General features: G+C 46.4%; 1 protein-coding gene across 1 annotated transcript; it reads right to left on the reverse strand.

The window, feature by feature from the left end:
- Positions 1-1,171: 1,171 nt before the first annotated feature.
- LOC144755929 (glucose-6-phosphatase catalytic subunit 1-like) lies at positions 1,172-129,347 on the reverse strand. The gene is made up of 5 exons (XM_078645331.1): positions 129,061-129,347; positions 58,586-58,695; positions 20,178-20,286; positions 3,538-3,653; positions 1,172-2,985 (listed from the first exon to the last, which is right to left on the reverse strand). Exons 1-5 carry the CDS (start codon positions 129,276-129,278, stop codon positions 2,474-2,476), a joined length of 1,065 nt encoding a protein of 354 aa, XP_078501457.1. The 5' UTR covers positions 129,279-129,347; the 3' UTR covers positions 1,172-2,473.
- Positions 129,348-288,358: the final 159,011 nt, after the last annotated feature.

Raw genomic sequence — 288,358 nt, forward strand, 5'->3', positions numbered from 1 at the left:
CTTCAACAGTGGTGTCTTCTTGAATAAATATGAAGGGCAGGGTTCATTCGGGCACGACGGTCCTGGCACAATTAAATAATTAATCTGCTGCTCTGATCGGTCTCTGACCTTTTATACACACAAGAGGCATGCTCGCATGGACGCCCCGTCCGTTTGGCCCCGCCCACACACTCGAGGTGTGCACCGTCTTCCCGCCATTTACCCACTATGATGGACATTTCACTCAAGGGACCCCTGCGCACTTCGGCGCGATTGCATAGTGACACACACTTGGTCGCTGGAACTAGTTGAAGCGCAAATGCAGTGACTCATTCAGCAGCCCAAAAAAAAACGTGAGCGTTGGGAGGCTGGGCATCTTTGACTTTTACGAGCGCAACCCCCGTGCTGTTCCTGTGACCAGGGGCTTCTGTCTCTTAATCTGCTGCTCTGATCGGTCTCTGACCTTTTAGACACACAAGAGGCATGTGCGCTCGCGTGGAAGCCCCGTCCGTTTGGCCCCGCCCACACGCTCGAGGAAGCCCCGCCCCCAAATCCGCAAATCCGCAGAATCCGCGAATTTTGCGGATCCACGATCCGTGAATCCGCTGAATCCGCGAATCGTGGATCCGCAAAATCCGCCCATGCTTAGCCAAGACTCCGGTTCCCCATTAAACTAAAAGTAACCTTTGCTGCTACCATCAAGAACAGACCAATCACTGCACATTCCGGGCACAAACAATACCTAGCCACCACAACTGTAGTCCATGAGAACACCCAGAACATTGTGGGTGGGCACTCTTAATAAGTGTTAGCAGGCTATGCAAATAGCAAAAATGCAATATACAAATGTGCAACACAACACAAGCTCCTTTCTGACCAACCCCTCATGACGGGAACGTTTTCCTTCCCTGTGTTGATTTTTTGTACTCCGCTGTAGTCCGCCTGCGTGGAAAGTTAAAGAATGAATGTCATTGTTTCCAGGCAACATACCGAAACATGTTGATAAAAAGGAAAGACTACATATGGACATCCAGTCTTATGAATGTTGCATATAGACACATCTGTGGGATATTTGCCAACATGCAGATCACAATCAGAATTTAAATGCATCATGGCAGCCATTACTAGGCTGAGAATTTACAAGCAATTTGGAAACCACAAGATTCTTGAAAAGAAAGTATTCAGAACGGGATGGATGCCACGGAGAATGCTTTATACTTAAGAGTTGGTGAAATGTAAGGGTTGCTATGAGTGACATTCTAACATTTTCATAGGGATACTAAACCGTGTTTTGCTGGTAGGACGATCACCCTTCTACTCAACTGATCCTTCCTTAGAATTTTTCATAGGTCTCATGAGATTCAAAATTGATCTCGTAAATAATACATAGTATTTTATGTTCTATGCACTCATTAAAAGTGGCCTGTTAAAACCAGTTTAATTATAGAATTATAAGTCATACTGCTAGCACTGCAGCTCCACAATTTTCCCCAGGTAAATTGGTGATTTAGTGGATTTTAGTGTGGTGAGCACATAAATTCACTTGTTATACCCCCAAAACTCGTAATAGATGCTGTTTATTGCACTCGATAAAATAAGACCCCTAGTTAGTTGGATTTTATAGGATGCGGTAAATATCGACCAAACGCCGGGCCACTCCTAATGAGAACCATAGTGGCCTGGAAATGTAATATTAAAGGTTGCACCACTGTAATGGCACCATGTCATGGAGGCGCTGCATCAAACCATCCCCATTCATATTGGTGTGGGAAAAGGGCCAATCCTGTGTTTCCTAAGCATGCAGATGTCAGGCACAGATGTGCAAAGGGACATTTTTACACACGTAGGTGGGAGCATGCTCTGACTGCAATTTGCACCTAAAGAAATGGTGTAGGTTTTCAGCAAGAAATACATAAAGAAGTCTACCCGTGTTCGTGACGACTCTCCTCTCCGTTAATGATGCTAGTAAGAGAAGAGGTCCCTTTGCATACATGGCAGTGGCTGTAAAAGTAAGAGGTTATTTTAGGTGCAGCTTAAAAGCACACATTTAGAAAATACCTATGTACAGTTTCCTACCCTATGCTTTTAAAACTGCACTGACTATCTGCCACTTGTCTATTCAAGTGGCAATATACATCACCGACCATTTCTAGATTACTTTTGCTTTTAGTTCAAACAATTCTTTAGGAGTTTGAAGGGAACTATGACCCTACACCAACTCATGTGTAGTTATGTGCAACACAAAATTCATTTTAGAGAACCTATTTTGAAAACATGTGAGCAAACAAATATAGAACAGTAACTAAGTACTCTACTTTCTTTCTAAATATGCAAAGTTTAGATCCCTGATAAAAAAGAGACATTCTATATCTATTTTGATGAAAAGTAATCAGATTACAGTTGCAAACCTATAGTAGTAAGTACAGTAAAGAGCCTTCTGTCAATGCCTCTGATTGTAAACTTGCTTTATCTATACTACAAGATGGCGTCCTGGCTACACCCGCTTTTTCTCCTTCCACCTAAACCAGTGTGACACACAGTAAGGGATAAGGGCTACAGCAGTGAGAGGTTCAGCCATGCTCTTGCAGAAGGCCAATAAATAAAAGAGCAGTTCAGAGTGTGCTGGGAGCTCAATGATGTCGTACAAATGGAGGACCAGTAGAGATGGCACGATGCAGCATAGGCGGAAGGTCAGCTGCCGTTGTTGCTTCCCGTTGCAGCTCTCCCGATAAATCTGAGTGTTGAGCGCTACCCCGAGCCCAAAGAGGACGCCCAGGTTCCTCAGCAGGCCAGCGAAGGGGGTGGTGTCAAAGTGAATCCACTCGGGCTTGGCGCACCACCTGTCGGCCTTGTCCAGTGACCAGTGCAAGTCCACACCAACAGCGTTCAACAGGACGTAGAACCCCAGGGCGAAAAAGAACAGGAAGAGCGTTGTACAGAAGTATGTCCTTAGGCTCGCCTTGTAGATTGAATCGATGCGGTCAAACACTTCAGCTACCACCATCCCTAGGAACAAAAAAACAATCTCTTGGTTAATTGCTTCAGTTAAAAGCACAAGAGACCATGTGTCCCCAAATGTGACTAAACTATCTAATGGACAACAAGTGCAATTTATTCCAGACCTAAGTCTAATGTACAAGTGCTGATAGCGCTTGATCACCCTCTGAAGATGTTTTCTGTTGTTTTGAGTATTCTATTGAATTTGATATCAGCATGAAACAACCAATTCGGCCCTCTATGGATTTCCGCACAATTTGTCTGATGGTGCATGTTGATAGAACGGCTGTGCTGATCCCACAGGCAGTTCCAACTTCCCAACTCAGATTAAAGTCCAGTGGCTTTGCTGACTGGATAATGGTGCTGACCAATGACCTTTATACCGGCCTTTTTAGTCTTACAATGGTTCCTCATGTCAATAACATCCCATTGAGCTAAATGATGCTGACTTCCTTCTTTTGCGCTATCCTATTCAGGTCTTAATGTAGCCCTTATCATGGCTGTGACCGATGCCTGTATGTCCTATCAATAGAGAGCAGTGACTGAGAACTGGTAACTGACCTGAGATAACTCCAGCAACAACTTGATGTGGAAAGTGAGCAGCCAGGAAAACTCTGGACAAACAAACGCAGACCTGCACCGCCCAAAAGCCCGTCCACATGATGACGCGAAAGCACCTAAAACAATAGGAAATTCTCATAAATTATAGTAGCAGAGGTGTTTAGTTTGATCATGCAAATCATACATTATACTGAATGGTATTAAACGATGACGTTAAAAGGCCTTTCTAAGGTATTTTGCCCATCTGTCCAATTTGCTACAATTTATTTATTATATTTTGCTTTTACAGGCAGGATCCTGATCCATCCGTTCCTTTTTGATGCCTTATCCATCCACTCACCCCAGGAGGTTCTAATATGTTCATGCCTTCTGTTGCCCTTAGGAGATCATCCCTGTGCATTTCGTAGGTGCAGTGTCTTCAGCAGGCTCCTTCTATTTTCTTTTACCTGGCTATGTACCTTTAATCCTTTCCCTCGTTACATAAATTGAATCTGTAGCCTTCACCACCCACTAAGACTCATCTGCCATACTTGACCTGCTACCTCCTATTCTCATATCTTTGTCTGTGGTTACACAGTGCCACTGCGTCTCTCGTAGACTCCAGCACCGCAACATCAGCAAACCAAGCCTAAAGCATGTCGTGTATTTCTATAGGTTCTGAATCGATCCCCCTATTCCTGTCCCTATTCTGGTTAAACTAACTATCTAGTTAACTAACAGTCAGCCCATGAGGCAAGAAATCCCCCATGATGCAGATACTGTTATCTGACGCAGTCACACTCCGGCACAGGAACGTGTTATCTGATTAGGTCATAACGCTTGAGATCTAATTAGACAAGCGACATTCCTCCAGCCCCTGATAGGGCATACGACGTTCTCATAACAAATCAAACCTATGACAACCTGGATAATCCGTGCGGCCATTGTTTTGATTTCACAGAGAACTTTAGTAAAGAATGTGCTAACGAGCAAGTCGTATGACATCTTTATTGACGTACCTATGTCCATCCTTACGTCAATCCCGGCACCTTTAAGGTATAAATATTGCCGACCTTGCCCTATGCAAACACACGCGTGGTGACAAGACGGAGCAGCCATACTTGCCGAAGCCGAGAGCAGAAGCAGACCCCGCTGGCAACAGCCCCGCCTTCCTGACGCGCTGAGAGACGCGCTGCTATCTCAAGCCGAGAGACCCAGCACCGGCGCTTCCGGGTAGCCCTCGCAGGCAGCCTGGAATATCGAGAGCAGAGAAAGAGATACCATTCCTCATTCATCCTAACTTCCAGGTACAGAACTGAATAACCCCTCACAGAGAATTCTTTAGTTATTCACTTGGCAAAAACAAACTTAACTTAAACTGTAACTTTCTATTCCCGCCCACGCATTAGACTTAGGTCAGGTACACGGGGTAGGCGTATTTAGAAACACCAGTTGAGTACGTTTAGTCAAATGTATATGTGTATGTAAATATATTTTAATCATTTTAAACATCATATGGCTCAGAAACCATATCAATGTTTTTACAGTATTATTTTATACTATTGCTTTTAATGTATGCACTTTACTTAACTATAAGTATTGCAATAATATCGATCCATTTCTCTTGTACGAGAAAAGAGACTGATCAATAAATAACACCTTTTTATTGAACACGCCCGTCTCTTCCTTTTCTCTACATTCTGATGAGACTAAGAATGCACGTACTGACGGAGTAAAATAATTGCCTTGTGCTCACACGACTCTTGAGATTGACTCTTGATTAGGGGAGAGCAAAGTTGTCATGTTCTATGGTTGTCAGAAACTAAATCCCTTCTTGTCTAATCAGGGGAGTCAATCCTTCCTTGAACATTCGAGAAAGTTTCTAGCGAACTCTGAGCTTAGCTGGCAAACCCAAAAATTAAGTCTAGTATCGACAGTAGTAGACCTAGTTAACGTCTGGTCTAGGCCTTTACTGCTGTAGGTACTATTCCAATGCGCAGAGCCTATTGGGAAAATAGGAGCTACACTACATGGCGCCCAACGTGTTTGGAAAGGGCGATAAAACTAACGTAAGACATTTAGAGTAACTCAGTCGTGCTTTCTCACTCAGACCCCTTTTCCCAAATACTCCAAAGACGTCTGGAGTGGGTGAAAGGTTACATCCTCCAAAACCTCGCAGGAGGGAACTCCTATGTATGGTTTTTGGTCAAGTCAACGTTGAAGGATAAAACAGTTCCAGAATATTGTGCACCTAATCTCTGTCTCCATAAGAAACCTGATCTGCAAACAAACATAATACCATCCTGTCTGTAAAATGGCAGAGAGTGATGATGAAAGAGAGGCAATTAGATTAGCTACTGAAATAGCAGATGCTGATGCTACCATGCAAACAGCAGACCCGGATATAATACTCATCCAGGTCGCCAAAAGGAGATCTATAACCTTAAAACTTATAGAAAATGGACTGACACCTAGAGGTGGCACAGTCATATTCGTAATTGAGGCACACGAATATCGGCAGACAGAGGTATACTATACATGGATACATTTTCCAGCAGCAAATGCTGTAACAAAGTACTTCCACTATTACAAAGTAGAGGAACCTCCTGAAACGTACACTCCTTTCGAGGAGGTGGAAGTACCACTCAAATTCCAAGAGCATTTGCTCTTATTTGATGGCGCCCTAAAACACAATAATCACATTACAAGGCTCGGTCCTTTAGGAAGACCAGGAGCAACGTGGCCGGTCCTAGCCGGATACACACCACATCCAGACATCGATAGGATGCCTGCAGCTGAATTATTAACACAGCTGAAACAATTACTAAAAATTCATAGACAATTAGTTCAGTATGTAATGCGGACTTCAACAATTCAGCCAGCGATTAAACTACCACAGCTAACCCCACACCAGGGGAACACAAATAAAATTACACCACAGAACATCCAATCCTGCCTAGGTAAAGTTCCAGCTAAACGGGAACAGATACCATTCTGGTTGGCACAGAAAATTACCCAAATAGAGGCGGTGTTTCCTGACACCACCCCGCTGGAAAAACACAGGATTCTGACTATATGTCTCCCAATGGGAATCGCACCACACATTGAGGACTGTGACACTTGGGGTACAGTCTTTGCTTCCATCTACACAAAAACGCACGGTGTTCCATCCATTTCGGTAATACCAGATGTGCTTAAACAAATTCAAGATGAATACGGTCCAGAACCTGCTTTAACTCTTGGTATGAAATTACTGAAAGACTTCAAGCAGGTCTCGGCTATATTACTAGCCAACATAAAGGGTGAAGCAGCAAACGTGGCGATCCGCCAGAGGTTAAAAGAGACAGATATAGCAGACCAACCAGCTGAAATTGCCAGAATCATAGAAAAATCCTATGAAGAACTAGGCAGAGATAGTCTAGGTGGAATACCAGTAAAACCGCAACTGACTACAAGTCCAGAAAAAATGTTTTTTAACAATAATAATAATTCACCAAAAAAGAACTGGGATGGAAACAAACAATCCAATCCTAAAGAAAAGAAATTCCAGTCCAGAGGAAGGTCGCCTAGGCGAAGAGAGAAATCTCCAAACCCAAGGCAAAGGTCACCCCAGAGTGACCCCTCTGGGAATAGATATAACCTTAGAAATAGGGATAATATTAAAAAACCTGATAGATATCAAGACATTGATACACGTCCCTCTCAATCTTTTCAGAATTCCTCGCAGAAATCGGAAAGAAGAGGACGATCAGAAGAGCACGCCAAGTCCAAAGACAAGGAACCTGCTCAACTGAAAAAGAAATTACAATTTCCAAAAAAGAAGGTAGCCAGTATCAAGGTAGTTAACAATGCCGAGAATACTGAGGACACAACTGAAAAACGGAGAGTGGGCCCAGACAATGCTAGACAGCGCAGCAGAGGTGAGCATAGCTCGCAAAGTCCTTATGAATCATCTGGAGACAGTGGACACGAATGAATACCTTCAAGTGGAAACTGCAGATACCAGAGTTAGCAAGCCCCACAAGATATACGAGATAACATTACGTATAGAGGGAGATAAGACTAGGAAAATAAGGGGACTATTTTGGGATAACCTATCCAAGGGCTATGACATCCTTCTAGCTGAAAAAGACTGGCCACCAGAGTTTGTCAGGGAGTGCCCTCATGGCGAAGAAGTAATTATGCCTGCCTTCTCGAATCAAATACCGATTCATAAAAAATACACACTTGCTAGAAAGTGGGCAGTGGCCTTAGCACCTGCTTTATATAAAAATCATGTAGGATGGGATGAGGATTCTCCTCCTCACAAAATCCAGTTAAAATCACAACCAACTGCACAAAGGCAGTACCCAATTAAGCAAGAAGCTAAAAAACAAGTAAATGAAATACTAGATCAGCTAGAATACCAGGGGGTGATTGAAACTTGCACCTCACAAATGAACAATCCTTTGTTTCCGGTCTCCAAACCAGACAATTCGTACCATCTAGTTTTGGATTACCGACACCTTAACACATGTTGCAAAACCTTTGCAGTGCAAAACTCACACAGTGCTGCACTAATGAATAACATAGTGCGCAAAAAATACAAAACAACCTTGGACATCTCCAATGGATTCTTTTGTCAAAACATAGCACCAGAGAGCAGATCTTTAACTGCATTCTCAGTAAATGGCACTCAAAAACAATTCTGTCGGTTAGCCCAGGGGTACAAGAACAGCCCAGGGGTATTCTCAGCGAGAGTAACAGAATTACTACAACTATATGATGATGAAGCATTATCTTATGTCGATGACATTTACTTAACAGATGATGACTTGGAGACTCACTTGAAAAGGGTGAACACCATAATACTTGGGTTCGCTGCAGAGGGTTACAAATTCAACTTCAAAAAATCCAGAATTGCCCATCTAAAAATTCTATACGAAGGATATGAATTATCAAGTATAGCCTGGTTGACAATTTTTTGAGAAATAGAAGAATTAAAAAATCTAAAATATGAAAAGTCGTATCCTCTGCCAATCGACATTCTGCCTCTACGACATTACGCCTGTGTAATCTATACAGACGGACATGCTCAACCCTCCGTTTGGGGAGAACATGCATACAATCCCACATGTGAGATTACAAAAGAAGTGTGGCGCGGAGGTAAACTAAGACCTCTATTAACAAAATCACACTCAGTAGAAACTAATTCAGAACAACAAACTGAAATAATCGCATTGAAAATGGCGCTAGATAATGCGGATCGCGAATTCCCGACACTTATAGTGTCAGATTCATATTACTGCGTCAAAGCATATAACAAGGATTTGCAGACATGGATTCAGAACGGTTACAAAGATGACACAGATGCACCAATAAAACAGAGACTGCTCTGGGAACAAGTAGCTCTTTTGAAAAAAGAACTACCAAAGACTCACGTGACACACTCACTGAGTCATCAACGTGATGGCGTTCACGTTGTAGGGAATTCATTGGCTGAAACAGCCGCAGCGGCAGCCACTAAACCGGCTCCCGTAGATCGAAAAAAGCGTACATTAAAATACATTGACGGTGAAACACTGCTGGCGGTGAAAACGTCATCAAAAGGCGACTGCTCAGCGTTACCGATCAACTATCCACTCAATTATACATACATAATCGATGCAAACTCCGTCCCTTTTGCTCGAATCCCTGGAGTGGGGGATAGAGTGATTCCAAACATGGACAGGAGAAACTTGTTAATCGCAGACGCACACATGGGCGAGGGTCTCAGACACCTTAAATTAAAAGATTCTCTGGAAGAATTACAATCACGGTACTGGTGGCCAGGCATGAGCCTGCACTACACCATGTTTGTAAAAAACTGCCCAAACTGCAACAGAGATCGCAGTGGGGAGAGAAGCAGTTTAATACCTCGTCGAATCAAGGCAGATAATATTACCAGCAAAAAGAATGGCTTGCGATTAACATATACAGGCTAGTTTCCACTTATAATGTAGATCCACAGCACTCGGCTGACGTCCGGACTATTATACAAGATTTGCGAGTCTAAATGGCATATACGCTAAGAGCATGCTACGTTCGACCATTTCTTTCACTCAGGCAAACCAGCCTGGGGGGGAAACATGGCCAAATGAGCACAGCCCAGCGGGAATCTTCTCACTTCCTTCCTGAGGGTATGGGATGGTGTAAAGAAAAAACCAAGGCAGAAAGCAATCTATAATAGAAAGGATATTAGGTTCGGGAGCTGGGTGGGTCAAACATCTAATAAGTGTCCAACGTAGTCTAAATAACTTGCCAAGAAATTCTCTGAAGGGATTCAGTCCGTACGAATTATTATTCGGAACTAGGATGTTGATCTCTGACCTTGATAGTCAGACTTCAGTGGTAATAGAAAAAACCTTTGATGTCAAAGACCGTTTGGCTATTTTGCAGGACTTAAACAAAACAAGAAAAGACCTGAGCAACATACAGTTGAAACAACAGCCAACAACCACTGAAGAATCACCACCTGTCCCAGCAAGACCTGTCTGGATTCCAAAAGTCGGGGATCTAGTCAGGGAGAAGATCGCGGTAAAGAAGGAATTTGGGCCTTCTTACAGAAAAGCAGTTCCTGTCTTGTCTGTCAACGGGACAAGATCAGTTGTACTACCGCCACTTGCTGGAAAAAAGGAGAACCGAGTTGTATCCATCGACCTGGTAAAACCACAACATGTGGCCAATAACAAACAGTAGGCCAAGTGGACTCCCAATAAGTAGCAGAACACCAAGGTTTGCTACCAGTACAGAGGTCCTATCAAAGAGGCTCATCACATTCGAAACGCCTACAGAAGAACAACAAGGACTATGCAACAATGCAATAGAACTAAGACCTCTGAAAACCCAAATAAAAACATTTAGCAGAGACACACCAATCTACAATGAAGTACCAAGTGACAATGCAAGAAACAAAAATCCTGAACCAATTGGAACAATTGACAGAACTGCATCTGGTTACTTCATCAACTTCGATGATTCCTCTGAAGGTTTCAGCGAACAAAAGACACAGCCATCATCAAAATCCTTTAAAGACAAAGCTAAGGAACTTTTGAAACAACTGAAAGAAACATATCTGGTTTCCCCATGGATTGAATTTTGGGTGGGTTTTGGTGCATTTATCCTCATACTTTGGCTCATCATGGTATTTACTTTGGGACGCTTCATTGAGGGAAAATATGCTAAAATGGACACAGCAAGTCAGAACATCAACTTGGTCCTCAAACCACACACATCTTCACACGTCGAGAAAAGAGAACTTTCTTCAGAACTTTCTTCAGCCAACTTCACAGCAATTCCAATACCTGGTGGGGTAGCCTGGGACAACACTGACTATGAAATTTATGGTCCGGTCGAGATCCTGAAATATCCACACCAAATCAAGATCTCCTTGAGTGACTTTGCAAAACCAAACTCATTTGCTGATGATTGGGACTTTGAAAGTATAAACAATATGATGTCTGACTTAGTAATGTCTGCTAAATTTACAAAACATGATTATTTGCAAGGTTCTACAAATTATGATAGTATGTATTGCTATAACCATTATGGTAACAGTTTTTTGCATAAATCTGCACAACCAAGAAATGTTTTAAATTATAATCAATGGGAACATTGTGCTACACCTCCAAAAGGGAGCTCTAGAACCGTTTATGACAAATATTCATACTTTCAAGGTTTTAACACTAGTAATGCTGAAACATTTTATTATAAATTGTCAAACAAGACAGGGATGAAAACCATGATAACCAACACAAAATTGATATATTCAGACATATTCTTTGAAAAGATGAATACTTTTGGATTTGATTATTGGGACAAAAATGTTGATTTGAAAAGTGTTTGGGGTACAAAAGAATGGCAAGTACAGGGTTTAGAAGCTTTGTTTAGAGCCTGCATGATCCCAGAACAAATGATATTTTTAAATGACACTGTTCAACAAACCACCTGTCTTGGCTTAGCCAAAATCAAAGATTTAAATAACCCGTCTATTCCAAAGCCAACAATGCTTAGCAATAGCTCTGATACAGATGAAGAAATAGACATAAACCATATACTTAACCAAAACAGAACACATCCTGATTGGAAACAATGGTTGATCTGGCCCACAGATACAAATCACTGTCAAGATAGATTCCTGAATAAAACACAGGGTTTTAAAATGACCAGGCCAGACCCTAGATATCCCCAAAGACATCACCCAGGGATAATAACAACCTACAGTGTGGGCAAATTATGCCTTCAATGGCTACAGACTTCCACACTGCCTGAAATTAAGCAACACCTAACTTTACTTACTGATGGTGCTGACTTGCGTGATTTCATACTGGGACCACGCAAACAGCGTCAAAAGCGTTTCATAGCAGCCTCTGTATATGCAGCATACAATGAGGCCTGGAAGGTTACTCAAATTGAAACAGCAGAAAGAATACGGGAAATTGACCGTATCAATTTGGAAAAATCACTATCTGTAGTGGACAATGGGTTAATGACTCTGTCCTCCAGAATTTTTTCATTGGACAGCATTGTGTCTTCAGCAATCGATATATTATTGCAAGACTTACTGTTATTACAACATGGTCAGTCACAATTGCGTTCTATTGTACAGCTTGGCTGGACGTTACAAAATCTGCGTTCAGGCTATGTGCCTTGGCGTTTAATCAACACAACGTCACTATTCCAAATCTTTAACCTTACTGATAGACAAATCGGTATGGCGCAGAAGGGTGCTGATTATACAATCTTGAGCATTGAAAAACTAGAAAGATTACCAATGACAATGTCAGAACGACCTGTCAGTGAATGGATAATCCACGGAATCATAAATATTCCAATCTCAACCTTCAGGTTTCAATACTGCCAAAAATATATACAGGCTGGCATGTACGAGAAATTGGGAAAGGGGTACCTTAAAACAACTTGGAACCTGCCCTATTCACATGCATGTGTCAGTAATAAAGGACAGAAAGTGTTTCTTAGTGGCAACAATTGTGCTATGTCACTAAGCGGCACGCTTCTGTGTAACGGAATTAGTTTGCATGGAGCCTGTGAAGGGAATTCATACAACCTTTCATGTCACCAGCAAGGCGCACCTGCAACTGAAATAGAACCATTCTTTCAAAGACTCTATAATGGGAGTTACATTCTTATTGTAGACCGCAGATGTTGTAGTCTTATGCCCGGGACTCCTTATCTCGTCACTACGACGGCGAAGGTCAAGTGCTGTGGACGTTCTTTATTCCCCAGCTCCTTTCCAGACAGGGAGGCGAGGGCATGGCCCAGTTTGAAAATTACTTCTATTCGAATAGACACTTTAAGCAGAATGAAAACAGTGCTTCTTCAGACGCCTACAAGGCTCACGTCATCAAAAGAAACGTATGATCTACAAGTCGCAAGGACGACTGCAGAGATACATACATTATTATCAACCAATTCCCCCGTACATTTCGCGGAAATCCTGAGCGAAATCTTAAATATTTCTGATACCACTGGGGTCTCAAAGGTATTTAAGACAGTATTTTCGATGGCATTAACACCATTCAAAGCCATACTGGGTATTTTTCCAGATTTCGTCCATTCGATTTTTGGCGGACTTCCCCTGATCCTGGGACTAATTGCAGGAATCCTATTCCTAGTCCTTATTTTTCGTTATGGCAACCCATGTCACAGATCAAACTCTCGCGACAATGGAAGATACGATCCTAGCCATTGGATACCGGGACCGGATATCAAAAATCCTGGGACTCTCCCGGCTTAGAGACCTAAACATGACTTGGTTTCTATAATTTCGACCAATGTGGCAAAGGTGTGTTTTACCTGTACTAAGGTGTCTGCTATGCGGAGAAGAATGCGTGTTAGACACCTGTCTGACGCTACAATCGGATGCGCCGGTGGATGCAGATACACTGTTGGTTCCTACCAAGGTTCACGCTTTGTGCTGCCCTCAAAGGCTGCCAATCCTGATGACGGCATTCCTGGAATCTTCACCACTGCGATTGAAGAGTAGTGAAGTTCAAGATGAAAGCAACATCGAACAGGTACGACCTTCTGTCAGCAATGCAAATCAGAATGTCAATGCAGACAATCATGCGCATGAATGCATGGTTACACCTATTTCCGACTTAGTGGAACTTTCCCATGAAGCTGTTGACAGTTTTTTCGAAAGCCTGAATGATATGATGTTCTCTCCGGAACAGAAATAGAGACTTTTGAGTAAACTCGCACACGGCGTTCCCTGAATTCGGCCTTCAACTTTTAAAAAATAAAGTCACATGAACAATTACAATCCAGTTCACGGACAGCAACTTTTTTTAGAAAGCCCCTTAAAATATTTTTCTACATATTTTTTCCCGGGACACTGATCTTCTGCTTAAAGTAAGAAACTATTCCTAGAGAAATAAGATTTCTATTTTTAGATACTTTATATAGACTTTAGCTGCCCGCTGGTAGGTTCACAAATATTTTATTATGTGATGAAATGGTCTCGGACTTCCTTTCTGTATAGCCATATTAAGAGCCATTTCATGTGTATTTCTCATATACCAAAAAGCAATAATGCATAACAATGCGTGTTTACTTTTGCATTTAATTCATAGCTTAAGTGCATACAATATATATGACTGCAATTTTTCAGTATATTTGAAAATTTCGAAATGCATTTATGTATTTTGGGGTGGTAAGGTATACACTATACTCTATAGTATGTTGTACTATGTTATACTATGCATAGATTAGTAGATATGACCATAGTTAGCGTGGAGTGGGTGTCGTGTATTTCTATAGGTTCTGAATCGATCCCCCTATTCCTGTCCCTATTCTGGTTAAACTAACTATCTAGTTAACTAACAGTCAGCCCATGAGGCAAGAAATCCCCCATGATGCAGATACTGTTATCTGACGCAGTCACACTCCGGCACAGGAACGTGTTATCTGATTAGGTCATAACGCTTGAGATCTAATTAGACAAGCGACATTCCTCCAGCCCCTGATAAGGCATACGACGTTCTCATAACAAATCAAACCTATGACAACCTGGATAATCCGTGCGGCCATTGTTTTGATTTCACAGAGAACTTTAGTAAAGAATGTGCTAACGAGCAAGTCGTATGACATCTTTATTGACGTACCTATGTCCATCCTTACGTCAATCCCGGCACCTTTAAGGTATAAATATTGCCGACCTTGCCCTATGCAAACACACGCATGGTGACAAGACGGAGCAGCCATACTTGCCGAAGCCGAGAGCAGAAGCAGACCCCGCTGGCAACAGCCCCGCCTTCCTGACGCGCTGAGAGACGCGCTGCTATCTCAAGCCGAGAGACCCAGCACCGGCGCTTCCGGGTAGCCCTCGCAGGCAGCCTGGAATATCGAGAGCAGAGAAAGAGATACCATTCCTCATTCATCCTAACTTCCAGGTACAGAACTGAATAACCCCTCACAGAGAATTCTTTAGTTATTCACTTGGCAAAAACAAACTTAACTTAAACTGTAACTTTCTATTCCCGCCCACGCATTAGACTTAGGTCAGGTACACGGGGTAGGCGTATTTAGAAACACCAGTTGAGTACGTTTAGTCAAATGTATATGTGTATGTAAATATATTTTAATCATTTTAAACATCATATGGCTCAGAAAACATATCAATGTTTTTACAGTATTATTTTATACTATTGCTTTTAATGTATGCACTTTACTTAACTATAAGTATTGCAATAATATCGATCCATTTCTCTTGTACGAGAAAAGAGACTGATCAATAAATAACACCTTTTTATTGAACACGCCCGTCTCTTCCTTTTCTCTACATTCTGATGAGACTAAGAATGCACGTACTGACTGAGTAAAATAATTGCCTTGTGCTCACACAACTCTTGAGATTGACTCTTGATTTGGGGAGAGCAAAGTTGTCATGTTCTATGGTTGTCAGAAACTAAATCCCTTCTTGTCTAATCAGGGGAGTCAATCCTTCCTTGAACATTCGAGAAAGTTTCTAGCGAACTCTGAGCTTAGCTGGCAAACCCAAAAATTAAGTCTAGTATCGACAGTAGTAGACCTAGTTAACGTCTGGTCTAGGCCTTTACTGCTGTAGGTACTATTCCAATGCGCAGAGCCTATTGGGAAAATAGGAGCTACACTACAAGCAGTGCAGGAGCAGCTCCTCCGTTGGAGTGGAGAAGTGTCGCCCCACTTAAATGCCCCTGGGATGAAAAACAAAATGGTAATTCCTTACAATTTTACTTTTTTGTCCCGAACAGAGGGATCCATTAGGATGACGAGTCCGCCCGTCATCCTAGCGGGGATTGGGACCGCCCGCCATAAGGGCGGGGGTCCCGTGGGAGGTATTAGGATGTGCCCGCCAGAGTGGCGGGCACATCCTGCATTACTAGCATTGTGGCGGGCGGTGCTCTCTGCACTGCCCGCCACAATGCTAGAAATGCATTTCAGCATTTGCATAAACAAATCGGCAGGCACCTCGCGGTGCCTGCCGCTTTGTTTATTAATTTCATTCATTTCATTAATCTTTATTTCGGCAATTTGCCATAAAAGATGAGCATAGAATTAGTACAAGCAAAAATCAGACATCAGTGTTACATCAATAACAGGATAACACACAAATAAAAAGCGAGAATGCCCCAATACACCTCAACCTATACTATAAAAGGAATCAAATAGACCAGTACTGATTAATTAAAACAGTATATAAAAATGCAATTTAAAAATGAAGGCGATTTAACAGTATAGCTAAAATCTTACATAAAATGATCTGATACAGGAAGTTTGTACACTAACTAATACATAAACTGAATCAGGGATGAAACACCCTAGGAATTAGAAGCAATCTCTTGCGCCATGCTGCTTCGAGAAATTTGGCCATTGCAAAAACAGTTACCTTTGAAAGGTCAGTTTTAAGAATTCTAAAGGCCTCAGAGCATTTGTTTATGCAAATGTGGGGGGTACCACAGGTACCCCCCTGTGTGCAACTCCCACCCCTCCTTCACTCTGGGGGCACGCAGGGGGCCTCCAGAGTGAAGACCTCATGCCTTTCGGAAAGGCATGACTGACAGCCCATGCTAATATGGCTGGTGGTGTCTAATAGACACCGCCACCATATTAAACATTCTTCGCCCCAGCCGCAAGGCAACCGGGGCGGAAAAGCGGCGGACGATCTTTCCGTCCGCCGCGGTCCCCCCCCGCCATACTAATATGGCGGGGGGGAATTCGGGAATGGATGTCGGGCGGATTGCCTCCGCCAGGCTGGCGGTGGCTACCGCCAGCCTGGCGGAGGCAATCCGCCCGACATCATAATGGGCCCCAGAGTGTCAGGACAGGGACGGGGCCACTGCTGAGTAAGAGCAGCAGGGAGGAGGGTGGGCTATCTATGCACTTGTTAAAGTGTGCATGTCTTTTTAGCCTGCTGTCTTACATCGACCGCCACACATGAGCACTTTAAACATTTCTAACCCAGCTGTCTTAAGACAGCTGGGTAAGATAGTTGGATTAGAGCAATTAAAGCCTCCAGAACGCTGTGGAACACTGAGTGAGACTATTCTCTCCAGTCAGGGCGCTGCTCTCATGCTGCATACGAAAAGTGCCAGGATTGGCCAAGGGAGTTTCCAGGTGGCCGAGCTGCAGTCGCAATGAGGACATCCTGAGCGATGAGGTCCTGTTGAGTTTGGGAAGTATTTTTTTACATTTATTTATGCTTGCTTGCCTGCCCCCTCCCCGTAGATGCCAGCCACTGCTTAATTTGTAAAAACGTTAAGTGCCTTAGCCCGTCGTAGGAGAACACTGTAGCCTGCACCACCCATTACCCCTGCAAGTACTGCTAATAACAGTACCAACACAATTACTAACCATCGCACTCCTACAGATGTGAGAATCCAGACTACTTCAGGCCATCCAAAGCTATAACAATGGGTGGAATAGTCTAAATTGCCATTTTTAATGCATATTGAATTATTAAACACCCTTGTTGTGCTCCTCTCAAAATGAGGCAGACAGCACCATCATGTGGTGGCCTGTCTTTAATGCCGATGTTGAGAATAAAGTGCAGGTGCTGAACACCGGAAACCACAGGTTCAAATCAAGCACTGGCCTAAAGCCACCACAGCGTTGCAGAGGGCCAAAGGCCAAGGAGATACTCAACATGTGATAAGAGGGATAGTTGGTATGTCAGCAGATTCCCCCCTTCCCAGCCCGTTCGCTGTCTATGGAAATGGTGGAAAGACTTCAAGTGGATTGTTGGCTGCTGTGAGGGTGTCTGGAGTTAGGAATCTCAGCATACACTTATATATTAGTCGAGCCTAGTTTGCAGCTGCTAGGATACCCTGACATACTCTTCTTTGTTGAAAATGGAGTCTAGATGCCACCCTTTTGGCACACCCTCTCACTACTTCTTTTTATGATGTCCATTTTGGAACCTGTCCCTCTCCAACTTCTTCAAGTCATGCAAATAAAACAGACTGGGGTTAGAGCTCGGATTTCACAGCCAATTTAGAAAGCATTTGTTTGAAAATCATATGCAAAATGTTAAAAAAAAAATTCTTTTAAAATTGTACGGTGGTTACAAAACCTTGCCAGGAACTGCTTCTTTAATATGCATCAAGTAGGCAAGAGAGGGTCAGATTCTAAAGCTAAAGTAGAGGTGATGGAGTGTGCCCGGAATGGCTTCAGCTCTGTTTTTAAATGGGAACAGATTTTTTTTTTAATGTACAAACTGAGGTCGGGGCTTTTAACTTAATATGCAGTTAAAAAAGTGTTATTTACGGGAGATGCACGGGAACCCAGCGTTATATCCTCAAACAGGTGGTAGAGAACCAGAGAACCATAATCCCAGAGATGGTGGACGTCTCAAATTTGGAATTTAGAGCAACAAATAAAAAACAATTGATTTGGAGACTTGAGCACTGAAATGACATAAAAGCAGGGAGCCTCAACCTCACAGGTGGCTGCTGGCATTTTAAAGGAAGTGCAGTGCTACAATAAGAGACAGAGAAGGACTTCCTCAAACTCAGAAACCTAGAAGATTTAGAAAATTAAATAATATTTGCTTTTCCTCTCTCTTGATGGAAGCTCATCTCTCTTGTGACTCGGGCAACCACATCATGCCAGAAGAGGGAGTTAGGTTTCAGCAAATTTCGCGAAAATAGCTTTGACACTAGGAAAAAGGAAACGCCTGAAACAAAAATTTTATTTTGCAGGGGTCTCCTAAAATTCTTGCAGCATAGCTGATCTGAATGACATAGGCTCAAAAGTGCATTTATTCTCTAGAAATTCAATGGAGCGTCCTGATGATTCGTATTTCAAAATAGCCCCAACTTAAACGTATGGAATTTGCCCCCCCCCTAAATAACTTTGCACTTTTCTACTGATTCAGACTGTTAATCTCTATGAATATTGTGTTCTTTCCACCTTGCATCAAACTAGAAACTAGGACATAGAAACTTCCAAAGTCTCACTTTTGTTTATGCTGACACGAATTCTATTCAGTTTTATAATATAAGCATTGACCTTATAAAGTGACATTTCTGGGTTATTAAGATTTCGAAAGTAGGTCCTGCTAAAAGTTGCCAATTCATGAAAGTTGAGAAGTGTGGTTACATGGAAGTTGCCTTTGCATTTTGTAGCCCTGTGCCTAGTAAATTGGTCATATTTAGTGATTCTCCGACCTATCTGTAGCCCATCTCGTCGATACATCCTAGGCGGTTACCTAGAATCTTTTTCTCCACAGAACCCAGCTGCCCAGAAAGCCGTAGCGAGACCCACCTGACTAGAATTGGTGTGCTTGGGCCTATCTTACTAGGAAAGGGGTTTCTTTCTTTCAACCTTAGTTATTAGAGATGCTCTAGTTGGTGGATCCTACTTGCCAATGTTCAAATGTGATTGAAGGTTATTTTAAAATTTTTAATGAATGCTTTCATTAGATGATGCATACATAGATATTTTACTCTGCTACATTGTTATGATGTTTAGCTCGTGTCAAATATATAAAATGTTTTTTGCATGTATATTATGTAGGCTATATATTAGGGCAATCTACGTTTTATTTTATTTGATCACTGCATTTTGTACTTTCTAATGAGAAGTCTTATAAATTTTGTATTGTACATTTGTGACTTCTATTTTTTATTCATGTTGGATTATTTGCATGGTTTATGTTTAGTAAATAATATACCAATCATTTTGAAGAAGCGAAAAGATAGATTCATCAGATCACCAACCAACAGATCTGACCCGTGCTTTCTTTATGTAGAACACTAAGTTGGATATTGAGACGCCTTTGATGAAGTTGTTGCTTTTCAGACCCTTGGCTAGTGAGGAAGGGATTTGTGAGAAACATGCATTTTAGAATCTTTTAGCAGAACTAAGGGTCTCTACACAGAGGAAGTTCTAGAGTTGTAGGGGAGACTGTAATTACGGATCTTTATGTTTTTTTAATTATGTTTACAGGTACACATGGTGAGATTTCCTAAAATGTTGGATGAACACTGGAGACATCAGGTGGACAGCCTGCTTACTCATTAACAGATTCTGAATAGCAATCTTTTGTTGAGTACACAGGTAGTAGAACACGGTGCATCTGCACTGGGGGTGAACATTACACATTTCCATCTCTATCAGAAAGGCCTCAGTGGCGGGCTCACCTGCTTAGAAAGGTCTTATTTTTCTGTCTCTTGAGCACACTTGTCAAAATGGCGGTCACCATGACATAGTAGACAGCAGACGAGCCCATTGCATGGCCGGAGGGGCTTCCTATTAGATACAAAAATAAGAATACAATTTAGCCAAGTCAACTGTTGACAGGCAGTACAAGTGTGTACAACTCTCTGTAGAGCGCTTCACAATCTAAACTACGCAGGAACAACCAGTGAAAGAGAAATTGAACCATGAGTTGGTGAAACTGTAGCATGAATAAGATAATTCTTAGGTTTACATGGTCAACATATTAAACCATCTCGAGAGTTATTTGATTTCACATCTTAGGAGGACTGACGAATAACCTGAAAGAAAGTGTTTTCCACTGTTCATATTTTGTATATAAAAGACACATAACATTACAACAAAACACTAAAACAGCTTTACACGCAATGTCCTAAAAGGGAACCCAATGGAAACACAGTAGAACAGTGTGGAATGGTAAAAATATATATATATATATTAATTTGGGAGTTCACTGTAAATAAAGATTGATTTGAAAATGTCAATCAAGACATACAAATTAGCCTTATGCTTTAAACCGATGTGGAGCCTGAGTATTGAGTAGAGAGTATTGGTGGTATACCTTAATATTGTAGCCAAGATATTGGGACAGAAATATCGTCAAATAAACATATATATAATTTCTGTACCTAACTCCACATGTATGAACCTTGACTACATATATATATCTTCAAGGTACATAGATGTGGAGTTAGGAACAGCAAATCTATACTACCCTATTCATACTTACCTTGTGATATATTTGTCTGCATTAATTTGGTTATGATATTACGGTTGAATAATATTCCTTACTCGATTTTCCAGATTAAAACCCTATAAACCTTCTTCTGTAATGATAAGGAAAAATTTACAAAGAAATAAATATAATACAACAGTTCTGTGGCCCATAAGTCAACAAATGCAATGCACAGTCAACACATGTTTTGTTCTTGTACCAAACTTCTTTATGGTTAGATTAGCCCAATGCTGTTTATGCTTAATTTAGGGTAACACTGAAGCTGGCTTGCCAAAAGTATTAGACCTAACAATAAGCACTCTCAGTGAGAAGGTATGTCCAATATTACTGCTCCATAGAGTTGGCAGATGTGCACTCCTAGATGTTTGAATGCTGCAAAGATGTTTTATGGAGTCACTTCAGTTAAAACCCTGCGTTGCGTCCTCTCGGTGGGAAGTATGACAGTGAGGCGGAAGAAAGATATATATTTTGTTTGGTATATTCATTTGCTAAGTCGTGGTCATTTCATAATGATGCAGAACACTTGGAACTTATTACAGGATGGAACTAGGAGCAACGTCTGCTACTAGTTGAATCTTGTAGTAATTCCAAGTGCTCTCTATGGAATTGTGAAGGAAAAGATAAGCAACCTGATTAGGGAACATTTACCATCCACCGTGACAAGCAGTAAATGTTCCTACCAATTGGTAATTCCTGACCAGAGAGACATTACATAAAGAAATTTATATCTGCCTGGACCTTAAAATGGCTGAGTAGACAATTTATTGTCCATTCGGGCAGAGGGAAGTGGACCGTGTCTTGCTGCTTTCCTCGGAAAAGGAAAGAGAATCCTCAGAAAATTTCTCCAACACCCCAGAGGATCAGAGGACTGATCTTCTGACCAGTGTTGCCCCTTTCTGCTACTGGGATTATAATACCAAATATTATCAACCCGCTAGTGGTTTACGGGGCATATTTCATTTGCATTCCATTCGAGCCCTAGCAAATGATGTCTGCCTCGGCATACGCAGTTAGAAACCTGGTTGGGTGCTCCGTCCATTTATTGCTGGAAGAGCATGCTGCCGGGTACAGCCAGCCTTTCGTGAAATGAATGGCCGCATGCGAATATATGCTAAATGGGTTTACCACCCAGTGGTAAACTAATCCCATTTATGTAATGCGTATTTTTTCTTTAAGGTAATGATTTTTGCGTTTCAAATTGAATAAAGTAGGTATACCTGTGTGAAATAAGCGTAAGTTACAGAGTGCTTAAAAGATGTGGGATTTCAGAGATAGGATGGCGTTAGGAGAGTGATAGTTCAATATATCAATTGGCATACTCCAGTGTGTCAAGGATATTTTAGATACAATACCACAAAAAGGGACATTTAGTGTATGAGAAAAATATATGTACCACACATGAGACATATGTATTCCCACAGGCAGGTACAACAAGTATACTAGTGTGTGGTTTTGCCAAGAAAGTCTTCCTAGGATTGCCTAAATAAAAATATAAAAGTTGGCAAATAGCAATCAAAGGTGTTCAATCCTAGCATATTGGATAGAAAGGTGTGTTACCATGACCATCCAGGCAATGGCCAGTGTTGTCTTGCTCTAGGCGGTGTGTTCTCTGATCCTATGAGTACCCTATGGCATTGAGATCACATTATGGGCTCACAGGAATTTGGAGCCTAAACTGAGATTGAGGTTTCAGGAGCTAAAGTTAAAGGAGTGGGAAGGTAGACAAGCGTAGGGTTCTCAGTAGAGTACTTTCTAAATTGATTCCTAATTTCCAGGCGTAGTCTGTACAAGATAGGTTCAATTTATAACAGCAAGGTATCAGTTGTAAGAAGAGGGACTGGGTATTAGGCACATACCAACAATTATCCTACACAGTATAACAGCCAAAACTTGCCCTACTATTTTAATTTATGAAGAAATCTGACCCTGTATGGTAGAAACAATTGCTTCTTTGTTAGTTAGAACCTTACCCACTCTGTTATTTGCATGCTTCATTATTGGGTATCATCCTGGTCCCTAAAACCCAGGATGAAGTGTTAGTCTAGAAAAGCCACAAAGCCAGGCTGGTTCTTTGTCAAGTTCAGAATGACAAAGGGCCAGTCCCAGCAGGCACTGCATGTGGTGGACCATCTTGCACTCTGGGCTTCAGCAGGGAACAGCAAGTCCTTGGGTTGTCTCATGCCTTTAATCATCACAATTATCAAGTTTTAGGGGGGAAAGGGGTGTTTGTCACCCTCAGCAGGCCACAACAGTCGGAAAGACAAGCTGGTGGTGTCTGCTGCCAGTTTTCTTGTGTAAAAAAACTATGCAGTCATATTGGGATTGAAATTGGGAGTTTCAGTTCAATGAAATTCCACCCATTTGGGAACTGTGGAGGGTGCTTCAGATGTTTCAAGACAAAATGACACGAGATGATAAAAACGCTAAGGGCCTGATTCACAAAGATAAACTTACACTTTTGTGTAAGTTTACAATTGTTTGCTATTCACAAAGGTATTTTCGTGGTAGTATCTTTACGACTGCAGAGACTCCACACATCCACACATAACAGGATAGGACATTATTTACCTTTGTGAATCAGGAACTAGACACTGCAAAAGTTTTAAAGAACTTCAAACTTAAGGAAAATGATAGAACCGTAAAAAGTAAGTGTGTTTACTTTTTACAGTGCTGCAGTAGAAATCTCATTCACCCTCCATCCTAAGGAAAAAGTGCAGAGACAAGAGTAGGGAGGAGATAATAAAAAGATGAGATACTAGAGAGAATGGGAGATGGGGAGAGAGTGGAGAGACACATGGAGGGGCAAGAGGCAAGAGGGAGAAATGACTTAAGGGAAAAAAATAAGAGTGAAGAAAAAATTGTAGATAACCAGAGAAAAAGAGGAAGAAAGGAGATGGAAGTGGTTAAGGAGAAAATAAAGTGAAGGAAGATAGATTGAAGAGAAGGGTAGCACGTGAGATCACTATAGAGGGTAAAGGGTGGGAAGCAAAAGTTGAGAAAAAGGAGTCAGCAAGAGAGATAAAAATAGAACAATGATTGACAAACAAAATGAAGGATGGCGATGAGGATGTCAACTAGTTTGTGAGAATAAGGAAAGGATGGTTTTGAGTTTCGCACACACTCCGTAGTTCTCTGATAGTCCAGCTCTCTATGGCTTGATTTAAAAGTTGGTGGGTTTCCAGAGGAAGTGCTAAATCCAGGGTAGAATCCATCAGTGGAATTTCCTTCAAGAAAGGGATAGTACGGTAAAATAAATACCGCCAGTGGATTCTCTGGTTTCAACACTTCCTCTAGAAATAGGTGGATTTTTCATTACCAACCAACTCTAAATCAGGCTCTTGGCCTGTCCAATACCTGAAGAAGAATATGGCCCCTCCATTGTAGGAAGTTGTCCTTTTTCTTCAAATGTTGAGATTTGGTAAAGCAGGTAGAGACCGAATACAGCAAGGCAATAAACTGGGCACAGAGGAATATAACATGTATAATACAAGAGGAAATGTATGTATGTATAGGCGTTCTTATATAGCGCATTTGCTGTCACCCGACGGGCATCCTGGCGCTTAGACTGTTATGACACATACATGATGTTACCAGCATCCGATCCGTTTACAGTATCCTAGGGAACAGGTAAGTTTTTAATGCTTTCTTAAAAGAAGGGAGGTCTTCCAAGCCCCTCAGGCCCAGCGGAACGGAGTTCCACAGTCTCGCTGCAGTGAACCTGAAGGACCGACCACCCATCCGGGACCTCAAAATCTTGGGTACTACTGCCAGATAGGCTGAGGCTGACCGGAGTGATCTAGACGGAGTATACCAAGAATAAAGGTCCTGCAGAGGGGACGGACCTTGTCCGTGAAGAGCCCTAAATACCAAGCATAGAGCTTTAAAATCAATTCGTTGAGAAATTGGTAACCAGTGAAGGTCCCTAAGTGCCTTAGCAGAAGAGTCCAGGCGTCGACGCGACAGTGCCAATTTGGCGGCGAAATTCTGTACTCGTTGCAATTTCCCCAGCAAAGTGGCAGGTGCCCCCAGAAGCAGTGCGTTGCAATAGTCAAGTCGACTTAAAATTATGCTCCGCACTACCTCTGGTCAAGCCTGTACAGGGAGCACGGGTAAGATCTTTCGCAGCGAGCAGAGCAGTGCCATGCAAGTGGCTACCGTTCTATTCACTGATACATCTAGTTGCAAACTGGAACTGAACATCACCCCCAGATTCCGAACAGATCCAACAGGCAAACTAGTACCTTGGAAATCAGGAGGCCAAAAATCCTGTGGGAGAGGCCTAGGGGTACGATCCATCGAGCAGTGCAGCACCTCGGTTTTCGAGCTGTTGAATTGCAGGGAGTTGTTGCCCAGCCATTCTGCCGTGGTGCTCATGCAACGATGGAAGACCTCCTGTGACACCGCCTCCTTACCCTCAATCGAGAAGATAAGTTGGGTGTCGTCGGCGTAGTTGGTGACTGCTATGCCAAAAGATTTTATCAACAAGATCAGGGGGCGGAGGTAGAGACTGAATAGAATGGGGCTGATGGCCGACCCCTGTGGTACTGTTGAAAATGGCAAATGTATGTGTACATAAGCGGCGTTCATTTGTGTTCACTGTATCTCTTGTCGTAAGCAGAACGGATATTGCAAAACACTGACTGTGTTATCCCGCCAGCATAGACCCATGCGCACATATATACAACAGCCATTTTAGGTGCCATGGTCTCCCTGTTCGCGATCGATCATCAGCGCCCTTCCCTGACCCTGCAAGCATCCCCCATGCACCCTGACCGCCCCCGCTATCACATGCACAAGTCATGAACCCTCCCCTCCCGCATGACTCTGTCTCTGGGAATCACACCCCGCGCCTGACCAACACCTCCTTTTCTTCCATGAATACCCCTCCTTTGATGACCCCTTCCTCTGAGCCTGATTGTCTGCACGGACCGCTGGTCATCCCTCAGCCTGAGGATACAGTTTATTGCCCACTACTGTATGCACTCGCCCCTCTTCAAAGGGAGCTACTATTGATCATGACCTCCCCACCCCCTGAGATTCGATCAGGCGCACACATTCCAAAGGAATCAGCAGAACACTCAGCTGCGTGACAGCCCCCTCCTATTGTATGGAGGGTAAGGACCCCTACTGTAGCCACATGTTGGAATATCTTCATACTTCACAATGTCTTGATTGTAATGAAGGATGTTTGTGTGCCATAAACATGTGTATAAAAGACGAAGCCTCAGAGAAACTTGTTAGAGCACCTCCTGAAGACACTATGCGAGTGTCCGAAATGACAGGCTCTCCTCATGAGAAATAAAACTCTATTCTTGTCTTCCTGCTTCCAGCTCTTTATTTGGTAATTGTTCAAGATGGGAACTAAGAGGCGTCCTGCGCCAGCAGCCTGGGCATCAGGTGTGATATGGGCTGACTTTTCCACAATTGGCGTCCCAACGCGGGGTCCATCAGCGACATAAGGTCCGGTAAGAGAGGTCCAGACGATGGGGTGAACATCTAAATGATTGGAGTATACCTGCCTTGAGAGGGCCCTCGTCCGGCTGCCGATTGAATGAACTTCACCGATTCCGAACGGACCTCTCTCAAGTGACCTATTGTCCTGACTGGAATCCCACAGGAATGCTGCGGTAAAAACATGGAGAAAGAGAACGATCGGGCGCTGGAGAAAGGAAGGCGAAGAATTGCCCACACGTTCCGGTCCGGGTAAGGTTAAGTAGGACGTCTTTACGTCTAATTGGTAGGATGGCTTTATCCATCTGATTGATTGATTGATTATTGATATTGGAAACGGTATTTAGATACTGGTATTGTTCATTGATTGGTTCATTTAGCCTTGGGTGCTACTTGAAGTATTGGTTCTCTTGGAGACATTCTCTGTTTGCAAACAGCGACGAATAGGAACGTTCCTCTCTCTTTGCAAATAGTGAAGGATAGGTAATGCAGACTTTTGTCCCCCATTGTAATCCGTCATACCTATTTTTCTCCCCCATTGATTGATTGTTTGATCGAACATTGAATTGTTCGAAGTTGGTTCTCTTAAGGATCTTCTCTGCCTACAAACGGGGAAGAATAGGAATATTCTCTCTCCCTTTGCAGATAGTGAAGGGTAGGTAACGCAGGCTTTTGCCCCCGTTGTAACCCGTCATGCCTATTTCGTTCCTCATTGATTGATTGGTTGTCCGAACATTGACTGTTTGGAATTTGTTCTTTTTGGAGGTATTCTCTGTTTGCAAATAACATAGAAAAGAAATACTCTGTCTAGTCTTTGCAAGTAGTGAAGGGTAGGTAATGCGGACCTTTGTCCCCCGTTGTAATCTGTCATGCCTATCTACTCCCCACTGATTGATAAACCAGTTCCACCCGGACCATTTACTAGAGGTAGGTCATCTGGCCCGACCAGAGAGCACCCCTAGTGAAAAGGACATACGCAATAATAACGAAGTGATCACTGTATCCTGTTAACAGAAACTTTAGCATGAAACAAACTAGAAAGAAAGGAATAGGAAAACGAAATCAGTAGGCCACTGATGACATTTTTATTAAATAACGAATAAGGAAACGATAACAATACTTAATGATAAAACATATGATTGTCCTAGAAACAAGAAACGTTAGAAATAAGCCCGTAAAAAGAAACATGAAAATGATAAAAGAAGCCAAGCTTGACATTGCGACGGCCACGAGGCAACGAGGCTTCATCGCCCCTCACTGCTCCAAACATGTCTGTCCCACCGCCTGCCACGCCCCAATAACGGCAACCCGATACAAGTCAGCAGACATCCGCCCCCATTCTGGAAACTCCCAAAGTGCAACAGGTTTGCGGCTACGCCCAGCCGGAAGACGAGATCTTCAACACATGTAGGGCGGGTCCTGCTGCCAGCCGTCGGCCGGAGGTCATCGCATGAGGTGGGCCTGAGGAGAGGCCGGGGCCGACGGGATCCGGCCGCGTTGGCGGCTGCGACAACACTGGAGAGTTGGAGGGGGGAATGTCCATGCCCCCGACCCCCCCTCTCTCAGACAGCCTAGGCCGGCTTCCATAAGAGGCCTGGGGGTGGAGAGGCCACTACGCGAATAGCCCGAAGGCGGCACCACGCACCAAGGTCTGTTCCCGGGATGAACCACGGGACCCGTTCCTGGGGCCAGGGCGAAGAAGCGTCCGGCCGCCATCGGCTGTAGGCCCGGCCCGAAACGTGCCAGGCGTCCCCGCTTCTTCAATAATGGCTGCGACAACACTGGGGGGGGGGATGTCTTGCACATGCCTCCGACCCCCCCCCCTCGTCCTCATCACCTGGTCCGGCCATAACAAATGTCAAGCGAGACGCCGTGGGGTGCACCGGGAGGGAGAGGCGGCGCGAACGAGCCTCTCCCACCTCCCCAGGTGAAGGCTCCCCAGCTGCACCCCCAACGCTCCTCGCACCCGGCAAAGGGTTCGTCCACTGTGGCGATGCTGCGACACCTCGCCCGGCAGGTTGAAGCCCGTCTGCTCATTTGACCCCGCGATTGCCGGTGGCTGCCGAACTCTCAAAATGGCGGTCGACCCTGCAAGAGCGGGCCCAGCATGAAGGAATGGCCCGGTCACTTGTTGACTCCACCATCATAAAAGTTCTCCACGACCTTGAAGATTCTATGGGAGCCGCGGGGGCCTCCGACCCCCGCAGACACCCCCGATGGGGAATGACTGCCATGATTGCCCACGGAACGATGAAAATGTAGCCGCAAGACGTCGGCGCTCCCATGCTGATGCCAGCCTCAGTTTGAATGACTAAAATCCTGCAGACGGCAGTTCGGATCAGTTCCGGTGAAAACCCAGTATGACCCGGTAGGAAAATTGTTGCCTCCCTCCCCCTTTGACTGATGGTTCAGACCACCGATCCTTTCTTTTGCCCTTTAACGGAACTTTTGGACTGCCAAAAGAAGCTCTGAGCCAACCACGAGTTAGTGGAGATTTAGACTATGCCTGGATCTGCCTGACTGCACCCAAAATGGCGCCGATGCAAATGAAACTTTCAACTCCTTGTTGTACCCCGATTGTTCAGCCCTGGTGTCATGAGATATGTATGCAGTTTTTTAAAAAACACATGGATTGATATAGGACGTGTACTGATTATATGTTCAGACAGTAAATTGATATGGGATGTGTACTGTCAATTCGGACAATGAATTGATATGGGATGGGTACTGGTTATATGTTCGGACAATGAATTGATATAGGATGGGTACTGATTATGTGTTCAGACAGTGAATTGACATCAGATGGGTACTGATTGAACATTCGGACAATGAATTGTTGTTAAGTTTTGGCGCCTCATGATTATTGCAAGTTGTGCACCGACATTCTTATTAAAGATTTTTGGAAAAAGCAAACGTAGTTGTCACGCGTAGATTGATACGTTTCGAATAAATGACCACTGTTTCCGATATAACTGAATTACAGGTGAAATGACTCAGCTCGATTAGTTAAGAGTTAAAAGGTATAATATATAGAGATATTGCAGATATGAAGGGTCCAAGTTTTAGTTGTGTATTTTTCCCTTTTTGTACAGCCAAAAGCAACCGCTAAAGATCCTGGTATTTAGCCTATACTTTATATGCTACCTGTAGAAGAAAAGTCACACTAACGGTCCACCTGGGCTTGAACGCCCAGTTGGCAGGGACTGCATCCCGTGGAGATAGGCCGAGTATGCAGTAAGTAAAAGCCTTTCTGGGTTTATGCGCGCAAATGTGTCTATCAATGTAACCCCTGCCCCCTTCTTTTTTCCCTCTCTCTGCAGGTCACATCGGAATGTCGATTCATGTACGAAAATGGTGATCTAGCGGACGAAGAGACGGGAAAGAGGGTTTGATTATGGTACCTAACCGCAACAAGCAAACCATGACTATTTTTCCTCCCTGAACTTAGCGCTTGGGAGGACAGCCTGAAGCGGAAACTACAAAATATGACTTCGCTTGGTACCCCCAATAATGCAACCAAAAATGACGTACAATAATGAATACATTCCTACGTTTAACTAAATAGGGAAAGTTTAAGGAATATTCCGAGGTAAGGTTTACACAAGTATCCACCGCCGGGAGGACTAGGAATATTGCCAATATTTAAAAACCTACTACCTCCTTTTTTGCATCCTCATAGACATGTAACTCAAAACTGCCCCATTGTTCTCCAATTGACACCAACGGTTGTCTCAGCCTGGAAACACATTTGCTAAAATGACTCGAAAATCCCACCGTGAGCATTAGCCCGACCAGGTTAGTTCATGACCAATTGGCAGAGGTGTAAGTGTGTGCAACCACAACCTCCAGTGAAGGCAGCCGACAATAAAAAGAAAAAAAAGGTAAAGAGAGCTTAGGATGCTGAGAATGCGCAGCGTACAGGAAGAGATCATTTTGGCCAATAACTGTTCTATGTTTTGTCTTGGATTTTTGTATATAATACATGTACTGTCTCCCCCGTCTGAGTTTGTGTACGTGATGTATAGATCTACGTCATCCCTCTGCCTGTGTTTCCGTATTGCTTAACCCCCGCTGTTCTGTGTTGTGTGCGCACTGAATGGACCATTATTGTACACGCTTCTCTCTCTCTCTCTCCCTCTCTCTCTCTCTCTCTCTCTCTCTCTCTCTCTCTCCACGTCATACGTGTACCAAATGGTTCGTTTAGAGTGCGGGCGACTCTCTCTCTCTCTCTGAGGGTCCCCCTGTCCCCCCCCTTGTGCAAGAACGTTGTGCCCCACTGGCACGAACCTAATTGGGTCTCCTCGAACACAAAGGTGTTCGGCAAAATTGACTGGAACTAAAACGATTGTAACTTGCCATAGTACTACCTCTCCTTTCTGCAAAACGATAGAACCCGAGTTGGTAATGAAGGAAAGGACAGGTCAGACGACTGATGTCCCCTAATCTGGCCTTTTTATAGGGGGACTATAACGTCAATGGTCTTCTGTTTTTCAGTTCGTCAGAAATGCGATCCCCAATGCCCAGATTGTCCACACCCCTCTGCACTTAAGTGCGGATGTCCAAAGCGTCCTCGCTTCTCCCCATTGACCCCCGCTCCATATCAGCTATCCCCGAAGCACAATTAATAACCTTGATTAACCGTCACTCCCCAAGAAAAGCATGTTTGGTCTTTGCCCCCCCCCCACATGACGATAACACCTCCTGCTTGCGAGAGTTAGCCGACCCCGAAGGGAGATGTAAGATCGTTAGTACTTGGGTTAAGGACTCGATTTTGAGTTTGATATAATGCACTGTGTATAAAGGTCCAATTTCTCTCCACATACGTCACGAATGAACGCCAAACAGGTTTATGAATTCAATGGTAATGCCCTCCTACATACTCCATAAGTGATGACTTCTGACTGTGACCGATGAACTTATCCCCCACCTACATAGGATTGGGAACGGAATTGAGATGTATAAATGTCTTCTCCTGCCAGTTTGTCTAAAGACTTGTTTTGTACCCATTCAAAGATACAATAACCGGAGGAGAGGAGCTGGACGTGACGCACAGCCTGGCCACAGATCATGAAGCACGTGTGACCGCGACCAAAGGTGGAGTCACAGAGCAACGAGACGCGGGACGAGGCACCACTCTCAAACTCGGCAGATTAAGGAATGAAGGGCTGCCTTGAAGCCCTCGATTTGCTGACCCACTCATGCCTGAAGTCCCTGTCCCTTTTTGAGCCCGACCGATGGGCCTGCCTGCTCGTCATCCTTTGCTCCTTTGGTCCCTTGGTGTGCTCACAGATCTGATCCCACTCCTCCCTCTCTACCCTTGACTATTCAACAAACATCACCCTTTTCGTATACACTTTTGACTATGGAATGAGGTTTTTGCCACGGAAGAAGAAAGACACGCAAGTGCCCAGCATGGGGCACTCCTAAGACCATCAGTTAGGAAACAGGACTGTGATCTAACAGCAGAGGACTGATCGCACCCTGCAACGTGTAAGGATGAATCCGAGCTGGACCTATAGCTCCACCGCCGGTGCTCAACAACGCCAACAAAAGAAGACAGACTCTGTTAAAAAGACATTGTGATAAAAACCCCCTTCCTGAACTTTCTACTCACCCCTTTGACCAAATTGCTTGTATCAACTTGAACTCCTCCCTCAGCCATTTTGTATTGCTTTCTAAAAAGTTTCATCGATCACTCATGCATTTAGTTTTCCAAAAGTCTCTTATAGCACTGACAAGACCCAAAAGTATCAAAGCACTTTTCTACTGTATTTTGATGTCAGCGGAGAGAAAGTCAGAACATGATTCTATAATGTGTCTGAACGTTTTTGTTGATTAACCCCGACTAAAAGTATAATATCGATCTCTAGAATTGTATGAAGAACCCAACAAATGTAAATTAACATGTATTGCATTCTGCCTATCGTATCGACTATATAGAAATTGAACTTGCTTATGTAAAAAAGCGGCGACTGTTGAAAATGGCAAATGTATGTGTACATAAGCGGCGTTCATTTGTGTTCACTGTACCTCTTGTCGTAAGCAGAACGGATATTGCAAAACACTGACTGTGTTATCCCGCCAGCATAGACCCATGCGCACATATATACAACAGCCATTTTAGGTGCCATGGTCTCCCTGTTCGCGATCGATCATCAGCGCCCTTCCCTGACCCTGCAAGCATCCCCCATGCACCCTGACCGCCCCCGCTCTCACATGCACAAGTCATGAACCCTCCCCTCCCGCATGACTCTGTCTCTGGGAATCACACCCCGCGCCTGACCAACACCTCCTTTTCTTCCATGAATACCCCTTCTTTGATGACCCCTTCCTCTGAGCCTGATTGTCTGCACGGACCGCTGGTCATCCCTCAGCCTGAGGATACAGTTTATTGCCCACTACTGTATGCACTCGCCCCTCTTCAAAGGGAGCTACTATTGATCATGACCTCCCCACCCCCTGAGATTCGATCAGGCGCACACATTCCAAAGGAATCAGCAGAACACTCGGCTGTGTGACAGCCCCCTCCTATTGTATGGAGGGTAAGGACCCCTACTGTAGCCACGTGTTGGAATATCTTCATACTTCACAATGTCTTGATTGTAATGAAGGATGTTTGTGTGCCATAAACATGTGTATAAAAGACGAAGCCTCAGAGAAACTTGTTAGAGCACCTCCTGAAGACACTATGCGAGTGTCCGAAATGACAGGCTCTCCTCATGAGAAATAAAACTCTGTTCTTGTCTTCCTGCTTCCAGCGCCCGTCTCTTTATTTGGTAATTGTTCAAGATGGGAACTAAGAGGCGTCCTGCGCCAGCAGCCTGGGCATCAGGTGTGATATGGGCTGACTTTTCCACAGTACGTCCTGTCCAACCCTCCTGATGTTGGATTTAAAGGGTGGCAGGGCCACCACCTGGTGCCTATGGTGAAATGGGTTAAAGGGAGTGATGGAAATGAGTGTGTCTGATATGAGAAAACACAATTGAAGGCAGAATATGCAAGACAGGTAATATGACTGAAGTAATACTCAAGGGCAGAAATGGAGAGTGAGGAGAAGGACATGGGAGGTAGAAAAGGAGAGAAACCGCTTACAAAGGAGGGGGGCTTCATTGAGTTAGATAGAAAGGCATAGACCAACAGAGCACGGGAAGGGAAATGGGGAAAACAAGTGTAATTAGGAGATAAAGGGCACAAGAGATGAAAAACTACTGAGAGAAGAAAAGGGTCACAGGGAGTATGATAAATGAGGAGTGTAAAATAGACGAGGAGGGGTGATGGAGAATGAAAAGTTGGTATGATAGATGGACAGATATACCGTAGCAACATAATAGATACTCCAATACATACACTGGCTATAAAGTAAGAGTGGAATGAAATGAGGCTGTAAAGAAATGGCAGAGAGGGATGAGTGCCAGAAAGAGCGGAGAAGGGCTGTTCATACGTACAGGTGAGCGAAATAGAGAGTAAGGGCATAGATAACGCAGAGAAAATGAAATGAAAGGCTGCAGTTAGAGTGATTTCCTCTAGCATATCAAGCAGATTCAGACCATGTCTCTTCAAACAATATTTGTATATCATCAAATACCAAGCTGTGTTACATCTCATCACATGACATGCAAAGAGGCATCCAGGTGGCAACTAAAAGACCTAGGTGTATAAAGGCTGTGATGCCTGAGGTGTATCAGGGAGGTTTCCGACCAACTAAGTGTAGTCAGTAGCCTAAGGAAATATCACAGTGACTACCAAGGGTTTCAGTGTGTGAAATTAAGGAGGAGGCTAAATGGTCTGAGGATGAGCAGGAACCTCAGGGGCCTAAGATGATCAGAAGCTTCATCGAATAATGGCCCTGAGAAGGAATTTCTGGACACCTGAGGGGGATCAGAAGCTACAATTAAATGGCAGTGAGAAGAATCATTGGGCACCTCATGGGATGCCCAAGACATTGGGGATGCAGGAGCCTTGTAGACCTGAGAGTGAGCAAACCCTTAGGGAACTGACAAGGAGCAAGAACCTGAGGGTGAGCTGGAGGCTCAGGGTCCTAAATCAAGAGTGCTCCTGAAGCCAATACTCACCTCCAATGCTCACTGCAAGGATTGAGGGTGAGTAGTAGCTTTCAGAGATCTGGTGGTGACTATGAGCCTCGTGTCTTTAGGGTGAGCAGTGCAGCAAGGAACCTATGGGGAAATATATGCTTTACAGAATCTCAAGGTGAATGTGCTTCTCAGGGAACTGAATGAATCCTTAGGCTTCCAGGTAGGAGTGCGTAAGACCTTCTGGGCCTGAGGGCAAAAAGGGAAATTAGGTGACTAGAAGATGAGCTGGAGTCCAAAGACTCTTGAGAGTGAGCTAGAGACTGTTGGTGGACTGGAGAGTGGAAATGGTCTGAAAGGCCCTATTGGGAAGTGGGTAAACAATGTCAATGTGCCCCATTATGGTGAATGCGCTGTACCCAGGGAAGCCGCGAACTCTCGCTGCCCTGGTGGCAGCGCATTCATGTGAGCCGCTCCATGTTTTCACAGTGCAGGCGGAACCCACTTGCACTTTTAAAGGGGATTAGAGATCCCCTTGCAGACGGGTGCAGTCAACTGCAAGGGGATGTCTCGGGGGTCCATAGGATCCTCATGCTCCCCACCAGAGTGCTGCTCTCAGGTGGCGCACTCACAGTGTGCCACCTAGCACTTGAGTCCGCCCCCTGAGAGTTTGTATGCCCCTGCTTCTGTAATATGGCACAGACATGCAGAGGCAAGGGAATTCCCTCATTTGCATAGGGCATGTCCCTATGCAAATGAGGGAACACCCCCAGATGGTAGCACTGGTGCTTTAAGTGCTATCTCTATTACTAAAGGGGGCTCACAAGCATCTGCACCCCCTCCGTAATGCTATAGTGTCCCCGAGGCACGCATAGTGGGCACAAACACCCGTTGCGTCCCTGGGGCACTTATTGTAATGTAATACGGCCCCATGTCATTACCAGTCTGTAGCTTCAGGTAAATATGGACGATATTACAATGAGGCTTTAAGGTTATTGCCAACACTTATTCAACTAAGCAGAGCAGTAAAATGTCTTGCTAACAAATCATTAGGCATTTTTCTGGCAATGGAATCTAAACTATAGTTTCTTGAAACATAGACTCTGAAGACGCTTCTGATACTATTGCCCTATCTATAATTGCTACTGTACTTATGTTGTATTTTTGGATTGTGATATACCACACAAGTCATTATTTTAGCAAAACTACTGTTTGAATCTTTCTAGTTAGTGCTCGGAGACACTGATTTAATCCCTGCCCTCTAAAATATAAACTATTTCAATAGGAAGGGGGTTTGCCCTCGTACTCCACACGCACCTGGGCAATATGAGCAGCAAAGAATGAACGATAGGGTAGATATTTGATGTGTTTTTTGACTAATATATGCATAGAGATAAGGCCTCTAGCTCTCAGTTTGGTGTGAGTGTTTCTTTAACAAGATAAATTGTTCGAAGAGAATAAGTTCTCCCCTGAAGGATTCATTTAGGTTTCCTCCAGTTTCTAAAAATGTTTTTTCTGTTAGATTAATTCCGCCGCACTATCTTTCGCTCTTTTCTGTAAAATATAAAGACAAACGAGGGGGGTGCTTGCACCCGGCCGGATGTGAGGCCACAAAAGAAGGTTGTTGTCACACTCTGTCACTTGTTAGGTCTTGCCTAGCGAATGCAGTGCATGTTCTGCTTCGCCTTGGCGAGCCTCTATTGTTGTCGGTTTGGTGCGCGAAGGAAGACAAAACATGTGCGCGGCTGGACAGGAGATGTGCCCTCGTAGGGACAGGAGATGTGCACTCCGTATGCGTGCACATCTCCTGTCCCCACGTGAAAACAGTGCGCGCATGGCACGCTTTCACTTTCCCCCTCCCCAGATGCATAGCATGCTACTTCATGAGAGTGCTTTGATGGGTTGAATTTAGAGTGACACTTCGAATTTATGCAACACTGTATATAACATTCAGAATATGCATGCCAAAACAAATTTGGTTTTGATGCAACTGTAGGGAAAATGAAGCAACTGTAACAATTTACATCTGGGGTGTATTTTGAGGTTGTGTTTATTTAAATGTTTGTTGGTTTTGCTGAACTAAACTAAAGCGATTTATGGTAATATAATCAACTGAAAAAGTAACTTTCATAATGTTAGTAGGATTTAGAGAGAATGAGTGTTCGAGTGTGTCTCCAACGATATCTACGGATGAATTCAATATTTCCCCTTCAAAAGCTCTGAATAAAACAAAGGTGCACACTATGCATGTTTAAAGAAAGTGCGCCTCAGAAGCAGATACTCTACACACTCGACTTCCAGTTGCAATCATAAGCCGTGATTTCGTAGCCTCTGCTGCCATCTTTTGTCGCTTTTTATTTCCGGCTTATTTTCGGTTACACCAGCTAAAGAAATGCACAGATTGATCGTGCAGTAAATTATCAGAGAAGGTTTTGAAATGAGCATAACCTACCATGAAAGAACAGGTTGCAACATTCAGACACAGATGTATATGCTGGTTTGACAAATTGAAGGACAGTAATGGGTGGGCTGCCTCTCTGTTGTTCATTGTTGTGACAACAAAAAAATATTCAAGCCTCATGTAGTCAGTGTATATTATAAATGGAAACCATTTCCAGATTCTCTCATGCTGCTTGTTGATGTAAATATTTTGGATTTATGACATTACAATGCATGCTTTTACATCGCATGCCTTTACAACGCAAGTATTACAACGCAGTCCATTACAACGCATAGTGCTTTGGGGTGCTGGATAGTGAATAGTTTAATTTACTATTCCAACTCCAGTCCCCGTGGACACTAGGGAAGGTTATTGGATAGTAAATTAACCTATTCCCTATCCTAGAGCGCCCCCCAGAGCAATGCGTTGTAATAGTTTACGTTGTAATGGTTGCGTTGTAAAGGCTCTGCGATGTAAAAGTTGCGTTGTAAAGGTTGTTTATCAAATATTTTATGTTATTATTAAGGTATTGCCTAAAGTAATTTAATTCATTTCCTTTTTACAGTAAAATGCCATAAAAAGATTTTTAAAGGGTTTTATACTATCTAAGCTAATATGTTAACTAAGATATACAGTTGTCTGAACGTTTATACATTTCATCTTTTCTGGGTTGGAGTGAAATTAAGGGGTTCATTTCTGTGATAGATGCCATAATTGCACACTAAACTCTTGAAGTCTGTTTTTCTATTATATTAGCGATTTAACCATCACTTCCACTCTTTGTACAATCATTGCGTCTCTGGGGATGTTAACATTTGTATTGCTTTTTTGTCCTGTATAACTGTTGTCTCCAACATAATTTCATTTTATTAGCACTGAGTGATGAACTGCACACTTTTTCTGTCATCTGTACTATCTGCAGGGCCGCTCTTGGCCTCCCTCCACTGGCTCTCAGTGGCTGAACGGATTCAGTTTAAGGCAATGTGCCTGGTTCACAGATCCCTCTCAGCCACAGGCCTACCGATCTTACGATCTATCATTCCCCCCTATCTTCCGAACAGAGCTCTGCGCTCGGAAAACAAAGGTCTTGCAGTTGTCCCTAGGATAAACAAAGCTCGGAGTGGAGGTTGCCAGTTTACATATATTGCCGCTAAACGCTGGAACCAGCTGCCCACCAACCTTCGCTTGGAAACCAACTATATTTTTTTCCTGAAACTTCTAAAAACGTTCTTGTTTCAATGACCCTACCTACAGCTCGGTGATCCTCCTGGTATCCATGCGCTCTACAAAAGCTCTTTCATTTTCATTTTTTCATTTCATTCCTTGCTTTGTTTTGGAATATTTTTCCTATTTGCAAAACTTGCAACTGATTTCTTGTTTTTTAATTTTATTGTTGGTCTTAGCTTTTTATAACCATAAAAGCAAATGTTTATTGACAAAAAAAAGCACTCTGCTGTCTGCGAGTGGTAATCGCGACGCTTCTTTGTGGCAAGTTTGACTTCACAGGAGTTTCAACCATGCACAATTACGAAACGAGAACTAGAATTTGTGTGAGAGAGACACTCCGTAAACTGTAAATTGCTCAAAGTCGTCCAAATATCAATACATCAAAGGGATTAATATTCCACATTATCCGAATAAACTGGGCATTTATAAACAGAAACTAAGAGAGCAAGCATTTGCAATGCAATAGATGTAGCATTTAAAAACTTTGACCTATTGGTATTGTAAATGACAATGCCTTTTAATATTGCAGTTTTTTTAAACACATAAATAAAAGGCATTAACATTTGCAATGCCAATAGCTCAAAATATCGCAATTGCGAGACCTATTTCATTGCAAATGCTTGTTTTTGTAGAAGAGTCCAAAACCCGTCTCTTCTGGGAGACAAATACTCTAGGTCCGATCCTAGGCTAATAAATACCATTGATTAGAGGTTGAGTGCCTCAAAGAATGTGAGCAATACTCATGGCGCCCACTAGGTGTCACTGCTGCACCATTGTCTATTGGCTTCTTCCATAAATTGCGGTTGCAGTTTGATGCAGTGAGTGCTGGCTACTTCAGATATTGAATACTAGTATGAGTCTTCACTGTTTTTGGTGTACTGGGCATCGGTACGTAGTAAGTATGCAAGAGTATTAAGAATTAGCAATTATTATTAACGAAAACTGTTGAAACACTATAACGCATAATATATGTTTATATAAAACGGTAGTGTGACTGTGTGTGTGTGTATGTGTGCGCGTGTGTGCGCGCGTGTGTGTGTGTGGTGTGTGTGTGTGTGTGTGTGTGTGTGGTATGAGGTTAAACAACCTAAAGCATTGATTGAAAATGCTTTTTCTACGAAAAAATTAGACTGACAATTCAATTTTAGAAAGCTTTTCTAGAAAATCGTGCTTTGTTGCACTTGAACTGGATTACATGTAATGGCAACAGTCACCAGGGCTGGACTGAGAACGAAAAGCAGCCCTGGCAAATTTTGTCAGATCAGCGATCATACGGACTTAGCCAGAGAGCGCAGCGAGCGAGCCTGATCACTGCTAGGGGAGCTTGTGCAGAGGGAAGGCTCTCCCCCAACCCAACATTAAAAAAATAAAAAAAGCAAATTAGGTGCGTTCTGCAGCACAATTTTCATTATTGAACTCTGTCCAATTATTCGATGGAAGGAGAGAGACAGAGATAACCTTGTAGTGACTGAACCGCACCACAGCTGCACAACCTGAAATAAGAAACCAGGGACATATTATCAAGGACGGGCGATACATTATCGCCGCTTTTATCGGCAGGAAACTGCCGATAAAGCGGCGATAATGGGCTTGATAATATGCTCTATGAATTCCTATCGAAGCCCATGTTAGATGTAACATATTATCAAGGACGGGCGATACATTATCGCCGCTTTTATCGGCAGGAAACTGCCGATAAAGCGGCGATAATGGGCTTGATAATATGCTCTATGAATTCCTATCGAAGCCCATGTTAGATGTAACATATTATCAAGGACGGGCGATACATTATCGCCGCTTTTATCGGCAGGAAACTGCCGATAAAGCGGCGATAATGGGCTTGATAATATGCTCTATGAATTCCTATCGAAGCCCATGTTAGATGTAACATGGGCTTCGATAGGAATTCATAGAGCATATTATCAAGCCCATTATCGCAGCTTTATCGGCAGTTTCCTGCCGATAAAAGCGCCGATAATGTATCGCCCGTCCTTGATAATATGCCCCATGTCTGACTTCCACTTGACTACATTGTGAAATTCTAGGCATTTATTTTTTCATAGTGTGTCTTTTCCTCCTTCATCACACAAGAGCACCTTGAAATACATCAGTTAAGGGTATGAACTGCACATAAACAGAAGACTATAGTGTTACTTCAAAAACAAGGGTTTTGCTTTTCCAGTTGTTACTGTCGACCACCTAGTGCTGTCTCTGCTGTTTTGCAAACACCTACCCTAACCAGGGGTGGGTACATTGAATCCCTAAACCTGCAAAGTTGAGGAATTCAAGGAACTTCACAATTTGGAAAGAAGTACAAAGTTTACACTGCACACTGAACATAATGCTTACATTAATTTGCTGTCCCACTGATACTTTTATAGCATCAAAACCACTTGTAAACCATCCATCAACAGCCCAGCAGATTCCAAATGGAGATAGATTAGGTTGGAACACCATCAGAAACATATTTCTGTTGTGTACTCTGTAGTAGGCCTCGGTGAAATGTTTTCAGTAGGCACATTAGGCACATTTTAAAAAAAGTTTACGAGTGCACAATAATAATGCATAATTTTCTTTAGTGGAACACTAGTTGGAGCAGAAAATGTCTCAGAGGAATGGTGAAATTATGACTGCAAGACATTTTCTCATGAATTCAAACTCCTGCTGATATCTCTTGTGACTTTTGAACGCAAGGTAAGCCCCTGCATTCAATTTTCGCATGAAATATTAGCAAATGCATTTTGCACATTGCTTCACAAGCAAACATTTTGCACATTTAAACACCCCTGCTGCTAGGTAGCAGAAGTAAACTCGCTTGAAATAAAGGCAGGGCTATGTTTTTGTGTTTTTTTGGACAGGCTGAATGATCTAGCCCCTATATTGGCCCCCCGTTCGTGAGCTAAACGGGTCTCTGCCCCGTGATTTACTGGAGCGCTGGCGGCCTCTCGGAGGCAGTGTAAGGTGGCCGAAAGGGCTTGGCGTGCTCAGTACGATTCTGCCGCCAGGCTCGCATATAAAACCATGGTCAAGGCCTATCATCGGGATATTCTCCTAGAGAAGAAAGGCTATTTTGCCAGGAGGATTGAGGCTGCGGCTAATTCCTGCAAGGAGATCTTCACGATTGTCAGGGAATTTACGGCTCCGCGGTCGAATTCGATCCAGACCGCCCCTTCTGAGCTGTGGGTTTCTGATCTCGCCGACTTTTTCACCACTAAGATAAAGCTGATTCAGGACTCTTTTCCACCTGGGCAGGTTTTAATTTCCCCCTGCTCTGATGTTGAGCCAGCTCCAGCGGTTCCTTTAGGGCCAGTCCTGTCAGACTTTCCGCCTATTTCAGCTTCTTCGTCATTGACACTCATGGCCAATCTTAAATCGGGTTCGCCATTAGACCCGTGTCCGGCCAAATTTCTGGCGAAGATGGCGGCAGTGGTTAACCCGTTGGCGAATCCCCTCCTGAATCTCTCCCTGAGCCGGGGGGTGGTCCCTTCGGCTTGGAAGCAGGTAATGGTCATCCCCCTCATTAAGAAGCCTGGTCTTGACCCCGAGGTGTTGGCCAATTGAATTTTTTGGAATCGTTTGATCTGCTTCACTCCACGCATTCCGGGTTTTGCCCTAATCTTATTAATGAGACGGCGTTGCTGGAGGTCTCTGAAGCCATCAAGGAGACACTGGATTCGGGCGGAAAAGCCATGTTGGTAATGCTTGACCTGTCTTCGGCCTTTGACACCGTCCCCAACGAGGGTCTGCTTGTCAGACTCCATGAGATTGGTTTGAGGGGGATGGTGCTTAGCTGGTTTAGATCGTTTCTAGCGGGCCGTCGGCAAACGGTCTGGGCCTCATCCTGCTCGGCTGATATGCCGCCTTTGGGAGTCGGAGTCCCGCAGGGCTCGGTGCTGAGCCCGACTCTATTTAACATCTTTATGACCCCTTTGGCGGCATTGGCTGAATCTTTTGGGGCCCAGATCGTATCCTATGCCGACGATACCCAGCTCCTCTTTACCTGCAGGAAAGGAGAGGATTTTGATGGAGAGAATATCCGTGAGTGCCTTGGGGCTGTTTTTGAATGGTTCCAGCTGAACAGCCTCATGTGCAACTCAGATAAATCGGAGGTACTCTTCTTCGGTGGTCAATCGGATCCGGACTGGCAGGAATGGTGGCCCGCTGATATGTCTCCTCCAGCTTGCTCGTCTCAGTCGGCTAAAAACCTGGGAATCAGGATAGATAATGGTCTGACTTTAAGATCACAGATCCTTGCCCTTACTGGCACCTGTTTTGCCCTCCTCAGGACGCTTCGGAAGTTTCTTCCTCTGCTCTCTGAGGAACACAGGAGGACGACGGTACAGGCCTTAATTGGTTCTAGACTGGACTATGCCAACGTGCTCTACCTTGGCCTGCCAGAGTACCTCTTGCAACGGCTACAGGTGGTCCAGAATACGGCTGCACAAGCTATATTTGGCCTTCACAGGCGAGCCAGAGCCTCCGGCCTTTTGCAGTCTCTTCATTGGCTGCCTATCCAGAAGAGGATAGTTTTTAAGGCTTTGACCTTGGCCCATAAGGCTCTCCACGCATCTGGGGCAAAATATTTGCAAAGGAGGCTCGCCTTTTACCATCCGGCTCGATCTCTGAGATCAGAATCGATGTTCCTTGCTCTGGTTCCTCGTGTGAAGAAGGCCCGTACTGGAGGGTGCTCCTTTATGCTGCAGGCCCCACAGCTCTGGAACACTCTGCCTCTCGCATTACGTAGCACCTCGAACCTGTTGGCCTTTAGGAAGGGCCTGAAAACTTGGCTCTTTGCCCTTTAGACTACCTTTTTTCTTTTAACAGCGCCCATCGTGTTTCTGTGTTGTGTTTGTCTTCCACAGGTTGTCAATAAAGCGCCGGGACACTCTTCCTGAGTAGCCGTGCGCTATAAAAGACAAAATTAACATAACATAACATAACTTTTTTTTGCAGAGAGTGGGTGAGGCTCTGACAGTGGTGGTAAGAGGGTAGTGCTTACCAGTTGAGGCAGTACCAGTGATGGTAAGAGGATAGTGCTTACCAGTTGAGGCTGTACCAGTGATGGTAAGAGGATAGTGCTTACCGGTTGAGGCTGTACCAGTGATGGTAAGAGGGAAGTGCTTACCGGTTGAGGCTGTACCAGTGATGGTAAGAGGGTAGTGTTTACCAGTTGAGGCTGTACCAGTGATGGTAAGAGGGAAGTGCTTACCGGTTGAGGCTGTACCAGTGATGGGAAGAGGGTAGTGCTTACCAGGCGAGGCTGTACCAGTGATGGTAAGAGGAAAGTGCTTACCAGTCTAGGCTCAACCAGTGATGGTAAGAGGGTAGTGCGTACCAGTTGAGGCTGTACCAGTGATGGTAGGAGGGTAGTGCTTACCAGTTGAGGCTGTACCAGTGATGGTAAGAGGGCAGTGCTTACCAGTTGAGGCTGTACCAGTGATGGTAAGAGGGTAGTGCTTACCAGCTGAGGCTGTTCAAGTGATGGTAAGAGGTAGTACTTACCAGTTGAGGCTGTACCAGTGATGGTAAGAGGATAGTGCTTACCAGTTGAGGCTGTACTAGTGATGATAAGAGGATAGTGCTTAGCAAGTGAGTTTGTACCACTGATGTTAAGAGGGAAGTGCTTACCAGTTGAGGCTATACCAGTGATGGCAAGAGAGAAGTGCTTACCAGTTGACTCCATACCACCAAGGGCCCAGTGCACTAGTCTTAGGCTTTTCATTTACAAATCATTGCTTTCAAATGAGATCATTCAAATGTACCAACTGAGGTGAACAAGCACTCCCAAAATTCATTAGGTTGTAAAACTGCACCATGAGAGTAGATCATTGCATCCTGGGTGAAATCGAGATGCCCAAGAAGCTTACCAAGGACCCCTGTGGTACCCCACAATCCCAGGGAGCAACTTTCTGAGAATATGGTTTCCTCGCAAACTTGGAAGGTTTTGTTTTGGAAGAAGGAGGTGAGTCATTTTAGAGCTCTTCCTACTATACTTGCCTCTTCCAGCGTATTTACTAACATTTGGTGCGAGACGGTTTAAAAAGCTGTACTCAAGTCCAGCAGGATCAGGGCAGCTGTCCCACCTTCATCCAAAATGGCTTTAGGTTCTTCCGTGGAGGCAAGCAGTGCTGCTTTCGTGCTGCTGCCCAGTCCAAAGCCTGTTTGCAACAGATGTAAAATGTTGTTTGTTTCTAGATACAGCGAGAGGTTTCTGTTGACAAACTTTTCTAGAATTTTATCAGGACCTGGGAGGAGGGAAATCAGATGATAATTTTCACACATTAGGGGGTCTGCCAGTGGCTAGATGTGAGCCCATTTCCACCCCAGTTTCTGTGCGACTGTCATTGATAGTGTTGTGTGGATCCACACCAATCCCAGGTTCGCCTAGAGCAGGTGCATCCTTCTTAAATCTTTGGTCTTTCAACAGACGAGGTGGGGGCCATTCCACAACCTACTCCCAAACCCAATCTGGGTGGTCGAGAAACTGGATTTTCTATAGATGATCTTTACTTCAGCTGGGTACAGAAGCATATATTTGAACTCCATTGCACAGTTTTTGCTTCACCTATTCAATGGATTCCCTCTACTTCTGCAGCATTCTCGTATAGTCAGGGAAAATCAGAATTGTGCAGGATTCGTATTTAACCTCTCTGGCCTCTGTGGCTTTTATGTAGTATAAGGTATCTGTCTCTGTAGTTTAAGAGGTGTACAATCATGGGATGATTTGGGACTCCAGGTGGGCACCTTGGTGTCAATGCCAGATGCATCTGCTAAGCCAGTCAGCATGGAGAAAGCATGTCATCCGGTAAGAAGGTTTTGAGACAGGTTTCAAGAAATGTCTTGAGTTCAGAGACTTCACAACCTTCTGGGAACCCAAGGTGGCATAGGTTGTTTCTTCAGGAACCACTCTCTGCGTTCTCAATGTGGGCTAACATTTCACCATTGGAGGAGTGTTGTTTCAGGACCGTTTGGCGAAGGGTTGCAATTGTGTCCTCCAACGTTGCTATGTGATCTTCCGCTGTGCTGGTAGGTGGTATTACATAGATCTTGTTGCAGGAGGGCAGTGTCTGCCCCCTGCCCTTTCCAATCTTCTTTCAAGGTCCTGATGGGGGAACTACATGGCTTGCAGGATTGTGTTGGTGTTCAAGCAGGCATCATCAGCTGCAGCGGCACGCCTTACCCCCAGGGCGCCTGCAGCCTGTAGGAGGTCTTCAGCTGGGTGGACCACTTTGGCAAATGTATCTAGCTTTCCTTGTTTCTTGAGGAGTTTGTCTTTGGCCATGGCCATGGTGGGGCCATGGCCAAAGACACCCACCTCTGCTTTCCTCTAAGAAGGGGCCATGGGTGCCCAACCTATAGAGCAAATCTGCTGGATAAAGAGACCTCAAGTCCCCTATTCACAGGCCAGCCATCAGCCCTGTTTGATGTGGGGTGCTGCAGGGATGACAGCAGCAGTGGTGGGGGCATGGCATCCCCTTCGGGCAGCAAAAAAAACACCTGATCACAAGTAAATGCAGTTGCTCGGGGGTGATGGGTGAGCAGCCTGGGCTACATCTCTCCACGAAGGACAGCTCAGTCCAGAGTCTTCAGGGTCCACTCCCATGGACGAGGACACTCATGACACACCCTGCTGCAGGGGCTGTGGAGCCACGTGTTAGGTTGAACGCACCAGTCAAGGACATCGGGCTGCTCCGTAGCATCAACTCCCAGGGCATGGGAGGGGGAAGGCTCCAAACCAAAGCCCTCCACAGTCAAGGCTGCCAAGGTCCCTCAGTGCGGCCATACCCAGAGCCCCCACAGAGGTTTCCAGGGCCACCTCGCTTCAGTCAGAACCCCAGAGAGCTTTGTCGCAGCCACCATCTTGTGGAAGGTCGGTAGTTCCACGGGCTCCCACTCCCGAATTCTCACATCTCAGCTGTGCTTCGAGGACTAACCACAGCAGCTGGTTGAGTCGACGACTGACTAAGGGGGTTGGCAGTCAAGGATGCATAAAATGTGAGGTGAAATAGTGGAAGATGTTCGGCGTTGAGCTGGGAGCACAGAGGCTAAATGTTGTCCATCTTGCTCACATGGACAACATGATATTCTCATGGGAATTATGAAAGGTGCTCCAGAAGCCAAAACACGAGCACATTTGCTATAAATTCCCAAGTCTCTTCCCTATCCATGTCATATAAATGTCTGACATGGAAAATAAAGCGTGTTGTTCCAACAGCAGCAGCAGTAATTTGATTCACTAGTGTTTTATTGCAGCTTCACAACAGAAATTGAATGAACAACTAGAGCACTAAGATTCTATATACATAACAAAATAAGGCATTTCAGAACTCCATCTTGTTGGATTAGGAGCTGTAAAATTTGAGGAGACTACAGTAAATCAACAAATTGAGGGATTTCATTTTTTAATAGTCCTTGTTTTTACTAGGCATTTTTCACATGCTAAATTTAGAAAATTCTAGGTGGGAATAATCTGACTGCCTTACTCATATGACTGTCGGAATTTGAAGGTATAAACATGATATACAAATTTGTTATTTACAACTTATCAAATGTACAGCCTATGGCAACTGTATGTGTGTTCCTGTAGCTGAACATAGACCGTATGAACTCCTCTCAGAAGAAGAGGGGATTGTGAGACATATTTCATTTTGCCCTTCACAGGACAACTGCTCTATTTTGGGATTTTTGTTTTCCAGCAAGAACAGATAGGCGGTGCAGGATTTCTATTATTACACCTGGTCCCAGATTATATGTTTGACAGATCTAGTCATCTTTAATATTTGATGGGAAAACAGCACATGGGTTGGCAGTGCTGTGCAGCAGAGCCCTCGTGGTGCTGACAAGCACATATGTGACATCCTTGCAAACATGGAGTGCGTGGCTGTGTTGCTAATCATGCTTTTCATCTTGTGGGGTGGGGCACACATGTGTTGCTCTAGTCTGAGCTTACCCAGCTAAATTATATTAAAAGTATATTTGTAAAGTTGTTCTTTAAATCAGAAACTCCATTGATTTCTGACGCAACCACTTGCTACAGGGTCCACTTCTTGCATGATCTCCCATAGACCTGAAGAGTCTCCTGTTTTTCTAAGGTCTTAAGTACTACATGCCGGAAAAGATCACGCACAAAGCTAGACACAGAGACCACCGGGGTATGCTGCAATGGAATCATGCCTTCGCTTGAGATCCTGTAGGCTGACCCCCTTCCAAATCTCCTGTTGGACAGGCCACATGAAGGGCTCGCTCCCTCCCCGCAGGACAGGGCCCGGGCCACCGTCAGCACCATTGCCCGGCCCAGCCGCCATCTTGGACACGGCACCACGCGGCCGCGCGGCCTCAGCCCGACCCCAACCCTGGGCCTGGCCAGGCCCCGACATCCCGGCACCACCCTCCACCCAGGAGGTGAACGGCCCACTTGGCAGGTCAATGGGAGTACGAAGTGTCGACGGCTCTCCCCCGCCAGGTGCCGAGCACCCCCAGCCTCCTCGGGCGCTGGCTCCACCCCCCTGCTGGGTGTCTGGACTCCCTCATCCCAGACCTCCCGACCTCCAAGAGCGAGGGTCCGGACATCAAAGGGCGCCAGACCTATAACTGAGGCAGCCCCAGGACAGGAAGGCAGTTGTATCCTGGAGTCGAGAGACACCGCGACGAACTCATCCTTGACGGACTGTTGGCGCTGCCACAGCCCCGCCTTGTGAACTATTGTCCTGCCTGCTGGCGCTGCCGCGGCCCTCTGCAACCTTCATCCTCGTGGGACCTGCTGGCGCTGCCGCGGCCCTCTGCAACCTGCATTCCCGTGGGACCTGCTGGCGCTGCCGCGGCCCGTTGTAACCTTCATCCTCGTGGGACCTGCTGGCGCTGCCGCGGCCCGTTGCAACCTGCATTCTCGTGGGACCTGCTGGCGCTGCCGCGGCCCGTTGTAACCTTCATCCTCGTTGGGACCTGCTGGCGCTGCCGCGGCCCGTGCCACCTACGACCTCTTCGGGACCTGCCGGCGCTGCCGCGGTCTGACTCATCCGAACACCGAGCTCGAGGATTGTGAGCTATCACCGTTACACACCCGTACCCGTGGGTACCAAGACTGTCCCGCTACCCCCTTCCCTTACTAGAGACTAGAATTGAGAGGATCATCGTGTCCTGATCGCCCTGTATCGTACCACTCTACTACCCAAAGTGCCTATAAAAGGTGTTACCATAAGCTTTGTGTGGTGTCCATCTGTGGGGGGGAAGTTACCTGTCTGTGCGATCACTGTGCTCGGCCGACCCTCCAGGTCCCCGTCTAACATTGGTGGCTAGCGGCGCGATCCGAACCAACGCGTACCGTACAGACAGTAACTCACCCTACGACTAAAACCACAATGACGACCAAAGAGAGCGGATCGGCGGAGAAGTTCCAGATGGAAAAGCTGGAAGAATACAACCACCGAGAGCTCAAACAATTTTGCATGGACTTAGGCATTGCTACCACCGGGCTAAGCACAAAAGAAGACTTCAAAAACGCCCTAGAGGCCTGGACAGAGACAAATACCGCAACCCCCCGGGACCCCGCAGCCCCGGAAGTCAACACCACCCGGACGGAGGATCGGAGACCAGGCCCCTCCCATGAAGAGATCCAGGAGCGGGAAAAAAATAGATTACACGAGTTAGACTTGGCACGACTCAGATTAGACGGAGAATTGAAACTGGCGGAACAAAAAATAAACTTAGAACACTTACGGCTCAGAGAAGAGCGAGAGGAAAAACAGAGACAGAGAGACCTCGAAGAAAAAAGACTGGCATACGAGCACGAGTGCAAACTAGCGGAGATAGAAATACGCAAACTGAACAAAAACCTAGGGGTGCCCGAGCAACCGCACTCCCCGGGTCCTACCGAGCAGAAGGTCCACATCCCCAAGGATGTGGCCCGAGAATATCACCGGAACGACGACATACAGCAGTGGTTCAAAGCCTATGAGATTGCCATGACCGCCCACCGGGTCGCTCGAAGTGACTGGGGAGCCGGTCTATGGGGGAGATTCGTCAACGAGGGTCGTGATGCCCTGCTGCAGCTTCCGGACCACCAAATGACGTCCTATGACCATATGAAGGCCGCCCTCCTCAGTCGATATGGACTTACACCCGAAATGTACCGCCAGAGGTTCCGCAACTGCACCCGGATCCCAGGTACGACGTGGTTGGAATACGTGAACTATTTCAGCCGAGCCTTCGAGGGGTGGATCAAGGGTAACAACGTAACCACTTACGAGCAACTCTTCAATCTCATTGTATGGGAGCACCTCTCCAACAACTGCTTTGTCGAGCTCAGGCAGCACCTCCTCGACAGTAAATTGACTGAACCCCGGCAGCTCGCCACCGAGGCTGACCGGTGGGAGAGCACCCGAGTGGCCCGGAGTGGGCCGAATGAGCAGAACAGAACCAACCAAGGTCACCATCGTCCCCGAGGAGGAGGAGGAGGCCCGGGCCGGGGCAGAGACACCGCCCCGGCCGCACCCACTAACGCCACCCCGGCTCCAGCAGGCCGGGGAAACCCCCCGATGCGCCCGGGGTTCCGAGCTAACGTGACATGTCATCGATGCCAGCGAGTCGGCCACTATGCCAGTGACCCGACCTGCCCGAAGAACCAGGTCCCCGGGCCCCGCCAGATGGCGGCCGCCGCCCTGGGAGAAGAACAAATCTCCGAAGACACGGAGACCTATGAGTCGGAGCAGTTCGAGTGGGAACCCGCCGCCATGACCCAGGCATGCCTGGGAGGAAGAGACATGGTCCCGCGGACTCCCCTGCCCGCCAACACTCGGAAGTACAGCCAATGGGTGAGCATCAATGGGCGCAAGGCCGAGGCCCTGCGTGACACCGGGGCCAGTGTGACGGCCGTCCGCTGTCACCTGGTGACCCCAGAACAAATCCTACCAAACGTACTTTGCCCCGTCCGATCGGCAGACAACTCGGAGAGCCTGTGTCGGATGGCCTGCGTCCCCTTCGAATGGGGAGGAGTGTCCGGCATGCTGAAAGTAACTGTCCGTGACGATGCCCCCGTAGACTGCCTCCTGGGGAACGATCTCGAGAGCTCCCCGTGGGCCGCTGTGGAAAGAAGAGAGCATCTGGGGATGTTGGGTCTCCCGGACTGGGCATGCGTAACCACCCGGTCCATGGCCACCCGCACCATCCCTAGACCAGAAGAACCAGAATGGGCAGCGCCTCCGCCCTCGATCACTCCAGAAGAAGACTTCCTCCAGACCGACCACCCGGACCCCACCCCAGAGGGGTCCACACAGCCCCCCGAGCTTCCCGACCTGGCTCAGTGGCGTCAAGAAGGGGGGCCCACCCAGGAACAATTCCGGCAGGAGCAAAAGACCTGCCCCTCCCTCGAGGGATTGCGACAGCAAGCGCTCGCCCAGAGCCAAGGAGACACCACCGGGGCCCACTGGGTTTATTGGGACAATGATCTCTTGTACAGCGAACAGAAAATCGCAGAACTGGGGGCCGGGCGAGTGCTGGTGGTGCCCCTCCCCTTCAGAGACTTCCTGTTGAACCTAGCCCACGATGTCCCCCTGGCCGGGCACCTGGGCCAAGACAAGACCTACCACCGCCTGGTGACTCACTTTTTTTGGCCCAAAATGAGGAACGACGTATCCAACCATTGCCGGTCCTGCCCGACCTGCCAGGCCAGTGGGAAGAGCGGCCGCAAACTCAAGGCACCCCTACAACCATTCCCCGTGGTGACCACCCCGTTCGAAAGGGTGGGAATAGACATTGTGGGGCCCCTGGACCCCCGAACAGCACAGGGACATCGCTTCATCCTGGTCCTGGTGGATCACGCTACCCGCTATCCTGAGGCGGTCCCCCTTCGTACGATAACAGCCCCAGTAGTGGGTCGGGCCTTGATGGGGATCTTCTCTCGAGTGGGCTTCCCCCGAGAAGTCGTCAGCGACAGGGGTACGAACTTTATCTCAAAATACATGAAGTCCCTCTGGCAACAGTGTGGGGTCACCTACCGATTCACGACCCCCTATCACCCTCAAGGGAACGGACTGGTTGAGCGGTTCAACCGCACGCTCAAAGGGATGATTGGGGGGTTGGAAGAGCCCCTCCGTCGCCAGTGGGATGTGCTACTACCGTGCCTTCTCTTTGCCTACCGAGAAGTCCCCCAGAAGTCCCTCGGCTTCAGCCCTTTCGAACTCTTGTATGGACACCCGGTGCGAGGCCCGCTCAGCCTAGTCAAAGAAGGCTGGGAAATGCCCCCTCTAAAGAACCCTCCAGATGTTTTCAAGTACCTCCTAACCCTCCGCAACCAGACCAGAAGGTTCAGAGAGATGGCAAAAGCAAACCTGGAGGCCAGTCAGGAGGACATGAAAAGGTGGTACGATAGAAATGCATCCTCCATCGAATTTGAACCCGGTCAACAAGTGTGGGTAATGTCTCCCACCGAACCATGCGCCCTGCAAGACAAATGGACGGGGCCCTTCAAAGTAATCGAGCGCAAGAGCCCTGTCACCTATCTCATCGATATGGAATCTTCCCGAAACCCTCTCCGGGTCCTCCACGCTAATAGACTGAAACCCCACTTTGTACGCTCCGAACTCAGCCTCCTGATGGCAACCGACAATGGAACCGAGGAGGACTCCGAACCCCTCCCTGACCTCCTACGGTCACGGGAGAAGGACGGCTCCGTGGACGGGGTCCGACTCTCGGAGGCCCTCACCCTGGAACAGCGCCAAGGCTGCCGAGTCCTCCTGCTACAGTTCTCCACCCTGTTCTCCCTCACCCCAGGGGTCACCCCCTGGTGCTTACACGACGTGGACACGGGAGACAGTCCCCCTGTCCGCCATCGGGCCTACCGCGTACCAGATCGGGTACGGGCCTGCATCCAAGAGGAGGTGGCCAAGATGCTCACCCTCGGGATCATCGAGCCCTCAGACAGCCCCTGGGCCAGCCCAGTGGTACTGGTCCCCAAAGCGGCCGCCCCCGGCGCCACGCCGGAGCTCCGGTTCTGCGTCGACTACCGGGGCTTGAATGCGGTCACCAGAACAGACGCACACCCCATCCCCCGAGCAGATGAACTAATCGACCGCATGGGAGCTGCCCGCTACCTCAGCATCTTCGACCTGACAGCGGGCTACTGGCAGATCGGTCTCACACCCCGGGCCCAAGAACGATCTGCATTCTCTACCCCGGATGGCCACTATCACTTCAAGGTCATGCCATTCGGCATGAAGAATGCCCCAGCAACCTTTCAGCGGCTAGTAAACCAGGTCCTGGCAGGACTCGAAGGATTCAGCGCCGCCTACCTGGACGATATCGCTGTGTACAGCCACCACTGGTCCGACCACCTCCACCACCTCCGAGAGGTGCTACAGGCCCTCCAACGAGCTGGCCTCACGATCAAGGCCAGCAAATGCCAAATTGGCCAGGGGTCCGTGACCTATCTCGGGCACCAGGTGGGAAGCGGTCTGGTGGCCCCTCTGCAACTCAAGATCGCGGCCATCCAGTCGTGGCAGTCCCCCATCACCCAGACCGAGGTCCGCGCCTTCTTGGGACTCACGGGCTACTACCGACGGTTCGTGAGGGACTATGGCAGCATCGTAGGGCCCCTCACGGAACTCACCTCCAAAAACCAACCAAAGAAGGTCAACTGGACCCCAGACTGTCAAGCGGCCTTCGAGAAGCTGAAGGCCGCCATGTGCTCCGCCCCGGTGCTCCAGGCCCCCGACTACAGTCGGGAATTTATCGTCCAAACAGATGCCTCCGACCATGGCGTTGGGGCAGTCCTTTCCCAGCTGAACCCCGAAGGACTTGACCAGCCAGTGGCTTTCATCAGCAGACGGCTCCTGGCCCGAGAACGACGCTGGAGCACCATCGAGAGGGAGGCCTTCGCCGTGGTGTGGGCCCTCAAAAAGCTCCGGCCTTATCTCTTCGGCACCCACTTCCGGGTCCAGACCGATCATCGACCCCTGCAATGGCTCATGCAGATGCGGGGGGAAAACCCGAAACTACTACGTTGGTCCATCTCCCTGCAGGGGATGGACTTCACTGTGGAACATCGACCCGGCCAAGACCACGCCAACGCGGATGGCCTGTCCCGCTTTTTCCGCCTCGACGAGGAAAGTCCCCAAGAGGATGGGTGACTCTCCCCGCCTTCAGCTGGGGGGGACGCATGTTGGACAGGCCACATGAAGGGCTCGCTCCCTCCCCGCAGGACAGGGCCCGGGCCACCGTCAGCACCATTGCCCGGCCCAGCCGCCATCTTGGACACGGCACCACGCGGCCGCGCGGCCTCAGCCCGACCCCAACCCTGGGCCTGGCCAGGCCCCGACATCCCGGCACCACCCTCCACCCAGGAGGTGAACGGCCCACTTGGCAGGTCAATGGGAGTACGAAGTGTCGACGGCTCTCCCCCGCCAGGTGCCGAGCACCCCCAGCCTCCTCGGGCGCTGGCTCCACCCCCCTGCTGGGTGTCTGGACTCCCTCATCCCAGACCTCCCGACCTCCAAGAGCGAGGGTCCGGACATCAAAGGGCGCCAGACCTATAACTGAGGCAGCCCCAGGACAGGAAGGCAGTTGTATCCTGGAGTCGAGAGACACCGCGACGAACTCATCCTTGACGGACTGTTGGCGCTGCCACAGCCCCGCCTTGTGAACTATTGTCCTGCCTGCTGGCGCTGCCGCGGCCCTCTGCAACCTTCATCTTCGTGGGACCTGCTGGCGCTGCCGCGGCCCTCTGCAACCTGCATTCCCGTGGGACCTGCTGGCGCTGCCGCGGCCCGTTGTAACCTTCATCCTCGTGGGACCTGCTGGCGCTGCCGCGGCCCGTTGCAACCTGCATTCTCGTGGGACCTGCTGGCGCTGCCGCGGCCCGTTGTAACCTTCATCCTCGTTGGGACCTGCTGGCGCTGCCGCGGCCCGTGCCACCTACGACCTCTTCGGGACCTGCCGGCGCTGCCGCGGTCTGACTCATCCGAACACCGAGCTCGAGGATTGTGAGCTATCACCGTTACACACCCGTACCCGTGGGTACCAAGACTGTCCCGCTACCCCCTTCCCTTACTAGAGACTAGAATTGAGAGGATCATCGTGTCCTGATCGCCCTGTATCGTACCACTCTACTACCCGAAGTGCCTATAAAAGGTGTTACCATAAGCTTTGTGTGGTGTCCATCTGTGGGGGGGAAGTTACCTGTCTGTGCGATCACTGTGCTCGGCCGACCCTCCAGGTCCCCGTCTAACATCTCCCAACCTAGGGCACATCAGACCTGAACTGGATGCAAGCAGTGCTTAGTTTGTAAAATAATTAGTGCCAGGGGCCTCCTGGGGAGACCACTGAAGCTTGCAACGCACATTGCCCCTTGCAGAGCTCCCAATAATAGTATCAACACAACTACTAACCATCTCAATCCTACCAGTGTGACAATTCACACTATTCCAAGCCCCCAAAGCTATATGAATGGCTTAGGCGGCAGGTAATAGTCATTTTCCCACTATATTGAATTATTACACAACAGTTGTGCTCATCTCTAAATTAGACAGACAGCGCCACCCATGTGGCAGACAGTCACAAGCGCCAGTGCAGAGTACTGGAACCCGCCGGCACAAATCAAGCACTGAATGAATACAAGTACCTTTTACCTTCCATTCTGCTAGACCGCTAGACGGAAAGAGTGTAGCTTTGCCCACTTCATTTCTAATCTGCCATAGGGTAGGGCATTTGGAAAGGGTGGGCACTTCACAAGTACTATATAAACGCCCATAGAATACAATACAGTACAATACTAGTGAACTGCACATCACCGGAATATTTTTAGAAAGAGTGATTGTGGTGTAGAGGGCATAGAATAAATGTAGGTTGCCCAGTAATCTAAAGCCCAGCTAGGATGAGGCACTCTGCTTTTTTTCAGCAAAAATCTCTATTTTATTTTGGGTGCATTTAATCGCAGAGCAGATTGAGCTCCTAAGTATGCCTACATGCCTCTTAGTTACTTGAAATGTTTACGAATGGTCCCCGAAACCACCAACAATGGTCAGTTGGCAGCAGGAGAGCTGATATGATTAATTGATCTCAGGTACAGGAAGGTGAATAGAGTGCTTGTACAGTAGATAGCTGTGCCAATATAAAAATGAAATATGCAAAGGGGCACATGCTAGGGCCAGGCCTGCACTGGAGACATGATAAAAAAAATTAAGAAAATTGCCAGCTGAAGCAAAAAACAAAAAAAGAACAGGATTGATTTCTGTACACAATTCATGTATACGATAAAACATTGAATATGAGTAAAATGAAATGAATGAAATGAAATGAAATTAATTTATATCGCGCAACTAAAACCCTGAGGTATCAAGGCGCCTAACAAAACAAATCAAAATGGCAGATCAGGCTACAGGTATGCGCGTGCAAAAAGACGGGTCTTCAAGGCCTTTCTAAATAGCTGCAGGGTAGGGAGAGACCTCAGTTCCCCCGGGAGGGCATTCCACCACTTAGGTGCCAAGGCGGAAAAAGCTTTACCGCCCCATCAAAATGTGTGATGAAAGAATGTACTTTTTAGATGTGAAATAGTTCCATGTGCATTGCAGAGCAAGGGCTCCATGGGAGGCAGAATGATACATCAGTCAGCCAATAGCAAGTGAGTGAGAAAGAAATACACCCTTGAGCTGATCTAAGATTTGATTGACAATGCCTGAAAGAGGCTAATAATAATACGCCAATCGTTAAAGGGGGCTGACCCAATGTCGCCTTTAAATATACTGTAAGCAATAAGTCTTACAGATGACTGCACTTTTAATCCCAACCTACAGATCAAGCGAGCAGGAGGGTATGCATGCCATGAACATGCATATAAAAGACAATTACATTTTCAAAGTAAGGAGACAAAAGGAGGAGGGGTGGTTACAGAGTAGTACATTGATATGGGATTGAAATGGGAAGATATCCTCAACCCTGCCTGCTTATTTTCCCCCTAAAGTTGCTGTTTTTAAATGTAAGGATATTTGATATTTAAAAAATTCTATATTTTGAAGCTTCAAATGTTTTATTTGTAATTTTAGTATATGTAGTTAGGCAGCACAATCCTAGTTGAGACTGTGCCTCCAAGGGTGGGTGGTGAAGTGGGAAATGATCAAAGCAAATCGGCTTGCCACATTTCAACTAAACCTTACAAAATCACACAAATACATTTCATGTATGCATTTTAGTATGCACAGTGAAATTAGACGATTAGCCAGAGCCACTGACTAAAAGTTGTCTAAAGTGAACAGCTTGACTGCTTGTGCAGGCCATTGCGCCACTTGAGCATCGTAAAAGGTGATGCTCCGGTGGTGTAATCTCCTTGTATATATGCCCCTTAGTTTTAATCACACGATGTGACCTGCTGCCCATGTGAAAGATCATCAGTTTGAAGATATTATTTTGCCTTCTTTCAACATGAGTAGCTTGGGAGAAGGGGGTCTATTTACTAAGATTTTATGCCGTGTTTGAGTAACAAAAGTGATGCAAAATAATTTTTGCTTATTTACTTTCCAAGGCTAAACTTGTGCCATTCTGGAAAATCACTTGAAAGTAACGCAAAGCAGGGCTGCTTTGCATTACTAAGCGCGTAGAAGGAGTGCCATGGTTAGTGCACGGGTGTTCCCATTCAACCACCCAAGCTTTTTGACACTAAGCCCCGATTTACTTAAAAAATTAGACTGGGTTTACCTTAAAAAAATAGTGCTCATTTCAAATAGGTGCTTTCATTTTTCCTTCTTTTTTCGACCTTGTATGTGTGCTGCACCGTACAGCACACATACAAAGTGGGAAGCGGTTTAAAGTTAGTCTGAGTGTAGTATTTTGTACTGGAAAGCTGTCCTTCCAATCACGCCGACACTCTTGCACAATGGTGCAAAGGTATGTGCGTGGCACACGGCAGCATATTTCAGCACCATCCTTGGGAGAGGGGTGGAGAATGCGATAGTTCTGTAAATATGACACTCTCGAGGGGCCTCATTTATGAGGCCTTGCGTCAGTTTTGCGCCTCCGGTGCGTCACTTTTTGTGACGCACCAGCGGCGTAAAAAATGCACCTTGTTGCGCCATATTTAAAAAGTGACGCATCTAGGTAGATGCGTCACTTTTTAAACCCCTGCGCCACATTATAACTGCGTCAGGTATAATGTATGCAGAGGGGGCGTTCCCCCGCAAAAAGCTTCGTAATAGTGACGCAGTGAAATCTATGAGATTTCACTGCGTCACTTTTAGGACGCTGTTGCGTCCAAATCTTGCGCCTGCCTTACAGCAGGCGTAAGACTGACGCAAGCCCTTTCACATGGGGCTTTCCCCATGTGAAAGGACGCTTTGCTGGAGTTGCGTCACTTTTGTGACACACTCCAGCAATGCGTCACTTTTGCGCTTACAGATAAGTCAGAAATACTGACGTATCTGTAACTCCTTGCGACATGATGCGTCATACATTAAATATGACGCATCATTGGTGTCGCAAGGAGTGCGCAGTGAAAAGTGACGCATCGCTGTTTTCACGCAGCGATGCGTCACTTTTCATAAATAAGGACCCTGCTCTCTTCTTCTTGTGCAATGCAGCACAGCTTTTTTGTGTGCTGCGCTTTATTGCGTGAGAATTTGGTAAATAGACCCAGAGGAGTGTTAGTCAGGGCCCAAAAGAAGTAAAGTCCAGTTGATCCCTGGTGACAGCTGGCCAGGTGCCACCACACTCATTATTAAGAAGTTGGAGGATAATAGCATAGGGTACGCTTCAGATGTTCGGCTAAAAACCTGCCGAGAAACATCTAGCTGAAAAGCCATTTAGAGAGTGGTGTATCACCAATTTTGCTGGCATGCTGGGCCGTAGTCACCTGAGAAAAGATGAGTCTGCCACTTTCTTTCTATAAATTAAGCTCTGCTGGACAGCACCAGTAGCAGAGGTAGGTGAACCGGAAGCAAGGGGTAATAGTTCTGGAAATGTGCACTGCCAAGGTGAAATGAGCGGCCCCTGAACAAAAATCTACAGCAGCTACACTTATTATTTTTGCAAATTAAGCACTAAGTAATTTCCATTTCAGAGAGGAGATTTCGGAATGTTACATAATTTCTGCACTATCTAATTACAATCTCTGCAGTATCAATGTCTGTACTTTGTAATTACAATCCCTGCAGTATCAATGTCTGTACGTTGTAATTACAATCTCTGCAGTATCAATGTCTGTACTTTGTAATTACAATCCCTGCAGTATCAGTAATTCTGCTTCTGGAATTTTAGTGCGATTTTCCTGGGTGACTCAGACCGAGGGTCTAAACTCTATCTAATTTCTGATTGGCAACAGACGAGACCAGGTACTGATGATCATTGCAACCAATGCCACAATGGGAAAAGTATCCTACATTAATAAAATGGCTGGTAGGATGTTGCCAATAATGACTATGCATATTTAGTCTTACATCTAAATAAGTGAATTGTTTCCAGAAGCCTTACCTGGTCCAGTTTCACAGGTGACAGGAAACTGTTCGACGACAGGGACAGAGGTGTTGCCATAGTAATCCGTATCATGGACCCACCAGTAAGGTCGCTGACCGAAAAGAATCCTGTAATGAGAAGGTAAGAAAGTGATTCTCCAGATTACCCATCCGGGTGTACAGACCTGGAAACGTATTTGCTCAGTTAAATTCAGATATAGTTTGCTTGATGCCAAAAGACATAAATGTCTGATGTCTATTTGTTTTATGAAGATACAGCCAGAGTTCCCGAGCTGCTTTTGTCTTGCGTTAATTTATCACCTAGTGCCAGTGTTCCATTTGCATTCCTATAACACGCATTGGCAAAGCCAATAGGTCACACCTACAAGAACAATTGATTTGGCAATGTTTTGTAGCTATGTTGTACAGCAGCGCGAACTCTTTACAGTGTGGCTACTAATTTCAGAAAGATCTATGATGCAACATGGGCTAATGCCCTTTTTTGTTTTGAAAGTTCATTATCATTGGATGCATCATCGTCTTAGTTTTTATTATTTTAAGCCATGCTGCACTGCACCGAGGCTGCTATAAACCATGGCTATAAATCATTGCCAATGTCGGCAATTCCCATGATGTACAGTATAATCATATGGCAATGGCAGACCAATAGTCGCAAAGGCAAAACCATTGGCTTTGCCAGTGCTCGTTAGATATTGGCACAATACCCCTGTGATTCTGAGCAAATCAATTAATTTCCTTATTCATAAAAAAAGAAAAAGAATATGACACTTGGCAAATAATCCAATCACATAAAGAAAGCTATTTCGCCCATATCTTAGTGAAAATACATGTGGAAGTAGATAACATCTGTTCTCACAATAATATCCATTTCAAAGGCAAAAAGCATATACAATGCAATGGTTTCGCCTTTGAAAAAGTTAGACCTATTGGCATTGTAAATGACAAAATTTGTATTTATGTGTTGGTTTTGAAAACAGATAAATAAATGGCATTGTCATTTACATTGCCATTAGCTTAAACTCTCGCAAATGTGAGACCTATTGTACCCTACGGACGAGCTCAGCAGACAGCAATTACTACCACACACACACACACCCAGAGCCACACACCCAGAGCCACACACACACACCCAGAGCCAGCCACACACACCCAGAGCCACACAAACACACACACCCAGAGCCACACACACACACCCAGAGCCACACACACACACACACCCAGAGCCACACACCCAGAGCCACACACACACCCAGAGCCACACAAACACACACACACACCCAGAGCCACACACACACACACACCCAGAGCCACACACACACACACACACCCAGAGCCACACACACACACACACACACACACACACCCAGAGCCACACACACCCACCCAGAGCCACCCACACCCACCCAGAGCCACACACACACTCAGGAGAGCAAGCACAGCGAGGGGGCTGGGAAGCAAGCACAGCAAGGGGGCAGGGAAGCAAGCACAGCGAGGGGGCAGGGAAGCAAGCACAGCGAGGGGGCAGGGAAGCAAGCACAGCCAAGTGGCAGGGAAGCAAGCACAGCCAGGTTGCAGGGAGCAAGCACAGCCAGGGGAAGGGAAACCAGGGGGTGGGGGAGCAAGCACAGCCAGGGGGCGGGGAAGCAAGCACAGCCAGGGGGCAGGGAAGCAAGCACAGCCAGGGGGCAGGGAAGCAAGCACAGCCAGGGGGCAGGGAAGCAAGCACAGCCAGGGGGCAGGGAAGCAAGCACGGGCAGTGAAGCAAGCACAGCCAGGGGGCAGGGAAGCAAGCACAGCCAGGGGCAGGGAAGCAAGCACAGCCAAGGGGCAGGGAAGCAAGCACAGCCAGGGGCAGGGAAGCAAGCACAGCCATGTTTCCAGTGCTTGGCTATTCGGAACAAACCATTGGTATCCGGCCTGCCACTCAAACGAAAACAACTCCCAGAATACCTTAAATAGCTAAATGAAACCTCAGAAGTAGAAACATTATGTCCTGACTACACGAGAGAGGCTGCAATTGTAACTGCGAGGGACAAATCCCACTGAACTGGGAAGAAGACGGCGTACAACTATAGTGGAGGAATAACAACCTCGTACACTACTGCATACCACTGTGCTTTGGATCCAGGAACACCACAGTCCCAGGTTTGGACGCTACTTCAGAAATGCCACAGCACAGAAAGAATAACATTACCTAATGTACTTGTGTAATGTAGTTGGTGCTCATGTAAAGCACTCCAATACCTACTTTCGCGTTATTTAAAACTGCCCAAAAATAGAAGCGGGGTTGAAGTCCTGGCAACGTGTTACAAATGCAGTTCATTAAAAAACGTTTTTTCTTGTTATTGAGGCCGCAGAAACAGCCAGCCTCGAGGAGCAGCTTCAAGCATGGGGAGTAACTGTGACGGTGAGTAAGCTGTTTTCTGGGCTAGTTCTTTAGATGCTTACCGTGCCGCGAGAGCGGGGACGGGGCTTCGTGATAGGAGAATAAAGACTCTGCAATGGACAGAGGCTGGTAATCTATAAGAGCGGGATACGTGGCATTGTGTGAGGAGTTGGGCACGAGGTGACTGACTCGGTGAAGTCCGTGAAGGGAGCAGTCTCACTCACCGGAAGTGCCCCACAGTTCCTCGTCTGAGCAGTCCATCCACACCCCTGGACCGTCTCACCCCAGCGCAAGCTTATTCTTGCGCCCCAGCAGCGCCCACCGTGGGTTGCCTCTCCAGCGATGCCCAGTCTCACTCCCTTCCAGTGCAGGGGTCTCTAAACTGGTTATGGCCTCTTCTGGTCTTCCCCAGCACCCCCCTCCTGCCACCCCACAGGAGAACACCCAAGTCTCACTCTCCAAAAACGAAATAAGGCACCCTTCCTCCAGATGTGTCCCTCTCCGTGCAGTAACACATTCCACGTGCACCGCTGACTATTATTTCAGTACTCAGTCTCATTCACCTTGCAGCCCCCCACCTCAAAGCCCAGTAGCAGGGGTTGCCTCACGGATTCCAATGGAAGAGCAGGCGGGACAAAGCTCCCGTACTGTTGTAACATAAGATTTCGCCTGTTAGAATTGGGGGTCTCTGGTTGGCGCAGGTATGTACTTGCGACAAGCAGGGACCCTCTCCTCTAAGTCAGGGCGAAGGATTACCCTCTAAAAATGACCCCTGCTTACCCTCTAGGTAGTGTGGCGCAAGCAGTCAAGGCTAATCTCTAGAGCACATAGGGTTAAACATTTGCAGTATCACACACAATAACCATCAACCCACCACACAATGACACCAGACTGTATTCTTGTAAAAATATATCTCCTTTTATATAGATTTAAAGCAGGCTTGTAAATACAGCCTTTGTTCAGTTCAAAATGGTTCCAGTTACTTGTTAAGAATGTCACAGTTCTTTATAAAGGGGTGCCACAGTTCTTTATGGCAATATTTAGGGCCTTCTGCCCACTTCCCTGACGGTTTGGTGCTCCTTAGTCCCTCTATGCGCTTCGTAGCGCTCTAGTACGCTTTGTGCTGCTTCGCGGTAGGTGCCCTGCTAAACCTCACGCATCTCGCGTGAGACGGAGTACGACGCGAACACTGAACTCAGCAGTACGAGGTGTACCAGCCTCAGGAGAGCCAGCGTACGCTACAAACAGGTGCCCAGTGAAGCGCGAGGCGTACCAGCCTCCGGGGGACACAAGGAGGCGTACCAGCCTCGGGTGCACAGGCGTACGTGGCGAACTAGCTCGGAGGACACAGGGAGGCGTACCAGCCTCGGGTGAACAGGCGAACGTGGCGAACTAGCTCGGAGGACACAGGGAGGCGTACCAGCCTCGGGTGCACAGGCGAACGTTGCCACTCAGTTGAAAGCGCACTATGAGGCGTACCAGCCTCCAATACACAGGCGTAAGCGGCAAGTCAGTCTTAAAGCGCACAATGAGGCGTACTAGCCTCCGCTACCCAGGCGTACGTTGAGAGTTAGTTTAAAGCGCACAAGCAGAGTCCTGGGGTCCTGGCCATTGTGTCGGGTGTTAAAGCGGACCACGCCATGAAGGCTACTGCCCGGCCGCCATCTTCAGAGAACTGACCAAAACAAAACAAACAAAAAAAAAAAACACCGCCCACCGCCGCATGACGTACGAAAAGGGGTGGGATGAGTAAAAATCGCGGGAACGCCCACGAATCTGCTCCGGCAATGACGGACAGATCTGTCTTCCAATGGCTAGCCTCCATTTATGGAGCTAGCCAATGGAAGACAGAGGTGGGAGAAAGCTCCATACTTGTAAACAAAAGTTTCTGCCTGCGCGATACTGCTTGCGCAGTAAACGCCAGGCGAAACCTAAAAAGGGCTTCTTTAAAGTGTGTGTGCCACAGGAAAACATAGCTGCAAATGGCACCAGGTTCAACAAGGATGACAGGAAAAAAGAAACAAAAATGAGTACCTCAATCACAGGACGATCAGTAGAAGGACAACAATCAAGCTGAAGCAATCAGTACTTGGTCCGTGCTCCAGCCAAAAGAAGAGGAAGGGAAGCCAGCACGCGTTGACAAATTAGAAGGCAGCACATAAGAATGACAATGAAGTCAACTAATGTTAAGCAATGGACGTGTTGAAAGCCCCTTTTTGTATACAATATCTCTCACAAGCGAGAGCGCATGCATCACATATGCTGAACCAGGCGAGACCTAAACAACAGCACTGGATGACGTATTCACCCTTAACATGAGGTAACTTTAGACCTCTGCCAAAATCTTTATAAAACAACGTTTTGATCTTTGCCTTTATATCCTTTGAGTTTGGTTGTATTTTGAAATAAGTGCATACAGGCACACCGATCAATTTGTGAATTTTGTACTAATTGGATCATTTAGGTCAAAAACTAACAGTGCCACATTTGAAGACTGCTATTTGAACTGCTTGAAATGTTGCCTTTATTGACTTCCATTCATTTCACAAAGCACCCTTGCTCTATGTCACCTTCATATTGACTCATCAATACAATGGGCTTTCTCCACTTTGAATTACGCATTTACCTAGCGTTGGCACCCCTTCTAGCCTTTCCTAAAAATAGCAAACATTGACAAAACCAAAAGGCCTCGCCTTTGAATTACTACTGGATGGGCCAATGATTATTTGTTTTTAGCATATTGAAAAAACAAATCAATTTGAAAATTGTTGCAGGTGTATGCATATGCATTGTGAATCCATGACATGTGTATGCCATGGTGGCCTTTTGGATTGTCTTTTATTTGAGAAAACCCATTCCAAGTTGGTTGGTTGTGTGTGTGTATGTGCCACAGTACCAGTGGTCATTTTTCAATGTATTTAAAGCTTCATTTACTGTTTAAAGATGAACTATAAAAAGGAAACATGAGAGATCAAAAATAAGGAAGGAGTCCAGTAGCACTGTGCAGCTGCTGAGCCCCCTCCCCAAAAAATCTTTACATATATGTTTTTTTTTGGGGAAACAGGGTTTACAACGCTGTTTCCACAATGCAGTGCTATTACAACGCGGTTGTTACAACAAATGCGTTGTTAGTATGAAATACCTTTACATCGCAAGTCATTACAACGACTTGCTGTAAGGGGCGCAAAGGTATTGGATATAAAATCCAACACCTTCCCTGCTGTTGCGCAAAGTGGAGTAGGAATAGTAAATAATACTATTCCTAAGTCCAGCGCGCCCCTGCAGCAAGTCGTTGTAATGACTTGCGATGGAAAGGTACTGTGTACTAACAACACGGTTGTTGTAACAACTGCATTTTAATAGCATGCGATGTATTCACATGCATTGTAACATGCTATATTCGGTTTTTTCTGAAGAAGACTTTTAGAAATGGGGGTCTCTAGTTAGCAGTGGTTTGCACCCTGTCCATGTTTGGACCCTTCCATCTAGTCAGGGTAGGGGAGTTACAAACTTTGATAACCCCTGCTCTCCCCTTGGTAGGTTGGCACGAGCAGACAGGCTTATCTCAGAGGTAATTTGAAAAGTAGTTGACTCCAAACACACAGTAACACAGTGAAAACACTACAAATGAACCCCACACCAGTTTAGAAATAAAGTATCTTTATCTAAACCAACCAAGACCAAAACAACAACAGTCCAACATACACAACTCAAAATATGACTTTTAAAAGGTTTCAAGCAATTCTGTCAGTAGGAAACTGTAGCTGCTCGATTTTTAATCGAAGTACCTCAAATGAGTCAAAATACACAAGGCAAAATAGCTGCAGAGGTGTGAAGCATCAGAAAACACAGCAATACGTCAGTTCCTGATTCCTTGGGGAGGCGATGGGACAGTTATGCTGCATGCAGGAATGATGCGTCAAATCCAGACTGTAGGGGGAAGTGATGCATCGATTCCAAGACGGTTCTGGTCTGCAGGTATTGTGTCAGGAAAACTTGCCATACAGGTGCAATGTGCAGAAATCTGGGACACACTGGAGGTCAATGCGGCGGCGGCAAACAGGCGCTACGTTGATTTCTTCAGCCGCAATCCAACGATGCGTTGTTTCTTTTAGCCACACAGCAGGGACTGCGTCGGGGTCAGGGTCAGTGCGGTGGTCTCAGTCTTCAGAGACCGGTGCACTGAACTTGGTGTGCAGTGGTTCTTCAGGCCACTGACAGGCGATGCATTGATTTCTTTGACTGCTCGTGGCTATGCGTCGGGGTTTTCTCCCGCACTGCGATGCTGATTCGGAAAATTCAGCCGCAAGAAAGGCGAAGCATTGATTTTGTGGGTTTCTTCAGTTCTTTGTAGATCTTTGCAGCAGGAACAACCTTCAAGAGCCCAGAAATTGATTTGGCCCCAAAAGGCAGCTCAGAACTCCCAGCAGTGGAGTTCAAGGATGCTGCAGGTGAAGTCTTTGTGTCCCTGAGCCTTCTTAACAGGAGGCAAGCTCTACTTCAAGCCCTTGAAAAATCTGAAGAAGGATACCACAGCAAGGCAAAAGTCCAGTCCTTTCCACTGCCCACAGACACAGGTAGCAGGCCAACCCAGCAAAGCAACACCAAGCAAAGGGGCAGTACCACTCCTGGCAGCTCTTCAGCTCTTCTTCTTGGCAGGGTCCTCCTAGTCCAGAAGGAATCTAATAGTCTGGGGTTTTGGGTCTAATACTTATACTTATTCCCCTTTGAAGTATTTGTAAGAGAGTCTATCTTGCTTAGTAAAAAACAGTTATTTCCTCCATTGCCCAGCCACACTACCGGGGGTGAGAGCATGCATTGAGCAAGGCAGCCAAGCCTATTCAGGTGTTAGTGACAACTCCTTCCACCACTCTAGCCCAGCAAGACTCATCAGCATATGAAGGGCACACCTTAACTCCTTCTGTGTAAGTGTTTGATTGAATGCACAAACTGGCCCTGTCAGTCTAAAACCAGACTTTGATTCCACAGACAAGCAGAGACACAGGACGGTTAAACAAGAAAATGCCCAGTTTCTAAAAGTGGCATTTTCAAGCACACAATTTAAAAACCGACTTTACTAAAATGTGTGTTATTAAATTCTGAGCCCAGAGAGCCCAAACACCAAATCTCTAGCTGTTCCCAAATGAAAGTTATACTTGTAAAATGTTACAAGGCAGCTCCAATGATAGCCTATGAGGGAGCTTGTAAAACGAAATTGGCAATATTTCACTATCATGACATGTAAAACACACCAGTACATGTCCCACCTTTCACATACACTACACCCTACCCATTGCGGTACTTTGGGCCACTTTAGAGGTGACTAACATGTAAGAAAAGGGATAGTTAGGGACTGGTAAATGGGTGGACTTGCCTGGTCAAGCTGACAGTTAAAACCTATGCATGGACACTGCAGTGGCAGGTCTGAAACACATTTGAATGGCTACTTGTGTGGGTGGCAATATCAGTGCTACAGGCCCACTCGTAGCATTTGATTTACAGGCCCTGGGCACAGACAGTGCACTTTACTAGGGATTTACCACTAAATCAAATAAGCCAATTATGGATAACCAATCATAATCACAATTTACACAGGGAGCACTTGCACTTTGGCACTGATCAGCAGTGGCAAAATGGCCAGAGTACCTAAACCAGCAAAACGAAGTCCAGCACACAGTCAAAAATACAGCAAGTAGAGCCAAAAAGACAGGGGAGACCACACCAAGGATGCCAGGTCTAACAAAAAACAATGGCAGCAATGGCAAACAGAGGGTGCCTGGCAGCAGGGTGCAGCTAGGCAGCCATCGCAAAGGAAAAAAAAGAGTGGGAAGATGACCAAATTTTTAAAACCAAATTCCAGGACATTCTACAAACATTGAAGGAGGAATATTGTTTAGCATCGACCAAGGGGCACACAATGACTTGAGTGACAGTGTTCATAAATATAAGAAATATAGAAAATGAGGCATTACGGAGAAATAAATGAAACTTTCACTCACAGTGTTATCCATGTGAAGTAGATTGCTTTCTGTTGTGGAACACATGACAATTTGCTTCCCTCTGTGTACAGTCGACCCCATATAAAACTGGGACATATGCTACATTTATTGAACTTTGCTAGGACATATGGTAAATACATGTAAATGTACCAACAAGGGGAGGGGCAACAACAAGGAACAGATGGTTTAGCAGCAGTGTGCAGCTGCTGGGCCATTGCAAATTAAAATAAATTGAAAGGAAAAAGAAAGCGGGGAGGGCCTGGAATAGAAAAACTGCGTGGGGGAAATAATTGGAGGGGCTAGAGGTAGACAGCAAGAAAAGAATTGCGCTTCTATAGAGTGCTATAGAAAAAAATAGTTCCCTGATGTCAGCAGATGAAGGATGCAAGTCATTCATTCAAAAGGATTAAACAGGAGACAAAACTGAAGTGAAAAAAAACAGATGTGCGCTACACTCTCGAATCAAACCAACCCAACACTACCAACAACCTAGCCAAAGATATCACCAACTACAACCAATGGATCTCTAACTGCACTGATGCTCTTACACCCAGCAACACTTATTAACATCGCAGAACCGACAACAACAGGGCCTCCTGGTACATGGAAGAACTCCAGGACTTCAAAAGATACTGCAAACCGCTAGAAAAAAAGTGGAGATCCAACCATGACACGGATGACAGATCAACCTACAAGGCAACCCTCTGGCACTACCACCACCTCCTGAGAGTTACCAAGCGAAGATCCCTCATGGATCGGACTGTTACAAGAGTAGCAAAGAGGTATTTCCCATCATCAACGAATTCACCACCCCAGACACATCAACCAACTCTATCACCCCTCTCGTCAGGAACCCTGCAACAACCCTTCAAAATACTTTAGCAGCAAAATTGATAAGATCTACAGTAACTTTGAAAAGCAACCGAACATTGAGGACATCATCAGCAAACTGCACACTTACCACTCGGACAGACACTTAACCAAAGGAGAACACTCACAGAGGTAGATAACCAGGCGCGGTGCGTCCATTGGGGCGTGGGGGCAGAGCCCCCCCACCCGCAGCTCCCTCTGCGTCTTTGAACTCAAGTAAACTGATTCAGTTTACTTAAGTTCAAAGACCCGAGGGAGAACTGACAATCATGTCAGTCAGCATGACGTCGGACCGCCCACCCCTTCAGAGTCTGAAGGGGGTGGGCGGTCTGGTCTCATGTTGACTGACATGATTGTTAGACAGTGGGGGGCAACAGGCAGCAGTACAACACAAGTGCGCATGAGTGGGGACGGAGGGCGAATTTTCGCACCGTGCCCACTCATGCGCACTCGTGTTTTGACTTGTTTGCGCATGCCCATTAGGAGCCCCTCGGGCTCCTAATGGGCGTGCTGTGGGTGAAGAATAGCCCTGCCCTAAGACAATCCTGGCACTGCTGGCAGCACCAGGATTGGCTGAGGGGGGCTGTAGGCGCCAACGGACTCGGGGCGGCGCGGACCTGCTCAGGACATCCTCAGGTAGGATTTTTAAATGTATTTTAATAACACCCACCCTCCCCCCGTGCGACACCCCCCCACGCGACACCCCCCCCACACCCCAAACCCCACCTCCCCCCAGTGAGCCGCGACTGGAAAACAGTGCATGCAAATGGTTGCGCAGAAAACTAGAATGCCTCTTATTCACAAAAAAATGCATTTGAGAGGGACTTGTGTGTCACTTAGGCTATAACTGTGTTCATGTAGCTTTTCTCCTGGAAGCCCAAGTGCCCGAGTTTACTCTGCCAGGTTGGTCCTAAAGCTGGGAGTATCCTCCGCTTACATAACTTGGCTTAGATCGATGTCATCGCTGCCTCCCGTTCCCACATAATTTCAGACCCTTCCAGCCAGTTCTCAAGGCAAACCAACAGAACTCTGCATTAGTGCATTCAGCATCTGGCATACGCGGCCACCAAGTATGTTGGTGTTGCCCAGTGCCATATCCTTAGATCTAAAGCACCCCATGACATAACACCATATTATGTGTTTTAGCATTCCTATAGCACATAGCTGTCACCAGTGGGGTTTCATGGTACTTAAACTCTCGGGGTGACCGGGTGAGGGTAATTGCAGGCGGACCTGAATGTGCGGTTGGATCCGTCTGTGGTCTTAACAAGTTCTATCAGGGCAGATTTTTGTGTCACAAGTGTGGCCGTAAACGATGGTTGTGGAAAAGTTGTGGCTGCCTGCGTGTGTGTCAATTTTTTATTAAATGTATTAGAAAAACTTTGATCTGGGACATTAACAAACAGTCCATTCCACTTCATATGCACAGCTTTTGTTATTGTTATATGTGTGCAATGTTTCATATTTGAATTCTTGTCACGTAGATTACAAACAATACTCGCACCCGGACAAACATGCCACAAACTGATTTAACTCTAGTTTTGCTGTACTTACATAATTAGGAACAGATGAAATATATTTTCAACTTTTAAAAACGGAAAGAACTGGACTAGGTTTGAGACATTGTTTTTCTTGAATGAGCATTTGAACATAGTTCAAAATATATATTTTTTAAAGAGTTATTGTGGTTTAGGATTTCTTTGCTAACATCTCTGTTATTCATTCAACTTATTACTAGAGATGTATGTGGTAATTGTGTTTCAGAATCGGTTTCCTCAATGTTTTCGCTTGAACAATGTTTTTCTGTGCTGTAAAGCAGAGCCAGTTTTCTTTATAGTCTGTTTGTACCTGCATCAACAACATTTGTGCAAATTCATTTGCCCTGGTTTTTTTCCCAACTTTGCAGTTTTTTTTACACTGCTTCATGGTGATTTATAGGAGATTATGTTGCATCCACGGTCGCAGTGCCCATTTAAAAGTACTCTAGAACTGAAATGTCATTACCTGCCCATGTCCTTTTTGAACTGGCAGTGCCCACCATGGAAGTGCAGTGTAATCCGGCTCCCACCCCCCTCTAAAACCTACTAGAATGGAATGTATTTAACTGCTTGCAATACATGGCCAGAATCTATGTCTAATCGACCAGGACTGAAATGCCACAATGGCCCATGTTCTCTGCTCACAGATCCGGTCCCAGATTACAAAAGCATATGGTAAGTGTATGATGACACATGCATGACTATTTACACTTTCACAATCCTCGCTTCTGGAATTCTGCAAGAATCAGAAGACCCAGCTCTTCAACTAACACTCAGCAGACAACCTTCACACCTGTTCCAGGGCCTGAATACCCATCAGGTGATAAGTTGTGCTTTACAAATTCTCATACCATAACATAGCATACCATAGCATAACATAGCGTAGCATAACGTGAAGTAACTTAGCATAACATAACATAACATAACATAACACAAGATAGCATAGCATAACATATAACATAACATAACATAACATAGAATAGCAGAACATATAACATAATATAACATTACATAGCACAGCATTGAATAACAAATAACATAACATAGCATAACTTAACATAACAACATCTGCCCCAGGAGGAGGACAATACCAAGAAGAGGGAGAACAACCATCAAATCATGTGTACCAAACTGATATGAATATTAAAGCGGGTTGCTATTTGCTGGTTGGGAGTGCAGCCTACCTTCATTTGGAGTCCCTGGAGCCTTCTTAGCTGCTAAGCCCTACTGACGGTGTCTCGCGCTGGGCCCCTGATTGTCGTTCCCCCCCGCCGCCGCCAGTTCTATCAGCGGCCACAGAGCGGGGGGACTTCAGAACCCACAATTCCTGGCGGGGCTTCCCCGCCCACCCACGCCGACTTCCGCGCCTGGAGGCTCTAAAAATATCGCGGCTACCTCCGCGTCGCGGGAGCGCGCGAGTGAAGCCCGGGTCAAGGGCGGGGCCATCTGTGGCCATCCGGGGCTAGAGGAGGCCGGGCTGGGCCCCCCTTCTTTCCACCCGCGTTTGACATTCATTGTGGAATCAAGGTGGGAGACATTCATTGGATATAGTAAACACCTTGAACTGTGGATATCGGCTGTGTACGGGACAATATCTGAATTACTGAGGATATACCATATGGCTAATTCCACTTCAAAAGGGTGTGCGGGGGGGGCATTGGGACTTTGGACGCGTTTTTGAAAACGCGCAGAAACTGCCGTGGCCAAGGACATTGAGCTCGTGGAGCGAAGGTTATCCTTGGATCCCTGTTGCCATACCCTTCCCCCAAGAATAAACACAGAGGGGGCTATAACTACTGTTGCGGCTCTGGACCTCCCGGACCCTCCCCAAGTTCTTAATGGGGCAGTTGTAGATGCAAGTCTGTCCATTTCTATTGATGCATCTCCTGTGCCTAGCCTGCCACTTAGCCCCTTAGTTACATGCAGTAGGCAGCTGCGGTCACGTCAGTCGCTAGTAGTAAAGCTCACCTAGGGAAAAGAAAGGCTAGTAACACCCCAAAAGGTAGGTGGCAACAAGCGAAATAGCTCAGGAAAAGGAAAACTTTTGCATCTGGGCAGGTTGAAGATGTTTCAAATCAGGCTGTGGAAGGCATGGCAAAGAGGGGGTTGGTCCATGAGGAACAAAAAACAAAAAATGACTCTGGGGGGAAAATGTCTGTATTTTTGAATGCTATGGAAGAACACTTGAGGGTATTTATCACCCCAGTCTTGGAGAAACTAGAGCAAATAGAGGGTAGATTGATTACTATTGAAAAATACATCGCACAACAAAAAGTCCCCAATTTAGGGGCTAAATCAGCCAAAGAGCATTCTTTGAGTGCACATGTAACTACAGTAACTAATTTGGTGGACTCTATGTTGATTCCAGTACCCCAAGCATTTCAAGTACCCCAAGCTGTAACTCCAACTATACCGCCCATAGCTGCAGGAGTGGGACCTAATCAAGGAGTAGAGATGGGTCCGAGGGGTCCGGTGGGAAGATTAAGCCCCCAGTGCAGAGGTTTTCTCGTGAGACAGTGTTGCACCTCCCTCCAGAAGCATGCCCATACTCGATAATCCTGGCAAATGTCCCGAAGCCACAGGATGGCAGAGAGGAACATTGGACCACCCTCAAAAATAAGGCCCTACACTGCTTGAGTATTAAAATAGTGTTAGGTGAACATTTGTTTAATAATTTCAAAATGGTGAGAAGGGTATCATGGGTGGGAAAAACTAAGAAGACTCTTAAGGGTGATTGTGTGGTGATAAGTTTTGGATGCCCTATTTTGGTTGATCATATCTTAAAGCAGGCAGGATCAGCCAGGATTCATTTCGAGGCTGTTAATGTACTCCCACTTGGGTTTTTCTATCCTCCGGTTAATACCGGAGTAAATAGGGAGAGAGGGTATAGAACCCAGTCAGTTTATCCGACCAGTACAGTTGCGCTGAGTAATAGATATGAGGCTCTAAGTTCGCTAAATATAAATGATTGAGTTGGGGGCGGGGCAAGTCCAGTATTTGGGAAAGCCAGCCCAGAAGTTGAGCTTAGAGCGTGCCCGCCTGCTGAATTCGACTTACAGGGTATCCTAGTGGTAGATAGCGTTATACTGACTGTTGATAGAGTCTTAACTTTTCTGCCCAGTGGAGCGGACTGTCTGAAACTCGGGTCTGTGTCAAGAAAAGCAGTAGTTGGGAGGCCCGAAGGTACGGAAGTTCCACCTGTGACGTCTGTAGTGGAAGATGGTGTTGCCAATTTGGTAGTATCAGACCCAGTGACTGTAGGGAGCAAGGAGCTTATGCAAGCAAGGCCTACTGTCCCTGAGAATAAGATGGTGATTTTATCATGGAATATTGCTGGGTTGAGGTCAAAAAGAGGAGGCATAAACTGGGAGGCATTTCTTTCAGCCCACCATATTATTGCCCTACAGGAAACCTGGGAAGCGAGAGAGTACTATTACTTGGATGGATATCAATCATTTAGTAAATTTGCAATACCATCTACAATGGGGAGACCCGGGGGGGGATTGTGTTGTTATTTAGTCTGAAGCTGCTGTACAAAGCAGAGTTAGTAGTGACAAGTTCCCCAAATATCTTAGCAGTAAGACTTGAGGGGGATAACTTGCCTACAATCCTGGTGGTCAATTTCTATAATTCTTTTACTAAGACCGATGAATTGGACCACTTAAGAGCACTCTCGGGGTTTTTGGATGAATATGATGCCCACAATGACACATTTTATTATCTTTTAGTGCTTGGCGATTTTAATATTCATGTTTGTCCCTTGAAATGTTTTCAGAATATGGATTTTGAGAATGACCCGCTAGGAAGTACCCACTTTAAGCATACAAAGAGCGGGATGTATTTTGAGAGTTTTTTATCTTCACACTATTTATTGGTCTCAGCACAAGGGGAAACTCAGTGCCGTGTCCCAACGTTTATAGGACAAGGCAATAAATCTATTATAGATTATATTTTAGTGTCGTGACTTATGATAGATACAATAGGTTCTCTTTGTGTCACACAGAATGGGTTTAGTGATCATAATCCTCTTATATTAGGGCCCTTAAAAGTGATTTTGCGCCGGCAATTATCTTAAATACAAATATAGCTGCTAAATGTCAAGGTCGTAGATTAAGGTGGGAGGTGATTACGCCTGTGGTCTTTCTGGAAAATTTGTACAGGAGTCAATCTGAGGATCGGAGTATATGTCTAGGTGCTAACTCAGATCCAAGAAATATCCTTGGTGCTTTTAATCGTATTACAGAAGAGGTAGCGGCCAATCTGACTAGGAAAAGTAAAATAAAGCCCAAGAAACTTAACCCCTTCGATGCTGGTGACGGAACCGTTCCGTCATCAGTTACGGCTGAGCTGTGCTGATGACGGAACGGTTCCGTCACGACCGCGCCCTGTTCTGGAATGTCCAGCACAGGGCGCGGCTAACGCGCCGCACGGAAGCGGTTAAAGACTGGTTCGACCAAGCATGCAGTAATACTCACACGGTCCTTCTAGAAGCATTAAAAGGGCCTGGTAAGGATTCACATAAGATTGCAGAGGCAAGAAGGGCCTATAAAAATGCTACCAAACGGAGAAAAACTGAGCTGAAAGATATGGCATGGGAGGAACTGACCAAAGCGAGTGTTCTGAAAAGTAGCACTCAATTTTGGAAAGTGATAAATAGCCCTTTGTTTAACGAGACAGAAAATACAAACAAAGACTGTCTTATTCCCCCTGAAAAGTGGGTGGAGCACTTTGGTAGTCTCTATGCGGAAATAACCCACTCACCTTCGATGGCTCGAGCTGAATTTTTACAGGCCGGAAAAATTATTTTTACTGAGGAAGAAGTTTTGGATGCTATTGAGTCCACGGCAAATGAAAAAGCCTCTGGCCCGGACGGGGTGCCGGCAGACCTATACAGGGCAGAACCTCAATACTGGATGAAAATTTTAACTTCTGTTTTTAATGCAGCTTCTAAAGTGGGACCCCCAGCATCTTGGGGTAAAGCAGTTATTGTCCCTATATTTAAGAAGGGTTCAAGAGAAGATCCGGCATGCTACCGGCCTATCTCTCTCTTGGACTCGGCTGCTAAAATAATGGGTAAAGCCGTACTGGAGCGACTGACAGACTGGTTGGAAGAGAATGCTGTCATCTCTGATCTGCAGTACGGGTTTAGAAAAGGAAGAGGTACCGCGGGGCAATGCCTCAATTTACATCTTGTTATAGGGGAGTACACAGTCGCAAAGCAGGGGGACATACATCTAGCGTTTATGGATTTGTCCACTGCATTCGACCTTGTTAATCGACAAAAACTATGGACTTCCCTGTTTGACATGGGGTTGGATCCCGTGTTGATATTCTTCCTAGCAGATACCCACGAGAACACCAGTGCAGCAGTTCGTTATAATGAGAATGGGAGCTTGACAGATACCTGGCCGGTAAAGCGAGGGGTAAGGCAAGGGTGTATTCTCGCTACCTTGTTGTTTACACTTTATATAAACAAGTTGGGGGATGTTCTAATCTCAGCATGTAAGGACATCCCGAAAGTTGGCCAAAAAAAGATTCCTGCGTTATTATACGCAGACGACGCTGTGTTAGTGGCTAGGACGGCAAGAGGATTACAGTTACTTTTAGATTGTTTTATTAATTTTATGTATTCTTTGGATCTGAAAACCAATTTTAAAAAGTCACATGCCATGTCGTTAGGCGGAGGACGGGCGAAAAAGGCATCGTTTTTCTGTAAAGGGCAAGAGCTCTCCAAAGTACCTACCTTCCCATACTTGGGGATCGTATTTGATGATAAAAGGTCATGGGTGATGCAACGTGCATTGAAAAAGAATACACTAGCAAGGGCCACGGGGGCCCTCTTGGGCTTTGCTAAACGATTGGGCTGTAAACCATTACCAGCAGTTATGAAAATCTATAACGCTAAATGTGTTCCCATGGTGTTGTATGGGAGTGAGGTGTGGGGCTAAACTGAAGTAAGTGAGATCCAAACTGTAGAAAATGTCTTTTTCAGAAAAGTGTTGTCGATCCCTCAGTCTGTAGCTACTTTTAATGTACATGAAGATCTGGGGGCGGGCTACATCTCAGACCAGATAACTGTGGCACCAATATTAGGGTGGCTAAGAATTTGGGCACAGCAAGCTCCGAATTTAAATCAATTAATTATTCAAGATTGTCTGTCCTTAGATAAGGCATTGGCGATACCTTGAATACGCTATATTAAAACCCAAATGGATTCTATGGGTTGTTCTGATCTGTTTACAAATCCTAGGGCCCTAAGCAAAACTGCAATCAAGGCAGTAAAATCCCAGTTCCTGAATAGGTTAAAGCTACAGAGGGAAGAAGAGGAATTGGCAAAACCATCGGTTAGAAATGTTGTTATGCTAAGTACAGGGAGAGACATCCAGCCGTACTTAACTTATATAACGAAAAGCCATTTCATCTGTTTGAGTTACTAAGGTTCAAGCATAACATGCTAACATGGTTGTTATCTTTCCCTAGGGGTTTTGCCAAAAGTGGGACTCTGGGGCCGTGTCCATGTGATAATAATTCTGTGCAAAATATGCTTCACATGATCTTTTTTTGCAAGTTCTATGTGTTACAACGTAAGAAATTTATTCTGCCATTGTTGAAAGGTTGCAATTTTGCACAGGTCAGACCAGCCATGGCATACTTACAAATGCTCGGGTCCCCTGTGGTGTGTTTTGGGGCGGCGAGTTACATTACAAGGGCTATTAGATGCCGAAATAAATTAGCGCCACCGTAATCGCCTCCCTCCGCCCTTTTTCATGTATTGCTTTTTTAGTATTTGTGCTGGGTGACAAACTTTTTTATCTTCTATATTTATTTGCCAATTGTATAGCACTTTTTACATCTGAATGTATCTAGTTGTGTTAGTCGTGGTATGAAAATTTGACCATCTGTGATATGAAATACTGTGCTGTGGTTTAAGGGTTTTAAATTTTTTAACCGAATAAAGCAACATTTTGACTTTGACTTTGACTTTGAATAATAAAGTAATCCAATTATAGTTAGCAAAAAATAACACTTAAAATATTAAACAGATTAAAAAAAATAAAAAAATAAAGACACAAAAAATTATGTTTAAAAATTGTAATATTTTAAATATAATTCCAAAGGAAATATGCTCAAAATAGCTTTTCCAAATTCTATGATTAAGTCCTATGTTCGAACCAAACACCAATTCCCCAAAAAAATTTGATGCACTATTCAAATTAAAATCCTGCACAATTTTGAGAAAATGCATACATAGGGGGAAGTTCAAATGTTCAATACTAATTCCAGTCTAACACACATTGGGGCGAATGCATACACTAGAGGGAGGGGTCAGATTTACTATTCTAACTCTAGCCTAACAGACAATGAGGAAAGTGCATAGATAGGTGGAAATAAGTTTAATATTCTAACTCCAGTCTAGCAATAATTGAGGAAATAGTTACATTGGGTGGGTCAGATTTACTTTCCTAAACCCAATACAGCAAGCATTTGGAAAAGTTCATGCATTGGGAATATTGGGTTTCACGTTTACTATTCTAGAGCTTATCTAGGAAAGAGTGGGTAAAGTGAAAACATTGGGTAGGAAAAGGAGGGTGACACAGGGGCATATTATCAAGGACAGGCGATACATTATCGCCGCTTTTATCGGCAGGAAACTGGGCTTTGATTGGAATTCATAGAGCATATTATAAAGGCCATTATCGCCGCTTTATCGGCAGTTTCCTGCCGATAAATGCGGCGATAATGTATCGCCTGTCCATGATAATATGCCCCACAATTACTATTCTAACTCCAACCTAAGAAGCATTAGGAAGTGCATGCATTGAGAGGGTCACATTTAATATTTTTAACTCTAGTCTAATAAATATTGTGGAAAAGTGCAGAAATTGGTGGGGGTCAGATTTAATATTCTAACTCCAGTCCAACAAACATTATTGGGGGGTGCTGATTTACTGTTAGAACTCCAATCTAACACAAATTGTTGAAAGTGCAAATATTGGGGGCATCAGATTTAAGATTTTAACTCCGGTGTAAGGAATATGGGATGAAGTGCATACATTGGTGGAGCCAGAATTAATATTCTCACTCCTTTCTAACAAACATTGTGGAATTTGCTTACATAGGAATTGGGAGAGGGGAACTCAAATGTTCTAGTCGAACATCAATGTAACAAACAGTGAGCAAGTATGCACATTAGAGAGTAAGGTTTACTATTTAAACTCCAGACTAACAAACATTGTGGAGAGTGCATACTATTTTAACTGCAGTCTAACAAACACTAGGGGAAAGTGTATACATTGTCCGCAGCAGGAGATTGGGGGGGAAGCGGGGTTGTCAGATGTAGTAATCGCACTCCAATACAAGTATGGAAAATGCTTACAATGATGGGAGGGGTGGGGGTTGGGAGTGTTTGAATTACTAATGTATCTCTAGTCTAACAACTGGGAAAGCGCATACAGTGACCTGATTTGCAAGGCCATGATCAGTACATTGAATGAGTTATGGTTGTGTAGCTGACCATATGTGCTATATTTTAATGTGTTTTAGGTTTTGTATCCGTAGCCTCCCTTTACCTTAAGTTGAAAGTAAAATGTGTATCTTTTATTTTATAAAACACATCATCTTATGATGTGAGAAAACAACCATAACTTTCCTATTTCCTGTAATGTTTTTAAATTATCATTTTTGTTTTCTTCCTATATACTGTGGTTCCTACCTGAAGTACCCATTCAGACCTGTGGCCAGCTACATAATGCGGACCCCAGAGCCCACATTCCATAGCTTTCTGCACATACTGTTTGACTTTCAGAAAACTCCTCCAAACAGGTTCCAGGTCCTCCAACACCCAGAGGGGCTTGTTTACAAGCCCCTTGCGTCGCCGGTGCGTCACTATTAATATGGGGGAAAAGTGACATAGGAGCGGTGCAAGGGGCTTGAAAACACGCCCAGAGTGTGCGCAACACATAATTTGCGTGTGCAATGTAGGCTTTTGGTGCAGAGTGTGGCCTTTGCCCTGCAACCAGTTCCAAGTCCTGAGGACTAAATGTGCTTAGGCTTTGCCTTTCCCAGTAAGCTCTCTGCACAGGATGTGGCCTTCACACGCCCCAAGTGCCTTGTCTGAATGTACTCAGAGTCCACAAGGTACTCCATTCAACGCTGTGGGTTCCAGGGGCAGGCTGTGGTCTTTTAAATGGTTAGGAAAGAATGAGGGGGTCAAAGAAAGAGCACCCTCTGTAATCCATCCCTCGGCAGGAAGTTTGAAACATTTAAGGATTATCTGTAGTTGGGTTCAGTAGAAAGGCCTGATGTGTCCTGGTCTCTCTCACTGGTCCTTAGAAGGAGCCTAAGAGAAACAGGCTCTTGATGCTCAACAAAAGGTTAGCAGATGAGAAACACGCCAGCAGCCAAACTGTGCATTACTGAGGAACATCTAAAACTACCATTTTCTTCTCTACTTGCGTATTGTTTAAGGAAGCTATAAAGAAGCAAACTTAAGAGGCAATACATGATAGTTATTAATATTTCAGAGAACTTCAAAAAAGAATAAGGGAGGGAAAAATCATCAAGGGGCATCCCCCCATGCAAACTGAGCTTCTAGCAAAGAGGCTCTCTGATTATCACAAATTCCCTGGGTTTCCTCATACACATCTGATCATTATATTAATTCCTAGATATATGTCACGCATGAGAGCAAAATGTCACTCCGGAACTGTACATCTCTTAAGATCTTGCTCCATCACTGAGACTCTCGGCCTCCATGCACGTGACAAGAGCAGCAAAGATGTAGGAGAGGGCCCTCAAGAACCCACGCACATAAACACTGTCCACTTTCCTCACAGAATCAGCAACAGTGTTGTAGTTTCCTCAGAGAAAAACAGCGACACACGTTACGTCAAAGGATACCACTATCCCTTGTGCTGTCTCCAGCAACCACCCGACTCCAGAAACCAGGAAACACTGAATACAGGAAGAGCTGAATACAGGAAGAGCTGAATACTCCATCCTTGATCTCCGTTCCTCCTATGTCTGGAGAAAAAGTTAAAAAAAATTCGGGCTAAGTAACCCCAGTGACATTTAAAATTGTGAGGGGCGTGCTATATTTAATGTGCGAGCACCTGAAAAAAATATATTTAGTTTAAACACTTTTCGGTCTAGTAGGCAGAAGTACTAGCTCCGTGATTGTCACAAGGTGTGAAAAGGAGAAGACTGAAAATCGTAGTCATCAGGTGACAGGTTAAGGTTTTTTATTTTTTTGAGTTTTATATAGCGCAAACGCGACCCAAAGATATCAGGTATCAGAGCGCTTTGCATGAGCACCAGTTGCGTTACAGACAGACATATTCATTTTTGTTAGGCATGGGGAATTTAAGTGATTTGCTCAGGATCACAGGATGCTAAGCGTCGTTGCCAAGATACAAACCCGATCCCCTAGCTTTTAGGTCGACCGCTCCAGCTTTTAGGCTGTATCCTTGCGGTGCGGGCCGGTGACGGTACCAGTAGGCCCAGCTAACGTCGCCGTGAGACACAAAGGGAGACACAAACACTTAGGGCCTCATTTATGAGGCCATGCGTCACTTTTACGCCACCGGTGCGTCACTTTTTGTGACGCACCAGCAGCGTAAAAAATGTGCCTTGTGCACCATATTTACAAAGTGACGCATCTAGGTAGATGCGTCACTTTGTAAACCCCTGCGCCACATTATACCTGCTAGAAAACAACTATGGGTTGGCTCTATACAGCAAGGCTGAGCCGGATTATCAAAAAACAAAATAGAATGCCAATGCTGATATGGACAATTTAGACAAACAATATGTTAACCAGAACCTGAACAGAGGATTCAAGGACGGTAATTGCTGTTTAGTAGCTTTTTATTTTGATATATTAGAAAAAAGGATTTGTGTTTTTTTAAAGCAATCAAAGGAACATAGTCACAGGGGAAGGACAAGTGAAATTAAAGAAAACTGAATATTTATCTTCAAACATTCGTTAATGCAACCATATCATATATGTGGCACATCACAACTGCGAAAACGGCTTGGCAATCCAATTAATGTTTCCATCCCGTCTGTACATTACGTAGAATCTTTCGAAAGTGTAAAAAATATTAGAGACGAATGTACATATGATAGAAGTCGTTTGGTTAATTTTTGTGTAACATTGTGTTCGCAGCTTGTGGCCCCATGTTCTTTTTGAAAAATTAGAAATTGCAAATGTATATATAACTTTTTACTATTATAATGTGTGTTTCTTTATTTCTTCTTTTTCTTCTGAATGGTGTGAAAGTTTGTTGAATGCCTGTGATATGGTTGCATTAACGAATGTTTGAAGATAAATATTCAGTTTTCTTTAATTTCACTTGTCCTTCCCCTGTGACTATGTTCCTTTGATTGCTTTAAAAAAACACAAATCCTTTTTTCTAATATATCAAAATAAAAAGCTACTAAACAGCAATTACCGTCCTTGAATCCTCTGTTCAGGTTCTGGTTAACATATTGTTTGTCTAAATTGTCCATATCAGCATTGGCACATTATACCTGCGCCAGGTATAATGTATGCAAGGGGGGCGTATTGACGCAAGGAAGGGTCATAGAAGTGACGCAGTGAAATCTATGAGATTTCACAGCGTCACTTTTAGGACGCCGTTGCGTCAAAATCTTGCGCCTGCCTCACAGCAGGCGTAAGACTGACGCATGCCCTTTCACATGGGGCTTGCCCCATGTGAAAGGGAGCATTGCTGGAGTTGCGTCCCTTTTGTGACACACTCCAGCAATGCGTCACTTTTGCACTTACAGATACGTCAGAAATACTGACGTATCTGTAACTCCTTGCGACATGATGCGTCATACATTAAATATGACGCATCATTGGTGTAGCAAGGAGTGCGCAGTGAAAAGTGACACATCGCTGTTTTCACGCAGCGATGCGTCACTTTTCATAAATGAGTCCCTTAGAGATTTGGTGTGGGCAGGAAGTATTGAGCGACCTCCACCTGTTTATTTATACCCCCGGGCCACGCCTGGCCACAGGGTGATATAAAGTATGCTGATCTGTCCGGGGTAGCAGCCCCCGGGCTACATGTGGCCAACAACTAGCCGCTACAATCCTCTCCCCAAGGTTACTGTGCTTCGATCAAGAGCTAGTGAGTTTATCTTATAATGCAAATAAATAAAAAGTTTCATTTGTGTCCTGAATTATGCAGTGTTGCAGCTTAAAAACTGTCCTCACCGTATTACCAGTCGGCACGAGGAAACCCAACATTAAAAAATAGTTTTGTATCAATTTTGAAGGTCAAATCATCTTTAGTAATATGATCTGCAAAGTTCCCAAGTGGCCATGGTTGGGGTGGTCAGTGACGTGCCCGGATTACCTAGGATCTCACTGATTCTGCAAGCACTTTAGATCTTTTAGAGGCACTGTCCTGCTGGGGGACTATAATCTGTACAAAGCACTCCTGATATAACTCAGTTAGGCTAATATGGATTCCGTGCATGTCAGACCTCACTTGTGGGGCCAATGGGCAGACAATGGCTACTGAGCCCCAGGGCTGGTGCTTGAGGTCGTTTGCCGTTGGTGTCCTGGGTCAGTTATATGACTGCAAACTGGGCCAAGTACACACTTTCTGCACTTGACTCACAGTGAGCGGTCTGAGGCTTCTCAGGGAGGAAGTGTTGGTGATAAAATCTCAAACTTCCACACTAAAATAACAGACACAATAAAGCATTGTCCAGCCGTGTGCTTATCTTTTGTTAAAATAAAGTAATTTAGTCCCACAGCAAAACAAATTACTACACACTCAAAAGATGGTTCAGTTGCAGGATTGTGACCTCACCTATGAGTTCTTGAGAAGCGTGATATCCCTCTCCACTCCTGCCCTTTCTTTAATAAATTCCCCATGTATGTGTAACTTAAGCAAAGAGACAGGTATAGGGTTTAATTAATCACAGGTGCAGATCACTGCCGATTATCCCGATGAATAGTTCATAGGACAGTTCAATAGTCTGTATGCCCGTACCAGTAAAAGTTAGTTTTCTAGCAGCAGGACTGATATGCACGGGTGAATCAGTTTCTCACCTCATGCAAGTTGAGCCCTGTGTTATTTGCACAACTGCATTTTAGATCAGTGGTACCGGCTGTTGCAGTCAACGACATTGTACCCAGAGCCGGCCGGACTGGCCTTAGTGGGCACTGGGCATTTTATCTGGTGGGCCGAAATGGTGGGGGGCAGTTTTGCAGCAGTGCTGCAATATCAGCCCCCTGCAACAAAAGCAGCAGCAGTTCTTCTCACTAGCAGCCCCCCCCCCCCCCCAGCCCGGTGCTGGTCCCACTGAATTGCCAGGGCTGTTTTGTGTTCCCAGTCCGGCCCTGATTGTACCCTAGGGTTTCAGCAACTGTCTCTTCACTAGGTCACTGGGGTTGAACAGCACATCAGGCGTGCGTGTCAGGAACTCATCTTCTGCAGTTGCGGCCTCTGGGGCGATGGAGGCGGGCGCTCCTTGTAGGCAGCTGTGGCCTCCAGTCTGATGCAGGTGGAAGCTTGTCTTAAGCATTTGCAGCCTCCGAGCTGATATAGGTTGGTGCTTCTTTGTGGAAGTTGCAGTGACTCCGCACAGTTGAAATCTTCGGTGGCAGTGGCAGAACCAGACCTTCTGTGGCTGGCAGTGGAAGGTTGAGCAGCATGATGACATTCTAGTGGATAACCTTTCATGCATTTTACACTTGGACCTGACGGGGAGAATAGGAGACTAGTGCTCCGGTTTAACAACGGCTTCACTTCAGGAAGTCGCCCACATCTGGATGCTCCCCACGCCAAGAAAATGCTGGGCTTCTTCTCCTGGACAGTCTCTCTTCTTGCAGGGCCAGGCACTTTCTTTCCCTCTCGTATTAGGCAGATTTCTAGGCTCTAAGCATACCCTCATCTTTTCCAACAAGTTGAGGACTTCAGGTTATGTCTTCTGACTGCAAACACCACCACTGGTCACCTAACAGTCCTTCAAGTACTCTGAAGAGCAATTCCTTCCTTTGTCTAGGAGATTTTAGAACTAAAACGAAGTGGTGCGGTGTGGTTTGGTTTGGGTCCCACTTTTATATTCCTTTCCCAAACAGGGGATGTGAGCCACTCAGGTTTCAAAAATGGTTTGGGTTGGTTCTTTTTTCAAATGTAATTTTCTGGTTGCTTCTCAGACAAAGCAGGTAGCAATGTTTTGCTTTTTTTCAAGTGCAAACTGTTACTAACAGAACATACTGGTGGTGAGACAGTCCCAAAAAGGAAAGTACAGGATCACGTTATCTTGGAAACAACCATGTCTTCAGATTATTTTGGAGGTGGTGATGTCAGAGAGAGAGTTAAATAATTCAAAGAAACACACCCAGACAGGGAAAGGACTGTTCCCCAGTTCTGCCAAACTGAATACTTGAGATTGCATCTAAGGTGGTGTTTGAAGAACATAACGATCTAGAAGGATGGTTAAAAAGCTATATTATTTCTCAAATAAAGAAGACTTTACTGATTAAACACATTTGAAGCTAAGCAAGGCATCTTAAATATTCACACTTGAGTATGACAGCTAATGCAAATCTATAGGGTGGTTGTAGATGTGAGCTGATCTGGGGAGACAGGGAATCACAGAGCCTGCTGAATTTTAAACAGACTGTAACTTCAGCAGTACATTTTTTGAAATACCCAAATAAGGGGAAATTCCATAATCAAATTGCAAAATAATTAACGCTTGTGTAATATCTTGTGAAAGTTTGTGGCAGGAACAGATATAGTTTTCTAAGCATCCTTAAGAGCAAAGCATATGGATGCACTTGTGTAACTTGGAGAGCTCCTGTTCTCTTGGGAAACCAAGATTCCTGACTGGGGCAACCAGAGTAGGGATAGGACACATCTCTTGAGGCTACCAAGAAAGGTTCAAACCATAGGAAAGCATGACAAACAGCAGTATTTTCGTTAAATTGGACTCTAACTTTTTCATTCATGCTCATAGATACTGCTGGTATGCCAATAACAAAGTTGTTGTTTAATGTCAGAAATTCTTTGACATAGCACAATAATATGGGCATCGTCTGTGTATGAAGCTCGGTTAATACACAAAGACTGAACATATCTTGCCGAATGAGAACGGTATACTTTGAAAAGCAAAGGCCTCGGGAATGTGCCCAGCGATACCCAACAGATTATAGTTTGAAAGGATGATTGAAAAGGAGAGGAGGGATACAGCACAGGAAAAGTCTGTCAATAATAAACCAATCCATTTAGTGGTCAAATTATTAATGCAAACTGCCTGAAGCCGTGCTAATGCAGTCTCATGAGACAAAGTATCGAAAGCGGCTGATAGGCCAAATAGAACCTAGGTTGTGAAGCCTAACCTCGGCCCAATATCATTCCCACATCATCAATTGCTGCCACTAAAGCTGAATCCATACTGTGTTTTGTGCTAAATCAAGACTGAGAGTTCCAGGGCCCTGGCTAGGAGGCTACTGCAGCTTGCACTACCCATTGCCCATCCTTGCTTTCAATGATGATACCAAAACAACTCTTTCGCCTATAAGTGCAACAGTTCAGATTATTCGAGATCCCCAAAACTAAAGGAAGGCTGGGGAGGTAGGTATTAGTATTTTTTTATGTATATTGTATTCATAAGCAACTGTTGTTCTCAGCCGCGGGCCATGTAGGTGACAGCGGTGGGGCCGGGTTGGGGGGGGGGGATTTCGAGTGATGATGCAGAGTGAAAATTGAATAAATAATTAATTTTCCCTCGGCATTGTCCACCGCTGTTATCTGCACGAGCTGTGGCTGGTTTTTCTGCTCCTCTCGAAATTAGATGAGCAGCGCCACCATGTGGCAGACTGTCATACCTGTTTGTTGACAATTAAGTGCCAGTGCCCAGCACAGTAAACCACTTCCTCAAATTAACTACTGGTTCAGCAACAGATTAGATTCCAAACACTCCAAAATCTGCTTGCTAACAAATGTAATGTTTCAAAAGGTTGGCAGGGAGTGGTTGATAAAGAGATGGGCTGATCATTGTCACGCACTAAAGGAATGTCGCAGATTTTTATAAGAGCGAATAATTAACCGTGCTTCCATCTGGTGGGGAGTACAGCCTGAGAGAGAGCTATTACTTACATAATATGGTCAAGGAGGTGATATGTGTAAAAAAGGCCACATATAAATGCCCCGGAGAATGTGCCCTGGATTTAACAGAAGTTAGGACCAATAGTGTGCTAGTTTCCAGTAACGGCTCAAACACTTCTAAAGAGCAAACATCTCATATAGGATAATGCGGATTCATAAAATTACTGTATACATCGACAATTTTCTCTTTAAAGAAATTGGACACATTTTACATAGTTCCTAGGTCGGTGCAATTGCTGTAATCATAGCTTTAGGATTCATGAAGTGATTAACAATTTTAAAAGTTTCTCAGGTAGAATAATGCTTACTCATAGCTGGGGTATACAAAACAAGGGCACGATAAGGTCTGAACACCTGACTGTCATCAGTCTTCCTGAAGCAGTAATCAGGAACAGACAAAAGCATATACTGTGCCTAGAAACCTACTTCCCTTGACCAGAAGCACCAGTACCACCCCTCACACCTACCATGTATCAAATGACAGCGCTCAGGGGGAACTAATCAGCACCCCTTTACTAACAAGTTCATCACTGTATTTCCAAGGGCAGCCCTGTTTCCATTCTCATTCACCCTCCATATACAGGCAAGCAGCCAATGCACTTCCCCTATCTGAGGTTCCGTGGTTTTTGGAACCGGACTCCATTTTGTTTTACTTTGTTTGCGACGCCATTTTGTGTTGCCCTCACGTAGGCCACAGGAATAAACGAACGAACGAAGTTGCATAGGCCTCGTTGTCCATGTAAAGTTTAACGTGGGCCTTTTCGACTTGCGAGAGAACTGCAAGATGCTGACCCCTTCACCTGAAACTGACCCTTTCACGAAGCCAGTTTCTTTAGTTGATCGTTGTCTGGAAATCCAATCATTGTTCAGGATATCGTTAACTTTTACTTTCTTGCACATATCTTATCCTACACTATATCTGAATTGCTCTTTTCTTTATGTCATTTCATTACATGGGTAGTGCTTTTAATTATGGTTTGTCTGGCTTTTGGTATTCGAATTTGGGACAGTCCTAATAATTAACTTGTGGGGTTGGTACGATGTAAAGTGAGCTTTTTGGAATGTGATAATGTATAGAAATGTGTTTCTATTGGTCGGAATTTGCCGCAATGGGTGTGCATTTGTAATGGGCTGAAATTGAAGATATAAGGTGATGTCTTGCTCTACGAAAATTGAGCAGTCTCCTGAGTTGTACACCGTGTTGTATTGCTTGGTTCACTGTTACTAGCTGCAGCTAATAAATTTGATCTCTGACGCCACCTAGAAGTATTCCGTGTCTCTGTTTGCCAGGACAGGTGAACTCGAAGACATCGGGCGTGTCCCTGACGCCGCCGGTTCTGAAAGACCCGGTTCTTCAGTTGGCGCCCAACGTTGGGCGACTTCAGCGGTACCGGTCCAAGCCCGAGGTTCGTGAGGAGCCACGTGAGGAAATTCTGGAGGAAGGCCGCCACTTCATCGACCCCTGCATGTCGACGTGGACCGAAGGTGTTTTCTGCGAGGCTTCCCGCTTTCCGACGGCTACGAAGGACTGCTGCTGGGCTGCACTGACGCCCTGTCTTGGACCCTCGATAGATGCTTTGTAGAGCGAGACGATAGACGGTCTTCTGGTGGCGTGACAGATATTTTGGTTAAGTATAAGTAGGTCGCTCCCACGAATTTGTTTGGTTCTTGGTTTGGTTTGATTCGGCTACTGCAGTAATCGAAGCCGAGGGGCTCGTATATTTGCGAGTGTATCGATCGTTAATAACCCCTTGAAGTTTGAAGCTAGATTAGTGAGCTATAAGTTGCCTGGTTTTAGCAAACTTAGGAAATGGTTTAGTTGTGGTTGCAACAGGGATTCCCGATTGGAGGACTCGTGTCCGATACCTCCGGTTGGAACTCCGACTTATGAGCTCTATTCAAAACACGGAGTGGGTCCTATTACTTATAACGAAGTATGGGTCCGCTATACTAGGATAGATGGTGTTCTACGATGGCCCCAATGTGGTAGTTTTGAATCAAATATTTTAGATAATCTGGAAGTTGCGCTGTTCAAGAAGAAAGCCTGGCCGGCGATGTTTGACTCTTTCCGCCTTTGGCGAAAGGAAGCCAAACAGAGAGAAATTAAACAAGCTAAGAGAGATAGGAAAGATAAGAATATGTCATTACTACAAGCTGCCAGGCAGTCTAGGGATTATAAAGAAGAGCGAGCGAGTGAAGTTTTAGATAGGCAGCGTTGCATGGCCATAGATAAATGTTATCCGGCCTTGCCGTCTTCTCCTCCGAAAGCGATTGAAGATCTTGAAAAAGATCCTTTAATCTCTCATTTGTTGAGATTGCCACCTCCTTATGTGCAGGGTGCTACTGCGCCTCCATTACCCCCGGTTGTTCCACCCTTTGTTGTTCAACCTCCTGCTGTTGTTCAGCCACCCGGTACTCCACAGATGGGTTTGCCTCCTCCTGCGCAACCCGCTCTAGGGTCGCCATCTTTGCTACCAGCTTTGCCTCAAACTCCTTTGCCTTCTACTTCTGAATCTTCGACTCCTACTGTTCTTATTCCTACACCTTCTTTGCCTCTAAATACTTATTCCCCTGTTCTTATGTCTGCTTCTTCTCCTTCTGTTCGAAAACGAATGACAGAGACTGTTTCTAATTTGTTGATTCCATTGCTTGGGTCATTGAATATGACCCCTGTTTCGGAACGTAAGCAGAGTCGTAGTCAGCTTCCCGGTCCTGAGGAACGGGATGTATTGGATTTATTGGCTCGTAGATGGATTTCAAATGCTTCTAGGTATAATTTGCAAGCGATATGGATGTTTTCTTTCAATGGGAACCGCCTAAGCAAAGGTATGTTTTTGATGTGATGTGTATGTTTCTGCATCAGGAATGGAAAAATAATTATTTGGGTTTGATTCCCAGGAACTACTTGATGTTCAGTCTGAATTTGCTAGAGGGACGATAGTGGAATCTGATGTTACAGATGCTGTAGAGACGATACTTGTTTTTAGATCTAGACTTCCGTCTCAGACATTGTACGAACCTGATTCCTTCGTTAGGAGGAAAGTGAAGCAGTATCCTATGAGAGAAGTTCCCCCGGTATGGAAGGAAGCAGTTCAGGCTAATGTAAATCAGGGTTTTGTTGCTGCTCCGGCTCATTTTCAGCGAGTATGGGTACATGTGCCTTGGAAGAGAGCAGAGGTCTTGGCTCTTAAGCAGACCTTACCTGATCCTCGTAAGAATCCTGCTGGTTATTATAAAGAGTTGTCCCAGACAGTTGAAGCATGTGTTATGAATTTTGCTGACATTGATATGTTGATGGGTAATGTAGTTCCGCAACCTTTGTGGGCGAAGATTCGTCATGAGAATCATGCTGGAGAATTAGGTGATACTTGGGCGAATATTGTTGCTGCAGATGGTAGACAGGAGGGAGGTGCTAAACCTGAACCTTTAGTTTCAGAATTACCAGGTAGAAATATTAATTTGATGAAAACGATGATGCCTGCTTTACGAGTGAATTGGGATAAGTTAGCAGCATGCAAGCAGAAGAAAGACGTGAGTATGTCTGATTTCTTCACTAGGTTTGAAGAGACATTCATCGATCATAGTGGTCAGGATATGAGTACGGAAGATGGTCAAAGGTTGTTCGTGGATAAATTTGTCTTTAATTTGCTTCCCAAACTTTCTAATAAGTTGAAGGACTCTGAGAGTTCATGGGCTGTTTCTTCGTCAGCCCAGATATTGGCTACTGCCCAATATTACAAGAATAGGGATAAAGATGAGAAGGATAAAGCAGAGAAGAAAACGAAAGATTTAAAGACGAAAGTTCTTTTGCAGCAAGCTTATCCGCCTCGTCAGAATCAGCCTCAGTTCCAGCAACCTCCGCAATTTCAGAGATTGTTACAGAAGCCTGAGCCTTAGGTTCAGCGATTCTTTCCTGGCCCTAATCAGTGTGCTTACTGTAGAGAAGAAGGTCATTACAAGAATAGTTGCCCGGCTTTGCTACAGTGTGTCTGGTCAGAGAGGTCGTGGTGGTTTTCAGCAAGCTCCTAGGGGTAGGGGACGTGGTGTGATCTCCCAGAATGAGCGTTCCTCTTCCCTACAGAATTCTGCGAATTATTTTGACAGACAGAATATCCCGAGTGGTCAGTATGCCCAGTATTATGTTGAGGATTACTATGTCGAAGGTGAGAGTTCTGGTTATAATGATAACTAGGACAGCCAAGGACAAAGTGAGGGAGTAGTGTCAGTTCCTGTAGATCAGAGTGGACCTTATGTTGAAGTGATTACATCAGGTGTGGTAGAACCTTTTCTTTTGGATACTGGTGCGACGAAGAGTTCTATTATGCACTTTAAACCTCCTGGCGCACCTTTGTCTGGCTTGATCAATGTTTCAGTAGGATTTTCAGGCGCCCCAGTTCGTAATCCGGTTTCTAGTCCTTTGTCCCTTTCCATTGGCCCTTGTGAATTGGAAGCTCCACTTATTCTAATGACTGGTTGTGGTGAGAATCTGTTGGGTTTGGACTTGCTGAAGAGATTGTATGCGACATTGCATTGCTCTCCTTCGGGAGTACAACTTACCCTTGGTAAGAAAGAGATTTCTCCAATGTATTTGTCTAAGGATTGTCTGCCACTGGAATTACGTTCGCTTCCTGATACGCTTTGGGCTACGGGTCCAAATGATGTTGGTCTTTTGCAGATTCCGCGGTATGTTGTCACTCTCAAGTCGAATGCTAAATTGCCTCGTATCCCACAATACAAGATTTCGAGTGATGGCGAGTGAGCTCTTTTAGCGATTGTTTATGATCTGGTTGAGAAGGGTGTAGTTGAGGAAACGAGAGGTAACGTGTGTAATAGCCCGGTTTTGCCCGTCCTTAAACGTACCGATGCTTCTCAGCCACCTGTGTACCGGTTTGTGATCGACCTTCGAGAGGTCAACAAGATTGTCATGCCACAGTTTCCCGTGGTCCCTGATATCACTGCTTTGTTGACTCTGATTCCTGCTTCGGCAGCTTGGTTTTCTGTCATCGACTTGAAGAATGCTTTATCAGTATTCCTATTGCTGAGGAGAGTAGAGATATTTTTGGCTTCTCATTAGGAGGCCGAAGCTTCCGGTTTAAGAGAGCTCCCCAAGGTTATTGTGAAAGTCCCTCCATCTATAGTCAAGCGTTGAAAACTCAGCTTGATGGTTTTGTGTTACCTGTTGGTGCTACTCTTATTCAGTATGTTGATGATTTCTTGGTTACTGCTGATGATGAAAGGATTTGTAAAGAGGCTACTCTTTCGTTGTTGCGGTACTTGTCTGACCTTCATCATAAAGTGTCACCTTCAAAGTTGCAATATTACCACCAAGAAGTGACCTACTTAGGTAATCTCTTGTCGAAGGAGGGAAGGAGATTGACCCCAGAAAGAATTCAAGCGATTGCGCAAATGAGTGTGCCATCTACACAGAGAGAAGTACCTGCCTTTTTAGGTATTACATCGTATTGTAGACAGTGGATCCCCAATTTTTCACTGTTAGCGAAACCTCTGTTAGCATTGACTCTGAAAGATACTCCGTATCCTCTTCCTTGGTCTGACGAATGCCAGAAAAGTTTTTCTGAATTACGCGATGCATTGTGTTCGGCTCCTGTGTTGGGTACTCCAGACTATAGTAAGTCTTTCACGTTGTACGTTCACGAGAGAGAAGGTTGTGCGTTGTCAGTGTTGACACAACCATTTGGGGACAAGCAGCGTCCATGTGCGTATTTTTCAGCAACGTTAGACCCAGTTGCTAAGGCGTTGCCGAGTTGTTTAAGAGCTACAGCGGCAGCGGCTGTTTCTATCCGACAGTCTGCTGGTTTGGTATTGGATAACACGTTGATTGTGATGGTCCCACATGCAGTGGATACCTTATTAAACAGGACTAAGACACAGCACCTTACTAGTGCACGTCATTCAGGTTATGAGTTGACATTGTTGGCTAGCCATGTTCATATTAAGAGATGTAATGTGTTGAATCCAGCTACGTTGTTGCCGATCTCTACAGAGACGGATGCTCAAGAACAGCATGATTGTTTTCTTCGTACAGAGGAAGAAACGAAAGCTAGAGTTGATTTAAGGGATACTCCCCTTACGGATGTTGATGGTACGCTGTGGGTAGATGGTTCGTGTTTTAAGCTTCCGAATGGTGAGACGACTGCAGCGTATGCTATCACAACTTTACATACAGTTGTTGAGACAGCACGCATACCACAGAATTCTGCCCAAGCAGCAGAGTTGATTGCATTGACTAGAGCGTGTGTGTTGTCGGAAGGAAAGCGAGTGAATGTTTACACTGATAGCCAGTATGCGTTTGGTGTTGCCCATAGTTTTGGGCGTTTGTGGACAGAGCATGGGTTCCTTACTTTGCATGGAACAAAATTTCAGCATGGGCAGTTAGTGAATGAACTTTTGGAATCTCTCACTCTCCCGAAGCAAATTGCAATTGTGGAGTGTAGTGCGCATAAGAAAGTTGTGGACGATGTTGGTCGAGGGAATGCGTTTGCGGATGAAGTTGCGAAGGAAACGGCGAAAGACATGATGAGCCGTATGTATGTTGCAGGCCCAGCAAGATGGGTTATGGCTGGTGGAATGTGTGAAGACACAATAGAAAGTGTGAAAAAGATTCAGGCTGAAGCTACAGAGAAGGAAGTGAGTGTTTGGAGAGAGACTACGGGTATGTTGGATTCGACAGGTTGTTGGGTTGAGTTGTCAGAACACCAGCGATGGTTGTTGCCAGATGCGTATGTGCTCCCAGTGGTTACAATGGTTCATGGAATGGCTCATATCAGTTCGAAGGGAATATGCAAGTTGTTGGCTCCAGTTTGGCAGAATGCTGGAATTCCGAAATGTGCAGAGAATGTGGTGAAACATTGTATGATTTGTCTGAAGTATAATCCTGGTAAGGGAACTCCAACTCCAGCTGGTCATTTTGCTCCTCCGACGTATCCGTTTGAGGTGATACAGCTAGATTATATTCACATGGAGAGATGCAACAATTTGAAGTATGTCCTTGTGGTTGTTTACAGCAGTATTGAGTACCCTATGTTGGTGGATTACTTACATGACTTGACTGCTAAATTACGTGTTCTCCACCAACAGGTCTATGACAGTTTGCCGACAGCTACTACAGATCCAGGACATTCAATCCTACCTGGTCACTACATCTTGGTCAAGAACTTTCAGCATACCAAGAATTTGGAACCGAGATGGACTGCTCCTTATTTAGTCCTTTTGGTTACTAGAACCGCTGTTAGAGTAGCTGGCAAAAAGAACTGGGTGCATGCCACCCACTGTAAAAAAGTTCCTTTGCCTTTACCGTATGATCAGTGGGTAAGGGATGGTATAGCTGACTCTGAATGTGAGAAAGTCCCTAGATTTGTGCCTTTTAGTGATGCTCATTTGACATGGACACGGTCAGAACGCGAGGATGATGATGTTCTGCAAGCTGCTGTGCCTCCTCATCTAAAGATTGACACCACCAACCCGGATCTTCTGTTCAAGGATCAGACTGTGCCTGATAAAGAACGCTACGATTTGAGACCAAGAAAGCTTGTACATATGGACAAATAAAAATTCTTTTTTTAATATATATATAGTGAATTTACACCTTGTCAGATCAAGAGACTTTTTTGCTTTTTCCTTTTTCGAGTCACCATCCGGACTCAGCTGCAGGGTCGCGGTACAGCCTTAAGGGGTGAGCCACGTATTGACACAAGGTCTGTGGTTCAGGGTCGTTAGTGCGATCTTGGCGCACACTTAAGTGAAGAAGATAATAACCGTGAGCAGCACGTTAGAGGATGGAGTTTTTTGAGTCTTAGGAAAACTGATTCTAAAGTAAGAATATGTATATTGGTTCGTAGCAAATGTTTTTTGATAATGTGTTTTCTAATGCTTTTTAATATTACGTTAGCTTGTGTGGGTTGGATTTTCTATGTCACACAATTGCCGATTACATCTACTTCCCAACCTACTCTTTCTTTTTCTACTGTTTCTCCACATGAGTTTCATACGTTACCTGAACATGAGCAGACACGAAGATCAGAATTTGTGAACAATTCGTTTATACAGATGTTGCATCAGCATCAGCTAGTCATAAATACCACGAATTGTTGGGTGTGTGGTCTTATGCCACATACGACAGATAAGGGAATGCCATATTTGGTTTTGCCTTTTTCGCCTAATGGGTCAGTTTGGGCACTCCAATCAATGTTTATCTATGCGAACGAAGCCTCTTCTGTACGTTTTGTTAAAGACAATGTGAGTAATAATGCATTGATACGGGGAATAGTTGATATGATTAGAGATATCAACGCATATAACGCTATCCCTAAAGATAAGGTACAAGCATATGTCGGTTGGAATAAGACGACAGATAGTGTTAGCTTGACGGAGAAAGAGAGACAGCGAAGGTCTCCTCCTATTTGGATTGTACCCCACCAAGGTCATCTTTGTCTGCAAGGTAATGGTCAGAATCCAAGAGCTCAGCTTGGTAAGAGTGTGTGTGTTCACACATACGTTTATACGTCCCAAAAATCTCCTCCGTTCGTGCCAGCTAAAGGCACGTATTTTGTTTGTTATGACAGAGCATATACATGGTTGCCGTCTGATTTTTCGGGCACATGTTATGTAGCATTTTTGCTTCCCCCTACGTATACAGCTGGTTTTAACTATCATAAGACAAGATATGGTAGAGGCATTATCGATGCGAAAGATACTGTCGCACAAGAAGTTGGAGACTTCTTTAAGGGTTTCCTACCCTTTTGGGGTCCTATGGCTAATAGTAGGAATATTCGTCAGCTTACGAGAGTGGTCGAGGCCACTATAAATGAGACTGCAGGTGCCCTTAGCAATATTACGGCTGAGCTTCAAGCGGATCGCCTTATGACATTACAGAACCGCTTTGTTCTAGATATTATACTGGCAGATAGAGGTGGGGTATGTAAATTGATCGGATCTAGTTGCTGTGTTTTCATACCAGATAATGCCCCGTCGGTGTACCAAGCCATCCAGAAGTTGCACAAGTCTACTGAATCTATACATGTACACGAAGGTAACTGGTCGTTGATAGGATGGTTTTGGGAATTGCTGTCCAAATGGGGATGGAAGATTCTGATGTTCTTTGGTATGGCTTTAGCGATCCTTTTCTCGTGTTGCTTATGCATCCAGTGTGGTCCCGCCATTTGTGGCCTTTGTGCTACGATCTGTGTGAGAAGACCCATCTCGAGAGAAGCGAAGGATAATAAGATGATGTTACAGCAACACCTTGATGATCTGATGAGAATAGATATAGACCTGGATTCAGATTGACTTGAGTTTAGGTCATTGCCTACGTAATGGCAAAAGGAGGGTCTGAGGTTCCGTGGTTTTTGGAACCGGACTCCATTTTGTTTTACGTTGTTTGCGACGCCATTTTGTGTTGCCCTCACGTAGGCCACAGGAATAAACGAACGAACGAAGTTGCATAGGCCTCGTTGTCCATGTAAAGTTTAACGTGGGCCTTTTCGACTTGCGAGAGAACTGCAAGATGCTGACCCCTTCACCTGAAAATGACCCTTTCACGAAGCCAGTTTCTTTAGTTGGTCGTTGTCTGGAAATCCAATCATTGTTCAGGATATCGTTAACTTTTACTTTCTTGCACATATCTTATCCTACACTATATCTGAATTGCTCTTTTCTTTATGTCTTTTCATTACATGGGTAGTGCTTTTAATTATGATTTGTCCGGCTTTTGGTAATCGAATTTGGGACAGTCCTAATAATTAACTTGTGGGGTTGGTACGATGTAAAGTGAGCTTTTTGGAATGTGATAATATATAGAAATGTGTTTCTATTGGTCGGAATTTGCCGCAATAGGTGTGCATTTGTAATGGGCTGAAATTGAAGATATAAGGTGATGTCTTGCTCTACGAAAATTGAGCAATCTCCTGAGTTGTACACCGTGTTGTATTGCTTGGTTCACTGTTACTAGCTGCAGCTAATAAATTTGATCTCTGACGCCACCTAGAAGTATTCTGTGTCTCTGTTTGCCAGGACAGGTGAAGTCGAAGGCATCGGGTGTGTCCCTGACGCCGCCGGTTCTGAAAGACCCGGTTCTTCATATCTGGGAAAGTTGTATCACCCTCCATTTTGTGCCAAGCTAAACCAGAGACCATTGAACATGCATCCCACTGGTCGCAATACTCAGACTTTCCCCTCACACAGAGTCCTACTACCAGACATGCACTACACCCTTATTACACATACACACACTCGGCACACACAGAATGCCAGTGCAAGGCCTGGGTTCACATTAAGGCAGAACTTTACACAGGAGGGTGAGTAGACGCAGCTGTTATCTGTCACTGAGAGAAGTGTTTGGTTATACAAAATAGACATAAAAACACTGTATACTGCAAGCAGCACTTAATGTTACTTAACTAAGGACCTGGGCAGTAGCCCTATGCATGTTCAGAGTGCACACCTTGTGCACCCTTCCAGGCCACTAAACAGTTCTGGACCCTGTATTACCAAGGACAGGCCTACGCTTCTGTGCACACGCTCGATAAGCATGCTGCTAGGGCCAACAAAAATGAGTATACCATACATGTGGTTGGACAAGCTGGTCAGGGGTGCCCGTTGTTCACCATTGAGGGGACATTCCCATCCTAACAGAGCAGAACTTTATTTAAAGAAAACAGTAGAAATGTGTGCATATGAGGGTGGACTGAATAGCTTGTTCATCTACATTTTGTGGCTGCTTGATTCATATTTACTTACTTGAGTCTAAGTAAGAAACTGGTCACTTGGCATGCCTGCTTCTTTACAAAAGTAGACACCTTGCATGTGCACTAATAGATTTGTGTGCCAGTTACCCACTAGTCGAATGCAGCTGGTGCTGCCAGGGAATGTTGAAATTCACTGGCAGAGCAGAGCTGGTGCATAAATGCTAACATTCATGTGGGAGAGTCCCAATTTTTGAAGAAAAAATTGCTTATTTGTTCCTGTCTTCCACCTGAAATTGCCGCTGCTTTAAGAGAAGTCAAAGGAGATAATGCGCTCCCCCGATTTTTTTCCAAAATCTTCCACTTTCCAGGTTTGAAATGTTGGCATGTATGCTGGAGGAATAGCAGGATGGCTTCTCTTTGGAATACGATGAGGTATGCAGGCACAGCTGTGTGCTCCTCGGTGGTAGAATATTAGGGGCTTTGCAACCACAAATAAAGGATTAGCTGCACAGGCAAAGCTGTGTCTGTACTATTTGAGGTGTACTGGCAGAGGTGTGTGTACTCCCACTGGTGGAACAATTAGGGTTCCTCACTGACAGGTTGAGGTGTATACAAACAGTTTTGTGGCTGGGGTCAATACGTCTGTTGGAAATTTCAGTACACATAAAATAGTATTCAGCATTTTGGTTCTAGTCATATTTTGGAAAAATTGGTTTGGGCACTGGGCTGTTTAATATAATCAGAAAGATAGATTGTGGAGGAATGTAACGTAGCAGGCCCAGCCTGATGTATTAGAGCATTTTCGGAACTGTTTCTAAAAATCTTCTAGGCAATTTTGTTCGAAGACTGTGCTACAAAATGTGCCCCTTTATCATAATTGTTTCCAGAGCATTCTTGTGGAGGATAGCCAAGCACAACTTCCTGCTCTCCATCTCCACCGAGATTGAGTTGAGCGTCCTCGATAAATCTGCTTGCTCTGTGCCATATTCGGCTGGTATTTTAACTCCACCTGTTAGAACGTTCACCAGCTGCCACTGCTACAAACCATCACAGGCCAAGGGCTTGGGCTGCATCATCTTCAACAAATGAGCAGTCCCTCCTGTTTGTCTTTCATTTCCACCCACGGAGCAGGGACCAAGTACTGTATCTTTATGCTTTGGTTGTTCACTTTTATGCTTTGGTTGTTTATCTGTCTTTGGGGGACTATTGTTTTCTTGGTTTCCTGCTTGTGTTACTGTTTGCCTGTGTTCAGCTTTGGCGCCCAAAGCTGCTTGCATTTTAATGCAGCATTCCAACAGTAATCCACAGAAGCTCTGAGGACTTACCTGCTAATGTTCTGTGACCTTGGAGATAGCAGTGGCATTGCCAATGTTTACAGAAACTATGAAAAGCATCCTGGTTTCTGTGGGATGTGTCAGTTTATATGGCTTCCACATCCTCGCCCAATTGTTCTTTTGTTGCCTCCATGCTGACTGCTGAGAGCGCTGGCCGACGAAAGACTGGCGCTGATGGACAAGGAATAGCTGTTTTATAATTTCACACCATGTACCACCCTGATAAAGGATTGTAGCAGAAAGTTTGAATAATAGAAAATGGAATTGGATTTGAAATCAAAATGATAGCTTTTCTTAAACTGGCTCCCTCATGAGCAAATTATTACCAGCACGTCCTCACTATATTTATGGGCTGTAAAAGAGTTGACCTTTTGAAATGTTAATACATTTACAATTCATTCTAGGGAAGCTGAAATGCAGACTACAGCATCCCTAACTGCCAATCTTCGGGAACACGCAAAGTAAGGGCGATATTTAGGCCCGAGCTTTGTTGCTTGGAGATGCGTTTTTTTATTCGCTGTGTTTTGTGATGCTGGAACAGGATAGCAGCTTTATGTGTAACTAAATTCACACATTAAAAATAATCAATGAGCAACATCAGCGAATCACCCTTGATTACATGCAAGACAGCGCGGGGATGCCTCCGGGTCACCAGGCGCTCTACAAATCGTTAAATAAATAAATAAATTTCAAGTGAAATATTGTCTTCAGTGTATTGTTGTTAAGGTAGCATTGTAACATTGGAGAATGGATTCTTCCAAGTCATATGTAACTGTAGCCACTAAAAATTATTTAAATGAAGCCTGATTTCATACAAGCTAGGAAATAGGCTATTTATAGTTCTGAGGATACAGCGGTCAGTCGCATCACAATTAAGCACTCTCTCGAAGGCTGTAGAAATTTGCATAGACCACGTAGCTGCCAAACATTCATTTACAGAGTTACTGCGAGCCACAGCTGGGCAGGGTTCAATGTGGAGTCATTGGATTACCATGAATGGTCCAGTGTGCCAGCTAACCACACTAGCAGACAGGTTCCATGCACACCACAACAAACAGGCACCTGAGGGGATGGTACCTCTTAAACCAAGGAAGTAGCCAGAAAATTAAAATACCCCCACTTTGTACCAACACTTTTATGGCACCAAGCAAACGAAGCAAGTCGTCACAACCCTCCCCAGACAAACTTTCCTGTCTCTTCCATCCAAACATGTATCCATTCATCCTTCCACCCACCTGCTAATATCCACAATTTCACCTTTACTTTCTGTCATCCATCTATCATTCAGCCTTTCACCATTCTGTCCATCCATCCGGCCATATTCAAACCTATGCATGCATATCCAAACCTATCCATCAATCTATCCATTCACTCTTTCACTCATCTATCTCTACATCCACTCTTCCACTAATCCACTAATCCTTACTATCATCCATCCATCCATCCACCCACCCTTTCACTACATCAATTCACCCTTTAAGTCCATCCATCCGTCCTTGCACTCTGTTGATCATCTTTCCTTTCACTCACTCATAAATCTATCCTTTCACGCAGTCATCCAATCATCCATCCTTTCACCCATCTTTCCACCTAAACACTCATCCATCCATTTACCCTTTCAATCATCCATCCACCCACTCAATCATCTACCCATGCTTTCACACATACATCCATCCACCCTTTCATTCAGCCGTCCTCCCTTTTCATATATTCTTTCACACATCCATCCACCAGTTTACCCTCCCCTCTCCTTCATTTGCCCATCCATTCTTTCACTCATCCTTTCACCCATCCATCAATCCTTTCACTCATCCATCAATCCTTTCACTCATGCATCCATCCTTTTGCTCATGTATCCACCCTTTCACTCCGTGCATCCATCTACCCTTTCACACCATGTGTCTCTCTTTCCTCGCTTTTACTGATCTCATCTATAAATCCATCCACCCTCCCTTTCACTCACCCATCCATACTTTCACTCATTCATCCTTTCATCCACCCATCCACTCTTTAAACTAGCCATCCTTTAAGTCATTCTTCCATCCATCTACCATCTTTTCAAACACCCATCCATCTACCCTTTTACTCACACATCTATCTATCTATCCTTTCACTCACTAACTCCCCTTTGTCTGCCAAGTTGCAGACAGAATAGGACCCTCAAGAACTCACACCCCGCTGTGGCTTTTAAAGCCACCCATCCATCCATCCATCCATCCATCCATCCATCCATCCATCCATCCATCCATCCATCCATCCATCCATCCATCCATCCATCCATCCATCTATCCATCCATCTATCCTTTTGTTCATCCATCTAGCCACCCTTTTATTCCATCCATCTATCCACACTTTCACTCCACTCATCCATCCACCCTTTACTGATCCCTCCATCCTTTTTCATCATCCATCCACACTTTCACTCATCCATCCATTCGCCTTTCATCCATCCACCCATCCTCTTCCTTTCATCCAATCATTATTTCACTTATCCATCTATCCACATATGTATCCATTCACCCAACCTCCATTTCATTTATCCATTCATTCTTGCACTCATCCATTCTTACATCCATATTTCACTCATTCATCCATGCACCCACCCACCCATCTAACCTTTCACTCACATACAACTGGAAGGGCGAGATTTTGATCGATACCTTAGCACTATTGATCCAAACCTCGATCTGGTCGACTGAATCTTTGTTGCCTGTCTTTAAGGTACAAGGTACATCTATTTCCAAGTTAGTTCACCCAATAAAGGACACTGCTCCCAAAGATCACAAACAACTTCTAGCTTTCAAAAGTTTATTGTAAGGATATGATAAGCTGCAAATACAGGCATCTCAGAATGAGATTCACGAGGTACACAGGTCCAATTACATACATGTGCTCTCGGAAAGCCCTCAGACGAGCAACGGAAATCACTAACACAAGTTCTAAGAATAATAAAGCTATCAGCATTGACGCATATCTCTCCTTCATTTAAGTTGGAGGAAAACACACAGGTTAGGCTGTCCCTACCCTGCTCTAGATGGTATCCCTACTTAACCAAGTCCCAACCTAACAAAGGTGTCAGCAGTGAATGACCCCCAAGGGAAGTCACTCACTCTAAGTCTCTTGGTGAAAACCTATAGTTCTCCAGTCATGACCCCTCTCTGCCTACCCATCCGCTCTCTAAAGGGTCCTCAGGTATCTGCTCTAACTCCACCCAGGGGTGCTGTCCCTAATACAAAACAGTCAACAACATTTGAGACGCCCCTTTCGAGACGCCCCTCACGTGGTGTAGCTTCTGGCTTTTTCCATGATGCTTTGTATTGGGCCTCATACGTTAGAGTTGACCTTGCTTCTCAGACTCTTCTCCGGCCCGCTGATACCCCTTAAACATTCCGGAACCCTCCTCCATGTCTGGGCCGTCTACTGAACAGACCTCTATTCATTCATTTATAATTGGATCCCCCCTTTTCCTTTGCAGACAGATATCTGCAGCCAAGAACCCAACTCTCATAGACTTCCAAAAAGGCCTGCAACATTTCTTGGCCCAGACATGTACGTGTAAATCAATGTTAAAACATTTCAGGCCTACAATATTTCTCATAATGATTATAGCATTCAACTTCTTCATTAATTAAAGCATGTTAATACTCTTATTCTATTATTCAGTAAACATCTCTATAAATCATGGCCCATTTATGCAATGACCAAAACATTAATACAATCTATGTCGTGAAAAGAAACACCTTCCCTTTTAGCTCTGGCCCTGAGGCCTACCACATTCTGCGTTTAACCACCTACCATCTTACATTTTAACAGCTACACGACATGGATTCAGGAATAATCACATCTAATAAATCATATAGTGTCACACATTTCTGTATTAGTTCCACTTCTACTTAATCTCTATATTAGCTATACATTTAGAATATAATTGCAGATACTATTAGCACTCATGGCATTTCTCCTCATGATTTGTGCTTACTACAGGTAAGTGTGATGTACTCATACATTTAGGTCAGTTTGCGCTCTCTCAGTTCCCCCCTTTGATGACCTCTCGGGGTCATCACTAACATTTAAACTGCAGTTATTGCTGGCATGATTTGTCTCTGCGCTTCCAGAGCCCTCAGACTCCTGTACTGATTATCTTGTATGGCAGCCAATCTCTGCAGCTGCTCTCTTTGGGCCCTTTCTGACCTTCTTGCTCTGTACCATTTGAATACCCTCACCAATCCCCACAATATGATCCCACAGATCAATATTATGATGACAGGTTTTAGAATATACCACACAAAGCTTTTGCCTAAGGTGGAAATCCACCCACCAACTGCACTCATTCCGTGGCCCACCTTTTCCCAGACATTTTCTCTACTCAAATCTTCGATCTCTTTGTGAATATTAGTTATGTTCCTAATAACTTTCTCAAGGGGCTTCGAATTGTCTGGAATGTAAGTGCAACATTCCTGGACCTTCAAAGCCTTACAGACTCCGCCCTCTTTTGCTAGTAGGACATCTAATGCAAGACGGTTCTGAAGAACCATAGCCCTTATCGATTGCATCTCTCCTTCTACCAGCATTAAGGACTGAGCAGTGCTGGCAGACAACCTGTCGACGACTGTTGCCAGTCGTCTAATTTTAACATCATTAAGGATTACTCCCAAAAGAGGGAACATAGCTCCGAAGACATCTCCAACCATTTCTGCATCACCTATATCTCTCCTTCCCCTCGAAGATGTCTTGCCCTCAATGATCACTAAGTCTTGTGCATGATATATTTTGGGGAAGACAATTGCTAAGTAACATGATCCATACCAGTTGTCAGGTAGTCTCACGTAGGCATTTCTTCCACATACAAAATACACATTTGGAATCACTTGCATTCCCTTCAGGAAATCTTTAGTATAGTACTCTATATTGAAAGCATGTTCACAGTCGACTTCTCCAACGTATACATTTTCATAATACGTTTTGGCTCGGTGAAGACATAGCTTTCCTCTCTGCGTTTTATCTAAAGCTATTGGACCACTACTACCCTTTCTCTTGTGTGCCTTTTCTTCCTCGGTCCAATCTGTTTTCCATTGTCCTGATTTTTTCAAAATCTTTTGTCTCCTGTAACGATCATCCACCTGCCCTATGAACTTCTTCTCGACTTCTGACACCTTGCATGTCAGGTTATTTCTACGGGCATGTGAAGTGTCTAAGGTAATCCAAGGAATGAAGAACTTGGCCAATCTGTCTTCACTCTTCCAGTAATCCCATTTGTTCATCTGCTTATAATTTGGGACTTCTGGCAACACTGAATCATAATTGGAGAAATAGTATTCAAAACTATCTCTCTCATAAAATATACTAAGCAATAAGCTACATGTAATGCCATATGTCAGCGGGAGGTGATGATATCGAATTCCCTCGTCTACAGACGCCGGCAACTGCATGCAGACGTAGCAATCCTTAACCTCCATGGCATCCACGTATTCATATAAGAGTTTAGCATAAGCATTTGACCTAAAGTCTCCTTGGGACTCATCTACGTGTAACCTGCGGGCTTCTGCAGCTAACAACGCTTTCTCTTGAGTGTTTTCCCCTTTTTCACCAGCAACAGTGGGTGTAAGCGTTTCTACAGATTTCACATCAGTTACCTTTGCCTCTTCCTCATGTCCCTTTACATAAGAAATTGTTACCACTAAAGCTATTAATATTATCACTCCTACTATTAGTGTACCTATTATACATTTAGCTCTGCGGTTCTGGGTGCCGGCCTCCATTTCGTCAGACAATATGGCTCTCTCTTATCTTAGCCAAAAGTTCTTTTCCTCTCGTTCCTTTACAGTCTCTTTTTAATCCTTTTGTCCTTAGAATCCACACAATTGGAAGCTGACAACCTTCTTCGCAAAAGTCCTTTAACAGTTCAAACAAGACAACCCTAGCCCTTCTCCATCAACTCAAGGGAAGTTCCCTAATATTCTCTGCTTCCTGGGCGCTAGGTAATCTTCTTTTTCTGGTTGCTTTATTTACAAAGTCCTTAACAGTCTACTATCAGATTTGTTGTTGCAGCTTCAATAGCATAGTTCAATATTTCCAAACGAAGATTGTGCTCTTCATGTGCTGTTATCGTTGTACCAAAGTCGGGGAATTGTAATTCTGAAAGAAACATGTGTTTTAACTTGCTGAGGCGGGGAGGTCTGGGGAGCATGAATGTTAGTGACCCTTCTTGTTCGACACCGGGTACCAACAGTCGTATTTCCACGGTGATAATGGGCTCAGAACTGGACACCACCACCGCTCGGATCCTCCCTGTCTCCGGTTTCACAGACATTTGTCACCAGATATGTCCACTCAGGTGTGGAGTATCTTCTGTTAGGCACACGCACTCTTCTTGACCTTCTTCGGTCCGGTGCTTCAGCGCCCTGAGCACCTTCTTCCGGGTCTGAGTCTTCTGATATCGGAGGAAGGGTTACTTCTGGAGTTGACCTCAGGCTAGAGCTCCTTCTCTGCGGCCAATTTGCTTCTCCACGTGCCCTTCTACTCCTTCTCCTTCTTGTCTGTTCTCTCTCTCTCTCAGACCTGTCTGTGTCTGACTCGTACTCCCAGCTACTTTCTCCTTCTGTAGCGTCGTCTGTTTCACTGTTGTACTGACCGTCCTCAGCTTGGTCAGACTCTTCCCCTGCTTCCGCTGGCACCTCTACAGCTTGGCTAGCCCCCTCTATGGCTTCTCGGTCCTCTGCTGGACGTCTATCCGAGAGAGGAGCTGTTTCTTCCAGAGGTGCTGGAACCCTTCGCGTATGTGACGCGTGGATCCAATTGGGCAGGCCTCCCACCTTCACAGCTGTGTTCGTGATCAGGATGACCTGGAAGGGCCCACGCCAACGAACATCCAGACAGCTTCTTCTCACGTGTTTTTTCACCAGGACCCAGTCCCCAGGATACAGGTCATGGCACGGGCCCTGGCACGCTGGAACCTCGGCAGCCTGCACCTGAAGGGACACAGAACGAATGGCGTCAGACAGCCCCTTACAATAGTCCAGGATCATATCATCTGTGATATTTAACAGTGCAGCAGTTGGGACAGATGGCAGCCTCATTGCTCTCCCCATTAACACCTCATGTGGTGACAACCCTGTTCTTCTGTCTGGGGTACTACGAAGGCTCATGAGGACCAATGGCAGGGCGTCAGGCCAACTCAGGGTCGTTGAGGAGCACACTTTCGCTATCCTGGCCTTGATCGTGCCATTGATCTGCTCCACAATCCCTGAGGCTTCTGGTCGGTAACTGCAATGCAACTTCTGATCAATATTTAGCGCTACACAAATCATCTTCACAAGCTCGCTGTTAAAATGCGTTCCCCTATCTGATTCCAAAAAGGCCGGCACCCCGAAGCGCGGGATGAGTTCCCTAAGCAGTAACTTGGCCACGGTGAGGGTGTCGCACCTACGTGTAGGGTATGCCTCAACCCATCTGGAGAACACACAAACAACCACCAGGACATAGCGGAGGCGGTTGCACCTTGGCATTTCAATGAAATCTATCTGCATTCGGTTGAATGGACCTCCAGACCTTCCTATGTGACTCAGTGTAACTGGTGTTCTTTTTCCTACGTTCAGCTGCTGACAGGTCACACAACGCTGGCACACTGCTTCTGCTGCTATTCTAAACTTAGGATTGTACCAAGTCTGTCTAAACACTCTCAGCATAGCATCTCTCCCTAAGTGTACGGGACCATGTATGAGTCTGGCCATTGGACTCACCATCTCATTGGGCAACACTGCTCTGCCGTCTGCTGAGACCCAAAAATGGGACTCACCCATTACACATCCTGCCTTTTCCCATGTTTCTTTTTCAGAATCAGGAGCATTTTCTTGCATGTTTGACAGTTCATCCCAAGTATCAACAGTTTCCAGTATCATGGCTAATTCAGTTCTTACATTTATTCCGCCCACTTCCACCTCTGTGAAAGAGTACCCTTGCTCCGCGCAATACCGCGCAACTTCATCTGCATATCTATTGCCTTTTGAAACAAAGTCCTCATTTCTGGTATGTGCGGTGCACTTTACAACTGCGATACCTGCTGGGCATTGCAACGCCTCTAACAACAGGCGCACAAACTCTCCATTGCGAATGGGAGAGCCTGAAGAGGTCATGAACCCTCTTTGAGACCATAACTGCCCGTAATCATGAACTACCCCATAACCATATTGGCTGTCGGTGTATATGGTGACTCGAATTTGATTACTTGCTAAGCAAGCACGTGTCAGGGCAATAATCTCGGCTACCTGAGCGGAGTGTACTCCTTCCAGGCACCCAGCTTCCACAACTCCAGTAATTGTACAAACAGCGTAAGCTGCTCTCAACTGCCCAACTTCGTCTCTTACACATGAGCCATCGACAAAGAAAATTTCATCTGGGTCGGTCAGTGGCTCATCTACGATGTCGGGTCTGGGTTTGGTGCATAGTTCAGTCACATCGAGGCAGTCATGGTCTGTACATTCATCATCATCCTCGATATCATTTGGGAGTGGCATCAAGGTGGCAGGGTTCAAAACAGAGCATCTCTTGAGGGTCACATTCTCTGCAGCAAGAATAACTTGCTCATATCGCGTGAGCCTGCTGTTGGTCAGATGCTGTGTTTTGGTCCTGGTCATCAACAGTTCAACAGAATGGGGCACGCACACCTCTAACGGGTGCCCCATGACGATATTTTCACATCTTTCAATGCTGACACCCGTTGCAGCAACGGATTTGAGACATCCGGGCAACGCTGCGGCTACTGGGTCTAAAGTAGCCGAGAAATAGGCAACTGGTCTACGGGCATTCCCATGGATTTGGACTAACACAGACAACGCACAACCCTCTCTCTCACAACAGTAAAGAAAAAATTGTTTATTGTAATCAGGCATTCCCAATGCCGGAGCACGACACAGGTCCTCTCGCAGCTGTAAGAATGCCATCAAACAGTCTTTGTCCCATGGTACCGGATCGCTCACCTCCTTGTGCGTCAGTTTTTGCAAGGGTTTTGCTTTCAGTGAAAAGTTCGCGATCCACTGTCGGCAATAACCCACCATCCCTAGAAACATCCTAACCTCTCTCTGTGTCTTAGGCGCATTCATTTTCATGATCGCCTCTATCCTGTCTGGTGACACCTTTCGTTTGCCTTTCTCTATTCTGTGTCCTAAGTACTGCACTTCTGTCAGGCAGTACTGCAATTTTCCCGGGGACACCTTGTGCCCATTGGCAGCTAGGTGATTTAACAAAGCAATGGAGTCCTCCCTGCAAGCTTCTTCTGTTTCTGACGCCACGAGGAGGTCGTCTATGTACTGGACCAGAACTGACTTCTGGGGCAGCACTAGACTTTCAAGATTTTTCTTCAAAAGCTGGTTAAAGATCGATGGACTCTCTGTATACCCCTGAGGGATACGACACCATGTTAGGACGCGATTTTCCAGCTTAAATGCGAAAAGAAAATGGCTTTCTTCGTCCAGAGGGATCGAAAAGAAAGCCTGACAAAGATCGATCACTGTGAACCACTCTGCTTGAAATGGAATCTGAAACAGTATCACTGATGGATTCGGTACCACTGGACAACACGAAACGACTATGTTATTAATCTTTCGAAGGTCCTGCACTATCCGAAATTTCCCATTTGGTTTCTGCAGACCCATAATCGGGGAGTTGCATGGACTACCCACGATTTCTTTCAGTATTCCCTGTTTAATCATGGACTCGATCACGGGTTTTATGCCTGCAATCGTTTCTGGAGTCAATTTATATTGGGGTGTTCTTGGGAACTCAGCATGCGGTTTCACTACAATTTTCACTGGGTCCACCCCTTTGACCAAACCTATCTCTTCCCCAGTGAAATCCCATACTTCTGGTGCCACTGTCTCCCTCAAGTCCCAGGGGAGCTCATCTACTGTCAAAGTAGGATACAGCTCCACGCATATTCTTGAGTTTGCAACCTTGAAATCTGCGTCATCATCATTGGTCAATACCTCCACTCCCTGAGGTGTACAGTATATTGTACAATTCAATTTACACAACAGGTCTCTCCCTAGCAGACACACAGGGCTTGAATCGCAAACCACAAATTGGTGCTCATCGCTGTACTTCCCTATTTTCACCTGTACTGGTTCTGTCAATTGGCTGGTTATTCTCCTATTTGCGACCCCTACCACTTGTATGGTCTCTCCAGACATGGGCAGGTCTGGAACTGCAGCTGATCTGATCGTGGACCTAGTGGCTCCTGTGTCCACCAGAAATGTCGTAGGGCACCCTGCTACTTCTGCTTCGACATAGGGTCCCCTCTGGTCCACCTCTAAGGCTGCCCCAAGGGTGCAGTCTTCTCTTTCCACTCTCCGTCCGGTTAATGGGTCCACATAATAGCACTCTTCACCTTCCACAAACAGGGGCATTTGTCTATAGGTCTTACCCACAGTCCCTACTCGAGGAGGCTGCGGGAACTGGGCTCGGGGAGGAGCCCCCCCCCCTTTGAGCACCTTTCCTTGGTATGGCGTCACCCCTCTTGTAGGTGTGCTCTGGACCTCCTCCTCCTCTATCTCTTGTTCTCCTATCTCTACATTGTAGGGACACTCGCGTTTCCAATGCCCCACCTCGTTACACTGGTGGCACCTAGTCGTTTTCTTCAAGGCAGCTATGTCTATTCTGGGTCTAAAGGTAGAACTCTCCTCATTGCCCTTGTTCTGACTGTACTGCTTCTTTCCTCCTGTACCTGTTCCTTGCTGCTGTTGCTGCGGTCCCCCCTTTCCTGCTGCCTGCATCTGTACCACCATCAACTTTTCTTTTAGTTTCTTAGCCTTGGAGTCTATCTCATCACAGCAGTACCTGGCATATCTCAGTATTTCATCTAGGGGTTTACTTTGCCAACAAATCGAGTGTTGCTGAATCATTAAACTAATATCCGGTCTCAGTCCCAGGACGAACTTGGACACAAATTGCCCTATGTCCTTTGGATCCATTACATCCAAGCCGCTATACTGTTTAAACGCCTTCAGCAATCTCTCGTAATATTCGTGAACTGTCTCTTTGGGTTCCTGTCTGGTTCGGTCTATTCTGACCCAATCTATGTCTTGCATTGGCACTTTCTCTTTCAGCCAAGTCATCACTCTCTCGAATTTTGCCATCACAATCTCGGACGGCCCATTAGTCTTAGCATCTCTCTCTGGCTCCGTTGTGGGCCACTCAGCGCTAACCTTGCATGCTGTCCACAGATCTCCTGGTACTACAATGTCAAACAGCGTGTTCAGATCTATCCATAGGACCTTTGAGATTTTTACAAACCTCTCGACTTGCTTGTACCACTCCACGGGGTTTTCCCGCAATTTGGGGAAGGAGGTGGTAAAAGCAGCTAAATCTCCCCTACTCCAAGGGACATGCACATAGTTCCCATTTGCGACTTCCCGCAAAGGGTATGCCTCTATTCCCTGCAGTCCTGGTGTCATACCAAGCGTGCTTCTCCTGCCGGTCCCTTTCTTGGACCACCTCTCTTCCCACTTATCTAGTGCCCTCCATGTCCTTATTCCAGCGATCAGTTCCCTTATGTGCGTTTTCAGCCCAATCGTTCTCCTCTCATCTAGGTCTCGATCTGTGTAATGTAGCCTGTGGTTACCCTGTAATGCTTTGGTTCTTGACAGATCCACCATATATTTGCCTGCTAGTTCGACTAACTTCTCATGGACTGCTCTCGCCTTTCGAGTGATGTCCTTTGCCATATACAGTATTTCATCCTGTTCATACATTTCCATTCTTTCTAAAGGCAGGGTACCATCTACCATGTCATCCAGGTCTGACCTTAAGCTGGCGACATCAAGTCTTTTGGCTTTTATCTCAGCTCGCAATATGTCTTTCGAAGGGGGCTCACTGGTCTCCCTACCATCCCAACTTCGAGCTCTGCGTTTGGGCTCGGGAGAGTTAATGGGTGCCCTCCCTTGCTCCCATCTCTCCAGGTCCCATGCTCGGCCATCCGATCTTGGAAGGTGATGGAACACGGGCCTGTTACCCCTACTCTTGCTCTGCCCACTCTCTTCTTCTTCTCTCCTCTCACCGTACACCTCTCTGTTATTCTCCCTCTGGTCGCTACTCTCCCTTTGCCTCGTATCGCTCAGTATCCGATACGATCCTTCCTGGTTCCCCATATTCCCTGGGCTGCGCTCATTTCCGTCATCACAGGGTCTATGGTGCGACCTCTCACAACTCCCATTCAGTTCTCTGGTGCCGGGCACACAGTGTGGACACTTAAAGCTGTTTCTGTACTCTTGTGCTCTCCTCTCCCCTTCACTGAGTATTGGGCGCGCCACCCCTCCACTCCCGGGGCCCCCGTTTTCCAGGTCTGTTCTATCTCCACTCCGGGCCCAATGGGTGACTCCCCTACTATCTCTCTCTCTACAGTCCCACTCCGGGCTACTCTCCCCAGCCCCGCAGTGAGTCCGAGCTCGGCTGTCCTGACTTTCCCTTTCAGCTTCCGCAGCTATGATGTTCTTTTGAGCCTTCACTGCCTCATCCCACTGCTTCATGTACTCATTTAGCTCTTGAAAGGATTTTCGTCCAGATCCCCTCAGATCCACTGGCCATCTAGGGCCCCCAGGATCTCCTCCTGGGTCCCCTACTGGGTGCACCGGAGTGCTCCATTCTCTTGGTATCGGCATCTGACTTGGGGAATTAATCGTATCGTTCCTTCTTGCCTTCTCTGCTCTTTCTCTGTCCTTCCGTACCCGTTCTTCCCCTCTTGCTCTCTCTTGGTCATATATCGATATTATAGGACCTATGGTAACAGGTACCTGTAGTGCATCTGGTAATGTGTAGGATGTGGCGCTTTCCGTTTCCGGCGCTCTTTGTACCACAAACCTACCGACCACCTGTTGCACCTGACTAGGCTGGGACAACTCTTTCTTTGCCTCAGGATCCCACTCTGAACTGGGAAGCGATCTATGCTCTCCTGCATTGCCCCCCTTTTCTCCTTCTGTATGCTCGACCTCTCCCCCTGCTCTATTATACGGGGGTGGCCTGTCTGTCAATAATCTGTTTATCAGGCTGTCCTCTGTTTCGCTCTCATCATCTTCTTCTAGGGGGCTTTTATTTACGGGCACCTCTAATACTGGGTACAGTTTATTTACTTCCAGGTTATGCACTCTCCATCTTTTAGCATCCGCATCCCACCTGGCATCCTGCACTGCCCTTACCGATCGTTTCACCCTTTCTTGTCGTCTGTTCATATTCTTTTCATGCGCTGCCCTAATCCATGCTTCAAGGGCTTCAAACTGGGTCGGTCTAGGCAAGGGTCTTATTGAGGTCATGACTGATTTTAATCGATGTAACACCTCTAATCTGAACGTCCCGTACTTCGGGAACGTCAGTTCCTCATTTCCTTCCGTAATCTTACTCCATTCTGATATCCAGAGGATCGTATGCAGCCCAACATTCACTGCCATATAACGAGCTGGCGTACCCTCCGGCGGGGCTTCTTCCCCTTCATACGATCCCCGCTTCTCTTTTTTAAACACCGCTTTCAACCATTTAAAACACTTCATAATTATGCGCACAATATCCAGCCTCGCTACTCTGTTTACTTCCTGATGACAATCCACCAATCCTGTCGCGGCTTTGCTAGCTTGGCCTATCGCAGCGCGGTCTTTCTCCGGTCGGCCAATCACGTCGCGACCCTTTCTGACGTCTTTTCTAGCTGGCCTATCACGGCGCGGTCTTTCTTCGGTCGGCCAATCTCGTCGCGACACTTTCTGACGTCACTTTTCTCCGCTTCGCAGCAGCACCCCTCCTTTCTCAACTCGTCTCCCGGTTATGCATGCGTCCCATTCATACACCGAAAAATGACTACTTCCGACCAAGCGGTCACTTCTCTCGACTGTACGTCCACAGTCTATATGTAATTGTCAACGTAACTGACGAAATGTCTATCGTCTCTCTGATAGGTTGCTTACACACACAGTAACTTCCGACCAGCGTCCGTTACTCACGCACTCACTCTTACGTTCCCCCTATCTCGGTCTTTCGGGTGATCAATGGTACCTCATGACCCCCTTCACACTAGTTGACAATTACTCTGGGTGTCCGATACACCCGAACCACTTAAGCTCTCCTTGAACTTAAGATTTCCACCGGTTGCGCGCGCTCACAACCTGTTCCCCAGTCACTCTACAGGCATTCAACTCCGCCAGACATTACAACATAGATACAATACAAAACACCGCAATCTAACACGCATAACCCTTTATACTCACTCTCGACCGATACTGCTGCTTTTTCTGTCTCACGTCATCCGGATCTTCTTCGGCGGGCTGTTCTTCCGATCATCGATTTCTATGGGCCTTGGGGTAAGCTAACCTGGCCTAGGTTACCGTCCTCAAGAAGGCAACCATCCTCTATAGCTACCAACTGGAAGGGCGAGATTTTGATCGATACCTTAGCACTATTGATCCAAACCTCGATCTGGTCGACTGAATCTTTGTTGCCTGTCTTTAAGGTACAAGGTACATCTATTTCCAAGTTAGTTCACCCAATAAAGGACACTGCTCCCAAAGATCACAAACAACTTCTAGCTTTCAAAAGTTTATTGTAAGGATATGATAAGCTGCAAATACAGGCATCTCAGAATGAGATTCACGAGGTACACAGGTCCAATTACATACATGTGCTCTCGGAAAGCCCTCAGACGAGCAACGGAAATCACTAACACAAGTTCTAAGAATAATAAAGCTATCAGCATTGACGCATATCTCTCCTTCATTTAAGTTGGAGGAAAACACACAGGTTAGGCTGTCCCTACCCTGCTCTAGATGGTATCCCTACTTAACCAAGTCCCAACCTAACAAAGGTGTCAGCAGTGAATGACCCCCAAGGGAAGTCACTCACTCTAAGTCTCTTGGTGAAAACCTATAGTTCTCCAGTCATGACCCCTCTCTGCCTACCCATCCGCTCTCTAAAGGGTCCTCAGGTATCTGCTCTAACTCCACCCAGGGGTGCTGTCCCTAATACAAAACAGTCAACAACATTTGAGACGCCCCTTTCGAGACGCCCCTCACGTGGTGTAGCTTCTGGCTTTTTCCATGATGCTTTGTATTGGGCCTCATACGTTAGAGTTGACCTTGCTTCTCAGACTCTTCTCCGGCCCGCTGATACCCCTTAAACATTCCGGAACCCTCCTCCATGTCTGGGCCGTCTACTGAACAGACCTCTATTCATTCATTTATAATTGGATCCCCCCTTTTCCTTTGCAGACAGATATCTGCAGCCAAGAACCCAACTCTCATAGACTTCCAAAAAGGCCTGCAACATTTCTTGGCCCAGACATGTACGTGTAAATCAATGTTAAAACATTTCAGGCCTACAATATTTCTCATAATGATTATAGCATTCAACTTCTTCATTAATTAAAGCATGTTAATACTCTTATTCTATTATTCAGTAAACATCTCTATAAATCATGGCCCATTTATGCAATGACCAAAACATTAATACAATCTATGTCGTGAAAAGAAACACCTTCCCTTTTAGCTCTGGCCCTGAGGCCTACCACATTCTGCGTTTAACCACCTACCATCTTACATTTTAACAGCTACACGACATGGATTCAGGAATAATCACATCTAATAAATCATATAGTGTCACACATTTCTGTATTAGTTCCACTTCTACTTAATCTCTATATTAGCTATACATTTAGAATATAATTGCAGATACTATTAGCACTCATGGCATTTCTCCTCATGATTTGTGCTTACTACAGGTAAGTGTGATGTACTCATACATTTAGGTCAGTTTGCGCTCTCTCACACCTATCCATCAGTCCTTTCACTCATTCAACCAACCAACCACCCTCCTTTCACGTTATTTAAGAGCCTTTGTCTGCGAACTGCAGACAGAAGAGGCCCATCAAGAACTCCACCCCCGCTTAAGCTGCTAAAGCGCGGGGGTTAACGACGTCTCTGTCTTAAATGCTATCCTCGACTTTGAGGTGGCATCTCCTGTTGATGCAACTCAAGTGTGCGTAGTTTTATGAGCCCTTTTTCATTTGCATTCTTGGATTTAAAACAGGAAACAATCAAATTCAAATAGCGTTGCTTTGCTGCCAAGTAACCGCAGCGCAGGTCGTCACACTTTCAGCCAAATCCGGAGTTTGTTGTTGCCCAACAGCACTTGTTACTGCCTTTGTCGACGCCCGCTGAAAGCTTGCCTGGTGCATTTTCACTAGCGTTGCTTGTAAATAATATTTGGTGGATGCAGCCTTGCAGGTGAAGGGGTGATGAGAGACTGGCTCCTTCTGAGTTAATCAATAAGCAGCCAAGGAAGTAGTGGTAAACGATGTGCGGGAGCAATCTAGAACAGCTCCTCTCTTGAGTTTTTCAGCAGTTTTTGTTCTGAAGTTAAAGGAACAACTCCTAATTTGCTTGTGCTCATCTTCAAAGTAACTTTATTGTTTAAAATATAGTATCAGCAGTATTTCTTCATTTTGAACATTTTAAATATTTTTGGATGTGTTTTATTTGCTCATTTTTTAAAGAGCTTAATCATTGTGATTGTTTAGTTTTTAATGCTTTAGGGTTTTGGGTATTTCATATGACATGGTTTAACAAGCCTTTGTTGTAGCTTATTTCACTAATGCTCTTTTTTTCTTTATTATCGCATATAAAAGCACTTCCAGATTTATAAGTGCTATAATGTGCCTATTAATTTCAAAGCTTCTCCGTTAAAAGAATACACTTTTTGAGTTTTGAAGAGGCTTTATCATATTTTCATTAAATAGCACGGAAGCCCATCCTTCAGTGTATGTGGGCACTCACCAGTGAAGGAACAGTAGATGTTGTAGCACCCAGGATAATGTGCTGTATGGCTACGTACTTATAAGGTCGCAAAGGCTAAACCTATTGTCTATGCCATTGCTTTTTTCGCATCTGGGTTTGGGTGAGGTTAGGAGGCATTAATTAACAACTGTTGTTTTGCTCATCCCTACAGAAGATAAATAGTGCCACCTCTGGTAGACTGTAATAAGCTCAGGTGCAGACAATTTAGTGCTGGTGTCACCACAGGAACCACTGGCTCAAATTAGCCACTGCTAGTTCATGTTTTTTAAGTCAAGTATTAGCCAACCTGCTGTGTTTTAAACCCACTGAAGCCTTCTGGTTTGGCTCTGCGCTAGTTTGTTGTACAAGTTGTTGCTGCAGTCTCAAATCAGGAGCTGTCCAGGGGCCCACCAACCATGGTTCAGTGTATTTTCAGTGCAGCTCCCCAGTTCTGTTTTTTTAGATTCTCTGCAAGGTCTACAGTATAGGATTATTATTGGCCTTATGGCTGTCTGTTGTCTTCACAAGAGTTCCCATATTTCTGATCTTATTGGCCAATGAACAGTCTTAGCCCCGAGGTGAGGTACATTCATTTCACATGCATCCAACACCAGGCTGGGGAACTCCTCAGACTCCCGTGGAGGCACCTATTGTTACCCCTATCCATAATTATTCTCTGAGATCACCCCTATCACCTCCCTGAAGTGGTGAGCAAGAATTATTGCTATTTACTTGTTTACACATCAGTGGCGGAAATGACAATAAACAGGGGCCTGCCTACAAGTCCCAGGATGCAAAGTGCTGCTAACTGCCAAGCTTGGACTGGCTGAATTTGATTCTGATCATAAAAGGGCCCGTCTGTAATATTTTCAGGTTTTACTACTTTGCACAACCCATGCACACACATTTCAATGTGAATTTAAGCCTTTCTTTTGAAATTCTGCTTGGTATCCGTTTTTCCAATTACTGTAAATATGTTTTAGGTCTCGCCTACGCAGCGCGCAAGTCCTGCTTAGGGGGACCTTTAGCCATCGCTCAGGACTTTTGCCTAAACACGTTATGTTTTCAATTAGTTTGTATTGCAACTCGTGCACCTTTGACGTTTCCCTTGCAGGAGCGAGCAGCAGCGCCATCTGTTTATAATTATCTTGATAGTGCTTTCAAAACTGATGGCGCAGCTGCTCACTCCCGCAAGGAAACGCAAAACATGCATGCGTTTAAGCAAAAGAAAACGCTGTGCATGTCTGGTCCCTGTTACCATGCAGAGACTGCTTGTTGTTTCTAATATTTGACCTCTTTCTGCTCTCCCATGTGCCCCCTTCAAGATCCTCCTCTCCTTCCGCATTCTGCCAGCACCCTCCTACCCAATAGTCGTCCACTACCACCACCACGTCCACCACCACCACCACGTCCACCACCACATCCACCACCACCACGTCCACCACCATGTCCACCACCATCACCACGTCCACCACCATGTCCAGCACCACCATGTCCACCACCATGTCCACCACCACCACGTCCACCACCACCATGTCCACCACCACCATCACCTCCACCACCATGTCCACCACCAAATCCACCACCACGTCCACCACCATGTACACCACCACCACTACCATGTCCACCACCACCATGTCCACCAACACCACCATGTCCACCACCACATCTACCACCAGCACCACCACCAAGTCAACCACCACCACACCCACCACCACCACGTCCACCACCACCACCACCACCACCATGTCCACCACCACCACGTTCACCACCACCACGTCCACCGTCACCATGTCCACCACATCCACCACCACCACCATGTCCACCACCACCACATCCACCACATCCACCACCACCGCTGCCATGTCTACCATCACGAGGTCTACCACCACGTCCACCACCACCACCAGCACATCCACCACCAGCACATCCACCACATCTACCTCCACCACCATGTTCACCACAACCACGTCCACCACCACCACATCCACCACCACCACCACATCCACCACCACCACGTCCACCACGTCCACCACCACCACCACGCCCATCACCATCACCACCACCACATCCACAACCACCACCATGTCCATCACCATGCCCACCACCACCACCACATCCACCACATCTACCACCACCACCACCACATCCACCACCACCACATCCACCTTGTCCACCACGTCCACCACCACCACCATGTCCACCACCACCATCATCACCACGTCCACCACCACGTCCATCACAACCACCACGTCCACCACCACCACACCCACCACCACCCCGTCCACCACCACATCCATCACATCCACCACCACATTCACTATCACCACCACCACGTCCACCACGTCCACCACATCCACCATGTCCACCACCACCACTACGTCCGCCACCACGTCCACCACATCCACCACCACCCCCATGTCCACCACCACCACGACCACCACCACATCCACCACATCCACCACCACCACCATGTCCACCACCAGCACCACGTCCATCACCACCATGTCCACCACCACCACCACGTCCACCATGTCCACACACCACCACCATGTCCACCACCACGACCACGTCCACCACCACCACCACCATGTCTACTACTACCACGTTCACAACCACGTCCACCCCCACCACCACGTCCACCACACCCACCACCACCACGTCCACCACCACATCCATCACATGCACTATCACCACCACCACGTCCACCACCACCACCACCACATCCACCATGTCCACCACCACCACTACGTCCACCACCACGTCCACCACATCCACCACCACCACCACCACATCCACCCCCACCACCATGTCCACCACCACGTCCACCACCACCACATCCACCACGTCCACCACCATGTCCACCACCACGTCCACCACCACGTCTACCACATCCACCGCCACCACCATGTTCACCACCAGCACCACGTCCCCCACCACCACCATGTCCACCACCAACACCACGTCCACCATGTCCACACACCACCGCCATGTCCACCACCACCACCACCACGTCCACCACCACCATGTCTACCACTATCACGTTCACCACCATGTCCACCCCCACCACCACGTCCACCCCCACCACCACCACCACCAGCACATCCACCACCAGCACATCCACCACGTCCACCTCCACCACCACCATGTCTACCACTATCACGTTCACCACCACGTCCACCCCCACCACCACGTCCACCACCACCACCAGCACATCCACCACATCCACCTCCACCACCATGTTCACCACCACCACGTCCACCACCACCACATCTACCACCACCACCACGTCCACCACCACCACGCCATCACGTCCACCACCACCACATCCACCACCACCACGTCCACCACCAGCACCACGTCCACCACCACCACATCCACCACCAGCACGTCCACCACCACCACCACGTCCATCACCATCACCACCACCACCACCATGTCCACCACCACCACCCCATCCACCACATCCACCTTGTCCACCACCACCACATCCACCACCATGTCCACATCCACCACCACGTCCACCACGACCACCACATCCACCACCACCCCACCCACCACCACCACGCCCACCACCACTACATCCATCACATCCACCACCACATTCACCATCACCACCACCAGGTCCACCACCACCACATCCACCATGTCCACCACCACCACTACGTCCAACACCACCACGTCCACCACCACATCCACCACATCCACCACCACATCCACCACCACGTCCACCACCACGTCCACCACCACCTTGTCCACCACCACCACCACATCCACCACCAAGTCCACCACCACCACCACTACAACCACCACCACCACGTCCACCACCACCACCACATCCACCACATCCACCACCACCACCACATCCACCACCACATCCACCATCACGTCCACCACCACATCCACCACTACCACCGCCTCCTCCACCACGTCCACCACCACGTCCACCACAACATCCACCACCACCACCACCACCACATTCACCACCACGTCCACCACCACATCCACCACCACCACGTCCACCACCAGCACCACGTCCACCACCACCACATCCACCACCAGCACGTCCACCCCCACCACCACGTCCATCACCATCACCACCACCACATCCACCACCACCACCATGTCCACCACCCCATCCACCACATCCACCTTGTCCACCACCACCACGTCCACCACCATGTCCACATCCACCACCACGTCCACCACAACCACCACATCCACCACCACCCCACCCACCACCACCACGCCCACCACCACTTCATCCATCACATCCACCACCACATTCACCATCACCACCACCAGGTCCACCACCACCACCACCACATCCACCATGTCCACCACCACCACTACGTCCAACACCACCACATCAATCAATCAATCATGGACATTTATATAGCGCACTACTTACCCGGAGGGTCTCAAGGCGCTTGGGGGGGGTGCTGCTACTGCTCGAACAGCCAGGTCTTGAGCTTCTTCCTGAAGGAAAGGTGGTCTTGGGTCAGGCGCAGGTCGCAGGCGCACGTCCACCACCACGTCCACCACCACCACCATGTCCACCACCACCACCACATCCACCACCAAGTCCACCACCACCACCACTACAACCACCACCACCACATCCACCACCACCACCACCACATCCACCACATCCACCACCACCACCACATCCACCACCACATCCACCATCATGTCCACCACCACATCCACCACTACCACCGCCTCCTCCACCACGTCCACCACCACGTCCACCACCACATTCTCCACCACGTCCACCACCACACCACATCCACCACCACGTCCACCACATCCACCACTAACACGTCCACCACCACTACTATGTCCACCACCACATCCACCACCACGCCCACCACCACCAACACGTCCACCACATCCACCACCACCACCTCCACCACAACCACGTCCACCACCACCACCTCCACCACGACCACGTCCACCACCACCACCACATCCACCACCACCATGTTCACCACCACCAGCACATCCACCACGATCACCATGTTCACCACCACGTTCACCACTACCACCACCACGTCCACCACTACATCAGCCATCACCACCACATCCACCACCACCATGTCCACCACCACCACGTCCACCACCACCACCTCATTCACCACCACCACCACATCCACCACCACCACGTACACCACCACCGTGACCGGTAAAGTGTCACAGGAGGGCAGGGGTAATAGGAATGTCAACCCACGCTGTACATGGGACATTTAAGGATGCATTGGGTGCAAGAAGATGGGAATAGGGACTGGAAGTATTACACCAGATCCAAGATACATTTTGAAGAGGTGCAATGTCACAGGGGCTCCTGTAAACGCACTCTGAGCATCTCTACCTTACAGTGGCATACCTGCACGAGCCACTCACTCAAAACAAGCACTGGCATAGCCAGTAGGTCTCGCCTTTGGGACCTTATAAGTGTTTAGCCATGCAACACTTGATTTTGTTGCACCAATGACATATTGCTGGCTAACTAAACACTAATAAGGTCCCAAAGGCTGACCTATTGGCTATGCCAATGCTTGTTTTCTTAGTACTTTGCGGAAATATATCTGTTTGTAACGTTTGCTCCCTGTGTCACTGGTTTTAAGCAGGGCCATAGCAGCCAAGGCAAAAATACTCAAACCAGCCCTGTTCTCCTCGTCTTCTCGCTCTATCACTCTTTTTCCATCCATCCTTCCATCCATCCTCTCTCTCTCTCTCTCTCTCGCCTTTTCTCCTTCTCTTCTAGCTTTCTTTTTAACGTCTCCTTCCCTCCCTCTCTTGAAGTCCCTTGTGCCTACTGCAGTTAACCTAGGGGAGCTGGAGAGAATGACAGACGCACCAGAGGAGGCCCCCAGCGTTCAAAAACTGCACCCCACCGGGGAAATGCCCCGTGGAGGAAAAGGTCCGTCCGGCCCTGCTTTTACGGGAGGACTGAGTTCCAGTCTGGGGTTGTTACTAATGTGGAGGCGTGAAGGATTAGCAATTTAGGCCCTGTGGTGGTCTCTTCCTCAATGGCTCCAGGACGCAGCCACGTGCTGCCCACTCGAATGACCTCAATTCAATTCAAAAGCTTTTATTCGATTTGTACATACAAATCATACAAGCAGAAATACATGATTGAAATATTAAAATCACCATATAATTATTCCAAAAAGGAAAAGAAGGCTAAAGTGCATCAAATTGGAAGTGATCACGCCTCTATAGGCCAATATTATTATAAAATACAAACATTCTTACATTGATTAGCTGGGGATCAATAGGAGTTACTCGCTAGACTTTTCATGGGGAACTGTACATTAAAAATTATTATAATCAATCAATACTGTGGTCAACTTCATGTTTAGTAATACCTTAATTACAGAAATTGATATAAAATTTAAAAGTGGGAGCATATCTATACAGACAGGAGCGTTAAACAGTAATATCATCATAAACAGATCCTGGCAGCTGTAGAGCATAAGTACAGACAGGTAAGTAGACAACATTATAATACAATACTTTTCCTGGCAGCTGTACATTTTAGAATAAAAGTAGCCAAAAAGAAACAAGTCTCCTCGTTCTCTAATGAAGATAAAAATATCAATGCTGTTTGTGTGGTGCAAATGTTATATTTGATAAAGATAGGTTTAAGGTATTTTAGCCTAAAGCACTGATAAAATTTGCAAAAAAGCAAAAAATGGCAACTACTCTGCCTAGAGGTGCTATCGCATGGACAGGGTATGTTTGAACTAGTCTTTGTATTTGGAAAAGCAACCAAGTGGTGTACTATGCCCAGTCTGACCCGTGTTAAAACGTACTGGTGAGAAGGGCGAGTCACAAATACAAGATAGGATTGTAGTCCGGGAGCTAGATTTAGGTCTTTATAAAATTTTATAGTAACAAGATTGCCAACGGCTTTGTCTCGTTCAGCCTTACGGAAATTAAGAAACGTTATCTTGATTTCTTTTTTTGAAATGGAGACAACCTTTTCAGGCTCACGAAACACATCAATATTAAAAAGAAGTAGATACCAACGATGAATGTATCTTAACCATGATACACGTGAGGAGTGATCCAAGCCTATACAGTCAAGGATAATATCCTTGGTGAATCGAGTCTCTGGCTTAGCCCAAATAGAACGCCACAATAGGAGTGGCCGAACTGCTGCTAAGTCAGAAATATACTCGATCCCAACTTCTTCGTGGATCAGCTGGATGGAGGCAGAAGGGGGAACACATAACATCCTCCTTAAGAACTTGTTTTCCTCCTTCTGCAAGGAAATACCCTCACAGTGACCCCACACCCCTGCCCCATACAGAGCAGAGGAAACACAGCATACATTATAAATGTTCATCATATCTAGAATACTTCGTGAGCCGAGTTTAGAGGCAAAACGAAATATGCTACTAGTGGACCGTAGCATTTTTGTTTTTACGGCCTCAAATTCCGCATTCCAAGACCCTCTATTATTATATGTTATTCCCAGATAACAAAAGGACTTAACAGAAGTTAGCTTTTCCTTATCAAGGAAGAAAGTGTGCTTTACCTGCTTGGCTGCCTGACCACATGACATTACATATGTCTTAGTTTTATTCACACGAAGCCGCCTAGCTTGAATGAACTGCATAAAATTATCAATTAGGCGCTGTAGGCCCAACTGTGTTCGAGATAAAAGAACAGCGTCATCCGCATAAAGTAACAGCGGAACAGGTTTACCATCAATCAAAGGGGCATCTGCTGGGATGTCAGTCAATGATCGGTCGACACCATTAATAAAAAGGGAAAATAAAAGCGGGGCTAAAACACAACCCTGACGTATGCCCCGTGACACTCTAAAGAACGGGGTACATTCGCCAAGGGTGCCATAGCGGACTTTACATGAGAGTTTTTCGTACAATCTAGCTAAAAAGTACACTATTTCCCTTGGTGCCCCGGCGTCAAGCAGAACCTCCCAGAGAATGTTATGGTTAACCAAATCAAAAGCGCTGCTCAAATCAGCAAAGCATAAAAAGAGGTTGCCACTTTTGGCCACAGTATATTTACTGATTAAAAGGTCCAGATTTACGCATTGGTCCAGTGTACCCAGGCCTTTGCGAAAGCCATATTGGACTCTAGTTAGTATGTTAAAATCCGTTGCCCAGTCTTCTAGCCTCTTCAGCAAAATCCTACTCATCACCTTTACAGAGGCGTCCAGTAATGAAATAGGACGATAATTAGAGGCCTCTGCCTTGTCACCTTTCTTATGTAAGGGAATAATAATCGATTGACCCCAAGTAGAAGGAAATTCACTTTCGGCCGCACAATTGAAAACCCTCACCAAAATGGGAGCCCATAACGCTGTTTCGTCTTTGTATAAATCCAACGGAACCCCATCGGGGCCAGGGGCCTTTCCTCCTTTACTTAAAGAAATAGCTTCCTGACATTCTTCTAGTGTTATAGCCATCGGAAGGGGCAACCATGAGTTTATAACTGGTGGTGATAACTCAGAGGTTGACCTTTCTGGATTAAATATTTTAGAAAAATGGTTAACCCAATCGCTACATGCCACGTATGAGGTCAGTTCTGGGACATTTTCTTTATTGAGAAACGGGCTGTTAATTGTTTCCCAATAGAGTTTACTATTTTTGGTCTCAGCCGCCTCCCTCAACTTATCCCACGCCTCAGACTGCAGAACCCTTTTCCTTTTATTAATAGCTATTTTATAACAGGCCCTGAAATATTGTATGTCCGTCTTAACACGTGGTTTAGTGCCTAGCGCATTCTTTAGGTCACGGAGGGCGACTATACATGTCTTATCAAACCACCCCTGTTTTGGACCACCATTGGCTGACGGGGTCTTAGTAAAAATACCATCAATACAGCTATTCATAGATACAAAATAATCTATTAAGCAGCCAGAATCACTGTCATCATCCAAGCAATAACTGATTTGGTTCTTGCAAAGCATAACGACCTCCTTCTGCTTAGTTTTGGAGTTTAAACCAGTCCATTTAACCCTCAGGCCCTTTGGTCTAACAGGCACTATATCAGTTGTACATTTACCACCTGGAACTAATGAAGTACCATGCCCCAAGAGGGTAACACGTAGGCTATTGTGGTCACTGAGACTTTCTTCATTCACATACAAATCCGTGTAGGCTCCACTGCTGGACATCAAAATATGATCAATAAATGAACCTGCACCCCTGCCTGTAAATGTAGGGCATATAATTGCCTGATTATTAACATTGCAATTTAACAGGGTCAGATCTAGCATGACTAGCATATTATTTAAAGTGGAACCATAACTGCAGTGTTGAAAATGGGGAGAGTCCTCCCTCCCCCCCTGATCTCCCCAATGGCTATTTAATGCTGCATCGAAACCACAGTTATTCCCATTGGACAGATGGCAGGGCTGCAAATTAAAATCACCAGCCCAAACCACCTCAGCCTTTCTTTTCGAGATATCAAGAGCCTTATTGATTTCCCTTTCTAGAGGCAGTAAAATATCCCCCCTAGTAACATCAAAAATATTATTATAAAAATTAACAATAACTAAATCAATGTTCTTCCTGCACTCCACCCTAATAACTTGGCTGTATGTCCCCACGGTTGTACTGTATTTAACCGTACATTCACACAGCTTGGTTGACATTAACAATAAAAGGCCCCCCTTAGCCCTACCCGAGCTAGATTTAGTTGCTCTAAGGCAGAAGGATACATACCCTTCGATGTTAATGGGGTCTGGACACCATGTTTCCTGAAGTAGGATTAAATCAAAACCCTCACCCAAAAAACTGGTCCAAAAGGGTGTACCTAATTTGCCGGTAAGACCAGCGATGTTCCAAGAAATAAGAGAAATTCCTGCTGGTTTTCCAGGATTACCACCAACAGATATCTCCGACTGATTTGCTGGTGGTAATAAGGCAGGACCCTCTTCCCGAATGATGGTAACTGGACTCAGGCTCGGACTAGTAGTAGTTATACATATATCAGAACTACCCTGATTACCTATGTACTGGGGAGGTATTGGTAGTGCCGATGTAGTGAATTCGTGAGGTACAGCAAGGGATGTGGCAGAGGAAGAAGAAGAACGCTCCATATCAAGAAAGGGCTTAGGAATGTTTAGGTCCAGTGCATCTAGAGGGCTAAGTCAGTCTACCTCATCTAGCACGGCATATCTGTTTGGGTGGGCGAATTGTGAAGACATTGGGTTTTGGGAGTGGGGCGGGTCCTGCCACATTTGTTGCCACGGATGTTTGTCTAATTGCGGTGGCTGGAAAGATTGCTGCCATTGATAGGCAGGCTGGTGTAAAGGTGGCGGAAGATGAAAAGGGTGTTGCCAATGTACTTTAACTTGCTGCATAGGAAAAAGTGAGGCATTTGGTAACTGCTGCTGTAAATTAACATAATGTGGAAGAGGAGGGGGCGGATAAGGTGGTTGCAGCCAAGGTTTAACGGCTTGCTGTGGAAAAAACCCCGGTCCACTGTTACTTTGAAAAGTGGGACAGGGGGGGTTAGGTCGTGCGGGTTTTGATAAAAAATGTGACAAAGGAAGTGGTTTAATTTGAGTCGCAGGACCACTATTGGGTGCATTACACACATAACTAGCTGCCCCTACATCCCTAAAATTGACAGTTATTACGTCCCCTACTATTGATTTCTTACTTCTGCCCACCCAATCCCCTCTCCGGACGGTAAGAATTTCGCCGTTCATGCTATTAGGTAGGGGTTTATGTAGATGGAGCCATTGAGCACATTTGTTTCTAAGCTCAGTAAACGTTTCTTTAACTCCCTCTTTCAATGGGGGAACTGCTGTCAACACAACAACAAAAGGAGAAACCTCTGGTGGTAGATTGATGGACCTGAAACGTGCCTGCTTCGGTTTAGGCCCTTCAGGTTTATTTATAGAAAGAGGTGCGGTGGTTGAATTGGGTTTCCCTGCTACTTCATTAGCTTGAATAGATGTGGTGGCAATATTAGCAACAACAGGGTGTTGAATCGCCTGTACAGGGACATTCCCCTTTGGAATCGGTACAGTTATTGGTTGAACGGAGTTGTTCGCTGTTTGCGACTCAAGAGATACAGAGTTCCCAAGGGCTACGCTACCTTGGACCTTATTTAAAGCGTCTTTAGGGGACTGGATGCTCGTTAAGCATTCAGAGACTAAATCTGTAGTCCCTTGCAATTGAACATGCCCTTGTCCTTGCTTTTTTTGTGGCCATTTGGAGTGTATTAACGAAGTAAGCCTGTCCACTTTAGAAATTAAAGGTTTGATTTGTGCTGCTAAAGTGGCTTCAAGATCTAGTTTTAAATCTGTAACCATATTTTGCACCCAGCACGGGATACCTGATATCATTTGTGGGGTAGGGGAAATCAAATTGTGATTCCTAACCGGTGCTTTTGCTTTACTTTTGCCCTTCGATGTAACCTTAGGAGGGTTAGGAGCCCTTCTCCGGGGAACAATGGGTACAGGGGCTATTTCCACATCATTAGACCCACTCAGACTCGGCTCCTCTTTATCAGGCGACTGACATGATTCTAGATCTGGTGTACCCTCCAGGTCTTCGAAAGATGGATCCGAGTCTGATTGGGCAACCGATAAATCAACAGTATTCGGTACAGTCGGAACACTGTTGGTAAGCATGGTTATAGGTAAGGAGCAATTATTCAGAGTCTGCATAGCAGGGGATTTAACCTTTGCCAAAGGGCCCAAGGATGAGCGCCTAGCATTAGCAAGGTCCATAGAGACTCTTTTTTCCAATAATACAATACTTTGGTCAATTGTCTCGTGCACGCGTGAAATAAAAAGATCAATAGGTCCTGTCACCTGAGCTACCGCCGTAGCTTTTTTCGCGCAACTTCGAGTTCTACTACGTGTGGTCGACATTTTAGACGATTATGGTTATCAAGGGCGAAGACACAAGAGTTCTGGGCCAGGGCCGTCCTCTGCCGTCCTTGAACGGCCTTAAACGGCCCGCTCTTTGCCCGGTCTTCGCCCCGGTCGTTGCCCCGCGCGCGTCCCGCGTCGCGGTAGAACTGAAGCCAGTAATGAAGGCGAAGGTTGGGGGCGTGGCCGCCGGGGGAAGAGGCAGCAGCTGTGTGCCGCTGAGGCTGCTGGACCTCGCAGTCCCCCGGTAGGCTCCACGCACAGTCTGTAGATTAAATCCTCTACCTGGGAGCGCGTTACTCACCACGGACTGTGGATCCGCTCACACCAGGGAGGACGAGGCAAAAGGAACGATGAGCGGCACCCGCGGAGCGGGTGTCGCGAACAGTTGCAGGAGATGGCAGAAAACACACAGCACGAGTCTGGCTCCTCACAGAAAGCAGGTAAGCCCAGAAAGCGCCAGTTGACCAGGGAAACCAGGCGATGTTAAAGCGAAGGCTGGGGGCGTGGCCGCCGGGGGAAGAGGCAGCAGCTGTGTGCCGCTGAGGCTGCTGGACCTCGCAGTCCCCCGGTAGGCTCCACGCACAGTCTGTAGATTAAATCCTCTACCTGGGAGCGCGTTACTCACCACGGACTGTGGATCCGCTCACACCAGGGAGGACGAGGCAAAAGGAACGATGAGCGGCACCCGCGGAGCGGGTGTCGCGAACAGTTGCAGGAGATGGCAGAAAACACACAGCACGAGTCTGGCTCCTCACAGAAAGCAGGTAAGCCCAGAAATGACCTAATTTTCCTGCCTCCTACCTTAGTCAGCCAGCTGCTAATACTGTAAGTGACGAAGGGTCTATGTAGAGTGCTACTGCCCATTAATGGTCAAATATATGCAGAAGTGGCTAAAACCCTGTAATAAGACACCCCTTTAGTGCACTGATGTGCGTGTACGCATAACACAAGTCATGGTTTACAATGCAATCAGTGTTGTGCTGTGGGTGACGGATGTCCGTAGCCTGAAAAGTGCTATCTTAATAAAATCAATGTACGTCAAATTCGGAGGAGTGTTTTTCTGCATTTTCCCAGTTTCCTCTGACAAACTCGAACTGCCGGTCGTGATCATCTGCACGTTCTGTTTTTTCTCTCAAGGCCATCGGAGCCGCCTGCCCCTCTATTGACCAGAGAGCAAACTCAGCCTGTTGGGAAACTTCAGCGTGCAAAAGCTTAAGAACTAAACAAATAAAACGAGCCTGAGCAAAGAAGAACAGAAGCAGAGGAGGGGTCTTGGTAGGGGGGAGGGGGAGGCAGAATTAGTAAGTGGGGAAAGCCACTGAGACAGTGGTGTGTAGAACTCCCTTTGCAGATTTAAAATTCCAAAACAGGTGGACATTTACTCGCTCTCGGCGGCATAGAATTGTTCTTTAATTCTGTATCTCAGACTCGTAAATTTCCAAAATATATTCCGCTTTATAAAAGTGTACGGTGGTTTCATACAATGCATTCGTTTTTTTCCGTATCTGTATTGTGCTTCTCTTCAAAACGGTTCGCAATGTATGTGTGCGTGTTATAAGATACAAGACTATTCGATAAAACTCTCTAATTTCATATGCACCAATTTTAGCTTGAAGGAATCTGTGTTTCTCAATTCTGCATTCCAAGTCCAATTGCAGAAAAAAAGATATGTAATTTTTAACCTAAAACACAAACAGAACTGACATTTCTGTGGACAGTCTGGTTTCTCACATTAAAATGACTTGGTAATTTTGTATTTTTTTTGCAAAATACATTTGGTCAGGTTAGCTGCTGGAGAATCTCTGGAGAGCTTTTTTGAATCCCATGGAAATTGTTCCCAAAAAATGTAATTCTGGTAGAGTTATGCACGCAGTTTAGAATGGTAGCACATACCTGGAATTGCAGCAAAATTTAGTTTTGGTGGCTTGGCTAGTTTTATTGATGCAACATCCGGTCAACCATGAAGCATGTGGTGGTGGACAGTACAAGGGTTGAACAATGAGCACTGCGTCTGACAAGTGCTCCTTGACCAGTAAACCCATCACCTTCAACTCTGAGATCTAGGGGGCATATTATCAAGGGCCATATCGCCGCTTTAGCGGGACTTTTTCTTGCTAAAGCGTCAATATTTGTATTGCTCTATCAGTAAGCTGTCGCTAACAGCAGTTAGCGACAGCCTTTATGCGAAAGCTACAGGTTTGGGCCCGCTTTGCATGTTAGCGATATTAATCGCTAATGACATGCAAAGTGGGCGTACCCAAACTGTTAGCGACTGAAAACAGTCGCTAACACAGCTATCGCCTATTAGCAAGGCAGGGGAAGCGATAAAAAAATCGCACTAAGCACGATTATCGCTAAAACCTAACGCCTACTCAGACCACTTCTTAACCTGTATATCCAATGGGAGGTGGATATTCAGGTTAAGTCCCCATTAGCGATGATGCCTGAATATCGCTGGATTCCCAGCGATATTCATGCATTTCACCGCTATCGCCGGATATTTTATCGCTTTGGAAATAAACGTTGCCAATAGCACGTTATCTCTGCAATGATATCCGGCTATCGCCGGCGATGAAAAAAAATGCGCTAAGCACATTTAGCGATAATTATCGCTATTTGTTGCTAATATGCCCCTAAATTCAATAATTGTGTCTTCAGTTTCTACTTGCTCCTCTGAAGAAAAAATTGCGCCCAATTCTTTTCTAGGGGTGTCCTATTTCTTTGCCTCACAACATCCCACTTTTCAAAGTTTAAGTATTGAGAGGTTAAGTAAGGTTGGAGAAGCCTGAAGTTCACCCACCAAACTCCAGCATTGTCGGACAACTTCCCTACTCACCATTTGAAGACCAGGTTGAGCCAGTCGCCGATGATGGCCACCCAGATGAGCTTGATGCCCACCGCCTCGCACAGGTGGAACCAGACAGGGAAGAAGACTGCGAAGGTGTTGCGGAGGTCAGCGGCGAAGGAGACGAAGATGAACCAGTCCTGGGAGCTCTTGTAGTTCACCTGGAGGTACTGCACCACCTGGATGCCCGCGCTGTGCAGATGGTCCATGGAGGCCACGGGGCGCTTCGCCTCTCCAACAGCCTTCCTCGCCGGTGGAAAACTACAACTGACAGCCTCTGAGCTCCTGTGCTGGCTTATATTTCAGTTTGGGGCCCGGTCACTCACTTCATGAAGCAAGCGAACTTTAGACCTTCCAGTTCCTCTGACCCAAAAATATTGACAGAGCTACCGGCATGAAAAAGACCAACCAGCAGGTAAAAGCTTCCCGCGCTGGGCCCGGGGTCAGTGTGCTTAAGGGTTTCTGCTATCACATTACTTCGAGCTCATGCATCCTGGAGCCACCAAAGAATGTGTGAATAAGGCTAAAATACCAAATACTTGCGTTCATTAGGATAGTGGGTTTGCAAAAGCTTCAATGAATATGTGCAGGAAGATGGTTTGTATCCATAAAGTTGCTTGTAAGGTTAAAAAACTATCTATGAGAATGCCCAATTTAAGTATTTATGTTAGTGATTTGTAGTGACCCCGAATATTTGCCTGCCTGCTCCCTCAGTGCAGTATCCAGCATGGCAAACAGGAAGCAGGTACAGGCACTGGTCAAGCTGGCACCTGATGTCCAATTTGTGGGTTCAGTCCCCTAGCAGTCGGTCCAAGGCTGATCTAGGGAGTGTAGGCTAAATCTCAATTCCACCATCTGTATAAACTAAGAGTGCTAAAAAGACTGACTTTACAGTATGAAGCGCTATGGAGAAGTTGGGCATGTAGCAGTGCTTAATTTGTAAAAGATGAAGTGTCAGGCCTGCATTTCTTCTCACTGTCAGTGCTGCTGAATGTCAAGTTTGCCGAATACCAAGCTATTCTAGTCTTGATTCTACCTCTGGCCTCTTTCTTCCATCACCCTACTGCTCCTGTCTCTTTATCTCTCTCTTGCATTTTATTTTTCATTCCTTCTTTCTCCCTTTGACACTGTTTTTCCTGTATCGTTCTCCCTCTTTCCTTTCCCGCCTTTCTCTCTCTGGTTCCTTGATACACACCGATGATGAAAACCAAGTTCCACCCCCCAAAAGTGAGTGCTGGTGCCAGCCAGCTTCAACCACCAGTCAGGATTGGGCACTGCATGTTCATCCTTTTAAAAGGTAGACATTAGATGTGTTTGACCTCTCTCTGCCAAGTTCTGACGTGTGTTCCTCTGTAAAACTTTTAAACATGGCCTGGTGTGACTGGTGACAGCCAGAGCCCTGCTGAGCTGCTGGTGATGCCCAGAAGGGTAGGAACCGTTCACAAAAACCTTTACTTTGGAAGAGTTGCGTAGTAAAAAATATTGCACGTCCCCCCACCACCCCCGCAAATGTGACGAGGGGCCCATGAGTTTCCCATATGTCACCGATCTTGGGTTGAATAGTGACCCCTCACGGGTTAGGGTCTTCTGCAGAGTTTGGGGCCCTAGTCCTGCAGCGGCCAGAGTTACACCCATGTTTTGGAATGTGTCTACAACATTTTTACCCACTTCACTGAGTATGGAGTCGGTATAGGAGTTGCTTCCCTTGTGGGCATTTCTAAGGTATATGGGGAAACTGTGTGCATTAAAGTTAGATTTGGCCTATCCGGGATATTTGTGAGCTTGGCGGGCATTTCCTCACTATATAAGGTCTTTGTAGGAATTGTAGTAACTGTTGGAGACAGCAGAAGGCATGAAGTACCTTAATAGAATGTACATTTCTAACATACAACATATGAAATTATCGCCTCTGCCAGGACCAAACAAGCTCTGGCAAAGCAATAGGTCTGGCATTTATGGGCTAATGCGTGTAAAAACATGCCTTCACAAATGCTGTTTACATGTGTTGTATGTAAAAAATGATTTTTCTCGCATTAAAGCGTACAGGATTGGCTTTGGTAATGCTGAAAAAAGTAGCAAAAAAGGATTTCTTTTTGAGTAGAATACATATTGGAGCCAAAGAATTGAGCTTTACAATGTGGCGTCTGAGTGTACTTTTCAGATATGGACTTTCTGGAAGTGTGAATGGTACACAAAACAACCAATATCACGAGGTGAGAGAGTAATATGCCTCTAGGTGACTCATTGCCAACTCTATGTATAATTTACAAAATGGCAGCAGTAGGTGACGTAGATAGCTGCACTGAGAAGCCGGACCTAAACAGGAACTAAGCCAAGCTCAACCATTCCCAATATAGCACCCAGGTACCTTTGCAGTGATACATGTTCAGCTTACAATGAGTCATTAGAAATGTACTCGATATTTCCTTTTGCATTTCTAGGCCCAAACATAGAAGTTTGAACAGAGGAGCTGACTCACGTGCAGGTCATAGGTTTGGATACCAGCCTTTCTGGCTTTTGAAGTTAATGGGTACAACTGAGTTGTGTAACTGTAACATCATCAATTCTCTCTTACCTTGTGTGAAATGTGCGGTTTATTATTTTGTATAATCTCAGAGGTTGACTATGTGAGCGCGTACGCTAATAAAATTTGGCAGCCGCCATATTGGATTGCTGATCGTCCTAAAGGCGAGCAAGCAAGGACAGCTTGGTCAGTGGAGGGAATAGAGAAGAGATTGGGGAGTGTTATGAGATGTAGGCAAGGAAGACATGTTGGAGAGATGCAAACAGGGAGACTTGTAGACCAAAACATTGGATAACAATATTACATGTGTAGAATAAGTGGGGTAGGTGAGGAGGCCAGTAGGACAGTGTTGTGAATGGGCAGTAACAAACCTATGAGGGGGAGTGCAAAAGGGTTAGCAATCTGTTATTTAGTGCCAAGATACCCTTTCTTGGTGAACGTGCGCTTTACAAATGTATGTTATGTTATGTCAGCCACTGCATCAAAGGAGACTCATACTGTGAACTTGCTGTGCAAATCTGAAGGATTGGTCTGTGCCACAGCACTGACCAGAGGAGGGTTCTTGGCTCTGGGAATAATTCACTGGTTATCATGGGTTTGAGGCAGCCCGGGCTTCTACAATAGGTTGAGACATGAGTCTGTTTCTCAAGTATCCAGATGATGGGTTGAGCATGGTGCTGCTCAACCTGGCAGACAAGAGTTGGCAGGGTTAGTGTTGAAACGTGTTAGTATCAAGACAGAACATAAAAGTGGCACAAGCAGAATGATGCTGGGCTCAGGGTCAGAGAAAAATGTGTGCAGTCAGAGAATTGGTAGATTCTTCAGCAAGCTGTAGTGTCCGGGCCTCGGCAGAATTAGAAACAAACTGACTGGCAGGCGGGCAGAGGACAGAGAAACAGTAAGAAGCTAGTGCTGGGAGACATCAGGACAGGGAGGAGCAGGTAGAAGGGTAGGCGAGATGAGCATATGGCAGTAGAAAGCAAGGGTAGATATAGAATCAGGTTGCTGCGCAGAGTTGTAGGTGGTGTGTGTTAGACAAACACCGGCAGACATGCAAGGAGATTGTGTTTAGGCAATGTAACCATTAGCGTGACAGGTGAGTTTAGGTTTAAATGTAGAAGCCTGGACTACACAGGGTGGAAATGTTGTAAACCCTAGTTCCTGATGAAGGGGCATACAGGTAGATCTCCTAAGCCTCAAGAGGCTTTTAGAGTAAAGGAGAATGGGCAGGTATCTTTCACTCCTTACCACAATGAGGTATGCCCATATGAATAAGGAGTGTGATGAGTCAGAAAACCCTGTCAGAGTAACTCTCATCTGCAGAGGGAGTGTTGTTTAGAGATACGTAACCCCCGTCCTGGACCCTAGATTTAACCCTGGGCGTAGTTTGCGTAGTAGCGCTACGCGTAGCTACGGAAAGTGCTCTTCGCACTACACAAGATACACGTAGCACTGCGCGAACTGCGTAGTGCGCTGCTCGGGATGATTTCACAATGCCGGATGCTTGTTCGTACTGTGCAATCATTGAAAACGGTATCTCGCACAGTGCGAGCTGTCATTTTCTTCGGCTCGAGTAGATTTTTACTCGAGCGGCAGCTTTCTCAACGCTGACTGGTAGTTTCTCATCGCGAGCGGTCGCCGGGAGGTTTATTTTCCACGCTTGCGATCGCCAACTTGATGTTGCTGATCACGAACAAGTAGAAAGTCTCGCCCGGATGTTATTTTGCCCGCTCGCATTTGCCAACTTGACGTTGGGGACCGCGAGCGAGCAAAAAATGCCAACTACGCAACGCGACACGTTTTTGCACTGTGCTACGTGCAATTTGCGTAGTAGCACAAACTATGCAAACTATGCGAGCGTAGCGTAGTTGGCCGCTCAGGGTTACCTAGAACCAGTAGACACCCACAGTTGCTGGTATTTTACAATAATATAAATCTTATGTATCAGTGTCATGGTAAATATTACAGTAATCTCAGCAGTCGTAATGTTAAACAAGGTGAATTTTAGAAATAGCTCAGACACTTTACATCGCACATCCCTATTCAGTGGCAGCTTCTCCGCTAAGGCTTATGTTATTATCATTTATTTTCTCCTACTTCCGCCCGCTTTGCGTGAGGGGGTGGGGGCAGGGTAGGAGTGGTAACACACTCCTAAAGTGCGCAGTGACTGCTTGGCGGGCTCACTTGGGCCTCCCAAAACAGTCTTGCACACTTCTCATGTTCTCCATGGCGGCTGCATTATAGCCTACGTGGAGAACATGCCCAGGCCACCAGTCAGTGGCGAGAAGGTACGTTTTTTTTATTCCCACTTCCCCCTGTGTCCTCCCCCCATCCTGCCCCCGCAGCCCTACCTCCTGCATCCACCCCCTCCCGCCCTCACCCCCTACTTCCGATCAGTGCTAGCCGCCACTGTCTCTACTACCTCCATTATATTAGTTGAGTTCCAACCTAATATTAATATATGCACTATCAGTTTCATGGTTATTCTACTGCCTGAATGGTTATTGGAAATCCCTAACTATTTATATATATGTAAATGGTAAAACTATATAAGTATCTAGGGATCATTTTTGATGACAGAGTGTCATTTAAACATCATTTTACCAACACAAAAGCCAAAGCCACCACACTCTCTTTTGCTTTTAGAATGCTGAGAGATAAGCTTTTATGTCCTAGTTATGAGCATTTACTTAAGGTAATGAAGACAAAGTTGATTTCCTATCTAGCCAATGGGTCAGTAATCTTTCTAGGTAAAGACTTCAAAATCCTTGATAATCTAAAAATAAAAGTTATCTTTCGAGTTCTGAGAAATGCAGGGCATGCTAAGGTTACACTGGAATTTGGCCTGAAAAGTCAAACCCTAGTGAGACAATCTGTGTTTTTAAAATGTTTATATTATTTTTTTTCGGCAGGCCCTCGCACTCTTGCAAATCAGTGCTGGCCGGAAGTAATGAAATATGAGTATGGATGTATGACGTTACAACGCATGCTTTTACCACGCATGCTGTTACAACGCAAGTATTACAACGCAAACCTTTACAACGCAAAGCGCTTTGGGGTGCTGGATAGTGAATAGTTTAATTTACTATTCCAACTCCAGTCCCCGTGGACACTAGGGAAGGTGTTGGATAGTAAATTAAATCTATTTCCTATCCTAGAGCGCCCCCCAGCGCAATGCGTTGTAATGGTTTTCGTTGTAAAACCTGCGTTGTAAAAGCACTGCGTTGTAAAAGTTTCGTTGTAAAGGATGTTTCCCATGAGTATGCAAGTGCTTGGAGAATTTATCTAAGAGAGTCTAAGCACTTTTACATCCCTGCCTTTTGAACATATGGATAGAAATAAAGCTGCATTTATACAGATATTAAATCAGTCAGCAAATTTCTTATCGGCTATATTGGATAAGGAGGAGGTTTGCAAAACAAATGCATGCCTGGTCGGTCATTAATTCAGTTAATGAAATGGAGCCACAATTATATTTTATCTCCTATTTAAAACCGTTTTTAAGGGATACATTTCTCATCCTAAGATTTGGCCGTTATTCCATGAAACGCCAAGATGGCCACAAAATTGGTCAATATATAGTTGTAGATTATGTGGTTTTCATAATGAAACGTTAGTACATGGTATGCATTTGCTCCCGATTGCGTCAGGAGATGCTAGCATTGTTTAAAACCACCTATAAGGAAAATGGGGTGAGAACTTGTCGGCAAGCAATTATATCCTGTCTTCTGAGAACACTACTCGCCTATCAATCTAATTTGTAAAGTTTATTCTCATAGTAGAAATAAAGTTAAACTAGGAGTGTCCCCAGATAGAAATGGTAAGCAATTATGAACAGCAAGCTGCCCGTACTGTTATTTTTAAATGCCTATGGAGTTGTGAGACTCTAATAGATCTAGTTTAGATTTGAGAAGAAGTTTCCCAAGTGCTGCAGTTAAACTGCTATGAAATTATAAGCCCCATTACATAAGGCCCAATAGATTTAACCCAGCCTTGAGAAAAGCACAGAGGCATTTTATAGATCAAATCTGATTTTTTTTATTTCATATGAAATATGACTCTAGTAAAAGTAGTACAGCTTGAATGAAAAGCACAATGGTACTTTAATTTAGAAAAGTGCAATGAAACGAAGTGATGACTGTCTGTACGGAAGATTTTATAGATAAGCTTGTTTGATAAGCTATGTCTCAATAATGAAATGTAATGTAAAAATATGACATGAAATCTAAACATCAGAACAAAATGTTATTTTAGTGATGGGTTTTTAGTGATATCAATGATTTTAGTATGACATGATAGTCCCGAACTACCTCAATAATTATTTTGGTTCTGAATTTGATGATTGAAGAAATTAACACTGCTTCTCTAAGTACTTTTAACTCTATTTTTAAACAATCCCGTGCATTTTATATATTCTCTGATTGTAATGGTTTTTATTATTTGACAATAAAGATTTACTTACGTGTTTATATGCGAACACTGTTAGTATCTCCGCATGCCTCAGAAAGACATCGGGTTTGCAGTCGAATAGCAATACTTCCTCGTGTCACCTTAAGAATCAGTCCTCGTGTCTTCGCCCCCCAAAGCAGCTTTCAGAGAATAGAAAATGTCAGCTCTTTTGTTTTGTAAGCACAAGTAGTCAACTCACCATTCTGAAAATATTGTCTGAAACTAATATGGCACTCTAACACACATGCTATTATCATTACTATTCAGAATAGTAGTTTCCTAGGCCATATGCTGGACACACAACCACACACTCATCCAGACACACACACACAGTCTCACCCTTCAAAGAGTTAGTACTGTCATACTGACATACAGTCGAGCCTGGCTTGCATGCAACGTGTCTGTATTTCAAGCAAAGCCCTGCACACACATCAGAACAACAGGCCCACATAAGATAATGGATCCAGGATTAAAGGGATGACTTCTGAGTTCCACATGTCCAATTTTAGACCATTAGTAAGTACTTTCCTGGACTTCTGAGGGGGTACTTAATATGGACACCTGAGTCAAGGCTGGTGATGCACTACCTAGATGAGTAAATAGCAATTTGGCGATCTTCATCAACAAATGATTGCCACATTCTCTACTGTAATAACTGTAACAATATTGTAAGAAGCAATACATTGTAAGAAGCAATACGGTGCACTACCTACATGCACGTAAACAAAATTGCACTTAACCAGTTTGCATCTTGTGATTCTCAATTAGTGAGAAAAAGCGTTTAAGGCATATGTGGCTTGCATTTTATGGCCAAGTTGAAAGGGAATTTAACATAAGGTTCTAGAAACATAAAGGGGCATATTATCAAGCCCCTATCGCCCCCACAACGTCACTGTTTGTGATGTTGTGGTGGCGATAGGGTCAGCTCCCTACTATCAAGGCAGCGTTAAGCCACTTAACATGGCTTAACGCCACGTTACATGGCTTAATGCTGCCTTGATAATAGTGCTCCTTTCACACTAAATTTAGCATGAAAGGGGCGTGCAGTGGGTGTTGCGGTGGGCGTTCCACCACAACACCCATTGAATTCGACGCTGCCACCTATTATCAAGGTTGGCAATAATAGGTGGCAGCGCCGAACTTAAACCAGGAAAATCCTGGTCTTAAGATGGCAAAAATAGGAGAAATGCTTTTTTTCTCCTCTTTTTTGCTTTTTCCATGTGTGCTGCCTTGTGCAGCACAGATGGAAAAAAGCAAAATGCCATGCTTTGTTTATATACAGGAAGGTGTCCCTTCCTGTACATAAACAAACCTTTTTTAAAAATGCCATTTTGTAACTTACATGTGTGGTGCATGAATTAGAACACACATAAGTTACAAACTAGCAGTTTAGGTTTGTTTACGTGCAGGAAGGGACACCTTCCTGTACATAAACAAACTTCCCCGCTCGCAGACACCCTTGCACCCTGGTGAAAGGGTGCCTGCGTTGGTGCTAAGTTGTAAAACTTAGTGCCATCTCAGGGGGAAACGCGAGGCTGCACCATATCCTTTATAATATGGTGCAGCCTCGCGTTTCCAAAGTGGCGAAGAGAGGCGTTAAGCCATGAAGGCTAACGCCTCTATATGCCACTTCCTTGCTAATATGCCCCCAAGTGTCATACAGCACAGAAATCAAAAACAATGATCGAGTATAACTGAAATAGTCATTGTAGTAAGTAAGGAAGTAAACTGATCACTACGGGCCAGATGTACGACCCTTTAATTTAGCGCCTCTCAATTTGTGACTCATTGCAAATGGCAAATTGTGAGGCGCTAAATGAAATGTGCAACAGTGTTAATACGCTGTTTTGGAATTCCCAATGGGGTCGCAAATTGCGAGGCTCATTAATATTAATGAGCCTCTCGCAATTTGCGAGCCCATTGGGAATGCCAGCCCTCACAGGGATGGTGGCCTGCTGGGCTCAGCAGACCACCATGTCGGGGACTGCTTTAATAAAGCAGCTTTTTTTTTAAATGCCGACCGTTTTCCTCAAAGGAAAAAGGGATACAATTTTAAAAAAAATGAAATGTTTTTGTTTCATTTTTTAAGGGCAGGCAGTGGTCCCTGGGACCACTGCCTGCCCTTAAAAAATATTTTTAGAGACAGTCGCAAAGTGGAAGGGGTCCCCTGTGGACCCCTTCCAAATTGTGACTGCATTACCACCCTCTTGAAGAGTATGGTAATTTGCGAGTGTTTTGCGACCACAATTGCGGTCACAAATCATTCACACATAGCATTGCGGATGCAATTAGGAAGGGAACGCCCCTTCCTGATTGCGACTCGCAATTCCAAATAGCGACTCGCAAATAAATTGCGACTCGCTGTTTAGGAATTGTACATGGCCAACAGTGATTTTGCATGCGATAAGAGGTTCGCAAACCCGTTTGTGCATGCAAATCATGTCTTACATCTGGCCCTTAGATTATTAATTGGGAATAATGGTGGATGAAGAGATTAGACACTGTTTTTTGGAAAAGTTCTGAATGAATTGGAAAACTTCATGTGCTTACTATTGATTAGATCAGAATGTTTATTGACAGAGATAGAAACTTGTAAATAACTCATAAAGAAGCTTTCTGTGACACGAATGACAGAGAAGAAAGAGCAAAGAAAAGGATTAGCTAGAGTTTTAAAAAATACTGAGAGCTCTGCAAGTGATGTCTGTTGGAAGAACTGTAAAAAACATATGGTGACCTCTTTTGTCATAGTTAAAAAGGATTTCATCACTGTACATTTGTGATGAACTTTCACTTTTCTCTGTATCCAAAATGCACCAAATAATACCATGACATACAATCCTTTTAGATGCTTTCCATTCCTTATCACCAGTGTCGACCATTAGGGAAACTGGCTGGTCCTCCTTCTCACATGCCTTCACCGAGCACCTGCTTAAATGTCAGTCCTTAAATTGTTTGTACTATCCAGTCATTATCGGCTTTCCAAAATTTTTAACATCTGTAGCACTAGAAACAGTGCCATTCCAGTGAAAGCTAGAATTGTCATTCCTTACTTACAAAGACAAGCTGGTTGACAACTATTGCCTCGTCAGGAGCCATCTCCCATCATGGCTGCTCGGAGCCATTGCAAACCCTCTTCCCAGCCTCCCAAACAGCATTTTCTCCTCTTTGCCCAACCTTCCTCGACCAGTTTCTGCAACCGGAACATATGCGGTGTACGCCGAGTCAAATTGCACCCTTCTCCTATCGACCGGCATTGAATTATCTGCTGCGACATTCCTCCCTTCGACCAAACAAAGATGGTGTCCGGGGAGTTGTGAATAAACGACTGGTGCTGATTTAAATGCACTGTAAGGCCATCGACTACCGCTCCACCCCTGCATTCAACTCCTACACCCCTCAACCCTGTCTTCAAAGTTACTGCTGCCCCCACTAGAGTGAGACAGCCGCCATTGACTCTTGTAGTGTAACCAGTCTGCCATCTATGCACAACTGCTGCTTGAGAGGGACAGACATGCGAGCACAACCGACAGTGTCCTCCGAAATCCACCTCTGAGGCGGTGAGTGGGGGAGCGAAATCAAAACAGCCACATCCAATCCCAATACGGGCTTGTTGACCTGATTGAGACTTTTGAAATCCCCTATAATTTCTAGTCAAATACTCTCATTTTTACTCGTTGAGCCTGACCCTAAAATGGAGCACACCCTTGTATTTTCGCCAGTGAGGGTAGATATCCCTTCTGCCAAGAGGGTCCTGATGTTCTTCCAGGATTAATGGCATAGCGAATTTAACTAACCCTAGAACTTGTGGCAACTAGAACTAGCAACTGAGTCATCGAGATTAATAGACTCGACGTGCCTGACTTTAAGATGGCTGCCAAACCACATTCCTTCTCCTATTCTGCCATCCTCGCCAGCTCCTACCACCCATCTTTGGATTCTAGACTTTTGATCACTTCCTGATCCTCACTCTATTCTGGCAGAGCACGAAACGCATACATGGCCGATTCCTGGTGGAGCTGCTCCGACAGTTATAGGGGAGATTGGCTTTGGCACACTGCTATGGCCGTCACCTACCCAGCTGGACTTCGGACATTTGTCTCGTTTTCTTCCCCGCTGCTGTCTCCTTCCTGTGGATTATGAGCTTTCCCTGGTCTTTCTGATCTTGATTTTCGTGTTCATTCATTTACCCCAGTGTTGTATATTTATTCATTCTATAACTATTGTGAAACGTTTGTAACTTGTAACACGTAGTTTACTTGTGTAAAGCGCTCTGATACATCCGGGTCTAGCCAGCACTATATAAAACTCAAATAAATAAAATAAAAACCTCATGACTTCTTTTCTAGATGCTGGCAAAACACAGCTCCATGGCTACCCAGAGGCCATGCTGGCCCACCTTAAAGGCATTCGACATGCCACAATGCACCCCGTCTAGGGTCTGAGGAGATATCACCCACTATGATGGGACTTCACTGGCTCACCTTGTCAGACCACATCATCATCAAAACCAGGTACATATTCTAGAAAGCCAATATGATCAGCACCACCCCTGTCTATCTGGCAAACAAGTTAACTACCTCCATTGGCTCGCCACTAAGGGAGGGTGGAGCTGGCGTAGTGCCTCTACGTGTAGCGCCACAGATATTGAAATAACTCTGTGGAGCTCTGCTCCGCTCTGCTCTCCTCTGCTCCCTCTCCCCTCCCAAATTCTTTAAAAATGATAAAAGAAGGCACCTACCTGCGTTTCTGCCGCCTCCCCTGCCTGGCCACTCTCCTTCCTTCTCCTCGCATCCTTATTTATTGAAAGAAACACTATGTTGTACGTCTTGCGCATGTGAACTCGCAAGAAGTACAACGTAGTGTTTTTTTAATGAAGAAGGACACAAGAGGTGGAGTTTTGCCTACCGCCGCGTTCGCAACGGAGCGCGGAGTAGGCAAAACTCCGCAAACTCCGCTGGCGGAGTGGAGTTACCCGCCCAAGGTTACTCTCCACCCTCCCACAGTCAGGATACCATCAGACTGGGATGGAAAAGGTACAGACAAGAAGAATAAGGCAATACTCCACCAGTTATGCAACCAAGATCTCAAGCAACATCTCTGGTTCCCGGCCCTCTCCAACTTAGGAAAAAGCTAAAGATACACAACTTTAAAGAAAACTACATCACGATGAACTAACAGTCCACCACCACTCACAAATCTCAGCTTCCACCCCAATCACTGATTGACTTTATCTTTGCATTTAGCGCTGCTGGGATGTATATTTGTGCTGTACAAATACGTAAAAATAATAATGTATTATTTTTTATTTATTTATTATTATTATTATTGTTATTAATAGCATCATTATTATTACAACTCCAATAAAGACTATGGTAGGACCATGAGGTGAACAAATGGCGGGCACGTTTCTTGGTGCGAGTGATTGAAACATTTTACTAGGTACACTAATGGAAATTGTACGAATGACTTGATTGCGATAGTAGTTGTCATTATAACATTTTGTGGATTTATTGTATTTGTGTAATAAATAACAATTCACCAAAAGGATGCCATTGGCATGGAAGATGATGTGATACTCCTCAAGAAGGGGGGGATAATCCCAGAAACCCATGGACTTTTTATTAACATAACTTTAACATAATAAACAATAGCTTTCAATGGATGACACACCTGTCAAATACAGGGGGGCCGCTATCTCTGGTGCAGCACGTGCAGTGACACGGGGCCCGGGCATGAAAGGGGCCCGCAGCGATTCAATGATGGCTTCTTTTTAACCCTGGGCGAAGCACTACGCTCCGCTCGCGGAGTTTGCGAAGTTTTTGCAACTTTGCACTACGCGAGCGGCACGTAGCACAGTGCGAACATGCGTAGTGCAGCGTAGCGTAGTGCAGCGCTCATTTTTTGCTTGTTCGCGGTCCTGAACGTAATGTTCGCGACCGCGAGCAAGCAAAATGACATCCCGGCGAGATTCTCCACGCGAGGAGGTCAGGTTTCTCATTGTGAGTGGTTGCGCATGCTCGCGACCGCTCTCAATGAGAAACTACCTGTTTGCGTTGAGAAAGCTGCCGCTCGAGTAATAATCTCCTCGAGCAGCAGAAAACTACAGCTCGCACTGTGCAAGAGGCCGTTTTCAATGCTTGCACAGTGCCAGATGCTTGTTCGCACTGTGCAATCATTGAAAACGCATCTTGCACGGTGCGAACATGCTACTACGCAGCTCGCGTAGTGCTACATGAGGTTCGCGTAGTGCGAAGTGCACTTCGCGTAGCTTCGCGTAGCGCTACTCCGCGAACTACGCCCACCCTTACTTCTTTTACCACCAGACCAAGGATGGGAGGGCATTTTCCTTACTTGCATTGTGGCCCTTGGCACCTTTGTTTTGCCACTTCAAGGAGACAATAAATAAATTATATACATAGTGATAAAAAAGAAAAAAATATATGTATTCATTCATAAAGTTAAATTGGGAGTTAGAGTACTCCAGAAATAGAGCGGATTTCATGCAGAAGGAAACTATTTTCATTGGTAATTAATTCTGGCTAACAAACCATCTGGTAGGGCTTATCCACGGAGAGAACATGGGAAGCAGTTCAATTGAGTAAAAACTTTATCTTACTTTTTCAAATGATACAGGTAGACAAACTAAAGATGTGACAGAGATATGGTTTTAAGCATAGTTTTTTGATTCCTGAAAATGTGGAAGGCGCACCTACAATACTAATTTTTTTTGGCCCAGGAAATCCCCCAGATAATTTTCCGGCTTTGAGAAGGATGATGGAAGACGCCATGTGTACTAAGGAATGGAAGCTGACAAAGAAGTAACAGATGGTGGATCAGTACAGTCTTGGTACAACGTGACAGAGCTCAGAGACTGTGACAGAGACATGTAGCTTTTTTCAATGAAAACGGCATAAAAATCACTCCCCGTGATGAGGGTAACATAAAGTGTTTATGTACTTTTGAGCATGTTGAGGCACTTTCGAGAAATGTTTAATTATATGTTACTGTAGCTGCATAAAGATTTAATTCTAGGGAAGACAGTATTGCAGTGGCCGTTCCCATGACAAAGAGGAGGAGCGTCGCCTCACTGCTCTTAGAGCTGTGAAAGAGGGAAAAATAAAACGATAATAACTGAACTTTGTCATTTTATTTTTGGTTGCTGGGTTAGGGCGGGCGGGTTGGTGACTCAAGGAGGAGGAGTGGACTATGTGCACTAAGGGACTGATTACAATGTCGGTCGGAAAGGCAGACTTGGAAACAATTCTGACCAACCGATTCCAAAGGAAAGGTAACCGTTTGGTCTTTTCTAGTCAGTTCTGAACGGCATTCGGAGACTCCGAGTCGGTCTGAGCCGAATCGTACAGGTCTATGGACCGCGTTACCGACTGACCTTTTAAGATGTCGGATTCGGACAGCCTTTCAGAATCGGTCTGTCTGACACGAAACGGCTGATGGAAACTGACTTTGGGGGCACATAGCAGGCCCCTTTTCACCCTGAGGCCCTAAGTGCGCATGACTGCTTGGCCGGCTCTTTTGGCACACTTTGCATATTCCCCACTAGGCTGTAATGGAAAGCCTGGTAAGGAATATGCAGAGGGTCCCTGTCCCGATCTGAGCTCTGATCCATGGCGCTCAGACCAGTCACAACGCTGCATTGCAGGGTTGTGATTGGTCCAGGGGAGCCTGTGTGCCCGGGTGCCTCCTGCAGCTTCTTCCAGACTGGAGTCAGGAAGAGCAGAGAAGTGGAGGAGAGATGCAACCTGCAGAAAAAATAAGTGAGTTAAAAAAAGTATTTTACTCTTCCACCCGAATTCCCTACTAGCCGCCACTGCAGTGCTAGGTAGATTAGTCGCCGTAGGAATCAAAGTACACACTGACTGGCCCCTTTAAAGTTTTTGCCAGTGCTGACAATGGTGTGTGTACCAAATATACATTTTCTGAATGGTCGCCCCAGTTATTTTGCTTTTTTCTGGAACTTATTTTTGATGGTATTTGGATTCTGAGCTCCGTGACACAACTTTTCATGACTACAGCATGTGTGTTCTGATACTAAAAAATAATTGGTAAAATTGATTTTACCCAATTGGTTATTTAACCTTCCTCTAGGACCATAATAGATGGGACAGAAAATACACCAATGGCATGTTAGCTAAATGTCATATGTGGCTGCAGTGTCAATTTATACAGCCATCATGGCAAACATATATGCCTGTCTAGCTCTTGCTAAGCTACAGTCTAAAGGCACTGCAGTAGCACATGGTATAGAAAATAAAAGTGTCTTTGCCATGTAGGAAAACGTATATTTATAAATTAATAAGCTAGCCCTGAAGTGTACCTTGTAAGCCATAAGGTAGGGTTTCTGATATATAAAATGTGGCATACTGTACATTTCCAAAGTGTGGCCTCACAGTTATAGAAGGCCTAAAAGTTATTTCACTTTTTAGGTGCAGCTAAATATTGCCTAGGACAGGACCATATTAATTAAAATATTTGTTAGTTATCTCTGTCCGGTGAAATGCTGGTAAAGCCCTTCAAAGTTATTTCCGACATAGGACCTGATTACTAGTTTAGGTGTTATTTATTGCAGATGATAAATAACAATACCACGGGGTACGTTATGTATAGTGTGCAATAAATAAAACCTATTATGAGTCTGTGGTGCATAACAGGTGGATTTTGTGTTTAACTCACCAAAGCCCGCACGATACGGTAAGTACTGTACAATATTCCCTGTTAAATTTTGGCCGGAATGTAAGAAAGTTTGAGTTATTGAACACATTCTATAATTATTGTATGCGTTAAATAAAACAAAAAATCATAATTTCGACCAGCTCGTAAACAGGGGTGTATGCATGGGTCAGATTTAACCAGACCACTCGTAATCACGCCCTGGATCTTCAATACTTTGGTCCAGGCCAGAACTCTACCCAGCAGCTCCGTTTCCTCCTCCGCATCGCCGGAGCCCAGAGCACCTCCCCAGAGCAGGGTTCGCACACACAGCCCGCTCCTTTGCAGAGTTGAACAGAAGTACTCCCTTCGCTACTTGCTGCCTTCTTCTGCTTGCCTTTTTTCATTTCTCTCCCGCTGCTCACTGGTATCTTTCCCCTGGTGTATTTAACTTTATTTTATTTCCCTGCAACCTGCCGGTTTTCCCGCCGCTGCTCCACTGTGGCCACTCCCCATGACACAGCCCCTGCTCCCGCCTCCCTACCTCCAGTCCCGCCCCCCTCCCCTACTAAATGGCGGCCGCTGCGGCGGAGCGTGTGTGACCCTAGACCTCTGTCCAGGCCAGCACTCTCCCCAGTAGCTCTGCTTCCTCCTCCACATCGCCCGAGCCCAGAGCGCCTCCCCAGAGCAGGTTTCGGAACTGCAGCCCACTCGTTTGCAGAGGTGAACAGCAATGCTCCCGCCGCTACTTGCTGCCTTCTTCCGCCTGCCTATTTTCATTTCCCTCCACTGCACACAGGGATCATTCCCCTGGTGTCTTTAACTTTATTTTTATTTCCCTGCAACTCGCCGGTTTTCCTGCCACTGCTCCCATGCGGCCCCTCCCCCTGACACCTCCCCGCTCTGCCTCCCTACCTCCAGTACCGCCCCTCTCCCCTACTTAATGTCGGTTGCGCCGCAGTGGCGCCGCTGGCACACTTATGGTAAGCCCGTCTGCGCCCATCCGTGACCCGGCGGCGGCCAGCACCAGGAATCCTGGTTCTCCGAAACCCCACCGATACATCTCTGCCACCTTTCACGCACTCAACCCCGGAAGACACAACGACTGCTACAGAGCAACTCCGAACACCACCCAAGGACAGTTCTCCTGCAGACTCTGCCTACGATCCTTCACCATCAACCGCACCCCCAAGACCGCCGAAAATTCACTGGATGCCCGCACCACCGGAGCCCTCACATGCATCCTCCTCAACATACGCTCCCTACATCGACATGCCTTAGAGATCTGGGACCTGCTCAACACGGAAACCCATTTCCGCAGGAGGGACGAACATCCAGTTCAGCCATAACTCACAGCCCCCTGGATGGACCACCACTGCGTACACTTCACATTCAACACTTCCACTGGACCCAAACTCCCCCCACGCCCACCTCATAGGAACTGGAGCAAGATCACAGAGGAGCACCTTAACACCACCCTCCTCCTAGACCCACCCTGCGCCATGACCAACGCCAAATCCGCAGCCAAGGAATTTCACTGCTAGATCTCCAGCTGCACTAACAAGCTCATACCCCTCCGCCACCCCAACAAACAACGACCTCTGAAAGCCGGCTGGTTCACCACCGAACTCCAAGTAGCCAGGCGCTCCTGCAGACGACTTGAGAAAACCTGGTGAAACCAGAAAACCATGGAAGACCTGAACAGCTACCAGGATGCTCTGAAGGAATACCACCAGCGCCTAAGTGACACCAAGTGGATTTTCATCAAGAAAAAGATCCACACAAATGCGACCAACACTAAAGAACTATTCAACGTCATACAGCAATTCACCAAATCCCCCAGCGAAGCCGCGGACATCACACCATCCCAGGAACTCTGCAACCAGCTCAGCTCCTACTTCCATCTGAAGAGAAATGCCCTCTATGACAACTTCAGCTAACAGACCCCGGAAACCCCCCTCTCGCCACCACCACTCACACAGTGCCGATCATCAGAGCCTGGAATCCGGCCATCGTCGAACACACCACAGTGACCATGAAGAACACCCACTCAGGAGCCGCCACGGACCCCTGCTCACCGCACATCTACCACAGGGCCGCCGCCGCCATCGCGCCCGAACTAGGACATACCATCAGCGCCTCATTCGAATCCGGCATCTTTCCCGATGACTGGAAGCGGGCGGAGATCATTCCCCTCCTCAAGAAGCCCACGGCCGACCCGACAAACCTGAAAAACTACCAGCCCATCTATCTCCTCCCCTTCGCAGCCAAAGTCACCAAGAGTCTCATAAACACCCAGCTGACCACCTTCATCGAAGAGAACTCCATCTTAGACGTCTCCCAGTCCGGATTCCCCAGCAACCACAGCACTGAGATGGCCCTCCTTGCTGCCACCGACGACATCCGCATGCTACTAGACCAGGGACACACCACAGCCCTCATCCTACTAGATCTCTACACAGCCTTTGACACCTTCTCACATCCCACTCTCGCAGCCAGACTCCATGACGCTGGGATACGAGCAACCGCCCCCTCCTGGATCCAATCCTTCCTCTCCGGCAAAACACAGAGGATCAGACTCCCTCTGTTTGTCTCCGAACCCACACAGACCAACTGCGGAGTACCCCAGGATCATCACTCAGCCCCACGCTCTTCAACAGATACATGGCCCCCCTCGCCGCCATCATCAGACAACACGGGCTCAGCACAGTATCATACATCGACGACACCCAACTTATCCTCTCCCTCACAAAGAACCCCGAAGACACCAGACACTGCTTCCAGGAAGGAATGAGGGATGCAGCCGCCTGGATGAAAAGCAGCTGCCTGAAGTTCAACTCGTAGAAGACAGAGGTCCTCTTCCTCGGACGCTCTACCTCCTCTTGGGACAAGACCTGGTGGCCCTCCGCCCTCGGGAGTCCGCCCACCCCGACAGACCACGCACAGGATCTCTGCATCATCCTTGACTCCTCCCTCACCAGGATCCTCGCAAGACCTTCAAATTGATACCCCCAGAATGCAGAAAATCCATCACCCACGCTCTCATAACCAGCAGACTGGACTATGGCAACTCCTTCTACGTCGGAATAAACAAAACCCTTCACCACAAGCTCCAAACCATTCAGAACGCCCCAGCCAGACTCGTCCTCGGAACCCCACGGCATGAACACACGACCCAACACCTACGTGACCTCCACTGGCTCCCTGTCGAGAAGAGAGTAACCTTCAAACTGCTCACCCACGCCTACAACTCACTCCAAAACATCGGACCCAAATACCTCAACGACAGAGTTTCCTTCCACATACCCAAGTGGAACCTTCGTTCCGAAAACCTCACGCTCGCAGAAAGCCCCCACAGCCGCAGAACCAGAGCAACCAGTAGTAGAGCTTTCTCCTACATCACAGCCAAAGCCTGGAACAAGCTCCCTGTCAACATCAGATGCTCCCCCACCCTTCACACCTTCAGGAAGAACCTTAAGACCTTGTTCTGTGACTGAACCGGAGCTGCACCCTTCCCCCAACCCCCATCCCAGTGCCTTGAGGCCCTCACGGGTGAGTAGCGCACTTTATAAATCCTTGATTGATTATAAATCCCTGATTTATTGAAAGTCTGATTTAATGGAGAAATCTAATTTTTGATAACTTAAGTTGATAAGTAACTTTAGAAAAATTTACTTTGGGCTGCCTGAGCAGGAACTAGCTTAAAACAGGTTCTGCCACTCATTACCCTTCCAGAGATGAAATAAACCTTCTTAGCTGGGCGATCTAATGACTTTGGCTGTGAAGACAGTGACCTGCCCTTAAGCCTAGGAAAGATACAGAAGTGTTAACTGCTGTCCACATAGCAGAGTTCATATATCGGGGAGGGGACAGGAACAGTTGGCAGAACAAAGGAAGGACAGCCTTAGCATTTCTTCTTTTGACATGTAGATACAAGGAAGGGCTTCTACCAGTTCATTTTAGAATAAAACAGGGACCCCCTGAATTGGATAAATTTCCTGGGTCAGGGTAATACAGTTGAAGGCAAGGTAAAATACCCAGGCAAGACAAAAAACAACAATCTGGCAAAAATGAATCTTAGACAAATCAATTTTCAATTAATACGTATAAGCAACACGAAAAAAGAGCGAGATGAACAATAAATTATATCAACGTATAAAATTTAATCATATAAATATATCTGATATACACATATTTGATATCATATCAAAAGCAATCATTGTTTAAAAACATTATCAAACAAATATAAATTTCTCAATCATAATGTACAATCCTGGAAAATAATGAATTTTTGATGATTCACAGGATTAGTTGGAGAAATAGAAGACTGTCGACGCGTTTCGACACATGCAGTGTGTCTTCATCAGGACAATTTCAAATGATTTCTAAAATTTAAAAAAACATAAATTTAAAACTTAAATATAATTTCTGAGAACTTGAGACTGCAAGTAAATATAAATCAAGTAGGAAGTAAGTCCGTCCCCTAGGAAGGTACGTGATTAGAACAGCTTCTCTTATCTCCTACAGAATCGCGAGCGGGACACTATGTTTCCATCTCCCTTTAAGAGAGGGAGGGGCCCGATTAAACCACCGGCATATATAACCCTATTGGATTCGCGCTTCTAAACTTTTTGAAACGGACGCATTGACGGAAGCCATTTGTGACGCCGGTCTTCAGAGAGAAAGTAAGTTCTATACATAGCCGCGCCTAAATAAAGACTCTTGCAAGAGTTTAAGAATTCTTGGTAATTGCTTTTTATATATACGGCCTCTTTGTCCGTTAACAGTTTCGCTAAGGAGGGACACTTGAGGTTTTGGACGAGAATCACGAACGCCATCTGATCTAAAACTGAAGGCAGCCGTCCCCTACATTTGACCCGCCTTAATCCTCAGGTAATCGAAACTGTTAAGGCTCTTTACCAAAACGCTATTCTAATCTTTTTTGCAAAGGCCGCCATATATCAAGAACTATTAATTCTTTTCTTGGGTTAATAGCGGAATTGAGTTCCATTCGGAGAACACGGCTTGCCGGTCGTGAAAATAAATCATTGAAATTGGATTTTGATAATCGCTACTTCAGGGAAACATTTGAAACGCTGCTAGCATAATATCGAGCAAGGTATGTGGGCAGCCATACTAGTTCAAAAAATATGTTAAGACTGTATACCATCAGAACGTTTCCACATAAAGCTTTGTTCTATATTTTATTTGACAGCGCAATTAGTAAAGGACGGTTGTTGGTTGTAGCCCCGTGTATCACCGATTAATTCCTAATGGGAAGTGGAAAGTAAAGATTTTCTCTGACCCGCCCCCCTTATCAGGTAACAAAGTGCACGGGATAAAGATTAAAACGTCTACCAAGTCTTTACGTTATTAGACCTAAATAAGATATGTTTACGTTATGTATTCTGTCTTAGAACTGCAGATCGATGATCCTCATGGCTTGTTTCCTTTCCGTTTGATACAACCTAACTGACGTCTTAGAGAACCTATGCGATCAAGGTACTTGGCCTTCATATATACCCTGTTTAGTGAATGGGTTGGTTAGAAATAGGACAAAATATGACCATTTCGACCTCGAAATAACATGTGGCCTCTCAGTATAATACTCAGAATAGCAATAGGTCGATCTATAGGGCTTTGTTGTTTTTTTGTTTTCGTTGGTTGTGGCCACTAAGAAAAATCTCTAACACTTATATATTGTCCCATAGGACCTCTATTCGAGCTCCAAAATCCTTACTTCCGAGTTCAACGGTAAGATAAAATTGCACTAGTTAAGTTAATAATATGATACACAGGGTTCTGAAATTTTCCCCCACCCACTCCCCCCGGGCCCCTTCCTCCTGGTCTGTCATGCTGATAACTACAAACATTTAGCATATATATAGCTGCGGCTAATAGGGTTTCCTAGCACCAGTCCCTGTTCTTATTCATTTTCTCTTTCTAAAACTGTTACCGTTATGTATTTTGAATTTTTTCGTGGATGATCTTGATGAATTAGGATTGTAAATATTGTATATATATATATGTGTATATGTAAATATTATAGTATGTAAATCTTCTTAACGGTACCATCTGTCCAAATTATTAACCATCTGGCATCAAAAATAGATTATGACTATGTTAAACAGCCATCAGATTACGTATTAATCATATATGAAAAAGAGCACTTTTTAAATTTATGTTTTTTTAAATTTTAGAAATCATTTGAAATTGTCCTGATGAAGACACACTGCATGTGTCGAAACGCGTCGACAGTCTTCTATTTCTCCAACTAATCCTGTGAATCATCAAAAATTCATTATTTTCCAGGATTGTACATTATGATTGAGAAATTTATGTTTGTTTGATAATGTTTTTAAACAATAATTGCTTTTGATATGATATCAAATATGTGTATATCAGATATATTTATATGATTAAATTGTATACGTTGATATAATTTATTGTTCATCCCGCTCTTTTTTCGTGTTGCTTATACGTATTAATTGAAAATTAATTTGTCTAAGATTCCTTTTTGCCAGATTGTTGTTTTTTGTCTTGCCTGGGTATTTTACCTTGCCTTCATCTTCTACCAGTTCATCCCATTGACCATCCTAGACAGTCAGGCTCTAATCACGTAAGGGACAGAACCAGTTTGGACCCTGTCAGGTGGAAAGGAAGGTCATATAAATTGGGGAGTGGCTTAGGAGCTGAAGACAGGCCTGCCTGGTGCCAGAAGGGTAATGCCATATTGAAACAGGTATCCTGAGTAATTTTACAATAAGGCAATGAGTAAGCTCTGCAAAAAAGATGGGGGACTACTAGAACACAGATAGGATTAGCTCTCCATCCACTGGCTAATGCCCTAGATAAATGTGGCACCTCAACCATCACCTCATCAGAACATTCCTGGACCTGGGAAGACTCTAGCTGTAGTAGAGGAGACAGACTGTGGTAGAAGGAGGCTCCTAACTCCTGCTAGAAGAAGAGGACTCATTCAAGGACTCCTGAACTCCTGATGGCATTCACGGACTGGAATTGCTCTATACAGGCCATCTGGCTAGCTTTTCGGTTTGCTCACTTTAGGGATTCAAAAGTCCAAAGGACTTCTGACTCCAGGATTGTCCATCTGATACAGAGGACTAGACCTTCGAGGGGACCTGGCCGAAGAGAGAGAGCGAGACCTGATGCCTAGAAGCTTGACCAGGAAGGTTGCAAACCAGCTTTGTCCCACTCTATGATTTGAAAAATTCTGAAAACAGGTTCAGTGAGACCTCGCAGTAAAGGCATAAAGCCTCACAGAGCCCTGCCTGTCTACAGCTTTAAACCTTGCACCACTGGAGAATTTTGAGTTCCACAAAAACTCAAAATGAAATTGTCGCTTATTAGTAGGACACCATCACTTGAATAAGTGCCAGGGCCCTAGTCAGAAGACCAATGTAGCTTGCACCACGCATTGCCCTTGACAGTGACGCCAATGACAGTACAAACACAACTAATAACCATCACACTCCTACAAGTTTGACACTATAGACTATTGCAGGCCCCCAAAGCTATAAGGATGGCTTGGGCATCCAGTAATAGTAAATTGTAATGCATATTGTAATAATAATTGACTGTTGTTGTGGTCATCTCAGACAGCACCACCTTGTGGCAGACTGTCACATACGCCGGCGGGTGAAAATTAAGTGGTGGTGCGGAGCACTGGAAACCACCCGCTTAAATTAGGCACTGGACAAAAGGTAAATTTTAAAGGCGGGGTTCTGCAATCAATACTTTCCCAGTTTGCCTACTGTAATCTTTCGCTCCGTATGTACAGGAAACTGGGAGACACTTGCTTCTACTGCTTGGCTTATAGTATTCCTACGGGTAAAGTGTAAAATATGACTAATAGTTTATGGAATACAATGCTGGAGGCATTGCTAACACTTCTCTGCTTAGAGGCTCTAAATCCTGCTGTGAGACACACTTCATTCGCAAGCACCCAATACGAGGGTGAAGAACCCTCCTCAAACTCTATTGTATTAAGTGCGTGGTGACATTATGTGTCTTCTTAACGTGTGATTTTTAAGTAGTTCCGGGAACCATTGTCCCTTGTTATTTTAAACTCTCTTGGCAGCGCTTGTCACCACCTCATTTTTTTTCCATTCCCTGGCTCAAGTGAGAGTAGTTGCAGTGAGGAAGGCCTGGCGTGACCCAGTTTCCTAAATCTGGTGGTAAATTCCTTGGCAGGATTGGGAATTTGTGTTGGTCTTTGATACACACAGGTGGCTGCCTTTGGGGCCACCTGTTATGTGTGCCTCAGTCATGAACCCCCTGAACAGTGGGTGTAGCTGCTTAGTACCAAGACAACACAGGAGGCAAAAAGGTAGCTTTTCTATGTGGAAATCCAGCCAATAACTGAGGGATTACTGAAGAGAAGGAGTCTTGGCAGGGTACGTTGTGGTGCTGCAGGAGAAATTTTCCCTGCGTTAGTTATTTGAGAGAGAACAGATTGACTGGAACAGTAGAGACTGCGGATGAGAGGGCTGGGCAGTGCTTAATTTGAGCTGGTGGTTTCCGGTGCTCAGCACCAGCACTTTATTGTCAACACCAGAACTTGAAAGGGAAACATGCATTACCACGCAGTCATTACAACTCACTACCTTTACAATGCAGCTGTTACAACGCAGCAGCCTTTACACCGCATGCCATTACAATGCATCCATTACAACGCATGTCACTTCAACGCATGCCATTACAACGCATGCCATTACATCGCACTATAAGTTAAATCATGGGGATTTTTTAAGTTTTAGGGTGGGTATGGGTTTTGGGGTACATGGGAATTGAAATTTTGACCCCTAAACTATCCAACACTTACCCTACTGTTGCACTCACTGCAGTAGGCATGGTCATTTTTACCCCTACACTATCCAACACTTACCCTACTGTTGCCCTAAAAGTATTATGGGGTCTAATGGTATGCATTGTAATTGTATGCGTTGTAATGGAATGCGTTTTAAATGCAGTTTCTAAAAATGCGTTGTGATGGCATGCCTTGTAAAGGATGTTGCGATGTAAAAGCATGCGTTGTAAATGTTTGATTTGTAACGTGTCCTATTCGACAGTCTGCCACATGGTGGCGCTGTCTGCCTATTTTAAAGATTTATTTATTTATTTATTTATTTATTTATTTATGCAATTTTATATAGCGCGGACTTTACCCGAAGGTGTCAGAGCGCTTCACAAAAGGACCAATAATGATATATAGGAACAAAATACAAAAGCAAACAATAAGTTACATGGATCAAAAGTGACACTAGTGAGCAACCAAAATACATGAGGTAGCAATCGGTGCATTATAGGAGAAAAAAGTGATAAGGGTGCAGGTTACAAAAACGTACAAAATACAAGTAGAGGTATAATACTGCAATAGAAGGCAGACACATGAGACAACAGTTGCTCATTAATTCAATATATTTTAAAAATGACAACTCTCTGCTGCCTAATCCATTCTTATAGCTGTGGGGGTCTGGAATGGACTGAATTGTCACAATTGTAGGAGTGTGATGGTTAGTAATTGTGTTAGTCCTGCCATTGGCAGCGCTGGGAGGGGCAATGTGGGGTGCAAACCGGAGTAGCCTCCCGACGAGGGCCTCGGCACATATTTTTTTGCAAATTAAGCACTGGCGGTTGAGTGGGAAATTGATCAGTGAGGTTGAATCAGGGACCACGAGGTCCGAGAAAGTTCAAATGGAGACTGAGGTCTGAGGGTTTTAGAGCTGGAGCTGGAGGGGTGAGGCGCTCTGTAGCCTAAGAGTGGGAGGGCGTTGAGGTGTTTAATGGAGGGAGGTGTTAGAACACATTAGAGTATTTCTGAGTTTGTTGTTTGTAGCCCCTATGTTTTCCACCATTAAATGCAACCTTTCTTTCACAAAACCCCAGCATCTATCTCAGAGTGTGCTGCGGGAATATGAACAGAGATTTTCAGCCGGCTTTTGGAAACCTTTTCGTGCCCCAAACCCACCTTCGTTTTTTCGGTGCTTTCAGCTTTAAGTTTAGCCTGGCTATTACCTTTGACCTTTCACTTCATCGAACTTTGTATGTGACCAATACGCACTTGGTAACATACAGGCACAGACTGGTTCACGGCGCCCCCGCTTGGAAGTGAGACAACACCCCGTCAGAGCCGTCACCAGCCAATGAGCCCCCAGTGCTGGTAGAAGATAACCTATCAGGTGAGAAACTGGACAGGTGAAGATAAACACACGTCTGCGCCTTATCTCGCCTGCTAATAGCCCTGGGAGTGTCTGAGTAAAGAAGAGGGCAGACCTGGAGGTAAACACCAGGGTAGCAGAGGGTCTGGAGTAGTACAATCTCTTAAGAATCTGGGGGCAGATTTACAAGCCCTTTGCGACACTTTTACGCTGCTGCGTAAACCATGCGCCAATTTGCGACTTATTTACAACGTGACGCATCTAGGCAGATGTGTCACGTTGTAAAGCCCTGCGCCACATGAAACCTGCATCAGGTTTCATGTGGGCGTTCTGTCACAGGGTGGGCATTCCCTCGCAGGAAAGCCCCGTAAAACTGACGCAGTGAAATCTACAAGATTTTACTGAGTCAGTTTTACGACGCTGCTGCGTCAAATCCTTACGCCTGCTTGAAGCAGGCGTATGGAGTGAGGCACCATGTTGAGTATGAGCAGCCCCTGTGCATTGCAGGAGTTGTGTCGCTCTTGCGACGCGACTCCAGCAATGTGCCACCTGTGCGCCCCAAGATGCGTCACGCATCTGCCCCTCCTTGCACCATGGTGCGCCGCATTGTAAATGCGACGCATCTGTGGTGGCGCAAGGGGGGGGATTACGTGACGCATCTGTTCTGGCGCATCCCTGCTGATTTGCAGAGATGCGCCAGAAGACGTAAATATGCCCCCTGATGTTTTGCTGTTTTGTTTCAAAGTGGGGGGGACCTCCGTGAAAAGCAGGAGGTTTTCAGAACAAGAGGCCGTTCCTTACCTATTGGTACCTCTGAGTGTGGAAATGCAGTTAACCTCTTATTCAGTCGACTGGATTTGTATTCTGTGAGGTCGACAATAAAAGACAGGTGGCCTTGAGGCAACTAACAGCAGACTCATGAAATCTACTAGATTCGTGGGTCAGTAGACCAGGCACACACAGTAATCGGGTCATGGGGCAAAATACCCTCTTGACCTAACTATTGGAGTTTATTGCTCTGCTGTACACATGCACACGTGCTCATGATAGGGCTCCGGTTGTGGCTAGATTAACAACCTAGCCACCACGGCTACCTGATTAAGAACTGCACAAGCCACAGAAACATGAGCAATTGGGAAGGAAACGTTCAGACAAGGACAGGGGAGCACAGGGGCTAATGCAGGAAAACATGGGCACTGGGAAAGGGAACAGAGGCTCCTGGTCCACCAGTCACAGACGCTGGTGTAGGGAAACATGGACCCTGGCTTACGGTCATGAACTCAGCACAATATCCTCGTAGAAACCACAATAGTTTGGGATCATACCCGAGGAAGAAGTGCTCTCCACAAAACACAAATAAGACTGGATAAGGGCAAATTCCGCTCACAGGCCTGAGGCCCCCCAAGGTTTCATACAGACAATCAAATGGGATGAGTAGACATGTTATGCCAATTACGTGTATGGAGTTTAACTAAAAGGCAAGCATACATATTTCGCCCTTCAAGCTTTTCTATGAATTATTTCCGGGTGGGTTCAGATCTCAAGATAGTGTTGAGCAGGCGCGCAACACCCATTGGGCTCACCGGGTTTCACTCAGACTAAAACTTGAAGAAACCATGCAGACATTTTTCCATTATTTTCACAGAGTTACATTTTGTTTTCATTTCTTGATATCTGCAGGTATGCACAGTTAAAGTAAAGTAAAGTAAAGTCCACATTTGTAAAGCGCACAATCACCCGTAAGGGTCTCTAGGCGCTGGGGGGCCGTCGGGAAGATTAAGCGAGCTATTGCCCAGAGTCACATGGTGCTGGGCTGACCTGCCGCCGGAGCCGGGGATCGAACCGTGGTCCCCAGATTCCAGCGTCAGTCGCCCTGGCCGCGGCGCCACACAGTTAGATATTAATCAACACAACAGATTAATTCAATATGTTTCGATCAGGTTGTTTGTGTGCATGCGATTTACCAATGCTTTTATACTTAGTCAAAAGAGGACAGAGAATGTGAAATGGGAAATAAATTAAGGATTCCTCCTTACTTTAGTGGTACCTGTGACAACCACCTAACGCGAAGCATATACCTGAATATGCAAGGTACGCAGTATCCAGCAAGTGTAAAAATCATACCTGTTAGGGGATCCCAGCTACTAATATTGTTTATCTGCCTAGCACTTGAAACAATTTAAATATATGAACCCAATATTAGTGGGATGAGATGACTTTGGGTCTACCATTATCCCTTAAACTATATATTGGTGCAAATATTAAATGGTTATCAATTCACCATAAAGTGCCCGAGACAAACTGGCTGTGTTGTATTGCAGTGGAATTAGGTGCTAACTCTATGTGTAGTCCACAATAATCTTGTAATAGAAGCCTCTAAATCAGAAAAAATATTACATCACAGGTTATATTCACAATGATATGTGTTTTTGAAGGAGATGCCAAAATTATAAATGTAATTACATTTGCTTGACTAATATACCTTACACGTTGTAGACAATGCCTTCTTGACCACAAATAATGGCCCTTCCACTGATATTGCTGGATCGCCTGGCTGCCTTTCACACACTCAGTCAGCTCACCCTCATACACAGCCTGGAGTCTCAAATTGAATTCACCAGATATCTCCTTTACTAACTCCTCCCACTTTTCCAAACAACATCACTATGTTCACAAGGGCGCCTCTAGGTCACAAGAGATCCCTATCACCTGTGGACTCATCTGGGGTTCCATACTGTCTCCTGTCATCTTAAAACTTTAGTTAGAGCTGCAAGGTGCCTTACCCATAGATAACAGCATCCAGATTCACCAATATGCCAATGACACACAACTTTACCTGAAAGTCTCCTCTGCTTCAGGCAACTAATGCCTCAAAGAACGCTTTCACACCATCTAGATATGTATATCCAGGGCCTTCCTGAAGCTCAACCCAACCAAGACATAATTCCTGTTCTTTGCCAATAACACCCAACAAGATACAGTACAAACCTGGCTTAAAGACATGAACCTTGATGGCTTCAAACTCAATTTTCACAGAATGTCCAGTCACTTGGATTCACCCTGGACACCAACCTCACCCTCGAGGAACACATTACCGTTAAACAAAGAAAGCCTGGTATCAGCTTTCTCTTTAAAGAAACTCAAACCATTTCTTCCAGAATCACCTTCAGAACTGCCGTTCCAGCCCTTTTACTCTCCCTTCTGGATGGTGGGAATGCCCTACTCTATGGCCTCTCAAGCACAACACTAGCACCTCTTAGGGGGGCATCCTACATGGCACAGCACGTCTCATCCAGGGCCTGAAGAAATGTGATCATATCACTCCCATTCTGATGGAACTCCAATACCCCCCCCCCACCTCTTTCCCCTGCACCATCTTCAAAACCAGCTACATTTACAAAGCTATCATGAACTGCACCCCTGCTTATCTTGCAGACAAGGTCACCATCTCTGGTGGATCTCGGCACACCTGCAGTCAGGACATCATAAGACTGCAGACCACGAGGTAAAAAAAACAAAAAAAAACAAGGGTGCATGCCTTTTCCATCTATGCAGCCAGGATCTGGAACAACATCCCCTGTATCCATCAGGACTGCCCCAATCCAGCTGTAATTTAGAATAAAGTTAAAGACTCGCCCCTTTAAAGAACACTACATCACAATGCATTAACAGTCTACATACCAGCTTCCTCTCCTATTACTTGTTGACTTTATGCTTGTCCTTGACCATGCACAGCGCTCAGCTGCTTTTTGGATAGGTTTGTGCTATAGAAATACTATATTCATACGCTCATTAATGAAAAGATGGGAGGCGGTCTAGACTGTTCTTACCAGTCAGGATCCAAAGGAGTTTTAGTACTGCAACAGTGTGTGCTTGAGTCTAGTGTCTATAAGATAAGTCTTTGTATTTGAAAATACGCATTGTGTTATCACCCAGTGGTGCCCAGATACCCCTGGAGGGGCTGCAGACTCACGGAGCATGATCCTCTTGGTAGCAGAGGATGTCAGGAGGGAGAGTCTCCTGGGAGATAAACATTGGATGCACTGTCGTGAGTCTGTGTCCTGCAGGAAGGCAAATGCTGTGGTAGGTATGTGCCCTCTAAGCATGGTCTTCTGTCGCTTGTCCACTGCTGGTGACTCTGGTGCTTTTTCCCCCCCTCAGACTCCTGCCTTTAGGTGGTGAGAAATTCCTTCCCCAAAACCAAGATGGTGGCTATTCTATATTACAACGAAAGGGAACCTCTCACATAATCTGTCTATCTTTCCTCATTTGGGGAAGCAGAGGACAAGTGTAGGTGCGATGACTAGATCGCACTCAGAAACCTTTAGCACAACTGAGCGCAGCACCTCTGCCACACCCTAGGGATAAGTTTGTATCAATGGCGTCATCACGCAAAGGAGAATTCCGGGCGAGACCATAGAATTGCAAAGGACACGCATTCGTCCAAGAAAAAGCACTGCATTATAGAAACCAAGTATCGGTACTGCGCATGTGAACTTGACGGTTCAAGGATATCAGATTGAGACAGCCAACGAAGTAAAAGAACAGGTGAACCTGTATGAGTCATAACTCAATTACGAACCGAGTAGAGATATCTAACAGGACATAAAAATAGAGTGAGAGTTTTTAGAAACACCTCTGGAGAGCGCAAGTTGGATGCCCACAATTGCCGCCAATTATCAGAACATAGGACCATAACCTATGATATCTTTTCTTAGCCGATTGTCTGGAATAACAGCTATCAATTGAAAATATACAGAATTCCTGAGGAAGGCATTGCCGAAACGCGTTGATTTGGAATAATTATTGGTTCTGTATATAATTATGTTAGACTGTTTAATTGTGTAGCATCTTGCAGTATTGACGCTATGGAGTTTATGTAAAGAGATTTGTACAAGCACTATCAGGATGAGATGCAAAATTGTGGTGTTGATGGTTTAGCAACAAAGAAAATGAAATGAACAACTTTTTATCTTTTCTAAAAAGGAAGAAAGAATATCCATATTTATAAGAATATATAACCAAAAGAAGAATAAATAAAAAGAATAATTTTTTACATAACAATCTGTTGGATGGTTCAATTAGACAGTAGTCAACGTCTAGCTATTTGATATTTGTATGCACATAACCTGGTGCGAAGTTCATTTTTTCTAGAAACACCCTAGGGAGTACTCATATCTCCAGTTGGAAGTTGGAAAGGGCACCATTTTTGATACATTTGTGGGGTAGGAAGATTCACTCACTATTCCTGTCATGACAAAGCTCCACAGATCCCCCTGACCGCTAGGGGTGGAAAACATATTGACTGACTAGCGTTGGACCCTAATGAGTGAACTCACATCTGACTACTAGCATACCTTATGACCCCATTGGTAGCATTTACCTGCGCAGGCTTTGAATCTGACAGGGCGGTCCAGTTATTAAAAGTAGTTGGTGACCTCCCTGACCAGTTTTCACCCACATCATTACACATGAGATACCACCCCACCTAGACTCTACCTTGTATTCATCATACGGCATACCAATAAAAAGATCTCCGCCAAAGTGACCCTTTGGGGGACTCGTTGGGCATTGTAGCACTGGCCCAACGAGGAGCAATAGCCCTATGATAAAGCATGAGATCCCTTTCGGATCTGTGAGGGCAACATGAAACAGTCCTGCTGACTGCCACCGTGCACGTGCCCGATTCCTGTACAACCTGTCTATATCTCCTCTTTCTCTTTAGGAACAGTGGCCCTATTTATGTTTGTATCTTTCTTCTTCTGATTGTATCCCTCACTCGGGATAATCCTCTAAGGTGTTTAAACTGACTCGCGGCATGCTTATCATTGAGTCCTCACCAGATGCCTATTTTATCTGAATGAGCTGAACATTGTAAACCAAGGGAGGTCTCTGATTGTTAAAGGTTCCTAAAATTAAAATTGCCTAAGGTGTGTTCAAGAATTTTTATTTTAAGAGGCACCCTGAGAAGGCTAACAAAATGGCTGGGGCCACTCAATGAGGAAGCTACTACCCTCCGTATTCCTTTGTCAACATATTGCAGCCATCACACCACTGCCCCAATGGGCTAGTTAGTATGATGATATTATATGACGAGTTCCATCTCGTTGCTTTTGATTGTCAGGCTCCTGGAAGGTGAGCTAACCTTGCCATTACTTCTCACTCCTCTCCTTGTTTGGTATATGGTATTTTATTTTGCACCCATGGTAGATTTCCCAATCCATTATGGCTCCAGTAATTCCTGCGGGAGACTCTGTGTTCCTTATATACCTAATTTCCCGGTTTCAACAATTTAGGGGGCTTTGGTAAAAGAAACATTGCATCATGACTCAGTCAAATGCATTTTTTCAACAGGATCTTCACTATCTAGCCACTTTTTGCTCATCTTTAGGTCTTGTTTTGGCCACATCCCATTGATTTTAGTCATATTATGTACAACATATACTTACTTATAGGATGGTTCTCTAAGGGAGGTATTCACATAGGTGGGGAACATGGAGGAAAAACAAAAAATGTTTAGTTCTTATCATCTCAAGTTTTTTTAATGCCATTACCTACAAGAGCTCCTTGCAGGAGGAAAGCAGTCAAGTGGGATGGAAGATACATCCATTAAGTGGACTATTGAAAAGGATGTTGGCCCCGATAATTATCCTGAGGGAGACACATTTATGTACAATAGAACTTAAAAATGTATTTTCCTACCAATCATGTGATGGGGAAATACTGGCACCCTCCCAGGAGCAAATGAATGAAACTCACCAGACATAGCAGGTTTGCTCAGAAACAGAGTGAAATTTATTTAATGGTACCAAAAGCATGCATCATTGCTAATTAGCAAGGCAGAAGTCTGATCTGCCACCTTAGGGGCTTTCAGACCGCTTCTTCCCAGAGTGACAGATTTCTAGGTGCTATATACCTAAAGTAATGCCATGTCAGCGGAACTAGAATAAGGCACCAAGCCAGATATGGCTGACATGGATGTGCAATGTCTGCACCATGCAAAATAGCCAGATATGGGCAGACCAGAAAGGCAGGCTCTGCACCGTGTAACACTTGCACAACCAGAATAAGAATCATCATGTAGTCAAGGCAAGCAAGGTGACCTGTAAGGGGGTACAGAATAGCTTGTTGAAGCTTGTCCAGTCAAGGTCAGATAGGAAGCCCTTTTTAGCTCCAGGCCTCAGTTAATGTGATCTTATCTAAGCATGATATCTTTTGAAGTGCATGCACATTAATTTATATGGATATTCATATATATTTTGTAACATCATGGGTTCAGCAAGTTGTGTGCACAACACAGGCAGCTTGTAATAAGGGAGTAGCAACATTAATTAGGGAAAATTCAGATATGCAGATCCTTGCTTCAGAGGTGGATAGAATTTTGAGATGGGTTATAGCACTATTACAGGTTGAGTAGAAAGACAAATTAAATCTGTTGGTTGTTTTGGACCTAATATTAATAACAAAGCCCCATTGAGCCAGCTCCTTGAGAAACCTTTAGATTGCAATGCACCAACCTTTTTGGGGCAGATTTTAACACAATTATAGATGTCATTCACCTAAGATTGCGACATGTTTAAAAAATATTATCAGGGCTCTAAGATTAGTAGACATTTGGAGATAGACAGCCGGCCGAAGAAGACCTATTCTTTCCATAGCAAGAAATATGGTCACAGCTCAAGATTAGATTATTGGCTGGTTTACCGTAACTCCTATGAACAAATAAAAATAGTTAAGTATATCCCTTCCTTTCTCTCTGATCATGCCTTAGTGAGATTGGACTTAACCGTTGGGAAAGAAAATATAACTCAAAGGTGGATCATGGAAAGAAGATTTGTTCTAAGCCCTCCTTAATTCAGACCAGAAAGTTTACCACAAGCCTCTTCTTAAAAACATATTTAGGTAGCTCTCCAATAGTGGGACACCTAAAAGCCATATTTGCGGGGTGTAATCACCGAATGCTCTAAGGGGAATGCTTTGTTAGATATTGCAGAGGCACAAGATCTGATTGAGTTAATTGAGAAGTTGGAAGCACAACTAACGGACCCAAGATTTGCTGCCGAACAGGGGCGAGTAAGATCTGATTTAGTTGAGAGTAAATACAAAAGTAAGTTGTAGGTAAAATGTAAAGCACAAGAAAGATGGGAAGCCAGAAATGTACATAACGTTGAATATGGTGAGAAGTGTGGGAAATGCCTGGCCTGGAAAGACAAGATACAAAATTCCAGGAATAATATAGCATACATATAGCTTATATACAGAAATCCTTGATCGAGCTGGGTGGCTGCAATAGTGAAAAGATTGGAAAAACCCTTCAAAATATTTTGTGAGTTTTTATATAACGAGCAGGGGGTCCGGTCGAACAAGAGATTGAAGCTTGGCTTAAAGTTCTAGAACTCACCATACTGGACATTCAGGAGCAAGAATTACTAGCCCATTACTGACGAGGAAATAAGGGCTGCAATAGCAAAAATAAAGAAAGGTAAAGCCACAGGTCCAGATGTCCTGCCTTTGGGAATTGTATAAATGGCTGATAAAGTAATGCCCCTGTGGTTGGAGTTGTTCAATAGTAAACTGACCAATGGTCAAAAATCTCCACCCTCTTTGAGGCAAAGTTGTCAGAATACTTAAATCAAATAAGTTCTAGGACTAGGTATGAGTCCTGTTGCCCGGTTTTGATATTGAATAGTGACTTATCAGGGCCAGCTTTAGAGCTGGTGGCGCCAGGTGCGACAATGTTTGTTGGCACCCCCCAATTATCACCTCCACCATGGATTCCCTCAGCACCACCCTTTAACAGTGCCCACGTCTCCATAACCACTCTCTCTCAGATGCATATATAGCACACTCTCTCAGATACATATATAACACCACTCATACCAGTGTTGAGTGTTAGAGCACTTTTCATCACACACACATTACACAAAGACAATCAATCATACGTGTGTAACTCAGCGTATAGGAAATGTTACATAAGACGGAGGACTACAATTTGTAGGAGCCGCGTGTCATCCATTCTCGTAGGCAGAATAGTTTAATAGTGCTTGGTCTGGAGAAGCACAAACTCAGAATTTAACAAGCATTAGGGCTCGGATTTATTTGAGTTTGAGCTAATGGCATTGTAAATGCCAATGTATTGTTGCTATGTGTTATGGAGTGTGTTCATGTGGTGTGTACTGCCAGTGATCTCCTTGTGAGTGTGAGAATATTGCACCGTTACTGCCTGTGATGTCCTTCTTGTGAGTGTGAGAAGCTTGCACCTCTGCTGCCTGTGGTCTCCTTGTGAGTGTAAGAAGCTTGCACTGCTGCTGCCTGTGATGTCCTTCTTGTGAGTGGGAGAAGATTGCACCTCAGCTGCCTGTAGTCTCCTTGTGAGTGTAAGAAGCTTGCACAGCTGCTGCCTGTGATGTCCTACTCACTACTCTACTCACTACCCTACTCACTACTCTGCACTCACTACTCACTACTCTACTCACTACTCTACTCACTACTCACTACTCTACTCACTACTCTGCACTCACTACTCACTACTCTACTCACTACTCTACTCACTACTAACTACTCTACTCACTACTCTACTCACTACTCTACTCACTACTCACTACTCTGCACTCAGTGCTCACTACTCACTACTCTACTCACTACTCTACTCACTACTCTACTCACTACTCTACTCACTACTCACTACTCTACTCACTACTCACTACTCTACTCACTACTCACTACTCTACTCACTACTCTACTCACTACTCACTACTCACTACTCTACTCACTACTCAATACTCTACTCACTACTCTACTCACTACTCTGCACTCACTACTCACTACTCTGCTCACTACTCACTACTCTACTCACTACTCAGTACTCTCCACTCACTACTCTACTCACTACTCACTACTCTACTCACTACTTTCTACTCACTACTCTACTCACTACTCTGCACTCACTACTTTACTAACTACTCTACTCACTACTCACTACTCTACTCACTACTCTACTCACTACTAACTACTCTACTCACTACTCACTACTCTGCACTCACTACTCACTACTCACTACTCTACTCACTACTCACTACTCACTACTCTACCCACTACTCTACTCACTACTCTACTCACTACTCACTACTCTACTCACTACTCACTACTCTACTCACTACTCACTACTCTGCACTCACTACTCTACTCACTACTCTACTCACTACTCTACTCACTACTCTACTCACTACTCTGCACTCACTACTCTGCACTCACTACTCTGCACTCACTACTCAGTGACTGTCAATGAGCCAAAAGGTATTATGGCTACATACTGATCCAATCTATGTAGCAACAGTCACTTAGGAGCCAATTGTAATAACCATTGTATGTAAAAGTATATGAAGAAGGTATGCGGTTTTTAAACAGTGACAGTTCCAATTGGAAAGACTGCTGTATTTGCAGATGAGGAAAGGAAGTGTGTGAGTGTGTGTGCGTGTTTATGTGGATGTGTGTAATAGAGAATAAGAAAATGCATGGTGAATGGGAAGTGATGCAGGGAAGTAGATTCAGAAGGACACAGTGACAATAAAATTATGAAAAGGAGAGTTATGACTTATGAGATATGCAGAAGGAAGAATTAGGGGGAAAAGGGGGCTAGTGACAAAAAGAGTGAGAGGAAAGTGGCCTGAAGGGGAGAACGGAGCTGATTAACATACTGAACACCACTGCCCCTTCTCCAGGTGTTAACAATGTTTAGTTCACAGTCCCTTATTTTAAATATTGTCACATTTTTCATTCTAATTATTAACAAAATCATTGTCTGTACTCATTTATTTGATACTGATAACAAACTTTGACAAAGCCAATAGATCTGCCTCGCTTTAGGTGCATGTTTGTTGTTAGGTAGTGTCTGGATGTAATAACAGAAAACTCACAGCCATTTGAATACTGTTTGGGGCGTTGGTGGATGTGTGGTGGTGTGTGAAGCATAGGGGTTATGTTTCACTTATTTAAGCCACGCCCTTAGGTCACACCTCCTGGAACAGATTCTTGGAAGGGATGCACCCACATGTTCATCCCATTTTAATCACTGATCAATCGCATTGCAAAAGGATGATGACTTAGAGATATATGTACTCTGCATCTGTTGGAAAGCAACAACGAGCCTTTAAAAAGGTTGGAGCTGAACTGGCAGAACCAGGGTCGTAAAGTTGCTCGTCACCATGAGTTGTTCGATCGTGCGGATAACCGATTAGTTGCTTTTGTGTGCGCGGCGCATTTTCTTTGCCAAAAACATTGTTGTGTGGTACCGAGTAACAGCGCTTTCCAACACAATGTCTTGACTTGACCACGCGAGGCAAAATCCCAGGGACCTCTTTGTTCCCTGTCAATCTGAGAAAATCTATTTTTAAAATGGGATGTTTTGAGGGCCCCACTGTGTTGGGGTGAAAACAGTGGGAAACCATGTCACACACAGCTGAATTTGAGGTTTCAGATGTGCAATCACTTCGGAATCAATCAGGTTCCCGACGAAATTGTGAATCAAGAGTTCAAAAGTTCAAGAGCGGCCCTCTTTCTGAGACACAATGGCAAAAGCACCGATTTCCTAACTACACGGGCAGAATACCAACCAGTAAATCATTTCTCTGTGAAATGTGTAAATCTCCAAAACACCTTCACCTGCGGCTCCTATCTCCACGAGACGAGCACCGGGGTGTTCTGCCAGCGCCATGCTCGGCTGAGCCCATTCATGCAGACCAGAGAGCTGCTTACCGCGCACAAAGGGCCCCTTGCTGCTGGCAACCTCCAGCAGCCGCTCCATCGGTGGCAATTTGCTTCGTGCCAGGAAATCCCAAAGTGATGAGTTTCGAGTTTCTTGGGATGCGAGCGAGCTCTGCTCACGAGCGCTGCTAATTAGGATGTGCAACGTTGCGTGCACGCATGGCTGGGTCGCGAGGAGCTATGGTGTGCCAGGCGGGGAATCGAACCCGTCGCACAAAAACACGCTCCTGTGAAAGCCTCCTGCTGAGACGGCCCGGGGTGCACCTCTCGCGCCCGTCTCGCGCTCAGTGTTTCTCATCTTCGCGGATCTACCCTGCTCCTAGTCTGGAAGCACTTGCACCGCTCAGACCATCTGGATTGCATTACACGGGCACTCTGACAGCTCCTAATTAAGATTAATAGTCTGCCGTGCGCGTAACCGCACAGAAAATGCCAACATGGCCGCCTAATGCCCTATGGCATCAAGACTACTACAAAAACAGCACCGCGACGACCAATCACCATTCAGATAATAAAAAAACGCTCGCGCACTAAGGAATGTTTCTTTCCCGAGCCCTAAAGAAACTTTTTTTTTTTCTTTAACAAAAGGAGCTCGGAGCTCCGCCCCACTTCGTGGTGACGTAGGCCGAGCCCTAAAAAGGAACACCATTGTTGGGGGTTCTCTTTATTAATGAGAATAGATTTCTGCCTAAATTAATCCTTTTTGCAACATTAATCTTTGCTCAAATGTATACTTTGCAGGGTGCATGCAGTTCTTTGATAAACGTTAATAGTTCAGTACAGTTACAAAGTGCATAGAATGTAAATAGGTCAATGGTTACTGCTTTTAAAAGAGACATCATTTTGCTTCTTGCAATTTATAAATTCAAATCCTATATTTGGATTTTAATCTATAAATTGCAAGTAACAAAATAATGTATCTTTCAAAACGAGTAGCCCACTGACCTATTTACATTGTGTGCACTTTGTAATCTCCTCGGTACTTGTTTTCTGCAACAGGCATATTATCCCTCTGCACTACTCTATTGTGGGTAAAAACCAAATGAAACAAAACTCCGACCTCTCCTCAGGAAGAACATTAATCACGGGATTTATCCTAACATATTTTTGTTGCCTGGAAATTGCTGGAGGAAACGAGTGCAGCAGTAGCAGGTGCTTTAAAACAACAATAAACTTGCAAACACTGTGCCCCCTGGAAGCCAGCACCCGGTGCGGATATGGGCCTGACTTCGATCTCGACAGATGGGTTACTCCGTCACAATAGTGACGGATATCCCTTCCGCCAAAATATAAATCCCATAGGACATAATGGGATTTACATTTTTTTTTTTTTTTTTTTTTCAAAACCAATTTTATTATGAGTTCAAGCAAGTTTCAGTACAGCCCTCCACAGTCAGGAGGAGACTGTCAACGACAGATAGAAAGAGACACAGCATTAGTACAGCATTGAACCCAGCGTTATAGACTGAAAGATAACGAACTACCTCACCCACCCAACCCCAAAAACGCCAACCCACCCCGCCCGCAGCTACCCACCCCTTATCCCACCCTAACCCAGTGCACGTGATCACAGTCCAGCAACAGGAGATGACCTACAAGGTGGAGCCGGCCAGCAGCCTAGAGTGCGGGGTCCACATCCAGCGGTAATGCATCATCAATATCCACGGGGGGGTCAAGAAGCAGGCCCCTGTAATCCGCCCACTGTTTCCAGATTTTGTAATGTTTGCGGGGACACCCCCGGGCTTCGAAAACAGGCTGCTCCAGACCCATGAGGAAGTCCAGGCCTGCCTTCCAGGCCCCGAGTGGGGGGGCGCGCTCGCTCTTCCAGGCCTGCGCCAAATCTCTCTTCGCCACCACTAGCCCCAGCAACAACAAATGGCGTTTGTAAATATTGCCCCCAACGTTTTCCAGAACATGAAGAAGGCCCAGCCTAGGGGTACGGGGCAGGTCCCATCCCAACACCTCGGACAGGCAGTCCCAAACCCCAGCCCAGAATCGAGTCAGTCTCTCACAGGACCACACAGTATGAAAAAGGGTGCCCTCTTCAGAACCACACCTCAGGCACTCCGGAGTCGCGATAAGGCCCGCCCGCCATAGGCGGTGTCTAGTATAGTAAGCCCGGTGGAGGTATTTGAACTGGATGAAGCGGAGGCGGATAGCTATAGCAGCACCACGGGGAGATTCAAGGGCCTCGCGCCAGTCGTCGTCATCCAGGGGACCAACATCACCCTCCCAAGAGGCCCTCAGCGCCGAGAGCGAAGGGGAACAGTGAGTGACCAGAGAACTGTATATCTGAGAGACCTTCTTGTCACCCAGGTCTCCCATAAAAAGTTTTGCCTCGATGGGACTAAAGTCAGGAAGCTGCTCCAGGCCCACCAGGCTAGGAGTAAGAGCGTGACGAAATTGAAGGTAGCGGAAGAACTGGGTCCTGGGCATGCTAAATTCAGAACTGAGGTCCTGAAAGGATTTTAGGGTAGTACCAGAGAAGACCTGGCCGAGGGACGAGATCCCGATCGCATCCCAGCCGGCAAACCCGGACAGAGACGCCAGCGCCGGCAATAGGCCATTACGCCACAACGGGGTTTCAGCCGTCAGTCGACCCCACCAGCCCATACGGTGCAGGGCCCGCCGCCAGACCGCGAAGACCACCTGGGTGACCTGCGGAAGTAGTCGCCTCCGCCCGGCCGAATACAACAAGGTGTGAAGGGAGGCGCCATCCATCAGAGAATGCTCCAGTGCATAGGCCGGATCACTACGGTCCCCATACCACCACTCGTTAAGCACAAGGAGATGGGAGGCCTGATAGTAAGACAAAATATCCGCGGACGCCAAGCCGCCGCAGTACGTAGAGAGGAAGCATGTGCGCAGCGCTACTCTGGAGGCACCTCCAGCCCACAGAAACCGGCCCAGCACAGAGTCAACCGTACGGAACCACTGTGGGTCAACCTGGAAGGGATGATTCTGCAGTTGGTAAAGGAGACGGGGCAAGGCCACCATCTTAAAGATGGCCGATCGGCCGTAGATATTAAGAGGCATGCGCGTCCACGTCTTGACGTCCAGTTGGACCCGATCCCACACTGGCTGGATGTTCCGGTCCCACGCCACTGCGGGCGAGGCAGAGAGGAAGACACCCAGGTATTTCACCCCCTCCACAGCCATCTGAAGGGATGCAGCCCAAGGGCAGGCCACTGTGTCACCCCCCAGCACCCACAAGGTTGACTTGCGCGGGTTAAGGAAAAGCCCCCACGCCTGACCAAACTCCTGCATCAGTTCCAGGACACGAGGACCCGTACGCTGCAGGTTGGTCATGAAAAATAACACATCATCCGCATATAAAGCTATGCGGTCCGAGTGATCCGCACCCCAGACGAAGCCACGGTAGAGCGCAATGCGGCGCACCCTGGCCGCCAGCGGCTCCATGGCCAGCGCGAAGAGGTAAGGGGAGAGCGGACAGCCTTGACGCGTGCCCCTGGACACTGGGAAACGAGCTGATGCCGCCCCTGAGATACGCACCGAGGCTGTGATCTCGGTGTAAAGCAACCTGACATAGGAAAGGAAGACCGGGCCGAGGTTCAGCAGTGGCTGCAGGGTAAAAAGAAAGGTCCAGCTGACCGAATCAAAGGCACTATCGATATCAGCCAGCAGTAGCGCCGCCGGATCCTCCGAAGACGCAATCGCTTGTATCGCGGCCTGCGCCCGCCGTATATTGTGTCTCGTTGCCCGGCGCGGCATAAAGCCTGCCTGATCTGGGTGGACAAGGGCTGAGATGTGGGGAAGCAAGCGGTTCGCCAGCGCCTTGGCCAGGAGCTTGGCCTCGAAATTAATAAGGGATATGGGGCGATAAGATTCAAGGCGATCAGGGGGCCTACCCGGCTTCAGGAACACCACGATTTCGGCATGGCGCCAATCCGGTGGGAGGCGGCCATGTTCTCGCGCCTGTTCCAGGGCCCGCATGTAATGCGGCCCGAGCTGCAGATGGAACTTCTTATAGAATTCGCTGGGGAATCCGCTCGGCCCCGGCGCCTTGCCCACATTCAGTTGACCCAGCGCGTCACCCAGCTCCTCAGCCGTCAGGGGAAGGTCCAGGGCATCGCGCACCTCATCGGGCACAGCAGATGGGGGAACCGACGCAATATAATCAGCAATAGCGGCGGGGGGGAGGGTCTCCCGGGTGGCATATTGATGCCCATAATAGCGCGCAAAACTCGTTGCAAGAGTTGCCGGGTCTGTGATCGCCACTCCCGCACCATCAACAAGGCCCGGCAGTGTAAGAGGCTGCAGGGTCTGTTGGCAAAGCCTATGGAGCATAGTGCAAGATTTGTCACCCCACTGGTACACCCGGCTACGGGTGGCCAACCACGCCTGACGAGCCTCGTCTAATAAGACCGAGGAGTAAGACTGCTGTGCCTGCAGGAGTAGTCGCAGCGCCATATCATCGGGTGCCTCGCTGTGTCGAGCCTCAAGCTCCTCCACCCGCTCTGCAGCTGCAACAATGCTTTCCAGCCGAGTCCGGCGAGCAGACGCACACCAAGCAATATCTATTCCCCGCAGGGTGGGCTTCATAGCCTCCCAGACGGTCACTGCATCCATCCCCCCAGTAAGGTTGTCCTGCCAATAGTGGGCGATCGCGCTACGTAGATGTTGGGAGTAATCAGGGCGCTGCAGATGCCACGCGGACATTCGCCATCTGAAAGGGGGGCGTGCTTTGCACAAGTCAATTTGAACTGCCACCGGGGAATGATCAGAGAGCCCGCGAGGCCGAATCGCTGCTCCCTTCACTCTGTCAAGGAAAGCCCTCGGAACAAACACACAATCCAAGCGAGAGAGGGAGCCATGGACAGCCGAAACATAGGTGTATTCTCGCCGCTCCGCATGCAAATGTCTCCACACATCCACCCAACCCAGACCATCAACCATAGCCCCCAACCGTGTAGGGGAGGACACAAGTGCCACTCCAGGTCTCCTCTGCCGGTCCAAAGCCACGTCCAGCACATCATTCCAGTCACCACCAATCACGGCCATGGAGTGGGGGAGTTCAGTCCACAAGGCAAACAATCGTTCAGCTAAGGCCCACTGCAGGGGGGGCGGGGCATATACACAGCCAAACACAACAGGCTCCGCACCCACCTTCCCTTGTACAAATACAAATCGTCCCTGGGGGTCAAGCCATTGACGCTCATGAACGTATGCCAGCCGTCTATGAATAAGAACGGCCGCTCCCCTGGAGCCCCTAGTAAATCCGGCATGGAACACCTGATGAAAGCCAAAGCGCTGCAGACTCAGGGCCTTTGTACCTAGCATGTGTGTCTCTTGAAGAAGGAGCACATCCGCCATGTCCCTCTTAGCCCAGCGAAGCACCGCCCCCCCGTTTAATCTTGTCCAATAGACCCCGTACATTCCAGCTAAGAACACGCATGGAAGCGCCAGAGGGCGCTGAGTGAGGAATATCAGCCATTATCACAATGTACCCAACCCCACACTTCCCGACTCCCAGCCCGCGCCCCAGACCCCACAGTTGCAAAATTCACAAAGACCACGTGCCCCCCAGAAAACAGGACCCCAAACCCCACAAACCCCGAAAAGCAGACCCCCCCATCTAACCACCCAACATCCCAAGACCCCCCTCCCCCACCCCAATACCTCAAAGAACAATGAAGCATCTGTCGCGGCATATGGTACTCCAGGCCCAGAACATAGCGCCAAAAGTCAGACATGCCAAAGGATCCCAAACAACCCCCCTACCACCAACCAAGTACACTCCCAACACCACCCCCCAAACCCAACAGGAGGAGGCAGCCCGTAAAGCATGCCCCAACCCCCTCCCCCCCAACATAAGGCACAATCAAAAGCGGTGCATGATAAAGAGCATCAGTTCACATGAGTCCCAAAGAGAGGTAAAAAAATAAAAAATAAATAAAAAAGAAAATACAAAAAAAAAAATAAAAAAAAAATAATTAGATAATACTGCACCAAATTATGTCTGTACTGCCGACCGGCAGGCGGTCACCGCGGTGGATGGCCACAGATGCAAAGCAAGGAGCAAAATGTCGGTAGACAGCAATCAGGGCCCCCCGCCAGAGCAATCCGTCTCCGGCTGCGTGTCCCCCAAAAGGGGGTCTCGGGACAGGGACCTCCGCCTCGAGCGAGATTTGCGATGCCGCTTCCCCTTGTTTGGTTGGTCGCTCCGTTCCTGAGAAGAACTGCGTGAGGACCCAGAGTGCAGCCCTGGCTGGACATGCGGTCGAAGCCTGACCGTCTCGTCAGTCCAGGCGAAGACGGCCTCCGGGGAATCGAAGAAGTGGGTCTTCGAGTTGAAGATCACGCGAAGGCGGGCCGGATAGAGTAGCGAGTACTGGATCTTCAGGCCCCGCAGCTTGGCCTTGGCCGCCAGAAAGGAGTGTCTCTGCTGCTGGACCAGTTTAGTATAGTCCGGGAAGATCATAATTTTACAGTTATCAAACAGCAGGGTGTCCTTGAGCCGGGCCTCTCGGAGGATGACGTCTCTATCATGATAATTAAGGATCCGAGCTATGACCGGGCGGGGCCGCTCCCCTGCCGGCGGTTTTTGCGTTAGGGCGCGGTGGGCGCGTTCCACCACGAAGCAGCTTGACAGGGCGTCCGGGGGTAGCCAGCTCTCCAGCCACCGGGATAGGAAGGCATCCATAGGCCCTTTCTCGCAGTCCTCCGGGAAGCCGACAAAGCGCAGGTTGTTCCGCCTTGCCCGCCCTTCCGCATCTTCCACACGGAGCGCCAGGCCCCGCTGCGTCTGCTCCAGGTCAGCGACTCTCTTCTTCAGGGCCCCGACGTCGCCCTCCACCGTCGTGACCCTGGTTTCCGCTTCTGTGATGCGGGCGACCGCCTGGCGGAGGTCCTGCGCAACAGCATTACATCAGCGCCCACCGCACCAATCTTCGCGTCTAACATATCCCGAGATTGTGTGATGGCCGTCAGCAGCTCCGCATTGTCCGGGCCAGCAGCTTGACCTCCACCGGCCGCACCAGCACTCCCCCCGGGGCCGGTGAACTTGTCTATGGGCCCCGTCGTGGTGGCAGCATGACTACCTCTGCCTCTCGTCATGGCAGCTCAGTGAGATGAACCTGCTATGGGGGAATGGCCGGTGAGCAAGTTTCAGGGCGTCCTCAGTACACCAATCCCTCGGGGTCCGTCCACCCCCAGCCCGCCAGGATACAGGCCAGAACCACGGGAGAGGCGCACCACCAGGGCGCGGATATCGCAAGGCAGGGGTCCAAGCAGGAACCGCCGGAATGGCGCCTCTAGGCCGTCCGCCTCAGCCAGCGCATCCGACTCTCCGAGTCTGTCCGGGGGGGCCGACCAGGATGATCCTCAGGTCCGCACCGCCGAGCTACCACACCGCAGGAGACGGCCAGCGGGCCCTCCGGTCCACAGCCCCGGTGACTCCACTCCGGCCCTGCGGGCCAAGACGCACAACGCCCGGCCCGCGGCTAGGGCCCTCCGGTGGGCTGGACAAAAATTGAGGTCCCGGCTTACCGCGCGGCAAGCTGGCCCAGCAGGCACGGTCTTTCACGGCCGCGCCGGCGGCAGTCCCCAGCAGCAACGACCACACCGCCGTGTTCCACCGGACTCCCGATAACTCCAGCACCAGTAGAGACGAGGGAGGAGGGTGTTGGGCCAGGATAAATCAGCGGATAGGGATCGGGCCGGCAGGAGCTCTACAGAGCCGCGTCCGCCATTGTCGCCCTCGAAGCCACGCCCCCATGGGATTTACATTTTGGCGGACGGGATATCCGTCACCATTGTGACGGAGTAACCCGTCCACGAGATTTAAATCAGGCCCTCTATATTCTTTGTAGCCATATTGGCCAGAAAACTTGCAAGAGTAGTGTGAAAACTGGTGATTGATGATCAAAAGCGTATTATACCAGGTAGATAACTAAGTGTGTTCAATTTAATTCAATTCAGCTGTATTCGGCTGTCAAATCAGCCATAAAAGTGCACAAAATACAAGTATGCAAGTCAGCACATACACACATAGGTACTTCAGTGTGAAATTATCATCGGAAAAAAAGTCATCAGTCAATACAAGGCCATAAAAAAACTTATATAAAAATCACAATAACAATATAACAAGCCTTTATCCTGAGTGCAAAGAACTGTGAGACCACACAGCGGCTCGCAGCAAGGAAGTAGCATAGACAGGACTCATCATCAGGAAGTTTTAAAAACCTATAAGCTAGGGTCCACTGCTTAAAATTATGTGGCTTCATAAAAGGAATTAAAAACATTTTGCTATATCTTAAATAAAAACCACAAAAAAGGTATAAAGTGCATCATAGTTTGTTTGACCCGATCTGTTGTCACAGGGGCACAAAGTGGATTCCAGATTTCTTTGAAAGCCCAAAGGAAAGCACAGCAAATATTTAATTGAATTATCCCTGAAGTGAAAGCAGACAGCTTGCCCACCGCCCCTTAGTACTGAACAAATAATTAGTTGGTGAACTGTCTGCGTTCCAGTGCAATTAAGCTAAACGGTGGGCTTTGTCTTCTCTGATTTTAATCTGTTGGCTTGGGCCTTGGTGAGTAATTACCCTTGCACATGCTTTCTACTTAAATTAGTGCTAAGGGCAGGGTTGAAAAATGCATGGGTCATAATCTCTTGCAAGGTTTTGCTTACGTGCGCTAATCACTAACTAGAGATGCTTTTTGTCACATGCAAGGCAATCGCTGATGATGTCTCTGGGTGGAGAACTCACCTGGTCCAGGATCCTTGCCCCCTGCACTCTGTCGGATGTCAGTGTTGACTTTGCATGTTGATGATTACTGTCCATCAGGCTAAACTATGGGGTGGTTGCAGCGGCTGAATACTTTTTTTAGTTTAGTGCTGCTTCCGATTGAGTTAGTTCATCAGGTAATTGGAACAGCTGATCTAACTAGAACATTTCATTAATAGCTGGCATTGATTTATTGGGGGCAGCCAAGGCATTCAACCCGGTGAATTGAGAATTTCTATGTGTATGTTTAAAAAACAATGGATTCACCCTAAATTTTATTGAGGCAATTGACTCTCTGTATAATAATCCTTTGACCAGGATTCTGATAAACAATGCATTAACAGAAAGGATCCTGATAAGGAGAGGTACAACACAATGCTGCCCCCTTTTGTCAATTCTTTTACTGCGTGCTGCTGCTTTGAAAGTGTTCCATAACAGAGGAGGGGAGGGGGTGTGGGGGGTGGAGGGAGAGTCATTAATGTGGAAGAATTCAGAAGTGAATGAAACAACGGAAGTGGAGAACTGCACATCCTTTAACAATGAACTATTGTATCTCCACCTATGAAAGAGTGGGCGAGTGGGAACTAAGTTCAAATCTGTGATGACCAGGGTGTGATCTGAGAGTTACTATGGGACTAACTGAGGACTGAATGACATATTCTGATAAAGGTATAGAAATAAAAATGTGATCTAAACTTGTAAGTGAACCATGTGTAGCAGAATGAAAAGTGTAGTCTCTGTAAGTGAGATTAGGAAGCCTCCAAGAATCAACCAAAGCTCCATGAGAGACTGTAGTGTGGAATTGTTTGACCATTTTATGAGGGAAAAACTGGACCTGGGATTTTCTATCAAAAAAAGGGATCCATAATCTGGTTACAGTCTCCTCCCAGGTAAAGTATGTGTCCTTATATTGCAGTACGTTTATGAGCTATTGCGGGCCAAAATGTGTAATATGGTTGTGTTGGGGTGCACATATTGAAAACAGCTAAATGAACTTTATTGATTAAAAGTTGAATAACAATCCATCTGCTCATATCGTCTTTTTCTTGCGAGACTACCACGAGGTCTAAAGATTTCTTACATAGAATAATGACACTTTTCTTTTATTATTGGAAGTGGAAGACACAAGCACAGAGCCAACCCACTCACGTTAGAGGTTTAAGGCTTCAGGCTCGGTTAGATGTAGTTGTTGTAGTAAGACTAAGTCTGGAGCTGACTTGGTCAAATGACAGGATTTTTAAATCCTTTTATATTCCATGTAATAACTCTTTTTTTTTAAGGAAAAACAAGTTAAATATACGTTGAGGACTAACAAATCTGAACAATTATGCAATACAAATATAAAACAATATATAAAAAGAAGAAAAGATAAAAGGCAATATATGATAAAACAGGAGGAATAAGAGAAGGGAAACAGAGTGTGGAAATGAAAAAGAAAGGAAGAAAATATAGCAAAAGAGACAGTACATGTCAAAAACTGACGACTGAAAACACATACCTGAAAATTCAACAAAAGGAAGAATGGGGTGGTGACAACATAGGTGACGATAACACTTTCGACAAGGGGGATTGCAACCACAGCAGAACGGTAGATGAATGCTTGGGGGATGAACGAGGCGCGCATACACAGTGAATCTCTAGGGAAAAGAAGGAACAACAATGTTAACGTATACATAACGTATCCAGGGTAAACATTTTAAATAAATATACAAAGACAAAAAGCAGCTAAGACCTTGCAAAAGAGCTTAGCATGTAGCTGGTCCAGCTGTATACATAGTATCTACCAGATGAGAGTGTATACATTTGTTGAGTTCAGCTGGATCATTGGATTTGGCAGCATTTACGACTTTCAAAAGTTCTGTGAACTCTAAAAAGTATAGAATAACTCCTCTTGGTCTAATAGATGGCAAGGGGGGGGAGAGGCGAGGACCCAGTCTATGAGCTTGTTGTATATTCAGGATGGTGGATGAAGACAAGTCCAATAGGTGCGGAAAAAAGGTTACAAAAATGGAGACCTGATTATCACCTTCTGTTCCCTCAGGAAGACCATAAACACACAGATAATTATGTCTATTCCTGTTTGTTTTCCACGACTTCTGGGAAATTCTTAAGTTGAAGGACCTCTTTCTCCACCACCGCAATTTTATTCGTTCCATCATGCGGGTCACTGACCTGTTGCTCCACCAAAGACATGTGCGTCTCCATAAGGGACCATTTGTCATAAAGACTCTGAATGCATTTGTTAGTTTCCTCAACAAAGGGACGAAGTGCACAAATTTCTTCTAACAAGAACTCCATTAATATAGGAGATGACAGCTTTTCAGGTGAAGGAGGGTCTTGTTTATGTATTTTGACTTGTAGAAGATGCGGACTGAGCCTTCATTGAAGAAGCAGGAGCTAGGAGCAACGGATTGTTCCATGTCAAAAGAAGAGTCCAAATTGTCCATCAAGCAGACCCCTGAGGAGAGTTGCGTGGATGGCTTTGGGGTGGACCGGGTTACGGAGCTAGCATAAATAAAGCGATTTCTTTAGTCTACCCATACAACAACCAGGTTGGCAATATCACCAGCACGCTGTGTGCGAAGAAGGAACAGTATGTAACTCGAGCAGAAAAGATAGCTGTTATCCACTATATGGCGTAATACTTCAAGGCATAGGCAGAGTAATTGATTAATGGCTCACGTCCATAATGTAAAGGAGGAATTTCAAGGAACATAGCCAAACCATAATTCGTAAGATGTAAATAGTAGTTACAATTGCAATAATGAAGAAATCAGAATGGAATGAGAAGTACTTAATACCTGGTGCACATACTTTGAAGAGCCTTAAAAAGGCAGCCCCAACAGAGAAGAGCACAAGATGAATTGTATTTCATTTTAGCACAATGGGAAAGTGAAAATAGTGTTCAGCAAGCATTCCAATGAAAAGGGAGAGCGTCGGCTGCAATAACAGAGAGAGGATGCGCCTCACAGCAGCAGCACGCAGCGCAAGTCAGATGAAGAGTGGCGGTATAAAAATGGCAGCCACAAATACCTCAGAAGCCATCTGCGTGCATAAAAGTGTCACGTGGGCTTCACCAGGCCGTTCAAGTATGAAAATACAGTCCACTGGTGTTCCAATATTAGAGGAACTGGTCTGCCTGCTTAAATTCATGGCCTAATGTGGTGGACACACGATCAAGGTTCCGACCTGTGGCGGAGCCTCCAAGTCAGGCAGCCATCTTCAGTGGTATCGAAGCCAGGACCCCAAGACCAGGGTTGGATTGGTAAGGCTTGCACTCGGGAAATATCTGAGGGGCCGGTGTACGTGTTCCACCTGTGGGCTGCTGTTTTGGCTGCCTGGGAGCTGCCTTGGACGGTATCTGTCCTTTTCGGATGCCGCCAGCGGCCCAATGGGGGCCTGAGTGGCTTTTCTGGAGGCACATGGGCGTCCATTACCTCCCTTTTATCAACGGGCAGAGGTGTCAGTCCCTTTCTCTCCCTGGGCCTGCCCATTAATGTATGCAGATTGAGCAGGGCGGGGGCCTGAGCAGAAGTGGTCTCACTTGTATTAAGGTGTGTTTAACAGTGTGAAATAATCTGTGCTTTTTTTAAATCTAAGTGAATTTAAGAAAACATGCCTCTGTCAGAGACACCCTGCCCCCACCCTTTCTATTCATAAAATCTCGCCTAAGCAGTGTTTTGCGGAAAGGCAATATGCAAATGAGGGCTACTTTTTTTTTTAGTATGACCTGGCCGATTTCAGATCCCAATCCAACCCTGCCCAAGACTTACATTTAACCGGAACACACAAACAACAGAACAGGACAAAAGGAGCCCTCCAACTTACCATAAGTGGAAATGATGCTTGCCAAAAGAAGAGTTGGAAACATTATGGCAAGTATCTTTAGAGCTATTATACTCCATTGTAAGTCCTGCTACACTTGAGAGAAATCATTTCTATTGGACCCCCAAAAAAGTGGCTAAGTAGGCGAAGACACGAAAAAGTATGTGTAAGAAGTGCAGCTTTCTAAATGCAGATGACATACATATGTTTGCAAGTTGCTCCATCCTAAAGTCTTACAGGAAATAAGTAATTAAAATAATATCTGCAGGTATAAAAGGCAAGTTTGAGGAAAACCCAAACTAATTGGTGTTGCTGAAAAGGATGAAAGAGGTTGAGATCATAACAAATGAATTTTCTATCTAATGTTGTGGCCAGGCTTCTGATATGTAAAAGATGGGTCCCCACTGTCCTCTTAGTGTTACAGAGAAGATTTTATTGATAAGAAGAACTAGGAAGCACGATAGAGCATGCACTGTGAAAAGAAAACACAAATCTGACATCCAATAACAGACTGGACAAACGCGGCCCAATACTGTCTCTAGAACATAAGTCCGATGATTACACCATCAAGTGGTTCAGAAAATGGATCATAAAGGCCCAGTCCCAATGTTCCAAATATCTGAATATTTCGGAAAACTGATCAGAGAGGCAGCTTTGGGAGTGACTTGCTACCTTGATCGTGGTACGGGACCCAGAACAGGCATCATAAGTACAGAGATGCTGAGGGCTTAAAAAATAAATAAAAGGACATGGGTCAAGAGACGTAAAACTATTTCTTAAAGTGAAGTGACAGCAATTGTAACGGCAAAACACAACTTTGTATTTATGTCAGTGTTCGGTGATTTTGATAATCCATCACCTAAAGAGAAATAATGTGCCTGCTTTACATTTTTAGGAGCATCATTATATAACTACCTCAGGTGCACTGCTTTGCTAGGACCATGTACATAACATAATTATCCCTTCCCTCCTTATGTATAAAATGCTAATCAACCTGCCCTGCATTCCACAGAAAGTTTAAAGTTACCCAATACTTTCAGTCTATGTCGTGACTAATACCAAACCCCACTGCTATTCCAGCACTTTCGCATAAAAGCACTTTAAAAACCAAACATTTTGTTCTCATTGAAGATTAGTGGCGATAATGTGTAGCTTTAAAAATCCAACTTTCACAACGAATCCTGAAACCATGCAGCTTTGAAGCAAGGATCTGTACATGTTGCATGCGGCCCCCTCACATCCCACCCAACCTTGAACCCCACTGTGCACTTCAAAGCAGACTGATCACTTATCCCCCAGTGTGTTTCTTTGTGCCGCTAGGTTGTCCTTCCATGCTCCTGCCGGTGCCATGCGCACACAACTGAGGGCAATTTAAATCAGGTCTAGCACGCCTAAACGCTTCCATTTGCATTCTATTGCAAGGTAGTTTCATTTATATAGCGCTTACTATCCATGACAAGGCACTGAAGTGCTTTATGGTCTAATCCAGAACCAAAGGTTAGTGATTAAATCCAGGATTAGGATTAGATTTGTGCTGTCAGCGAGAACATTCTATACCTTTACCTCAGTTTATTTTATGGTAAATTCAAATAGTAGGTGTTAGATGACGTCATCAGTAGAGTGTGTTTTTTTAACATAATGAAATTCCTAGCTACTGTTAACTTCTGCTGTTTGCTTGTTTACAGCTGTGACAAAAATCCCTGGAAAATTAAAAAATACAGCTCTGCCAATCTGAGATGACCTCCCTCTGTTCAAACTTGTGAACAACAAATAATTGTTAGTGCAGGACAAGCAACCTTGTGAATCGGTGAAAAAGCCCCCGTGCACAAAACTCCTAAGGGTGAAACGTAAGGGGAAACTGCACACAAAAACCCAGTAGTAAGGAGGAGTAGCCACAAGCACTCCTTTCGCTGTGCGACCCGTCCAAGATTACCTACATGCATGGTCGTCCGCAGCGGGAGCAAGGGGGGGGGGGGATGGAGCAGCGATCCGGGAGGCTCCCCCCTCCCGGATCGCTGCTCCATCCGGTGCTGGCAGCAGGGAGACTGTCAACATTCCTTTTTCGGACGCCTTTGGTCCCCTAAATTTTCACAATTACAGCAGGCTGTGCTGTTACCTTGTGAGAGGCCTTGGAAGTTTCAAACGTTCTCCCACGTGGGCCCTCTCACAGCCAGATGTGGTCATGAGTGTCATGACCCGACAGTGTGGGTGACGGACAGTAGGGCGTTAGGACCCTGTGGGCAGAGTGACCAGGTCACCGGACACCAGATCCGGTGACGACAGAGGAAAGGGGACACACAATGACCAGGACGTAGACGGGGACGGATGTGCTGACTAGCAGCTAACCAGAGGCTAACCCGCTGTTATGAGCGATGCAAATAAAGGAATGTGAGACTAACCTGTGTCCCGTGTTTGGTGTACCTCCCGGCGCACGACCAGAACAGGACAACTGGCGACGAGGGTAAAGAAACGGATCGACGCGTGGATCAAAGTGTGTCCAGCACGTGCACCATCGTGGAAAAAAGAAGGTGCTCACCCTGGATGTGCCGCAAGTAACATGGAAGACGGGAAGAGCGACGCGGGAGCCCACCAGACAGCGACAGTGGAAAGATGCAGCAGATCGCGGTAAGCGCTAAGAACAAGCGCGGGCCTTTGAAAACAAGGCGCGAGGTCCCGCGAAGCTTAGGAGTCTCTGCGGCCATCACTAAGTCAGGCGGCTGAGCCAATAAAAAGGGGAAAACGAATGAGGAGGCCATTATGAGGTCAGGAAAAGCGAGATCTCGATCGCGAAATCTCGCGAGATAACGGCGGCCATTTAAAATGGGACATTGGAAAAATAGGCCATAGGAAACAGCGGGGCTGCCATTTCAAGGCCAGGCGAAGAAGAAAATAAGTGAAAGAACATTGAAAAAGAGACAATTTAAGAAGACGAAGTGAAACAAAGGCAAACAGAGGTAGAAAGGGACTAAAGACCCCCACAACAAAAAAAAATAGAAGAAAAACAAGGGGCAAAAGAGAAGAAAATAAGTACACCCAGAAGCCAGAAATAGACAAATTAAAGGCAAAAAGTAAGGAGAATAAAGGGGCATAATAAGAAAAGGAAGAACAAAGACGACCAAAGTATTGTGAGAATGACGGCGGACATTTGAAGGGGACATTCAAGGAAAGGTCATTAAAAAAAAAAAAAAGAAGAGCAGCCATTTCAAAGCCAGGCAAAGGGCAAAGAAGAAGAATAACACATAACAAGGTGAATTAAGGAGAAAGAGCAATAAAAAAAGGAATAAAGAAGAAAAGACGGGAAGAAACGGGCAAAAGAGTGCACAAGTGGAAAAAGAGCAATAAGGCAAAGGAAGATGATGGTGCAATAAGAAAAGAGATTACCAGAGAATAACAAAAGGACAAATAGAGAAAGAGAAAGAAGGAAAGAATATATACACATATAAGAAAGAAGAACAAGAGAGTGGAAGAAGCCAGAGAAGGCTAAATAAAAGACAGAAAAGAGACACAACAAAGAAAAGAAAAGAAAACCAAAGGAAAGAAAGCAGAACAACAAAGAGAAATAAAAGGACAAAGATCGCACAAGGACAAAGAAAGAGCAAAGGAGAAGTTACAAGGCAATAAGGAAAAGAAGAAAGAAGAAAGAGGAGTAAAATAACGAGGAAAGAAGGGACCAAAGAAACAGGAAAGAGAAAAGGAGAACATAAAAGAAAAAGAGAGAAAAAGGATACACAAAGACAACGAAAAAGGGACACAAGAGAAAAGGACAAGGAGAGCCTAGAAAAGGCTAAAAGAAAAGGAGAATAACAGAAGAAGAAGAAGAAAAAAAAGGGACACAAAAGGGACACAAGAGAAAAGGACAAGGAGAGCCTAGAAAAGGCTAAAAGGAAAGGAGGATAACAGAAGAAGAAGAAGGAAAAAGGACACAAAAGAGACACAAGAGAAAAGGACAAGGAGAGCCTAGAAAAGGCTAAAAGAAAAGGAGAATAACAGAAGAAGAAGGAAAAAAAAGGACACAAAAGGGACACAAGAGAAAAGGACAAGGAGAGCCTAGAAAAGGCTAAAAGAAAAGGAGCAACACGAAAAGACATACCGCAGGAGAAGGAGAAGCAAAAAGAAAGGACAAAGACATGCAATGAGCAGAGCGGACAAGCGCCACCAAGGAAATAAAGGCAAGAGGCACCGCAGGGCCAGGACCAAAGGTGTTGAGACAGAAATAATATAGATGATAAGACAACAAGTTCTCCAAAGAGTCACTGGCGGTGACGAAAGTGAAAGGATGGATGATAACGGCTGTCTACGACCAACAACGAATAACAAGAAAGAGATAGCATTTCAAGGACAAAGAAGGCGGAGAAAGAAGAAATGGCAGCGACAACTGCAGCCACATGGAAGGAAGAAGATAGAGGACAAGGAAGCGATGGAGATACTAGATTCACGAAGGGCATGCAGTAAACAACAGAGACTCATTGAAGAAATGTAGAATGACATGTACTCTCTCTCTCTCTCTCTCTCTATATCTCTCTCTCCCTTTCTCTCGTTCGTTCGCCTCCATCCATATAACTGTGAATGAGGACTATGGTAAATGTGTCACAAAGATTTGTTTGCAACAAGGGGGGAGATGTCGTGACCCGACAGTGTGGGTGACGGACAGTAGGGCGTTAGGACCCTGTGGGCAGAGTGACCAGGTCACCGGACACCAGATCCGGTGACGACAGAGGAAAGGGGACACACAATGACCAGGACGTAGACGGGGACGGATGTGCTGACCAGCAGCTAACCAGAGGCTAACCCGCTGTTATGAGCGATGCAAATAAAGGAATGTGAGACTAACCTGTGTCCCGTGTTTGGTGTACCTCCCGGCGCACGACCAGAACATGACAATGAGGGGGGCACCAACAAGCACTGTGGCACAGGGGCCACCAGTGTTAAAGAGCCGGCCCTGCACATAGGCCAGAATGTAACTAGCAACTCGCAATCAGTGCCAGGGAGTTTTACTGAGGCAGAGAAGCCCTGCAGTGTAGAGTGCTGCTTTTAGAATCAAAAAGGTTTAGATCTGCACCAGTTAGACATTGGTTTGCTCCTCCACACTGGAGTACCTTATGAAGTGAGTTCATTGGGGCAGAGTATGTTTGAGGATTAGGAAAGCTGCTGCTTCCAGGGCCATCACATCAATTATGTATTAATATGTAATACTTTGGAAAAAAAAGAATCACATATTGATATGAGAGCATATCTCTAAATACATCTTAGTGAGAACACTTTAGCGAAATGCTATTTAAATAGCACAGTGAGCTAAACACTCACTACAAAGATGAGTGTATCTCTGCAGGTCACACGCTTCAATCCTGGCAGGGCACGCTTAATTTTCTATGGTCGATGTAGCAAAAACTGTGGAGGCGGATTTACAGTGCTGCTAAATGGCAAAACGTGTGTTGGAAGCACTGCACTGTAACGTACAAATGGGGGCTGGTTGATTCACAACAAAGCCTCATTAACAAGTAAATGGTCTTTTAAAGACCTGTGAAGTACTCGGGTGCGGCTGTGTGTGTCCTTGTGAAGCTGGGGTGAGGTGACAGAGGGTGACAGGCAGATAGGGCGGGAGACAGAGGGAGACAGAGAGAGAGGGAGACAGATAGGGCGGGAAACAGAGGGAGAGAGAGAGAGAGAGGGAGGGAGACAGAGGGAGGGAGAAAGAGGGAGACAGAGGGAGACAGACAGAGGGAAGGGGTGACAGAGGGAGGGAGACAGACAGACAGGGAGGCCGATAGAGGGAGGGAGACAGACAGAGAGAGAGGGAAAGAGAGTAAGACAGAGAGAGAGGGAGACAGAGAGGGAGACAGAGAGAGAGGGGAGACAAAGAGAGAGGGGGAGACAGAGAGAGAGGGAAGCAGAGAGAGAGGGAGACAGAGAGAGAGAGACAGAAGGAGGGAGGCAGAGGGAGACCGAGAGAGAGAGAGAGACAGAGGGCGGGAGACAGAGGGAGGGAGACAAAGGGAGGGAGACAGAGGGAGGGAAATAGAGACAGACAGAGGGAGACAGAGGGAGACAGAGAGAGAGGGAGAAAGAGGGAGAGAGAGAGAGAGGGGGAGGAGGGAGACAGAGGGAGGCAGAGGGAGACAGGGGGTGACAGACAGAGGGAGGGGGGGTGACAGAGGGAGGGAGGGAGACAGACAGACAGGGAGACAGATAGAGGGAGACAGAGGGAGGGAGACAGACGGAGGAAGACAGAGGGAGGGAGACAGAGGGAGAGAGAGGGAGGGAGACAGAGAGAGGGAGACAGACGGAGGAAGACAGAGGGAGAGAGAGGGAGGGAGAGAGAGGGAGGGAGACAGAGAGATTGAGAGAGGGAGACAGACAGAGGGAGTGAAACAGGGAGACAGAGGGAGAGAAAGGGAGAGAGAGAGAGAGACAGACAGAAAGGGAGGGAGACTGAGAGAGGGAGGGAGACAGAGACAGACAGAGATAGAGACAGACAGAGACAGATGGAGGCAGAGACAGGGGCAGACAGGCAGAGACAGACAGAGAGACGGAGAGGGAGACAGAGGGAGGGAAACGGACAAACAGGGACAGATAGAGACAGGGACAGACAGATAGAGGCAGAGACTAAGACAGACGGAGAGACAGAGAGGGAGACTGAGAGGGAGACGGAGGAAGAGAGAGAGAGGGAGAGAGAGGGTGGGAGACAGAGGGAGGGCGAGGGAGGGAGAGAGAGAGAGAGAGAGAGACAGACAGAGGGAGACAGAGAGAGAGGGAGATTGAGAGAGGGAGACAGGGAGGGAGAGGGAGACAGAGAGGGAGGGAGACAGAGGTACGGAGACAGAGAGAGGGAGACAGAGAGAGAGAGCGAGAGGGAAGCGGACAGAGTGAGGGACAGAGACAGAGACAGACAGAGACAGATGGAGGCAGAGACAGGGACAGGGGCAGACAGGCAGAGACAGACAGAGAGAAGGAGAGGGAGACAGAGGGAGGGAAACAGGGACAGACAGGGACAGATAGAGACAGGAACAGAGAGACAGATAGAGGCAGAGACAGGGACAGACAGATAGAGGCAGAGACTAAGACAAACAGATAGATGGAGAGGGAGACAGAGGGAGAGAGAGAGGGAGGGAGAGAGAGAGGGGGAGAGAGACAGCGGGTGACAGAGGGAGGGAGAGGGAGGAAGACAGAGATAGAGAGAGACAGAGGGAGACAGATAGAGGGGGACAGAGAGAGGGAGACATAGATAGGGAGACAGAGGGAGGGAGAGGGAGACAGAGGGAGGGAGACAGAGGGAGGGAGACAGACAGAGGATGACAGACAGAGGGCGACAGACAGAGGGAGGGAGACAGAGGGAGGGAGACAGAGGGAGACAGACAGAGGGAGACAGACAGAGGGAGGAGGGCGACAGAGGGAGGTAGATAGACAAAGGGAGAGAGACAGGGAGAGAGAGGGAGGGAGAGAGAGAGGGAGGGAGACAGAGAGACAGTGAGAGAGAGAGAGAGAGAGATAGAGAGAGAGAAAGAGAAAGAAAGATGTGTGTCTGGTGGCTCAGTGGACGAAGGCGTCCGCTGCAGGGGCATGTGTTCAACCTCATGGTCATAGTTTTTTTGTTGATCTAGTCGCAACCCTCTCCCCCACAGATGCCCCACCCCCACCGGTGCAGCCCTCGGCCACAAACCACACTTTAAATTTGGCCCCCGAGAGAAAGTTTGTGAGTACCCATGCTCTAGAACCACATCAACCTGATTTAGAATTTTTTTGTTTTTTTCTGGCCATTTTTAGTTATTCCTTCTGTTTTATTGTAGTTACCAGGTCATCTGCTGTGGCGCCTCGAAAGATCTTTCTCTTCCCCCTATGGGTTTCTTTGTTTATTTAAGCTCTTTGGCTTATTAGATTTTTTAAAAATGTATTTAATACTTGTGCTCAATCATGTTGGAAGATGGCAATGAAGTTAAAATGATGCGCCCCCTCTGGAAACATTTCTGCGGACGCCCATGCCTACATGCCCTATGGCTTGTAAATTGTGTCTGAGTGCAATGCCCCGTTCCTGGGCCTCAGCTGGGCCACATCCCACTTCTGAGAAGAACCATGGGGTAACTCTCCCTGGAAACCATAAGCCACGGACAAACAACCATGGAAGGCAAAGCCAGCGGTAAATGAGTTATAAACAGTGGAACTTAAAACCCACAGCCAGCTTCCGCGATTCCTGGTTACCTGCCAGTGGAAGGCAGGCCTCAGGTGCATAGGAGGGGAGTGACAAATTGACTGGGTTACTCAATTCAATTCAATAATCTTTATTCGGTTTGAAAAACCATTAAAGATACACAGTAAAAACAATATACATTCGGAAAAGAGAAATACCTCCAGTTCAGCAATCATTTCTTTAGGTGGTCATTTGGTACTTGTTCAATGCTTGTTCTGTATACAAGCCAGGCTCTTAAGCAATTACATTTTTTTAAACAAGTAGATAATTTTCAAATGTAAACATGAAAAGTATTTTTTACTTTTTTTTACTTTCAGGCTAGGTATAAGTTAACAAAATACTAAAAAAAAAAGGAAAAAAGGATCAACTCATGTTGGGGTCTAGATATAGTTAAAGTGCAAATGCTATAAAGTGCCGGGAATATTTATAGTTCCTTGGTATTGCAAACTGGCCTCCATGTGAACATATAATATACGGCAACCAAGTCATTAATTCGATTTTACCCTGGTTAAAGTACAAATGCTTATAGTGTGCAAAAAAAACTGTTACTCCTATGTACTACTCATATATACTACTCATACTGTCTATCAGAGAAAGAACAAGGTGAAACACTAATACTATAACATACCAAAGGTGTCTATACTTCCTTGATGTTACAAGTTGGCCTATACATAGGAAGTAACTAACCACTGGGGATTGGAGAGAATGCGAGTACGTCCATGCTGAGACCTCATTACATGACACTAAGCTAACATTTTAGACCTTTATTTATTCGTATTTGGTTAACAGAAAATAAAAATCTGCTGACGCTAAAAGCAATTTTTTGTGTAGTATCACTTTTTAAACTTCTGGTCGCATCAGAGCATGATCTAATTCACTGGGTAACTCAGTCAGAGCAGGGTTTATATAGAATTATATAGGGTTATGAACCCCCGGATTCCCGTGGGGGGGTGTGGGGGGGAGAGGGTGTAGTCTGTGGCATGCTCTTCAGAGTTACTCCTACGGCTGTTGAAGAGGCGCCAGCCCTCATTACCGGGTGAGTGGTTAATATCTGATGATTTCATATATGTTAGACTCCAAAAACATGCATACAATGAATCGTAAAATCTGTTGAAGCCTTTCAACCCAAATCCCTCAGAGAGGGATACCAAGATTATGCACAGCATGAATAAATGAGTCCTCCTACAGGTGTGGTGGGGGCGGGAGGCAGGGTTCTCTCTCTCCACTGCACATGTGTCATCATCACTACTGTTCCTTTCTCCGTGTCCGCGTTCTGTTCAAGTCCCTTCCTTGACCCGCCATGTTTCTTGGCTCTGAACAGCATGCCAGGCTGGGAACTGCCGAGGGGACGAAAAACGCATGACACCTCGGGTCCTACTTCTGGGCCAGCAGAGCTCGTTTGAAGCTGCAGCCTGGAGAATAGACGGAGTTTTATATAGTAAACATGATGTCACCACGTAACAAACACATAACTGCGCCTACTGGAGGACCAGGCCTTGCCGACACATTCCGGCACTTCCGGCCTTGAAGGTGCTCCACAATCTGTAAATATCAAGGGGCAGATTTACAAGCCCCTTGCGCCACGTTTACGCCGCCTTGCGTACGTTATAAAGCCCAGCGCCACAATGGGGGCGTTCCTACGCAGGGTGGGCGTTCCGGCGTCTGTGCGCCTCGCAAAAGTGCCTGCGTGAAATCTACAAGATTTCACGCAGGCACTTCCGCGACGCTGCTACGTCAATTCCTTATGCCTGCTTCAAGCAGGCGTAAGGACTGACGCAGCATGTTAAGTATTGTGCGGCCCTGAGCATTGCTGGAGTTGCGTCGCCCTTGCCTCACGAGATGCGTCACGCATCTGCCTACCGTTGCGCCGCGGCGCACCGCATTGTAAATGCAGCGCATCTGCCGAGACGCAAGGGTAGTTTTGCATGACGCATTTGTTCTGGCGTATCTCTGCTGATATGCAGAGATGCGCCAGAACTCGTAAATATGCCCCAACGCATTTTGTAACCCGGGCCCGGGAAGGGGAAGCCAGACCCAGTAGGGGCCCGGGGCAAAAGCCGTCTGGAAGCTGGAAGCCCCTCCTCCCGCCCATCTGCATAGCCCGCTAGAAGGGGGGAAACCAGGATCCATCTAGGGGTCGAGCGGGAAGAAGCGAGGGGGGGGATAAATCAGGGGGAAACAGGCCTGAGTAAGCCCAAACACCCTCGTGCAGTAGAGACTGAGGTATGCGCTCAAGCAACCGCAGGTTTCCCAAAGCCATTTAAAGCACGTATTCAAGCAGCAAATACATTAAGGAGAATAAATTAGGATAGTACGTACAGTATCATACACAAAACCTATGGGCAGAATACACGAAGGCGAAGGCAACGCCCGTTGCGCCACCTAACATGACATTTGGCCTCAGGTTTAAGTTGACTTACAACGGAACTGGTGGGCATTGGTGACAAGAAACATATCTATAGGGACACTTATAGGGAAACGGTATAAGGTGGCCAATAGGCTTATACACGGCGAGCATACAGGCTAGGAAATTATGGTTCCTTTGCATTATGATAACACGGCATGGCATAACATGGGCGTTCTTAAGGGCAGGCTCCCCTGAAAGGGACCCCATGGGGTAGGATTTCTGAAGTATCCGCTATCCCAAGGTTGCATATAAGCACAAGCATCCTGATACTATCAGGGTGGAGAGCTTGCACCTTCGAGAATCGGTAGCCACCTGCCCTATGTAGGCGGGCACATACACTAGTTTACACGGGTAGGACTGATTGGCTTGGCCGATGACAAAGGTAGGGAGCGCACAGGCACCCTACACTAGAAGAAGGGAAAGGTGCCAGGGCGCCCTTCGGGAGGCCACTATAGCGTGTACTACCAACTGTACTTAAACCGTAGGGCCCCGGGCTATAACCGGAAGACGGGGTACACCTTACCGGGGTGGGAATGGACATGTCCCTACAGAACATGGTAAGGGGGGCAGGGACAGAGGGGTTTCAAGTAGCAGCAAAGGGGAGGCCACGGCAGGGGGAGCTCCCTCCGATCATGAAACCTTAGGTAGCGTGGCGGAAGGAACACAAGAAAGGTAGAAAAAAGAGAGAATTAATAAAAGGTAGAGGGAAGGCTCACACAGTACCCTTGAGATGCCTCACAGCAGGGGCACTGAGGGAGCCAAGGGCGGTGTACCGCCATAGAAAGAGTAGATGTGATGCTCCCGCAGGACCATTGGGATGCCTCACGGCAGGGGTACCGAGGCAGCAAAATGGAAGGACTCAACGTCAGGATGAATAGAGTAGATGCTCAAGCAAGGTCCTTGGGATGCCACATGGGAGGGGCCCCGGGGAACAGGGAGGGCCCACAAACGGGTCCAGGGTGAGCGGGACGGCACTTGCAGCCCGGGCAGGTCCTGACGGACATCCTCCACAAGTCAGTAGCAAGTTGAAGCCTAGACCCGTGAATTGGAGGCCCAGACAGGTGGCTCCTCCCTCCCCCGGAAATAGAGGAGGCTGGGTCCACACGGCAACAAAGAATGATTGCAAAGACAATGAATTATGTTAGCATGGATGCTAAGAGAGCATTTGGATAACCATGATTTTGCAATTGTATGAACATGTTATGTTGAATAAACTGCGACCTTTGAGGCACCAATGCACGTTGTCAGTGGTGTGATTTGAGGTTTATTATGGATGCAGTTTTTGAAGCAAAGGAGGGGGGACAACTCGCCTCCTGGAGGGGGTTTAAGCATAGCACGGTTTTAGACATTTCCTTCAATTGTTATATGAACCTGAAGGTCCTTAGAGAGATGAAAACAAAGATGCAAAGCACCTACGCCTCATGCGTAGAGGCTCGGCCACACAATGTGTACTTCACCTCTTTCATGACGAACATTTATTTTATTTATCTACTTTCATAAACTCGGGACCCATGCAGTGCTTAATTTGTAAAAAGTATTGTGGCGACTAAAATGTTCTTAGGACACGGTGATGGCGTTGCACGTTTCAACCAGCACCACCGCCCGCTAATCATTGGCAATGCTCTGTGACATCACAGGAATACTCTGGGATTCACGTCAGAGAGTAGAGCTCCATCTCTTCATGCCCTTTCTGTGAGCCGCACTGCTCTGAGTGAAGGAGGTAGGATCATTCTCAGCACCAGAGCAGAGAGGGTCACCTGCTGATGCTGGGGGACGGTCACAAGGTGTGACCTCGGGGGCATGAGAATAATCCCTCCTAAAACCACACCCAGAGGCAGGTCTGCCTACCCCTGTGAGTGATAGCAATACTTTGCAGGTATGTGATTGTTTAACCCGTAATGGGTGTAACAACCACAAATTGCAGAGTACCTGACTTATATGGTGATGGGGAAAATCTGTGCTTGCAGTTACGATTGCTGAGTGAAGGTTCAGATGTGAATGTACCCTCTGGGTTAGTGAGTGATGGTGCAAATCACACCCCGGGCTGCAGTAGACATAGGCAACCACAAGGACACACTCATCTTGCTATTTATCCATCCATGCACTTTCACCCAATTCTATAACAAATGCCGGGCACAAGGCCTACCCACACAAGTGGGGTACCCTTTCCATTGGGAGACTTGGGGGAATGCTGGGTGGGTGGAAGTTTGTGTTTCCCCACAGATTCCATAACTTTCCGTCACAGCAATGTGAGGAAAATGTGCTTTTTTAGACAAAGTTTGAGGTTTGCAAAGGATTCTGGGTAACAGATCACGGTGAGAGCCACACAAGTCACCTCACCCTGGATTCCCCAGAATGTCTAGTTTTCAAAAATGTACAGGTGCCTTAGGATTCCCCTGTGACCCCTGAGCTAGGCTCCAAAATCCACAGCTAGGCACATTGCGAAAAAAGAGTCTGTTTTCACTGGAAAAATCTGATGTGCCCACGTTGCATTTTGGGCCATATCCTGTTGCGCGGACTCGGCCTACTCACACCAGTGGGATACCATTTGTATCAGGAGACATGGGGTAATGCTGAGTGGGTGGAAGTTTGTTGCTCCGCACAGAATCCAGAACTTCCCATCACAGAAATATTAGGAAAAGGTATATTTTTTCTTTGCAAGGGATTCTGGGTAACAGAATCTGGTGGGAGCCACACAAGTCACCCCATCCTGGATTCCCCAGGATATATATATATTTTTAAATGTACAGGTTTGCTTGGTTTCCCGTGGTGCCAGCTGAGCTAGGGTCCAAAATCCACAGTTAGGCACACTGCGGAAAAAAAAGGGCCCGTTTTGAGTGGAAAAATGTGATGTGCTCACAATGCGTTTTGGGACATTTCCTGTTCCAAAGAAGAGAGATACCATTTTTTTTGCCTGACTGGGGGGAATGCTGAGTGGGTGGAAGTGTGTGGCTTCCCACAGATTCCAGAACTTCCCATCAAAGAAATGTGCAAAAAATGTATTTTTTTGTTACAAAGTTAGATGTTTACAAGGGATTCTGGTGAAGAACCGGAATAACCCACTTACTGGGTCTCAGCGGCGCGGGAACCGCCCAAGCTTTCCATACCCTTCATACATTTTTAATTTCAATTTATTTTATTATGTTTGGCTCTAGTTAAGGGCCACATAAAATTCAGAACAGATACAAACAGAAAAAATAAGATTCATCACACATACAAAACTGATTTCATCCATAGAATCAATGACATGAGGGAGCAATGTCAGACCTCTCCAAATCTCCTTAATAAATAGCTAAAAAACCTTTAAAAAAATTAAAAATATAGAAGCAAAACATTTCATTTGGAGGACAGTATAGAAATCGTAGAAAAGTATTAACATCAGAAATACCCAATTGGGGACATATCGATTTTAACCATTTAAAATGCAATGGTCGAAGTGCAGGGCAAATTAACATAACATGGATACAATTCTGAGTACTCAAGCTACAGAAGTTACACATGGGAGAGGTTCCATGCCATTTAGAAAGAAGTGAATTTAAGGGCAGTAAATCGTATCGTAACAGAAAACATAATCTACGAATACCATGGGGTATATTCCATAAGGCATAAGGTTGGGCCAACTTCATAGTATAGGAATTAGGGAGAAGATCACTACCCCCTTTTCCTTGTATTGTGTTCCTATCCATTTGATAGCAAAGTTCCCACGATGCCTGTTTCAGCACAAGTTTTAGCTGTGACGATGAATATAGGAATAACACACTTTCATCTAACTTTAAAAGTGACACAGCTCTTCTGAAATTCCTTACTAAACGTGAGAACTCGTTAAAGTTGCCCAACAATTCCTTTTTAAGAAGGGCCCTCATCGACCCTGATTCGGCTCTAGCCAAGCAAGCCACCCATCTTACCAGGGCACATAGTCCCTGAACCCAGCTGCTCCTAAGGCCGAAATCAAGCCTACATGCTGCCAAAGAGCAGGAGGTATTAAGGTTGGATAGGGATCTTAAGAGTTTCCCCTCAATTTTATTACAAAACTCCCAATGCTTCAACTCTATAAGTTCTATACCATATAGCATCGTAGGAGGAATCTTAGCCCTAAACACTTCAAGAAGACAAGCAAAGTGTCTTTTTCCAGTAGCGGAATAAAGGGAATTTAAGCCTTTGCCGTGGGCAAGTGCTTTACGTAAGCTGTGCTCGATATGGGGCCTCTCACTCAAATTGGCCGCAATGATTTTACCCAAAAAAGTGTAGGTTTTAACAACCTCTAGTTTTTGACCACCAATAAACCATCCAAAATTTACAGAACGGCATTTCTTTTTTCCAGCAATACACATGATTTTGCTTTTAGATATATTAATCTTCATACAGTGGGCATCAGCAAAAACGTGTAAGGCTTGCAGCCGATTAGGAAGACCTTTGGGGGTTAGATCTAAAACAAGAATATCGTCAGCGTACATGAGACAAGAAATAGGGGTCCCACCTACCGCCGGTGCTATACCCACACACGCTGATAGATAGGCAGGAAGATCTGCAGTGTATAGTGAGAACAATAGTGGTGCCAGGAGACAGCCTTGTTTAAGGCCGTTCTGAGAGGGAATCTTGTGCGAAAGTCCCCTCTCACCCCCTTGGAGGACACTACACCACGTTTCTGAATGAAAAGCTCGTAACAGCTCTAATAGATATAGTGGTAAACCAAGGGCAGCTAATTTTCTCCACAGCGTTCGACGATCGACTTTATAGAACGCTGTGGAGAAATCAATAAACGCTGCGAACACCACTCCTCCTCTTACACGTGAATATTTATCAGAGATCACATGGAGGGTGGTAAGATTGTCCAATGTACCGTGTCCCCTACGGAAACCAGTCTGTTCACATGGTAGAATCCTTCATACATAGTAAAAGGAGACACAGGAGCCTTCGTCTGCAGGAGGAACCCAGATTTATTCAAATAACCCGGGCTATGGAACAGAGTCCCAAGCTCGTCAGAAACAAGACAGAGGAGGCTGCTGCTTTACTCCGCAGCTTACAAGCCTTTTATACTTTTTCATTCCAGTCATTGGCTGTTAGTTCATTGTTCAATCAGAGCAGTGTTTGCAGTGATAACCACATCCAGACGATGTTTGTAGATGGTGACCTGGTCAAGGCTTGGTACACAAATCATTGTTCACTTGGCTTGATCAAGGCTTAGTCTTTCAGGTCATTGTTCAATCACCTTGATCAAAGCCTGGTCTTTCAAGTCATTGTTTAATCACCCTGATCAAGACCCAGCAATCAGACTATTGTCCAGATAACCTGATCACGGTGTCAAGGATGTTTACCAGGCTGGGAGCAGGAGATGGAAAACAAATAATTTACTCAGGGTGTGAGTGTCTCGTGGCTTTTAGTTGAACTGCAAAGGACAGGGGGATTGGGTGTGCGACAGTTCCTGGGCAGAAATGCAGGCTGCAAGATGGCTGTTGATGTGTTAGTTAGTTTTTCCTCCGGCATCAGCAGAAATGACCAGGTGGGTCGTGTGGAAGTGTTTGACACGAGATGGTAATGAAAAAGCAATGGAGTCCCGGGACAAATGATGTCAATCAGAAGAACACTTTTCCTCAGACCCACATTTTGCCATTGAGTGGCAAATAATTTAAGAAATGTCAATGTTCATAAGGCCATTGGTTTCTTGTTGGAGCATCATCATCATATTGGTGTTGGGAATGTTAGAGGGTGGAGGCTTGATGGTCTGGACACGCATTGTACAGAGCACTGGCAGACACTGAAAGCACAAACAGAAGGAGACCAGGACAGTTACTCCCAAGGCAAGGAAGATGAGGATCTTCCACCCCCACTGGGAAAGGAAGCCCCAGATCCAGCCTGTGAGGGACCAGTTTCCTTCATCCAGATGAATGTTGGAAGAAAGGTGATGAGGACGTTGGATGGCATCGTACACTGTAAGTGCGTTGTCTGGGATGTACACGCAGCAGCTGGAGCCGATCAATTTACACACACCGCCACGATCGGCAAGGATGATATCTAAGACCATTCTGTTCTGAAGCGTTTTGAGGTGGTCCTCCTGCAGCTCTGCAGTGATGTTGGAGAGGGCACCAGCTGTTACTATGATGGTGGCTTCAAGGACCCTGGTCAGTCCTCGTACAGCCCGACTGTTGGCCATGGGGCCCCAGAAAGGAAAGAAACCTTTAAAGAAGACCCCGGTTTCCTGGCCTGCTGTATCCTCGGCTAATATAACGCCCCTACGTGAACGGCGCAGAGCACCCTTCATTAACAGGTGGTAACCTCCATGGGTGGAATACTTTGGTGGAAGGAGGAAAGCCAGATAGCAGGTACCAGACCAGTTATGGGGGAGCCAAGTGTAGGCGGTAGTGCCACAGATGAAATAGGTGTTGGGGGATGCCACAAGCTTCGGAGGAGATGTAGAGTTTAAAGTTTTTGTAATATCACATGTACTGGTACTAACTTTCTTAGTCCCTAGGCCATGAATGCAGACACGGCCTTGCACATTTATGACATTCACAGTGTCTCGTTCATCAGGCAGTATCCTTCTTGTGCGGAATCTGGAAAATGTTCGTCAATTAGTTGAGTTGAATACTACCATCTCACCGAGTTCATCTGGCTATAGTAGCGTTGTGGATGAGCCGGTCGGGCAAAAAGGAGCATTGGCATGGCCGGATCTGTTCCGCCAGAAGTCATCCTGAAATGTTCCAAGGGCAGAATTGGCAGTATCATTGACAGTGTAGGCCTCCTGCATCAACATCCACCATGCAAGACAAGACCCAGAGATGGAAAAGGGGTAGGGAAAGAATGGGACAGGGTGTATCATGGAATGGGGCATCAGTCCACACACCCAGCAGTTGGAAGTGTTCATGATCAGCTGGTGATGATGCAACATTTGGATGAAGGTGTAGTTGAAGAATTCTGCACGGCGGGGTAACTTTTGGGCTGGTAACGTGTAATACTGGTATTCTGCAGGAGTCGGGGTAGGAGTTGGTGAGGTAACAGGATGGTAGATTAGTAACAGCCAACCAAGGATAGACAGGATGAGGGAGACAAACGGCGTCACCACAGTGACCATGAAGCATTTACTATGTCGGAGGCTGACATCTTGTTTCTGGATTCAGATGTTTTGGACGCCGCCCATTGTGCTAAGCCAGGGACCTCTAGTGGCTGTCTGTGATTGGTGGTTGCTTCATTGGGCGCAGGTGCCAAGGGCCCTTATGGCTTACCTTAGTCTGACACACCAGCACTACTCTCAGCCGGGGAAGATCACAGCCTTACAGCATATAGGTACTTGGCGAAGTCAAGGGCAAGCCTTCCCTCGGGGGCGCAAGTTGTATCGGTCGGAAGTAGGGACAATATGGTCGGGAAACAACTGTTCTTCGTGTGGAGCAGAGTTAAGAGAGGGTTCCACCCTTCCTTTCAGTATGCCGTCACTCTCTGCTTCCGTAGATGTAGAATGCAGTCTGGCATCACTGAATGGGACAAACGTCGGGACTGTTTCTGTTTCTGAGTCTCCTAGTCCTTCCCTCACCCACTGATCATAGGGGAGGGGCAGAGGCACACGCCTGCAGTGCGATGAATGCACCCAATTCTTCCGACCTTCTACTTTCACTGTGGTGCGGGTGGCTAGTAACACCTGACGGGATTGTGTCCAGCGGGGCTCGAGGCTCTTAGTCCGTTGAAAATTCCGGATCAGGACCCAGTCACCAGGTTGGCTAACGTGTCCTTGGCCCTCGCTTTTGTCAGGTATGACCTCATGCACCTGGTGATAAAGAATATGAAAGGTATTAGTCAGACTGTACAGATAATCATTTAATACAGGGTATTCGACATCAGACAGTTTCTTAGGCAGCGGGACACCACATACATTGGCAGGTCTCCCGAACACAATTTCTTGGGGAGATAGCCCTATCCTGGTGTGGGCCATTGTTCTTGTGGACAGTACGGCTAAGGGCAGAGCATCAACCCAAGTGACACCTGTCTCGGATACTATTTTGACCATTTTCGTTTTTAGGATGCCATTGTACACCTCCACTAGACCTGCTGACTGGGGGTGGTTAGCTGCATAACTTTTATGTTTTATACCCAATGCTGGACAGACATATTCCATAATTTGGGCTGTAAAGTGTGTCCCATTGTCACTCCAGACCATAGTACTTTGGCTGGTGATGGTACCGAGATTCCAGAGAGTGAGGATGGGTGGACGCTCGTTTAGTGTCGCAGCGGCTAAACTCTGGAATTCTCTGCCACTCCCTTTACGAGGTCAAAGGGACCTTCTACCATTTAAAAAAGCGTTGAAGACCCACTTGTTCCCTAGGGCAGTGTAAGATGTTGTTTCTGTTGCTGACAGTGATCTCAAGCGCCAGGATGCCCTTGGGGTGACAGTAAAGCGCTATACAAATACACAATACAATACTTTGGCGGTAGTGATAGCGGTGCAGGCTTTGACGGGGTAGGCCTCCACCCATCGGCTGAATGTACAGACCACCACTAGTCCATCTGGATGTAATCCATTTGGAGGACTTCAAAAGGGAAGGTAGGAGGAGAGAATCCTCCCTTAGACGTAACTGTGCCTTTTCCTGGGTTATACATTAGGCAAATGATGCATGTTTTAACCAGTTTGTCAGCATATCCTGGTATCTTAGAGTTGTACCATGTAGGTTCCAGCAGTTTACATATCCCGTTTGCACTGAGGTGAGCAGGACCATGGGCCATCGTAACTACTGGTAGCACGTGACTGTCAGGTAACATTCATTGTCTTTCCATAGTCGTACGGACCCAACAACCATCATTTCCCTCCTTTGCTAATAGCTCCTTCCACACCCTTAGTTCCTCAAGAGTAGTATGGGACTAAAAATCAATCACACTCTGTACTGTGTTTTTCAACCATGCCCTCATCTGCCACCCACCTAGCGGGACCTCCTACATACATTCCTTCCCTTTTTATAAGAGCTGTTTGTCTGGCAGTCTGGTCAGCCAGGGCATTGCCTTTCCCAACATCATCTGTTACTTTCTTGTGGGACTTACAGTTTATAATGGCCACCTTTCTGGGGAGTGTCAGGGAGTCTAACAGTCGGTGAATTAGGGGGCCATGTTGAATTTTGGTCACATGGGAAGTAAGGAAATTCCTTTCTTTCTACAACCTCCCGAAGTTGTGGGCCACCCCGAAGGAATATTGTCTGTCAGTATAAATATTTACAGTCATCCCTTTGCTTAACTCACAAGCTCTAGTGAGGGCCACTAATTCTGCTGCTTGAGCAGAGCACTGCGAAATCTGAGCTGTTTCTACTACTCACCCTAATGTCGTGAGGGCATAGGCGGCTGAGGTGATACCATATGACCCTCTGAGACATGGTCCGTCCACATTCTAATCCGTCGAAAGCCATCTTTAAGGCCGTAAAAGATCTTACGACGAAGCGGACTACCTCTACGACCGTAAGCTCCCTTTCCCACTGTGAATCCCTTGCATCCTACTTCTTGGGGAAGGTGCAAGCTATTTATCGGACATTCCCTAGCATAGGGTACAGTGGGGAAAGCACTAATGGGGCTCACCATCAGACCACTCTGCTTGTCTTCCCCCCCTCACCTTGGACGGCTTTGACAAACTTGCGTTGCAAGTTAAATCTGGATCTCCATCCGATCCAGTAAGGCCTGCTCTCTTCCGTGATCAGGCTTTTATGGGGCGTCCTGCTGTATGCTCCCTCGTCAACCTGTCCTTGGAAACGGGAGTTGTTCCAGCTAAGTGGAAACAAGCCGTGGTGTCCCCAATTATTAAAAAGCCCACCCTGGACCCATCTAAGCCTGAAAGTTATCGCCCCATCTCGTTGCTACCCTGGCCAGCCAAGATCACTGAGGCCCATGTCAATCTGGCCCTGTCTGAGCATCTGGTACGGACCAATGCCCTCGATCCCACACAAAACGGATTCCGTGCTGGGCACAGTACGGAAACTGCGTTACTTGTGATGGTGGAACATCTCCGGGCAAGGCTGGATGCTGGTCAAACGGCGGCGCTTATTTTGTTAGACCTTAGCGCCGCCTTTGACACGGTGGACCACAGCATCCTCCTGCATCGGCTCGAGGAGACTGGCATTGGCGGTCAGGCGCTGCAATGGTTCCACTCCTTTTTAGATGACCGCTCCTTCTGTGTTGCCATCCCTCCCTTCAAGTCCAATTACCAACCGCTGGCCATGGGGGTTCCGCAAGGGTCCTCGCTGAGCCCCACGTTGTTCAACCTCTACGTGAGACCGCTGGCTGATGTCGCTAGGCAGTGGGGCCTAACTTTGGTCTCATATGCCGACGACACACAGCTGGCGGTTACTCTCAGCGGGGATGCGGAAATTGAGGCCCCCAGGTTTCAGTCTGGACTGAAGGCGGTGGCTAGTTGGCTGACAGGCAACTGCCTTCAGCTTAATGCCACAAAGACGGAGGGGATGGTCGTCGGTAAGGGAGTGGAGCTGTGGGGCGACCAATGGTGGCCCTCAGAGTTGGGACCTACTCCGATCCCGGTATCGGAGGTGAAAAATCTGGGGGTATGGCTGGATGCTGGCCTCTCCTTTGTAGGGCACACTAAAAAAACTGCGGCCTGTTGTTTTGGACTCCTAAGGGGCTTGAGACCTGTTCTCAAGTTCTTTGACGCCCCAACCAGGCAGCTGGTGATCCAGGCTACTATCATCTCTCGCCTGGATTATGCCAGCTCTCTCCTGGCTGGGGCTAACCAGGCCGAACTAACCCGTTTGCAACGGGTTCAGAATGCTGCGGCGAGAGCGATTGTTGGCCTGCCCAGATTCAGTTCGGTGGCAGGTGTCCTTCGCTCTCTACATTGGCTTCCGGTGAGGAAGCGCATTCTCTTTAAGGTCTTGTGTCTTGCCTTTAAGATCTTGAGAGGTATTGGCCCGGAAATCCTGTCGAGCTGTCTTTCCTTTTATGTTCCCACCCGTAGCCTCCGTTCCCAGGGTTTGGCCCTTGCGGTGGTCCCCAGATTCAGGCTCAGTCGCATGGGAGGCCGCTCGTTTAGGGTAATGGCCGCGTCAGCATGGAATTCCCTGCCTGTTGAAATCCGTCTGATGGAGGACCTTTTGACCTTCCGGAGGGCTATAAAAACCTTCTTGTTTTAGCTGTTTTGTTTTTATTCTCCTGTTGTGTTATGTTCTACCTTGTCTCTGCGCCGGGACGCTCCTTGGCTGGAGTATCTGTGCGCACAATAAATCACCCTAACATAACATAACATACAGTATACCTTCTGGTTCTGCTATCAGGGTATCCTGTAAGTCAACCCGTCACTTCGTCTCTTCCTCTGTCCTTAATATGCAGTCATGTGGGTCTAAGCGTGCATCCTGAGTATCCAGTGGGAGTAATGTGGCGGGGTTTAGTACAGTGCATCTTTTGATGTTAATGTGGCTGGCAAAGAGTATTAGTTCATATCCTGTGAGAAGTGCGCTAGTGAGGTGTTGGTGTTATTAAGGAGAGTATCTACAAAATGGGGGACCATCAGAGTCAGGGGGGAGTTCATGACGATCCCCGCACTCTGACGGACCATGAGGGCGGCTGCAGCGGTTGCCTGTAGGCATCCTGGGAGAGCCCTTGCAACAGGATCTAAGGTGGCTGAAAAATAGGCACATGGCCAATGGTGACCTCCGAAGATCTGGGTCAAGACAGCGCATGCACAGCTGTCTGTCTCATGTACAAAAAGATTTTTTTTTTGTGATAATCAGGAGTACTGAGGACTGGAGCAGTACACAGAGCCTTTTTTAAATCTTAGAAGGCCTGCGCGTGCTCTCTAGTCCAAGGAAAGGAACTGTCTGATATGTCTTTAGTGGTGAGGGCAAGAAGAGGTTTGACCATGACCGAAAAATTGGAAATCCACTGTCTACAATATGAGGTTAGGCCTATGAAGGCTCGCACGTGGTTTTGTGTTCGTGGGGCCGTCATAGCATTGATAATGGTTACACGATCAGCGGTGAGCTGCCTTCCCTCTTTCGAGAGGAGATGACCTAAATAGGTCACCTTCTCTTGACAAAACTGAAGCTTTTTCAAAGAGACTTTGTGATTATGGAGGGCAAGGTGGCGTAACAAACAGAGAGTAGCTTCTTTACATGCTGGGGCAGAATTTGCAGCAATGAGGAGGTCATCTACATATTGTAATAGTGTGGAATTATCAGGGAGTTCCAAGGAATCTTGTTGACTTTTTAGGGCTTGACAATAGATACTGGGGCTCTCGGTGAAACCTTGAGGAGCATAGCAAAATCTAAAGCTCCGCCCACCAAGCGAGAAACCAAAAAAAGTCTGCTGTCAGGATGTATAGGAATGCTGAAAAAAGCATTCTTCAGGTCTATGACAGAAAAGTGCATGGCATCAGAAGGGACCATCTCTAAGAGGGCTGTAATGTCGGGGACAAGAGGATATTGGGAGATTATTTTGTTAAGGACTCTCAGGTCAATCACAAATCTGTATATTTTAGGGGAGAGAGCATCTCCATTGGTCTTTTTAAGAACGGGAATAATGGGACTGTTACAGATATTGCCACGTGTCTCCTCCACTACGCCCTTGTCCATTAATTCAGATATTATTGTTAAAAGGGCCATTTCTCCTTCCGCGGGCAGTAGATACTGCCAGAGGCGGGGGAGAAGCTGGCTGGATGTGTACCACATGAGGTGATATGTTGAGACACCCTACATCAGTGTCTGATGATGCCCAGAGGGAGGAAGGTAAAGAATGCAATTCTGGTGGGAGGGGACCGGACAGGTACATATAGAAATCTCTGCTGAGAGAAATTGTTAGGGATACACCTTGGGGACTACATGATATGGTCGCATACAGAGCTTTCAGTAAATCCATGCCTAACAAGTTTTCACTGCAACCTGTAGTAAGGACCAAGGGAACGTCAACATGTGCAGGGCCAATATCGAGAGGAAGGGGTTCAGAGACAGGGCTCGTCACAGGTGTTCCTGCAAAACCCACGGAGACATTCATATTGCCAGAAAGGGGTACCTCCGGAACTGACAGACGTGCAATAGAAGACCTGGTGGCCCCAGTATCCAAAAGGAAATTCTGATTGTTCCCCACAACTGACATTTTAACATAAGGGCCCCGTTGATCCACTGGAATTTGCACTCTGGTAATACCCCTTTCCTGGCCGTCCTATGCTTGGTAGGACCCTGTCTCATCAACTTCATCATAATCATCATTGTATGAAGTGCGTGTTGCTTCGTACCCATCAAACCTATTGGCCGGGCGCTGCCGGATGGGGGCGTCATCCCTGGGCCTACGTTCTTTATCCTGTGGATGGGGCGGGCCATGGTCCCTAGTCGGCCTCCCCTCCCTGGGAGCGCGAGGCCGAGTCTTCCCTGTTCGGATGTTTTCAGCTAACACAGGGCACTCATCTATCCAATGGCCGTACCCCTTACAGTAAGCACACTGATCTGTTTGGAGGGCTCCCGTACGTTGAGGGCTAGAGGGGGTAGACTGGCGAACCCTCGGAGGGAGTTGGGGTTGAGGTCTGAAATTCCCGCAGTCATCGGGAACTCGGGAAGTGTAAGCCTGCTGCAGAAGTGCCTTAGTCTTAAGATCCATAACCTTCTTACTTTCCTTGTCTCTATCCTCATTCTCCCTATTCTCTTGATATTGTGCTATAGCCAATATACCAGTCGTAGTTTGGGCAGACCATGTACTTTCAACTTTCTTAAGCCTGGCGGAGATCTCAGGAAGCAAGTTGCTGACAAACGTATCGACAAACACTGGGCCAGAACTTGGGGTCCGGGGATCCAAACCACCATGTCCCTTGTATTCTGTCTCAAAACGAGTAAAGAAGTCAGCCACATTCTCATCTTTTTGATGCCTACAGGTGTTTATTTTATCCCAGTTAATGACAGTTTCCGGCAAAAGTGTTTTCATAAACGTTATTATTTTACCGGACAAAGTCAGGATGGCAGCTTCTGGTTTAGTCCCTCCTACCCTTGCTTCTTCCATAGCCTCGAGGTCAGCCCATTTACCTCCCAACGGCGCTTCATGGTCAGTATGGCAAATTTTGTCCCAAATTTCAGTGGGGACTACTGTACCAAAAAGTAAATCTATATCCTCAAAAACAAGAGTACCTGCAGAGATAATCTGACCTAATAATCTGTAAAAGGCAGCCGGATTCTTCCGGGGATCTGGTAATTGTCCTTTTAACTGCATTACTTCTGACCTTTTCCAAGGAACATGAACCCAAAGCCTGCGCCAGTGTGCCTGAACAGCCCCTCGGACATTATTTTGGGCATCGGTAAGTACGTTAACAAAGACAGGGGCGCCTCTCTCATTGGCATAGCTGTTTCTAGAGGGGTGTTGGGAAAAAAGCGGTCATATCACGGTAAGCCATTAAAGCAGACATAGCGCCAAACATCCCTTCTCCCTGAACATCGCCTCTTTTTATTTGCGACCTAAGGTCCATTAATCCGGTGGGTATCTGCATAAGCACATTCTGAAATCCTTGCATGCCCAGGGTACACATGTATTCAGCCCAGGTGGTCTGTTCCATAATCGTCCACTGGGAAAAGGTGGACCATATTTCTTTAAAGGCATACATATTCCTGTTATTTATCTAACATTCACACTATTGCCTCTGTAGGTCATTTTCTTGAAGGGACGAAAAGCTGACTGCAGAGCGCAAGGAGGCCAGTCAGGGAGAATTCAACAATTTATATAAATCTTATTTAACTGTAGACTACGGGGAAGTAGGAAAAGGGCGTGTAGGGGTAAAGCCGCGGGTGTTGCGCGGTGTAGACTTGTTGTCATTCCCGCAGCAAGGACAGGGTTAGCGGGCGTGGTCTGTGTCATAGGAAAAATCAGGAGGGTTGGTGTGAGAGGGAGAACAGTAAGAGGGGCAGTGGGGGCAGTAGTGGGCAGTTGCAGCGGGACATGCAGTGTGTGAGGCGTCAGGGCAGGGTACATTGGGGCATATGCAGGATGGCTTTCTAGCATGGTATCAAGCAAGGAATCACCTTCTTCTCCCCCCTTCCATATGGCCCTTCCTTTCTCCTCACGAGCTGGATAAAATTGTTGTACCCGGGCCCCATGCTCCCTATCGGCTATTTCTACTGACTTTGTCATTTGATTTTGTAAATTTTCTCTGGCGTGGGTGGCCATTGACATACGTTCCTGTTTTCTTTCTTGAGCCTTCTGCTTTCTAGCTCTCTGCTCCATCTCTTTCCTCCAAAATTGGACAGATTCAAACATAGTCGGGCGCTTTTTTCTTTTCATTAATTAATCCTCTAAGTTGGCGAGAATTTGGGAATTAATGGAGCCATAAAGTGGCCACTGTAATTCTGCATTAATTTGTTTCGTATATTTTACCCAGAATGAGGAAAACATTATGGCAGAAGGGCCATGTTTAACATACATCTTATGGGCAGGGGTCCCTTCTGGAGGAAGCGGACAGGCCGCCTCCAGCTGGGAGTCCTGCGTACACATACAACAACATAATCTCTTGAACTTACTACTGACTGGCATGCTTAAAAAACGGGTAACAGACACCAAAGGTTTTTAAAAATCACTTCGCTTGTTTGGCTTTTGCAATAGTCAATAACAGTAGAATCATACAGAACAGACACCAGCGGGTTTTTAAAAACTCACCTCACTTGCTTGGCTTTTGCAAAAGTCAATAACAGTAGAATCATACAGAACAGTCACCAGCGGGTTTTTAAAAACTCACCTCGCTTGCTTGGCTTTGGCGTAAGTCAATAACAGTTTGGCTTTTGCGAAAGTCAATAACAGAATCATACAGACTTGGTGGGTGATCAGTCCCCCCTTACCTTACAGGGGTAGTTCTCTTCTGCAGACGTAGGGCTGTGTCCTGCTCCAGAAATTATTTGCTAGGGGACTCCAGCGAGAACGCGGTCAAGTGGCCCAGACCGGGTGGGGAGGAACAGCCGGCGAGTCGTTCAGCTTACCGGATTGCAAGAATCCCTCGGGTAGGGTACCTCCATCGGAGTCTCTCTGTGCACCCCCTCACATCCACCGGGTCTGACCTTCGTGCTCGTGGAGTCCCAATTCGGGCCCCATTTGAAGAACCGGAATAACCCACTTACTGGGTCTCGGCGGCGGGGGAACCGCCTAAGCCTTCCATACCTTTCATACGTAGTAAAAGGAGACACAGGAGCCTTCGTCTGCAGGAGGAACCCAGATTTATTCAAATAGCCTGGGCTATGGAACAGAGTCCCAAGCTCGTCAGAAACAAGACAGAGGAGGCTGCTGCTTTACTCCGCAGCTTACAAGCCTTTATACTTTTTCATTCCAGTCTTTTGGCTGTTAGTTCATTGTTCAATCAGGGCAGTGTTTGCAGTTGATAACCAGATCCAGACGACGTTTGTAAATGGTGACCTGGTCAAGGCTTGGTACACAAATTATTGTTCACTTGGCTTGATCAAGGCTCAGTCTTTCAGGTCATTGTTCAATCACCTTGATCAAAGCCTGGTCTTTCAAGTCATTGTTTAATCACTCTGATCAAGGCCCAGCAGTCAGACCATTGTCCAGATAACCTGATCACGGTGTCAAGTATGTTTACCAGGCTGGGAGCTGGAGATGGAAAACAAATCATTTACTCAGGTGTGAGTGTCTTGTGGCTTTCAGTTGAACTGCAAAGAACAGGGGGTTGGGTGTGCGACAGTTCCTGGGCAGAAATACAGGCTGCAAAATGGCTGTTGTTGTATTAGTTAGTTTTTCCTCAGGCATCAGCAGAAACGACCAGGTGGGTCGTGTGGAAGTGTTTGACACGAGATGGCAATGAAAAAGCAATGGAGTCCCAGTACAAATGATGCCAATCAGAAGAACACTTTTCCTCACTGGGTCACAGAACCTGGTGATAGGCACACAAGTCACTCCATCCTGAATTCCCTTAGGATGTGTAGTTTTAAAAAATGTACAGGTTTGCTAGGTTTCCCCATGTGCCTGCTGAACTAGGGTCCAAAATTCACAGGTACGCACATTGCGAAAAATGGTCCGTTATCAATGGAAAAAATAGATGTGCCCACGTTGCGTTTTGGGCCATTTCATGTCCCGGATATTAGGCCTACCCACTGAAGTCTTGGAGCAATGCTGGGTGGGTGGAAGTTTATGGCTCCCTGCACATTTCAGAACTTTCCATCACAGAAATGTGAGAAGAATGTGTTTTTTTTTAAAAAGGTTGAGGTTAGCAAGGGATTCTGGGTAACAGAACCTGGTGAGATCCACACAAGTCACGCCATCCCGGATTACCTAGGATATCTGGATATCTTGTTTTCAAAAAGGTAGAGGTTTGCTAGGATTTCCCAGGTGCCGACTGAGCTAGTGTCCCAAATCCACAGCTAAACACATTGCGAAAAAAGGGTTAGTTTTCAGTGGACAAATGTGATGTGTCCACGTTGCGTTTTGGGCCGTTTTCTGTACCAGGCACTAGGCCTACCCACACAAGTGGGGTACCATTTCTATTGGGAGACTTGAGGGAATGCTGGGTGGGTGGAAATGCATGGCTCCCCACAGATTCCAGAACTTTCCATAACAGAAATGTGAGGAAATTGTGTTTTTTTTTGGACAAAGTTTGAGGTTCGCAAGGGTTTCTGGGTTACAGATCCTGGTGAGAGCCACACAAGTAACCCATCCTGGATTCCCCAGAATGTCTAGTTGTTAAAAATGTACAGGTTCTCTAGGTTACCCCTGTGCTGGGTGAGCTAGGATCCAAAATCCACAGCTAGACACATTGCCAAAAAGGGTCTGTTTTCACTGGAAAAATGTGGTGTGCCCATGTTGCGTTTTGGGCTATTTCCTGTCACAGGGACTAGGACTACCCACACCAGGGGATACCATTTTTATCGGGAGACTTGGGGGAACACTGAAGGGGTGGAGGTTTGTTGCTCGGCACAGATTCCAGAACTTTCCATCATAGAAACATGAGGAAAATGTGTTTTTTTACCTTTGCAAAGTTTAAGGTTTGCAAGAGATTCTGGGTAAGAGAACCTGATGAGAGCCCCACAAGTCACTCCATCCTGGATTCCACTGGATATCTAGTTTAAAAAAATTTACAGGTTTGCTTGGTTTCCCTAGGTGCCAGCTGAGTTAGGGTCCAAAATCCACAGCTAGGCACATTGTGAAAAAGGGGTTCGTTTTGAGTAGAAAATGTGATGTGCCCTCAATGTGTTTTGGGCTGTTTCCTGTTGTGGGCACTGAGCCCACCCACAAAAGTGAGATACCATTTTTATTCGGAGACTGGGGGGAATGCTTGGTGGGTGGAAGTGTGTGGCTACCCACAGATTCCAGAACTTTCCATCACAAAAATATGAGAAAAATGTGTTTTGTTTACCAAAGTTAGATGTTTACAAGTGATTCTGGCTAACAGAACCTGGTGAGAGCCACACAAGTCACTCCATCCTGGACTTCCCAGGATGTCTAGGTTTAATAAATGTACAGGTTTGCTAGGTTTCCCCATGTGCCATCTGAACTAGGGTCCAAAATCTGCAGCTAGGCACATTACGAAAAGGGTCTGTTTACACTCGAAAAATGTGATGTGCCCACGTTGCGTTTTGGGCCATTTCCTGTCGCGGGGACTGGGCCTACCCATACCAGTGGGATACCGTTTTTATCGGGAGACTTTGGGGAATACTGAGTGGGTGGAAGTTTGTGGCTCGGCACAGATTCCAAAACTTTTCATCATAGAAACATGAGGATTTTTTTTTCTTTACAAAGTTTAATGTTTGCAAGGGATTCTGAGTAACATAACCTTGTGAGAGCCACACAAGTCACACCACCCTGGATTCCACAGGATATCTAGTTTTAAAAAATGTACAGGTTTGCTTGGTTTCCCTAGGCGCCAGCTGAGCTACGGTCCAAAATTCACAACTAGGCACATTGTGAAAAAAAGGTCAGTTTTGAGCAGAAAATGTGATGTGCCCTCAATGCCTTTTTGGCTGTTTCCTGTTGTTTTGGCACTGAGCCTACCCACAGAATTGAGATACCATTTTTATTGGGAGACTGGGGGGAAGGTTGGGTGGCTGGAAGTGTGTGGCTTCCCGCAGATTCCAGAACTTTCCATCACAAAAATTTGAGAAAAATTTAGTTTTTTTTTTAGAAAGTTTGACGTTTACAAGGGATTCTGGGTAACAGAACCTGGTGAGAGCCACAAAAGTCAATCCATCCTGGATTTCCCAGGATGTCTAGTTTTAAAAAATGTACAGGTTTGCTAGGTTTCCCCATGTGCCGGCTGAACTAGGGTCCAAAATCTGCAGCTAGGCACATTAGGAAAGGAGTCCATTTTCAATGGAAAAATGTGATGTGCCCACATTGCGTTTTGGACCGTCCCTATTGTGGACAGTAGGCCTACCCACTGTAGACTTGGACTGATGCTGGGTAAGTGGGAGTTTGTGGCTCTCTGCAGATTTCTGAAATTTCCATCACAGAAATGTGAGGAGGGTGTGTGTGTGTGTTTTTTTTACAAAGTTTGAGGTTTGCAAGGGATTTTTGGGTAACAGAACCTGGAGAGACCACACATGTCACCCCATCCCGGATTCCCCAGGATGTCTAGTTTTCAAAAATGTAACAGGTTTCCCCATGTGCCAGCTGAGCTAGCGTCTAAAACCCAACACATTGCAAAAACAGGGTTAATTTTCACTAAAACAATGTGTTGCGTCTGGGCCGTTTCCTGTCGCGGGCACTAGGCTGGCCCACACAAGTGAGGTACCATTTTTATTGGGAGACTTAGGGGAACACAGAATTGTAGAGCAAGTGTAATTCCCAATCGACTTTCTATGCTTTTCTGCCTTCCAAATTTAAGTCAATGTTTAAAAAAGATGTCACTTTGAAAAATGTCATTTAATTCATACGCTAGCATGAGTACCCACAATTTTGGAGATGTGCAAATAGCTACTGCTTCTGAACTTTATATTTTGTTCCCATTTCAGAAATACATAGGTGTCCTTGATATCTATTTTTCACTCTTTATATTGTACCAATTGAATTGCTATATACCTGGTACACAATGAAAAGCCATTGCAAGGGGCAACTCAGTTATTGGCTCTGAGTACCTCGGGTTCTAAGTAAACCTACAAGCCCTATATATCACCACAAGCTGAAGGGTCCAGTGGACGTAACAGTATATTGGTTTAAAAAATCTGCCATGCTTAGAAGAAGTAACAGGTGAAAACGTTGGCAAAAACAGCTGTTTTCTTAACTCAATTTCAATATTTTTGTCTTTTTTTATTTTAACTGTTAGTTTATATAGAAAAACCTTGAAGGATCTACACACATGACCCCTTGCTAAATTCAGAACTTTGACTGCTTTTCAGAAATGTATAGATTTCTGGGATCCATTATTGCTTACACCCATTTCTACCACAAAATGGAAGGAGGTTGAAAGTACAAAAAGTAGGAAAAATAGGCTATGTCCCAAACTGTGTAGAAAATTTTGGTTTTCTGACAAAAAGTCTGCCTGTCCCTGAAGCTGGAAAGATGGTGATTTCAGCACCACAAACCGTTTGTTTATACAATTTGCAAGGAAAAAACAGACACTTTCTTCTGCAGCACTTTCCCCCCATTTTCCCTCCAAAAACATAATTACTTTTGTATGTTGGCTAATTTCTAGGTCCCTTCCAACGGGATCCACAAACCCTGGGTGCCTTTAGAATCCTCAGGGTGTTGGAAGAAAAGGACGCCAATTTGGGGTGGATACATTATGTGGACAAAAGGTTACAGGGGCCTAAACGCGAACTACCGCAAATAGCCCAAAACATGGCTTAGCAAAGGGATGGGGTGGGGGGGAGGGGAGGATGGAGGCCTAGCAGCAAAGGGGTTAAGAAACAGAGAGCCGTATCAAAAATTGTTGACAGATCCTATATTGGAATTCATGGAAAAGTTCTATAAACAAGCATTGGCATTGCCAATAGGTCTCGCTTGGGGACCTTATAAGTATTTAGTTTTGCAGCACAATATCCGATTATGCAACAAGGATATTGTGCTGCAAAACTAAATACTTATAAGGTCCCACAAGCGAGACCTATTGGCAATGCCAATGCTTGTTTTATTTACATTTTTTTTTTACCTTTAATTTCCTCTCTTTTTAACAGCTTTGTGGCTGAAAAGAGGCTGCTAATAAAGCGCGGTGGCGGGAGGGGTCTTGAGTGAATTGGGGTCTATTGTGTCTGCTTTGGGCTCCTCGTTTAAAAATAAAGAGGAATTTTATGTTTTTGGGGCGTGTGTGTCTCATTTCTTCATTTTAAGAGGCGAACAGAACTGAGGGAAAGTACCCAAATTCGTTTGCAAACGACGTATGGATTAATTACGCATCCCTTGTTTGTATGCATGCGCTTCGACGCCTCGTCTGGGGTAGTAAGCGCTATATAAATGCAAGTACAATACAATCCACAAACTTACATTACCGCACACGGGCTTCTTATCTAAATTTCGCTGTCAGGCTTGTAAATTCAGATCCGGATGCAAAGTGCGAGTGACCGGGAAGGGGGTGGGGATAGGCAATGCAAATTAGCAAAACACCCATTAAAGTAGTACATTTGAGGAGAGCAAGATCACCTCTGATGTACCTATACTCACATAAATGTACAGTAAATTCAACCAGACACAAGCAGTGCAAGGAGCCGTTCACCAATCAGAGCTAGCCTAGTAAGGAGGGTCTGGGACACTTGATAAAATAGAAAATAGCACAGCTCATAGCGCGAGCTGCTTCAATTTATGGCTAAATTAGAAAAAAAGAGCTCCCAACAATGGTCCGGTTTAAGGAAGGGCAGGAAATGAATGGTCAGCGAACCGGGGGCTGTCGGAGGTTCTCAAGCAGCGCGCAGCCTGGGAAGCAGCGGCCCGTTCTGTGGCCGCTCACAGGCGATTGTTCCTGCCCTAGTAGCACGGCTGTGTGATCCTGCACAGAACAATGGCGATTATCCCGATGGCGGGTCAATGTCACAGATAGCAGGGCAGTGAGACGCATCGATCACAATCGCCTGTCGTGACCTCCTTCCCTTTAAAGTGCACTTCTGGTGTGGGAGAAGTACCCAGACACTCATTAAAAGTAGAATAAAACGACTCCGGAGAGGTTTCGCAAGTAAAGAAAATAAAGCGGAGGCCGCCCGAAGTTCACGCATAAAGTGTCAGGACTCTTAAAATTAACGCAGCCCAGGAGATCGGGTCATACCAATTAAACAATACTGCAGAAATCGTAAAGCTGTTGCACGTGAAAATGTTTCAAGTGGCCATCGAACTGCCATTTTATTTAGAGAAATAAATGTAGGTTCGGCATTATTTCTTGTTTACGTCTACCCAAAATTATAATGTCGCTGGTACTTGCATGTACCTACAAGCAACACACAAATATATAATACCGATGTATTGTTTATAGGTGCGTATAGATTAACTTCTGTCCATTGACTGTAACGGAATACCGGATCTGGAGTTAAAAGCTGACACGAGAGAGCAACAACAACAAAAAAATGCAGAGCGGGAAACTGAAAGTACGGCCGGCCTGCGGCCGGCCATGATTCAATTATAATACCGATGTATTGTTTATAGGTGCGTATAGATTAACTTCTGTCCATTGACTGTAACGGAATAACGGATCTGGAGTTAAAAGCTGACACGAGAGAGCAACAACAACAAAAAACATGCAGAGCGGGAAACTGAAAGTACGGCCGGCCTGCGGCCGGCCATGATTCAATTAGGGGAGGAGAAGCCGCAGAGCGCACGCTGGGCAAAGCCCTTTGATGTGCTTTGCGGCAAATGGAGGGAGGCTGATGCGCGTTCATGTTTAAACACGTGGTTCACATGAACTGCATGAAAACGCCAGCAAAAAGCTGGTGGTTTCATGATGTTTTCGCCACTTGAATTCTCGCTCCGCTCGATGCGCATGCGCGCATCGATAGGTCGCGAGACCTAAAAATTGACAGATTGGCATCAAAGAGAGTTGTTAGGTGATTACGAATATCAGTACCTAAAGAATGACCACCATGTAACCCCCACGATCTATTTCCTACCTAAAGTTCATAAAGATAGAAAAGACCCACCTGGAAGGCCAGTTGTCAGTTCAATAGGAGCATTTCTGGAAATTACCTCAAGATTTATTGATCAGTTCCTGTTTCCATATGCAACAACCCTGCCATTTTATCTCAGAGACTCTCAAGACATACTTAATAGGCTTGAAAGCATACCCTGGAAACCTGGCTAGTGGATGGCCACAGTTTATGTTATGTCTTTGTACACTTCTATCCAGAATACAGATTGAATAAGAACTTGGGAATACTTCCTAAAATCACAATCACCATCTTTGTTACAACATTGAAGAATGATAATGGATATAGTGGGATATAGTGGACTTCTGTCTCCAACACAATGTGTTCTATTTAACAATGAATGCTTTCTCCACAGACAGGGTACAGCCATGGGGACATTCCTAGCACCAATGCTTGCAAATCTTGCTGTGGGTTGGTGGGAGGCGGGGACCATAGTGAATAACGAGAATCAGACCAAAATGGACCAGTTCATCATGTGGGTCCGCTATATCAATGATTTATTTCTGATATGTGAAGGTGAAAAAGAGGACTTTGAGGTATTGATTGAGTCCTTAGATGAGAACCCACTGAAGCTGAAATTCACCCTTGAGATCAGCAACACAGAAATACATTATTTAGACATTAATATATATGTGAAAGATGATGAGCTATGTAAAAGAATTCATAGAAGAAGCACCAGCAGCAACAGCATCCTCCATGCAAATAATGGGCATACACACGCCTTAAAATGGAGTGTCCTCTATGGGGAGTTTCTCCATGCAAGGAGCAATTGTTCAGAAATTGATTCGTTTTAGGGACAAATAAAAGAAATGCACTTGCACTTTGAAGTCAGAGGATATCCAATCAAGGTTTAGGAGGATGAATTAATGAGAGTCCAAAAGAGAAATCTGTTAGAGATCTGTTAGTGGTCTAAAAAACATGTTACATTCAAAGAGGCTGAAGAACCTGTGAGATATATAATGGATTACAATTCATCGCAACAGGAGATTTAAAAAATCTCCTCAAACAAACCTGGCAGATCCTAAAAATGGATGAAACTTTGAAGGATTTACTCTTGTTGCATCCCATGATGACATATAAAAAGACCCCCTCTTTAGGAGACAAATTAATGAGGAGTTACATGCAACTACAAGGAGCAGGCGGAACAATGATTGCCAATTTGCTAACTAAGAAGAAGAAGGGGTTCTGAAAAGGCCAGAAATGCAATTCTCGCTCCTATGATGAGAACAAAAGTCAATTTGAAACACAAACTAGCAAATTGAACAATATCTTGTGATACCCCATTCGTCATTTATGTGTTGGAGTGCTAATGTGGTCAGAAATCTGTTGGAAGCACAGTAAACTAGCTGAAACTACGAATACTTCAACATATAAGAGCTATAAAGAACAAAGACTAGATAGCTAAAAACAAAGGGCTTAATTTATGAGGAATTGGCATAGGGCAGAGTCGCAAGTCTTCTTGCTGCACTGCCTTATGCCAATGAGAAAGGACAGGAATGCACCTTATTTATGAAATATGGTGCATTCTTCTCCTTTCCCCTTGCGCTGGCACACAAGTTGCTGTCTACCACCAACGTAGGCAGGATTGTTTTTGTGCAGGATGGGACACAATCCAGAGAGGGGTTTTCGTCTTGTTATATGTGCTGCAGAATGCACCACACCTGGAAAGAGTAAAAACAAAAAGAAATGAAAAAAATTCTCCTCGTAAGGTTTTGACGCTGCCCCAGGTTTATGTGATTTTGTAATTCTGGGGCAGCATCAAAATCCATGGGTGTTGGATTAGAACATCCATGCAACACCCAAGGCAACACAGCGATTTGCACTGCCTTGTTATACACCATAAATATTATACCATGCAAAGCCATGCAGGGAGACTTTTCGTCGCCTCATAGGTATGGTTGAGATGCTTGTGCCACCAAAGTGTAAAAAAAAGCCATGCTCTGGCGGCGCAAGCCTCTTATAAACAAGCCTCAAATATTCGGAAAGATTTTTAGGTGTTTCACCATCAGGTAGCTACATATAAAATAATGGGCAGCTTAAATGAAAAATACATTTTAAAAGTTGTTACTCAGTGGGAAATGCACTGTAGTACATTATGAAACCTCTATTAGTTAATGCACTGCAGAGGTCTGTGGGTAACCAGAGAGCACAGAATTTAATCTTGGTGATATTGTAAGATTTGATCAATTACAGACAGAACCAGCTCTCAAACACCCTTTACACTTGCAGATTGACTCATAGCTCACATTTGCATTTCATTCAGGCAAGCAGGCACCCTGGCACAAAGGTTTTTCATAGCACAGGAGACTCAATTAATGTAATTTCAGCTGAAGCATTTTAACAATAGGAATCTAACCTTCCCAGGACGGTTGTCTTTTTCCAAAACGATTGAATTCGAGGCACTAGTGAGGCTGGGGGATATGCGCCCCACCTGCCCAGGACTCCATGCCCCCCCCCTAGGGGTCGCGCCCCACAGATTGAAGCTCTCTGCTCTAAACACTTCCAAAGCTGACATTATTTCTATTCACCCTTACCTCTTTGTCCATCGATGTTGAAACTCCTGCTTACCCTGTCTCCTCTTCCCTCAATCTTGGTGTCCCCTTTGATCCTTCTTGTAAAAGGTACTTCAACAATTCATGAAAGTTGCAGCTTTTTATTTCGACAACTTGTCTCTGCTCCTTTCTTCTACATCTCTACTTGGACATCTTTCCACCACACACAGTATTCTTCCCTTATGCTTTTACCATCCATTTATTTATTATGTATGGATATACACATGCTGGGGAAGGAAAAGATACAATAATAACAGGCTTCTTTTTGGTTTTTAACTCTCCACTTCTCTTACACTAGCTCGGACGGCATTGTTACATCTCACTTTTGTTATTCTCTGTCTCTCTCGGTGTTCTGCCCTGTGTGCATGATATGTGTAATGCTTCTTCAAGGTCAAGCAAAGAAAAGCATTGACCTTTGGGTGTGGCTCATCTGACTGGTGTCTATACAAAAATGAATCTGTACTCTCCAAGCAACAACTCATCTGTCTACTAAAGAAAGCTTGTGAGTGGGACCAGGGAATTGTTTTTAGCAATGTGCCATGAACAAGAGGGGCAAAATTCTACAGGAAATTCAAGGATGTGATCCAGCATTTAAATACATAAGATTTGCAAAATTAGATTGCACATGTGTCAATTTTCAATTCCAGAGTGCCTTGAGATAATTGGAGGTACGTCAGGCATGTTAAGCCCTTCTTTCTTAGAGCTGTACATATGTACTGCAAACACAACAATGATGGACAGAATGTGGATCAATGTCACACATTCAACCCAGTCCAAAGATCTGGGCCCAAATCCATCGTTTTTCCACTCCACACCACCCTGGGTTAGACAATGGCGATATGCAAATCAGCGCTGACCCTGTGCCCCATGGGAACAGTCCAGTCCGAACTACAAAAGCCATGTCCTTCCCAGAACGGAAACAAGCATCCGAGGACCGGCCCGGTTTCGAGGTAACACCTCTCTTCAGCCCGGCTAGCTTGATTCCAGTGGTGTGGAGTGCCTGGGACTCACGTCTGAGCATCCCCAGTACACTTAGAGCGGTAACTGCAAACACAACAATGATGGACAGAATGTGGATCAATGTCACACATTCACCCCAGTCCAAAGATCTGGGCCCAAATCCATCGTTTTTCCACTCCACACCACCCTGGGTTAGACAATGGCGATATGCAAATCAGCGCTGACCCTGTGCCCCATGGGAACAGTCCAGTCCGAACTACAAAAGCCATGTCCTTCCCAGAACGGAAACAAGCATCCGAGGACCGGCCCGGTTTCGAGGTAACACCTCTCTTCAGCCCGGCTAGCTTGATTCCAGTGGTGTGGAGTGCCTGGGACTCACGTCTGAGCATCCCCAGTACACTTAGAGCGGTAACTGCAAACACAACAATGATGGACAGAATGTGGATCAATGTCACACATTCACCCCAGTCCAAAGATCTGGGCCCAAATCCATTGTTTTTCCACTCCACACCACCCTGGGTTAGACAATGGCGATATGCAAATCAGCGCTGACCCTGTGCCCCATGGGAACAGTCCAGTCCGAACTACAAAAGCCATGTCCTTCCCAGAACGGAAACAAGCATCCGAGGACCGGCCCGGTTTCGAGGTAACACCTCTCTTCAGCCCGGCTAGCTTGATTCCAGTGGTGTGGAGTGCCTGGGACTCACGTCTGAGCATCCCCAGTACACTTAGAGCGGTAACTGCAAACACAACAATGATGGACAGAATGTGGATCAATGTCACACATTCACCCCAGTCCAAAGATCTGGGCCCAAATCCATCGTTTTTCCACTCCACACCACCCTGGGTTAGACAATGGCGATATGCAAATCAGCGCTGACCCTGTGCCCCATGGGAACAGTCCAGTCCGAACTACAAAAGCCATGTCCTTCCCAGAACGGAAACAAGCATCCGAGGACCGGCCCGGTTTTGAGGTAACACCTCTCTTCAGCCCGGCTAGCTTGATTCCAGTGGTGTGGAGTGCCTGGGACTCACGTCTGAGCATCCCCAGTACACTTAGAGCGGTAACTGCAAACACAACAATGATGGACAGAATGTGGATCAATGTCACACATTCACCCCAGTCCAAAGATCTGGGCCCAAATCCATCGTTTTTCCACTCCACACCACCCTGGGTTAGACAATGGCGATATGCAAATCAGCGCTGACCCTGTGCCCCATGGGAACAGTCCAGTCCGAACTACAAAAGCCATGTCCTTCCCAGAACGGAAACAAGCATCCGAGGACCGGCCCGGTTTCGAGGTAACACCTCTCTTCAGCCCGGCTAGCTTGATTCCAGTGGTGTGGAGTGCCTGGGACTCACGTCTGAGCATCCCCAGTACACTTAGAGCGGTAACTGCAAACACAACAATGATGGACAGAATGTGGATCAATGTCACACATTCACCCCAGTCCAAAGATCTGGGCCCAAATCCATCGTTTTTCCACTCCACACCACCCTGGGTTAGACAATGGCGATATGCAAATCAGCGCTGACCCTGTGCCCCATGGGAACAGTCCAGTCCGAACTACAAAAGCCATGTCCTTCCCAGAACGGAAACAAGCATCCGAGGACCGGCCCGGTTTCGAGGTAACACCTCTCTTCAGCCCGGCTAGCTTGATTCCAGTGGTGTGGAGTGCCTGGGACTCACGTCTGAGCATCCCCAGTACACTTAGAGCGGTAACTGCAAACACAACAATGATGGACAGAATGTGGATCAATGTCACACATTCACCCCAGTCCAAAGATCTGGGCCCAAATCCATCGTTTTTCCACTCCACACCACCCTGGGTTAGACAATGGCGATATGCAAATCAGCGCTGACCCTGTGCCCCATGGGAACAGTCCAGTCCGAACTACAAAAGCCATGTCCTTCCCAGAACGGAAACAAGCATCCGAGGACCGGCCCGGTTTCGAGGTAACACCTCTCTTCAGCCCGGCTAGCTTGATTCCAGTGGTGTGGAGTGCCTGGGACTCACGTCTGAGCATCCCCAGTACACTTAGAGCGGTAACTGCAAACACAACAATGATGGACAGAATGTGGATCAATGTCACACATTCACCCCAGTCCAAAGATCTGGGCCCAAATCCATCGTTTTTCCACTCCACACCACCCTGGGTTAGACAATGGCGATATGCAAATCAGCGCTGACCCTGTGCCCCATGGGAACAGTCCAGTCCGAACTACAAAAGCCATGTCCTTCCCAGAACGGAAACAAGCATCCGAGGACCGGCCCGGTTTCGAGGTACCACCTCTCTTCAGCCCGGCTAGCTTGATTCCAGTGGTGTGGAGTGCCTGGGACTCACGTCTGAGCATCCCCTGTACACTTAGAGCGGTAACTGCAAACACAACAATGATGGACAGAATGTGGATCAATGTCACACATTCACCCCAGTCCAAAGATCTGGGCCCAAATCCATCGTTTTTCCACTCCACACCACCCTGGGTTAGACAATGGCGATATGCAAATCAGCGCTGACCCTGTGCCCCATGGGAACAGTCCAGTCCGAACTACAAAAGCCATGTCCTTCCCAGAACGGAAACAAGCATCCGAGGACCGGCCCGGTTTCGAGGTAACACCTCTCTTCAGCCCGGCTAGCTTGATTCCAGTGGTGTGGAGTGCCTGGGACTCACGTCTGAGCATCCCCAGTACACTTAGAGCGGTAACTGCAAACACAACAATGATGGACAGAATGTGGATCAATGTCACACATTCACCCCAGTCCAAAGATCTGGGCCCAAATCCATCGTTTTTCCACTCCACACCACCCTGGGTTAGACAATGGCGATATGCAAATCAGCGCTGACCCTGTGCCCCATGGGAACAGTCCAGTCCGAACTACAAAAGCCATGTCCTTCCCAGAACGGAAACAAGCATCCGAGGACCGGCCCGGTTTCGAGGTAACACCTCTCTTCAGCCCGGCTAGCTTGATTCCAGTGGTGTGGAGTGCCTGGGACTCACGTCTGAGCATCCCCAGTACACTTAGAGCGGTAACTGCAAACACAACAATGATGGACAGAATGTGGATCAATGTCACACATTCACCCCAGTCCAAAGATCTGGGCCCAAATCCATCGTTTTTCCACTCCACACCACCCTGGGTTAGACAATGGCGATATGCAAATCAGCGCTGACCCTGTGCCCCATGGGAACAGTCCAGTCCGAACTACAAAAGCCATGTCCTTCCCAGAACGGAAACAAGCATCCGAGGACCGGCCCGGTTTCGAGGTAACACCTCTCTTCAGCCCGGCTAGCTTGATTCCAGTGGTGTGGAGTGCCTGGGACTCACGTCTGAGCATCCCCAGTACACTTAGAGCGGTAACTGCAAACACAACAATGATGGACAGAATGTGGATCAATGTCACACATTCACCCCAGTCCAAAGATCTGGGCCCAAATCCATCGTTTTTCCACTCCACACCACCCTGGGTTAGACAATGGCGATATGCAAATCAGCGCTGACCCTGTGCCCCATGGGAACAGTCCAGTCCGAACTACAAAAGCCATGTCCTTCCCAGAACGGAAACAAGCATCCGAGGACCGGCCCGGTTTCGAGGTGACACCTCTCTTCAGCCCGGCTAGCTTGATTCCAGTGGTGTGGAGTGCCTGGGACTCACGTCTGAGCATCCCCAGTACACTTAGAGCGGTAACTGCAAACACAACAATGATGGACAGAATGTGGATCAATGTCACACATTCACCCCAGTCCAAAGATCTGGGCCCAAATCCATCGTTTTTCCACTCCACACCACCCTGGGTTAGACAATGGCGATATGCAAATCAGCGCTGACCCTGTGCCCCATGGGAACAGTCCAGTCCGAACTACAAAAGCCATGTCCTTCCCAGAACGGAAACAAGCATCCGAGGACCGGCCCGTTGTTGTTTTTGCAGTATCCGCTCTAAGTGTACTGGGGATGCTCAGACGTGAGTCCCAGGCACTCCACACCACTGGAAGCAAGCTAGCCGGGCTGATGAGAGGTGTTACCTCGAAACCGGGCCGGTCCTCGGATGCTTGTTTCCGTTCTGGGAAGGACATGGCTTTTGTAGTTCGGACTGGACTGTTCCCATGGGGCACAGGGTCAGCGCTGATTTGCATATCGCCATTGTCTAACCCAGGGTGGTGTGGAGTGGAAAAACGATGGATTTGGGCCCAGATCTTTTGACTGGGGTGAATGTGTGACATTGATCCACATTCTGTCCATCATTGTTGTTTTTGCAGTATCCGCTCTAAGTGTACTGGGGATGCTCAGACGTGAGTCCCAGGCACTCCACACCACTGGAAGCAAGCTAGCCGGGCTGATGAGAGGTGTTACCTCGAAACCGGGCCGGTCCTCGGATGCTTGTTTCCGTTCTGGGAAGGACATGGCTTTTGTAGTTCGGACTGGACTGTTCCCATGGGGCACAGGGTCAGCGCTGATTTGCATATCGCCATTGTCTAACCCAGGGTGGTGTGGAGTGGAAAAACGATGGATTTGGGCCCAGATCTTTTGACTGGGGTGAATGTGTGACATTGATCCACATTCTGTCCATCATTGTTGTTTTTGCAGTATCCGCTCTAAGTGTACTGGGGATGCTCAGACGTGAGTCCCAGGCACTCCACACCACTGGAAGCAAGCTAGCCGGGCTGATGAGAGGTGTTACCTCGAAACCGGGCCGGTCCTCGGATGCTTGTTTCCGTTCTGGGAAGGACATGGCTTTTGTAGTTCGGACTGGACTGTTCCCATGGGGCACAGGGTCAGCGCTGATTTGCATATCGCCATTGTCTAACCCAGGGTGGTGTGGAGTGGAAAAACGATGGATTTGGGCCCAGATCTTTTGACTGGGGTGAATGTGTGACATTGATCCACATTCTGTCCATCATTGTTGTTTTTGCAGTATCCGCTCTAAGTGTACTGGGGATGCTCAGACGTGAGTCCCAGGCACTCCACACCACTGGAAGCAAGCTAGCCGGGCTGATGAGAGGTGTTACCTCGAAACCGGGCCGGTCCTCGGATGCTTGTTTCCGTTCTGGGAAGGACATGGCTTTTGTAGTTCGGACTGGACTGTTCCCATGGGGCACAGGGTCAGCGCTGATTTGCATATCGCCATTGTCTAACCCAGGGTGGTGTGGAGTGGAAAAACGATGGATTTGGGCCCAGATCTTTTGACTGGGGTGAATGTGTGACATTGATCCACATTCTGTCCATCATTGTTGTTTTTGCAGTATCCGCTCTAAGTGTACTGGGGATGCTCAGACGTGAGTCCCAGGCACTCCACACCACTGGAAGCAAGCTAGCCGGGCTGATGAGAGGTGTTACCTCGAAACCGGGCCGGTCCTCGGATGCTTGTTTCCGTTCTTGGAAGGACATGGCTTTTGTAGTTCGGACTGGACTGTTCCCATGGGGCACAGGGTCAGCGCTGATTTGCATATCGCCATTGTCTAACCCAGGGTGGTGTGGAGTGGAAAAACGATGGATTTGGGCCCAGATCTTTTGACTGGGGTGAATGTGTGACATTGATCCACATTCTGTCCATCATTGTTGTTTTTGCAGTATCCGCTCTAAGTGTACTGGGGATGCTCAGACGTGAGTCCCAGGCACTCCACACCACTGGAAGCAAGCTAGCCGGGCTGATGAGAGGTGTTACCTCGAAACCGGGCCGGTCCTCGGATGCTTGTTTCCGTTCTGGGAAGGACATGGCTTTTGTAGTTCGGACTGGACTGTTCCCATGGGGCACAGGGTCAGCGCTGATTTGCATATCGCCATTGTCTAACCCAGGGTGGTGTGGAGTGGAAAAACGATGGATTTGGGCCCAGATCTTTTGACTGGGGTGAATGTGTGACATTGATCCACATTCTGTCCATCATTGTTGTTTTTGCAGTATCCGCTCTAAGTGTACTGGGGATGCTCAGACGTGAGTCCCAGGCACTCCACACCACTGGAAGCAAGCTAGCCGGGCTGATGAGAGGTGTTACCTCGAAACCGGGCCGGTCCTCGGATGCTTGTTTCCGTTCTGGGAAGGACATGGCTTTTGTAGTTCGGACTGGACTGTTCCCATGGGGCACAGGGTCAGCGCTGATTTGCATATCGCCATTGTCTAACCCAGGGTGGTGTGGAGTGGAAAAACGATGGATTTGGGCCCAGATCTTTTGACTGGGGTGAATGTGTGACATTGATCCACATTCTGTCCATCATTGTTGTTTTTGCAGTATCCGCTCTAAGTGTACTGGGGATGCTCAGACGTGAGTCCCAGGCACTCCACACCACTGGAAGCAAGCTAGCCGGGCTGATGAGAGGTGTTACCTCGAAACCGGGCCGGTCCTCGGATGCTTGTTTCCGTTCTGGGAAGGACATGGCTTTTGTAGTTCGGACTGGACTGTTCCCATGGGGCACAGGGTCAGCGCTGATTTGCATATCGCCATTGTCTAACCCAGGGTGGTGTGGAGTGGAAAAACGATGGATTTGGGCCCAGATCTTTTGACTGGGGTGAATGTGTGACATTGATCCACATTCTGTCCATCATTGTTGTTTTTGCAGTATCCGCTCTAAGTGTACTGGGGATGCTCAGACGTGAGTCCCAGGCACTCCACACCACTGGAAGCAAGCTAGCCGGGCTGATGCGAGGTGTTACCTCGAAACCGGGCCGGTCCTCGGATGCCTGTTTCCGTTCTGGGAAGGACATGGCTTTTGTAGTTCGGACTGGACTGTTCCCATGGGGCACAGGGTCAGCGCTGATTTGCATATCGCCATTGTCTAACCCAGGGTGGTGTGGAGTGGAAAAACGATGGATTTGGGCCCAGATCTTTTGACTGGGGTGAATGTGTGACATTGATCCACATTCTGTCCATCATTGTTGTTTTTGCAGTATCCGCTCTAAGTGTTCTGGGGATGCTCAGACGTGAGTCCCAGGCACTCCACACCACTGGAAGCAAGCTAGCCGGGCTGATGAGAGGTGTTACCTCGAAACCGGGCCGGTCCTCGGATGCTTGTTTCCGTTCTGGGAAGGACATGGCTTTTGTAGTTCGGACTGGACTGTTCCCATGGGGCACAGGGTCAGCGCTGATTTGCATATCGCCATTGTCTAACCCAGGGTGGTGTGGAGTGGAAAAACGATGGATTTGGGCCCAGATCTTTTGACTGGGGTGAATGTGTGACATTGATCCACATTCTGTCCATCATTGTTGTTTTTGCAGTATCCGCTCTAAGTGTACTGGGGATGCTCAGACGTGAGTCCCAGGCACTCCACACCACTGGAAGCAAGCTAGCCGGGCTGATGAGAGGTGTTACCTCGAAACCGGGCCGGTCCTCGGATGCTTGTTTCCGTTCTGGGAAGGACATGGCTTTTGTAGTTCGGACTGGACTGTTCCCATGGGGCACAGGGTCAGCGCTGATTTGCATATCGCCATTGTCTAACCCAGGGTGGTGTGGAGTGGAAAAACGATGGATTTGGGCCCAGATCTTTTGACTGGGGTGAATGTGTGACATTGATCCACATTCTGTCCATCATTGTTGTTTTTGCAGTATCCGCTCTAAGTGTACTGGGGATGCTCAGACGTGAGTCCCAGGCACTCCACACCACTGGAAGCAAGCTAGCCGGGCTGATGAGAGGTGTTACCTCGAAACCGGGCCGGTCCTCGGATGCTTGTTTCCGTTCTGGGAAGGACATGGCTTTTGTAGTTCGGACTGGACTGTTCCCATGGGGCACAGGGTCAGCGCTGATTTGCATATCGCCATTGTCTAACCCAGGGTGGTGTGGAGTGGAAAAACGATGGATTTGGGCCCAGATCTTTTGACTGGGGTGAATGTGTGACATTGATCCACATTCTGTCCATCATTGTTGTTTTTGCAGTATCCGCTCTAAGTGTACTGGGGATGCTCAGACGTGAGTCCCAGGCACTCCACACCACTGGAAGCAAGCTAGCCGGGCTGATGAGAGGTGTTACCTCGAAACCGGGCCGGTCCTCGGATGCTTGTTTCCGTTCTGGGAAGGACATGGCTTTTGTAGTTCGGACTGGACTGTTCCCATGGGGCACAGGGTCAGCGCTGATTTGCATATCGCCATTGTCTAACCCAGGGTGGTGTGGAGTGGAAAAACGATGGATTTGGGCCCAGATCTTTTGACTGGGGTGAATGTGTGACATTGATCCACATTCTGTCCATCATTGTTGTTTTTGCAGTATCCGCTCTAAGTGTACTGGGGATGCTCAGACGTGAGTCCCAGGCACTCCACACCACTGGAAGCAAGCTAGCCGGGCTGATGAGAGGTGTTACCTCGAAACCGGGCCGGTCCTCGGATGCTTGTTTCCGTTCTGGGAAGGACATGGCTTTTGTAGTTCGGACTGGACTGTTCCCATGGGGCACAGGGTCAGCGCTGATTTGCATATCGCCATTGTGTAACCCAGGGTGGTGTGGAGTGGAAAAACAATGGATTTGGGCCCAGATCTTTTGACTGGGGTGAATGTGTGACATTGATCCACATTCTGTCCATCATTGTTGTTTTTGCAGTATCCGCTCTAAGTGTACTGGGGATGCTCAGACGTGAGTCCCAGGCACTCCACACCACTGGAAGCAAGCTAGCCGGGCTGATGAGAGGTGTTACCTCGAAACCGGGCCGGTCCTCGGATGCTTGTTTCCGTTCTGGGAAGGACATGGCTTTTGTAGTTCGGACTGGACTGTTCCCATGGGGCACAGGGTCAGCGCTGATTTGCATATCGCCATTGTCTAACCCAGGGTGGTGTGGAGTGGAAAAACGATGGATTTGGGCCCAGATCTTTTGACTGGGGTGAATGTGTGACATTGATCCACATTCTGTCCATCATTGTTGTTTTTGCAGTATCCGCTCTAAGTGTACTGGGGATGCTCAGACGTGAGTCCCAGGCACTCCACACCACTAGAAGCAAGCTAGCCGGGCTGATGAGAGGTGTTACCTCGAAACCGGGCCGGTCCTCGGATGCTTGTTTCCGTTCTGGGAAGGACATGGCTTTTGTAGTTCGGACTGGACTGTTCCCATGGGGCACAGGGTCAGCGCTGATTTGCATATCGCCATTGTCTAACCCAGGGTGGTGTGGAGTGGAAAAACGATGGATTTGGGCCCAGATCTTTTGACTGGGGTGAATGTGTGACATTGATCCACATTCTGTCCATCATTGTTGTTTTTGCAGTATCCGCTCTAAGTGTACTGGGGATGCTCAGACGTGAGTCCCAGGCACTCCACACCACTGGAAGCAAGCTAGCCGGGCTGATGAGAGGTGTTACCTCGAAACCGGGCCGGTCCTCGGATGCTTGTTTCCGTTCTGGGAAGGACATGGCTTTTGTAGTTCGGACTGGACTGTTCCCATGGGGCACAGGGTCAGCGCTGATTTGCATATCGCCATTGTCTAACCCAGGGTGGTGTGGAGTGGAAAAACGATGGATTTGGGCCCAGATCTTTTGACTGGGGTGAATGTGTGACATTGATCCACATTCTGTCCATCATTGTTGTTTTTGCAGTATCCGCTCTAAGTGTACTGGGGATGCTCAGACGTGAGTCCCAGGCACTCCACACCACTGGAAGCAAGCTAGCCGGGCTGATGAGAGGTGTTACCTCGAAACCGGGCCGGTCCTCGGATGCTTGTTTCCGTTCTGGGAAAGACATGGCTTTTGTAGTTCGGACTGGACTGTTCCCATGGGGCACAGGGTCAGCGCTGATTTGCATATCGCCATTGTCTAACCCAGGGTGGTGTGGAGTGGAAAAACGATGGATTTGGGCCCAGATCTTTTGACTGGGGTGAATGTGTGACATTGATCCACATTCTGTCCATCATTGTTGTTTTTGCAGTATCCGCTCTAAGTGTACTGGGGATGCTCAGACGTGAGTCCCAGGCACTCCACACCACTGGAAGCAAGCTAGCCGGGCTGATGAGAGGTGTTACCTCGAAACCGGGCCGGTCCTCGGATGCTTGTTTCCGTTCTGGGAAGGACATGGCTTTTGTAGTTCGGACTGGACTGTTCCCATGGGGCACAGGGTCAGCGCTGATTTGCATATCGCCATTGTCTAACCCAGGGTGGTGTGGAGTGGAAAAACGATGGATTTGGGCCCAGATCTTTTGACTGGGGTGAATGTGTGACATTGATCCACATTCTGTCCATCATTGTTGTTTTTGCAGTATCCGCTCTAAGTGTACTGGGGATGCTCAGACGTGAGTCCCAGGCACTCCACACCACTGGAAGCAAGCTAGCCGGGCTGATGAGAGGTGTTACCTCGAAACCGGGCCGGTCCTCGGATGCTTGTTTCCGTTCTGGGAAGGACATGGCTTTTGTAGTTCGGACTGGACTGTTCCCATGGGGCACAGGGTCAGCGCTGATTTGCATATCGCCATTGTCTAACCCAGGGTGGTGTGGAGTGGAAAAACGATGGATTTGGGCCCAGATCTTTTGACTGGGGTGAATGTGTGACATTGATCCACATTCTGTCCATCATTGTTGTTTTTGCAGTATCCGCTCTAAGTGTACTGGGGATGCTCAGACGTGAGTCCCAGGCACTCCACACCACTGGAAACAAGCTAGCCGGGCTGATGAGAGGTGTTACCTCGAAACCGGGCCGGTCCTCGGATGCTTGTTTCCGTTCTGGGAAGGACATGGCTTTTGTAGTTCGGACTGGACTGTTCCCATGGGGCACAGGGTCAGCGCTGATTTGCATATCGCCATTGTCTAACCCAGGGTGGTGTGGAGTGGAAAAACGATGGATTTGGGCCCAGATCTTTTGACTGGGGTGAATGTGTGACATTGATCCACATTCTGTCCATCATTGTTGTTTTTGCAGTATCCGCTCTAAGTGTACTGGGGATGCTCAGACGTGAGTCCCAGGCACTCCACACCACTGGAAGCAAGCTAGCCGGGCTGATGAGAGGTGTTACCTCGAAACCGGGCCGGTCCTCGGATGCTTGTTTCCGTTCTGGGAAGGACATGGCTTTTGTAGTTCGGACTGGACTGTTCCCATGGGGCACAGGGTCAGCGCTGATTTGCATATCGCCATTGTCTAACCCAGGGTGGTGTGGAGTGGAAAAACGATGGATTTGGGCCCAGATCTTTTGACTGGGGTGAATGTGTGACATTGATCCACATTCTGTCCATCATTGTTGTTTTTGCAGTATCCGCTCTAAGTGTACTGGGGATGCTCAGACGTGAGTCCCAGGCACTCCACACCACTGGAAGCAAGCTAGCCGGGCTGATGAGAGGTGTTACCTCGAAACCGGGCCGGTCCTCGGATGCTTGTTTCCGTTCTGGGAAGGACATGGCTTTTGTAGTTCGGACTGGACTGTTCCCATGGGGCACAGGGTCAGCGCTGATTTGCATATCGCCATTGTCTAACCCAGGGTGGTGTGGAGTGGAAAAACGATGGATTAGGGCCCAGATCTTTTGACTGGGGTGAATGTGTGACATTGATCCACATTCTGTCCATCATTGTTGTTTTTGCAGTATCCGCTCTAAGTGTACTGGGGATGCTCAGACGTGAGTCCCAGGCACTCCACACCACTGGAAGCAAGCTAGCCGGGCTGATGAGAGGTGTTACCTCGAAACCGGGCGCCGGTCCTCGGATGCTTGTTTCCGTTCTGGGAAGGACATGGCTTTTGTAGTTCGGACTGGACTGTTCCCATGGGGCACAGGGTCAGCGCTGATTTGCATATCGCCATTGTCTAACCCAGGGTGGTGTGGAGTGGAAAAACGATGGATTTGGGCCCAGATCTTTTGACTGGGGTGAATGTGTGACATTGATCCACATTCTGTCCATCATTGTTGTTTTTGCAGTACATATGTACTGGGCACATGTGTGGCAATTATTGAGTCAATAATTTATAGTTATATACAGTGTGGACCCTGCCATTCAATAAGTCTAGAACTTTTCATCTGATCTAGGTAGCTGTACACGTCACAACTACGTTACCATAGATTTATTGCCAGATTTACATACAATTTAGAAACATACAGAGCCTAAAGATCATGCCTTCCAGCGCAGAGACTCCCTTATTCATTTCAGTTTGAAATCATGTGTCATTGAACATATATGAAGTGATGAATATTGGTATTTCATCAAATGCAGGTTTCTGGCATGTGCTTTTAGTCTGTAAATGCCTGTGATGTGCAGGGTATGAGGTACAGGATGAGACAAAGGTGTTCTAGTTCCTGTTTGCAGGCGGGCAGCAGAGGTGGTGGGTGTGGCTAGCTAGAGGGTGAGGTTGTATTTGCTTCTTGAGTGTCTTTGCTCCCAGTAAGTAGTTACTTTATAAAGCACAGTAAGTCTCATGCACACACGTTTATAGGGTACTGAAGAGGTTAACTCCTGTTACCCAGTTGCGTGTTAATGCTAATTCCGAGAGATGTGAACTGACCACAAGGTGGCGGTATTGCATTACTGAAATTGTGTTTCAGCGCGGTCTTATTTCATGACATCTATTGCCACTGGAAAATGATTAGGATTCTCAGTACGGTTCAGTAGCCAATGGCTTAGCACCATGACCAGAAAACCTGACTTATTATCTGCACTTCTACAAATTGATAACAACAGGTAGAAACAGAACAGAGCGCTCCTATTTTAGTGAGTACTTAAGGAAAAATTGCCTCTCATGAGCGGATGTGGCGGGGAGAGGATGAGGCGCAGCGCCCTGAGATGCCGGCTCGGGAGGTGGGGGCTCGAGGGATGTGGCGTAGCGGGAGGTGGAGATTCTAGCAGGGGGAGAGAGAGTGTGGCGCAACGGCCGGACTTGCCAACTCGGGAGGTGGGGATTCGGGCTCGCGTCTAGGCAACGGCTCAAAATAGTTATTTTGGCCAAATCACCCAATCTCGCCCATGGACAGCACCTAGATACCCTCACAGGTGATAAGCCGTGCTGGATAAGTCTACAAATTACAATTTAAAGTGTCACAGTTCAAATCCCAAAATAAGTTCTAGGAAATTACTGTATCACCAGTGCACAGAGGGGCATTTTCCTTTTTGTTTTTTTAAACTCAGGACACCATGCTGTATTCAGAGGTCGAAGTGGGAAGGGAAACGACGACCCCAAGATTTATCGGTTTAAACAAAACAGTTCTTATACGTTTTTTGTTTAAAAAACAACCGTTCCTGCTTGGGAGCCAATTTAGCTTTAGCGAACAGTATCTTGAATTGGTCCTTTTAAAGTAAACCTATAACAAATAGTTGCGCACTTGGAAGATTCGTCTTTTTAAAAAAAAAAACATCACTTTTGAAAGCACTGCAAGCATTTATACAAATTCTTTTTGCACGTTTTGCGACAGCTTGTGAGAAACCTATCTTATACTGTGTGTAGGTAATTTAGGTTTTAAACTCATCCCTTACTTAGCAGTCAACAAGGATTCAAATCAATGATCTGCGTACAGCCAACTCTATAAGAACTGATCGCATTAACCAACCAAACTGCAAAATTAATTTCCCTAAGAATAGATTTAAGTTGCATTTATTTGTCATTTAAGGTGTAGGTGAAAAGTCAGCGAAATATGTTTTTCTGACCGTACTCCCACAATCGCTGACCACACCCGTATTGTACTCAAGATCACAGTTACCATACTTTTCTTTATGCACCTCGTTGCTGACTGTATTGGAGGATTTATAAAGTGCTTTAAACCAGTATGAGGTCGTATAGTAAGTTTGATTCACTCCTTGGACATTCACGTTTTGCACAGCCACAGGAAGGGGTCTATTTACTAAGATTTAATATTGTGTTTGCGTCACAAAAGTGACGTGAACCAAAGCTAAATTAATTTTTAACTAATTTACTTTCCAGCGCTAAACTTGTTTAGTGCTGGAAAACACTTGAAAGTAGCACATAGTTCTGCTTTGCATTACTTAGCGCCAAGGGGGTGTACCATGGGTGGTGCATGGGCGTTCCCATGCAACCAACCAAGATTTCTGATTTCTGATTTATCTCCTCAATGCAGGCACCCTTGCACCATGGTGCAAAGGTGCCTGCGTTGGCACACGGCGGCCCATTGTGCACCAGCGCGGGGGAAAAGGACAGGAATGCGCCGTATCTCAGAGATGCAGCGTATTCCTGCCCTTTTCAAGTTAGTCTAAGAATGGTATTTTGTACTGTGAGGATTCCCTTCCGGTACAAAACTTATGCTATACTCATGGAGATACCCTTACACTATAGTGCAAAAGTGTGTTTGTGACGCACTATAGCATATTTGTATGCCAGCGCTAGGGAAAGGAGAGTGCCATATTTCTGTAAATCTGCCACTCTCCTGCTCTCTCCCACTCACGCAGCGCAGCATTTGCAGCTGCTGTACCTCGCTCTGTGGGAAACATGTAAATAAGCCCTTAAGTGTTTTTTGCATCTTCAGTCCGTCTCGGTTGAAGGCAAACTGTAAGCTACTTTCGTGCATGCCTAAATTGTGCTTTTAAAAAAAGATTTTCTACAAAACACATTGTGGCTAGAATCCTATGAGCCTCATTTATGAGGGCCCTTGTGCGGTCAGAATGACACTATTTGTAACGTTCAGTGGAGCAGGAGCCTGCTCCATATTTACGAGGCAGCACTAAGCCACATTTTTTGGCTCAATACTGCCTCATAAATATTGTCCCCTTTAACGCAGTTTTCTGCGTTAAAGGGGCATGCAATGGGTTTTGCTGGGGGCATTCTCAGCAGCATCCATGGCATTTTGACACTGCCCCAGATTTACGAGAAATTGTAAATCTGAGGCAACGCCAAAAACCTACGCCTGGAGTAAAGGAAACACAACAAGGAGAAATATCTTTATTTCTCCTCGCTTTTCCTTTTTCTATGTGTGCTGCATTCTGCAGCCCACATTGAAAAATGAAAAAGTCTCTTTTGGTTGTTTTTGTGCAGGCAGGTATCCCTTTCTGCACAAAAACCATCATCTCCTCAGTCAGTCAGTCAATCTTTATTCGGGTACCACAGCACCCATAAAAGCACAATATAAAATACATTACATACATACATGTGAAAAATTTTGGCCGGACAAATAGTCTAAATACATTCATTATACAGGTCATAAAGTGAATTAGTGCAAGATTTAGAGTCATCACAGTACAAAACTATTTACATAACCCTCAGTCTTCAACCATGGATCTGCGAGCCCTTATCTCCTCAATGCAGGCACCCTTGCACCATGGTGCAAAGGTGCCTGCGTTGGCACACGGCGGCCCATTGTGCACCAGCGCGGGGGAAAAGGACAGGAATGCGCCGTATCTCAGAGATGCAGCGTATTCCTGCCCTTTTCAAGTTAGTCTAAGAATGGTATTTTGTACTGTGAGGATTCCCTTCCGGTACAAAACTTATGCTATACTCATGGAGATACCCTTACACTATAGTGCAAAAGTGTGTTTGTGACGCACTATAGCATATTTGTATGCCAGCGCTAGGGAAAGGAGAGTGCCATATTTCTGTAAATCTGCCACTCTCCTGCTCTCTCCCACTCACGCAGCGCAGCATTTGCAGCTGCTGTACCTCGCTCTGTGGGAAACATGTAAATAAGCCCTTAAGTGTTTTTTGCATCTTCAGTCCGTCTCGGTTGAAGGCAAACTGTAAGCTACTTTCGTGCATGCCTAAATTGTGCTTTTAAAAAAAGATTTTCTACAAAACACATTGTGGCTAGAATCGATTATATGAAAAAGGAATGCTGAGAATGTCTGGTGAAAAGCAGGGCTTGCATAATGAAAATTATAACTAGCATAGGAAAAGCCAATAGGTACCGTCAATGCTACAGCTATTGGCCTTGTCAATGTCTTTTAGCCATCCTATGGAGCAGCACAGCTGTTATGCTGCATAACTGAAAGTCAGAGAAAAAGTGCTATAAAGCAGCCAGCGCTGGTTGGGTCATCGCATTTTTTTCTGGTGGGAGAGGTGGGGAAAGCCCAACTCTGGTTCAACTTGGACCTTTGAGCCCAAAGGAAGCCAAACTTTTATGTGGCTTCTGCTTGCCACCTAGGCTGTCACCTCATGCGCCAAAAATTGGTATTTTGTGTGAATACCCATCTAGTGCCTGAATTGCACAGTGTGAAATGACAAATCCCAATTTTCTGGCTTGAGTAAATTGTGTAATCCTCAGCAATAATTTTATTTCACTGATATGCCTTCAAATATGTACATTTAGGATGTCCGATGCACAGACACTTTTTTTTCTTCTTTGTTTAATAGACTAAAATGTTGCTCTGTCTGAAATAAAGCTCTACGTCACAGAGGGTAAACATGACCGCTAACGTTCCTCTTCGTGCACTAATGGCATTGTCAGGAGCGCAGGGGGAAGGCAGGAATGCTCTCAAGTTAATGTTTGAAAACTATCACTTGTATTAAATATCTCTCTGGGATGTACTAATGGGAAACGCATGTTAAAGAAATACATTTCTTCTAATTTTGAAAAACGTTATTACATGATGTTTCTACGTGATATTCATTGCATGATTTACATGGCAACTATTTCCAGCGCTTGCCTCGTGCACAGGGGCTTAGAGCCAAGCTACTTCCTGTTGATCTGTTGGCTTGCCCACCTCTAAACAGAATGCAGGTGAGGGTGGGAGGTTCAGGTTCATTATAGCCATGGCCCGATCTGCACGGATATGTCCCACCAGGCCCGAACTGGCCGTTGCGGGCACCGGGCAATCCCCCGGTGCGCCGCATGGGCAGGGGCCGGTTTGGGGCCCCTGGGGGCCGTTTTTGTTACAGGGCTGTAATTGCAGCACAGCTGCAACAAAATCGGCCGAAAGCCGGCCCTGGCAACGAGCTCAGCCGCACCCCGGACCCCCCCCACCCCCCTTCGGGAGGAGGGGGCCGGCCGAGCACTTTGAAAAGGGCCGGTTTTGGTTCCCAGTCAGGCCCTGTGTCCTACCCAGAAATGGCCTGGAGTTGAATGACTCGTAAGATCCAAACCTGGGAAATGAGGGCAGTGAGAGAAACAAAATAAGGGGTATATTTATGAAGGGGGTTGCAGTGGTCTTGCACCCTGCAACAGGGTGCCAGCTCGACGCAAGCCCAAAATGCGAGTTATGAAGGCTCTGAGTGGTTTCATAAATCTAGAGAAAAGCAGCGCAAATTGCTGCTTTGCGTTACTCTGCCCTGGAAAGGCATTCCATGGGCGTTGAGTGGGTGTTCACATGCAATTCCCTTGGTTTTTGATGCTTTCCCAGATTTACCAAAAGTGGTAAACCGGGAAATGCGCCAAAAGGAAACGCCTTCTCATGGAGGTTTAACGAAGAGAAATATCTTTATTTCTCCTTGTTACTTCCTCCTTCTCGTGTGTTGCATTCTGCATTACGCATAGAAAGAGGAAAATGCCCTCAGGATTATTTTGGTGCAGGAAGGTGTGTTTCCCTTCCTGCACAAAAACAATCCTACATACAACAGAGGCCCATTCGCACCATGCACTATGTTACCCTTGCACCATGGTGCAAGGGGGCCTACATTGGTGCTAGCCAGTCAAAATGGAGCCAGCGCAGGGACAAAGGCAAACATGCTCTGTATTCTTTTAAATACGGTGCATTCCTGTCCTTTCCCACTCACACAGCCCAGCAAAGCAAGGTGAGTTGCTGCACCTCATTGCGTGACTTCCTCATAAATATTCCCCTGTGTATTTGTATTAAACAGTATAGAACACATCAGTTCAATTTCATGAACTACAATGAATTTTCTAAAACCCCTTTTATAAATAGGTTAATTAGGACTGGGAAAGCCAAAGTATTTTATAAAATTATTATTATGTTAGTCTTCAAAATCAGCCCTTGTAAGTTTTAGACATTCATTTTGCAAACTGGAAGTCATGCCCAGTACTTTAACAAGGTGCATTAAAATAAACTATACAAGATAGTAGGTGAGGTGATAAAGGGCATGCTTTCAGGCGCTGAATTCGAGTGCTGTAACTCCTTTTATCAACCGGCGTGACCCTAAGATTGGGCACTGATACACGGCCGAAATATGTCAACCACCTGGCAGTAAGTAGTGGTGTAAGGAGCACATTATATCTCCCTATTACCACCATCCTTCACGTTTTTAATCCTAGAGAATCTAGAAATAAAGTTTAGGTATGGAGACCTCCGAGCTAGTTTTAAATCCACACCACACTGCACTTTCAATTCCGGCATTCCCATTCACTATTGAAAGCATTGTTCTCTCTCTTTTGTGTTGTGTTTGTCTTCCCCACCCTTATTGCTCCACCCCTGGCATTGGCTACGCGGGCTGTATTGTAAGCAGCCCTATGATGAAGCATGTCACACATTTATGTGAGTGAGGGTAGTATTAGGACACATAGCACATGCCACCACTGGACCACTGCACTACAATCTTCACTCCCTACTCCTCTTGGTGTGTATAAGTATTTGACTGGGGGTTCAGAATAGGTGAGTTCCATACCCTCTCCCCTTCTCTTTTGTGTGTAATAATAAATGAGGCTGCACATGCGCTCTAAAGTTGCCTTTTTGAAATGTATTCTGGACCTGTTAGTGTTGCTTTCCATTCCATAAGAGTAGGATTCTCCAAAGTCAGTCCTGGAGGGCCGATCCTTTCTAGAATTTGAGCATATCCCCATTTAGATAAATGCAGTTATCTTAACAATCTGGCATGGATGTGGCCCGCCACGACCTGCTTTGGAGAACCCTGCATAAGGAGGAAGGCATGTGGGAGGAGTCTATTCTCTGGCCTCCAATTGAGTCTTGGCTATAATCCCATTCGGAACTCTATTGCAACACCAGATATGGACGACTGAGGCTGGGTGATACATGTGCCTCTTCAGAGAAGATTGCAGCCAATAGGATGAGACGTAAAAAGTAACAAAATAAGCAACAATGACAGGGGTAGAAGGGGGGAAGGCAAGGAATAATAATGAGTGAGCAAGCAAGCAACAATGATGGGAGTGGGAGTTGCACACAACAGCGGCAAGTATAGATGGTGAGGGAGCAACAATGATGGGAGAAGCAAGTAGAAGAAAAGCAATTGAATCCAAGCACAAGCAGCAGAAGGATTCTGATAATGAATTATTCAATACTTGGTCCATGCTCCAACGAAGGGAAAAACACACTAAAACAAAGTGAAACCAGCACATGCTCACCAATGAAAACCAAGAAAATGAGAGTGATAATGAAGTCAACCAATGGTAAGTAATGGGCAGGCTCTAAGCCCGCCCCCTTTAAGTTAACAAAAGACCGCTCAAGAAACGGTTTATGCGCTGTCTCAGGCGAGACCTAAAAATGGAGGCTGATAATTTGAAGGTCCATCAGAACAGCAAGTACACCAGAAGGACCATCCTCTTGTAAATGGTAATGAATCGGAATCTAGGACTCATCCCTGCTGTTCATTGTGTTGCTCTCCTTCTAGATTTACACTTATAAGCACTGCTATATACATACTCCATATAGCTAGTCTGCCAAGTTCATTATCTACTCCTGGTACCTATACACAACAGGGTTTTCAGCTTTACTTCAGCTTTCCAGAAATTATTCCTCTCTGTAGGCTTTTTCGTTTTCATTGGGGCTTTGGCATCCACAGTAGTGATGGAAGCCTTTTTCATGCATATAATTCTCCTCCTTTGTGAGACATAAAAGTTTATGTATGCGCCAAACAGTCTACAAACCTCTAGTCTCACAAGAAGGTCTTGGCTGAATCCTTCTTGCTTTTGTACTGTCAAGGGGTGTGGAAAATTGCATCCATATTTTGTAACTTTTGAGAATGTTGCCAAAATCCTTTGAAAATTGGAAAAGGCTGCAAAGATTTTGGCTTTGGAATTCTGAATAGAAATAGTTGTTTTTCTAAGAAGTTGCACATATCCTTTTTTATTACTAAGTAAATGGCTCTGCATGAGATATTATTGCCATAAAGCAATTAGTGGTTATTTAAAGCTTGGAACCTGATTTAGCAGAAGTTCTGGTTCCGAAACTCATGGATCCACGGCCCCATTTGGGGGGTGGGCGGTTGCTCGGTTTCGAAGTGGAGCCTCAAACCCAGCTGTCTGTCCACCACTGGGCTGGCTGACCACAGTGGCATTCGCCAGGCCCTATTTACTGTTAGTGTTCTTTCCTTTCCTGAAGTGCCATGTGAGGCATGATGGCCCCCGGTAGAAAATATTCCAATGAACCACACATGTAGGGAGAAACTTCTTGCATGTCAAGCCTCTGCTTCGGGGGTTACTTGCTGCAAGGCAAAAAGGAATGCAGAGCTGCCTGCTTCAACATGGCTGCCTCTTCTGCACTCAACAGTAATGAAAATGCATCCGCTGCCATGGCTGATTCAGAATCAATCACTGCAGAGAGCCATGCAAAGTGCGTAATACAGGCCCGCAGCCCCCGCGGTGCTGGGCGCCCCTTCAGCACAGCCAGAGAGCTCCAGATTGAGTTCAGAGGGGCCCCCCCACGTACCTTGCAGGGGGGCCCCCCTCAAGTTTCGTTGCGCCAGTGAATCAGGAAGACAGGGATCTTTAAATATGGCTGATAGTTTACAGATTCACTGAAGGAGAGAGGGCTAGGAAACCCGCTGATGTCTAAGAAAGCTGTTTAGTATTGTTTCCAGCTGCAAAGCATGGACCGTGGGAAAGCCCTACAAAAAGTAAGCTTGCAGCGGAAAATGGTGGATCTATTTTCCAGCTTGTCTTGGTTTGATTAAAGTGCAGCAAGCTATCCAGGGAAAATTATCTACCCCACACTTGTACGAATGCTAACGAGGAAACTTTGCACACCTTCCTAAGGGCGAAGATACATCTTCATTGGTAATAAATCTAACTTTGCTGCGTCTAAGTTGCAGCGTCCATCACACGCCACTTCTTCCTCCTTTCCTCCAGTATGAACTTCGTCCCATACATTCCTGAGTCTGTTCTCCTATACATCTTGTGATTTACCCCATGGACTCTTTAACAAATCGTCCCTATCCATTCCGTAAGTGAACATCCTACCGCAGGCTAGGCCTCACTGGCGATGTGTACATTATCAACACCACTCTCTATTGTTGTTCACACTTCGCCCTACACTCCTACACTCCTATTCCTGCGCTCTTCACTGGTTGAATGATCGTGTATGCCAACGTGAGTCGTCATCAAAGACCAAAGAGATGCTCAACAATGTCACTATTGTGTATATTGGACTGAAACAAACTCTCGCGTCACCACAGTTCTACATCTTTCATGCCTAAGTACAATAGTCAAGAGAACCCTCCCAGTGAGGTCTCTATCATTACCCTCTAATCTTTTTTCCACCATAGTCACTGATGTCCCTACTTCTGCCCTGTCAAAATCTTCACACAGTCTCCTCTTCCACTAGGCTACCTCTCACCCTTTGGAGCCTCCAAGGAGGGTGAGACATTATCGGCCACATGCATCAATGTTGCCGTTTGCGAATCCTTAATTGCGAAAATTAAGGAATCGCAATTAAGAATTCGCAAACGGCAATGCATGAATAATTCCCTTTTTTTTTTAGATTTCTTATTTTTCCTTAATTGCGATTCACAATTTGTGGAGATAGATGTAATTGAAACCAGAAGTACGAACTAAATTAAGGGCCCGATTACGAGTCTAGCGGTGCGGTGCCGGAACCGCCCTGCCGCCAACACCAAATCTGTGGTGAAGCGGTACACCAGATTAGGAGTTTTCTCCTGTCTGAATAACTTTTTTTGGCATTCCCAGCATTGTTCAGTTCAGTTTTGCTTTATTCGATTTTGGTTTTAAAATCATAAAAGCGTACAGTTAAAAAAAAAAACAGTCATGAAACAAAACATGCAATAGCACAACATATGCACAAGTTAAAAAACTTTGGCCCAGCCTGTGGGAATAATTTCATTATTGTTACGTGCCTTTCACAGGATTAGCATTCACAGATCTACCATTACATCAGCTTGTCGCTTACTAGGAGCAAATTGATAGAGCTTTCCATGCTTATAGTTATGTTACATTTGTTCGAATCGATTAGAAGCGGAAAAGCTACTACCATTCAATACACGGGCGCTTCTACCCATCGAGTAATTATACCCTGTCTTTGATCTTGATAAGGGTGGTATGACACACAGGGGTAAAAGTCGTGTAAATCCCAGGTGGATATAGAGCCGTCTCCTACTTGTGGCTGCCAGGTTTTCAGATATGGGACAATATGTCTGTTCCTAAATTTAACTAGCACTAAATCACCAGGAATGTTTTTTGGGAGAGAACCTAGCCAGCCCACCCTTCTGACACTCACTATACTTCCATTAAGGTCGGTTGGCAGAGGTCTATTTTTTGTTAACCAAAACATAACCTTGTTTAGCAGATCTTCTTGTCTTTCGACTTTTCCATGAGTAAGTGCTGGTACTCCCGAAAGGACATATACAAATGGGGCGGCCTCCGGTGGTAGGTGTATGTAAGGTGCTTTATTACACTCTGCTCTAAGAGCAGTATGCCGTGCTAAAACGGGTTTAGAGGGGATTTTAGGAACATTCGAGGCTGATGTATTAAGGGCTAGTGGCTGAATTTGGTCAGTAGTGCTTTGTGTAGTTAACATAGGGACTTCGGGGGCAGCAGGTGGCTGGGAACGGTTAGATGTTACAGAGTTTTCAGTGGGAGGCAGGTTGGCCTTGATCATTTCTTCTAGTCTCGTCAACCTGTCCCCCAGAGAATTTAGTTTTTCCACCAGCGGTGATGTAATAGATGTAATCAGTCGTTCAATCTGGGACAGTAAAGTTAACTGGGAGGGAAGTATTGAGTGGTCTAATTTTTCTGCAGCCTCTGAGGTTAAGGGGGAGTTAGTGGTGGAAAGTAAGGGGCTTATGGACAGTTTTTGTAGCTTTGGGTGATTCCCATTGTGTTTATCCCCTTCGTACTTCCTTTTAACGGATGAAACCTGGGGGAGTACTATATTTTGGATGTTAACTTTTTGAGGTAATAGGGGGTGTTCCAGCGGGCAGTCATTAGGGGATAATGTACCGATACTATTGGGGTGACAAGATAAGGCACTAATTTGTTCGGATCTCGGTTCTACTGGAACATACCTAGTTTTACAGAGGATATTTAATTCCTCTTCCAGTGAGAGGCTTTGCACAATACCGCCTGTTAGTAAAGGAGAGTCTAGACTAAGTATACTATCTACGGGCTGGCAAGAATTATTTCCATCTGTTTCACTAGGAGTGGGTAATATTATCCCGTTTAGGTGGTGGACTTGTGTCCCATGGTATGACCCCCCCTGAGGAATGGCATTTCTGTTAACCCCCTTACGAGTCATAATATGGCTTGGTTATGAGTAAGAGATATATGAGTAATACCAAGCAGTAACACGGTCAGGAAATTTAAAGTACAAAAATCAAAGTCCGTGAAATAAATCAAATATTATATTAAGTAAACCACGAAGTATGGAGTCCAAGTCTCTTTACCTCCTCTTGTGGGAAAAACCAAGGGGCGTGGCCCGTCCCGTCCTCCTCAGGCCTCTGAGGGCCACAGAGGGCCCGCCCTTTGCCCGGGCTTAGCCCTCGCGCGAGCCCGCTACGCGAGGGCTGTCCTCCTTTTTCTATCCCCTCCGGGGGCGGAAGTAGCAGCAGAGGAGTCTGGGGGATGTAGTTTCCCCACCCCACGGCAGCCACTATCCTGTAGTTCAGCGGCGGCGGGGGAGAAGCATCAAGGATTCCCAAATGTCCTGTGGGCAGCAGTGAGCAGGTAGGGTTGATTCTCCCCCCAAAACGAGTCTTCTACCCCCCAAAACGAGTGTTCAAAGGAGCGCCCAGCAGTGCCTTTAAAAACAGGCACCAAAAACGCCAAAACAGTTTCTGCACAGCATGAAATGAAAAGTCTATGCCGTGCAGGCACTGGTGTGCTTGCACACGGGGGCACATGTTGTACATGTGCATCCACAGGGGGCAGAGGCAGTTTCTTCTCCACCAGGGTTTACCTCCATGTAAACCCTAGCAGAGAGGAAACTCCTAATATGCTTGGCGGGATAGCAGCAGTCCCGCCAAGCATATGGTTGCCTCCTAACCACCGCAACACTGCCAGGGAATGGCAGTTCCCTGGCGGCTGCGGTGGGGCTGTGGCGGTCCCATCGCCCATCTCATAATAGGGTGCTGGGGAGATTGCCACTACTGTGCCCCCGTGAGGTTGGCGGTCCATTGACCGCTAGACTCCTGATCAGCCCCCAAGATGGCAGCCACGTGCATCAAGAGCCGGTGTAAATCAATTCTCGGAGCATGTCATTTCTCATGTTCAGCTCCATGGTTTGTTGAGAATGTGTAAACAGCATGTACAGATGTTCTAGCTCTGTGTATACTTAACTCACGGTCTAAAAGAAAGGCACATTCATTAACACGATTAAACTGTCCAGTTGTGCAGCAAAAATAGTTCTCTTTACAATCTTGGCAAAGGTTACTTTGTAGTCATCTTTAGGACATAAATAATTATGCCTGTTTACAGATTCCCAGTCCTGTTAACGGGAAAGCAATAAACCTGACATTAACTAAAGTCATTAGTGGGTGCTCTGCAGTAACATTACATAGCTAGTAAAGCCCCACCCCAAGTCACTTGCAGTCCAATTCCCCTTTAAAGGCTTGATTTTCAGCCACTCTTCAGCTATCTGTATATTGTACATTGTAATACTTCAGACCGCCCTATGGACATTCCCCTTCCTGGGCCCCTGGAGAAAATGCAGATTATTTGGTCTTGTCATGACTTGGTTATTCCTTTAAAAAGATGTCAAGCAGACGACCCCAGGCACCAGAGCCCCTCAGAGACCACTACAGTTTCATAATGACCGCCTACAGGCAAGGGGAGGCAAAGAAGAATTGACATTGTTAAATATTTGGACGTTTGTATAGAGAAATTGCATTCTGAAGCTTCACAAACACATACACAACAGGTACCAGCTGTGCAAGCTTCTCTCACATGCAATAGGATGTACAACACACACCTCCCCCGCCCCGCAACATCCACCCCCACCCCTCTACAGAGCCAGGTCCCTGAAGGTTGCGGAGGCATGTTTTTGTGCGAAGGGGAAAAATGTCCTTGCAGATTTTTCAAAGTGAGGGGGCATAAAGAGCAGGAGTGAACAGTGGAGACTGCCAAACTCTGTCTGTGGCGAGGAGTGAATATCTGGCACAAACTGCACGCAGAGAGTGGGACATAATTGCTACATTGATGTTGGGGAGGAGGGAGAGGATATCTAAATTTGCTATATAGCAATAGGTTCTGAAGGGTTCCTTGTGATATACTTTAGTTACCTTCCTTATGTGCAAGTCTCAACCTCACCAAAGAATATTGAGGTTTATATCCTGTAACAAAACCGACAAACTGCGAGGCAGATTTACAAGAAAGTGACGTATCTGTAAAGATGCGTCACTTTTCTAGCGCCACCCTGAGAAACCCTTGCGCCACTATGGATGCGCCGTATTTACTATAAGGCGCACCATGGCGCAAGGATTGACAGATGCGTCAGAAATTCTGATGCATCTGTTGACGCAAAAGTCACGCACTGCTGGAGTCATGTCGCAAGCACGACGCAACTCCAGCAATGCAGGGGGAGGCCTATCCTCATTGTGCTGTGTCACTCTTTACGGCTGCTTCAAACAGGTGTAAGAATTTGACGCAGTGGCGTCCAAGAAGTGGCGCAGTGAAATCTACAAGATTTCACTGCGTCACTTCTATGAGGCTTTTTTGCATTGGAACGCCCACCCTGCATACATTATACCTGACGCAGGTATGATGTGACGCAGGGTTTTACAACTTCACACATCTCCCTAGATGCGTCACATTGTAAATGGGCCACATTTTTACGCTGCTGCTGTGTCACAAAAAGTGACACAACGCAAGCATACAAATGACACAGGGGCTTGTAAATCTGCCCCTAGATGTTTTGTGACTGATGTGTTTGTAGCACTTGCACTTTGGTAGTCACCATATTTTTATGAATTGACTTGTACCCTATTTATTACGCCAGGAAGCAAATACTGTGACTGTTGCATTTGCACTTTTTTTCATTCAAACGACTAATACTTATATTTAACTTACAATTTATCTGCCATCATAGTGATATCTCTGGATGGTTTCTGGAAGTTAACCATTCTAATCCTGGCAGAGTATTTATAGTATTTCATTCCATTCGACATGTTTTAAATGTATAATCTGTATCTTTTATGGTTTGATAAACCAAATAAAGATCTATTGAATTGAAGTGACAAAATGCATGTTTTCTAAAATGTCATAAAATCATACTATCAAGTATAAAGTCATGGGATGGCATATCTTCCAGAGCTATCTATTGCCTTTATTTTGTTCCTAAACATCAGCTTCTCAAAATATACATACTTTGCTGTCAAATATATCTTTGCGTTGGGATAAATAAACTCAAAAATCACAAACACAAGTATGTTATTTTAATGAAAGGCACTATGCTGTCTAAAAACAGTGTCTTATTTATTTATTTCCAGTAAATATACGTTTAATCCTCAAATATCAGTGTCTTACTGGGAGACAGATTGTTATGGTTTGCAGATTTGCATAGCGCACTGTTAGTACTGGCTATTTCTGGTAGGCTAAGGCTGACGCCAAAGCCAGGCAGAAACCACCATTCTAGTCAGGGCAAGGGAGTCACACGCCAAGATAACCCCTGCTCACCCCCTTGGTAGCTTGGCACGAGCAGTAAGGCTAAACTTGGAGGCAATGTGTAAAGCATTTGCGCCAGCACACAACAGCAACAACATCCTAGGCACACCACAAAAGGAACTCCACACAAGGTTATGTAAAAATAACTTCTGTATTGTCAAAACACATTAGATAGAAAACACACATGTACATTGTGCCAACTGGCACGGGCAATATTCATAAGGGATTATTTACAAGACAGGGCCACATGGGTCACTGTCAGAATTAACACATTTAGAAATAGTACTTTGTAGATCATAGAAAATAAGATATAAAACAAAATAACTGTTATAAATCACAACCAGTATCTACTGGTAACAGGTAAGTACCACCTAAGCAACTCTAACCACCTTAGGAGAATGTCACGCAGGGGACCAGGACCTCACTAGGACCACCTGTACTAAAAAGAACAACCACCTAAGTATCACACAGCATTTAGGGGTATAAGCACAACACATTACACATGATGCATAAAAACACATTCAGCAGTGTAGTAAAGGGAAACACATGATGCATAAAACATTCAGAGGTGTACGGACAACCACCTAAGTATCACACAGCGTTTAGGGGTCTAGAAAAGAACACATTACCCATGATGCATAAATATACATTCAGAGGAGTAGTAAAGGGAAACACATGATGCATAAACCTACACATTCAGCGGTGTTAAGAACAAAGAAGACACATGATGCATTAAAAACATTCAGAGGTGTCAGGAAAGAAAACACAACTCAATAGCGCAAAGACACATGATGCCTAAAACATTCAGAGGTGCAAGGAAAAACCACACAATTGCGCAAAACCTACATAAGCCACCACCTGTGGCAGTCCCTAGGCCAGGCCTTGTTGGGGATAGGACGCCCTGTGTCTCAATGTCAGGGGCCAAAACGGTGCAGGTGCCACCTACTTGCTGGGCACCTGTGGACAATCCCAAGACCTAAACGGTGCAGCTGCCCACTAATTGCTGGGCAGCTGGGAACTTCCAACTGCGACAGGGTCCTCACTGACCCTTGGGCGTAAACTGCGCCCACTGCTGGAGCCACACAGGCTCTGGGCATGTCACGTGCCCCAACCGTTGGAGCCACACAGGCTCGGGACATCACACATGTCCTAAACGTTGGAGTCCCTCCCGGGGGACTCAAAATGAACCAAATGCCAGGCAAGAGCCTCTCATGGCTCGCTAAACAAATGTGCTGCGTGGGGCTTCTCAGGGCTCCACATGAAGCCATGCCCCTGAGCCTCTCGGGGCTCTCAAAGCAAATATGCCCCCGGAACCTCGGGGGCTCTAAGACACTAAAATGCCCCCGCTGAGCCTCGTGGGCTCGGTCTCAATAAAAATGCGGGCGGGAGCCTCTCAGGGCTCTACACACGTTGGGGCGACCCACTGCCAACCGGGGCCGCCCTTGAAGCCCTCGTGGCTTCACACTGACAATAAGCGCGAGCTCGCGCTACTGGGTGGGGGGGCGGACACCGACAATGTGTCCCGGCGCCCCTCCCTTTCTTCTGCCCCACTCACCGGTTTGCTGGCGATCGGCGGCTCTCCTCACTCGGGGCTCCCTCAGCACACGGGAGCCCCGCAACCGCCCATCATTCCGCTTCTCCTCTTTTGACGCGGCAGCTCTTCTCCGGCGGGCAGCTTCACTGGCGGCGGGGGCGGGCACCGGCAATGTGCCCCGCGCCCCCTCCGCCCTCTCCTTACTGCTGGCTGGTGCCTGCGGGGCTCTCCCTCAGCAATGGGAGCCCCGCACCGGCAGCACCGGCCGCCATCTCTCGGGCGCCTTCTTCTCTCCCCCGGGCTGCGGGGCGGGACTTCTGGCCGGTCGCGCCAGGATTGGTCGGCCGGCCAACCCCTTCCGGGTCGCTGCGGGCAGCGCAGCGGCCCCGCTTAGGCAGGCAGGCGGGGGATTACTTCACCGAGGGGTGGGCTCCCTCGAGGTGAATTAAAAAGTTAAGATTAGCGGCATGGCCGCGGGGCAAATGCCGGGTGGGCACCGGCTTCAACAAATAAAGCGCTCCCCAAGCGCTAAAGGAAATTGAAAGCGCTCCATGTGCTAAAAATAGCAAGTCAAGCGCTTCCAAGCGCTACAACAGCAAAATACAGCGCTCCAAGCGCTAAAGGCAGAAATAAAGTGCTAGGGGTGAAAGCAAAGCACTCCCAGCGCTGGGGACAAGTAAAGGTCCATAAGTCCAGCAAAGTCTATCAGATATCCAGGGGCTGGGCAGGGCCCAGGGCAAAGCCAAGTCCCCCATCAGCCCAGGCAAGGCAGAGGAGTCCCCCAGAAGTCCTCCAGGCATCCAGGGGCTGGGCAGCGCCCGCCCCTGGTAGATTCAAGTCAGACACAAGAACATTTTGGAAGGGGACACAGCCCCTTCTTATACAGAGAAAAGTCTTTGAAGTCTTTGTGCAGGCAGTGTGAGAACCAGCTAAACCAGTTCTTGGGTGTTGCTGGAGCCCATGGGCTTCCTGGCTTCCTTCTTTCTTTCAGTATCAGGGACAGAGGTGACAGACGCCCAGTGGGGAGGTGGAGCCAGCATTGTGGTCAGGCAGGCACAGCCCTTCACTATCAGGTGCTATCTCCTCCCACTTCCCTGGCAGCAGATGCTGCCTTTCATCCACAGGCTGACTCAGACAACCTCCTGGGGCTCCCCAGCCCCTGTCATCCTCAAACCAGACAGTCAATCCACAAGCAGGCCCAGGCACTCCTGGGCCAGGCTCACCAGCCAATCACACGCCAGCCACAGACTACACAAATATGCCAACTTCTAAAAGTGGCACTTCTAGACTAGACACAATCATGCCGCATACACCATTACGCAGCATTCAATCTCACGAGTTCGCACATATCAAACATGACCCTGCACTCCTCACACATCAGGAACTACCATGGGCATACATATTCCCCATTCATTCCTATGGGAGGGCAGGTCACTCACCACACATACACAGAGAGCACACGCACTTTACACTGTACCACAGTGAAAAAGTGCGCAGAGGCCTAAAATCACCAACCCAGGTTCCAGAAACAGGCTAGGAAAAAGCAAAAAAAGTTTCGGGGTGAACCTGCCAAAAGGGCCAGGTCCAACACGCACCTTCACCAGAGCAGGTTTGAGCGTAGCCACACCTAGGGCCTAGTGGGACTACTCGAAAAGCCCAGGTCTTCAGCTTCATGTGGCATTCGAGACATAAGGAGGTGGCTCTTTTGTGTAGTGGCAGGTGTGGGCACGTTTTAGGAACAATGTAAGAGAAGGCCCGACTGCCGGACCTGGATTACCATATGCGTGCTTTGTGTGCAAATAAGAGTCCAGACAACCGGAGAAGTCTGGAAAGTTTGTGAAAGTGGATGCGACTGCTGAGATATGCTGAGGCCAGTGTTATATAGTGCATTGAAAGTGTGGGAGATGAGTTGTGCTCATTTGTGAACTGGGAGCCAGTGGAGCTCCTTCAGGTGTGGTGTGATGTGAGTACGGTAAGGGAGGTTCAGGGTGATTCTGGCTGCTGAGTTCTGAATGGTCTGCAAAACCAAAGGGGATGATGGACGGAGTGTTGAACATTGCAACACTCACCCCCAGTCAACTGATCTGGGTTTAATCCATCATCGTTCTTTAGCTCACTCCGCCACCCCAGTTCTGGTGAGTTTTTTTTTGGTCCTGGCACAAAGCGTGTTCCCATAGTCCAGGTTGCTTATGAACAGGGCATGCATGATAGTTTTCTGGTTGCTGATTGAGAGGCGTATGAATATCTTCCTCAGAATCTTTAGGGTATGGAAGCATGAGTCAGTAACAGCATTGACTTGGGCTGTCGACTAAGATCCAGAGATTCTTGGTGTGGTGTGGTGGGGGTGTCTGGGTGTCAGTCCTAGTTCTGTTGGCCACCACGTGGAGGCCCGCAGTAAAGTACACTTTCCGTAGATCAAGATTTCTGTCTTGTCAGTGTTCAGCTTTAGACAACTGGTCTTCATTCAGTGGATGATTTCAGTCATGCACTCACCTTTACATGGATATATATGACCTTCATATAAAAGGAATCTGTGTTACATGTGAAATATTTCCACCACAATTATGTCATGCATGGGCACCCTCCTATAAAATAGAGAAAGCAGTTTACGAAGGGATAGGTTCCATTGTGGCACATGCTATGAATATAAACAATATAAAAATAATTACCACCTTTAAGCTGCCCCACCATTATATATGAGGTGGACTCCAAAGTTTCAAAGGGGTCTACAATAACCCATAGTTTACTACCCTTTTACCAGAGCAATAATTTTGCTAGGGGTTGGTGCCATCATATAATGGATCAAACAATAACCCAATAAGTACTTGCATTATTTTGTTTCATGGTCAGATTTATAGCATGGAGTGATACAATCATGACATAGATCCTCCCAATATAGCAAGAATTTCCACCATTACACAGGGGCAGACTTCTGCCAGGGGTAGATACCGTGAATGCTAACGATATGCGAATAATTACCACCAATATATATCACACCAGCATTACATCAGGTGTTGGCACCAGAGTGTGATGCATCTTCACAATTTGAGACACATTACCAACATTATGCCAGAGGTGTACACCACGATGTCATGTATACCACAATATGTCAAGCATTGTGTCAGAGGTGCACCTCACTAAGCCAGAGATGGCAAAACTAGCTGCATCCTGGCTCAGGCAGCAGAGAATTAGTGCTACATGTAGAGGGGTGTTTTGAGGGTCCTATCCATAGATTTTGTAACTTGGTGGTACTGCCTAGATGGGATGTGTATCAAAAATAAAAGGACTTGCCTAGTTCCCTGATACAGGTGTGCATTGTTTGGGGTCCTTGCTCCCTCCATCTGCACTCATGCTTCCGGCCACTCCTAATTCAACTCTGCGATTGGCTGGCCATGTTCCACCATTCTCTCTGTCATGGTGATGGAACAGCCATCCATTATAGGCGACTGGCCCACCACAACGCCCAGCTGCCATAAGCCCACGAAAAACAGTACTTTTTTAGTGCTAGCATGTTAGGTGCCTGAAGCGTGTTTATGGCAATACTTGGAATGCACCCTCTCTTTAAGAAACATTTCCAGCATCTTCATGTATAAGCAAAATGCCCGTCAGCAAGGGCGCACTGTAGCATCCGTATTGATGTGATCGACATTATGATGGATTGGAACGGTGACGCTGTGTTGTGAGGCTACTTACAAAGTAGGTCAAATCAACAGGCGGCTACACCCATCCCAGGTGCAGTGGCAGCTTGGGACATTTGAAAGTGGTGAGGCGTAAAAACTTAGTATGACTTTTATGTAGTGAGCTACGCAGGCAAGCTTAATGGACAAATGTGGGCTCCAGTCTGTATTCTCCTCCAGAGAAAGAAATTGTAAAAAGATCTACACATCTTCAACCACCACTCTTTGCTCTTCAACACCCTCTTTTCAGTCTTCCCCAAATGCACTTCCTTGCATTTCTCTCACTTCATCACTTCCAAACATACAGTGCACTCGCTCACATTTAAACAATTTATTTACTCTTGCTTTTGCCCTGTAAATATTTTGCCATCTGTGCACCCCCTTCACACACATTTTCACAAAATTGCAATTACAAGTAAAATACATGACCATTGTTCTGTGTCATAGATAGGCAAACCAGTGGGCACCTTGCTTTGACTTCAGCATCAGAGCTCTCAATCAAAGCCCCTCATAAACACCTGGTGCCGTATTACGCATTGTCATTGTTTGCGCCCGGAGCACCTTTGAAAAGGTGCGCGGGGCGCAAACAATGACAATGCGCCCTATTAGGATGTATGAGTTGCCCCCAGGGGGTAGCACCTTCATGTGAAATTACAGAGCATCTGTTTCGTGCTTTCACAGTGTAGTCGGCACCCGACCGCACTTTTACTGGGGAATAGAGATTCCATTGCAGGTGAGTGCAGTAAGTCACTGCACTCGCCTGCAAGGTGATGTCATGGGGGTCCATGGGACCCCATTTACCCCCTGCAGATGGCTGCTCTCAGGAGGTGCACTGACAGTGCGCCACCTTTTAAATGGCGCACTGTTAGTGCGCCACCTGAAAGCTTATTTGCCTCTGGGTCCGCATCTGTAATATAGCGCGGGTGCAGAGTCAAAGGAATTTCCTCATTTGCATAGGGCATGCCCCTATGCAAATGAGGGAACACCCTCTAAAGTTAGCACTGGTGCATTAAGTGTGCCAGCGCTATCAGTATTATAGAAGGGGACGCACAAGCTTCTGCGCCCCCTTCTATATTACCAAAGTGGCCCTGGGCGCGAGAAGCGGAGGGAAACGCCGGTTGCGTTCCGGGGACACTTATTGTAATACTGCTACTGAACAGCCCAAAGAATGCACTTTAACCCTTTAGGTGCTGCCGTCGGCCAACGGTCGTCACGGGCACTACCTCCCCAGTGCTGCGTGCGACCGCTGGACGTCCAGTTCAGCACTGGATAATGGACAGCGCAGCACTGGGGAGGTTTGTTTACGAGCTCCTAAGGTGTTAAAAACTACAGAAAGAAACACAACATAATTAAGTAGCTAACTCTTGAGGAAGGCAATATTTTTTTTTGAAAGACCTTATTTACATTTGCACATTGACACAGCGCTTAGCCTACAACCCTGGGGGCCGGCTGCGATAAATATAGCAACAAGTAACGGTACAGGAGATACATAGCCAATCAGCCGACACCCCTGAGGTCCGGCGGCGAAATATCGATGCATGCATATAGTTGTCAAGGTCGAAATCAGGATAGTCGATAGGTCTATGGAATTTTGTGTTTTTTATACTATAGTGCAGTGTTTATAGAAACTATTCGAAGTAAAACAAATGAAACAATAACATTCACACAAGGCATAAGAGAATTGAGGGTACAGTCATGGGACCATGTTTCGGCGCTCAGTAATCATATTATACTTTGCAATTATAGTTCTTCATGGGAAGGGAGCAGTGAGGAAACCTAAAACAATACAGTATCATTTAATAGGTGGAATGTCAATCAAGGGGACAAGGTTACGTCAGGGAACAACTCTTGCAGGGGGGGTACAGATATTGCCACGATAAGTGTTCCACTAAGACCAGATTCTACCCCATTTCTTGGGCCTACCACGTGACAGGTACACAGTCTTCTCACGAAACATGCACCAGTCCATGTTCTCTTCCCAGTGCGATACGGTTGGAGGCCTGGGGGAGCCCCAGAGCTGCTTAGGAAGGCAATATTAAGTAACACGTGAAATGAGAGAGGAACTAAATTGCTGACATGCATTACCTTAACATTTTTAACACTCATTGTTCATAAATAAATCCATGTATTTGGCTTTAAAGTTGTTAAGAGTATGAAGATAGGGCCTGGTTTAATGGCATACAGCAGATAACTGTCTACTGTAAGCACATATCTCTGGCTTTGTGTTTGACTCAGATATTTGGATCAACTTCACAAAGGAACATGAACCCTGCCCTGCTCGTGTTTTGTATCAATTTCACAAGGGAACAAATGCAGAAGCTCCACTTCTAACAGTGCCAGTGATTTGCAGCCAGGGCCTGGGGTGTCACAGTGGGGTAGGTTAGCGTGGTGAGGGGTCTCAGCACAATATGCATAACAGAAGGCTAGCATTCTAACACTTAGGGGTCCATTATGATGACGGGCGGACTTAGTCCGCCCGCCATCACATCGGGACTCGGGACCGCCCGCCTTAAGGGCGGTGGTCCCGACCAGGGCATTAGGATGCGCCCGCCACACAGGCGGGCGCATCCTGTATGGGTGCTATTGCGGCGGGCGGAGCAGAAATCTCCGCCCGCTGCCATGTGTAAAGTGCACGTTGTGCATTTCAATGCACAACATGACAGGCACCGCGAGGTGCCTGTTATGTTGTGCATTGAAATGCAGGGGGGTACCATAGGTACCCCCCATGTGCACCCCCAACCCCCACGGAGTCCCTGGGGGCCCGCAACGGGCCCCTGCAGGGGGACTCCGCCTGCCTTTCCGTGGCGGCATTGACGCCACGGAAAGGCGTGCCAGAATGCGTATTGTAATATGGCTGGCGGTGTCTAACAGACACCGCCACCATATTAAACATATTCCGCCCCGGTCGCAAGGCCACCGGGGCGGAAAACAGGCGGGCGGTGATTTTCACCGCTGCGGTCCCCCCCGCCATCCTAATATGGTGGGGGGGGATTTGGCAATGGATGTCGGGCGGATTGCCTCCGCCAGGCCGGTGGTGGCTACCGCCAGCCTGGCGGAGGCAATCCGCCCGACATCATAATGGACCCCTTACTATTACCGAGGACATGAAACCAAAACACATGTGCGAATGGGAAAGGTGGGTGATCTATGACTGTGAATGATGGATGGCTGCTCTCATGGAGGAACTGAGTCTCCAGTACCCGAAACCATGATGCTGAAAGCTTCCCTGGCCTATAGTGGATACCGTCGTAGACTACAATGCATTGACTCATTATGAAGGGCTTTAAAACAGCAACCCTGTGCCGTGCGTCACAGGTAAGAAAGTTGATTTACTGCCTGGCTCCTGTCTCATGCTTCAGAGCGAGGGGGCAGGCAGCCTGGGCAGACAACCAAGACTTACATACATCAATTTGTTTAGAGCTACAATCATATCTCTAAATAAATAAATCTATTTTATATTTTGTATAGGAATGTGAAGGAAATAATTTCAGGGGGGGCGCAGCCCCAGAGCCCTAATGGAGAAAACGCCCCTGCCCAGGTGTGCACCAACATTTGTACAGAAATGTTATTTTTATCACCTGTTGACTGGCGTCTACTTCATTTCGAGCATATACGGGGGATTTTCCTCTAAGGCTCCTCCTACAGTGGAAACATCTAAATGTGAAGTATTTTCAATACAGCCTTGGCAGATGGTGTACGTTTGCCAACATGGTCAAGGGGTTACAGCAAGAGTGAATCAGTCAATATATATCATTCTGTAGCCAGTGTACAGGTACACAGAGTACCAGCACTACTTCTACTGCTTCATTCACTGTTTTTGATGTGATTTATGTGTTGTTCGCAGAGAGTGAGAGTCAGCTGGTGTCATTTTGCATGGATTGCGTGCTGTACATGTTCAACAGATGGAAAATGTCAGGGACAGTTGCAATTCCGAGCTAAGCCAACTCGCTGTATCTTTCCATTCACACATGCTGTGCACCCCTGCGAGAACAGTGCTGCCTGTGCTGAAGCAGGTGTTCATCCCGCTGAGCTGCCTTTGAGCTCAGGGGAGGCTCCAGCCAAGCTGTGCAAACAATACCTCTGAATCATTCTCTCTTGACAAATTTGTTCCAGAGGAAGTAGGTCACTCACTTTTATTCAGATGTAAATGTAGGTGGGCGAGCCAAGCAAGGGTCTAGACTGTCTTGGGCTAAATGTCTGGGAGAAAAAGAGTCAGGCTGGCAATCCATACAGAACCATAGCTGGCAGGTTTCCGAGGTCCAACCCAAACACTACCATAGATGACAAATTTCCCAGCTCCATGCGTGCTGTGCTTCTCTAGGCCAGGTTTTTTCTTTGAATTCAAGGACTTGTAGTCCTGTTTATAATAGAAGAAACAAGACTACAAGTCCCAGAATTCAAAGAAAAAACCTGTACTGGAATAGCAGATCACGCATGGACCTAGGACATTTTTCCAGGCTGAGTCTACCTTTTCCCTCCTCTAGTGCAGTTTTTGAACACAAAAACTAATCAGCGCAGGACAAAATAGCTCAAGCATAAAACATAAATGAGTGCATTTCAGATTGAACATTTTTCAGCTGTTCTCTGTCTCTCTGTGCTCTGCACTACTGTTAGCGGTGGCTGGTGAACTATTCTCCGCTGGCTCTGCTTGGAGCACGGAGTTCAGCAAAAACTCCGCCAACCGCCACGTGGCAGAGTTTTTTTCATGCAAGACTCACCAAACTAAGTTGGCGAGTGGAAAAAAGTGAGCACTAGACCGCCTCCCGGTGACATTTTTCAATGCAGGTGGGTGTGGCAGGGCGCTACTACTCTTGTTAAGACAGTTGCCGCTCGCGTTATGAAAGCTGCCACTCAAGTACAAAATCTGCTCGAGTGGCTGAAAGAAGTAGCAGCCCCTAGCGCCGTGTTGTGCTGTTTGCACTGATTTTACACGCTGGACAAGCTCTCGGCACAAAAAATCAGCACGAGCAGCGTGATGGACTGGAATTCTGCCATTTGCAGAACTCCACGGAATCTTACGGAGTGTCTAGGTAACTCCACAGAATTCTGTCGAGTAAAACTCAGCGACTTCCACCCACCCCTAACTCCTATGTGTCAAAAAGAAGATTTGCAGTAACTGAAAGCCAGCTCTGGGGATCTCCAACATTTCTTTGTTTAGCCTTCACTGGGGTTTGAGCTACTTTTGAAATTAGTTTATTTATTATGGCAGAGGAAGCCAGTAGTATTAACACTTACTCTACCTGTGTAAGTTTTTTTGAAAGACTTCTTGTTGCAGACTGATATTATATGATCTCTGTTCTAATGTAAATATAGTGTACTATGTAGCTCCTGAATGAAAGGAGAAAAACACCCTCCTTCAGAGTAAAATGGGGCAGAGAAAAAGACATCAATTCAGTGGCTAAATTAAACAAATTGGTAAATAGGAAATATGGGAGGAAGCACCTGCTTCCCAGCTTTACCAAACTGTGTGATCTTAGTGCAAACTTTGATCAGCATTACAACATATGGAACACACACATTGTTGGACAGAAGAAAAAGCAATGAAAGGTTGAGACTAATCTATGAAATTGTGAAACTTCTACTTCTACTATTTAGAGACATTGGAAGAGCCCCTCCCCATTCACAGACACCTGCTCACGAAGCAAAAACAAGAGGCGACAGTTCAGTGAAAATACACATTTGAAAATTATTTATACAGTAAGGAACGAACATGACAGAGGATAAGGGGCATAGCTTCCAGTGGTGCAGCAGGTGCAGTAGCACCGGGACCCAGTGGCCTGAGGGGCCCTCTGATCCCTGATTATTGCTGTATTTTATAAATCAAACAGCAGACAGAGAGCCGTTTCCTTCCTTGCACTAGGGCCCATGACACACTGGGTGTGCTCCTGCAGAGGATAGAATCATGGCCTCACTCTGACTAAAGGACATGGTATAGAACATCAGCTCTGCCATCTCTGGTGGCCTGAAGAAGTCGAAAAGATGGGAGACAACAACGGAGTTGATGATAAAGTTTGAAAGCCAAATGCACCCCTCTTGTCCCTTGACAACCACTAAAATATGTGGGAGATTACACAGTCGGGCATATGTCAGAGGTGGAAGAGCGGAAAGTAAGGGTATGCATGGTAAAGGAGAATGCATGCAACGAGGCAAGGCCCCCACATGTGCGGTCAAAGGCATGGCCGGCGCTAGGCATGGGCAGCATGGGCGGCTGCCCAGGGCCCCGAGCTCAGCCCATCAACAGGGGGCCTCGCAAAAGTGTTTCCCTACCAGCCTCGCGCCTGTAGTGAGCACCGCGTGGCCCAGGGAAGGGCTGCCTCTCCTCTGGGCTTCGCAAGCATGTGTAAGAATAGGAGAAGAGGCCCCCCTCCCCTGTGCCTCGCAGCACTGGTTAATGGCTGTTAACCCCAGAGAGGGGGCCCCTTTTCCCCAGGGCTGTGCAGCCCACATGTAGTGCGAGGCCCATCTGCATTTGCAGCTTTGACCTGTAATTGGGGACAGGGTCGGGTTGCGAAGGCAAGCAGTCGAGCATTGGCCGATGGGCCGGTGCTGAAAGGTGTGACATGTGGGCCGGTTGTTGAAGGGCCTCAACTTCATTCCTGCCTCCCAGGCCATCACACTTCTGGCTTTTGTGTGCGGGGCGAAGGTGTTAAGTGTGGCAATCTGCCTTAATTGTGGCCAGGTGTTGCTCTAAGTGTTGTTAACGCGGGATTTCTGGTCTATCGTTATAGATCTATATCCCAACTCAGGTCGACTGAACCGTTGGTACCTGTCATTGAGTAAAAGGCAATCCACTACTAGGTTAATCAGTTAAAGATTTACTCCACTCTAAAGAACCACTGAAGCTTAAAAGTTTTAAAAGTTTATTACAAAGCCAAACTTAACTGGAGATACAGACATCTCAAAATAAGATTCAAAAGATATACGGGTATCAATACAAACATGAATTTTCTAAATGCTCTTAGTCGGCAGAAGAATATCACCAAAACAAATTCTAGAATTATCAAAGTTACGAGGATAGACACAAGCTGTAGCTTATGAGTCATTTACAGAAAGGAAAGAAATCAGATTAGACTGTCCCTACACTAGACTAGGTGACATCCCTACTTAGCAAGATCTTAACCTAAAAAGGTGTCAGCAGTGGTGACTTCCAAAGAAGATCACGCACTTCCCTTAGTCTTTGTTTCAAAGTCGATGTCTCGCAGTTCCCTATCTGCCTACCCATCCGCTCTCTTAGGTTCCTCAGATCATCTGCCTTGCCTCCACCCAGGGGTGCTGTCCCTAATACAAAATCACATTTACATTAGAAACGCCCCCAAAGACGCCCCTCACGTGGTGTTGGTTCTGGCGGCAACTTCCATGCTGGTACTCCTTCTAGGCCCATCGTTAGCGTTGACCTTGCTTCCCAGGCTCCTCTCCGGCAAGACGCTACCCCCAGGAAATTCCTGAAGACTCCTCCAGGCCTGTGCCAGGCTCTCTTGAACAAAAGTCTATTCATCACTTTCCTGATTAAACCCCCTCGCACCTGCAAGAGACACTTTCTCTGTGGGCCCCAAATTCCGGCCTCCACCATATCTTTAAGTCGTAAACCATGTAACAGGCTCTGCGTCCTGTGCCTAACACGACTTTTCTCTAACAAGCACATGCAGATCAAACGAAATGACTTTATATATTCAGGCCTGATAGGATTCCATGAAACGGACCTATGCACTTCTACAAAACATTTAATTTCTTTAGTTTAAACAATATTCTAACTTATTACACACAATGATTATATAAACGTCTATAAAACATATATATCAGTCCTAGGTTCAGTAATACTTGAATCATAATAACATTAAGATCCAGATTATGTGGAAATACATCAGTTTCTTGTACTCTTTGTGAACTGCCATGTGGCCTACACATTTCCACGTTTAGCAGAATTACATTTTCCCTTACAGCAGCCACATAACATGAGATTTCAACATCATTCTAACATCTCTAACACATCTACATTTAGCTTTTCACACTCTATATAAGTATTCTATTCTAATTAAACACTATTATGTACCTTCACTCTATAATTTCGACACTCTTATATAATGTTTACTAAACTAATACAACATGCTTGTAAATATGGTGCACTTCTACCGATTTTCTTAACTTGCGCTCTCTCAATCCCCCCTTTGATGACTTTCAGTAGTCATCACCCTCAAAACACCATCCCTGAGGTATGGACTGAGTCAGACTGAAGTCGTTTCAGTACCCCCTCGTTTCATCATCTCTAGAGCCTTTAGACTCCTGTACTGATTGTCCTGCATCGCGGTCAATCTCCTCTCTTGCCTTCTCATGGTTCTTTGCAACCTGTTTGATCTATACCATTGATACAGCCGCACTAATCCCCACAAGGTGATTATACAAATCACTATTATGATAATAGGTTTCAGTATGTACCAAATGATATTCTTTCCTAGGCTGGCAAACCAACCTCCAACTTTACCCATTCCTTGACCTACTTTTTCCCACACTGTTACCTTTGTCAAATCCTCTATCTCATGATGTATTTCAGTAATGTTTCGAATGTACTTCTCTAACGGTTTTGAATTGTCTGGAATGTAAGTGCAACATTCCTGGACCTTCAAAGCCTTACAGACTCCTCCCTCTTTGGCTAACAGAACATCTAGAGCAAGTCGGTTCTGAAGAACCATTGCCCTTATCGATTGCATTTCTCCTTCCACCAGCATTAGTGATCTAGCAGTACTGGCGGACAACCTATCTACAACTGTTGCCAATCTTCTAATCTTGACATCATTTAGTGCTATCCCTAGAATAGGAAACATAGCACCAAATACGTCTCCAACTACCTCCTCAGCGCTTACATCCCTTCTTCCTCTAGCTTGTGTTTTCCCCTCTATGATTTCTAAATCCTTAGCATGGTATATTTTGGGGAAGACAATTGCCAAATAACATGATCCATACCAATTATCGGGTAGTTTCACGTATGCGTTTTTCCAACAGACAAAATATACATTTGGGATCACCTGCATTTCCTTCAAGAAATCTTTAGAATAGTACTCTAATTGGAAAGCATGTTCACAACTTACTTTTCCCACAAACACATTCTCGTAATAAGTTTCACTTCTGTGTATGCACAGTTTCCCCCTTTTCTCTCTATCTAGAGCTATTGGACCATTGCTACCCTTTCTTTGGTGTGCCCTTTCTTCCTCGGTCCAATCTGTCTTCCATTGACCTGAAGATTTTAAAATCTTTTGTCTCCTGTATCGATCATCCACCTGCCCTACAAACTTTTTCTCAATTTCTGACACTTTACAAGTCAAATTATTTCTTCGGGCATGTGAAGTATCTAATGTTTTCCAAGGAAGGAAAAATTTCTGTAATCTGCCCTCACTCTTATAATAATCCCATTTATTTAAATGTTTGCAGTTCGGCACTTCTGGTAACACTGAATCAAAGTTCGAAAAATAGTATTCGAACCCATCCCGTTCATAAAATATGCTCAGCAACAAACTACATGTGATTCCATAAGTCAATGGAAGATGATGGTATCTGATACCTTCGTCTACAGAGGCTGGCAGTTTCATACAGACATAACAATTTTTAGCCTCCATAGCATCAACATATTCGTATAGCAATTTAGCATATGCATTCGATTTAAAGTTCCCCTGTGATTCATCTACATGTAATCTACGAGTCTCAGCTGCTAGTAAAGCTTTGTCCTTCTCTGTATTGTCCCCCTTTTTACTAGCAATAGTAGGTTTCTGTGTCGATGTAATCTTTGGTTTTGTTGCTGCTTTCTCTTCGTTTTCATGTCCCACTACATATGATATTGTAACCACTAAAGCTATAAGAAAAATCACTCCCACTAAAAGTGTGCCTATTATACATTTGGCCCTGCGGTTCGGGTTGCCAGCCTCCATGATCTCAAACAGTGTAGTTCCAAATTTCTTTCACCGCACAATGTCTCTTGTCGAACCACACCTGGAAGCTGATAATCTTCTCCGCAAGATCAGTCTTTGCGTTCTATAGCAACAGACAACCCTAGCCCTTCTCCGTCCACTAAATGGAAGCCCCTGGTTTCTTCTTCCACTCGGCGCTAGGTTATCTCTTCATTAATTTATTTACAAAGTCTTTAGCAATCTGGAATTATACGTGTTCCGACGACTCTCATCACACCTTCTAATATTTCTAAACGAAGAAGGAGCTCCTCGAGTATTGGACTCCTTGAACAACAAACCGGAAATTCTACTGTGTTTAAGACCAAGTCTCTTATTCCACTCAGGAGAGGAGGATAGACAATACTGAGAGTCAGCAATCCTTCGACCTCCAATCCTGGTATCAGCAACTCTATTTCCACTGTTATGATGGGGTCAATTCTGGTCAGGGTCACTTGCCTCACCCTCCCAGTTCTGCGTGCTTCTGACATCTGCAGCGAGGTAGGTCCACTCAGGAGTAGAGTATCTTCTGCAAGGCACTCGCACCCTCCTTGATCTCCTTGGACCTTCCTGTTCCTGCTCTTGTACACCTTCGTCCAGATCCGAGTCTTCGGATATAGGAGCAAGAGTTTCCTCTCGAGCTGGCTTCAAGCTTGGCCTCTTTTTTCTTTCAGGCCAAGTAGCTGCTCCACGCCTTGTCCTCCTATATCTTGTTCTTTCACTCTGTTCTGGATCACTCTGGACTTGATCTGTGTCTGAGTTGTTTTCACAGCAGCTTTCTCCTTCAGTGGCAACTTCAGTTTCACTGCCGTTCTGTCTCTCTTCTTCTGGATCTGTAGCACTCCCAACTTCTTCAGACACCCCCACAGCTTGACTGATCCCCTCTAGTGGCTCACCGTCCACAACTGAATCTTCATCTGCGAGAGGAGCTGTTTCTTCTAGGGGTGCTGGAACTCTTCGAGTATGGGAAGCATGGATCCAATTCGGCAACCCTCCACACTTCACAGCGGTATTCGTGGTAAGGATGACCTGGTAGGGCCCCTTCCAGCGCACGTCTGGGCAGTTCTTCCGAACATGTTTTTTCAGTAAAACCCAATCCCCTGGGCACAGATCATGACACAAGTCTCTGGAAGATGGGACCTCAGCAGCCTGCACCTGGAAGGACACAGAATGAATGGCGTCAGACAGTCCCTTGCAGTAATCCAGGATTAGGTCATCTGTAATGTTCAACAAAGCAGTGGTTGGGACAGTTGGAAGTCTCATTGCCCTCCCCATCAGGATCTCATGCGGAGAGAGACCTGTCCTCCTGTCTGGTGTGCTACGCATACTCATGAGTACCAAGGGCAGAGCATCAGGCCAACTTAAGGAAGTCGATGAACATACTTTGGCTATTCGGGACTTCAGCGTGCTGTTAATCTGCTCCACGATACCTGAAGCCTCTGGTCGATAGCTACAGTGCAACTTCTGATCAATGTTCAATGCAGAGCAAAGCATCTTCACAACTTCACTGTTAAAATGAGTTCCTTGATCTGATTCCAGGGAGTTTGGCACCCCGTAGCGCGGGATCAACTCTCTAAGCAACAACTTTGCTACTGTGAGTGTGTCGCACCTGCGTGTAGGGTATGCTTCGACCCATCTGGAAAATATGCATACAACCACCAGAACATACCTGAGGTGGTTGCTTTTTGGCATTTCAATAAAATCTAATTGCATTCTGTTGAAAGGCCCCCCAGACCTCCCAATGTGACTCATTGTAACTGGTGTTCTTTTCCCTACGTTTAGTTGCTGACATGTGACACATCTCCTACACACTGCTTCTGCTGCAATCCTAAACTTAGGGCAATACCAAGTCTGCCTGAATACCCTCAGCATGGCATCTCTCCCTAGGTGTACTGGACCATGTATCTGTCGTGCCATTGGACTCACTAATTCCTCAGGTAACACTGCTCTTCCATCTGCTGAAACCCAGAAATCCATTTCACTTCTCATACAACCTGCTGTTTCCCATGCCTTTTTCTCAGAATCAGGTGCATTTTCTTGCATGTTTTTCAAATCCTCCCAAGTATCTACTGTTTCTAACATCATGTTTAATTCGGTCTTTTCCTGGGCCCCACCTACTTCCACCTCCGTGAAAGAATATCCTTGCTCCGCACAATAGCGGGCAACTTCATCTGCATATCTATTACCTTGTGACACAAAATCTGTATTTTTGGTGTGGGCTACACATTTGACGATTGCTATTTCAGCTGGACCTTGTAATGCTTCTAACAGTAATCGCACAAATTCTCCATTTCGAATAGGCGAACCAGAGGAGGTCATGTAACCTCTCTGAGACCACAACTGCCCAAAATCATGAACTACACCGAAACCATATTGGCTATCCGTATAGATGGTGACTCTAATTTTGTTTCCTGCTATACAGGCACGTGTCAATGCAATGATTTCTGCTACCTGAGCGGAGTGTACTCCTTCCAGGCAAGCGGCTTCCACAACTCCTGTAATGGTGCAAACAGCATAGGCTGCTCTCAACCGACCAGTATCGTCTCTTAAACATGAGCCATCAACAAAGAAAATGTCATCAGGGTCGATCAACGGCTCATCCACGATATCTGGTCTTGTTTCGTGCATAGTTCAGTCACATCAAGGCAGTCGTGATCTTCACATTCCTCGCCTTCTATATCATTAGGAAGTGGCATCAATGTAGCAGGATTCAAAACAGAGCACCTCTTAAGGGTCACGTTCTCCGCAGCAAGTATAACTTGCTCGTAGCGCGTGAGCCTACTGTTGGTCATGTGCTGTGTCATGGTCCTGGTCATCAACAATTCTACAGAATGCAGTACATACACCACTAACTGGTGTCCCATTACAATATTTTCACACTGTTCAATGCTGACACCTGTTGCAGCAACGGATTTGAGACATCCGGGCAACGCTGCGGCTACTGGATCTAAGGTAGCCGAAAAGTAAGCAACTGGTCTACGGGCATTTCCATGAATTTGCACTAAAACTGACAAAGCACAGCCTTCTCTCTCACAGCAGAAAAGTGCAAATGGTTTCTCATAATCTGGCATTCCCAAAGCCGGAGCACGACACAAGTCTTCTCTCAGCTGGAGGAACGCCATCAAACAATCATTGTCCCATGGTACCGGATCACTCACCTCCTTGTGCGTCAGTTTTTGTAAGGGTTTTGCTTTCAGTGAAAAGTTAGATATCCACTGTCGGCAATAACCAACCATTCCTAGGAACATCCTGACTTCTCTCTGTGTCGTAGGCGCGTTCATTTTCATTATCGCCTCTATCCTATCTGGTGACACCTTGCGCTTTCCTTTTTCTATCCGGTGTCCCAAGTACTGTACTTCTGTCAGACAGTACTGCAACTTGCTCGGAGATACCTTGTGTCCATTTTCAGCTAAATGGTTCAGCAAGGCAATGGTATCTGTCTTACAAGCTTCTTCTGTTTCTGACGCAACAAGTAGGTCGTCTATGTACTGGACCAGAACCGAGTTCTGGGGCAGTACCAGACTTTCAAGATTTTTCTTCAACAGCTGATTGAATATTGATGGGCTGTCTGTAAACCCTTGGGGGATTCGACACCATGTTAAAACGCGATTTTCCATTTTAAAAGCGAAAAGGTACTGGCTCTCTTCATCCAGTGGGATTGAAAAGAAAGCCTGACAAAGATCTATCACTGTGAACCACTCAGCTTGGAATGGTATCTGAAACAATATCACTGATGGATTCGGTACCACTGGACAACATGAAACAACTATGTTGTTAATCTTTCGAAGATCCTGCACTATTCTAAATTTCCCACTACGTTTCTGCAAACCCATAATCGGGGAGTTGCATGGACTTCCCACGATTTCCTTCAGTATTCCCTGTTGAATCATAGAGTCGATTACAGGTTTTATTCCTGCAATCGTCTCCGGGGTCAGTTTGTATTGGGGCGTTCTTGGATATTCAGCATTTGGTTTAACCATAATCTTCACTGGTTCTACTCCTTTGATCAGTCCTATCTCTTCCCCAGTAAAATCCCATACCTCGGATGACACTGCACCTCGTAAATCCCATGGGAGCTCCTCCACTGTCAGGGTAGGATACAGTTCTATGCATGTTCTCGAATTAACAAACTTGAAGGTAGCATCATCGTCTGTAGTCTGTACCTCTACTCCCTGAGGTGTGCAGTATATGGTGCAGTTCAGTTTGCACAATAAGTCCCTTCCTAACAGACACACAGGACTAGAATCACATACCACAAACTGATGTTCATCCGTGTAGTTTCCTATTTTCACTGACACTGGTTCCGTCAAAGGGCTATTCATTCTCTTATTTGCAACTCCTACCACCTGAATCGTTTCCCCCGACATTGGTAGATCTGGAACCACTGCCGATCTCAAAGTTGACCGAGTAGCTCCAGTATCCACCAAGAATGTTGTAGGACACCCTGCCACTTCTGCCTCAACAAACGGTCCTCGTTGATCCACTTCTAGAACTGCCCCGAGGGTACAGTCCTCCTCTCTACTTACACGTCGTCCCGTCAATGGATCAACGTAGTAACACTCTTCTTTACCTGTGAACAAAGGCATTTGTCTATAGACCTTTCCTCCTGTCGTAATCTTTGGTGGCTGAGGGAACTGAGCTCGTGGAGCCGAAGTCCCCCCTTTGGCCACATTACTTCTTGACACTGTCACCCTTTGAACTGGAACTTCCTGAACTTCCTCCTCTACTTCTATTTCTCCATTTTCAGGGTTATAGGGACACTCGTGTCTCCAATGTCCCACCTGGTGACACTGGTGGCACTTTGTCGTTTTTTTCAATGTAGCAAGATCTATCCTAGGTCTAGGGTTTTCCTCGTTGTCCCTATTCTGACTGTTGGATTTCCGTCCTATGGTCCCTGTTCCCTGTTGCTGCTGTCCTCCCTTTGCAGCTGACTGCATCTGCACCACCATCAATTTTTCCTTTAATTTCTTTGCTTTGGACTCTATCTCATCACTGCAGTATCTCGCGTATCTCAAAATCTCATCCAATGGTTTGTTTTGCCAACAAATTAAATGCTGTTGAATCATCAGACAAATGTCAGGTCTCAACCCCAAAACAAACTTTGATACAAACTGTCCTATATCTTTGGGGTCCATTACATCCAGTCCACTGTATTGTTTGAATGCTTTCAGCAATCGCTCATAATACTCATGAACTGTCTCCTTGGGTTCCTGTCTAGTTCGGTCTATTTTTACCCAGTCTATGTCTTGGGGTGGCACTTTATCCTTCAACCATGTAATTACCCTTTCATATTTTAACATTACACTTTCTGACGGTCCATTAGTACGAGGATCCCTCTCTGGTTCTACAGTTGGCCAATCGACACTAACCTTGCATGCTATCCACAAGTCTCCTGGAACCACTATATCAAACAAGGTGTTCAAATCAATCCACAACACCTTTGAAATCTTTACAAACCTCTCTATCTGCTTGTACCACTCTACAGGATTCTCCCTTAACTTCAGAAATGAGTTGGTAAATGCAGCCAAATCTCCCCTACTCCAGGGCACATGTACATAATTCCCATTCGATATTTCCCGCAAAGGGAAAGCCTCCATCTGCATTAGCCTTCCCTCTGGAGACATCACATTCGCACTCCGTCTGACTGTTCCCTTCTTGGACCACCTCTCTTCCCATTTGTCCAGATCTCTCCATGCTCTTATTCCTGTGATCAGTTCCCTTATGTGTGTTTTTAGTCCAGTTGTCCTCCTCTCATCTAAGTCCTGATCTGAATACTGCAACCTGTGATTACCCTGTAATGCCTTGGTTCTGGACAAATCTACCATATACTTGTCTGCCAATTCAGACAGTTTCTCATGAGTTGCTCTGGCTTTTCGAGTGATGTCCTTTGCTATAAACAGTAGCTCATCTTGTTCGTACATGTCGATCCTTTCTAAAGACAATGTACCGTCTATTATATCGTTCAGATCAGATCTTAAGCTGGTCACATCGAGTCTTTTGGCTTTTATCACAGCTTTCAGTATGCTATCTTTAGAGAGTCCAATTGTATCTCTCCCATCACAGCTCTGAGTCCTACGTCTGGGCTCAGGCGTGTTATGGGGAGTCCTCCCATGCTCCCATCTCTCCAGGTCCCATGCAGTTCCATCCTCTCTAGGTGGGTAGTGAAACGCTCCCCTAGTCCCCATAGTTCCACATTTCCCATTTTGTCTGGCTTCTCTAGGTGCATGGTAAGACATTCCGTTATTCCCCATCTCTTCACCATTTGCCGGTGGTCTCTGATCAGTCGGCACCTGACAAGATCCTTCACTGTTCCCTATGCTCCCACGACCCCAGTGCTGTACATTATCACTGGGTGCATGGTGAGTGCACCTAAATCTATCTCTGTACTCTTGGGTCTTTAGTCCTCACTCATTTTGAGTGAAACGAGATGTCTCCCCACACTCTGTACTTCTGCCCCTTTGCTCCTGCTCATTTCCTCTGTCTGTATGACGTATAACTCCTCTACTCTCCTGACTTTTACCTTCCCACTCCTGACTGCTTTCGCTAGCCCCACAGTGAGATAATGTTCCATTGCCTCGACTTCCCCATTCTGCTTCTGCTCTTGACCTGTTGCTCTGTGCTTCTGTCGACGCATCCCATTCTCTCAAGTCAGCCCTCAGCTCTTTGTAGGATTTCGGCCGTGGTCCCCTCAGATCCATCGGTCCTCTCTGACCCCCTTGCTCTGTTACGGGGCCCACTGCTGAATCCAATGGGGTGCTCCACGTTATTGGTCCTGGCAATTGCCTCCAGGCATTGGTCGTGTTATTCCTTCCTTCTATCTCAACTCTTTCCCTGTCCAGCTGTACCTGGTTTTCCTCTCTCACTTTCTCTGGGCTATAAATCGACCGTATAGGGCCTATGGTAACGGGTACTTGAAGAGCCTCTGGCAATCCATGAGACTCAGCCCTCTCTGTTGCTGGCGTCTTCTGCACCACAAACCTTCCGACTACTCTCTGTACAGGACTATGTTGAAGTGTCCCTTTATCTTTGGTAGGTACCCAATCCGCTAAAGGGAGTGGCCTATACCCTTCTATGCCAACCCTGTCTTCTTTTGGGAGCCCCGTACCTTCTGTCTCCCTATTGTCCGGAGGTGGTCTATCTATCAACAACCTATTTATGAGGCAGTCCTCCGACTCGCTCTCCTCATCCTCTTCCATGGGTTTCTTTCCACCTGTAACCTCTCTCAAGGGGTACAACTTATCTACCTCAATCACCTGTACCCTCCACTTCTTGGCTTCTTCATCCCATTTAGCATCTTGCACTGCCCTTACTGATCGCCTTACCCTTTCTTGGCGTCTGTTCTGACTCCTGTCGTGCGCCGCCCTAATCCACGCATTAAGGGCCTCAAACTGTGTTGGTCTAGGCAAAGGTCTCAGTGAGGACATGACTGCTTTCAACTGATGCAACACCTCTAGTCTAAACGTTCTGTATTTCGGAAAGGTCAATTCCTCATTCCTTTCTGTAATCTTACTCCAAGTCCCAAGCCACAGTATGGTATGCAACCCAACATTCGTTGCCATATAGTGAGCTGGTGTACCCTCCGGCGGTGCCTCTTCTCCACAATAGGATTCTCTTCTCTTTCTCTTAAAAATCCCTCTCAAACATTTAAAACACTTCATGTTCAAAATCTACGAATTTCTATTTTCTCCGCGTTCGTTTACTTCCTGATGACAATCCTCCAATCTCAGCGCGGTTCTCGCTAACTGCCCTATCACTGCGCGGCTCTTCGCTGATGTCACACCAACCGTCCTATCACAGCGCGGCTCTAGCCGACGTCACCCCAACCGCCCTATCACAGCGCGGCTCTCGCTGACGTCTCTCGTCCCAGCGCGGCTTCACACTGACCGCCCTATCACAGCGCGGCTCTCGCTGACGTCACTCGTCCCCCTTTGCAGCAGTTCCCCTCCTTTCTCCGCTCGTCTCCCGGTCATGCATGCGTCCCATTCATACTCTGAAAAAAATGATTACTTCCGACCAAGCGATCACCTTTCTCTGACTGTACGTCCACAGTCTAACTGTAATTGTCACCTTAACTGACGAAATGTCTTTCCGTGTACGTCCAGACAATCGCCTTCTCTGATAGGTTACTTGCACACGGTAACTTTCGACCTGCGTCCGTTACCCACACACTCACTCTTGCATTCCCCCTATCTCGGTCCTGCGGGCGATCAATGGTACCTCATGACCCCCTTACTCTGGTCGACAATTACTCTGGATGTTCGATACACGTGACCCACTTAAGCTCTCCCCCGAACTTAAGATTTACCAGGTTGCGCGCGCTCACAACCTTCTCACAATCACACTACAGGCATTCAACTCCGCATGACATTACAATACAAATACAACACAAAACACCGCAATCTGTCCACGCATGACCCTTGTTATACTCACTCTCGTCCGATTCTGCTGCTTTTCTCTTGCGCCGTCAGCACCTTCTTCGGCAGGCCACCTCTCGATCTAGGGACCTTGGGGTAAACTTAACCTAGTCTAGATCACCTTCCTCAAGAAGGTAACCATCCTCACTCTGCTACCAACTGTTAACGCGGGATTTCTGGTCTATCGTTATAGATCTATATCCCAACTCAGGTCGACTGAACCGTTGGTACCTGTCATTGAGTAAAAGGCAATCCACTACTAGGTTAATCAGTTAAAGATTTACTCCACTCTAAAGAACCACTGAAGCTTAAAAGTTTTAAAAGTTTATTACAAAGCCAAACTTAACTGGAGATACAGACATCTCAAAATAAGATTCAAAAGATATACGGGTATCAATACAAACATGAATTTTCTAAATGCTCTTAGTCGGCAGAAGAATATCACCAAAACAAATTCTAGAATTATCAAAGTTACGAGGATAGACACAAGCTGTAGCTTATGAGTCATTTACAGAAAGGAAAGAAATCAGATTAGACTGTCCCTACACTAGACTAGGTGACATCCCTACTTAGCAAGATCTTAACCTAACAAGCATTTGCAATGCAATAGGTCTCGCATTTACGAGAGTTTGAGCTATTGGCATTGTAAATAACAATGCCTTTTGTTTATGCGCTGTTCTTTAAACAGATAAATAAAAGGCGCTGTCATTTCACAACTCCAATAGCTTAAACTCTCGCAAATGCGAGACCTATTGCATTGCAAATACGTTCGCTATAAACAATTTAAAAAGCATTAGGAGAGAGCATGTCCTGTCTGTGACAGAAGGCAGGACAAAGCCATTTGAGAAAATAGTACTCATAGGCTGTAATGAAAGTACTGAGTAACAACACACATAACGGGGGTGTTGCCGTGGCAGATTACAAAATGAGACAAGGAAGTACTAAGGAAGGACTACTAAGCCTATTGACCAATGAACAGCCACAGTTTACAGTGGACAATGACACAAAAATGAAAAATATGGGCAGAGCTTCAAGTCCCTACCTGAATACAGCATTCCTTGCAGAGCAGCACATGCGCTGCCCAGGCTTGACTTAAAAACACCAGAGGTGCCTTGTGCCAATAGTTAATCATCTATGCCACGGTAAATTTAAAAAGTGTATAAGATGCATGGCAGCACAAATGCCAAGTGCCAGTATGGGGGTAAAAGTGATAGTGCCTCATTAAATCCAGTCCAGCTGTACTACGCAAAACATTTCGATTTCATTATAATATCTAAGATCATTCATAAAATATTCCAAATGCCTAGGCAGTTCTGACGAATTAAAAGTTGTGCAGTAGATTCATATATAATGCCAAAGTGTCAAGTGCCAAATAATCATCCTGTGCAGCCAAAAGTGCAAGTGCATTATTTAAAGACACGCTCCTCCTATGCAAAACAAGACAATTCATTTTCATGAAGTCCTATGGACACAGTGACATTAAATAACCAAGGTGCCATGCTCGACCGCAGCCCGTGTGTTTTAAGAGGCCCCATTGTTCTCTAGGACAGTATCCTTTGAACTGAGGCCAGGAGGGGTGGGGGGGGTGGCAGCGCAGAACAAACCGCACACTTAGTGTGCATGAAGAGAGCACATGCACACTGCTATTATTAAAACTCTGGGACTGATCCCTGCTAAGGTGGTGCCTGCTGACATATGGATGCATCGTATCGCCCAGGTGGCTCAGTACATCGTTTTCCGGCTTAAATTAAAGGTTAGTGAGACATAAAAGATGCTCTAGTACATTATCCATGAATTTGATAATGCTAATGGTGAGCCTTGGGAAATCGCCCCTCAAGCAAAAACATAATTCTATGACAACAGGTTCTGATTTCGTATTGGATGAGAACCGGGTGAAGGTGTAGAGCAGGGGTCTTCAAACCGGTCCTGGAGGGCCGGATCCATGCCAGATCTTTGGGATATCCCCATTGAGATATATGTAGTTATTTAAAAAATCTGGCATGGATCCGGCCCTCCAGGACCGGTTTCGAGACCCCTAGTGTAGAGTGTCACCCAGCCTCTGTGTGACAATGTACGCACTTTTCACTCCATGGGCCAGGCTCTCTCCGGCGAGATAAATAAGAGGGCTGATGGTCACTCGGGCAATTGCCGACACATAAATATATTGTGTGGTGTCACTTGTATTAGAAGCAGAGCGCTGCTGCATACCTGCACTTCATCCATAGCAGCACACGTCGCTACAGTAGCAACGACGATAGCGCGAACCTGCCCAGTTTGTTGGCGAGCTATAGAAGTCTCCATATTGAGGGACAGTGTGTCCCTGCAGCCGTTCACCCTCTACATTACCGTGGACTACTTTTTAAGCAGATGTATACAAGGATGCATACAAGCAAAATTGCAGAGGCCGCCCCTGAAGGGAGCAAAGGGCGGGCGCCATACAGCTGTCGTGGACCCTTAAAGACCGATTTAGGTGACTGCTTAGCAGTCACATCAAAGGGGATGTATCCCCGCTCACCCCAGGGCATGGCCAAAAAGAGCACAGGTATTGGAGTTAAAAGCCCTCCCCACCCCCGGTGCCAGGTTATATTGAAAATATAGGAGACACTAGCAGAGAACAAGCAGCCTCGTTTTTGTAGGCTGGCCTCACCGCTCATAGCCAGTACTTCCTCTCGCGACTTGTTTTAAAGCGCTGGTCTAGTATAGCGCCAAGAACTCCGCGAGATGAGCTTGCGCTGTACAGTAGGCTTTTTTTCTTCTCGCTTATATTTTTTTTCTTCCTTCCTGGCAGGGGTGTGGCTTGAGGCTATTACTCTTCGGAGTGGTTCGTGTATGCTGTCTGGATTAAATGTGATAATTGGGAGGTGTGCAGGAGCGCGTGCGTGCTGGAGTGAAACGTTTGATGTGCAGCTGTCCTTGCACGGAGACCGACCCGGGGCTTTGTCCAGACTCCGGCCTGGCCGAGCTCCAGCGCGGATCACACGCTGCCCATGAGCTGACGAGGCTGCAGTGTTTGTCCTGGTAACCATAGCAGTGGTAAAGTAAACCGCCCTATGAGCAGTTAAGGAATGCGCACGACGGGTGGGAATGAACAAGCGATGTCACCTGACCCCCGCCAGCCCTGATGGGATGCAGTGCTCAAGACCTGCCCAGAATCCACACTGCATTGACTCTGTTTTTAGGTTTGTTTTGACAGCTTAGCTGGCACCTGGCCTTGTTAATCACCGGACAAATAGCTTTCAGAAGTGAGCAGAGGGTGACTTAAGTTCCTCCCAAATGTTTCACTTGTGTATATAGCATTTGAATGGCCACAGGACTTTAAGTGGGATAAAAAAAATCCCCGCCGGGCCGCCGCGCTGCCTCCGACGACCCGGAAGCGGTTCGGCAGCCGGCCAATCACATCGCGGCCCCAACCGGAAGTCCCGCCCCATCGCGGCGAGAGCGAGAGAGAGCTGCCCGAGGAGCCACGAAGGCTCCTGATTGAGTCCCGGTCCCGAGATGGGGGACCGGGTGAAGAGCGGCCGGGCGCATCGGGAAGGCAGGGCTCTCATGTGGTGAGAGAGCCCCGCAAAGCGCTACCGCCGCCCGAGAGCCAGACCCGCCGCCGAGCACCGCCAGAACAGGAGAGTGTGTTGAGGGAGAGGAGAGGTGTGTGTCTGAGTGTGTGTGTGCGTGCGTGCGTGCGTGTGTCTGTCTGTCTGTGTGCGCGTGTGTCTGTTTAAGGGGGGGTGCGTGTGTGTATGCAGTGTGTGTATGGCTGTGTTTGTGCGCATGCGTGAGTGAGGCTTTATGAGGCACGGCGACGTGCACGCTCCCGAGATTCAATCTCGGCAAGGGAAAGCGCGTGGAACTCTGCTGTCCACATTCCCCGAAAAGTAACTACATAAGTTGTCTCGCCAGACAGCAAAGCTTCGCTTTGCTTTCGTCTAGGCGAGACCTAAAAAGGTGTCAGCAGTGGTGACTTCCAAAGAAGATCACGCACTTCCCTTAGTCTTTGTTTCAAAGTCGATGTCTCGCAGTTCCCTATCTGCCTACCCATCCGCTCTCTTAGGTTCCTCAGATCATCTGCCTTGCCTCCACCCAGGGGTGCTGTCCCTAATACAAAATCACATTTACATTAGAAACGCCCCCAAAGACGCCCCTCACGTGGTGTTGGTTCTGGCGGCAACTTCCATGCTGGTACTCCTTCTAGGCCCATCGTTAGCGTTGACCTTGCTTCCCAGGCTCCTCTCCGGCAAGACAGTACCCCCAGGAAATTCCTGAAGACTCCTCCAGGCCTGTGCCAGGCTCTCTTGAACAAAAGTCTATTCATCACTTTCCTGATTAAACCCCCTCGCACCTGCAAGAGACACTTTCTCTGTGGGCCCCAAATTCCGGCCTCCACCATATCTTTAAGTCATAAACCATGTAACAGGCTCTGCGTCCTGTGCCTAACACGACTTTTCTCTAACGAGCACATGAAGATCAAACGAAATGACTTTATATATTCAGGCCTGATAGGATTCCATGAAACGGACCTATGCACTTCTACAAAACATTTAATTTCTTTAGTTTAAACAATATTCTAACTTATTACACACAATGATTATATAAACGTCCATAAAACATATATATCAGTCCATTTTCAGTAATACTTGAATCATAATAACATTAAAATCCAGATTATGTGGAAATACATCAGTTTCTTGTACTCTTTGTGAACTGCCATGTGGCCTACACATTTCCACGTTTAGCAGAATTACATTTTCCCTTACAGCAGCCACATAACATGAGATTTCAACATCATTCTAACATCTCTAACACATCTACATTTAGCTTTTCACACTCTATATAAGTATTCTATTCTAATTAAACACTATTATGTACCTTCACTCTATAATTTCGACACTCTTATATAATGTTTACTAAACTAATACAACATGCTTGTAAATATGGTGCACTTCTACCGATTTTCTTAACTTGCGCTCTCTCAGTGTTGTGTCATTCTCCCTCAGCCCCCCATTGGGGCCGCAAAGAAGTGTCTTGCCCCAGACCGCTCCCCTGCCAGGCAATGGTGGGTGGGGGCAGGTGGGAGTATGCCGGGCCGTCACTGAGGGAGCAGGTTTTTGGCTATGGGCAATTGACACCTTAGCCTCCATCTTAGCTGCCAAAGGTTTCAAATTGCTATGTGTGAAATTTTCATAATTCAGTGTCATTATGAGTGACATTTCAACGACAATGAGTGACCCTTTTTAGTACGCAAAATCAAGCAACGACGACGAGGAAAACATATAAAATAACGTGGGACCCAGCTCAAACAGGGTGTGTGAAGACCCAACTGAGGCACGAAAACATCATGGACCTGCCTGGACATCTGTGTTGATGGGGAGGCCGTCAGAATCCTGTCTTCCAGCCTTTGGCGACTCGTACTGGGTCCCCTGGGTCCACCCTTGAAATGAATGATGCTGTTGTTTAGAGCATCAGTCTATCAAGGGCCTCTCTGCCACGTGGGACACAGCCCTAACAAACAACGCACTCCTCCAGTGCCTACTGTTGCCGGGCGGGCGGTTCACCAGAAAAACAAAATACAGATTGCCAGCCTATGTGGTAGGCCACCCTCCCCGCTGGCAAACTCGGGGCCTCTGACATCACATGAGTGACCTGGGCCAACTGGGAACGGGGACGGACCTATGTCAGAGAGGGCCCAACAACATGAACAGGTGTCATTTATATATACATTCGATCGGATCAATCCACCTATGTCACTGTGGTATCTTCCACACACGCGCACCCCCGGCAGCTCAGCTGACATTAGAGCGGCTCGCGGTGACTTCATTCTGAATGTCACCGCGACCCGCATTCTAAGTCGAGCGCCTGAGGGAAGGAAAATTGAGACCCGCCGTGGTTACCCCTGTGGCTGGGGTCGCTGGTATACATGTTGGCTTTAACTGAAAATAAACTATCGTTTTGGACTGCAAGCTTGGTGTCTGGTCGATCTATGTAGCTTGTTACACTGGCGACGAGGACCCTTTACCACAGCGACCCCAACACGCATGGAAGAAAAAGGAGTGGGTATTGCTTTGATACCGCGAGCAGAGTAAGCAGACTGAAGCGCTGCGAGTCGCCAAAGGACGGGCGACAGGAAGTTTACTGAGGCTCCCATTACCACCACGTCTAAGAACACCAGTGCAGAAAATTGTCGCACCGTGAGTAGGAAAGACTGTGCGAGCTTGGATCACACTGTCATTCGTGCCTGAAGGAATAGAGCGTTTGACCAGGGGGCGGACCTTGCTGAGACGGCTGGGGTAGAGGAAGGAAGAAGCGTTGGTGTCCCGTATCATCAGGAAGGAATGCCGGGCATGAGCGTTGTAAGAATGGCATAGGGCTTGCGTGCCTGAAGTGACTGTCGGAGCATATTGCCCTGCCGGCATCGTGACTGTTGGGAGCGCTGGCTGCGTGAGGCGAGAAGCAGCCTAGGAACTCTTCGGGGGTTAAGTTGTTTTCCCTAGACTTTGCTGGACCCTCTGGTGAGCACATTAGCAGCCCTGCACGGCGCACGAACTTTAGCCCCCAGAGTTCATCGGCGTCGCCGAGTATTGCCAGCTACCCGTTTTCTCTATTCACCCCCCATTGATTTCAAAGAAAGTCTTAGCGCCAGCAGGGAAAATCCTGACCTCTGCATAGCGATTAACTCACCTTTGTTCCCCTGTGTGATCCTCGCCTGTTGCTCCAAAGAGGTGAGGAGGTTATCAGTCGGTTATTCTCCTCAGATTGGGAACATCCGGGCCTTGAACGACGACTGGAGAACATTTTCAAGATCTCCATCACCCAGAGGAGAACTGACTGTCAAACCACAGTGCCACCCGGTGGTTAATTTTGGGATCTATTGAATAATATGTGCAAAGGCAGCAACCTTATCCTGTTCAGTGAAACAATCTTGTGATTTACTCACCTATGCTGTTGTATGGTAGCTAATCACCGCTTTCGCTAAGTTTTGTTCCCATTTACAATTTGGAACTGTAAACATGCAGAGTGTGACACCTCCACCTTTCTTTTTGACCAACCCAGGGGAACCCGCTATTCAGTGGAAAAAGTGGAAAAAAGTGTTCTTAAATTATGCCACCGTGTGTGGCCCGAATCTGGGGTTAGAGAGGAAGGTGGCACTATTAGCGTATTACCTGGGGGCAGAGGGGGAAGAGGTCCTTGATCACCTCCCTGACCTAGGTGTGCAAGAAGCGAGGGGGCTAAATGAGCTAGAGGTAAGCCTGAAGAAACTAGATCTGCACTATCTCCCGAAGACTAGCACCATTATGGAGCGATACCATTTTGGGAAAAGAGTACAGAAAGAAGGGGAATCTATAGAAGATTTTGTCTCAGACCTTAGGTAACTAGCTGCGACATGCAAATTTGGGGGAGCAAGTGAGGAAAGGATCAGGGATCAGTTCGTACTAGCATGCAGGATGGAACGGGTACGAGAAGAGCTGTGGCTTAAGGATGACCCACCCCTAAGAGAGGTCCTAATAATAGCCAAGCAGGTAGAACACATGTTGCAGTGTGTCAGTGAGATAAAACAGGACAGTGGGGAAAAGAGAAACGAAGACAAACCTAAAGTAAATGAAGTGGTGACTGAGTCAGAGGCGGTGTCTGCAATCAAGGGACAGAAGATGGTGAATAACGGACAGAATGAAGACAAATCAGGATGGTCATTCAAGGGTGCCTGCTACAAGTGCGGGAAGCAAGGACACATGGCCAATGACAAAGAGTGTCCTGCCCTCAAGTTCACATGCAACAAGTGCGGGAAGAGAGGCCATTTTAGGCAGTATTGCAGAAGCGGACAGGGATTCAGTAGACAGAGCAAGGACAGGACAAACACGGTCTGTGACGAAATTGTTGTGCAAGTGAAGGAAGGTCAGGTGTGCAGCCCTAAAGACACCGTGAAAGTAAAAGACACCGAGTTGGAAGCACTGTTCGATTCCTGTTCAAGGATAACTATTATTAGTGCGAAAGAGTTTTCACGTGTATCCAAAGGGAAGATAATCTTAAAGAAAATGGATGTGAGACCCGGAGGATATGCAGGCCGTCCGATCTCTATGAAAGGGTACTTTTGGGACATAATCGAATACAAAGACAGAACAACTATGTCCAAGGTATACGTGTCCACTGTCGGTGACAACATCTTGGGCTGGCAAGCACAGAAGGAGTTGGGGGTATACCTAAACCCTAACAGCAACCCCCAGATTTTGATACAAGAAGTACAAGAACAGGAAGAGAGGCTAGTGACAGAGTTCAAGGAAGTGTTCAAAGAGGAGTTGGGGTGTCTGAAGAACTACTGCCACAAGATCAAATTGAAGGAGAATGCGAAGCCGGTAGTAGCCAAAGTCAGGAAACTACCCATTGCCATCCAAGAAGCAGTGAAGACAGAACTCGAAAAATTGTGCAAGGCAGAGGTCATAGAACCGGTGGAAGCGACAGAGTGGTTGGCACCCATAGTGGCTGCACAGAAAAAGGATGGATCAGTTTGGCTGTGCATCGACCTTAGAGCCTTGAACTCAAAGGGCACGAAGGGCCAAAAAAATAAGGAGGCCTGGAAGGCCAGCAAAACAGAGGGACATAGGAAAGCATGAGAGAGATAGGGGTCCAGTGCACAAAAACAGGATGAAGTGATGAAAGAGAGTGCTAGCGTGAAAAAGCAGGCAAGCCTAGGCGAGCGAGAAAAGTGGCTGAGAGGTGAGGAAAGCAAGGGTGGCAAAATTAGTCTTGCTCAGTGCTATAAATGGGAAGTTATTATCAGATACTGAGTACCTGCACTTCTTTCATTTGGAAGGGATAGTAAGATTTCTCAGAACTGCTCCAATGCTTTAGTAGAAGAGAACCAGCTCCTCTCAGCAGCAAAGAGGCACTCTGTGGCAAGGAGTACCTGCTCCTCTACACTTCTATGACAAGCACTGGCCTTTACCAGACAGAATTGCGGAGAAACCATTGCCCTTCATTTTACGTGGCCCAGAGCCCCCAAATGAAGAACTGCCCTCATAGAACAGGACCTAGAATGTCGCCTTACATGGAGTATAAAAAATGGGGAAAGACAGCTGGAGCACCACTCCCTGCAAAGAGTTGAAAGCAAATGCCATAGGGAAGCTGACAGAGATGATGGAGTGGCAAAACATACATGGAATGAATGCACACAGAGGCAGATACAGTGGAGATTGAGAGGCAAGCACTTGGGCCAGGTGTATCAAAGGGATTTACCCATTCTGTGTCTATGGGAAAATGTGCTCGTACATATGGCCCAAAATGCCTGGAATTTCAAAGTCCATACACCTGGAAGATGAGGCACCGAGGTGTACATAGAAAGGGAGGGAACCCTTGGAAATGGTCCGATGTTGTTCTCATCAACCAAGGGAGATGATCCGGTGGTCCTGAGAGATAATAACTGCAGGCTAGGAACACCCTGGGCAGAGAGAGCACAGCAACATGCGAGCGCTAAAATTCTTGGTGTAATGCTTGTTAGAAGGGTGGAAGGTGGGAAGAAGAGAGAAAGAGGTTTGAATCAAGTTACACACAGGAACCTCAGCTGGTGTAGGAGATCTCTGGAAGAGTTACCATAAAGTATGATGATGGGGTGTCTGACACAATCAATCAATGAATCAGGACATTTATAAAGTACACTACATACCCGTGAGGGTCACAGTCATATGGACTTGAGAAGACATGGGAAAAGAGTAACACAGACGGCAAGGACAAAAAGCAAAGGGGAGGGTGTTAAAAGGAGAAAAAACTGTGAAACAGCAAAAAAAACATGGAAATAATCCGAATCTCGCCCAGAATCCTGAATGTATCAGAAATGGGTGGGTGAATGAGAATTGGGAAGGAAAAAGAAAATTAAGAAACATACAGAAGACAAGAGAAAAATAGAGATTGAAAGAAACCATATGGCGATAATGAAGTTATTAGGATCACTTTTAATGATGAGGGCTTCCAAGAAGATTTGGTCTGGGAACTTTCTTATCACACATGAGTTGATTTAGAATACAAAGAGCATGTGTTTACCCAAAACGTGTCCTTGTGCTGAAAGAAATAAAGTTAGTTATTCGGAAACATACATGGAAAACAAATGAGTTTTTAGAACTTTGAAAAACTTGATGAGGGATTTTTCACAGCGATTGTTCAAAAGAAGAGTACTAAATGCTTGAGCCGTTACTACATCAAAAGCTTGACCACCTGAGTGAACTTTCCTGCACTTTGGAATCTTAACATAATGCATAGAACTGCAGGAGAAGATCCTAAAAGGACCACAAGGAGAAAAGTTTGACTCCATATAATTTCTAGTGTAGACTCCATAAGGCTTTGTGAAAAGAAATGCACAGCCTAAAAGAGACAGCTCTTAAGAAAAGGGAGGCAGAGTGAGATGCAAAGAAATTCTGGGTGTTTGGCTGAAGCCAAGAATAAGGCGAGCAGCTGAATCTTTAATCAATTGCAGTTTGATTAACAAGTAGCTTTGCAAACCTACACATAGTGACAGCAGTAGACCAGCCTGATGGTTACAAAAACCTGAAATAGGATCTTCCTAGAGGAGTTAGGCAGCAGTGGGAGTGATTGTCCTAATAATTGCAAACATGAGAAAAAATGTGGCAGTGAGCTTATTTATATCCGCCTCAAACATTACTTATTCTCAAAAGTAATGTGGAGATTCTATGTCCTAAGGGTGGGCAAACAAGGGGATACCAGCAAGTCTAGCCACCAATTTAATGTTCATAAAGATGCATTACTTTATACTTGTTTGTGTTAAGCCTAAACAAATTAGAACTGACCCAACTGGCAGCAGTGCGTGAGCATAATTTCAATTGGTGTTGTACAACGTCCAGATGTCCATCAAGTCTAGGGATAATCTTTGTATTGTTTGCATATTTGAAGAACTTGGGGCAAAGGATGTAATATGCTCCCCACGTGAAACCACATAAATATTTTAAAAAAGCATTTGCTTAAAAGAAAACTCCAGTGAAATCTTACATGTATTGGTCTTAAATGTTGAGTGAATAGGAGCCACAGTCACTGTAGTAAACTGGACACATATTTCAATATGTAGATTTACTCTATTGTCAAATAAAGGCCCCAGCACTTCAGGGAGCAAGCTGCTTGCATCCATCTTCTACTCCCCCATCTAACAGATTCATTCTCGCATTCTACATACATACGTCACTCACGCCCTGTCACCAGCAGGTTTGACTACGGCAATGCACTCTATGCCTAAATAAACAAAAACCTCACCCGCAAGCTACAGAACATCCAAAATGTCGCCGCAAGACTGGCCCTCAACCTGTCAAGACACTGCCACATCTCCCAGCACCTGTGCACACTCCACTGGCTCCCCATTGAAGCTGGAGTCACCTTCAAGATGCTAACCCACGCTCACAAGGCCCTCCAAGACACTGGACCAGCATACCAGAACAGCCAACTCAAATTCCACGTACCCTAAAGGACTGAAGAACCGGATTAACCCACTTACAGGGTCTCGGCGGCGGGGGAACCGCCCACATCTTCCATACCCTTCATACGTAGTAAAAGGAGACACAGGAGCCTTCGTCTGCAGGAGGAACCCAGATATATTTCAATAGCCGGGGCTATGGAACAGAGTCCAAAGCCAGTCAAAGACAAGACAGAGGAGGCTGCTACTTTACTCTGTAGCTTACAAGCCTTTTATACATTTCTCATACCATTATTTTGGCTGTCAGTCCATTGGCCAATCAGGGCAGTGTTTGTATTTGATAGCTTGAACAAGGCGATGCTTGTAGGTGGTGACCTGGTCAAGGCTTGGTACACAGAGCATTGTCCACTCTATGCTTGTGGTTGGTGACCTGGTGAAGGGCCTGGTACACAGAGCATTGTCCACTCTGCTTTGATCAGGGCTCTTTCTTTCAGGTCATTGTTCAATTGCCTGATCAAAGCCTGGTCTTTCAAGTCATTTGTTTATTTACCCTGATTAGAGTCCAGTAGTCAGACCATTGTCTAGATAACCTGATCACTGTGTCAAGGATGTTTTATCAGGCTGGGAGCAGGAGAGGAAAAATGAATCATTCACTCGGGGTGAGGGCCATGTGGCTTTCTGATGAACTGAAGAGAACAGGGGGTTGGGCGGGTGACAGTTCCTGGGCAGAAATGCAGGCCTGCAAAAATGGATTTTTGTCGTGCTGATAGAATTTTCCTCGTACATCAGGAAAAACGACCAGGTGGGTTCTGTGAAAGTGTTTGCCACGAGATGGCAATGCGAAAACCAATGGAGTCCTGTTAAAAATGATTGTTGATCGGAAAATTCTTTTCCTCAGACCCTCCTTTTGCCATAGAGTGGCAAATACCTTAGGAAATGTGAATGTTCATAAGGCCATCTGTTTCTTGCTGGATCATTACCATCATATTGGTGTTGTGAATGTTTGATGGCGGAGGCTTGATGGTCTGCACACACATTGTACAGAGTACTGGCAGGCACTGAAAACACAAACGGCAGGAGACCAGGACAGCTACTCCTAATGCAAGGAAGATGAGGACCTTCCAACCCCACTGGGTTCTGCAGGAGTCGGGGTAGGAGTCAGTGATGTAACAGGATGGAAGATCAGTAAGAGCCAACCAAGGATAGTTAGGAGGAGGGAGACAAACAGCGTCACCACAGTGACCATGAAGCAACTGCTATGTCGGAGACTGGCATCTTGTTTCTGGATACGGGTGTTTGGGAAGGCAGACATTGTGCTAAGCCATGGACCCCTAGTGGCTGTCTGTGATTGGTGGTTGTTTCACTGGATGCAGGGGCCGAGGGCCTTTATGGTTTACCTTAGTCTTACAAACAGCACTACTCTCAGCCTAGGAGGATCATAGCCCTACAGCCTATTGGCCCTTGGCGAAGTCAAGGGCAAGCCTTCCCTCTGGAGCGTAAGTTGTATCTGTCGGAAGCAGGGACAATATGGTCGGGAAACAATTGTTCTTGATGCTGAGCAGTGTTAAGGGAGGGTTCCACCCTTCCTTTTAGTATGTTGTCACTCTCCGCTTCAGTAGATGTAGAATGCAGTCTGGCATCGCTGACTGAGACAAACGTCGGGACTGTTTCTGTAAAGAGTACAAAAAGTCTTAGTTAGACTGTACAGACAATCAGTTTTTATACCCAATGCTGTACAGACACATTAGTAGTATGGGACTGAATATCAATCATACTCTGTACTGTGTTTTCAACCATGCACTCATCTGCCACCCATGTAGCGGGCCCTCCTACATACATTCCTTCCCTTTTTCTAAGAGCTGTTTGTCTGGCCGTCTGGTCAGCCAGGGCATTGCCTTTCCCAACATCATCTGTAGTTCCCAGGGCTGCAGAAGGCAACATGGTTGTGCAGTGGACCCCTCCATACTCGAACGAGTAAGCGGATGCCATTTCTCTGATGATCACAGGGCAAGTGACAGTCACCACAGGTTGAGCCAACTCGGGTACTAAGAGGCACAGCACACACAGCTGTAGATTGTCCAGATGTTTGAAGGCAATTGTGTCACAATGCTGTATTTGTAAAAATGTGCTGATTATGCATAACATACCAGAACTATATCTGCTTAGCGGAAAGGAGGTGGTTAGATGGGCGGGCAAGTTCAGGGGTGGGGTTAGGAGGAAAGAATGGAACACAAACTCATGAGGCATAAGGAGATCATGTTCATGAAGTGCTTTTAAAGACTGGCTTTGGAGGTCTTTAGTACAATTCGGGGTCGCTCTGTGTACTTTCAGAGTCAATAGACTACAATTTAGGTTGAGCATGTGCAACCAATTTTGTTAGAAATGTGTCTCCTCATTCCAAATTCAAGGGCATTGCCCCAGGCATTTTAGAGGGCTTAAGGCAGCAGGTATCCCACCTCACTGGGCTCCCTTCACGGAAGCAAAACAAAACCCACTTGTATCCATAGGGGGACGGGGGAACAAGCGCAAATCTACCCAAAACGCATACACACATAGGTTTCATGAGTATGGGAATATAAAGCAAGCAGAGGCAATCCTATTGCCACTAGACATTAGTCTCAAAGTCACAATAAATGTCTACAGCCAGGAAGGGATTACCTTGGTGTACCCATGCCAACATTGGATGGCTTAAGACCATGTCTTAGCCAGGGATGTAACAAAGGCCTGTACAGACCTTGTGTTGCACGGGGAGAGGAAGGGGGCGTATGGTTTAGCAGGTATGATAACCTTGTATCGTCCAAGTCAACTAAACCCCTTTCAAGGGCAACAGTGACACAGGATGGCAAAAAGAACATGAACTTTGAAGGTAACTTTACTTTAGGTGCGAAGCCTAGGGAGTCGTGAAAGAATGTGTTGGGGACACATGAAAGGACGCCTCTTGCCCAGTGTTGCAGTTGAGGAGCTCGAGATGTCCCTCACACTTACGTTTTAAGTGCCGGAAGTGGCTTGGTAGTTTGGTCTGCCCTGTTCCCATGATGCACTGGGCCAGGGACAGACTAATTTGCATATAGCCAGGTTCTGAACTGGGATGGTGCAGTGAGCTAAAAAACGGTGATGGATCAAGCCCTGATCTGTTGACTGGGTAGGAGTGTTCTGATTAACTCAGATACTCTGTCCATCACCACCCCCTTTTTGTAATTATTTTGGCCACCCTAAGTGTGGAAGGGTATGCTCAGACATGAGTCCCTTGCTCACTGCACCATCAGGATTCAAGCAAGCCGGGCCGAAGACGGCTGTAATGCCAGAAACCGGTCCCCGGAAGCTTGTTTCCTTTCCAGTGAAGAATTGGCTTGGTAGTTTGGTCTGCCCTGTTCCCATGATGCACTGGGCCAGGGACAGACTAATTTGCATATAGCCAGGTTCTGAACTGGGATAGTGCAGTGAGCTAAAAAACGGTGATGGATCAAGCCCTGATCTGTTGACTGGGTAGGAGTGTTCTGATTAACTCAGATACTCTGTCCATCACCACCCCCTTTTTGTAATTATTTTGGCCACCCTAAGTGTGGAAGGGTATGCTCAGACATGAGTCCCTTGCTCACTGCACCATCAGGATTCAAGCAAGCCGGGCCGAAGACGGCTGTAATGCCAGAAACCGGTCCCCGGAAGCTTGTTTCCTTTCCAGTGAAGAATTGGCTTGGTAGTTTGGTCTGCCCTGTTCCCATGATGCACTGGGCCAGGGACAGACTAATTTGCATATAGCCAGGTTCTGAACTGGGATGGTGCAGTGAGCTAAAAAACGGTGATGGATCAAGCCCTGATCTGTTGACTGGGTAGGAGTGTTCTGATTAACTCAGATACTCTGTCCATCACCACCCCCTTTTTGTAATTATTTTGGCCACCCTAAGTGTGGAAGGGTATGCTCAGACATGAGTCCCTTGCTCACTGCACCATCAGGATTCAAGCAAGCCGGGCCGAAGACGGCTGTAATGCCAGAAACCGGTCCCCGGAAGCTTGTTTCCTTTCCAGTGAAGAATTGGCTTGGTAGTTTGGTCTGCCCTGTTCCCATGATGCACTGGGCCAGGGACAGACTAATTTGCATATAGCCAGGTTCTGAACTGGGATGGTGCAGTGAGCTAAAAAACGGTGATGGATCAAGCCCTGATCTGTTGACTGGGTAGGAGTGTTCTGATTAACTCAGATACTCTGTCCATCACCACCCCCTTTTTGTAATTATTTTGGCCACCCTAAGTGTGGAAGGGTATGCTCAGACATGAGTCCCTTGCTCACTGCACCATCAGGATTCAAGCAAGCCGGGCCGAAGACGGCTGTAATGCCAGAAACCGGTCCCCGGAAGCTTGTTTCCTTTCCAGTGAAGAATTGGCTTGGTAGTTTGGTCTGCCCTGTTCCCATGATGCACTGGGCCAGGGACAGACTAATTTGCATATAGCCAGGTTCTGAACTGGGATGGTGCAGTGAGCTAAAAAACGGTGATGGATCAAGCCCTGATCTGTTGACTGGGTAGGAGTGTTCTGATTAACTCAGATACTCTGTCCATCACCACCCCCTTTTTGTAATTATTTTGGCCACCCTAAGTGTGGAAGGGTATGCTCAGACATGAGTCCCTTGCTCACTGCACCATCAGGATTCAAGCAAGCCGGGCCGAAGACGGCTGTAATGCCAGAAACCGGTCCCCGGAAGCTTGTTTCCTTTCCAGTGAAGAATTGGCTTGGTAGTTTGGTCTGCCCTGTTCCCATGATGCACTGGGCCAGGGACAGACTAATTTGCATATAGCCAGGTTCTGAACTGGGATGGTGCAGTGAGCTAAAAAAACGGTGATGGATCAAGCCCTGATCTGTTGACTGGGTAGGAGTGTTCTGATTAACTCAGATACTCTGTCCATCACCACCCCCTTTTTGTAATTATTTTGGCCACCCTAAGTGTGGAAGGGTATGCTCAGACATGAGTCCCTTGCTCACTGCACCATCAGGATTCAAGCAAGCCGGGCCGAAGACGGCTGTTATGCCAGAAACCGGTCCCCGGAAGCTTGTTTCCTTTCCAGTGAAGAATTGGCTTGGTAGTTTGGTCTGCCCTGTTCCCATGATGCACTGGGCCAGGGACAGACTAATTTGCATATAGCCAGGTTCTGAACTGGGATGGTGCAGTGAGCTAAAAAACGGTGATGGATCAAGCCCTGATCTGTTGACTGGGTAGGAGTGTTCTGATTAACTCAGATACTCTGTCCATCACCACCCCCTTTTTGTAATTATTTTGGCCACCCTAAGTGTGGAAGGGTATGCTCAGACATGAGTCCCTTGCTCACTGCACCATCAGGATTCAAGCAAGCCGGGCCGAAGACGGCTGTAATGCCAGAAACCGGTCCCCGGAAGCTTGTTTCCTTTCCAGTGAAGAATTGGCTTGGTAGTTTGGTCTGCCCTGTTCCCATGATGCACTGGGCCAGGGACAGACTAATTTGCATATAGCCAGGTTCTGAACTGGGATGGTGCAGTGAGCTAAAAAACGGTGATGGATCAAGCCCTGATCTGTTGACTGGGTAGGAGTGTTCTGATTAACTCAGATACTCTGTCCATCACCACCCCCTTTTTGTAATTATTTTGGCCACCCTAAGTGTGGAAGGGTATGCTCAGACATGAGTCCCTTGCTCACTGCACCATCAGGATTCAAGCAAGCCGGGCCGAAGACGGCTGTAATGCCAGAAACCGGTCCCCGGAAGCTTGTTTCCTTTCCAGTGAAGAATTGGCTTGGTAGTTTGGTCTGCCCTGTTCCCATGATGCACTGGGCCAGGGACAGACTAATTTGCATATAGCCAGGTTCTGAACTGGGATGGTGCAGTGAGCTAAAAAACGGTGATGATCAAGCCCTGATCTGTTGACTGGGTAGGAGTGTTCTGATTAACTCAGATACTCTGTCCATCACCACCCCCTTTTTGTAATTATTTTGGCCACCCTAAGTGTGGAAGGGTATGCTCAGACATGAGTCCCTTGCTCACTGCAGCATCAGGATTCAAGCAAGCCGGGCCGAAGACGGCTGTAATGCCAGAAACCGGTCCCCGGAAGCTTGTTTCCTTTCCAGTGAAGAATTGGCTTGGTAGTTTGGTCCGCCCTGTTCCCATGATGCACTGGGCCAGGGACAGACTAATTTGCATATAGCCAGGTTCTGAACTGGGATGGTGCAGTGAGCTAAAAAACGGTGATGGATCAAGCCCTGATCTGTTGACTGGGTAGGAGTGTTCTGATTAACTCAGATACTCTGTCCATCACCACCCCCTTTTTGTAATTATTATGGAAGTGGGCAACAGCAAACCGGACTCAGTTTCGCTGTTCTACAGAATGCCAAGGATGGACAGACAGAACCCTGCATCCCATTCATGTACACAAGTGAACTACAGTACTGGTCTGCTCAAAAGAAAGCAGCCCCCCTCCCCCCATGCCACCCAGCAGAGGCATTTGACTTCACTTCACCCTGAACAAAAAGTCACGCTGACCTCATTTCCGCGCGCACTGTTTGAAGGTTGCGACCTCTTGAACAGCCCCTCATTGCGAACAGACTAGAAGTGACTTGCGTAGAGGAAGACGGAAAAAGAGCCTGTGAGAGTTTGGTATTCCAGGAGGAGGCAAGTCCATGTTGGTGCTTTAGATGCCCGCTGGGCAAGCTTTAGACTGGTGGGCTTCCAACCTGTGTCATAACTCCTCGTGTGTAGTGAGAGGGACACGTTAGGAGTCTAAGAAGCAATGCAGTGCATTCCATTCTGCAAGAGTCACGCGCGCACCTAGAGGTGTACATGCTCCTCAACCAAAATGCACCTATCAATTTTATCATCCTAATAAGGATGAGAGTTTGAACCAGCTCACTGGGATTCACCCCAGGACAACAAACTCAAACTGTACCAACACTTCCGGATGATTAAAGCCACACATTCTCCAGATAAAGGCGAAACAACTAATATCGAGTTTATGCAATCGCTACTCTGCTTTTAAAAAAAAAAAAAAATTAAAGACAGAAAATGGTGTGAACCCCCAGCTAGGGTGCTAGTCATTTGCATTCGAAGCAGCAGAAAGTCTCGGGTTTTAATGCAGCCCAGGGCTACATGTCACTTAATAGGGCCCTAAAGCGGTCCTCCCACCCCACAGTATACAAATGATTACATACATAAATACAATGGCGTGGATTGCTCGCATACTGGCATTTACAAGGATTCCTTTCAGAGCGGATGGAAGAGCTACTTGGTATCTGAGGACACGGCCCCCGGAGAACAATCACTCTCGGGAGCAACAATGATTCTGTGCCATGTTTATTGGGTGTCTAAGTATTAACCATTACCCAGCTTTATGACAGGCGACAGCTTACACGCAAAGGTTATTTTAAAGTTTGAAACTAAAGGTCCTCTTGTTAAAGAGGGAATCTGTCCAGGCAACATTTATTAAATCCGACAAACTCCTCTGTTTGACCTCTAGGGCGGCCTAAAACTGAACGCGAGGCAGAGTAGGGCCTTTCGATGTCTCACAATGATGACCCAACATGCCGGCAACCCGGACTGTACAGAAAGGAAAGACTTTCTGCAGTTGCACAAACCTGTCGGGCACTAAGAATAAAAGCAAAGGTTTGGGACATTTTAATATTACACTACATCAACGGGTGGCTGTCCTGAGCTCCTCAGAAGCGGTCGCTCCTCACGCTGCTCCCTGCTCACAAACTGGTATCGTAGCGCTATACTGCCAGAGTGCTCTTTGCCTTTAATATCAGCTGCCCATTGCTCGCATTTCCCCAGCAACTATTTGTGCCTTATTCGTGCCTGACTGTATTTGAATCATAGCGCTATACTGCCTGCTGAGCTGCGCTTTAATTATTATTCGATTGTGCATTGCTGCCTTTAGCTGATTGATTTATTTGTGCCTGATTGTGCCGGTGACGCTTCCCTTTTAATACCGATTGTTGGGGTCTCGTCCTGTGTGGCTTTTGGCTTGCTGCCATTTTGTTGTTTGTTGTTGTGCCTTCCCAGCCCGGCTCTCCACCCCGCTCCCACCTCCCAGCTGTTCCTCCCTCCCACAGAAAGGTTAGGCTCTCCCCTCTCGACCTAGTGCTGTGACCGTCCTGAGCTCCTCAGAAGCGGTCGCTCCTCACGCTGCTCCCTGCTCACAAACTGGTATCGTAGCGCTATACTGCCAGAGTGCTCTTTGCCTTTAATATCAGCTGCCCATTGCTCGCATTGCCCCAGCAACTATTTGTGCCTTATTCATGCCTGACTGTATTTGAATCGTAGCGCTATACTGCCTGCTGAGCTGCACTTTAATTATTATTCGATTGTGCATTGCTGCCTTTAGCTGATTGATTTATTTGTGCCTGATTGTGCCGGTGACGCTTCCCTTTTAATACCGATTGTTGGGGTCTCGTCCTGTGTGGCTTTTGGCTTGCTGCCATTTTGTTGTTTGTTGTTGTGCCTTCCCAGCCCGGCTCTCCACCCCGCTCCCGCCTCCCAGCTGCTCCTCCCTCCCACAGAAAGGTTAGGCTCTCCCCTCTCGACCTAGCGCTGTGACCGTCCTGAACTTCTCAGACGCGGTCGCTCCTCACGCTGCTCCCTGCTCACAAACTGGTATCGTAGCGCTATACTGCCAGAGTGCTCTTTGCCTTTAATATCAGCTGCCCATTGCTCGCATTGCCCCAGCAACTATTTGTGCCTTATTCGTGCCTGACTGTATTTGAATCGTAGCGCTATACTGCCTGCTGAGCTGCGCTTTAATTATTATTCGATTGTGCATTGCTGCCTTTAGCTGATTGATTTATTTGTGCCTGATTGTGCCGGTGACGCTTCCCTTTTAATACCGATTGTTGGGGTCTCGTCCTGTGTGGCTTTTGGCTTGCTGCCATTTTGTTGTTTGTTGTTGTGCCTTCCCAGCCCGGCTCTCCACCCCGCTCCCGCCTCCCAGCTGCTCCTCCCTCCCACAGAAAGGTTAGGCTCTCCCCTCTCGACCTAGCGCTGTGACCGTCCTGAGCTCCTCAGAAGCGGTCGCTCCTCACGCTGCTCCCTGCTCACAAACTGGTATTGTAGCTCTATTCTGCCAGAGTGCTCTTTGCCTTTAATATCAGCTGCCCATTGCTCGCATTGCCCCAGCAACTATTTGTGCCTTATTCGTGCCTGACTGTATTTGAATCGTAGCGCTATACTGCCTGCTGAGCTGCGCTTTAATTATTATTCGATTGTGCATTGCTGCCTTTAGCTGAATGATTTATTTGTGCCTGATTGTGCCGGTGACGCTTCCCTTTTAATACCGATTGTTGGGGTCTCGTCCTGTGTGGCTTTTGGCTTGCTGCCATTTTGTTGTTTGTTGTTGTGCCTTCCCAGCCCGGCTCTCCACCCCGCTCCCGCCTCCCAGCTGCTCCTCCCTCGCCCCACCCCCCCTCCACTATCTACTTATGACAGATGCTTTAGCGCGCAGCGTTCACGCGCAGCGATCGCGCCCCATGCGCGCCGAAGGTGCGCCAAAGGTAAGCCCGTCTACGCCCGTCCACGCCTGGACCGCGCCCAGAGCCAGACCCCCTGGCCCCCGCAATACCCACTCCTCCCGCATAACGTACGACGCCGCCACCCTCTCAGCACTCAACCCCGGCCGTCTCCCAAATTGCTACCATGCCGCCCCAGGACACACCCATGGACCCTTCACCTGCCACCCCTGCAAGTTCGACTGCATCAGGACCCGCACCAAATCCTCAAACTCCAAACAGAGCTCCGATACTAACCACCTGAAGTGCATCCTGCTCAACACCCGCTCGGTCCACAGACACGCCACTGAACTTTGGGACCTACTCGACACCACTTCCCCGGACGTCGCCTTTCTTACAGAAACCTGGATGAACGCCTCATCTGCCCCGACATCGCCATAGCCATCCCTGACGGCTACAAGATCATCCGAAAGGACCGCATCAACCAAACAGGAGGAGGCATCGCCATCGTCCATAAAACACCATCCGCATCACAACCAGTTCCCGCGATGACCTCGCAGCCGCTGAACACCTTCACTTCCAAATCCGCACTGACCCCAAGACCACACTCAGAGGCACCCTCATCTACAGGCCACCAGGACCCCGCACACAATTCAGCGAAGACATCACCGAATTCATCAGCCCACACGCTCTCCCCTCCGAGGACTACATTCTACTGGGAGACCTCAACTTCCACCTGGAAAAGAACAACGACAGCAACACCACCACCCTTCTAGACAACCTCGCCAATCTCAGACTCAAACAACTTGTTGACACCCCCACCCACTATGCCGGACACACGCTTGACCCAATCTTCACCTCCAGCAAGCACATCTCCTTCAATCACACCACAGCTCTCCATTGGACGGACCACAGCTGCGTTCACTTCAACTACAAAAAGGCCACGACCCACAACCACCCACAACCAATCCCCCGAAGTAACTGGAACAAAATTACCACCGACCAGCTCCTCACATCGCTTCACCAAAACCCTCCTACCAAATCATCGGACCCA

This window comes from Lissotriton helveticus, chromosome 5_1 (genome assembly GCF_964261635.1).
Source record: "Lissotriton helveticus chromosome 5_1, aLisHel1.1, whole genome shotgun sequence".
Taxonomy (NCBI): domain Eukaryota; kingdom Metazoa; phylum Chordata; class Amphibia; order Caudata; family Salamandridae; genus Lissotriton; species Lissotriton helveticus.

What these genes read in the sequence shown, in the direction of transcription:
- LOC144755929 (XM_078645331.1), bottom strand. Translation starts at nt 129,278, where the DNA reads ATGGACCATCTGCACAGCGCGGGCATCCAGGTGGTGCAGTACCTCCAG. An exon ending in CTCAACCTGGTCTTCAAATG is followed by an intron (nt 58,696 to 129,060) that starts GTGAGTAGGGAA and finishes TTCTCATTACAG; the next exon opens with GATTCTTTTCGGTCAGCGAC. An exon ending in AATAAGACCTTTCTAAGCAG is followed by an intron (nt 3,654 to 20,177) that starts GTGAGCCCGCCA and finishes CTATTGTTTTAG; the next exon opens with GTGCTTTCGCGTCATCATGT.